This window comes from Macaca nemestrina, chromosome 3, assembly GCF_043159975.1.
Source record: "Macaca nemestrina isolate mMacNem1 chromosome 3, mMacNem.hap1, whole genome shotgun sequence".
In the NCBI taxonomy this organism is placed as follows: Eukaryota; Metazoa; Chordata; class Mammalia; order Primates; family Cercopithecidae; genus Macaca; species Macaca nemestrina.
Genome location: NC_092127.1, coordinates 175,101,813 through 175,390,170, shown reverse-complemented (window position 1 = coordinate 175,390,170; position 288,358 = coordinate 175,101,813). Strand labels below are relative to the sequence as shown.

Below are 288,358 nucleotides of genomic sequence, written 5' to 3'. Positions count from 1 at the left end.
CAAGTAAACTGATTTAAATTAGAGGACCACACATCATAAACTGGATAGATGTTTATTTCTCTCTCACATAATAGTCCAACTTGTATAGCAGTTCTACTCTGTCAAGTCTTCAGAGGCCTGGACACTCTGCTTTGTGGCTCTACCATCATTAAAGTGTGGTCTTTGTCTCTGGTCCAAAGCAGTTTACTTCCTTATCTGAAAAACATAGCAGTAGAGGGTAAAGAGAGAAAGAAATGCCACACCCCTTACCTTACAGGGCACATGAAGAAGTTACAGTCATCACTGTTGCTCACACCCCCTTGGCCAGAACTGAACCACATGGTCAGACCTACCCACAAGTTAGGATGGAAAATGCAGTCGTTATTCTAAGGAGCTGTAACTAAGGGCTTCCACTATTATGAAAGAAGAGATGAACACATTTAGGTTAGAGCTAACAGTCTATGCCAGAGTATATATTTTTAAATAATCATTTGAAATTAACCCTGACTTTGTGTAAATAATTGTTGAAGGTGAGTAATACATACACAGAGGGTCATTATACTATTTTTTCTACCTATGTTTGTGTTTGAGAATCTCATAGTAAAGCATTCTCAAAAATTTAATTGCATAAGTATCATGTATCATGGGATTTTGTTGGTGTTTGAATTAAGTAGGATTTGGCATGTCATCAAAAGATGGAAAGGGGCTGGGATATTTACAGGGTTTTGAAGGACTCCTGAGACATTGGACAGCCTATTTGGGACTGGACAGTTTTCCTCCAAGCCAGCTGCCGAAACAAAAGCATAAACAATAAAATACTGACCTGATAATTATTTTGAATATCTCAATCTCTATGTTATTGTGGTGGCTCCAGAAAGCACACAAATGCCTGGAGCAAGGATCCTGTTTCTAAGAGAGGATGTTCGATTCAGGCTATTCCAGGCAATGCCCCATCTTACCTGTGCTCAGGGGGTTGCCACATTACAGTCATACCACCAATTCTGCTCCAACCTGCTTCTGGTTATTCTCTATAAAGCATATTGTGCCCAACTTAATAAATGTAGAATTTTATTTTGTAATTACTCATTTTCTGTCTCAATTTTTGAAAGTCATCCCTAACCATGAAGTGCCTGTTTCACAAGTGGTTCTTGATATCTTGCAAATGAGATGGCATTTAGGACCTTAAAGCCTCATTGGAACAATACTGCTTAGAGACTAACTCATTAGCTCTGAGGACTAATCCACACTCTCCCACTCATCAGCCTTAAAACCTTGGAAACTCAGGGAAACTGGGGCTATTTCCTGTACTTATGCAATGAAGATAAGCCCTTCAAAATCAGCGTGTCATGAAGGATGCATCAAAACATAAGTAAAAGTGATCTCTAAATATAAAAATAAAGATTCTTTCAAGTTCTTGTTCCTTCTTAAACTTAATCTTCTTGAAGACTTAAGAATATTTTTCCTTAAGTTCTATAGTTTCCCCTGGCCTCATCATACTATCAATACAGTAAGGGTTGCATTCAGAATTCCACACTGTGTTCTCTGACTGTACCTACACAGCATTATCAGACCTCCAGCTCCCCTTCAAAATCCCTGTAGACTCCTAGAGGTTCTCAGAGGAGCTATGAGTTCATCACTGTGTTTCCCTTTCAGGAAATGAGGTGGCCTGTACCATCATTATTCTTGCTTTTCCTTTCTCTAATCATCTTCAAGACCTCAGAAAGCTGTCACCATAATTAAGGACACCTCTTTATGAGAACTACCGTTGCCAAAGACAAATGTGAGAGATGCTAATTTACAATTTCTACTCTTTAGTTCCTGCTTTTACTTCCTTATCACCAGTTCGGCTATTTTGCATGTGTGTGTTGTTTGGAAATTAGTCTCTTTGTATTTTCTTTAACCTGGTATACATCATTATTCCAAGATATCAGTCTTAGCTGAGAGTTCTGACTGCCTTCACTTCCACAGTGAAGTGAAGACATGCTCTCACTACCTTAGGTTTACACTCTGCTCTTGAGTCTCAGCACGGGGCTGTGGAACTCTCACTTCTTAGTGGAATTTTGATGAACTGGCTCTTCTGGCTCACTCTTATAACCTTTTCATAGAACACTCCGACAGGAGTCTATGGCACTGGACTGGAAGAATATTTGAGAAAAGGACATTGTACTCCAGAATCTCCTGCCTCTCTGATTCTGTGGCACTATTCTTGAATCAAGCTATCATTTCTCATTTCTTCTTTTCCTCATTATAATTCCTCATAGGGAGATGTTTCCGCCTCTTATGCAAATAGACTCCCTCCAACACTTCTTCATGTCCAGGCACTTAGGAGTTTTAGAAAGGCACAGCTCTGGAATGATCTAAAGTACCTATCACACTTTATGAGCGCCTGTCCTACAGACTACCTATGAGTTTTGCCCCCAAACCTCATATGTTGATATCCTAATCCCCAATGCAATGGTATTAGGAGGTGGGGCTTTGGGGAAGTAATTAGGTCAAGAGAGTAGATCCCTTGTGATTAGGATTAGTGCCCTTATAGGAAGAAACATGAGAACTTGCCCTCACTCTCTCTGCTCTCTGCCAGGTGAAAACACAAGGAGAAGATGGCCATCTGCAAACCAGATCCAGACACTGGATCTGCTAGCACCTAGATCTTGGACTTCCCGGTCTCTAGGACTGGAGAAATAAATGTTTTTGTTTAAGCCACCCATTCTATGGTATTTTTGTTAAAGCAGCCCAAATTGACTAAGATACCCGGTCTGTGCAAGTGAAAATCTCTTCTCCTTACACGAAAAATGAAATGCCATGGATTAGTGAGTTCAACTACTCAGATTACCTGAACTTTTCATGTTCCAATATTTGTAGATTACAGCTAGAGACAGAGAGAGCATTACTGGAATTTGTACACCACAGGTACAATGTGAACTCTGGACTTGAGAAATTCACCATGTAATGATCTTTCATGGGAAAGAATACAAAAATATTGTAATTGACTGTGCTCACTTTTCTTATTAGATTTTTTGCTTCTTCTCTTGGTTCTCTGTCTTATTTCTGGATCTTAATAAACTAAAAATAGATTGTTTACTGTTTAAATTTCTTTGTTTTATGCCTTGAGCTACACACACACACACAAAAACAGTCAATCAAATATACCCAATCTTCCTATAAAAAGAGATAAAAATATTCAGGATGTTCCAGACATAAGATTATTCAAACTTTTAATCCTGTTTTACAGAAATTAGAGAGTTGGGTCTAAATTTAACTGGGTCTGACCTGCTTCACCTAGACTCACCATTAACAATGAGAAAGAATTTTAAAATCCCCAATTCCTGTCAGTTTCTATTATGAATCAAAAAAGCATTTCCTTAATCCTTATCCCCAAGAGGAGTTTCATTATCATTTCAAACATAAAGAATTCTGCTTGAAATATTATATAATTTTAGAAAATTTGATTTTAAAATAAGTGGAAATTAAGCAACTTGATAAAATTATATTTATAAACTATTCATCTCTCTTAAAAGAAAATTCAAAAGGATGCTATGCTAATCTCATGAATTTGTCCTAAAAATTGCAGCTGTTTCTTTAAAGAGATATAGAATAGCAGGTGGCTAGGGAGAAGTCTTTATTAATTTGAAGATCTCTTGACCCTGAGCCTTTCAATTTTTCTCTAGAGGAAGAAAGGGTTAACTTATATTATTTCCATTTTTGTCCAGGAAGGACAGGCTCTAGGATCTGAATTGCCAAGTTCAGTGCCAACGCACAAAATAATGAGAGGCCATATTACAGATTCTTTTATCAGCATCTTAAAAGGCTACATACCTATTAAAATACCAAACTAACCCTCCTGTATACATAAGTATACAGTTTGGTATGAGAGTAAGAAAGTCAATTTCTCCTCAAGCACCTTTTCCCATGTATTTAACTTTGTCCTAATTTCTTTGCAATCTACTTAGCACCACAAATTTAGGATAAGGGAGATGGGACACTTAGGGGCTTATCAGCTCTCATTATATCACTCCAGATAGAGAGAGCAGCTTGACATCCCACTCAAAAAAAAAAAAAAAAAAGGCATGGCAGAGGAGGTCAGAGGACTGAACCCCCTACAACACTCTTTTGACCAAGCATTTAGTCCTCTAGTAGCACTTATTGAACCCATAGTATTTTGGCATAAGTGATTCTTCATCCTTTGAACAGAGGGTCTGGGCACAGGAAATGGGGCAAATTCAATCATATTTTGAAGAAATAGCAAAATGGCTGATGTAAGTGCTACCTTATCACTAACTACACTAAATTTAAATAAGCACTTGAATCAAAAGACAAAGTTTGTTAAAATGAATACAAAAACATAATCCAAATATTTGTTGTCTACCAGAGATATACTTTAGATTCAAAGACACAACTATGTTGAAATTAAAAGAATATCATTCAAATAATAAGCAAAAAGAGCTGAAGTTTCTATACTAATATCAGACAAAACAGACTTTAAGGTTAAAATTATTTCTAGACACAAAGAAGAACATTTTAGGACAAAAGGATCACCCAGTCAGGAAGCTATAATAATTATAAACATATATTCACCTAACAAAAAAGCCTGAAAATACATCAAGAAAAAACTAACATAATTAAAGAGAGAAATAGAAAACTCAACAATATTTGGAGACTTTAATACTCTGCTTTTAACAATACATTGAACAACTAGGTAAATTATCAACAGGAGTATAAAAGACTTGAACAATGTGATAAATCAACTAGACCTAGCAGACATCTATTGAACAGTTCAGTCAACAATTGCAGAATACACAGTCCTCTCAAGTGCATATAAAACATTCTACAGGTAGACCATATGTTAGGGTGTAAAACAAACCTCAATAAATTTAAAAGGATTGAAATTATGCAAAGTATGTTCTCTTATCCTAACAGAGTTAAGTTAGCAATCAATAATTGGAAAAAAAATTAGAAATTCATAAATATGTGAAAATTGAACAATACAGTCTTAAATAACCATTGGTCAAAGAAGAAATCACACAAAAAATTATAAAACGTTTTGAGATGAATGAAAACAAAAACACAATATACCAAAACTTATGAAATTCAACTAAAGCAGTGCTTAGAGATAAATTTATAGCTGTATTTATCTAATTTTTTTAAATGTTTATTTCAATAGCTTTACGAGTACAAGTGGTTTTTACTTACAATTGATTATACATGTGTATACATACACAAATATATGTACATATATATGTGAATACACACATACATACACATATATATGCATACACCCACAACATTTTTTGTAATCCTCTCATTGGCTACAGAGCACTTAGGTTGATTCCACATCTTTGCAACTGTGAACTGTGCTGCAATGAACATATAAGTGCAGATGCTTTTTTATATAACTTATTTTCCTTGGGTAAATACCCAGTAGAGGAACTGCTGGATCAAATAGTAGATCAATTTTTAGTTCTTTGAGAAATCTCCATAATGTTTTCTGTAAAGGTTGTGCTAATTTACATTCCCACCAATTGTGTTGTAAGCATTCTTTTTTCACCACATCCTCACCAACATCTACAGGTTTTTGACTTTTTAAGAATGGCATTCTGACTTGGGTAAAGTGGCATCTCATTGTGGTTTTAATTTGCATTTTCCTTATGATTAGTGATGTTGAAGATTTTTGTATATGTTTGTTGGCCATTTGTATATCTTCTTTTGAGAGATATCTGTTCATATCATTTGCCTAATATATAATGGGACTTGTTTCTTTCTTGCTGATTTGTCTTAGTTCCTTTGCAAATTCTGGATGTCAGTCCTTTGCCAGGAACATGGTTGTGAATATTTTCTTTCATTCTTTAGGTTGTCTGTTTACTCTATGGATTATTTTGCTGTGCAGAAAAGTTTTAGTTTAATTAAGTCCCATTTGTTTATTTTTCTTTTTGTTGCATTTGCTTTTGGGCTCTTAGTCATAAATTCTTTATCTAGGCCAATGTCTAGAAGAGTTTTTCCTAAGCTTTCTTTAAGAATTTTTATGGATTCAGGTCTTACATTTAAGATTTTAATCTATCTTGTGTTAATTTTTGTCTATGATGAGAGAGAGAGATCAAGTTTCATTCTTTTTCGTGAACACCATTTGTGGAATAGAGTGTACCTTCTCCAGTATGTGTTTTTGTGTGCTTTGTCAAAGATAAGTTGGTTGTAGACTTTATTTCCAGGTTCTCTATTCTGTTCCACTGGTCTATGTGTGCACTTTTATACCTGTGCTATACTGTTTTGGTTACCATAGCCTTCTAGTATAATTTGAAGTTGGGTAGTGTGATGCCTCTGGCTTTGTTCTTTTTGTTTAAGATTCCTTTGGCGATTTGGGCTCCATTTTGCTTTCAGATGAACTTTAGGATTTTTTTCCCTAATTCCTTGAAAAATGACATTGGTATTTTGATAGGAATTATATGGAATCTGTAGATTGTTTTGAGCAGTACAATCATTTTTACAATATTGATTGTTACTATCCATAAACATGAATTTTTTTTTCATTCATTTGTTTCAACTGTGTCTTATTTCAGCAGTGTTTTTTAGCTCTCCTTGTAGAGATTCATCATCACTTTGGTTACGTATATTCCTAGAGATTAATATTTTGTAGCCATTGAAAATAGGATTGAGTTCTTGATTTGATTCTCAGCTTGACTGTTATTGGTGTATAGCAATGCTACTGATTTTGTACGTTGATTTTGTAACCTGAGACTTTACTAAATTCATTAATCAAATCTAGGAGTCTTTTGGAGGAGACTTTCGGGTTTTCTAGGTATAAGATTATATCATCAGCAAACAGAGATAGTTTGACTTCCTCTTTTCCAAATTGGATGTCCTTTCTTTCTTTCCCTTGCCTTATTATTCTGGCTAGAATGTCCAGTTCTTACAGTTCACTACTTCGGAAAAGAAATAGTGAAAGTGGGCATCCTTGTCTGTTCTATCTCTGAGGGGGAATGCTTTCAACTTTTCTCTATTCAGTATTATATTTGTTATGGGTTTGTCTTATATGGCATTTATTATTTTAAGGTATATTCCTTCTATGCCTAGTTTGTTAAGGTTTCATATTTTATATGAAAATATGCTGTATTTTATCAAGTGTTTCTTTCTACATATATTGAAATGATCATATAGTTTTTGTTTTTAATACTGTTTATGTGGCAATCACATTCACATTTATTAATGTGCATATGTTGAAACATCTTTGCATCCCTTGAGGAAACACACTTGATTGTGTTGAATTATCATTTTGATATGGTGTTGGATTTGGATTGCTAGTATTATGTTGATGATTTTTACATCTATGTTCATCAGGAATATTGGTCTGTACTTTCTTTCTTTGTTGTGTCCTTTCCTGGCTTTGGTATCAGAGTGATACTGGCTTCATAAAATGAAATAGCAAGGACTCCTTCCTTTTCAATCTTTTGTAATACTTTCAGTAGGATTGGTGTAAGTTGTCCTTTGAACATCTGATAGAATTTGGCTGTGGATCCTGGCTTGTTGTTGTTGTTGTTGGAAGACTTTTATTACTGATTCAATCTCATTACTCATTATTGATCTGTTTAAGATTCCTATTTCTTCCTGATTAAAGCTTGGAGGATTGTATCTTTCCAGGAGTTTATCAATTTCCTCTAGATTTTCCAGTTTGTGTGCACAGAGATATTCTTAGTAATCTTGGACAATCTTTTGTATTTCTGTGGTATCAGTGGTAATGTTTCCATGTTCATTTCTGATTGAGTTTTATTTGAAACTTTCTCTTTTTGGGGTTAATCTAGCTAGTGGTCTATCAATTTGGTTATCTTTTCAAAGAACCAACTTTTGGTTTCATTCATCCTTTGTATTCATTTTTTAAAATTTTTATTTAGTTCTGGTCTGATCTTTTTTTTTTCTTCTAAAAGCTTTGGGTTTGGTTTCTTCTTGTTTTTCTAGTTCCTTAAGATATGATATTAGGTTGCCAATTTGTGATCTTTCTGTCTTTTTGATATAGGCATTTATCTCTAGAAACTTCACTCTTAGCACTGCTTTTGCTGTATTCCAGATATTTTGAGAGATTTATAAATATTAATATAAAGTGAGAGATTTAAAATCAATACCCTAACATTCCACCTTAAAATATAATAAAAATAAAAGAACAAACTAAACTCAAAGAAAGCAGAATAAAGAAAAAATAAAGGTTAGAGAAAAATAACTGAAATTGAGAATAGAAAAATAGAGAAAATCAACAAAGCCAGAAGTTACTTCTTTAAAAAGGTCAACAGCTTTAATTAGACTGACCAAGAAAAGAAAAAGAAGATTCAAATTGCAAAAATGAACAACAAAAGTGAGACATCGTTACGCGTCTTGCAGAATAAAAAGGATTAAAAGAGAACACCGTAAAAAATTGTATCCAACAAACCAGATAACCTGGGTAAAACAGAGACATTTATAGAAAGACATAAACTAACAGAATTGAGTCAAGAAAAAGTGTAAAAAGGAATGAAGCACTGATACATATTACAACATGAATGAACCTTGAAAATATTATTACATGAAAGAATCCAGTCACAAAAGACCACATGTATAAATACATTTATATAAAATATCCAGAATAGACAAATTCATAGGGACAGAAAGTGGAGGGTCTCAGGGAGAGGGCAATGGAATGATGAGAAATGGATTTTCTTTTGTTTTTTGAGACAGAGTCTCACTCTGTCGCCCAGGCTGCAGTGCAGTGGTGCGATCTCGGCTCACTGCAAGCTCTGCCTCCCAGGTTCATGCCATTCTTCTGCCTCAGCCTCCCAAGTAGCTAGGACTACAGGTGCCTGCCACCATGCCTGGCTAATTTTTTGTATTTTTAGTAGAAACGGGGTTTCACCATATTATCCAGGATGGTCTTGATATCCTGACCTCGTGATCTGCCTGCCTTGGCCTCTCAAAGTGCTGGAATTGCAGGTGTGAGCCACCGTGCCCGGCTGAGAAATGGATTTTCTTTAGGGGGTAATAGAAATGCCCTAAAATTAGACAAGTGGTTATGTTTGCACAACTCTCAATATATGAAAACCTTTTCCTTGTACTTCATAGGATAAAATTCATGATACACATGTTTTATCTCAATAAAGCTGTTATAAAAAGAAAAATAAGCAATGGACCAGATCTGATCCACAGGTTAGAGTTTACAAACTCTTATTTTAGAATGATGCTTACTATATACTTTAAATTTCATATGGAACAAAAAAAAAGCCCATATAGCCAAGACAATCCTAAGCAAAAAGAACAAAGCTGGAGGCATCATGCTACCTGACTTCAAACTATACTACAAGGCTACAGTAACCAAAACAGCATGGTACTGGTATCAAAACAGATATATAGACCAAGGGAACAGAACAGAGATCTCAGAAATAACGCCACAAGTCTACAAGCCTCTGATCTTTCACAAAACTGACAAAAACAATGGCGAGAGAATTCCCTATTTAAGAAATGGTGCTGGGAAAACTGGCCAGCCATATGCAGAAAATTGGACCCCTTCCTTACACCTTATACGAAAATTAACTCAAGATGGGTTAAAGACTTAAATGTGAAACCTAAAACCATAAAAACCCTAGAAGAAAACTGAGGCAATACCATTCAGGACATAGGCATGGGCAAAGACTTCATGACTTCATGACTAAAACACCAAGAGCAATTGCAGCAAAAGCCAAAATGGAATCCAATTAAACTAAAGAGCTTCTGCACAGCAAAAGAAACTATCATCAGAGTGAATGGGCAACCTACAGAATGGGAGAAAACTTTCACAATCTATCCATCTGACAAAGGGCTAATATCCAAAATCTACAAGGGACTTATACAAATTTACAAGAAAAATACAAACAACTCCATCGAAAAGTGAGCAAAGGATATGAACAGTCACTTCTCAAAAGAAGACATTTATGCAGCCAACAAATATATGAAAGAAAGCTCATTATCACTGGTCATTATAGAAGTGCAAATCAAAACCATAATGAGATATCACCTCATGCCAGTTAGAATGGTGATTATTAAAAAGTCAGGAAACAACAGATACTGGAGAGGATGTAGAGAAACAGGAATATTTTTACACTGTTGGTGGGAGTGTAAAGTAGTTCAACCATTGAGGAAGACAGTGTGGCAATTTCTCAAGGATCTAGAACTAGAAATACCATTTGACCCAGCAATCCCATTACTGGGTATATACCCAAAGGATTAGAAATCATTCTACTAGAAAGACATCAGCACACATATGCTTATTGCAGCACTATTTACAATAGCAAAGACTTGGAACCAACCCAAATGCCCATCAATGATAGACTGGATAAAGAAAATGTGGCAAACATACACCATGGAATGCCATATAGCCATAAAAATGAATGAGTTCAGCCAGGCGCGGTGGCTCAAGCCTGTAAGCCCAGCACTTTGGGAGGCCGAGGCAGGCAGATCACAAGGTCAGGAGTTCGAGACCAGCCTGGCCAATATGGTGAAACCCCGTCTCTACTAAAAATACAAAAAAAATTAGCCAAGAGTGGTGTCGGATTCCTGTAGTCCCAGCTATTTGGGAGGCTGAGGCAGGAGAATTGCTTGAACCTGGGAGGTGGAGGTTGTAGTGAGCCGAGATCGGGCCACTGCACTCCAGCCTGGGAGACAGAGAGAGACTCCATCTCAGAAAAAAAAAAAAAAAAAAAAAAAAAATGAGTTCATGTCCTTTGCAGGGACAGGGATAAAGCTGGAAACCACCATCCTCAGCAGACTAGCACAGGAACAGAAAACCAAAAACTGCATGTTCTCACTCATAAGTGGGAATTGAACAATAAAAACACATAAACACTAGGGCCTGTCGCAGGGTGAGGGACAAGGGGAGGGAGAACATTAAGACAGATAACTAATGCATATGTGACTTAAAATCTAGATGATTGGTTGATAGGTGCAACAAACCACCATGGCACATGTATACCTATGTCACAAACTTGCACATTCTGCACATGTATCCCAGAACTTAAAGTAAAATAAAATAAAAATAAAAACATATAGAAGACATAAAAGGTTAGATTTGTTGATGGATGAAATACAAAGAGTAAAAGAAAGAAGCATCTAGGGAATCCAAGATAACTCCCATCTTCAATTAAAGCCTTTAATCCTTCTTCATTCAGTCTCACAGGGAAAAATATCATATATGAAGTAAAAGATATACACATGCACCCCAAATGTGTGCTCAGTGTGGGATAAAATAAGAATATTCACATAAAGAAAAAAATCTAAATCAAGGGTATTATTGGGAGGAGGTGGGAGTACAGGGTTATTGTAGGAACTTGAATCTATATGTCCTAGAATTCCAAGAGTATCATCATGGCTTTGGTTAGAGATTTAGTGTATTCACTCTTAAAGAGAGAAGAAATACCTGCAAACACACACACACATGCAGGCAATGAGCTCAAAGTCCAAATTCTTAATTTACGCCTATCATGGGTCTGTAAGACTATACAAACTTTCTAATCTTCAGACAAGTTCTTGTTCCCTACAGAGGTTGTTCAGCAGTACTGAGATGACCTTCAGAAGAAAAGCTACTAGGTGGTCCATGAAATGCAATATCAGGAAACCATACGACTTCACAAATGTTTTTGTGTGTTTCTCCAGAAATCCTTACTAATTTAGAAATTCTAGTTAATTTCTTCATATAATTATACATGATTTTGCTATGGACACAGCAGTAATCTATTTGTAATTTTGTTCTTCAATAAATTTATAGTGAGCAAAAAGAAAATTGATAGAATGAAATATTGTCAGGAAAAGTATTGATAGGACTTGTTCTGCTGTTAATTTTAATTGTCCTAATTAATCTGGGCTCACCCAGACCTGTCTTCTGATTCTGCCATTAGTTAGTGGTTTGACCTTAAGCAAGTTAGTTTTTCTTTATTTGTCAAATGAAGGAGTTGAACTAGAGCATCTTCTAAGATTCCTTTCACCTCCAACAATATTTGTATTTCTGAAATAGGAATGAAACTACTAGTTGTAATCTAACATGTTAAATTTCCTTGGCCCACCATACTAACTATAGTAACTGAATCACTAATAAACTAATCACTAAAAAACAGCAGAGAAAATGTTTCAGTTTAGGTTCAGGGAGAGAGTAAATGGGTATTCAGTTTTTCAATTGCATGCTACAGAAGTTTTTATAGAATGAATAACTAATAGAAATGTGTTTAAAAGAAACCTGGATGATTTATTTTTATAAACCTAAAACTGTTCTGCATGTGTCTTCTAGCCGTGTGTAACCAATGTAGATGTATGTCATGTTGTGAAAGAACGTCCTTGATTATCCTGTTCCCAAATCCCACCTACCACGTGGTTGTTTGACACGTGGTATTATTATCTCCATTAAGTTATCCAGTTGGAAGTTATGCTTTCATTACTATATAAATGCATTTAAACAAGGACCCATTTGCAAATAGGCATGTCCATAACTATGAGAGTAGATAATACCAATATTGCATTTCCTCTGACTTCAGCCAAGCATAAAAGCGACAAATGGGTTTATCGCTCCACTCTCGTGTTCAGCTAAAATTAGAGATTTAAATTTGAATAGTACTAAATGGCTCTCTACACTCAGGTAGCACTCCCTTGACCATCTGCCAATGTGCACGTTTCCTAATATAGAACACTGCTCCCGCTGGCAAATTCATTTCCTCAATGTTCTAGAAGCTACAGAAAAACTCAGCAAAGCATAGGCTCTAGCCTCTTCTTAGAAGGAGTAAACACCTTAAACAATGAAAATCATCCGTTTCCTTGAAAAATTTTAATATGATTTGGCATTCATACTTTCTTTGGGTAGAGCCTTGCCTTGGTAACATGCTCAGTGGTTGGCTATTTATTTGAATCATTTGGGAGCGTTTTGAAGACAGATGAGCTTAAAACACATCTTTAGCAAAGCAAAATAGATTCAGACTTCATCAAACATCGGTTAATTTTTGACACATACTGAATTCATTAAGTTAATTCACCCTATAGAGTAACTCACAGGAAGCTCCCAGCACAACATGAAAGAAGCAAAAATTCAGTTATGCAAATTATTTCAACTTAAACTGTGCCTAGTGAACAACAGAAGGGATAAGTGATTCAAACTGTATGCTAATCACCTTTGCATCTACAGAGTGAAGGCCGACAATGTCAGATTTTCTGCAGGATTTGGAAATGACAGTGTCTTTGAGGGTAGAATCCCTGCCAGGTCATCCATATGATGGAGAACTATTCTTAGTTTCCAGTAGTTTCTCCACTTAAATCTACTTAGTGGGTGACCACTTTCCTTTGCTAGGATATTAGGATGAGGTGAGATAATGAAACAATGCCTGATAATTTTTCTCAAAGTATTTAGTTTGGACCAAATTAAAAGTTGGCTGCAATTTATTCCCTTGCACTGTAGCTAAAATCACCTTTGGTCCTTTGTAACTCAGTGGGAGATACTGGTCACTGCTACTTCGCAGCAGCCTCAAGAATCTCTGGGTTAGAAAGAAATCATTCCTGACTTCTTGTGAGATTTGAGATTTTATTAATCATGACAAGAAAGTGATTCTACAGCTAAAAGCTTTGATACCAAGGGTCATATTGGTATTTAGTACATCTGAAAAGCTCTGGTGTGCTTAGAGTAGCAAATTCTGGCTCAAAGAGTTCTTTCAGCGATTCCAAAGACTGGTTTTGGCCATGTACGATGGCTCATGCCTGTAATCCCAGCACTTTGGGAAGCCAAGGCAGGCAGAAGGCATGAGCCCAGGAGTTCGAGACTAGCCTGGGCAACATACATGGTGAAGCCCAGTCTCTACAAAGAAAAAAAAAAAAAAAAGAGAGACTAGTTTTAATGTATTTAACAAAAAACAAAAAAAACCTATCCTCTCCATTCCCTTCCTTTCCTTTGAGCTTTCTATTCAGAGTAGTTTTAATATATTGAGGACTTACTTTTGACCCAGATGCTCTATCAAACATTATTTAATTTTCTTTAATCTTCAGAATGACATTATGAAACAGAAAATTTTATATTCATTCTACATTTGAGGAACCTTTGGCTCTGAGAGTTTAAGTTATTTACACCAAAAGCAAGGCTAGAGTTTGGATTTGAATCCTGATCTGAATGACTTCCAAAGTCCACGATGGTTCCAACGTGCTACTCTAGTCCCCACATAGCAGGAATGAGCTATGTTTGCCCTGACCCCAATACCATAAGGTTCCTTCCTCTACCCTTGTTATAGTTCATCCAGAATGCTACACCAAAGTACTGTAGACTGAGTGGCTTGTAAACAACAAAGATTTATTTCTTACCATTCTGGAGGCTAGAAGTCTCAGATCAGGGTAACAGCATAGCTACTCTCTAGTAAGGGCCCTCTTCTGAGTTGCAGATTTTTGACTTGTTGTATCCTTACATGGTAGGAAAAGAGCAAGCTAGCTCTCTGGCCTCATATGCGATCACTAATCCCATTCATGAGGGCTCCACTCTCATGGTCTCATTACTTCCTTAAGGCTTTATCTCCAAGTAGCATTAGGGATTAGACTTTAATATATGAATTTCAAAAGACATAAACATTCAGCTCATAACATTAGAGCCAAGATCTGAACCCTGGCCAAATGACTTCTGAAGTCCATGCTGGTTCCAGTGGCTAATTCACTGTCTGCCTAGCAAGTTATGATCACCCTGACCCCCAAGGCAGTAAAGCTTTTTTTTTTTTTCTACCTTTAGGTTTAGTTTGAAGTTTCAGTCTAGAGTTCAAAACTCACATGCCTTGACCCTTCTCAAAGAATTCTAATTCAGTGAATCTGGGAGCAGGCAGTTATAGTTTCCTAAAATTCCCCAGTTGGTTCCAATGCATGCTTCTAGTTGAGAACCACTGATCATATAATTTAGTGGTCCTATACCATGAAAGTCCACGTATACATTCTTAGACATTGTGAGATCTATAAAAAGTTTTCAGTGTTGTGTTCCCATTTCAATAGTATTTTTTAAATTACTGCTGTGTTCTGAATATGGTTTTTTCACCTCTGAAACTCATGTTGAAATTTGATTCCCAATGTAATGTGTTGAGAAGTGGTGGGAGCTTTAAGAAGGATTTAGGTCATAAGGGCTTCATCCTCATGAAGGGATTAATGCCACTGTTAGGGGACTGGGCTAATTCTCAAGAAAGTGAGTTCTCACTCTTAAGTGTCTGGATTAGTTATGACTGGAGTGGGTTATTATAAAGTGAGGCTGCCCCTCATGTTTTCCTCCTGTTGCACATGCCAATTTCCCTTTCTGCTTCTCCACCATGTATGATGTGTCATGAGGCCCTTACCAGAGCTGCTGCCATGCCCTTGGAATTTCAGCCTGCAGAACCATGAGCCAAATAAACTTCTAGTCTTTATCAATTATCCAGTCTCAGGAATTCTGTTATGCCAACAGAAAACTAACTATTACTCTAAGTCAATTCTGGATATGAACAACCAAGCCCTGCCAGGTGACTTTATCAATTTCTATTTGTTTCAACTTTGTAGCCATTCAACAAACATTTATGTTCCTGACATATGTTATTCAATGTACAATGATAAATAAGACAATAAGTACGTTTCCTGATTAGCAAAATGGTGTTAGAAATAGCAATTATCTGAACTAATTTTCAACAAAGTTTCCAAGAACAAGCAATGAGGGAAGGACAATCTCTTTAATAATTGGTGTTGAGAAAACTGGATATCCATATGCAAAAGAATGAGATTACACCATTATCTCACATCATACGTAGAAATCAAGTAAAAATGAATAGAAATGTAAACATAAGACCAAAAACTATAAAGCTACTAAAAGAAAGCATAGGAGAAAACTCCATGATACTGTCTGGGAAATTATTTCTGAGATAAGACTTCAATAGCACCACAGGCAATAAAAGTAAAAACTGACAAATGAAACTACAACAAACTAAAAAGTTTCTGCACAGCAAGGGAAACAGTTAATAGTGTGAAGAGACAACCCACAGGAGATTGGAAGAAAATGTTTACAAACTATACATCTGATAAAGGTATAATATGCAAAATATATAAGGAACTCAAGCAACTCAATAGCAATATAACAACCCAATTTAAAAATGGGAAAAGGATCTGAGCAGACATTTCTCAAAGAAAGAGATGAATAGCCAACAGACATATGAAAAAATGCTCAACGTTTCTCTAATCATCAGAGAAATGCAAATTAAAACCCCAATAGAATATCATCTCATGCTTGTTAGAATAGCTATTATCAAAAAACAAATAGTTAAAAATGATCATGGCGGACCAGAAGCAGGAGTAGATCACAGCTCCGACTCGAACGGACAGAGCAGCATGTGAAGGCTTGCATCGTGAATTTTAGCCCTGAATGACTGAAAGAACAAACCCGGAATCCCAAGATGACCTACAGACCCTCTGAAGAAGCTTAGACTCCTCCTGCAGGACCTGGGAGACACCCCAAATACTGTAAGTGCCCAAACTACAGTGGAAATGGGATATTCTCTGCTCCCCGACACACACTCCCACTGGGTGTGGGGAAACTGAAGGTCTAGTTTGCCGGAGAAGTTTCCGACCTTACCTGGAGCTGAGTCAACTTAGAGAGCTGAGTGAATTGCAGGGGTGGAGGAGGCAGTGAGAAGGGCCCTGGGAGCTTGCTGGGTCCCCAGGCAGGCCATTCCTGCCTGGCACCACAGGGATCCTTTCGGGAAGGTGGCCAGAGGTGCGGGGAGATAACCACAGGGAGTAGGAGATCTCCAGCTGAACTTCGTAACAATTTAAATCAGGTGAGAAGCCTCCTGGCCAGAACTCAGGGGAGGGCGTAAATCCAGCATGTAGACTCCACAGGTGGGGGAAGAACCAGAGCTCTTTTATCTCACAGCTGGGAGGCGGGCAGCCTGGGACAAGTTCTTAAGCCCTGCTCACCCACAGCCTGGAAATAGACTTGTTGCCATTGGGGGTGGCACGATGGGAGTGAGACCGGCCCTTCAGATTGTGTGGGAGTTGGGTGAAACCTGTGACTACTGGCTTTCCCCCACTTCCCTGACAACCTGCATGACTCAGCAGAGGCAGCCACAATCATCCTAAGTACGCAGCTCCATTGACCTGGGAACCTCACTTCCATCCCCAACAGCAGCCACAGCAAGGCCCGCCCAAGGAGAGTCTGAGCTCAGACGTGTCTATTCCTGCCCCCACCTGATGGTCCTTCCCTACCCACCCTGGTAGCTGAAGACAAAGGGCATATACTATTGGGAGTTCCAGGGCCCCACCTACCACCAGTTCCTCTCCATACTACCACAGCTGATGCTCTCTGGAAAGTGCCACCTCCCAGCAGGAGACCAACGAGCACAAAGATAGAACGTTAAACTACCAAAGCTAAGAACCCTCACAGAGTCCATTTTACTGCTCTGCCACCTTCACCAGAACAGGTGCTGGTATCCACAGCTCAGAGATCCATAAACGGTTCACATCACAGGACCCTGTGGAGTCAAATCCCAGTACCAGCCAGGAACCTGGTAGATTTGCTGGGAGGCCAGACCTAGAAGGGAGACAACAATCACTGCAGCTTGGCTCTCGGGAAGCCACATCCGTAGGAAAAAGAGGGGAGTATTACATCAAGGGAACACCCTGTGTGACAGAAGAATCCGAACAACAGCCTTCAGCCCTAGACCTTCCCTCTGACAGAGCCTACCCAAATGAGAAGGAACCAGAAAACCAATCCTGGTAATATGTCAAAATAAGGCTCTTAACAACCTCCCAAAAATCACATTAGCTCATCAGCACTGAATCCAAACCAAGAAGAAATTTGTGATTTATCTGAAAAACAATTCAGGAGATAATTATTAAGCTAATCAGGGAAGCACCAGAGAAAGGCAAAGCCCAATGCAATGAAATCCAAAAAAAAAGATACAAGACATGAAGGGAGAAATATTCAAGAAAATAGACAGCATAAATAAGAAAACAATCAAAACTTCAGGAAACATTGGATATACTATAGAAATGTGAAATGCTCTGGAAAGTCTCAGCAATAGAATTGAACAACTAGAAGAAAGAAATTCAGAGCTTGAAGACAAAGTCTTCAAATTAACCCAATTCAACAAAGACAAAGAAAAAAGAGTAAGAAAATATGAACAAAGTCTCCAAGAAGTCTGGGATATTGTTAAATGACCAAACCTATGAATAATCAGTATTCATTAGGAATAAGAGAAATCTAAAAGTTTGGAAAACATATTTGAGGGGATAATTGAGGAAAACTTCCCCAGCCTTGCTGGAGACCTAGATATCTAAATACGTGAAGCACAAAGAATACCTGGAAAGTTCATCACAAAAAGATTATTGCCTAGGCATATTGTCATCAAGTTATCTAAAGTTAAAATGAAGGAAAGAATCTTAAGAGCTGTGAGGCAAAAGTACCAGGTAACCTATAAAGAAAAACCTATCAGATTAACAAGTGATTTCTCAGCAGAAACCCTACAAGCTAGAGTGGATTTGGGCGCTATCTTCAGCCTCCTCAAACAAAACAATTATCATCCAAGAATTTTGTATCCCGTGAAATTAAGCATCATATATGAAGAAAGATAGTCTTTTTCAAAAAAGCAAATGTTGAAAGAATTCGCCACTACAATACCACCACTATAAGAATTGCTGAAAGAAGCTCTAAATATTGAAACAAACACTGGAAACACATCAAAACAGAACCTCTTTAAAGCATAAATCACACAGGACCTATAAAACAAAGATGCAATTTAAAAAGCAAAAACAAAAAACCCAACATATGCAGGCAACAAATAGCATGATGAATGGAATGGCACTTCACATCTCAATACTAACACTGAATGTAAACGGCCTAGATGCTCCACTTAAAGCATACAGAACTGCAGAATGGATAAGAACTCACCAACCAACTATCTGCTGCCTTCAGGAGACTCACCTAACATATAAGGACTCACATAAAGTAAAAGGGTGGAAAAAGACATTTCATGTAAATGGACACCAAAACCTAGCAGGGGCAACTATTCTTATATCAGACAAAGCTAACTATAAAGCAACAGCAGTTAAAAGAGACAAAGAGGGACATTATATAATGGTAAAAGGCCTTGTCCAACAGGAAAATATCACAATCCTAAAATATATGTACCTAACATTGGAAATCCCAAATTTATAAAACAATTACTAATAGACTTAAGAAATGAGATAGACAGCAATACAATAATAGTGGGGGACTTCAATACTTCACTAACAGAACTAGACAGGTCATCAAGACAGAAAGTCAACAAAGAAACAATGGATTTAAACTATGCCTTGGAACAAATGGACTTAATAGATATCTACAGAACATTCTATCAAACAACCACAGAACATACATTCTACTCAGCAGCGCATGGAACTTTCTCCAAGATAGACCACATGATAGGCCACAAAACGAACCTCAATAATTTTAAGAAAATTGAAATTATATCAAGCACTCTTTCAGACCACAGTGGACTAAAACTGTAAATCAACTCCAAAGGGAACCTTTAAAACCATACAAATACATGGAAATCAAATAAACTGCTCCTAAATATTCACTGGGTCAGATTGAAATCAAGATGGAAATTTAAAAATTATTCAAACTGAATGACAATAATGACACATCCTATCAAAACCTCTGGGATACAGCAAAGGCAGTGCTAAGAGGAAAGTTCATAGCCCTAAATGGCTACATCAAAAAGACTGAAAGAGCACAAACTGACATTCTAAGGTCACACCTGAAGGAACTAGAGAAACAAGAACAAACCAAATCCAAACCCAACAGAAGAAAGGAAACAACAAAGATCAGAGCAGAACTAAATGAAATTGAAACAAAAAAATATGAAAGATAAATGAAACAAATAGCTGATTCTTTGAAAAGATAAATAAAATTGATAGACCATTGGCAAGATTAACCAAGAAGAGAGAAAACCCAAATAATCTTATTAAGAAACAAAATGGGAAATATTATAACTGACATCACTGAAAAACAAAAGTTCATTCAAGGCTACTGTGAATACCTTTACACACACAAACTAGAAAACCTAGAAGAGATGGATAAATTTCTGAAAAAAAAGTATAACCCTCCTAGCTTAAATCAGGAATTAGATACCCTGAGCAGACCAATAACAAGCAGTGAGATTGAAATGGTAATTTTAAAATTGTGAACAACAACAAAAAAAGTCCAGGACTGGATGGATTCACACCAGAACTCTACCAGACATTCAAAGAAAAATTGGTACCAATCCTTTTGACACTATTCCACAGCAGAGAGAAAGAGGGAATACTCCCTAATTCATTCTATGAAGCCAGCATCACCCTAATACCAAAATCAAGAAAGGACAAAACAAACACACAAAAAAACTACAGACCTATATCCCTGATGAACATAGTCAAATTACTTAATAAAATACTAGCTAAACAAATCCAATGCATATCAAAAAGATAATCTACCATGATCATGTGGGTTTCATACCAGGGGTGCAAGGATGGTTTAACATACACAAGTCAATAAAGGTGATACACCACATAAACAGAATTTAAAACGAAAATCACATGATCATCTCAATAGATGCAGAAAAATCATTCAACAAAATCAACCATCTCTTTATGATTAAAACTCTCAGCAAAATTGACATACAAGGGACATACCTCAATGTAATAAAAGCCATCTATGATAAACCTACAGCAAACATAATACTGAATGGGGAAAAGTTGAAATCATTCCCTCTGAGAACTGGAACAAGACAATGATGACCACTCTCACCACTCCTCTTCAACATAGTACTGGAAGTCCTAGCCAGAGCAAGCAGACAAGAGAAAAAAATAAAGGGCATCCAAATTGGTAAAGAGGAACTAAAACTTTCACCGTTTGCTGACAATGTGATCATTTGCCTTGAAAACCCTAAGGACTCCTCCAGAAAGCTCCTAGAACTGATAAAAGAATTCAGCAAACTTTCCAGATACGAGATTAACACACACAAATCAGTAGCTCTTCTATACATCAACAATGACCAAGCAGAGAATCAAATCAAGAACTCAACCCCTTTTACAATAGCTGTAAGAAAATAAAATACTTAGAAATATACCTAACCAAGTAGGTGAAATAACTCTGAAAGGAAAACAGAACACTGCTCAAAGAAATCATAGATGACACAAACAAATGGGAACACATCCCATGCTCATGGATGGATAGAATGAATATTGTCAAAATGACCATACTGCCAAAAGCAACCTACAAACTCAATGCAATCTCCATCAAAATACCACCATCATTCTTCACATAATTAGAAAAAACAATTCTAAAATTCATGTGGAACCAAAAAGAGCCCGCATAGCCAAAGCAAGACTAAGCAAAAAGAACAAATCTGAAAGGCATCCCACTACCTGATTTCAAACTATACTGTAATAGAACCCAGAAATAAAGTCAAATACTTACAGCCAACTGATCTTCAACAAAGCAAACAAAAACATAAAGTCAGGAAAGGGCATTCTTTTCAACAAATGGTGCTGGGGTAATTGGCTAGCCACATGTAGGAGAATGAAAATGGATCCTCATGTCTCACCTTATACAAAAATCAACTCAAGGTGGATTAACGACTTCTGAAACTATAAAAATTCTAGGAGATCACATTGGAAAATTCCTTCTAGACATTGGCTTAGGCAAGGATTTCATGACCAAGAACCCAAAAGCAAATGCAATAAAAACAAAGATAAATAGCTGGGACTTAATTAAACTAAAGAGCTTTTGCACAGCAAAAGGGACAGTCAGCAGAGTAAACAGACAACCCACAGAATGGGAGGAAATCTTAGCAACCTATACATCTGACAAAGGACTAATATCCAGAATCTATAACAAACTCAAACAAATCAGTAAGAAAAAAATGAACAATCCCATCAAAAAGTGGACTAAGGACATGAATAGACAATTCTCAAAAGAAGATATACAAATGGCCAATAAACATATAAAAAATGCTCAGTCTCACTAATGATCAGGGAAATGGAAAGTAAAACCACAATGTGATACCACCTTACTCCTGCAAGAATGGCCATAATAAAAAAATCAAAAAACAGTAGACGTTGGTGTGGATGTGGTGATTAGGGAACACTTCTACACAGCTGGTGGAAATGTAAACTAATACAGCCACTACGGAAAAGAGTGTGGAGGTTCCTTAAAAAACTAAAAGTAGAACTATCATTTAATCCAGTGATCCTACTACTTGGTACCTACCCAGAGGAAAAGAAGTCATTATATGAAAAAGATACTTGCACACGCATGTTTATAGCAGCACAATTCACAATTGCAAAACCATAGAACCAACCAAATGCCCATCAATCAATGAGTGGATAAAGAAACTGTGATTTATATATGTGATGGAATACTATTCAGCCATAAAAATGATGAATTAACGGCCTTCACAGTGACCTGGATGAGATTGGAGACTATTATTCTAAGTGAAGTAACTCAGGAATGGAAAACCAAACATTGTATGTTCTCACTGATATGTAGGAGCTAAGCTGTGAGGACACAAAGGCATAAGAATGACACAATAGACTCTGGGAACTTGGGGGGAAAAAGTGGGAGGTGGGGGAGGGATAAAAGCCTATAAATAGCCTGCAGTGTATACTGCTTAGGTGATGGGTGCACCAAAACCTCACAGATCACCACTGAAGAACTTACTCATGTAACCAAACACTACCTGTACCCCAATAACCTTTAAACTATACCAAAATAAATAAATAAAAATGAAACAGAAAGACAAATATTAAGTGTTGGCAAAGATGTAGAAGAAAGGGAAGTCATGTACACTGTTGGGAATGTAAATTACTACAGCCATTTTGGAAAACAGTATGGAGGTTTCTCAAAAAAACTGAAAAGTAGAATTATCATATGATCCAGAAATCTCACTTCTAGGCAAATATCCAACGGAATTGAAATCAGTATTTTAAAGAGATATCTCCCCTCCCATGTTTATTCCACCAGTATTCACAATAGCCAAGATATGGAAGCAACCTAAGTGTCTATCAATGGGTAACTGGATAAAGAAAATATGGTGTAGGCCGGGCGCGGTGGCTCAAGCCTGTAATCCCAGCACTTTGGGAGGCCGAGACGGGCGGATCACGAGGTCAGGAGTTCGAGACCATCCTGGCTAACACGGTGAAACCCCATCTCTACTAAAAAATACAAAAAACTAGCCAGGCGAGGTGGCGGGTGCCTGTAGTCCCGGCTACTCGGGAGGCTGAGGCAGGAGAATGGCGTAAAAACCCGGGAGGCAGAGCTTGCAGTGAGCTGAGATCCGGCCACTGCACTCCAGCCTGGGCGACACAGCGAGACTCCGTCTCAAAAAAAAAAAAAAAAGAAAAAAGAAAATATGGTGTATATACATGAAAGACTGTACAATCTTTTAAAAGAAGGAAATTCTGTCATTTGCAACAATATGGTTCAAACTAGAGGACGTTATGCTAAGCGAACTAAGCCAGACTCAGAAAGACAAGTACTGTATGATCTCACTTATATGTGAAATCTAAAAAAGTTGTGCTCATAGAAACAGAGAGTAAAAAGTAGTTACCAGATGATGAGGGGTGGAGGTGGGGAGGGAGAAATGGGGAAAGGAGAGATGTTGACAAAGGGTACAAAGTTGCAGTTAGACTAAAGGAATACCTTTAGTGATCTATTGCACTGTATGGTAACCACAGTTAATATATTGCATACTTTAAAACTGCTAAAATATATTTTTAATATTATAACCACAAAAAATAATTTGGTGAGGCAATGAATATGTTAATTTCATTGACTCTCTCTATAATGTACACATAGATTAAAATGTTACATTGTATCCCATAAATATATGCAATTGTTATTCTTCAATTAAAAATAAAAAGTGACTACTTCAAATGGTTGCTAGATTTCAGTAAAATAATATATATCAGGTGCTTAGAGAAGGAGTTAGCATACAGTAAACACATAGGGAACGCTAGATTTGGTTGTTGTTATTATTAATGTCTTTATTTTTCAAGTACATTTTAAAATGTTAATTTTGTATATTACCAAGGACTATAAACAAATATAAAGCAGAGTAAAATGATTGATAGTGGAAGGTGATGGGGGTGAAAGAAAGGCATTACCTAGTGGTCTGGGAGATCCTCTCTGTGAAAGTGACATTTAATTAGAAGCCTGAAGGAAGTGACAGAGCAAGCTACATGAGAACTTGGGGGGAAAAAACTTCAGATTAAAGGAAGAGCCAGTACAAACATTCCGAAGCAGAACAAACTAATGTGTTCATAATATTTTACTTGATCAGCTGCAGGAGATCATGTGAGAAACAGAATGGAATTTTTTGTTTAGATTAAAGGGTACATGTGCAGTTTTGTTACAAGGGTATATTGTGTGATGCTGAGATTTGGGTTTCTATTGATCCCGTCACCCAAATAGTGAACATAGTACCCAACAGATAGTTTTTCGATCCTTCTTCCCCCTCACCCCCACCCCCACCTTTGGAGTCCCCAGTGTCTATTTCTCCCATCTTTATGTCTGTGTGTACCCAAAGTTTAGCTTCCACTTATAAGTGAGAATACGTGGTATTTGGTTTTCCGTTTCTGCATTCTTTCACTTAGGATAATGGCCTCCAGCTGTATCCATGTTGCTGCAAAGGACATGATTTCATTCTTTTTTATAAGTGCATAGTATCCCATGATGTATATGCACCACATTTTCTTTATCCAATCCACCATTGCTTGGCATCTTGGTTTGTTTTATATCCTTGCTAGTGAATAGTGCTGTAATAAACATGAGTACAGGTGACTTTTGGGTAGAACAGTTTATTTTCCTTCGGATATAGACCCAGTTAAGGTGTTGCTGGGTTGAATAAAAGTTCTATTTTTATTTCTTTGAGAAATCTCCCAACTGCTTTCCACAAGGGCTGAACTAATTTGCATATCCACCAACAGTGTATAAGCATTCTCTTTTTCCTCCAACCTCGTCAACGTCTGTTATTTGTTGACTTTTTAAGAGTAGCCACATAACAGAACTTTTAATGGGATGTTTCTCAAAAGGCTAAAGATCTTCTCATGGGCTTAATTGTGTCCCCTCCAAAATTCACATGTTGAAGTCCTAACCCCTGGTACCTCAGCATGTGATTGTATTTGGGGACAGGGTCTTTACAGAGGTAATTAAGTTAAAACAAACTCTTTAGGATGGGCCCTAATCCAATATGACTGAAAAGTTGAATACAGATGTGTACAGAGGGAATACAATATAAAGACAATGGGAGAAAATGGCCATCGAAAAGCCAAGGAAAGAACCTGGGAAGGAGCCTTCTCTCATGGCCCTTAGAAGAAACCAATCCTGCTGAAAATTTGATCTTGAATTTCTAATCTTCAAAACTGAGACACCCAGCCAATGATACTTTGTTATGGCAGCCCTAGCAAAAAAACACAGATCTCCTCAAGAAGAAGAAGAATATTTTTCCCTTTAGATGGGTCTATTCTTCAAATCTAAAAGTTTATCTCTAAAACTTTTTGATCTATTCAAAAAGGTAGTGTTAATTCAGATTAGATCTTCTAGGACTTTTGCAAAGTAAGTTGGTCCAATGGGAAGAAGTCTAGAAGCAAACTAGTTCTCTTGGAGGTATTTGTATCAGTTAAGGCTCAATTGACATCTTTGAAAGCACCCTGAATAACACAGAATTGCTAAGATTTCTCATGAATTCATTTAATGGCAAGAATTAAGATTCTGGGTAAAGACTACAGATCAATCTTCTGTTAAGTTTCTAAGCATCTGAATCTCCCTTACCGTTGTGAGGTCTCAAGTCTTCTGTTTATAGAACACCCTAAAAGTCGGACAATGTCTGAGCCTACCCTCTAGACTGTGTGTTCAGCAAGTGCTGCCCAGGAATCTGTATGCAAGGATAAGAAGTGCTATGGTTTTAACAGTGAGGAAACTGATGACTAGACTACCTTCTACCCTTGGAAATGCCTGATCAGAAAGACAGGTGAGGCTGGAAGAACTGAGCCACATGTTCAGCAGTACTGGAGGAAGAAAGGCAGGAACAGGACAGAACTAAGAGCTGATAATGGGGAAGTGAGGACTGAAGCCAGACTAAAGCCTCCATCACAGATGGTCCCACCTGGGTATGGCTTTAAAAGGCGAGCATGTGATTATGTCAAGTGGAAGATGAATGCTTAAAGGATGAGACTACTCTGAAAATAGAAATGTTGTAGGGAAAAGATTTGATAGCAATGTAATGAAAGTGGTACCCAAGCAACCAGAAAGAGGAAAAAAAAAAACAAAACATTTTCACCAAGGATAAGATGTTCCAGCAGGCAATGTTGCTATGGCATTTCAAAGTGCTGGTTGCACCAGAATCTTGACTGTAAATGGAAATGGAGCCATAATCAAGTGGCATTCAAACTGTGGCATACTATAATTAAGTAATTATTTGAACCGATGGTTTTAATAAGTTTCTCTGCACAAAAGCCAGCGTCTCTCTTCAATTCCTGACACATTCATTATAATTAGCTCCTGCTTGACATTTCCTAGTAGAGAGGCTAAACATCCAAAGTTTTCTTTACTTATTTATAAATAAGAATATAATGATTTAAGCTAAAATACTGGAAATGTATCCCTAAAAAATAGTCAAACCTCCTTAGAATCAATGAGTCACACATAAAGCAAAAATAATAAATTCAGTTCCAGATATGTGCTATGAAGAAAAGAAGATTGGTTAAAGTGAGGGAAAATTGCTGGAAGGATTGTCTGTTTACTTCTCTGAGGTGAGGACATTTGTAAGGAAATCAGAATGATGAGAAGGAGCCGGCCCTGATCAGATCATAAAGAAAATTATTCAAACCAGAAGAAAAATGAAGTGCAAAGGTCCTGGGGGAGGAATAAACTTTACATGACTGCAGAGCAATAAGAAGAGCAGTAAGAGTGAGATTTACTGTGTGAGGCAGCAAGTGGAAGAGACGGGATTAGAGAGGCAGGCAAGGTACGGATTATGTAAGGTCCTGGGAGTGAAGTAAGGAATCTCGATTTTATTGTAGTAGCAACAAGAGGCTCCTAATGACTTTTAGCAGGAGGGTGACATTCTCTGATTTATCTTTACAAAAGTTACCACTGGCTGCTCTGAGGAGACTATAAAAGCAGCACCGGCCGGGCGCAGTGGCTCACACCTGTAATCCCAGCACTTTGGGAGGTTGAGGCGGGTGGATCACGAGGTCAGGAGATCGACACCATCCTGGCTAACATGGTGAAACCCCGTCTCTACTAAAAATACCAAAAATTAGCCAGGCATGGTGGCGGGTGCCTGTGGTCCCAGCTACTCGGGAGCCTGAAGGCAGGAGAATGGCGTGAACCCGGGATGCGGAGCTTGCAGTGAGCTGAGATTGCTCCACTGCACTCCAGCCTGGGTGACAGAGAGAGACTCTGTCTCAAAAAAAAAAAAAAAAAAAAAAAAAAAAGAGTAGCACCAAGGTCAACTAGGAGGTATTATGAAGCCAAATGATGACAGTACCTTCATTACAGTTTGTTAGGTAGAGATGATGAGGCGAAATTGCTGATGGATTGACTAAGTGATGTGAGAAAAAGATGAATCGTTGAAGAGTCAAAGAGGAATCCTAGGTTTAGGGCCAAAGACAGTGATGACATTTATAGAGATGAAAAATCTTGGGGAAGAATAGATATGATGGCAGGGACTATGAATAGATCTGTTGTTCATGTTAAGTTTCAGACACTGATTGGGCCTTCACTGAGATATTGAGGGTTGAATATGGAGATTTTGTTCTCAGGATAGAGTTTTGAGCTAAACCGATAGATCTGGGTTCCCCTGGTATAGGTGTAGTGCACTTCAGAGTTGTGGCTGTGACAGATCACCATGGGTATAAATTTGATAACTAAGAGAAGTGCTGAGTTGCTCCTGCATTCTGAGACCTGATGAAGAGATGAAGCCAACAAGGCAGTCACGAAGAAATAACAGTATGATAGAAAGAAAACCCAAAAGCGGGGCATGGTCAACAATTACAACCCATGATAGGGGTTCAGATTAAATAAGGACAACGAAATGATCATTGGGCTTGGAATTAATGAGAGAGGGAGGAAGTGGAGACTTTGAGGAAAGAAGCAGACTATTAGAAGGAGCAGAAATAGGCTGGAGGAGTCACTGGGGCTGAGAGAGAGATATTTTCAAAGGCAATATTAATGAATACATAGTAAGCCAATAAAAATAACCCAATGCAGAGAAGTTGATTGATTATATTAATTAGGCTAGGCTAAGTTATTCTGCAGTAACAAATAAAAGACAAAGTCTCATTTTAAGACAATAAAATTTTATTGCTCATTCTTGACCATAATCACTAGTGGAAGGGAGCTGGGATGGAGTTGCATTTCCCTGTTTTGGTTTTTCTAGCCATTCGACAAGGCTCTTCTCTTGTCAACACAACGCCTCTAAGTTCCTTTAAGGGAGAAAGAGAACATGGAGGGCCATGTGTGGGGGATTTGATGGCCAGGTCTGGAAGGGGTGCACATCACCTCCACCCAAAATCCACTGGCCAGAACTCAGTCATATGGCTCTACTGACACAACAGAGCCATCAACATGGTCTTCCAGTGTGATCAACAGGAAAATGAAATGAGTTTAATAAATACCTAGCATTGCCACTGCAATAGCCCCTACTTCCTGTCACCAAATACACATTTCATTCTTTCTCCTGTGTGTAGAGCATGCTGATACCTTTCCCACAGCAGCAACTGAGGGATCCAATCTGCATTGAAACCAGCTCAAAGCCTAGGATTTCAGGGATCTTCATTTACATCTGATGTGGCTCCTTATGGTGCAACACTCTGTGATCTAAAAAGAGAAGTTATCCTCCTCCATTCCCATATACAATGTGCAGTGGTGGAGCAGGGGCAGAATAACCATATATACACTTCCACTCAGAAGAGTGCTTAATTGAAAGATGCTTAGTAAGTAGTCCCTGGTCTGTAGCAATTTTGAAATGCCACTGGGCCTATGCGGGAGTCTTCTACTGTGGAAGGGAGAAAAGCCTTTTGAATAAACCCAAATTCTCCTCTCTGAAGGAGAAACTCACTTGCTTTTTGTTCTTCATGATCTTAGGTTGCACTCCAAAATGTTCTTTCTGCTTTATTATGCATCTTGGCCACCTCTACTGTGGGTGCTGGAGAGTGTGCCCTCCTTGAGAGCTGCACAGCTCACACAGCCCACATCCTGCATGAGAGTTGTTTCAAGACTCACTCAACAGTAATAGGCTTTTTTAAGATAAGGCTCAAGAGTTATTTGGCAGCAAACTCCCTGAAATAATTAGTATGCTTCTGATTTATTTACTTCTAGTTAGATCTGTGTGCTGTTAACTATATTCAAAGTTCTTTTGTGAATTTTAAACACAGATCTCTTTACTTTTACACTTCCTCATCCCCATGCCTGCCTCTCTCAATCTAATGGCAGCTACCTTGAGGCTACTAGGTATGAGTAAACTGGCCGCTTCTCTGCCTCAAAGCTGGTATCTGCCTCTAAGCTGAGTCACTCGATTCCATGTAGAAGTCTCACTGGGTCTTTGTTTCTCAGAGCCTTTTAAAATCACATCTCTTTCTTGGGGTCTAAAAGTACTTGACTTTTTTAACAGTTCAGGGTCCTGGCTTTTTGACTTTTTTCTTCTTTATTTTTGCTTGGAAACTGTCCAAATTTTTCCTGAACTCATCTTTTCTCATACCATATTTCACTGATTTTAAGATGCACATTCATTTCTCATTTTAACATCTTTGAGATTGGGCTGTATTTCATAATTTTTGCAGGTATAATGTCAAAGTTTAATTGACTTTTTCTGTCTTTGTTAGTACAACATAAAATAGATGTCTTATCTGCAACATATCATAGTCTACTAACAATAGAAATACTTTGCAAAATGTAGTTAAAAGTACCATAAATTTGACATTGTTTTTCAGTCTCTTCCTCTAGAAATGTAAGCTCTACAGGCACGTAGCCTTCCAAATGACCACAGGTGCCAGGTTTACCAAAGTTTTGTCACCATATCTGATATGGTTTGGCTGTGCCCCGCAGAAATATCATCTTGAATTGTAGCTCCCATAATCCCCACGTGTCAGGGGAGGGATCCAGTGGGAGGTAATTGAATCATGGGAGTGGTTACCCTCATACTGTTCTCATGGCAGTAAGTGAGTTCTCAAAAGATCTGATGACTTTATAAGGGGCTTTCCCCCTTTTCTCAGCACTTCTCCTTGATGCCACCATGTGAAGAACATGCTTGCTTCTCCTTCCGCCATGACTGTAAGTTTCCTGAGGCCTCCCAGCCATGATGAACTGTGAGTCAATTAAACATCTTTCCTTTACAAATTACCCAGTTTCTGGTATGTCTTCATTAGCAGTGTAAGAACTAATACAGTAAATTGGTACCAAGAATGGGGTGCTGCTGTCAAGATACCCAAAAATGTGGAAGCAATTTTGGAACTGAGTAACAGGCAGAGATTGTAACAGTTTGGAGGGCCTAGGTGACAGGAAGATGTGGAAAGGTTTGGAACTTTCTTAGAGACTTGTTGAGTGGCTTTGACCAAAATGCTGATGGTGATATGGACAACAAAGTCCAGGCTGAAGTGGTCTCAGATGGAGATGAAGAATATGTTGGGAACTGGAGTAAATATCACTCTTGCTTTGTAAAGGGACTGGAAGCATTTTTCCCTGCCCTAAAGATCTGTGGATCTTTGAACTTGAGAAAGATGAATTAGGGTATCTGGCAGAAGACATTTCTAAGCAACAAAGCATTCAAGAGGAAGCAAAGCATAAAAGTTTGGAAAATTTGCAGCCTGATGATGCAATAGAAAAGAGAAACCCACTTTCTGGGGAAAAATTCCAGCCAGCTGCAGAAATTTGCACAAGTTATCAGAAGCCAAATGTTAATCACCACCAAGTCAATGGGGACAGTGCCTCCAGGGCATGTCAGAGAACTTCATAGCAGCCCCTTGCATCACAGGCCTGGAGGCCTAGGAGGAAAAAAATGGTTTAATGGGTTCCCCTGTTGTGTGCAACTTAGGGATTTGTTGCTCTGTGTCTCATCCTCTCCAGTTATGGCTAAAAGAGGCCAAGATACAGCTCATGCTATGGTTTCAGAGGTGTGAGTCTCAGGCCCTGGCAACCTTAATATGGTGTTGAGTCTGCGGGTACACAGAAGTCAAGAATTGAGGTTTGGGAACCTCTGCCTAGATTTCAGAGGATGTGTGGAAATGCCTGAAAGCCCAGGCAGAAGTTTACTACAGGGATGGAGTCCTCATGGAGACCCTCTGCTAGAGCAGTGCAGAAGGGAAATGTGGGTCAGAGCCCCAACAGAGTCCCCACTGGGGCACTGCTTAGTGGAGCTGTGAGAAGAGGGCCACCATCTTCCAAACCCCAGAATGGTAGATCCACCAACAGCTTGCATTATGTGCCTGGAAAGCTGCAGACACTCAACACCAGCCTGTGAAAGCAGCCAGGAGGGGAGCTGTGCTCTGCAAAGCCACAGGGCCAGAGCTGCCCAAGGTCATGGGAGCCCACCTCTCACATCAGTGTGAACTGAATGTGAGACATGGAGTCAAAGGAGATTATTTCAGAGCTTTAAGATTTAATTACTGCCTCAATGGATTTCAGACTTGCATGGGGCCTGTAGCCCCTTTGTTTTGGCCAATTTCTCCCATTTGGAATGGGTATATTTACCCAATGTCTGTACCTCTATTGTATCTAAGAAGAAATTAACTTGCTTTTGATTTTACAGGTTCATGGGCAGAAGAGACTTACCTTGTCTCAGATGAGACTTTGGACTTGCCTTTTTAAGTTAATGCTGGAATGAATTAAGACTTTGGAAGACTGTTGAAAGAACCTGATTGTGTTTTGAAATGTGAGGACATGAGGTTTGGAAGGGGTCAGGGGTAGAATAGTATGATTTGGCTGTGTCCTCACACAAATATCATCTTGAATTGTAGTTTCCATAATCTCCACATGTTGTGGAAGTGACTTGGTAGTAGATAATTGAATCATGGGGGTGTTTACCCTCATGTTGTTATTGTGGTAGTGAGTTTTCATGAGATCTAATGGTTTAATAAGGGGCTTTTCCCTCTTTGCTTGGCACTTCTCCTTGATGTTGCCATGTGAAGAAGGACGTGAAACACATCACTGCCATAATTGTAAGTTTCCTGAGGCCTCCCCAGCCATGCTGAACTGTGAGTCAATTAAACCTCTTTCCTTTATAAATTACCCAGTCTCAGGTATGCCTTTATTAGCAGCAAGAAAACAGATTAATATAGTAAATTGGTACCACAGAGAGTGGACCTTAAGCCATATAGAGTTCTATCTATGTTCTCACCACTTGCCACTCAATTGCTAAGCAAATATCATGGTACCACATCTTAGTCTGGCACAGTGATTTTCTCTGCCACCTCTGAGAAGAAGGTATACACGCCTGCACAGTTTGGTTTAGCCTTTTGCTCCTTCCCCCACCCCCATGAGAACAGATGTCTCAAGTAGAATTTTATCTTTCAGTCGAGGGTCCAAGATAAGACACAGGGAGCAAAGCTTAGCAGATGTGAAAGTTAAACCCAGAAGCTATAAGGTCTATATGGTTTTAGAATTGATTTTTATGAACTATTTCAACATCAAATAGTCTTTATCTTATGCAAATTGCTTCATAGAATGTAAAAAAAAGCTCTAGATTCATTCTACAAAACTAGAGTAACATTGGTACCAAAACTAGAGAACAATAGCACAAGAAAAATATATTTAAGCCAATCTCACATAAAAATACAGAATAAAATTTTAGACACATACTAGTAAAATAAATTTAGCAGTCTATTAAAAATATACACCATAACTAAGATGGGTTAATCCCAGTAATGCAAAGATAATTCTGTATTACCAAATCTATTAATCAACAGAATAATGTTTTTTATATATATATATAATTATTTCAACAAATGTAGAAAAATCATCTGACAAAAATAATTTCATGATGAAAATCTTTAAGCTAACTAAAAAAGAAGAAACATTGTTTTTCTTAATAAAAGTCATATATCAAAAAACAACACTAAATTCTTTTTTTAATGTGACCAAATTTTAGAAGAATTTCTTAGAATAAAAGGGTAAGAGAAGTATACAATTAACACTGTTTACATTCAGCAATGTATAAGGCCATAGCCAAGAGAAACAAATAATATGTAAGAATTGAAAAGTAATAGGAAAGTGTGCATAAATTTGCAAACAATATAATTGTAGAAATTCCTAGATGATAATCTACCAATAAACTAATAGAACAACCAAAATAATTTAGCAAGGTTTCTAGATACAACATCAGGAAGAAAAATGAACAGGCTTTTTTTACACATTTAATAACATTTAGAAAATATAATACAAAATATTTTATTTATAATATCAAAAAATTTGTGTGTAGGAATAACTCTAACAAAAGATTTTCAAGACATTGATGAAGAAAAGTATAAACCATTACTAAAAAGGAAGAAAAGTTTAGAGAAGAGTCTGCTCTAAATAAATAAATAAACATACTACATTCATGAATAGGAAAAGTCAAAACTTAAAAATGTAATTTTTCCCCAAAATTATCTTTATATTAAATGCAATGCAGTTTTAATCAAATGCTCACCACAGAACTTTCTTTTGTTGCTTTGTGTCATTCTGTTTTTCTGTAGACAGCATGGCAAGCCAATTGTAAATTTCATGTGGAAGATAAGAGATTTTTGAAGAAAGTAAAGTAATTGCCTCATCTGATATTATGAATTATTACTAAGTTAAAGTGATTGAGAAAGACCTAATGGGGAGGCATGTGGAATAAAACAGCACAGAAACAAACTTTTGCCTGTATGACAACAAAAGACAGTATATTAGTTTTCTATTGCTGCCATAACAGACCACCACAAATGTGATGGTTTAAATAGCACAAATTTATTATTATTGCATCTCTACAGGTTAGAAGTCCAACACAGATTTTGTGGACTAAAATGAATGTATGGGCAGGATAGTGTTTGTTTCGGGCATCTGTAAGGGTGAATCAGTTTCTTTGTGTGTTCCCACTTCTAGTAACCAGCCACACTCTTTGACTCACGGCCCCTTCCTCCATCTTCAAAGCCAGCAACGTTGCTTCTCTCTGACCATTCTTCTTCCTCTGACTCTCTTCTTCTGCCTACCTCTTCCACCTTTAAGGATCTTTGTCATTTTACTTGGGTTTTCCTGGGTAATTCAGGCTAACCCCCATATCTTAATGTCAAGTGATTAGCTTTCTCAATTCCATCTGCAATATTAATTTTCATTTGCCATGTAACCCAACATATTTACACATTCTGAGGATTGGCATGACTTTGGGAGACTACTACTCTGCTTAGCACAAAAAAAAAAAAATTTTTTTTTAAATCAATGAGCACCAGAAGCATTCAAGTTATGTGAAGCCTGAAGCTTATGCAATTTAGTGCAGGTGCTCTCTTTAAGAAAAAGAATACAAAAGTATTTTGCAAAAATTGACAGACATATATGACTCTGTGACCACATTGCTAAATTTATTTTCAAGGCCATTGAAGGAGTCTATTCAAGTGATGGTCCCTGAAGCTTATGTTTTATTAACTTTCTAGCAATTCTACCACAAGTAAAAAACAGACTACTTCATACAGGTAGGCTGGAATCATTTGTTAGTTATATGGACTAAGACAAAATGAATTCCTATTTCACTTCTACCAAAACAAAAAATCTCAGTAGGTTAAAAACATATACACAAAAACAAAGTTTCAAAACATTTAGATGAATAATGAAAAAATATTTTTAACCACATGGTATTTCTTTGAAAAGTCCATATTCTAAAGGAAAAAACTGACCTTTGAATTACATTAACAGTTAAATTTTTGATTAAAATTTTAAACTCTGCTCTGTTCTTCTTAGACTCCACTCAACTGTTTCTGTATTCATCCCAGCTCCTCCCCATCTGCAGTCTGACCTCTGTGGATGCAGCAAGAATGAGAGGAGAATGTTGTATTTTGTCCTCCTAGAAGTAAAAACTTTAAGATTGGCTATAAGATAAAGACAGATGGTCTGCATACACGAGATGGACACCGAGCACATCCCATACGACGCTGTTCAGTATCCTTATTGACAGAAGAAACTCAGTCTTACTTTGTAATCATTTTATTCCCAGGACTGTTGGACAGTACCTGTTCCATGTAGCATATGACCCATGTATGACCCATGAAAGAATGTCTTTGCCGTCCTTGTATAATTTTTGTAACCACAAATTTTTTTATTTAAGAAGAAAAAGACTTGTATGAGTATTAGAAAGCATGGATATTTAGAATCAGAGGGAGAAATTAGTGTGGGAGAAAAGATGACCGTTTTCACACATCTTTCCTACAAGGCTGCTATGACAGTTAATTGAGTTTTCAATAATCAGTTTATGTTCAAAGTCTATACTCCTGTATATAAACAGAAATGAACTTAAAATATGGAAAATAGTATCCAACGATTCACATATTTAAAATCCTATAAGAATTTCTGGAGCCAGATTTGGATTTAGACTACAGCGGTGGAGGCTCCTGGGTGTCTGTACTTAACCAGGTTCCATTTCCTCATCATTTGCTGCAAGTAGGACAGCTTGATGATAACAGTTGCAGGCATCTTTTTTTCCTATGCCTGTGCTATTCTACATTCTGAGACTGAGGACTGGTCCTCAATGTTCCTTTGACTGCCATTGCTTCCAAGTGTCAGAGGGAGTCAGGGAGCTCACAGGCTGTCACAGGTGCTCTCCTTAAAAGAAATAGCATGTCAGGTGCCTCCAGTATCTCCTACTTTCAGCCAATTCCTTTGGCAGCTTGCACAAGCACACTGTCACTTGAATTTCTCTAACAGAGACAAGGAAAGGGCCAACTAGATTTTCCTGAATTGGTGTCCTTGCACAAACACTGTCACTTTGCCACGCTTCCTCCACTGGGTGTGAGAGCTGTTTAGTCTACAACAGCTAGCCCTCATTTTTTTCTTCAGCTCAGGTTAGGATGTCTTTGTCATTCCTTCAATTATCACACATAAGGAGGAAATGGGAGGTTAAGAAGAAAATGACATGCATCTAGCATATTCCATTACACTTTATTTTCTCCGAGACCCTCTTTATTCTTTTTCTAGGTTCAGGAAACCAGAGGTAAAAGCAGTAGAAATGGGTCTGCATCCCTGCAGTGGCAGTGCCTGCCATTCTGTGTGTGTGTGTGTGTGTGTGTGTGTGTGTGTGTGTGTGTGTGTGTGTATTCTTCCACTTTTATTTTAAGTTCAGGATGTGCAGGTTTGTTACATAGGTAAATGTGTGCCATGGTGATTTGCTGCACAGATCAACCTAGGTATTAAGCCCAGCCAGCAGCCATTAGATATTCTTCCTGATGGTGTCCCTCCCTCTCTGGCCCCCATTGACAAGCCCCAGTGTGTGTTGTTTCCCACCGTGTGTCCATGCATCCTCATCAATCAGCTCCCAGTTATAAGTGAGAACATGTGGTGTTTGGTTTTCTGTTCCTGAATTAGAACGCTGAGGATAATGGCTTCCAGCTTCAACCATGTCCCTACAAAGGACATAATCTAATTCCTTTATATGGCTGCACACTATTCCATCGTGTATATGTACTATATTTTCTTTATCCAGTCTATCACTGATGTGCCTTTAGGTTGATTCCATGACTTTGCTATTGTAAATAGTGCTGCAGTGAACATACACATGCATGTATCTTTATAATAGAATGATTTGTAATCTTTTGCATTTATCCCTGGTAATGGGATTGCTGGGTCAAATAGTATTTCTGCCTCTAGGTCTTTGAGGAATTGCCACACTGTCTTCCACCATGGCTGAAATAATTTACACTCTCACTAACAGTTTAAAAGCATTTCTTTTTCTCCACAACCTCACCAGGGCCTGTTGTTTTTTGACTTTTTAATAACAGCCATTCTGGTGTGAGATGGTATCTCATTGTGGTTTTGATTTGCATTTCTCTAATGATTCGTGATGTTGAGCTTTTTGTTATATGTTTATTGGCTGCATGAATGTCTTCATTTGAGAAGTGTCCATTCATGTTCTTTGCCTACTTTTTAATGGGGTTGTTTGCTTTTTTCTTGTAAAATTGTTTAAGTTCCTTGTAGACTCTGGATTTTAGACTTTTGTCAGACGAATAGATTGTAAAAGTTTTCTCCCATTCTGTTCACTCTCATGATAGTTTAGTTTGCTGTGCAGAAGTTCTTTAGTTTAATTAGATCCCACTTGTCAATTTTTGCTTTTGTTTCAATTGTTTTTGACATTTTTGTTATAAAACCTTTGCCTGTGCCTATATTCTAAATGGCATTGCCTAAATTTTCTTCTAGAGTTTTTATACTTATGGGTTGTACATGTAAGTCTTTAATCAATCTTGAGTTAATTTTTATATAAGGTGTAAGGAAGGGGTTCAGTTTCAATTTTCTGCATATGGCTAGCCAGAACTCCCAGCCTCATTTATTAAATAAACAAACATTTGCTTGTTTTTGTTATTTGTTGGAAATCAGATGACTGTGAAGTGTGCAGTCTGCTTTCTGAGTTCTCTATCCTGTTTGAATGGTCTGTGTGTCTGTTCTTGTATCAGTGCCCTGGTGTTTTGGTTACTGTAGCATTGTAGTATAGTTTGAAGTTGGGTAGTATGATGACTCCAGCTTTATTCTTTTTGCTTAGAGTTGTCTTGGCTATTGGCTAGTTGGTCTCTTTTTTGGTTCCATGTGAAATTTAAAATGCTTGTTTCTTAATTCTGTAAAGAATGCCAGAGATACAATCTCACACCAGTCAGAATGGCTAGTACTTAAAAGTCAAAAAATAACAGATGCTGGGCCGAATAGGAACATCTCCAGTCTCCAGCTCCCAGCGCGAGTGACACAGAAGACGGGTGATTTCTGCATTTTCAACTGAGCCTCTGCTGCTGATAACCAGTCTGGAGTGGACCTCAAGCAATTTCCAACAGACCTACAGCTGAGGGTCCTGACTGTTAGAAGGAAAACTAACAAACAGGAAGGACACCCACACCAAAACCCCATCAGTACATCACCATCATCAAAGTCCAAAGGCAGATAAAACCACAAAGATGGTGAAAAAGCAGGGCAGAAAAGCTGGAAATTCAAAAAATAAGAGTGCATCTCCCCCTCCAAAGGAACCCAGCTCATCGACAGCAATAGATCAAAGCTGGACAGAGAATGACTTTGACAAGTTGAGGGAAGAAGGCTTCAGTCCATCAAACGTCTCAGAGCTAAAGGAGAAATTACGTACGCAGTGCAAAGAAACTAAAAATCTTTTAAAAAGAGTGGAAGAATTGATAACTAGAATAATTAATGCAGAGAAGGCTATAAACGAACTGACAGAGATGAAAACCATGACACAAGAAATACGTGACACATGCACAAGCTTCAGTAACTGACTTGATCAACTGGAAGAAAGAGTATCAGCGATTGAGGATCAAATGAATGAAATGAAGGGAGAAGAGAAGTCTAAAGAAAAAAGAGGAAAAAGAAATGAACAAAGCCTTCAAGAAGTATGGGATTATGTGAAAAGACCAAATCTACGTCTGATTGGGGTGCCTGACAGTGAGGGGGAAAATGGACCAAGTTGGAAAAAACTCTTCAGGATATCATCCAGGAGAAATTCCGCAACCTACTAAGGCAGGCCAACATTCAAATTCAGGAAATACAGAGATACACCACAAAGATACTCCTCGAGAAGAGCAACTCCAAGACACATAATTGTCAGATTCACCAAAGTTGAAAGGAAGGAAAAACTGTTAATGGCAGCCAGAGAAAAAGGTCAGGTTACCCACAAAGGGAAACTCAAGACTAACAGCAGATCTCTCGGCAGAAACTCTACAAGCCAGAAGAGAGTGGGGGCCAGTATTCAACATTCTTAAAGAAAAGAATTTTCAACCCAGAATTTCATATCCAGCCAAACTAAGTTTCATAAGTGAAGGAGAAATAAAATCCTTTACAGATAAGCAAATGCTTAGAGATTTTGTCACCACCAGGCCTGCCTTACAAGAGACCCTGAAGGAAGCACTCAACATGGAAAGGAACAACCGGTACCAGCCATGGCAAAAACATGCCAAAATGTAAAGACCATCGAGGCTAGGAAGAAACTGCATCAACTAACGAGCAGAATAACCAGTTAATATCGTGATGACAGGATCAAGTTCAAACATAACAATATTAACCTTAAATGTAAATGGACTAAATGGTCCAATGAAAAGACACAGACTGGCAAACTGGATAAAGAGTCAAGACTCATCAGTTTGCTGTATTCAGGAGACTAATCTCACATGCAGAGACACACATAGGCTCAAAACAAAGGGATGGAGGAAGATCTACCAAGCAAATAGAGAACAAAAAAAAGCAAGGGTTGCAATCCTAGTCTCTGATAAAACAGATTTGAAACCATCAAAGATCAAAAGAGACAAAGAAGGCCATTACATAATGGTAAAGGGATCAATTCAACAGGAAGAGCTAACTATCCTAAATATATATGCACCTAATACAGGAGCACCCAGATTCACAAAGCAAGTCCTTAGAGACTTATAAAGAGACTTAGACTCCCATACAATAATAATGGGAGATTTCAACACCCCACTGTCAACTTTAGACAGATCAATCAGACAGAAAGTTAACAAGGATATCCAGGAATTGAACTCATCTCTGCACCAAGTGGACCTAATAGACATCGATAGAACTCTCCACCCCAAATCAACAGAATATACATTCTTCTCAGCACCACATCACACTTATTCCAAAATTGACCACATAATTGGAAGTAAAGCACTCCTCAGCAAATGTACAAGAACAGAAATTATAACAAACTGTCTCTCAGACCACAGTGCAATCAAACTAGAACTCAGGACTAAGAAACTCAATAAAAACCGCTCAACTACATGGAAACTCAATAACCTGCTCCTGAATGACTACTGGGTACATAATGAAATGAAGGCAGAAACAAAGATGTTCTTTGAAACCAATAAGAACAAAGATACAACATACCAGAATCTCTGGGACACATTTAAAGCAGTGTGTAGAGGGAAATTTATAGCACTAAATGCCCACAAGAGAAAGCTGGAAAGATCTAAAATTGACACTCTAACATCACAATTAAAAGAACTAGAGAAGCAAGAGCAAACACATTCAAAAGCTAGCAGAAGGCAAGAAATAACTAAGATCAGAGCACAACTGAAAGAGATAGAGACACAAAAAACCCTCCAAAAAATCAATGAATCCAGGAGTTGGTTTTTTGAAAAGATCAACAAAATTGATAGACTGCTAGCAAGACTAATAAAGAAGAAAAGAGAGAAGAATCAAATAGATGCAATAAAAAATGATAAAGGGGATATGACCACTGACCCCACAGAAATACAAACTACCATCAGAGAATACTATAAACACCTCTAGGCAAATAAACTAGAAAATCTAGAAGAAATTGATAATTTCCTGGACACTTACACTCTCCCAAGACTAAACCAGGAAGAAGTTGAATCCCTGAATAGACCAATAGCAGGCTCTGAAATCGAGGCAATAATTAATAGCCTACCAACCAAAAAAACTCCAGGACCAGATGGATACACAGCTGAATTCTACCAGAGGTACAAGGAGGAGCTAATACCATTCCTTCTGAAACTATTCCAATCAATAGAAAAAGAGGGAATCCTCCCTAACTCATTTTATGAGGCCAACATCATCCTGATACCAAAGCCTGGCAGAGACACAACAAAAAAAGAGAATTTTAGACCAATATCCCTGATGAATATCGATGCAAAAATCCTCAATAAAATACTGGCAAACTGAATCCAGCAGCACATCAAAAAGCTTATCCACCATGATCAAGCAGGCTTCATCCCTGGGATGCAAGGCTGGTTCAACATACACAAATCAATAAACGTAATCCAGCATATAAACAGAACCAAAGACAAAAACCACATGATTATCTCAATAGATGCAGAAAAGGCCCTTGACAAAATTCAACAGCCCTTCATGCTAAAAATTCTCATAAATTCGGTATTGATGGAACATATCTCAAAACAATAAGAGCTATTTATGACAAACCCACAGCCAATATCATACTGAATGGGCAAAAACTGGAATCATTCCCATTGAAAACTGACATAAGACAGGGATGCCCTTTCTCACCACTCCTATTCAACATAGTGTTGGAAGTTCTGGCTAGGGCAATCAGGCAAGAGAAAGAAATCAAGGGTATTCAGTTAGGAAAAGAAGAAGTCAAATTGTCCCTGTTTGAAGATGACATGATTGTATATTTAGAAAACCCCATCATCTCAGCCCAAAATCTCCTTAAGCTGATAAGCAACTTCAGCAAAGTCGCAGGATACAAAATTATTGTGCAAAAATCATAAGCATTCTTATACACCAGTAACAGACAAACAGAGAGCCACATCATGAATGAACTTCCATTCACAATTGCTTCAAAGAGAATAAAATACCTAGGAATCCAACTTACAAGGGATGTAAAGGATCTCTTCAAGGAGAACTACAAACCACTGCTCAGTGAAATAAAAGAGGACACAAACAAATGGAAGAACATACCATGTTCATGGATAGGAAGAATCAATATCGTGAAAATGGCCATACTGCTCAAGGTAATTTATAGATTCAATGCCATCCCCATCAAGCTACCATTGAGTTTCTTCACAGAATCGGAAAAAACTGCTTTAAAGTTCATATGGAACCCAAAAAGAGCCCACATTGCCAAGACAATCCTAAGTCAAAAGAACAAAGCTGGAGGCATCACGCTACCTGACTTCAAACTATACTACAAGGCTACAGTAACCAAAACAGCATGGTACTGGTACCAAAACAGAGATATAGACCAACGGAACAGAACAGAGTCCTCAGAAATAATACCACACATCTACAGCCATCTGATCTTTGACAAACCTGAGAAAAACAAGAAATGGGGAAAAGATTCCCTATTTAATAAATGGTGCTGGGAAAATTGGCTAGCCATAAGTAGAGAGCTGAAAGTGGATCCTTTCCTTACTCCTTATACGAAAATTAATTCAAGATGGATTAGAGATTTAAATGTTAGACCTAATACCATAAAAATCTTAGAAGAAAACCTAGGTAATATCATTCAGGACATAGGCATGGGAAAGGACTTCATGTCTAAAACACCAAAAGCAACGGCAACAGAAGCCAAAATTGACAAATGGGATCTAATTAAACTAAAGAGCTTCTGCACAGCAAAAGAAACTACCATCAAAGTGAACAGGCAACCTACAGAATGGGAGAAAACTTTTGCAATCTACTCATTGGACAAAAGGCTAATATCCAGAACCTACAAAGAACTCAAACAAATTTACAAGGAAAAAACAAACAACACCATCAAAAAGTGGGCAAAGGATATGAACAGACATTTCTCAAAAGAAGACATGCATACAGCCAACAGACACATGAAAAAATGCTCATCATCACTGGCCATCAGAGAAATGCAAATCAAAAACACAATGAGATACCATCTCACACCAGTTAGAATGGCAATCATTAAAAAGTCAGGAAACAACAGGTGCTGGAGAGGATGTGGAGAAATAGGAACACTTTTACACTGTTGGTGGGATTGTAAACTAGTTCAACCATTATGGAAAACAGTATGGCAATTCCTCAAGGATCTAGAACTAGAAGTACCATATGACCCAGCCATCCCATTACTGGGTATATACCCAAAGGATTATAAATCATGCTGCTATAAAGATGCATGCACACATATGTTCATTGTGGCACTATTCACAATAGCAAAGACTTGGAATCAACCCAAATGTCCATCAGTGACAGACTGGATTAAGAAAATGTGGCACATATACACCATGGAATACTATGCAGCCATGAAAAAGGATGAGTTTGTGTCCTTTGTAGGGACATGGATGCAGCTGGAAACATTATTCTCAGCAAACTATCGCAAGAACAGAAAACCAAACAGCGCATGTTCTCACTCACAGGTGGGAACTGAACAATGAGATCACTTGGACTCGGGAAGGGGAACATCACACACCTGGGCCTATTATGGGGAGGGGAGAGGGGGGCGGGATTGCATTGGAAGTTATACTTGATGTAAATGATGAGTTGATGGGTGCTGACGAGTTGATGGGTGCAGCACACCAACATGGCACAAATATACATATGTAACAAATGTGCACATTGTGCACATGTACCCTAGAACTTAAAGTATAATAAAAAAATAAAAAATAAATAAATAAATAAAAAAGAATGTCAATGGTAGTTTAATAGGAATACCATTGAATCTATAGATTACTTTGGGCAGTATGGCCATTTTCAAGACACTGATTCTTCCTATCCATGACCGTGGGGTGGTTTTCCATTTCTCTGTGTTCTCTCTGATTTCTTTGAGTGCTGGTCAGTAGTCCTCCTCGAAGAGGTCCTTCACTTCCCTTGTTAGCTGTATTCCTAGGTATTTTATTCTCTTTGTGGCATTTGTGAATTGAGTTTCATTCATAATTTGGCTCTCTGCTTGCCTGTTGTTGGTGAATAGGAATGCAAGCAATTTTTGCACATTGATTTTGTAGCCTGAGACTTTGCTAAAGTTGCTTATCAGCTTAAAAAGCTTTTGGGTTGAGAGAGCAGGGTTTTCTAGAGGTAGGATAATGTCATCTGCAAATAAAGATAATGTGACTTTCTCCATTTTTATTTGAATACCCTTTATTTCTTTCTCTTGCCTGATTGTCCTGGCCAGAACTTCTAATACTATGTTGAATAGGAAGAGTGAGAGAGGGTATCCTTGTCTTGTGACAGTTTTCAAGAAGGATGCTTCCAGCTTTTGCCCATTCAATATTATATTGGCTGTGGGTTTGTCATATATGGCTCTTATTACTTAGAGGTATTTTCCTTTAATACCTAGTTCACTGAGTTTTTAACATGAAGGGATGTTGAATTTTCTTGAAGGTCTTTTCTGCATCTATTGAGAAAATCACGTGGTTTTTACCTGCCATTCTTGTTTCACACCAATCACTCTGTACTGAGAACCAGTCTCTCAGTTGTTTCTATGTTTCCTTCTACGTACTGTATAAATCCAAACTTACCACTTCATTCATCCAACAAATAAACTTTCAGGACCTGCCAGGCCCTGCATTAGTGTGTAAAGATATAAAAATGGATGGAATATGGTTTCCTGCCCAGTAGGAGCCTCAGATTTATGATTGAAACAGTGTAGAACCAATAACAAGTTCAATGCTAGGTAGGCTGTGTGTCAGGGCACAAAGCTGGAGCACCTAGCTCAGCCTGGAGAAATTAGAACAGGCTCCTAGAAGGAGTGACACCTCAGCTGGGTTTCCAATGGAAAGGAGAAATCCATCTGAGAGGGGAAAAGAGACAGGCACAGTCCAGACAGAGGAAATAATATGTTCAGATGCAGAGTTTCTCAGTCTCAGCACTCCTCAATTTTGGACCAGATAATTCTTTGCTGGAGTGAGAGGGCATTACATTCTCTGATGTTTGGCAGCATGCTTGGCTTGACCCTTGTTTACTAAGTAACAGTGTCATTCCCTCCCTCAGTTGCAGCAATCATAAATGTCTCCATACATCTTAGGCCGGGCGCGGTGGCTCACGCCTGTAATCCCAGCACTTTGGGAGGCCGAGGCGGGCGGATCACAAGGTCAGGAGATCGAGACCACGGTGAAACCCCGTCTCTACTAAAAATACAAAAAATTAGCCGGGCGCGGTTGTGGGCGCCTGTAGTCCCAGCTACTCGGGAGGCTGAGGCAGGAGAATGGCGTGAACCCGGGAGGCGGAGCTTGCAGTGAGCCGAGATCGCGCCACTGCACTCCAGTCTGGGCGACAGAGCAAGACTCCGTCTCAAAAAAAAAAAAAAAAAAAAAAATGTCTCCATACATCTTAAATTTTACTTCTGTGGGACAGTATCACCCCAAGTTAAGAAACACTGAACTAAGCTTGGGAGGAAGAAGTTGAAGCAGGTTGATATAACTACAGGAGGCAAAGAGTGTATGGAAGAGAGTATGGGAGATGGAGAATCTAATAAAAGTCATATCTTTGAAGGACTTCCATGCCTGTCAGTTCATTTGAAAAACAGAACTGGAAAAACAGTCCCAGAGGACCGTGTTGAGGGCAAAATCAGATTACATGCATAAATAAATTTGCATAATGCTGCCCCATGCAAAATAAAGATGTGTTCCCTCTCTTTCCTGCTCAGTTCCATTGTCCACAATGGAAGCTAGAGTGATCAATTGAAGGGCAGCTAGAGGCTGGAGTTAGCGGTGGGCAGGGCCTCTGAGGAAGGAACAATTAAGCCACAGGCAAAACTGACAACTGTCTAGCTGGATAAGCTCCGGCCTGGACAATGGAAGCTTTCCATCCTCCATCCCCATGACTCTGCCCTTACCCACTTCTGAGCTTATCTTTCCAAAACACCTGGCTCACCTATGTTACTCAGGCACACTTCTTTGTTTAATATTTATCTCAATCCAGCAAACAACTACAGTGTTTCCTGGATAGACATGTCAGGTCATGGGAAAGAGGGAATATACGTGATAATAGACAGAACCTCTAGGCTTCAGGGTTTCCATGTAAAAGGTGGAGAAAATAGCACATCCTGCTCCTCCTCTCAGGAAAACCTTTCTCTCTCTCAGTCCACAAGTTCAGGTCCCAACTCAGGCATCATTTCCACTCTGAAGTTGTCCTGGTCCTGACAAGAGCTTGAGCTCCCTTTCTCTCTGCAACCCACGGCACCCATGCCCTCCCTCTACCATTGGCCTTAGTGTGTTGTATTGCAACGATTTTTCCATTCATTTGTCGACTGGTCAGGGATTTTAAGTAACTTGAAGGCAAATGTCCTATATTTCTCAAATATTTGTGTATTAGTGGGTAAAGACACAGTGCTCCAATAAAGCATTCCAATTGCCTGTTGAATGTAAGCAAGCAGAGATTTTTTAAAGGGTACCTCTGGCTTCTCCGCCTGCCAATGCTTGCCTGTGACTGAAGTTCTCGCTAGCACACAACTACTTTCAGTTCTTTGTCTCAGATTTTTTAACCACCCTTGCTAGTTTCCTAGGAGTGCCATAATATGTTGTAAAATTACCATAGACTTGGTGATGTAAATTTGTGTTAGAAATTTATTCAGTTAGTTCTGGAGGACAAAAGTTTGAAATCAGTATCACAGGGCCAAAATCAAGGTGTTGGCAGAACTGTGATCTCTTCAGAGGCTCTAGGGGACATTCTTGTCTTGCTGCTGGCATCTCTGGGCTGCTGGCATCTCTGGGCTTGTTGCTGCAGGACTCTAATCTCTGCCTCTAGGATCACACCGCCTCCTCTTCTCCGTGGGTCTTCCTCTGTGTTTCTCTTGTAAGGATTATTGCCATCAGATTTAGGGCCCAGAAAATTTAGGATGATCACTTCATCTCAACATCCTTAACTTGATTATATTTGCAAAGACCCTTTTTCTAAATAAGGGCACATTCACAGACTCTGGGATTAAACGTGGTCATATCCTTTTGGAAGCCACAACTCAACCCGCTCTACCACCCTTCACCCATGATGCACTGTTTAGAAATCCAACTAGCTTTAGCCACTTCCTACATCCCTTTAACCTATTAGAATCCAGCTTCCTAGAGTTAAAATTAATAGATAATGTGTATTCTTTTGAGCTTTGTATAGTTACGTAACATGTGCTCTTTATAAGTGCTTTTCTTTCCTCAGCATATGTGACAGAAAGACCACTGTGCTAAGTTAAGCATGTGAAGATGGAGTCCTGGGTTTACACCTTGTTAAGAAATCAACTGCAGTTTCCTTGTATGGAAATCAAGGACCTTGCATGAGGCCATGGATTGCTTTTCACTTTGTCACCCACATCTCCTCTCTTTTAGCCTTTATAAGAAACCTGCAAAGTGGGAGCTGTTTCAATACTGATTCTTAGAAATCAGGAAACTGGCTTTCTATGATTAAGCAATTTGCCCATGGTCACAAAGCAGATGTGAAAAAGATAAAGGTAATAAGTGGTCTATAAAGACAAGATGTGATGTGCACTTTCACCCAGTCTTTGCTAGACTCCAAAATCTCTCATTTGCACTAAACCATACTAAGCGTCTCTTCAACCATATCAGGGATACGGAACTCTCCATTTTATCCAGAGTTAATCTAATATAAGATTTCATCAGAAATCCAAACTCAAAATACCACAAATGCACACACACACACACACACACACACATGCGCACACACATCTATTCACCAAAGATTCTATGAATAATTAAAAATCAGTCTTCATCTGCTTGACACTAAGTGTTGACAGGGCCCTGGACAGAGGCCTGTGTCAGCATTCTTCAGAGACTTCACAGCATTTGACAACTGCTTGTAGCTAAACAAACCCCCTGTCAAGAAGGCCAGTTTTGGTGTAAAAGTTTCGCAAAGAAAAAAATCTCTTCTCCTAGATCGCCAACTCAGCCTCAACAAGACAGTGACCCGATTATGACTATCTTCTTGTCAGTTCTTACTTTTATCCTGATTTCATGGTTTAGCTGTCAAATAGCCAATCCTAGTTGAAGGCCAAAGCTGCAGTGAGAGAAGAAAGAGAACAGTAATACAAATAGTAAACTGAAAAGGGAGCTGTCTTCATCTGGTGAACAGGTATTCCCTCCTCAGAACACATCTTTTGAAATATTTGGCTCCACATATTGCATTTGCAAAGTAATAATTCATCTCATCATTTGTATCTATTGCAAACCCATGTGAATGCCAGAGATTCTGATTAACAGAATGCATCAGTATTACCATTCTGAGTTAATGTACTCATATCTAGAAAGCCCTAATTCTTAGCACAAAGGTCACATACTGTCCCAGGACTTAAGATCTCAAAGGATGAGAAAGTCAGAATATTAGGGGGTGAGAAGAGGTTGATGAGATAAAGAAGTGGTAGGGAAAGAAAACCTTGTGCTCTCTCTAGAGGTTGGAGTGCTGACTCCCCATACCGGGGCTCATAGATGGGAACCCCTAAATTAGGCAACGGGGATGTCATTCTTGAGAAAGGCCCATACGGATGGCTCCTGCTGACTGAAGGGTGTATGAGCTCTTTGGAAGAAGCTTGTGACCACCCTAAGGTAAAGCTAATCTGTTGCTAATAAATGTCAGATTAGGTCTTTAATTTTCTCAAAAGTCTGATGAGGCCAAGGTTATAGGACCAATTTGCATGTAGAACTTTTAACTCCCTCTTTGCCCATGGCCACAGGTATACCCTTAGTCTCCCAGATTAGATATCTAAGATCACTCGGCTTCCTGGTCACAATGATCATTACTGCACCTAGACACCTACTTCAAGCCTTTGTTTGACTATCACCTTCTCAATGAAACTTGAGCTGGTCATGCTATTTTAAATGACCAACCTCCCACCAAGGCACCCTGACATTCCTTACTCTCCTTTTTATTTTATCTGTAGTTACAAACAGCTTCTGATAAGCCCTATAATTTACTTATATGTTCTATTTTTTTTTTAAATTTCTTATCTCCCCTGCTAGAATGTAACATCCATGAGGACAAGGATCTTTGTCAGTTTCATTCATCATAGAATTCAACATCTCCAATACTATCTGGCACATTGTGAGCTCTCAATAAATATTTATCAGTGAGTAAATGCAGACTTCAACACAAAATACCAAATACAGAAGATCCCAATTTAGGGAAGTGGTGACTTAAAAGTAGAACTGTATTCCAAAGATGATCTTTCTGTTGGTTTGTTTTTGTTTAGGGTAAAATCTTTTATTTATTTGTCACCGAAATCACTGTTGGAATTTCTAGAAAGCCAGATTAGATACAGGGGGCAGAAAAAATAAAAAAAAAAATGTTCCCCAGCATGGCTAGGTTATGCTCTACCTTTGGAGACTTCTTATTTGGAGACTGTGCCCTGGAGTCAGCTTCCAAAGTTTCAAGTTCTAGGCAACCTACAGAATAGGAGAAAAGTTTGCAATCTACCCATCTGACAAAGGTTTAATATCCAGAATCTACAAAGAACATAAACAAATTTACAAGAAAAAAAAAAGCAACCCCATCAAAATGTGGACAAAGGATATGAACAGACACTCCTCAAAAGAAGACATTTATGCAGCCAATAAACATGAAAAATGCTCATCATCACTGGTCATCAGAGAAATGCAAATCAAAACCACAATGAGATAACATCTCACACCAGTTAGAATGACGAATGATGGTCATTAAAAAGTCAGGAAACAACAGATGCTAGCAAGGCTGTGGAGAAACAGTGACAATTTTACACTGCTGGTGGTAGTGTAAATTAGTTCCACCATTGTGGAAGACAGTGTGGCGATTCCTCAAGGATCTAGAACCAGAAATACCATTTGACCCAGCAATCCCATTACTGGGTACATACCCAAAGGATTATAAATCATTCTACTATAAAAACATATGCACACATATGTTTATTGCAGTACTATTCACAATAGTGAATTTATTTACTATAGTGAATTTAAATAGTGAATTTATTTGGGTTGGTTCACTTGGAACCAACCCAAATGTCCATCAGTGATAAACTGGATAAAGAAAATGTGGCACATGTATACCATGGAATACAATGCAGCCATAAAAAAGAATTAGTTCCTGTCCTTTGCAGGGACGTGGATGAAGCTGGAAACCATCATTCTCAGCAAACTAACACGGGAACAGAAAACCAAACACTGCATCTGCTCACTCATAAGTGGGAGTTGAACAATAAGAATACACGGACACAGGGAAGGGAACATCACATACTATGGCCTGTAGGGATGTTGGGGGCAGGGGAGGGAAAGCATTAAGACAAATACCTAATGCATGTGGGGCTTAAAACCTAGATGACAGGTTGATACTTGCAGCAAACCAACATGGCACGTGTATATAACAAACCTGCGCATTCTGAACATGTATCCCAGAACTTAGAGTGAAATTTAAAAAAATTAAAATTAAAAATAAAAATTTCAAGTTCTGACTCTATCACTTTCTTGACCTTGTACACATTATCAAAACTTAGTAGGCCTCAGCCCCCCCATTTATACAGAGGGTAATAATAATAGTAGGTTTAAGTAAGATAATCCATGGAAAAGTTCAGCACTATGTCTGGCATATTATCTCTCAAAACCAAATTCTGCAATACTTTTAATCCATCTTGACCTGACAGCTTTCAGCCAAAAGAACATACCCACATATATAGCAAGTAAAGCCAGTCACAAACACCTGTGTTCACAACAATCTCCCAGGAATTCCCTCAATTATAGCCAACCAGTTCCTGAATCTGTGCCACCAGGGTCCTAGTTTGTAAATCTAGTTTCCTATTGATATTCACGTTCTATCATGTTGGTATCTCTAGCTACTAATGCTGCCTCAAGAAATCGGACTCAAATCAACTTTATTGGCTCTCCTGACTTAAACCATGTGTAAGGAGAATATGCAGCCAAAAGAGTACAAGATCAGAATCTCAACCTATTGAGCTTAACCTTGGCCTAACCAACTGGCTTGATTCTCCTTGATCAGACGGTCTTGAATTTTCTCAAGCATAAACCTTCGGGGTTTTTTTGTTTGTTTGTTTGTTTGTTTGAGATGGAGTCTCACTCTGTCATGCAGGCTGGAGTGCTGTGGCATGATCTCTGCTCACTTCAACCTACACCTACTGGGTTCAAGCGATTCTCCTGCCTCAGGCCCCCAAGTAGCTGGGGCGACAGGCAAGTGCCACCACGCCCAGCTAAGTTTTTTGTATATTTTAGTAGAGACAGGGTTTCACCACGTTGGCCAGACTGGTCTCCAACTCCTAACCTCAAGTGATCCACCCGCCTTGGCCTCCCAAAGTGCTGGGATTACAGGCGTCAGCCACAGCACCCAGCCTCAAGCATAAATCTTTAATATTGAATCCATCTTTCATTTTCTTTAATTTTATCCAAAATATTTATTCATTTATTCATTCATTCACTCAGTTTTTACTGAGCATTATTTTATGTATTTATGCACTGACATGAGTGCCAGGATAAAAAATTAATATACACAAACAAAATACTGCTGTGTAAATTATCCCTATGACGTGCAATGTATGCAATGACATGTAATATGTTTTCTAGCATACTCAACATAAACTGGGTGACTGTACATCTTGCTACCTTTGAATCACAGTAATAAACTATCAAAGCAAAAGACAGACATACTAATTCAGATCAATAGAGCTTAATGTCACTGCAAATTAATTAAATGCTGTGCCACCACTGCCTTTCTCATGAAGGATGAATTGCCAAACAATATTAATAAATTTCCAAAATGAAAACTCTTATATAAGGCCATACCTAACTGAGACATATATCATTCCTTTTACAGTTCAGATTTTCAAATATATAAATGGAACAATAAATTTATAACATTCAGTGCCTTCAGTTCTTGCTCCAGGCATTCTCTGTTAGCAACAGTATCATCAATGTGATTCCAAAGAATTGAGCTCTAGTTTCTTTTGATCTTTGGGAAAATCCAATTTTAGAACCACAAAAGTGAATTACTCTTTCCTTTTACCATTACCAAATATATATATGGCTTATATATACAAAGTCTTTGATTTGATATGATTAATTTATAATCCCTTGTTTTGTTATTGCTCTTGCTCCTTTCAAATTGGATTTTTCTAAAGGACTTTTGCTTTGTGAAATGCTAGCAGAGGTACACAGAGAGCTTTGTAAGTGTTCCTTTCAGCACTCTGGTGACATACAGTTGAACGGACAAGATTGTACAAGCAGATGACAGAGCCTGGAGGCTTGGAGGTAAAGGCATTTAATTATAGTTTTAGTTCAGAGTTTGAATTTCTTGGGGTACATCCAAGATTTCTGCCTCAGTATCAGCCTCTATAAAGCTGGTAAACACAACTCTTTACCTCTCTTCTCACAAGAAAATTATGACTCATATCAATTCCTATTCAGGAGCTCTGGCTCCAAGAAAGCCAGCTACCTGGGAATAATGATGTTTAAAATACAGTTTCAGATCTAGAGTTGAAATTTGCCATATTAAACCATCATGCTTATTAAATATAGAGCCAAGATAATATGATAAGACAAGAGCAATATGGGAACCATTCATTGAGCACGTTGCAAATGTAAAGCATTCTGCAGGATGCTTTGCATACCTCATTGTGAATTCTCACCACCATCCTATAAAATAAGTATTCTTCCCACCTTTTCTAACAAATGAGCTAAATGAGGTGTATAGAAGTCAAATAATTTGGATATATTCCCATATATAACAAGTAGCAGAGCCTAGGATTAAATACAGCTTCACTTCAAGCTCTTATGAGCAAGCTACAGCTATGAAATTGCCATGAGGTTTAGAAGAATTTGGGGGGAAGGCGTAGGCATCCATATACATTACAGGTATCCCAACATCTCAAGTGATTGCAGGGTGTGTGTGTGTGTGTGTGTGTGTCTGTAAAACATCAGCTCACTTGCTCCTTTTTTCTCCTTTGTCGTTTTTTCCTAAGTCCTAGCAAATATTTAGCCATCTTTGGGTCCTTCCATAAAATATGGGGCTTAGTCCACTGGTCCTAGGTGTTGCTCCTAGTAATAGCTCTTGTTGGATATTAAACAGAGAGCATCACTACCCTTCTATGTAATGCCTCCTGATGCTCTGATAGCCACAACCCTCCGAAAGCCATGAGACTAACCCTTTTTGAGACCTTTGTGTCCATATTTGATTTTTTGTGTGCTACTAATAAACACTTAACATTGGAGAATAGTGATCCAGCAGCCAGGGCACTTGCCATTCCTCTCAACACACTGCAGTCTGGTCTAGCTCTGCACCTCTGCCCGTGCTCTTCCCTCTACTTGAAATGTCTTTTTCCCCTTCTCTGTCTGGCGGAAATTGTATCACTTGCTTTTATTCTATATGGCCAACATCAAATATCACAGCCATCAAAAATCACTGTTTTCTGAGTTTCTATTAATACTTTATATTATACTTTAATATGAATATTTAGCATCTATTTAAACAGAATCAGTTGTGTCCACTTTCCTTATTATACCTCATCACTGTATTCATGCACCTAGCAGAATTTGGCAAATAATAGCAAGTCAGTAAGCATTTGTTGGCTTGCATTGGCAAACAACTCCATATTTACAAATTTTCAGAGACTGGAACAATGATCATAAACGGAAAAGGATATCTTGGGAAGTAAATGCTGAATTAGATGTAAGTTTCAACTTCTATGTAACGATTTTCTGGAAATAAAATTCTGAAGATATTGACAAAAAAGAGACAGAGACAACTTGGGTGTGGGGTGAGCAGAAGCGAAAGTAAATACAGTGGGGAAAGAGATGGAAATGTCATGCCTGCAACTCAAGTTTTCTTTGGACAAATGTTCTTGTCTGCAGCCCTTAACAATATTAAAAAACACATTTGTAGAATGCTGGAACGTAAACAAAATGTTTACTGAAGGAATCATCTGAGGCAAGGGCATGACTTGTCTTTGAAAATAACTTGAGTCTCAGAAAACTGATGGGAGATCACATGTGAAGGTCATGTAATAAGTTAGAGGCTGAGCTGAACCTGAGAACTTGAGTGTTTTCTTTCACTCCAACTCTGTGTTCTTTGCCTTACCGCGTATGCTCTTAAGTGTCAATCAACAACTTTCAATTGGCAGTTAGCTGCAGCTCACCCTTCTCCATCATTATCCCTTTTTACCCCTTTTTCCAGTTCCCTTCACTTATCTCCCTGAAACCACAATGCAGACTCTTTTAGATTGTCACTTTGTGAAGAAAGAGCACTGTAAACAATGCCAGGTGCTCTGCCTTGCCTTAAATCATTAAACCCTGAGTCTATGGCAGAAAAGTGACTATTGGCAGCAAATTGGTCTTTTCAAATACACCTGTTCACACAGAAAACAGACACTCCTGGGAGAATCATCCTAAAATATTGACTGTTCTACTTTTCAGTGTGCTCCAAGGTACTGCCATTTAATGCACTTGAATTAAAAAAAAAAAAAAAAGAAGACCAACAAAAAGTTCTGTTTTCTAACAGTATTTCATGTCTACCGTTCTATACCTCCACAAATTTCAAGTCAATAAAAATATATTGAGCATCTATTATGAGTCATGCCCTGTTGTGAACACTGAAGATTCTCCAGGTTATATGAGATATGGTCCTTGCCATCACTGTGGTCTCGGGAATGGTTAGTTATACTACAACAGAGGGTGAAGCTATGCATCACAGGATGAGAAGAGTGGTGCCATGACAAGTTTATAGTTTCCTTCAGCTCATTCAAAGCTGCCAACCTGTGCAGCTACCCTTCTGCCTCTTCCTAAGCAATATCTCCTTGTATTGTTCACAGTAGTTCAAACCTTCACCACAACCCTCAAGTCATTAACCCTAACACCTCAGCTTTCATAGTCAGCCAAAATCTTGTCTCTTACCTCTCAGAAAAGTTTAACAAGTCCCTCAACTTTGGGAATATTGCAATCTTATGTACTGAGTCAGCACAGATTTATCTATACCTTCTTCCCTCTTTTTTCTCCATTCTCCCAACTTGTAAAACATGGTATTTCTCCTCCCATAGGCATCCCATGTCCTCTTGGGTCTCCAACACCTCACATCATCAAACAGCTTCCATCGGTCCCATCTAGGCAACATTTTCTACCATCCCTGGTTCCTTGCTCTTAGCAGACAAACAGATATGAGTCTCTCTCATTCTCCTGGTACCCAAGTCACAAACCTAGTAGTCATCCTTGCGTCTTCTCCACCTCCACAATCTGTCACCATACCAGAGAGTCAGACTCCTAAGGACCTCTTACACCTGCCCCCAGTCCCACTTCATTGCCCCTGCTTCAGTTTAAGCCCACATCTTTTCTTACAAGGGTCGTTCCAACAGCCTCCTGACTAGTTCTCTCTGGCTCCGTTCTTACTTTTCTCTAATTCAACAATTACCACGCTTGCACAGAGAGAACTTCCTAAAATCTGAAACTAATCAAGCCATGACTCTGCTTAACATTTATTTTCATGGGTTCCTTGCCTATAGAACAAAATTAGACTCCTTTGCATAATGTACAAGATTTTTCCAGATCTGCCTCCCACCTATCTGGCCAGCCACTCTGACTCTCCCACTTGGTCTTCCAGCCTTGTTAAACTTCTCTGTTTCCTCCCACATCTCTGTACTTTTGCTCGTGTTCCCCCCTCTGCCTAAAACACATTGTCCCTCCCAAATGCTAGCCTTGACAAGTCCTCTTTCTTCAAGAACCTTCAGGAAAATGTTCATGACTTCCACAAGGTCCCTCCCACATGCTCAAACACACTCTAACAGTGTGGTTAGTGATGTTAACTCTTCAGGGAAACCAGAAAGGGCAAGTAAATTTACCTGTCAACTTACCCTTTTTTAAGAACTTGCTCTAAACAGATTTAATCCATGTGTTATTTGGGACTCTGCTTCTTTGAATCTAGCACTGAATTATGATAATCTCCACTCATTTTCCTATTTGAAATAAAACCCCTGTTTGTAGGTAAGTGAATTCTCATGTCAGAAGGAGTTGGTTTGAAAATTCCAGTTGTAAAACACAGCAGATGCAGATAGCTCTGGGGAAAGAGTAGTCAAAGGCAGTCAATCGTGAGCCCCTTCTTTTCAGTAAGCAAAGCCAGATGCTACTGTTGTAGGTCAGCAACAGGCAAACTAAAAATCAAGAAAATTATCGCGCAGGTCATGCCAAGTATTAAGACTTTCATGGAGGTCGAGGTTTCTCATTTCTTGGCGGGAAACATGCATTTGTTTTTCAAGAGAAGTGAACAAAACAAAATAACTCTTTGTTCAGATCATTTAAAAAAATAATAATATGTAAACCAGCCATCGGTGGCCCCTAATCTAAGGACAGATTCCAATTGCTGTAGAGATGAGCCAACAATAGCACAACTGCATCGTGGTTAAGCATATGATCTTGGGAATTCATTTGCCTGGGTTTAAACCCTGGCTCGGCCACTTTCTGGGTGTGTGACGTGAGTGTGATCGTTGATCTCTCTGTGCCTCTGTCCACTCATCTATAAGAAAGAAATCACAAAAATAGTAGTAAGATTTATCACACAAAGTTCCCACTAAGATTAAGTAACATACACAAAATTTCTGGCCCATTTTAAATGTCCAATATGTGCTTTTAGTAGTTATCTCATCATTAAATGACAAAAACCTAACAGAAACTATTAAGAGAAAAATGGTTTTATTTTACAATTTTTGCTCATGTTTCACCCATCTCCTCAATCTCACTTCTAACCATAGTTTGTTTGTGTGATAGTACAGCAGTGCTTCATTCAGGGCTTTGGTTGAGACGGGGTTCTGACGGATGCAGTCAATTCTATTAATAAAATTATTTTTAATCTCGTGATTTTTTAAAATAATTTTAATTTCAATGAGGAGATCTCAAATTCCTTCCTACATATTTCAGAAAAGATCTCAGCACATAATTGTGTTAATTCCATCAGCTTTCCCATTGGAAGGTGGTTACTTAAGAACCACACGTTTTTATGCCACTATTGATATGGTTTGGCTATGTCCCCACACAAATTTCATTTTGAATTGTAACTCCCATAATTCACCTGTGTCACGGGAGGAACCTGGTGAGAGGTGATTGAATTATGGGGGCGGGTCTTTTCTGCACTGTTCTCATGATAGCAAATAAGTCTCATAAGATCTGATGGTTTCAAAAATGGCAATTTCCCTGGACAAGTTTTGTTTTGTTTTGTTTTGTTTTGTTTTTGCCTGCTGCCATCCATGTAAGATGTGACTGGCTCCTTCTTGCCTTCCACCATGATTGTGTGGCCTCTCCAGCCATGTGGAACTGTTAAGTCCAATAAATCTTTCTTTCGTAAATTACACAGTCTTGGGTATGTCAGCACCATGAAAACAGACTAATACAATAAATTGGTATCAGTAGAGTGGGGCACTGCTGAAAAGATACCTGAAAATGTGGAAGCGACTTTGGAACTGGGTAACAGGCAGAGGTTGGAACAGTTTGGAGGACTCAGAAGAAGACAAGCAAACATGGGAAACTTTGGAACTTCCTAGAGACTTGTTGAATGGCTTTGAATAAAATGCTAATAATGATTTGGAAAATAAAGTCCAGGCTGAGGTGGTCTCAGATGGAGATGAGGAACTTGTTGGGAACTGTAGTAAAGGTGAGTCTTGTTATGTTGTAGCAAAGAAACTGGCAGCATTTTGCCCCTGCCCTAGAGATTCGTGGAACTTTGAACTTGAGAGAGATGATTTAGGATACCCAACAGAAGAGATTTCTAGGCAGTAAACCATTCAAGAGGTGACTTGAGTACTGTTAAAGGTATTCAGTTTTAAAAGGAAAACAGAGCATAAAAATTTGGAAAATTTGCAGCCCGACAATGCAACAGAAAAGAAATCCAATTTTCGGAGGAGAAATTCAAGCCAGCTACAGAAATTTGCAGAAGTAACAAAGACCCAAATATTAATCCTCAAAACAATGGGGAAAATATCTCCATTGCATGTCAGAGGCCTTTGAGGCAGCCCCTCTCATCATAGGCCTAGGAGGAAAAAATGGTTTTGTGGGCCAGGCTCAGGGCCCCCTGCTGTGCACAGCCTAGGGAATTGGTGTCTTACATCCCAGCTGCTCCAGCTGTGACTAAAAGGGGCCAAAGTACAGCTCAGGCTGTTGCTTCAGAGGGTGGAAGCTTCAGCTTCATGGTGTTGAGCCTGCAGCTCCACAGAAGTCAATTGAGGTTTGGGAACTTCCGCCTAGATTTCAGAGGATATATGGAAATGCCTGGATGAGGGTGGGGCCCTCATGGAGTACATCTGTTAGGGCAGTGCAGAAGGGAAATGTGAGGTGGTAGCCCCCACACAGAATCCCTACTGAGGGAGCTCTGAGAAGACGGCCACCATCCTCCAGACCCTAGAATGGTAGATCCACTGATAACTTTCACCATGTGACTAGAAAAGCCACAGACTCTCAATGCCAGCCAATGAAAGCAGCCAGGAGAGGGGCTATATACCCTGCAAAGCCATAGGGGTGGAGCTGCCCAAGGCCATTGGAGCCCATCTCTTATATCTATGTGACCTGGATGTGAGACATGGAGTCAAAGGAGATCATTTTGGAGCTTTAAGATTTGACTGCCCCCAGTGAATTTCAGACTTGCATGGACTCTGTGGAGTCTGTAGCCCTTTATTTTGGTTAATTTATCCCATTTGGAATGACTGTATTCACCTGATGCCTGTACCCCCATTGTATCTAGGAAGTAACTAACTTGCTTTTGATTGTACAGGCTTATAGGTAGAAGGGACTTGCCTTGTCTCAGATGAGACGTTGGACTGTGGACTTTTGTGTTAATACTGAAATGAGTTAAGATTTGGGAGCACTGTTGGGAAGGCATGATTGGTTTTGAAATGTGAAGATATGAGATTCTGCCAGGGCAGAATGATATGGTTTGGCTGGGTCGCCACCCAAATCTCATTTTGCCTACTGCCATTCCAAGTAAGATATGTGACTTGTTCCTTTTTGTCTTCCACCATGATTGTGAGGCCTCCCCAGCCAGGTGGAACTCTAAGTCCAGTAAACCTCTTTCTTTTATAAATTGACCAGTCTCAGGTATGTCTTTATCAGCACCATGAAAACCCACTAATACAACCATACTGGGTACTTAAGTCACGGAGAAATTCCCTTACGAAAATTATTATTGCCCAGCCTATAAATAAAGAAAAACATCCTGCACCTACCAGAGGTAAAAGTCAGCAGAACTTACCTTGGTGCTTACTTTAAAAACTTAATTGTTTCCCTTAGTACCTGAAGCAAAATTTTACATTTGTCAAAACTGCATGAGGTATTCAAAAGTAACAGGGAAAAAAAGGATTTTGGCATTTATTTTTATCTAGTTACTTTAGTTGAAAAAGAAGAACAAGAAGGATGGTTTCAATCTTTTATTTGTTTTATAAAGTTGCATTTTTAACTCATTTACATACTGATACTAAGGATTCTATTACTAATTAAAATAAATAGATGAATGCCGTCTGAATTTTAGGGATAAACAGAAGATAGATACACACACATATACACTCAAATATAGTAGTTAGGATGGGATGAAATCAGAGGAAACACTTTCTAGTTACTTTTTGCAAGGCATTAATGGTTTTGAACATGCACAATCCATTCTGTTACCTTTATGTTTTGTATGTTTTGCTCTTTTTATCTGAAATTTGTTTCACTATATTCCCAAAAGAAATAGCCTATGAGATCATGAATTAAAAGAAAATCGTCAAGAGGGTGAGCAATTATTCATGTAGGAACCAGGCGTTGGTTTCAATGCTTCACATACACCACCCCAGTTAACCCTAATGTCAGGGGAAGCTACTATCATCCCCATTTTGCAGATACAAATTAAAGAAGACAGATAGGAGTAGGCACTTTTTGCTTCACGGAGCTGCCTCATTCTATAACATTGTTATTTTTAAATTTCACGTCAACTCTGACATTGTTTTCTCTTAGCCCTTATTTTCTGTTTCCTTATGGGTTTGACTGCTTCTCTGAGACCTTCTCAGAGTCTTCAGGTCTACCCAGAGCTTTCTCTCTTTACCTCTCTCTCTCTGTTACACACACACATGATCACACACACACACACACACACACATATACATGCAAACACTTCTTTAAGTATAGACCTAGAGGTCCTCATTCATTCATCCAACCAATATGTACTGAGCACCTACAATGTACCATGCTCCATTCTAGGCATGGGAGATATAAGAAGTCTTCTTAGAGCTTCCACTTTGCAAGGGTAAGAGATATAAGCAATACATCAAACAAACAAAAAAAAAGCGTTAATGCAGCTGTAGCAAATGTTCATATAGAATACAGATTATGAAATAAGAGCATCTAGCATGCAGACCTAACCCTAAAACTGAGGAGAAGATAACTAAAATACTATGTTCTTTGAGAACATATGGCAGAGCAGTGAACATCCCTCTTTGGGCAGCTCCACTTGCTTCCTGGAGTGTGACCTTCTCCTCACAGCCTTGACCTTGCTTTCCAACTGCCTGAAGCAACTATATGTTCTTGCTCCCTGACACCCTGCCCTCCATGCCAGACCCGACCAAAGGTTGTCAAAATATCAAAGCAACAGGCTTCAACAGGTGGATTCTCATTGTCATGATGTCTCTTCCTATGATAGCTTTTTCACATATGTGTGCTGTCACTCCCATTTTCAACCTATTTTTAGGTGGCATTGGATTTGAGATTCTATCTTAGGTACCTTTCTTTCTCTTGATTACCCTTGCTTTTAAATGTGTCCTACAAAAATAGACATGGGAGAGTTTTACTGTTACAAGTGATTCTCTTAGTTCTTGTTCATTAATTTTCTCAATCAAAAAATATATATTTATATATATTTAGATGTGTGTGTATATCTATATCTATATCTATATCTATATATGACATCTACTAGGTGCCAGGCATTATGTTACTCACTGGATGTGAAGCTGGGAATAGAACAGGCATGAGTCCTTCCCTCATGGAGCATATATACTAGACAGATTCCTTGTTGATATATAAATACTGATTTTTCAATATTTATTAAGGATTTTTAAAAAATGCTTGGCTGGCATGGTGGCTCATGCCTGTAATCCTAGCACTTTGGGAGGCCAAGACAGGTGGATCACTTGAGGTCAGGAGTTTGAGACTAGCCTGGCCAACACGACAAAACCCTGTCCCTATTAAAAATACAAAAAAAATGTAGCTTGGTGTGGTGGTGCCAGCCTGTAATCCCAGCTACTCAGGAGGCTGAGGCAGAAGAATCACTGGAGCCTGGGAGGCAGAGATTTCAGTGAGCCAAGATCACACCACTGCACTCCAGCCTGAGTAACAGAGTGAGATTCCATCTCAATAAATAAATTAAAATCAAAATTTAAAAAAGTGCTTAGCTCTCTGAAAGATGCAGCAGCAGCAGACACAAGCATCCCTGGCTTACAGAACCCACATTCTTATGAAGGAAACAAGATCTAGGCACAGAGAGCAACGCATGAGAGTATACTGCCAAAGACAAAAACGGATGTTGAGTGGCCAGAGAACATTTCTCTGAGGAGATGAGATTTGACAAGTGCTTTGAAGGAAAAATAACCTTGGGTAAGTGATTAAAAGAGAGGACGCCATCCAGGGTGAAAATGACAGAGGGCCACCTGAAAAAATGAGAGAGGACAGCAACAAGACGGGATGACCTAGATGGCAGGCTTACCAGAAAGAAAGGAGGTGGAGCCTTACACACTAAGACCAGCTATTGAGAATTCTTTCAACAGATAACGTGAAGCTCCTCTTTTCACGGTAAATAAAGAGTTGTTCTTGGATCCCTTTCTAATCATTCTCATGCTGGAAACACTATCTTTGAGAAACATATCTGGATTTGAAGGGCAAAGAAATAAGAAGCAGAGAGGCAGATAAGAGCATTATTGGCTTGGTTCAGGTGTGGTAATATCTGTACAAGTGTGTAACCAACAGGACTAGAAGAACAGATTAACCCAGGATATAATACTGCAGTCTGTGTTACCCAATAAATGGAAGAAATGAGGGCATGATGGGACGAAATACGGGGGAGAGAATGAGGGAGATGAGGGAAAGAAGAATAGACCTGAGTGGATATCAGAGGCAGTCTCGATTAAGGTGGAGCTTACTGAACTTTATCGGGTAGTGCAGCTTCTGTATGGAAATGTCCTGTGGTCATTTAAAACCGTGGGCATGGTGCTTAGGTAAGAAGGCTAGCCTGGCCATCGGGGTGTCATTGAAACAGGTGATTATGCAAACTACGAAAACACATGAGCGTGATGGAGGGAAGGGATGAGAGACAACCCCAAACTCCCAAAAGCCGAAAAAAGTTAGCAATAACTACCTACTAAAAAGAGAAAAACAGAATAATTGGACTTCAAATGGATAAGATGGTCTATTATTACATTTAGATGTAAACTCTTACCTCTGATTAACTGGTCTACCTGTTCTCTTAACCCCTAGCTTTTCACGTGGGTACCAAAAGGCCATGCGAAAAACTAGATTGGGTGAGAAGGTAACATCCTAAATCTGATTTTTGCTATAGGGCTGCCTCATATTGTCTGCCAGAGATCACAGCAGGAGGTTTGGGGAAAAGGTTTGAGACATAGTCTTGCTAAGTTGCCTCTTTGGAGCCACATGTTAACTGATTCCATGTGTGGAGTGCAGAATTCTATCGCACCCCAAATGACTTAATTCTCTGTCATTTAACATTTTAGTCTGTGGAAAGACAGCCTTGTGGGCAGAGTTATGTTCCCTTCCTTCTCTGATTGCAGATTGGCTAGCTCTGGCCTCAGTTCATCTTTTAAGTAGGACTTGGCTGAAAAAAGCAACAAGAAATTAAACATATATATGCAATTATTATTTGTCAGGAAAGGGAACATCCCACACTGGGGCCTGTTGTAGGGCGGCGGGAGCGGGGAGGGATAGCATTAGGAGATAGATGTAAATGACGAGTGAATGGGTGCAGCACACCAACATGGCACATGTATACACACGTAACAAACCTGCACGTTGTGCACATGTACCCTAGAACTTAAAGTATGATAAAAAATATATTAAAAAAGTAAAAGAAAAAATGTAAACTGTCAGAAAACAACAATAGCAAAAAAGCAATGAGAAAACATACCAACATTCTGAATATTTTCTTTTACCCTAAAGCTAAAGGCTTAGTCAGCATGTGATCAGTTTTCAGTGGCATCACTAGTAAAAAAGTTACTGTTTGACCGCAGCATACACATATAACAAGAGGCGCCAGCTTTCCAACCTGCACGTCTGAGTCCCTGCTGCTCACCACCAGTTGCGAAGCCAATATCACATTTTTAGGTTCTGTTAAATCCAGGACTCCAAAGTGTGGAATTCTGAATAAGGGGGCCAGTAGTTTGGCTGTAGTCACAGAGATCTAAAATAACAATGGCCTAAACAAGATACCACTTTATCTTTGTCTCGCATATAAAATTCCTAACTGCTAAGCCAGCAGAGGCCAGAGCTCCTTTCTGCTTGTTTTTCCTCCAGTTCTAGAATATTGTCCATTCCACATGGTCCAGAACAGTTCACTGCCACCGCCACACTCTTAACAACCGGAAGCTGCGCCATCTTTCTTTCTTCTTTAAATAGACTGTTTTTCAGAGCAGTTTTAGCTTTACAGGAAAAAAATGATGCAGAAAGTGCAGAGAGCTCTTTTATTCATGTCTTCTTAGCCAGATCTTACTCATTTGCTCACACCTTGCTATAATAGAGACTGAGAAATATGGTTACTATTCTTGGGGGCCTTTTTCCCAGATTTTCTTAAGTCAGGGTTTTATTACAAAGGAGAGAAGAATGGACATTGGAAATAACTAGCAGTCTATCACAATAACTATGTCACAATTACAAGTATATACTAATGTGTGTGACTATGGTGCAATGTCTCTTCTCCACTGTATTTTAAACTTCATTAGGGCCAAGACTATCTCTATTTTTGTTGATTGTGAAATTCCAGCACCAAGAACAGTGCCTGGCATTTAGTAGATATTTTTAACAATATGTTTAATAAATGAGTAAAAGTTGCTTACCTTAGAAAAAAAGTATTTGAAGGCAAAAGTAAGGTTGAATCTTGGAGAGCTCTCTCTAAATATCAGACTTAGAAGCTTTGAATTTATTATTTTTATTCTTTGTTCCTTATTTCAAAACTCTTCTGTAGAATGCTAACTAATGTCTTATGAGGTTTAAAAGTACAAACGAGGCCGGGGGCGGTAGTTCACGCCTGTAATCCCAGCACTTTGGGAGGCCGAGGCGGGTGGATCACGAGGTCAGGAGATCCAGACCACGGTGAAAGCCCTTCTTTACTAAAAATACAAAAAAATTAGCCGGGCGCGGTGGCGGGTGCCTGTAGTCCCAGCTACTCGCTACTCGGGAGGCTGAGGCAGGAGAAGGGCGTGAACCCGGGAGGCGGAGCTTGCAGTGAGCCAAGATCGCGCCACTGCACTCCAGCCTGGGCGACAGAGCGAGACTCCGTTTCTCAAAAAAAAAAAAAAAAAAAGCATAAAAGAGTAAAAGTGTTTTGTGGCCAAATAATGTAGAAAACACTGCATATTATAACTCTTTTTGTGACATTTTTATGTTTTTAATAATTTTAAAACATCAACAAATCCTGCAGTAATAAATCCATTTAATTTACCAGTTCTCAATACTATGAAATCACAATGCCCTTTTTGAAAGAAACATCTCTTAGCATCTTGTGGAATACTACTGTACCATAGAGTATACACTTTGGGAAATGCTGCATTAGACAAAACTGTTGCAGGTTTTGGAGCAGGCAGAGTTCACTGTCAACTGGTGTTTTTTGGAAGGGTAATCTAGTGGCAGGAAAAACTAGAGGGAAGATAAATTGGGTAAACAGTTCTAAAAAGACTAATCAATAGTTTTCTAATATTTATGTTTTTGAAAGATTGGCAGTAGCAACTTGTATTTCTCTATACCAGGATAACTAAAGCTACAGCAGAAAAAAAAAAAAAAATTAATTACCTCGTGTTTGTTGTTGTTTCAGTTAATTATATTTTGAGGTCAACTTGTTTCCTCCTTCAGGACTTTACCAAATAGCATTTTAATTTCCCTCAAATCTTGAGGCGATCATTTTTTAAAACGGATAACTAATTTGCTGCAGTATTCTACCACAGGAATAAATGATTAGCCAAAATACACACCATATACTGAACCTTACCAAATTATAAAACTAATGTCAACTCCAAATGTATAGTAAGATGCACTGTTTTTTTTCTCTTGGTATTATTTTTAAGTCCGAATCTGCCACAGCTAAGAACATGCACTTTATTTTTGCTATATATCCATGTCTTTTTAATTTCACAATTTAAGCAACTTTTTCCTTTCTCTTTTCATTTTCTCAATTTTGCTGACTTTGGTTTAAAAAACTATTCTAATCCAAATTTTTTTCTTTGCTTCATTCATTTACTACATAGGAATCTATTCAAAGACTTTATTGTGTGTAGACACACCTCTAAGTTCATCTACTTAAAACATTCTATTAACCTCACAATGCTATTTAACTGGTATATAAAAGGGAATTGAGCTGGGGAGGGGGGGAATATTATGGAAATCAATCAAACCAAATTTTGTATCGTAAATCTCTTATTCATTATTGTGAACAATCCAAATTTAAAGTGTTTATGTAAAATAGTCTTTAAGGACAATGCAAACTACTATTGAATGTTATTCTATGATCTTACAAATTCTATCACATTATCAAAAATATCTCCATACATTTCATACATTTTCCTCAAATTACTTTAGTTCATATGGGAAACCACAATATGTCACCCTAAAATATGCCGGTTTTGCATAGAATAGTTTTGAGGTGAAGGTAATTGAAAAGAGGCAGATTCAGAAAAGCTCTCGGCCCTTCCTACTTGCCTAAAAGCAGGACATAAATTTACAAAGACAAAAGGTATCCCACCCCACACGCTGACTCTACCCGGGAGAACAAAGTTTAACCACTGAAGACAACTTGAGACCCTTCCCAGGTATGGACGGCACAGGGGAACCTACATTGGCAGGCTTTCCTAACTGGCCTTTATCTGTCATTTATTTATCTTTCCACAAATTGCCACCCCAAGAGACCCAAAGTCCTTTTCGTTTGCCGTGTCATTTCTCTAAAAATGTATTTTTTTTTTCCTGCTAACAATTCACAACAGCTTCTTGAAGATGAGGCCGTGGGGTATATTCATTCTTCAGTGCTGCCCCAGGCCCTGGTGTTGACTGTTTCAGTCTTACCTTTTTTTGCAGTGTCCTGGAAGTCCTGCAGTCAACCTGTACTGCAAACCTTGAGTTAAAAACCCAAATTAGTTAAAACTTTAAATTTTCACTTGGGTCTTGGGAGTGACCTTGGGGCTTTGTGCATCTGTGGGTGTGTATTCCTCTGAAATTCCAATGAAACGTGACAAGTATCCTCGTAGGGTGTCTGTGTATGTGTGTGTGTGTGTGAGACAGTGTGATTTATGACACAGAGCAGACAATAAATACCTTTTGAGAGAGTAAATGAATCTCTTAATTATCTCTTAATTACAGCCTGGATGCCAGAGGAGACATCTGCTCCTTCTAGACAATGTGGGTCGACTTTTCCTTTTGCGAGATAAATTGATAGATAGAAAGATGATAGAGATAGATAGGTGATAGATAGATAGATAGATAGATAGATAGATAGATAGATAGATAGATAGATAGAATAGATAGATAGATAGATAGATAGATAGATAGATAGATAGATAGACAGACAGACAGACAGACAGATAGATATAATGTGTGTATGTGTCTGATCTTTTAGACTTTGGGTCATCCTGAATTAAAACCTATTTTGGCGCTGATGGAGCTCTGAGAATGTTTCTTCTCTCGCCTCTCACTCCCTTTGAGCCATTTGACTTTAGCCTGCTTGCTTTCTTTCACTTCAAAGCAGCATGCAGGAACAGCAGCTCCTCTGGAAGTCAGGGCCTGCTGTTTCATGGACTAATTTATCCTCTTCTGCTTTTCTCTCCAGCTGCTTCCTCCACCTCATGCTCCGTGAGTCACTTTGCCATACCAGCAAAGGCTCAGGGCATTCTGTGACGCTTTCTTCCAGAAGGCCATGCTGGGCTCATGAGGTCACTGAGGGGGTGTCTTCAGTTTAACAAGTGATGCAGATAACAAACCACAAATGCCAACTCACAGAGGAGGTTTCTGTCCAAGGGCCAGTCATGTTTGGCCCTTCCCACTGAAGGACGTGAACCATCACTTCCAAAGAACCAACAAGAAGAGGTCCTGACACTTGAAACTGTGAGTTTCAGAGTAAGGAAGGAAAAATAATATGAAGAAAAAAAAAACCACAACCAAGGCCTCTGACCTTAGAGCCAGTTCAGAAGCTTTGTTCCTCCCAGGACTCGATGTTATTTCAGTTAGAGATTTCTTCTTACTGGCCAGCACCTTAGGGAGAGCTAGATTAGATTGGTTTTCCCTAACACACTGCTACTTTCATCTTCATGGAAGCATGGGATGTTGTTTAAGAGGGGAGAGAAGAAAACAACCAGGGAATATGAGCAATTTGAGGAAGGAAGTTGGAGAAGTCATGGGTAAGACTATTATGTTACCTTATTTGGGGATGTGGGAAAATAAGAACCTAGACAATTTTAGTCTTGATGAGAAGCCTCTAAGACCCAAGGAGGTTATTGAGAGAGGGAACATTGTATCCTTTCTTTGTCTCTAAAGGGTTTTCAATTTTTTATTACATCAAACAAATCTTATTTCCCATTTCTTGTTATTTCTATTCACATTCTCCTTCCCTCACTCCACCCAGGCTATTTATCTCTACCATTTCTCCACTGCCCCAAACATGTCACCTGCTTCTCCAAATGGCACATACTCTCCTTGTCAAGTCTTTACTCTATCACCTTCTCATGAGGTCTTCCCACCCCATGCCCACCTATGGAAATTCCCTAGGCCTCCTCTCCCTTCCTCCCTTCCTCCCTCCCTCCCTTCCCTTCCTTCCTTCTTTCTTTCCTTTCTTTCTTTCTCTCTTTCTCTCTCTCTCTCTCTCTTTCTCTCTTTCTCTCTTTCTTTCTTAGACAGAGTCTCATGCTGTCAAGTGGCACGATCTCGGCTCACTGCAACCTCCGACTCCCCAGTTCAAGAGATTCTCCTGCCTCAGCCTCCCAAGCAGCTGGGATTACAGGCATGTGCCACCACGCTCAGCTAATTTTTGTATTTTTAGTAGAGACAGAGTTTCACCATGTTGGCCAGGATGGTCTTGATCTTCTGACTTCATGATCCTCCCGCCTCGACCTCCCAAAGTGCTGGGATTACAGGCGTGAGCCACTACGGCCGCCTAGGCCTCTTTTCTAACTTACTTATTTCTCTAATCACTTATTGTCATCTCACATACATTTTACACATTTTGCTTACTTCCTTTCTGTCCCCATCACTGAAGTGGGGACTTCTATCTGTTTTGTTTGCCTCTATAGCTCCAGAGCCTAGAGAAGTGCCTGGGTCAGTGCAGACTCCCAGGAAGCATTTGTGGATGAAATGAATGAACTAATTGCAGCCTGGCTGCCAATGGAAATGCTTCGGGATTTGACCTGCTTCTTCTCCCTTCAGACAATGTGGTTTGACTTTTCTTTTATTATGTTTGTTGAAAGCAAAAGTAAAAATTCTATTCATCCATTATAAAAACAAAAGGAGATCTATTATTTCCATGAGACTCTCATAGTTATATAGATCCAGGTAAGGCTTCATCATAAGATAAGGGATTGTCCAACTGGGCATGAGATAAACTCCACCAACTAGCAAGGATCTTCAAGTCACCTGTAGGCACTAAGTCACCTTTCCACCTAAAATTCACTTTTTACAGCAAAGGATGCCTGGTGTTGCCTAATGTTCCTGCAGCATTGGTTTATATCACAAGTGGGCTCAAGAAGGAATAGCAAATTTGAATCACCATGGTGCTGGTTTGCATTGCTGCTGTGCAGCAGAATCACCTGTGTAAGTAACTTCTGCACCTGTACCCTACCTGTAGGCATTCTGATTTCCTCCTCTGAAGAACACGTAGAGATGATTTTGACACCCACACAGGAGGGAGATCCACTAGGTTATGGAAGCAATAGATCCCCATTCACTGCTTTGCCTGCAATTCCTCCCCATTATCTCTTTCCTTTAAAAATCAGCATAATTTCCTTGTGTGCAGGTGTGTGCTTGTGTGTAGGAATGCCAGGCATATGAAGAACAACCTACAACTATTACAGGGAAACTGCCAAGAATAAATGTCAGACTTTTCAAAATTTTGCTTAGGGTGGGCCCAGTGCCCAGGAAAGTGGATTGGCCTGGAAAACTACAACCATTTATAATATTCTTTTTATGCGAAAAGACATTCTCCTTTCCAAACAATAAGGTCACAAAATAGTTTTTTAAATAAAATTGGTTTATAATTGGAGAACTGCCTATGAAATTGGAGATTTAAATGTTTAAACACAAGTTAAATCACAGATCAGACTGGCAAAGACATTTTCTGATGGGTATACCAAGCAATCTAGGAACGGTTTACACTAGTTTGATTGAAATATGAACAGAAGATGTAGCTATCAGCTTATGTTTCACAGTACATAGTAACAGCTCAAGCAATAGTAGCTATATTTTAAGAAAGACAAAGACTAAAGACTGTGGTTAATGTCTGACACAAAAAAATCTAAGACATCATGATGGCAGTTTTAGAAACGGTAGTTTACAAAGATTTGCAAATTGTTGCCCCTTTTTGTTACTTAGGTATAAACAGCATTTTTCTTCTATACTTTCCTTTTTTTCTGACCCTAAATGTGATCTCCTGTGAATCCGTACACCTCACCTACATTTCTGAAGGAATTCCACTCTAAGAGATTCTGCAGATGCCAGTTCCTTCTTTCCTGATATGATGATTTGCACTAAATGGCAGAAGTCTTCTCAGTAGTCCTCAAGTCTTCAGCCATAACTGACTTCAGAACCCAGAGTTTTTACTCCACGTCTCTTCCATTGCTGCTAGCTAACTCAAATCACCATCATCTCTTGTTTGAACAATTGAAATAGTCTTTAATTTGTCTCCTTTCTGCTACTCTTGTCTACTTGTTGCCTAATGTCAGCACAACAGGGTAGTAAACCTTCTAATATCTGGGTCAATGTCTTAGTCAATCATGGACTCCTCCAGTGGTTGCTCATTTGGTTCAGAGTCAGTGCAGTGCAGTGCAGTGCATAAGAGCACAGGCCCCGGAATCTGACTAACTAGAATTGAATCCCACCTTAGTCACTTTAATCATTTGGCAGCTGCATGACCATTGGGTAGGTTACATAAGCTGCCTGTGTCATGGTTTCTTCACTGATAAGATGGGGGACTAACAGCAGCAATTAGTATCTCATAAGGTTGTTTAGAGGATTAGATGAAGCAAAATGTATACAACACTTTTACAGTCAGGATTTTTTTTCTATTTCTCCAGCAAATATAATTCTAGGTTATAGTAAGTGCTCAGCAAATATTTTTCAAGTGAATTATTGAATAATAGAATAAACTAATTCAAAGGGCTAGTAAAATACAATGGAGCCAAGAATTTAGTCCTTATTAAATGATAAAAGTTGTACCACAAACCAGTGGAGGAAATGAAGGACTTTTTGAATTGACATTGTTGAAAAAATTGGTGGTTTATGTGGGAAAAATATAAGACTATGGGCTCAAGAGAGAAAGAAAGGTAACCACTGTTTTATTTTCTGTATATTTGATTGGATACAAAGTAGTAGATATGTAGAAAGAACAAATCTAGAGATCCAATGTAGAACATGAGGACTATAGTTAATAATATTGTATTGTGTTTGGGATTTTTCCCAAAAAACTAGCCAGGTGCAGTGGTGTGCGCCTGTAGTCTCAACTACTTGGGAGACTGAAGCAGAAGAAGAGCCCGGGAGGCAGAGGTTGCAGTGAGCTGAGACTGCCACACTGCCCTCTAGCCTGGGAGACAGAGTGAGATTCTATCAAAAAAAAAAAAAAAAAATCATCAGAGTAAACAGGCAACCTACAATATGGGAGAAAATTTTTGCAATCTATCCATCTGACAAAGGGCTAATATCCAGAATCTACAAAGAACTTAAACAAATTTACAAGAAAAAACAACCTCATCAAAAAGTGGGCGAAGGATATGAACAGACACTTCTCAAAAGAAGACATTCATGCAGCCAACAAACATATGAAAAAAAGCTCATCATCACTGGTCATTAGAGAAATGCAGATCAAAACCACAATGAGATACCATCTCACACCAGTTAGAATGGAGATAATTAAAAAGTCAAGAAACAACAGATGCTGACAAGGCTATGGAGAAATATTGACACTTTTACACTGTTAGTGGGAGTGTAAATTAGTCCAACCATTGTGGAAGACCGTGTGGCGATTCCCCAAGGATCCAGAAACAGAAATATCATTTGACCCAGCAATCCCATTACTGGGTACATACCCAAAGGATTGAAAATCATTCCGCTATAAAAACACATGCACACGTATGTTTATTGCAGCACTGTTAACAATAGCAAAGACTTGGAACCAACCCAAATGCCCATCAATGACAGACTGGAGAAAGAAAATGTGGCACATATGCACCATGGAACACTAGGCAGCCATAAAAAAGGATGAGTTCATGTCCTTTGCAGGGATATGGATGAAGCTGGAAACCATCATTCTCAGCAAACTAACACAGGAACAGAAAACCAAACACCGCATGTTCTCACTCATAAGTGGGAGCTGAACAACGAGAACACATGGACACAGGGAGGGGAACATCACACACTGGGGTCTTTTGGGGGGTGGAGTGCTAGGGGATAGCATTAGGAGAAATACCTAATGTAGATGACCAGTTGATGGGTGCAGGAAACCACCATGGCATGTGTATACCTATGTAACAAACCTGCATGTTCTGCACATGTATCTCAGAACTTAAAGTATATATAAAAAAGGGAAATATATTTAAAAAAAGAATGACAACAAAATGGAATGGGAGCTGAAGGTAGATGTGTAATCAATAGAGGATTATTCTTAGGATATGAGAATAATAATTCTTAAGATCTTTGAATATTTGAGTGCTAATGGGAAATATTCAAGAATGAAGGGAGAATGGATGGTACACAAGAGGAAGGAGAGATTGCATTATGTTTGAACAAGTGAGAGGAAACAGAATCTGGTTCTGAAGTGGCAAGGAGAACATATATTTCACCCATAATAGGAGAGGAGGAATGGATAGGAGCACTATCCATGACGTATCATAATTCTCTGTTTTGTAAAATGATCATGTATTCAGCAACATTGCTACAAGATCTTGCTACAAGATCTTATCAATATAATAATTATAGTAATAATAATAATTTGTGTCTGCAAAGAAGGACAGTTTTATATGTTGTCTTCCTTTCCAATTGATAGCCCTCTGCAATAGCGATTAGTACTATCCATCAATATTTTCGTATCTTCCCCCTTCTTGATCTGTGTAAGGATTTTACTTGTAGCTGCCCTTCTCCTCAGTGGGGCTACATGACTATTTCTGAACAATGAAGTTTTGAGTATTTAATTGTAGATGCTACATCTACCTAAGCTGTTATTTCCCCTAGATACAATGACTGGCATGTTTAAGATTATTGTTATTCCATCCTCACCTGAGTGATAATGAGCCCAGACCTTCTGCCAATCATGTAGATCATTTAGCATAAGCAAGACACAAATTCCTGTGATTCTTAAACAAGTATAATGCTTGAGTTTTACGAACTGCATTCTGATTAATATGGTTTTTTTTTTGTTGTTGTTAGCTGATTGCATTGTATCAGGATCTCCAATACCATGAGGCAGATAATACAAGGTGGGAGTAGAGACTCCTGTATTATTAAGTGGCATTAAGTATTCTTTGTCATAGCCTTTTATCAATTAAGTCATTTTCAATTTATTTAGAGTTATTCAGAATTTTTATAATAAATGGAAATTGGATACCATCAAATGCATTTTCTGCACCTATTCAGTTAATGTGATTTTTCTCCTTTAATCCATTAGTGAAATGAATTTCTGTTATTACACATATTTGAATTCCTCAGGTAAACCCCTGCTTAATCATGCTTTAATGTTTATTTGCAGTTCAGCACTTAAATTTGTAAGTGGGAAGGGCCTATCATTTTATTTATCATATTATTTTCATTAATATCAATGCCCTTAATTCCACCCTTCTCTTTTATTTGCCTCATCTTGTAGCTTCAGCCCAAGTGCAAAGTATTAGGGGTGATGTGGTAGAGTCAGTCATTAAAAAAGAATAAAGTCCCAGAGTAAAGAAAAGGAAAGAAAAAGAGGTACGGAAACACAGGGGCACATTTTTAGGCTGAAGAGATGACATGCATAGAGAGAATTAAGGTGCAATGGAAAAAAATTATTACTGGAGCAAGGCTCCAGAGTAGAGAAATATGATGGTATCTCAGTCAGTTTGAGCTGTTATTACAAATTACTGTAGACTGGGTGGCTTACACATTTATTTCTCACAATTCTGGAAGTCCATCTTCTTCTCTTTCTCCAGCCACTGCACTTAGATTTTCTTTTGGGAAACTGCCTCTCCTATGCTTTTAATTTGTATAATTTTAGGAGAGACACATTTCTGAGGCATGGGATGCCTAAGTGACCCGGGCATGTAGCCCAGGCCAACACACAGTAGTTGGCTCTGAGGTAAACATGTCTTTATAGCTGTGGGCATTATAATCAATAAGCGTCAGTCCTGGAGCAATTGCTGGAAACGTGGGGTAGGAGAAGTTCCTTACTGGTGGTGACAAACTGGCAGAACATAATTCGGAAGCTGCTAGGAGGCCCAGATGAGGAAAACACGTATGACAATTAAGCAAAAGAAGAAAGAAAATTCAGGATAAGACAGGAGAAACACTCTTGATAACGTAATTTGAATCCTGAGACACATCCATGCCAGAAGATGAACTCCCGAGTTTTCCGATACACCACCAATGAATACCTTTCTCTTTGGAAGTTGAGTTTGATTTTTGAATCATTAAAGACTCATCATCTTTTTAAATAACCACCCACAACATTCTTCCCACCTGCATGCCTCTGAGGCATCTACTGTGTATTGCACTAATTCAGTGTTTATGGCAAAGTGACTTATATGGCTGTTTCCATGGTGACATGGTTGGGCTGTGTCCCCACCCAAAACACATCTTGAATTGTAGCTCCCATAATTCCCATGTGCATGAGAGGGACCCAGGGGGAGGCAACTGAATCATGGGGGCAGGTCTTTTCCATGCTGTTCTCATGATAGTGAGAAGTCTCACGAGATCTGATGGTTTTATAAAGGGGAATTCCCCTGCACATGCTCTCTTGCCTGCCGCCATGTAAGACATGACATTGCCCCTGATTCTCCTTCCACCGTGATTGTGAGGCCTCCCAAGCCATGTGGAACTGTGAGTCCATTAAACTTCTTTCCTTTATAAATTACCCAGTCTCAGGTATGTCTTTATTAGCAGCGTGAGAACAGGCTAATACATATGGTTATGTACATTTCCTGCCTCTTCATCTAAATGTCGGTATTGGCAGGCAGTCTATTACAGAGCTGCAGCCAGACTTCCTGAGGTTTGAATCCTAGCTCCACCACTTACCTGCTAAGTGACCTCAAGCAAAGCAATTCACCTTTTTGTGCTTCTGATTCATTATCTATACAACTGGAATTATAATGGTAATGCCTCATAGGGTAATTTTAAGGAGTTAATATATGTAAAGCTGTTAGAAAAATATCCACTACATAATATACATCATACAAGTAAGCCCCATGTAAGTGTGAGCTATTTTTATTACTATTATCATCACAATGATGATTATGATCATTATTATTAGTTATAACCCCACTGCCTACTGCTGTGCCCCTCAATTATAGAGTGAATCACTCTTAACTATTACATAAGAGGATTTTTAATATGTTACTTGTTTTTCTGATCCTACAGTGTTAACAGGGACGAAACTATCAAAGCATAATGAGACAGCCTTGCCAGGTCAGTTCACAATGCTATAAATGTGCCAAAACTTCTTGCCTCATTCCTGCTATTTCCTTCACCTTTCCATCCATTCCTAGCCTTAATCAATTCCTGCCCTTTAATTTTTGTCTCTCCTGTCCAGCATCCAATGGGTCATGGAACTTGATGGTAGAGTTTCATCTCAGGATTTCTCCTTGGTCATTGTTGGGTACTAACCCTACATCTTTTAGCTGCTCCTCTCATCTGCTTCTCCTACCTTATGCTTGTTTCCCTGAATTACCACACCCTGCCCTCCTGTGAGGGGAGGCCAGCTAACCCCTTGTCAAAAGACAAAGTTACAACAAATTTAGTTTCAGAACTAATTGACTTTATTTGTGATGCATGGATCACAGCACTCTCCATTCTACAAAACAGAATAAGGGATCCCACTGGGAAATGGCAGAAAAGTGGGATTTATAAGGTGGGAACAAGAAAACAACCATAGAAAAAACTGATTAGTTAACATCAGGTTACTTCAAGTTCCTTTTTTTTGGTAAGGGTTAATGCAGAGGGGACTTCCTTGTTATGCTGGCTCAGGTAGACTGAAATCTTCCGTTTTCAGGGAAAATAAACAGTCTGTTTGGGAATCTATATGTTTGCTTAAAGTTTCAATTTATTGATGTGGCATTTAGCATGAGTAACTCCAGTTTGGTTTGGTCTGGTCTCTTGGGGCCTAGTGCAGAGGCTCGATCCGAAACAATGGGCCATCATTTTGCATAACAACCTAAGAAAAGAGCATCTACTCTACTCCGAAGCTTTAGGACATACCTTAATCAGGATTTAAAATGTAGCTTCCAAGACACAGGAAGTAGCTAGTATTTTGTATTGGAAAAGGACTAAGAATGAACATATATCTTCTCTTAAACTAAAATCTCTCCTCATGTCTGTTTCTTCTGTAAGTTTAAGGAGAATGTCTAGGTTTGGTAGCTCCATTCCATGTGAGTGGTACTCAGTGACATGAGAAGGATTAGGATGCTGATGGGGTCACATTAATTGCTTACAATCTAAGGAAAGTGGGTGGAAGCAAAGGGGGTCAAGTAGTTTTCAAGACCTGAGGACCATTGATTTCCACTTAAAGAATACAAGATGTATATCAGGCCTAGCCAGTTGTGAGAATTTCTCATCATCACCAGTCTCAATACAGAAATAACTGCCGTCATTCAGAATGTTATCTGAAACCAAGTGGAGGATGAAGTTGGCAAAAGGCACAAAACCCATAAAAACACTTATGATTTAAACATGAGATGTTTCCCTGTGCTAAATTTGGAATGATTTGCTGGTCTACAGTCCTGTTGGAAGAAAGAAAATGCTCAGTTTGGGAAATAAAGGAAGAAAACATATCAATGTTTTGCTCATAATATTGGGAGAAATAGAATTATCTGAACCATATGAATTCAAAAAGTACTCGCATGACAAAAACACATTTACTATATTTAGAATATGACTTAAGAACAGTATTTCAAACTCCCAGAAATTTGCTAGTGGAATTTTTAAAGCAATTTTTAGTTTTTATATAATAAACATATATGGTATACTTTTATATATGAATACACCCAGAAAATTTTTCTGTATGACTTGCTACAAAAACTATTACAGGTCAAATAATAACTCATGAAAGCTTATATGACAACAGAGGGCATTTAAGCATAACCCTGCATGTAACGTTAGTTGCTGATTTTTTTTTTCACCCAAAACAAAGTAGGAAGGTGCACATGGCATGTTAAATATTGAAAAAAACTAATGTTTATTTAAGAGGAAAAAATGAGCTCACCCATTAGGCCTTGGTATATAATTTTTTCTACATCAGTTTTCCCAGAAGCAGACCCTGAGATGAAGTTTCATAGACAAGTGATTTATCAAGTAAATGCTTATTAGTGATCCTAATGAAAGTGTGAAGTAAGCAGGAAAGTGAAGGTGAGGAAGCCAGATAAGAGTGTGACCTCAAGCCTTTCCCACACAGGATAACCTCAGCCTGATCCCACAGGGGAACTCTGGAGAGTAAGTTACATCTCAGAGTTGTACTAATTTGTGTGAAGAGAGCTGGGCTTTCAAATTCCCATATAGTCATGGGCTAAAGGTCACACCAAGAGGATGGAAATTCCCATGCGTTCAGTCAAAGGCTCCAGTAGGCTGAAGAAAGTCCTTCAAAACAATTGCTATAGTTTATGAATGACATGAACAAAAGAATGTTAAAGTCTGAGGACACACAGGAACAGTTAAAAGGCATGATAGCAATCTGAATAGAGCACACACATTGGTTACTACAAGGTTCTTTAATGATGTTTATTTATTTAAATAATGCCTTATACCATTATTATTACCTTTCTTATCTTAAAATACTGGATAAACATATTTGTATAATTCAAACACAGGGTATCATTCCAATATGAGTGGATAATTTCAATTTGCTTATATGAATCAACTCAAGCCAAAAAAAGCTTTACTCTTTTATCCACTACTTTTTGTGTATCCAATCATTCAAAAGTATTCATGACCACTAAGGAGAGTCTATTTCACACTGTTGTCAGTATCTTTGCAGTCACAAAAACAAACTTGTTTTGAATCCTGGCTCCACTGCTTGACAACAATATGACTTAGAGAAAATGACTAAGTCCTCTAAGTGTCTGTTTATACAAGTGTAAAATGGGAACCATCTTATTCAGGATTCAATGACATAATGCACATAACTGACTTTGCACAGCGCCTGGCACATGCTAAGTGTTCCATACATGTTAGTTAATATAATAACAATAATGATAATGATAATGTTTAAGTCAGAGTAGTAACTTCTGTGTATGAAATAGTATACTGGAAAGGAAAACAAGATTGCCCTGCCTTAGAGCTTAATATCTTAGAAGTTAATACCTAAGTAAATATTTAGCAATAGAAAAGATAAATAAGTAATAAAAGAGAATAATGTATAATTGACGCTGAATGATATACATTAAAAAAACAGATACCCCATCACTAAAATATCCTCGCCACTAATATATTTTCCACAGTTATACTTGTGTTCCGTTTCCAAAATATAGCTTTAATAGTGAGACTCTTCTGTCCCTAAATTGTTGATGGCCCTTTCTCACCTACATAAAAAAGTACAGGAATCAAAGCATTCATCCATGATCTACATGCACCCCAAACCTCACAATGTACTATAGTCACATCTTTTATTTCATCCTCCTGCATATTTTACCAGAACTATCCAGAATATGCAGTATTTTTTTAAATTTAGTGTCACCGCTCAAGCAGTCCCTTCAATGTGGAATGTCTTTTCTCCAAGTCTTACCTACTGAAGTTTTACATCCTTGGATGTCCATCCCAAGGATCACCTCTTGTACAAAACCTCCCTATCTCTTTCATTCAAATTACCTCTCCCCAACCATGTCCATATAGTACATTATGTGCTTTACACATAATTGAGTACAGCAAGAGGAAAACTCACTGGGAAGAAGAGGTTTGTGCACAGAGTGGCTGGCCCAAAATGTCAGTCTTTGCATTAGACTGGAAGTTTCTTGAGGCCTAAGATGACCTCTAAGATATCAGAAATAACTTATAAAGGAAGAAGAAACATTAGCATAATTATAATATTATAGAAATGAAAGGAGGTTAATTTCAAGGAAATAGACAAGGGGATTTGTATTAGTCAATTTTCACACTCCTGTAAAGAAATTCCTGCGACTGGGTAATTTATAAAGCAAAGAGGTTTAATTGACTCACAGTTCCACATGGCTGGGGAGGCCTCTGGCAACTTACAATCATGGTGGAAGGGGAAGCAGACATGTCTTACATGACGGCAGGCTAGAGAGAGAGAGAGAGAGAGAGAGAGAGAGAGAGAGAGAGAGAGAGAGAGAGTGTGTGTGTGTGTGTGTGTGTGTAGGAGGAACTGTCAAATACTTTTAAAACCATCAGATATCATGAGAACTCACTCACTATCACAAGAAAAGCAGGGGGGAACTTCCCCCATGTTCCAATCACCTCCCACCAGGTCCCTCCCTCGATACATGGAGATTATGGAGATTACAATTCAAAATGAGATTTGGGCAGAAGCCACAGAGCCAAGCCATATCAGAATTGATGTCACATACTTCAGACAAGTCAAAAAGAAGATAATGATTGAAAGAGACCTGTACAGTAAGTTATTGGTTATTCTGGGAAATGCAATTTTCCAAATATACTATACTTAATTACTATATAAGTATATTATGATAGATAGATATAGATAGATAATAGAGGAGAGAATAAATAGTGAAAATATAAAACTAGGAGTGGTATACTAGTTGCTCAGAGTACAAATAAGTTATGAGAGACGTGGAAGCTGGTGTATGAGATTGAGGAGCTTTTGTCAAGAGGAAGTAATTTTCAAAATTTTTTAAAAAGTTTATTTTTAAGGGATAGAGGGAAATGATTCATTTAAGAGAGATATTTAGGTCAGGTGCAGTGGCTCACACTTGTAATCCTAGCACTTTGGAAGGCCGAGGCAGGTGGATTGCTTGAGCTCAAGAGTTCAATACCAGCCTGGGAAGCATGGTGAAACCCCATCTTTACAAAAAATACAAAATTAGCCGAGCCCGGCAGCTTGCACCTGTACTCCCAGCCACTTGGGAGGCTGAGGCAGGAGGATCAATTGAGCCCAGGAAGTGGAGGTTGCAGTAATCCAAGATCATGTCACTGCACTCCGGCCTGGGTAATGAAGTGAGACCCTGTCTCAGAAAAAGAGAGAGAGAGAGAGAGAGAGAGAAAGATATATATATATCTTTATATATATATATATATATATATATATAAATATATATATATTTATATATATATATATAAATAAAATGCAGGAGGGAAGAATTATTTGAGAAGGGACGGATTTCTTTTTTTTTTTTTTTTTTAGCTAGACTCAAAGCTGATTACAGTTAATCAATGTAACTGTATAATTCCTGTAATTTTATAAAAGGAAATTAAAACCATTCAAACACCAGCCTGACCTTTTTGTAAGTTAGCATTTCTCCATTATGTAGGTAGACTCATGTATTTAGATTACAACAGCAATTGTTTGTCCACTGCTCTATTCTTAGGGAAATTATCAACTGGTTTTATATAACCTTCTGGAAGGCTGAGGTTCTCCCTTCAAGCTCCCATTCCCATGCAAGATGACGAGATTCCCCACTCTCTGTTAAAGGGAGTTTCTAGGTATCCAGGACTGCTAAAGTAGAGCTTGTCTGTCCATGGAAGACACAGTGGCAGGTGTAACTTTGGCGGGTGTGTTTATCAGAGGTCATTTCCGAAAAAGGGCCTTTCCTTTTCCTCTCACTTTGAGAATTCCTAGTGTCATCTTTCAGTTCTTTCCCTATAGAGTCACAGTCTGCTTTTTATTTTCCCTTTCTCCAGCTCCAAGCCCTCGATCTTGTGGTCTATGAGTAAAGAAAAACCAGACAAAGCAAAACAAAACAAAACATGACCCAAAAATCTGTTTAACATTTAAGTCAATAATTTCTTTGAACATTTTTTTCAGCATTGGTGTGGCTGAAGTAAGAAAAAAACCCTTAAGATACTAGTGAGAGGAAAAAAAGGGATAGGGAAATACATAGAAAACAAACATTAATGGCCTGAGACATACCCGTGCCAGGTTATTAAACAGATTAATAATAACAAAAGGGTTTCACTTCAGTACTTACTATGTGACCTTTAAACACATAATTTTTGTTTTCAAACATGTAACTTATGTAATCATCACATCAGCCCAATGAGAAAGGTGCAATTATTTTTATCATTTTACAGGTAAGAAAACCAAAGCACAGAGAAGTTAAGTATTTTGGTCAAGGTGACACTGATGAAACTAGAATTTTGAGTCTAAGCTGTCCAGTTCCAATTCTATACTCTTGATCGCTACTCCACATTTGAAAGATATAATGTTCTTAGTTTTGCTGAATTACTATCTCTCCTAATTAAAACAATAACAACAACACTTCTGGGTATTATTTCAAATACAAATATTATTTTGATAAGATTACCTTGTAGAGAAAGATTATTTCATGTAAGTCAGGGAATTAAAAATCAAGATTCCTTGGCTCCTGTACTGGCCCAGCTACCAAAGCAGAATTACCAATGTCAGTGAGAATGAAATCATATTGAGAATATTTTCTGTTAGACTCTCAGTGGAGTGATACTCAGTAACTAGTTAATTGCCCTGATTTACACTGATGATTTACAAAACTGCATATAACTTGCTATGAAAATATGTAGGTCATTGTTAGATATCTGAAGAAATGTGGAATTGCCAAAATAGATTTGTCTCAGTTGTATGATTTCTATTAAGTTTTTAAATAAGTGCTTTATACATTGCTTGAGTAATTTGAAAATCATCTACAGATATACAGCATATTTCTTTCATATGAATTCTCAGGTATATAATGATAGCTATCTCCATAAACTTGCTATAAATATTCTCAACATCCAAATGAAATCTGCCAGAGAAAATCATCTATGGACACAAACAGAAATGTTACAGAGGAAAAATAACAAACTAGTAATATGGTTTCCCATAGACTTTCTATACAGAATTAATTCCTCCCTTATCTTGGCAGTATCTAAAGCAATAGTTATCAATCTCTAGTTTGTTCATTCAAAGGAGCTAGCTACATCTTTAAAATGTAGATTCTGAAACACCTCCAGGGCTTCTGATTCATTAGGTCTGGAAAGGATCCCAAAGTCTGAAATATATATGTGTGTGTGTGTGTGTGTATATATTTTGGTATTTTATTGATAGGAATAACATTTTGATGACTTTTTCTTTTAAATTTCATTTTAGGTTCAGTGGATGTATGTGCAGGTTTGTTTCCTGGGTAAACTATGTAATGCTGAAGTTTGAGATATGAATGATCATGTCATTCAGGTAGTGAGTATAGTACCCAATAGGTAGCTTTTCAGTCCTTGACCCACCCCAACACTCCCTTATCTAGTAATCCCCAGTGTCTATTGTTCCCATCTTTATGTCCATGTGTGCTCAATGTTTAGTTCCCATTTATAAATGAGAACATGTATTATTTGGTTTTCTGTTCCTGCATTCGTTTGCTTAGGATAACGTCCTCCAGCAGCATCCATGTTGCTGCAAAATACTGATTTCCTTCTTTTTCATGGCTGTGTAGTATTCCATGCTATATATGTACCACATTTTCTTTATCCAGTCCCAATCTGTATTTTAAATAATCCCTGTGGGAATTCTGATGCAGATGGTCAGCACCTCACACTTCAGAAAATATGGATCAGAGGCAAATGAAATCAGGGAAATGTGTGGCTGTTTCTGACACGCATGCTTTGCTCTGGTAGCACCTGAACAGAAGGCCATTTACCTGGTTTTGTTCACTCTACAGGCCAACAATTGGCTGCATGGTCAATGTGTGATTAAAAAATGAAGATAGTTTCTTAAACCACTGCTGAAGGAGTCAATGACTTGAGGTTTCAAAAACACAAAAACTAGTTGCAAAGGACTCAACCTTGAATATAGAACAAAATATTTATTATTGACTCAATAGTTAATGTGAACAAACATGTATGCAGCACATTTTCAGGAGCTGTTAATTTCTCATTCCTCTTCAGAAGGACTAAAGAAGCTTTGGCCTAGATGAGGTTGGGGTAATGTTTTGTCCTCTTATTGCACGACTCCTCATTTATTTGACTTGGCTTAATGGGATCTACTGATTCTTATCTTGCCTCACAAATGTGAACGTCAATTCTGGCACGTGGTACACTGTGCTAATTTTAATATTTTTAGACTATTTGTAATTGTTCATAAAGATCTTCACCAATTATACATCTATATCTTTGGTTACTCACATTTTTATTAGGTACTATACAGATCAGTGTGGAATTAAAAACTTGTTTGTCCTCCAACTTGGTGAATATGTTGACCATGTCCAGCTGTGAGAGATAGGGATGGGTATCATCTCTGTTACGACCCAGTGAGGATGATAGAGACAGCCTTCCCTTTTCACAGGAAGAGAAGGGCTGCCAAATGGAGCGATGTCTGAAACAGTTTCCAACAATGGGCAGATTTGACTGTTTTTAGCATGTGTCACATAGTCTAATGCCCACGAGACATTGCTATTTAAATAGACCATTCCCCCTTCATTCCCCCTTCTGTGTGGGTTGCACAAGCTTAGCTAATGTTACTCTGTTTGTTCTTTCGTGATACAGACAGAGTCGCATCAAAATCTACTTGTTGGGGTTGCAGTTTCAGGTGGAAAAGAAAGACATTCATAGTGTTCTTGGAAAGTTTGGAATTTCACAAATTAGATTTTTTTTAGGTGGGAATAAACCGTCATAAAAAAGTAAATAGTCAACACACCAAGACCTGTCCAGAGACAACTGATCTTTTTTTTTTTTCCCAATTACTTCTTTCAGGGATAATTTAATTTTCTAGGAAAAAGGGATAAATAGCATGATGATATCTTTTTTCTTTACATCCTTCATTGTACGATTTTTAGTCTGCAAATTTTTAATTCATAACCAGTACAGTGCTAATTGAAAGAGTCAGTTACTCTTATGCTTCTGCAATAAGCACCTCTGGTCTCTAAGATACCTCAGGTAACCAGTGCACAGACATGAACTCTTAAGTAATCTGCAGCACTGGGAACTAGAGTCCACACAGGAACCCCAAAATCATTCAAGGTCAAACATCTGCAACCCAAAAGTATGGTGTAGGAAGCTTCTGAAGTCAATCAGAAGAATCTCCACATTTCAGCTACATTAAAAAGTATGGGAGAAATCTGTTATCCTAAATGCAAAAAAAAAAAAACAAAATAAAATGTTGGCTTTGCCTTTAAGGCTATGTATTTTAACAACAACAAAAGAGTAGATCTACTCTCTGCCTTCTGCTTTAACATAAGTTCATTCTAGTTACATTCTTATAATAGAGCTCCAGAAGCAGCTGTATTTTACTTTTCTGTCTCAGACATATATCAGAATTCATATATCAGAGCCTACACAGTCTCCATTTTGAGATATCTAACATTTCTTAAGATTTTAAAGCTTTTGTTGCCTATACAGTCTCCATTTTGGAATATTTCACATTTCTCAAGACTTTAAAGCTTTTGTTTCACTCATTTGGCAAGGGGGTAAGTTTTTGCTTTTTCCTTGCAATATTTTTAATCAGTTAAAAGTCCCAACCAAATTTCTTGTTAAAAGAACCATCCAGCATTTCTATTTTTGATGATTACTTTCAAAGCAAGGAAACACATCAGTGTGATTAAACTGAAAACAAAATAAAGTTGCATTTTTTTTCTACCATAAATAGGTCCCAAAGCTCAAGTGAATATTGGTTCATTAGTTGTGACAAATGCAAGATATTAATAAAAGGGAAAAGGGACATGCATGGTGGCTCATGCCTGTAATCCCAGCACTCTAAGAAGCCAAAACATGAAGAATGCCTTGAGGCCAGGAGTTTGAGACCAGCCTGGGCAATGTAGCAAGACCTAATCTTTATTTAAAAATGAAAAAAATGCTCAGGCATGGTGGTGCATGCCTGTAGTCCCAGCCACTCAGGAGGCTAAGGCAGAAGGACTGCTTGATCTCAGGAGTTCAAGGCTACAATTAGATGGGATTATGCCACTGTACTCCAGCCTGGATGACAGAGTGAGGCCCTGTTTCTAGAATAAATACATAATTTTTTTAAAGAGAAGGGAAATCTGGAGGTATATATATAGGAAGTCTCTATACTATCCTTGCAACTTCTTTGTAATTGTAATAAAACTACAGTTATGACCTGCATAATGTTTCAATCAACAGCTGACTGCAAATTATAGTGACAGGAGGCAGCCAAATACCTAGGCAGATTGGGGAGGGTTTCTGGTGAAACCCCACCTCCAAGCCAAAGACAGATTATAGCCTGAAAGCCAAGTTGCAAGCTAAATCCTCAGACCAGATTGAGAACTTGTCTTCCTGTTTGGCATGCTTTCCTCTGATTGATCCCCTCCCTTCACCTATTCTACATATATCTACTCTTTCCTAATTGGTTTTCTACACTGTCATGCCCACCTTGGAGTGGTGTCTTTGCTTTAACCTTTTTTACATACTCACAAACCAATCAGTAGGCACTCCCCATTCTGAGTCCATTAAAGGCCCCCGGCCCAGCCACACAGGGGGATTTTCCTGCCTTCGGGTAGGGGAACCCCCCTTCCCCAAATGTATCCCCTCTCCAATGAGAGTTTTTCTTTTGCTTAATAAACTTTACTTCACTCACAGTCCCCTGTCCATGAGCCTAATTCTTCCGGTCATGAGACAAGAACTCAAACCTAGCTGAGCTGAGAAGCAGAAAGACTGTATCACATATGTGAAGGTGGTCCCATAAGATTATAATGGAGCTGAAAATTTCCTATTGCCTAGTGCTGTCAGAACCATGGTACTTGATATGGTTTGAATTTGTGTCCTCACCCAAATCTCATGTCAGATTGTCATCCTCAATGTTGGAAAAGGGGTCTGGGGGGAGGTGACTGGATCATAGGGTGGATTTCCCCCTTGCTACTCTCAGGATACTGAATGAGCTCTCACACGATCTGCTTGTTTAAAAGTGTGCATTGCCTCACCCTTTGCTCTCTTCTTCCCCTGACCATGATTCCAGCTCCTGCTTGCTTCTCCTTCACCTTCTGCCATGATTGTAAGTTTCCTGAGGCCTCTCTAGCCATGCTTCCTGTACAGCCTGTGGAACTGTGAGCCAATTAAACCTTTTCTCTTTATAAATTACTCAGTCTCAGGTATTTCTTTATAGCAGTGCAAGAATGAACTAATACAGTAGTGCTGTAGCATAATGCGTTATTCACATGTTTGTGGTGATGCTGGTGTAAACAAACCTACTGGCTGCTAGTTGTATAAAAGTGTAGCACATACAATTACATACAGTACATAATACTTGATAATTATGACAACTATCTTGGTTTATATATTTACCATTATTCAAATATAATGATTTGCCATTATTTTAGAGTGTACTTCTGCTGCTTAACTTAAGTTAACCATCAAATAGCTTCAGGCAGGTCTTTCAGGAGGTATTCCAGAAGAGGACATTGTTATCCTAGGAGATGACAGCTCTATGAGTGTTACTGCCCCCGAAGACCTTCCAGTGGGAGAAAATTTGGAGGTGAAAGACAATGATATTGATGATCCTGACATGGCCTAGGCTAATTCTGTGTTTGTCTAAGCTTTTAACAAAAAATGTTTGGAAGTTACAGAAAGACTTCAAAAGTTAGAAATAGAAAAAAACCTTATAGAATGAGGGCATAAAGAGAAAATATTTTTGTATAGCTGTACAATGTGTTTGTGTTTTAAGTTGTGTTACGATCAGTGTCAAAAAGCTTTCGAAAATTTAAAAGTTCATAAAATAAAAATGTTACCATAAGCTAAGGTTTATTGTTGAAGAAAGAAAACATGTTCAATTAAATTTAGTGTAGCCTAAGTGTGTAGTGTTTATAAAGTCTACAGTAGTATATGGTAATGTCCTAGGCGCTCACATTCATTCACCACTCACCACCCACTCACCCAGAGCAAGTTCACAATTACAGTAGGTACTGTAATTGTACCGCAAGCTCTATTCACAGTAGGTACTCTATACAAGTGCGCCATTTTTAATCTTACATACCACATTTTTACTGTACCTTTTCTATGTTTAGATCTGCTTAGATACACACACACTTCCCATTGTGTTCCAGTTGCTACAGTATTCGGTACAGCAATATGCTGTACAGATTTGTAGCCGGGAACCAATAGGCTATACCACAGTTTAGGTGTGTAGTAGGCTGTAACATCTAGGTTTGTGTGAGTACATTCTGATGTTTGTACCATGACAAAATCGCCTCATGATGAGTTTCTCAGAACATATCCCTGTTATTAAGCAATGTATGATTGCATTTAAAAATATACATTTAAAGCTTAAGGTACAAAGAGCAGAGATAAAAGGTGAAAATTACATGAACTTTTAAAGATTATCTAGTCTAAACAACTGCTGAGTGTCAGAATGTTTTCATCAACATCACCCATAAAGGATTATCTAGTCTAGATAACCTTGAATTATATTTCATCAGAAAAATCTTTAAGCCAAGGCAACCCAATAAATATATTTTGGGGACTCCTCTAAGAGAAAATTACCCGCTTTTAAAGTCCAAATCTCTCTCTCTCTGTGGATTCCATTTTAGAGATATTCTTGGGTTCCCAGTAAGCCTTTAGCTCCTCAAGGACTGGGACTCTTCAATCTTTGTGCTCTCTACTCAATACATGTTAAATATAAAACAAATTGAATTCCTTGTAGTAGTTTGCTCAGGCTTGCTGTTCAGTGTGGGAAACACACGAGGGGAGAAGACAAGACACACACACAATACTTTTAAGGGTAAATAAGCTTTATCCCAAGTAAATGGCAATGCAGATATAATAAACAAATGATATAATAAACAAATTAATATAATAAGCCAATTGCAATGGGAAGGGGAGAAGGGAAAAGACATATATGTATATATTTTCACACTCACCAGACTATAGAGGATTCACCACCAGACTGGGAAGCAGCAGCCTGGGCTCCAGAGTCGGCCACTCATCCATGCACAGAAAAGGAGAGTTCTCATGAAGCTTCGGCGCAGTCTGGGACCCTGAGTTGTTTGACATGAGGCCCAGTCATGAGGGTCCTTCACGACAGGGCTCAAGGAACACAAAAAAGTCAACTTGTTTTTGTGATTGACTATTGTTTTTCAATAACTAACGTATAGGAATAGATTAAAATAGAGATTTCCCTGAAACAGCGCTGGATGAACGCCTCAACGAGCTCACACAGCCTGTTCCGGCACTTGGTGACCATTGTTTGTGCCCACGTTCAATTGAATTCAAATATAATATTTAACTTTTCCTCCACATTCGGCCTCAATTTGATACTCAACTGTAGGAAAATATCCTTACACTGTACACGGGAAAGGCACAGTTGATATAGATTATAGATACAGGGTAAACACAAGAGAATCTAAAGCACAACGAATAAAAACCACACCCACCATGGCTTTGCAAGGAGAGTCATATTGTGAGAATTGTTGGGCATATCCACATAACATTCAGTATGCAGTAAAGCTCAAGCCCCTCATTGGGCTGTGGTAAGCATATCTAATACCATTCAACTTTTCAATTCAACAGTACGCAGCTGAGCAAATTTATCTGATAACAACATAAGTTTAGCGCTACTATCATTAAGAGCTTTATTTTACAGGTAAGCTTAATATTTTAATTTACTTCCGTAGCAGGATTGTACCGGCAGCAGGGGAGAATACCGTGATAGGGTACCACCACCAGAGGGTCCGGTGCATTCGTAACCAGTGATGTTTGCAAGCATTTAGATTACTGGGGAGCGAAAGATCATCCTGGATGGTGAATGAAATTAATGGCCACCCCCAAGTGCATCTTCCCCTCCAATGAGGGGGCAGCTATCACCACCCTTAGAATCCACATACCCAGAGGGCTCCCCAGAGAACGGGAAGAGTTCTCCTATAATTGTATTGCTGTAATGTGTAATTTAAGTAACAAAGGTGCTGTGCTTCATTTGGGCTTGGGATAAAGTAGATTGTTTGGTTAAAAGAAGTCCAGGTTGGATTACAAGTGTTATTATCCCACCCCCATTGGTATTGACATATCCATTCGGAAATATTAGCAAGGACGATTCTCCAAGGTAAACCATTTCTGGCGGCCTCTGGCAACTTGATACATGGCCAGCACTGACTGCAGTTGGCTTCTGTCGTAGCGGTGGCTACCCAGTTGATGAACTCATTCTCGGCCTCAGACATGATGACCCAGGTACTGATTACTAGCAGACAGGTTATTCTCTGTAATAACAAAAATGGAGGGGAACATAATACTGTTTTTCATCTTTAGGAAATTGTACTAGGCCTTCATTTTCTGATCCCATAGCTACAAGGTCACCAGCCTTAGGGGCAGGATCTCATGGACACTGTACTCATATTTTGGCTCCAGGATTATAAGTTGTCCTCTCCGGTGGACCTGAATTCTCCAGTTCTATATGTTGTTTCTACTGGGGCAGGTATTTCCTCAGTGGTTGACAAGGTACCACTAACAATTAAGCAACCCGTAGCTGCAGTTTTATAGCAAAAGAATCCAGAGTGGTATTGTATAAAATGACCTTTAACTCTCCCCGGTAATCACTGTCCACTATACCACCATGTATTATAATGCCTCTCATTGCAAGGCTTGAACATGTTGTAATCCATGTATCCACATTCGAATTTGCAGTTACGGTGGAAATTTTGGCCTGTTGATCTGCCTGCTGATTAAATAGTCTGTTAAGAGAAAGCAGAGACACGTGAGCATCAACATGGAAAACAGTGGTAATGGTAGCGTGTGCCAGTATTCAATATTGGGCACCAGTATTCAGTGTGCCAGTATTGTTTTCCCCAAATCTCTTTATTCCCAATTAACCATTTGTTTTGTTGCCATTGGGGCATCCAGGTAGTCAGACCATTTGCTACTGACCAAGAGTTGGTATACAGGTGACAAATCCCTCTGGCCTCCTCCTGAATAGCTTGGAGGACGGCTACCAATTCAGCCAGCTGGTTGCTCCCGCCACTTCCTTCGTCAGAACCAGTGAGTTTTAGGGCAACTCATGACCCAAATCATAATCAAAAAGACATCACGGTTGAAGCAGAGGTGCTCCATTTCCAGTGAAGCCCAATAGCAAGCTAACAGTCAATTCTTGAAAGGAGTATAAGCTTTGCCGGTCTCTGGCAGTTTCCAGATCCAAACCACAAAAGTACCCTCTTCCCATCTTGTTTCCATCTAAGGCTCCAATTAATTAGCATGTTGTTGCAGTTCTACTGGCCCATCCCATATGGCCCGTAGATTTAGGACCAGTTGCACTGCTTGTTTAGCTTATTCAAAAGCCATGCTCTCTTTCTCTCCCCAGTGAAAGTCATAGCGTTTTCTAGTGACTGCATGCAGAGGTTCTAAAATGTTACCCAAGTGGGACTATGATGTCTCCAGAATCCAAACAAGGCAATAAATTTCTGGGCTGCCCTCTTAGAGGTAGAGGTTGCAAATTCTAGTATTTTAGCCTTAGCCTTTGTTAAAATGGACTGTTTTCCTTATTCCATAGGATGTCAAGGAATTTTACGGTTTGTGCAGGTCCTTGAATTTTACAAGGGTTAATTTCCTGGCCTTGAGATAGGAGATGGATTTTTACCTGCTCCAAACCCCGGCTGACTAGTTCTTCAGTTTTACCCTAACCATGCCATTCAGACAGCTGCTTTTTTCAGCAATAAGCTGAGAGTTTTGAGCCTAATCAGTCAAGACAAAGGTCTGGCATTGGGCCAGGGCCAGTCTGAAAGTCAGATTAGCATTTTCCTTTTCCAGCTTACATTTCTCTTGAAGCAACCAGTCTCTATCTTGACACATTAACTTATAAGCAGTAAGTAAGCACCATCCATGCTGGGGAATTCCCTCAGAGTCCCCTTTACCAACTGGGATTTCCTGCAGCACTTCACGCAGTCAAAGGTTGAAACTGAACTAATTTAGATTCCCAATTACCACAAAGGCCAGTTCCCCTGGACCATTCAATCACTAAGAAGGAAAACTGGGGGAGTTCCCATCCCGGGATAGGGGAAGACCTTGAGCTCCCAGCCCAGACCCTGCAGCCAAAAAATGGCTTCTTTTGCTTTCGAATCCTGTTCGTGACGCCAAAACTGTTCTATGTGAGAAACGTGTGAGGGGAGAAGAAAAGACAGACATGCAATACCTTTAAGGGTAAACAAGCTTTATCCCAAATAAATGGCAATGCAGATATAATAAGCAAATGATAGAATAAGCAAATTAATATAATAAGCAAATGGCAATGGGAAGGGGAGAAGGGAAAACAGATATATATATATCTCCTGGGCTCCTGAGTTGGCCACTTGTCCGTGCACAGACAAGGAACCTGGGCTCCTCAGTTGGCCACATGTCCGTGCACAGACAAGGAGAGGTGTCATGAAGCTTCCGTGCAGTCTGGGACCCTAGCCCTTTTTGTAATGAGTTGTTTGGCATGAGGCCCAGTCATGAGGGCCCTTCATGACTGGGCTCAAGGAACACAAAAAGGTCAACTCGTTTTTGCGAGTGTCTATTGTTTTTCAATAACTAACGTATAAGAATAGATTGAAATAGAGATTTCTCCAAAACAGTGCTGGATAAACGCCTCAAAGAGCTCACACAACCTGTTCCGAGACTTGGTGACCATTGTTTGTGCCCACGTTCAATTGAGTTCAAATATAATATTTAACTTTCCTCCACAGCTGCCATTATAAAATATCAAAGACTGTGTGGCTTAAACAACAGAAATACAGTTGACCCCTGAATAATTTGGTGGTTGGGGGCACCAAGCCCCCGTGCGGTCAAAAATCTGCATGTAACTTTTGGCTTTCCCAACACTTAATTACTAATAGCCTATCGTTGACCAGAAGCCTTACTGATAACATAAACAGTTGATTTACACATATTTGGTATGTTACATATATTATGTGCTGTGTTCTTACAATAAAGTAAGCTAGAGAAAAGAAAATGTTATTAAGAAAAATCATAAGGAAGAGAAATATGTTTATTATTCACTAATTGGAAGATTGGAAGTGGATCATCCTAAAGGTCTTCATTCTCACCGTCTTCATGTTGAGGAGGCTGAGGAGGAGGAGGAGGAGGAGGAGGAGGAGGAGGGAATAGTCTTGCTGTCTCAGGGATGGCAGAGGCAAAAGAAAATTCAGATAAAAATGGATCCACACTATTCAAACCTGTGTTGTTCAAGGGCCAAGTGTATATTTTCTTACAGTTCTGGAGGCTGGGTCCAAGATCAAGGTGTTGACAGTTTGGATTTCTCTGGAGACCTCTCTCCTTCGGTCATAGAGGGCCAGCTTCTCACTATGTCCTCACATGGTCTTTTCTCTGAGTGTGCACATTCCTGGAGTTCTCCCTCTTCTTAGAAGGACAACAGTCCTATTGGATTAGGATCCCACCCTTTTTATCTCATTTCACCTAAATTTATCTTTTTAAAGACCTTCCCAATACAGTCATTTTGGGGATTAGGATTTCAACATAAATTTTGGAGTCACAAGTTAGTCCAGAACACCCCTTTTAAGTGAAAATTGCAGTGAGATATTATAGTACTGGTTAGGAGTATGGATTTAGGGTTCGTGCATCTGGTTCAAATCCTAGCTCAGGCACTAGTAAACAACATGTCTAACTTTGTGCTACTATTTAACCTCATTGAGTTTTTATTGTCTCATCTGGAAAATAATAATAATAATGGTAATAATGGCAATGCTCAATATGGTAATGGTAACATATAACATAGTGATGATAATAATAGTAATTAGTATGGTTATTGTAAAGGTTTAGTATTATATAATTCATGTAAAGCATGTAATACAGTATCTAGCACATAGTACAGTCTTACTTAATACTAATAATGATAATAATCCATTAACATTCTTCTCTAGACTAGAAAACTCTTACTTTACCTTCTTTTACATGGTTTCAGTCCCCCCAGCCTAAGCTATGTGCCCTTAAAGTGATGTGGTATGCCTATGTGCATGGATTAGGCAAAGCCTATAACTTCTCTGAGTTGGAAATATACATCCTAATATTGAATCTAATAGCTAATTCAGTCTTTTAGCATTCACTTAACAGTAAATTCAGAAAAAGCTTTCAAATAAATCCCCTGGTCTTCTTGACTCTTGAGTCTTTCTCTTTGGAGATTTCTGCTGAGTCAGTTCTCATTCCCACCTACATTTTGGAAGGTCAGTTTCCTGTAGCAAAAGTCATAATTATTCATTTCTTTACATTACATTTTACCTTGTTAGCATCTACATCTTCAGCTCATTCTCTCTTCTATATGTTCACAAATCATCTCATTTCTCATTAATAATCTGTTTAAGATTTTTCTGTAGATGCATCCAAGTTTTCTGATTTGCCTAGGGGAACAGCTCTGGCCTGGTGCCCTGGCTACCTTGCACATATCAGTATAAACAAAGCTTGAAGCACAGCTTATCTGAGTCTTGGCAGAACACGTTCCTGGGACAGAGAGAATGGGAAGTTCTCAGGAGCTGTCATGAGGCCATCTTCCACTGACCTTTCTGAAAGGATGTCATGATCTTCTCAAAGCCTCCTGCATTCTGAGGAATTCTAGGCCTTTCTGCTCCACCCTAAACCCAGAAGAGAGCTGTGGAAAATAAATGGGGGTCTAAATTTGGCTCCTTAGCCAAGTAAATGAGGTATCCCACAACTCATGTTGTCGTCATTACTCCCATTTGTTTCTGTGTCATCCTTTTTGGTGTGTGGGACAAGCACCTGGAAGGTGGACACTAGCTTATTCTTCTAGTCTCTCTAGGTTTGATGGTTAATAGTGACTGTCAACTTGATTGGACTGAAGGATGCAAGGTACTGTATCTGGGTGTGTCTGTGAGAATGTTGCCGAAGGAGATTAACATTTGAGTCAGTGGATTGGGAGAGGCAGACCCACCCTTAATCTGGGTGGGCACCATCTAAACAGCTGCCAGCATGGCTAGGATAAAAGCAGTCAGAGGAATGTGGAAGGACTAGACTGGCTGAGTCTTCTGGCCTCCATCTTTCTCCTTGGTGGATGCTTCCTGCCCTCAAACATCAGACTCCAAGTTCTTCAGCTTTTGGACTCTTGGACTTACACCAGTGGTTTGCCAAGGGCTCTTGGGCCTTTGGCCATAGACTGAAGGCTGCACTGTCAGGTTTCCTACTTTTGAGGTTTTGGGAATTGGACGGGCTTCCCTGCTCCTCAGCTTGCAGACGGCCTACTGTGGGACTTCACCTTATGATCATGTGAGTCAATACTTCTCAATAAATTCATATATTATATATATATATGGGAATTTATTAGTCCTATATACACGTTATTAGTCCTGTCCCTCTAGAGAACCCTGACCAATACAGATTTTGGTATCGGGAGTGGTTCTAGAGGAACAAAATTTTAAGGATGAAGTTCTTTAGTTGCTTTGGGGGTTTCTGGAGTTAATTGCTTAATATGACTAGACCCCAAAATGATAAGAACTCTACTTCTACTAGTATGGAGAACATGAGAGTCTTTGGCATGAACTGTTTAGGCAGTTAAGCAAAATAAATGCATTTGATACTTCTGATTCACCACTCATGACAGGCAAGGAGTTTAGTGACTCTGTATATAATATCTTTGACCACATGTGGGAACTAAGGAATATAATGAAGTTGGTTGGTTGGTTGCTCCTGAGTTCACTAGAAAAAGTGATGAAAGGAAACATTTAACTCAGAGATTCTGTCTCTCAGCTCCAGAAGCACATACTGAGCCTCAAATCTTTTAATATTTCCCTGAGTAAGAGTCATCTCCTGTAGGGGAAGAGCTGAAATTGTGGAAAATCAGACACAAGCTCTTATCATGTGAATGGCTGACCTGCAATAAAAGATGCATTCACAGCTTTGCCAGGTGTCTACTAAGGTGAGGACAATGATTGAAAAAGAATGGGACTCTGCAACTTGGAATGGGGACATGTAGGAGGACCCTGATAAGGCCAGAAGCACTGAGCTCCTAAATTCTGAGGAGCCTTTTTTGCCAGGGAAATAGTGTCCCCACTCACACCACCTCTCCACCCCTCCCCAACCCAGCCTTTCCACTTTTGTCTGAGATTAACCCTTCACTGCCTGACACAACAATGATGGCCTCTGCTGAGGCAGTTGCCAGGCAAGACAATGTTGATTCTCCTCAAGACGCACTCCCCAACACCCCTGTTTGCCTCTAGACCTATAACTAGACTAAAGTCCTGGCAGACCCCTAGAGGTACTGTTCAGAGCGTGACCCACGAGACAGTGTGCTACATGCCAAAAGAATGCTTTTTTCTAACTTACATAAGCAGAAATCTGGAGAACAGGAATGGGAATGGATATTAAGGGTGTGGGATAATGGTGGAAAGAGGTAAACTTAGATCAGGCTGAATTTATTGATATGGTCCTACTAAACAGGGATTCTGCACTTAATGTTGCAGCTCAGGGAGTTACAGAAGATTCTAATAGTTGATTTGCTTGATTAGCTGAAACATGGATCAAAAGATGGCCCACTATGAGTGAGCTGGAAATGCCTGATCTCCCTTGGTTTAATGTAGAGGAAGGGATCAAAAGGCTTAGGGAGATTAAAATGCTGGAATAGATTAGTCACTTTATATCTACTCATCCCAACTGGAAGGGTCCAGAAGATATACTCTTCATTAATACTTTGCAAAATAGATTTGTGAGGGAAGCACCTGCATCCTTGAAGAGCTCTGTGATTGCTTTTTTCTGTATGCCAGACCTTACAGTGGGAACTGCAGTCACTCAACTACAAAATTTAAATGCAATGGGAATAGTTGGATCCTGAGGTGGCAGGGGCCAGTGGCAGCACTCAACCATGAAAGGCAAGATGGGCATAGCTATCGTAATGGACAGCAGAGGCAAAGCAGCAAACAGAATAGTCTGACTCATGTAGAGCTCTGGCATTGGCTAATCACCATGTTTCTAGAAATGAAATTGACAGGAAGCCTACCGCATTCCACTTACTGCATAAGTGGAAAACTTCCAGGTCGAGTGGACGAAAGACTAATTTGAATTATAAAAACAGAGAATCATGGCTCCTCAATTAATTTCCAGACTTAAACCAGTTTACAGACCCAGAAACCCTGGATGAAGGAGAGGCCAGTTTCCCTTGAGGAAGGGCCGCACTACGTTACCAACCATTTACACTGTTAATCTTTCTCCTATCCTTCTCCAAGGATACCTCTGGCCTTTTACCAAGGTTACTGTGCACTGGGGAAAGGGAAAAATGATCAGAACTTTCAGGGACTACTGGACACTGGATCTGAGCTGATGTTGATTCCACGGGACCCAAAACGTCATTGTGGTCCTCCAGTTAAAGTAGGGGCTTAATGAGGTCAGGTAATTAATGGAGTTTTAGCTCAGGTTCAACTTACAACAGATTCAGTGGGTCCCCAGACTCATCCTATGGTCATTTCTCCAGTGCCAGAATGCATAATTGGCATAGACATACTTAGCAGCTGACAGAACTCCCACACTCAGTAAGTAATAAAAAGTCCAGTGATGATGAGCTTTTTTTCATATGTTTGCTGGCTGCATAAATGTCTTCTTTTAAGAAGTGACTGTTCATATCCTTCACCCACTTTTTAATGGGGCTTTTTGGTTTTATTCTTGTAAATTTGTTTAAGTTCTTTGTAGATACTGGATATTAGCCCTTTGTCAGATGGATAGATTGCAAAAATATTCTCCCATTCTGTAGGTTGCCTGTTCACTCTGATGATAGTTTATTTTGTTGTGAAGAAGCTCTTTAGTTTAATTAGATCCCACTTGTCAATTCTGGCTTTTGTTGCCATTGCTTTTGGTGTTTTAGGCATGAAGTCTTTGCCCATGCCTATGTCCTAATCAGTTAGAATGGTGATCATTAAAAAGTCAGGAAACAACAGATGCTGGAGATGTGGAGAAATAGGAACGCTTTTACACTGTTGGTGGGAATGTAAATTAATTCAACCATTGTGGAAGACAGTGTGGCGATAACTCAAGGATCTAGAATTAGAAATACCATTTGACCCAGCAATACCATTATTGGGTATATAACCAAAGGATTATAAATCATTCTACTATAAAGACACATGCACACATATGTTTATTGCGCCACTATTCACAATAGCAAAGACTTGGAACCAACCCAAATGCTCATCAATGATAGACTGGAGAAAGAAAATGTGGTACATATACACCACGGAATACTATGCAGCCATAAAAAAGAATGAGTCATGTCCTTTGCAGAGACATGGATGAAGCTGGAAACCATCATTCTCAGCAAACTAACACAGGAACAGAAAACCAAACACTGCATGTTCTCACTCATAAGTGGGAGTTGAACAATGACAACACATGGACACAGAGAGGGGAACATCACACACTGGGGCCTCTCAGGGGGTAGGGGGCTAGGGGAGGGATAGCATTAGGAGAAATACCTAATGTAGATGACTAATTGATAGGTGCAGCAAACCACCATGGCATGTGTATACCTACGTAACAAACCTGCATGTTCTGCACATGTACCCCAGAACCTAAAGTATAATAATTTTTTTTTGAAAGCCCAAATTCAAATTCTAGTTAATCACTGGGCTTTGTCTCTGCCTTATCTTGTAAATGTGAGTGAATCAGAAAGTTTATGGAACTTTCCTTTAAAAAAAAAAATAATACATTTACCTGACTCTGATTTTTCTTTTATTTTTCTACTTCTCAGAATTCCTCAAAGAATGTCCACAGCCATTTGACAGTTTCATTCACAATTTGTCTTAGCACCCTAGGTTGCAAGTCACTGCAGCCAAAAGGTTATAATAGTGAGTTGTTGCCAGCTGCTTTCTTGTAATCTTTTCATCCATTTGAACATGTCACTCTTATCCAAGTTCATTCCATGTTAGAGCCTATGTTGCCTATGCAAACTTCACCTGCCATTAGTCCACTGCATGAAAGTTCTAACTCTAAAATTCCCAGCCTCTGACTGTTGGATAACTCTGTTTTACATCAAGGCATGCATTCATTCATTTATTTAGACTCTTACCAAATACTGACTAACCAGGGACACTCAGACACTTACTAAAGGATTAACACTTATCAAGATCTTAAATATGTGTTCATTCTTTGTATATATGAAGCCTTTTGATCCTCACAACAGCCTTATGAGGTATATTTCATTATTATTGTGTCCATTTTTAGATTATTAAAATGATACTGCAAAAGGTTAAATACTTTTAATTATTACAACAAGATGAACACGGCATGATCCTAACACTCCAGGAGTTCACAATCCAGTCATCTCTGAGCCTATGAAAGTCATCAGTCCAAACAACCTTAACTGATACACTAATGAAGAGCTTCCTGAAATGGGGGTTAACCAAAAGCAGACCAGATGGTGCAAATTGTTAGGGAAATCAGGCAGCAAAGACAGAAGATAGAGGAAGGGAATGAGAAATGTATCCATGAACTAAGGGCATTATCCTTTACAATATTATAGCTTGAATTACGTCCTCCAAAAAAATAAAGTCTTAACCCCTGTTGCCTGAAGATAAGACCCTGTTTGGAAATGTAAAAGGGTCTTTGCAGATGTAATCAAGATAAGATGAGGTCATAATAGATTAGGGTGGTTCCCAATCCAATATGACCGGTGTCCTTATGAAAAGAGAAAGCAGAGACATAGGGAGGAGAACACTGAGTGAAGATGCAGATGCAGAGTGGGAAGACAACCATGGGAAGATGGAGAAGGAGACTGTGGTGATACCGTCACAGCCAAGGGATGCCTCGGGCAATCAGAAGTTGAAGGAGGCAAGGAAAGATCCTCTTCTCAAGCCTTTAGTGGGAGCATTGCCTTGATGACATCTTAATTTCAGACACCTGGCTTCAAGAAAAATCAGAGAATAAATTTCTGTTGCTTTAAGCCATCGAGTTTGTGGTACTTTGTTATGGCAGCCATACGAAACTAATACAGCATTCAAGGCCAATTTAAATGCCACTTCCCTGGTGAATATATTACTGAACACTTCTCAACTTAGAATGAATCACTCTCTCTGTGGCAGACCCATAGGCCTGATTTAAACTTGATTCGACATGTCCATCATATAGTATGCACATTTATTCACTAGCTTGAAACTGCCTTTAACTCTTGGGCCTACATAGTACATTGCCTTATATATTAGCAGTAGCTCAATGAACATTTCCTGATTGGAATTATTGACCTGAATTATCTCAGAGAATAAAAAGAAGAATGTATAGACTAAATAGTTGCATCCAAATTTTTTTTAATAGCATAAATTTGGTGTTCAATAGCTCAGAACTTAAGTTGCTTTTATGTAAATTTTAAATTTCTCTTTACTATAAATTTTATGAAATTTGACTTAATTTAATGACTGGAGTTTAGAGATGAAGCAAAAAATGAAAAATTCCTGTGCACCACCAACATGAAACTATAGTGGAAATGTATTAGCACAAGCTTTTCTAGTACTGAAGAATTTTAGGAAATGTGAAGATTCCACCAATCCAGGCGTCATTCTATTAAGAATAGTTTTTCTCTTTCCCATAAAATAGGAGAGAAAACATTGTTATTTTAGGCTAATTATTTTGTATATAATTTCTGGTTGATTAAGGCTTATCACTAGTACTAGAATAGCAAATCTTTGGTAAGGAAAGCTATAACTGAAACAAAAAAGTTAACTCTGTAAACTACAACAGTATCTAACAGCAATTTTTCACACTTCATAGAGCAGCCCTCTGCCTTCAAGGTCATGTTTCTATCCCTCTCCTTCTGCCACCTGAATGTGCCCGGGGGAGGAAATAATTTCAGTGTGATCTTGTGAAAAATAATTTGATGCATTCCAAAGCCATATAGAAGTAAACTTTGCATTATTTTTTATTTGCTTCATGAAGCATCACACCTTTTCCTCTAAAATTAAATTAATTACCATTTATACTACTCTTATTGAAATTGCCATTTAGGGAAATTATAATTAATAATCTCCTTTCTCCCTCATCAAAATGTTAACTCCCTAAGGATAAGAACCATATTTTAGGCTGCGCACGGTGGCTCATGCCTGTAATCCCAGCACTTTGGCAGGCTGAGGCAGGCGAATCATGAGGTCAGGAGATTGAGACCATCCTGGCTAACATGGTGAAACCCTGTCTCTATTAAAAATATAAAAAATTAGCCGGGCATGGTGATGGGCACCTGTAGTCCCAGCTACTCGGGGGGCTGAGTCAGGAGAATGACGTGAACCCAGGAGGCAGAGTTTGCAGTGAGCCGAGGGTGTGCCACTGCACTCCGTGCAGTCCGGCCTGGGGCGACAGAGCGAGACTCTGTCTCAAAAAAACAAACAACAACAATAACAAAAACATATTTTATAACTCTGTATCCCATGTAGGATCATTTCTGGCACATTTTGAGTACTAATTGAGTACCTATTTAATTAATATTGGCTAAATTGTATTTAGGTTACTTGTGCCACAGCCCTATTCCATTAACACATATAAACTAAACATTTACAAGCATAGTCCAATTAGAGAGAAATCATGAATCAAAAATGATATACATTACAATCACAAACTAAGTTTACACATCACGGATTCCTTTACAAGTTTTCTACACATCTCCAGATGGGTTATAGAATTGAGCAAAGAGACTGCACACACCTATCTACTATAATTTCCCAGTTTATTTAGCCAAAAACACAAGAATAAAAGGAAGAAATGTTCTAAGCTGAAGAATAACAATGTACTCACATTGACTTTTACTTGTTGCTAAAGTGGTACTGACTTACAGTACAGGCTATGTGGCTAAAAAAGAGAACCAACCCATAGCTCAAACAAGACAGAAGTTCACCATTCTCTCATGCTACAGCCCAGAGTTGACAGGTGGTCCACGGTAGGTAGGAAGCTACACTCCCCCAACACCATAGAGGAGAATGGGTACTGGAAGACAATTAGAAATCTCTAATTAGCAATCACTAATCTCTAGCTAATCACCAATTAGTTTCTTTCAGTGTTACTCTCTACACAGGAAGGAGAAAGAGTTGAGAAAATAGGTAAATATTTGCTAATTTCATAAGTCTTACTGTCAGGACATACATCATGATTCTTTCAAAGCTTATGTTAACAATTTGTTATTTATTCGATTTAAGTAAGATTTACCAATATTGAGCGTCTTGTTTCTTGAACCAAGTTTTCAATGAGCACAGTGTCATGTTCACCTAAGGAGAAAAAAGGCCCAAAAGTCTCAGAGTAATACCTCTGCCCACATCTTCGTTGTTCAAGGAACCCATATCCCCATATTCACTCTTCTTCATAGTTACTTGTATTAGTTAATTTTGCTGCATAAAAAAATCCCAAAACTTAATAGCTTATTATTTTTTGTGGTTCTCTGGGTTTGCTGAGGACTTTCTCTGTTCTATGCCAGCACTGCTGAGGCTAGGTGATCTACAATGGACTCATTCATAGATCTCATGGTTGGCAGTCTAGTTAATAAGATAGGACACGCACTGAGACAGCTGCCTCTGATCCACACGATCTCATATTTCATATGCTTCTCTCCATAGTGGTCCAGGGTTCCAAAGAGAAGCAAGAGAGAGTAAACTCCATGAACAAATAACTTTCAAACCTCTGCTTGTATCAATTTTGCTAATGACCCATTGGCAAAAGAAATTCACATGATTATTCTTAAATTCAAGAGGTAGAGAAGCAGACCCCAAATTTTGAGGGGAAGGGCTTAAAATATTATGACTATTTTGGCAAACAGTGACTGTCCACCTCCTAGGCATAATCACTTCAAATAATCCCAAATGGAAAATATGCAGACCTACTTCCAGGGCCCCAAGAAATCTTGTCCAGTGATAATGTCAGGCTCAATGCCCATAATCTCTCTGTATCAAGCCCAGATGCAGATGAGGCTACTTAGCCACAGATCAACAAGAGCAGATCTTCTTGATCTGAAAAGATGAGTTATCTATTTCCCTTCAGAAAACATACACTGGTGAGACAAAAACAGGTTAACCACAATGGATACTCCCATTCAAAGAGAGGAAAGGCAGGAGGCAAATAGCAGTCACCAGTTGATATGGCTTGGATCTGTGCCCCTACCAGATCTCATGTTAAATTGTAATCCCCAGTGTTGGAGATGGGGCCTGGTGGAAGGTGATTGAATCACATGGGGCTGGTTTCTCATGAATGGTTTAACACCATCCCTTGGTGCCATTATCTTGTTAGTGTATTAATTCTCATGAGATTTGGTTGTTTAATAGTGTGCGGCACCTCCCCCATCCCCCTTTTCTGCATCTGCTCTGACCATGTTACATACCTGCTTCTCCTTCACCTTCTGCCATGACTGTAAGTTTCCCGAGGGCTCCCCAGAATCCAAGCAGATGCCAGCATCATGATTGTTGTACAGCCTGCAGAACCATGAGCCAATTAAAACGCTTTGCTTTATAAAGTACATAGTCTCAGGTATTTCTTTACAGAAATGCAAGAATGGCCTAATGTATCAGTCTGTATCAATCATGAAATCCAGTCAAGTGTGTGTCATCAGGGATCAGGAAATATTCCTTGATTGTGATGATCAGGACCCAGTTCCTTTCCCTGGGAGTGGTTAGCCTCTGCCCCACCCTCAGAGCTCTTGTCTTCTCCCTCTGCAGCATTCTTTCTTTTCAATAAAAAATGTCCCACATTCACAGTAAGACTGCTTCTCAGCCTTCCTCCTGATCACAGAAACCTGAGATCCCAAAGGTCTTTTTTCATTTCACTGTTTCTGTCCCTTTTGGTTCAAGCTGGCAGTGCTTGTATTGGCATACTTCTCTCTAAAATTATGTGAGTGTCCTGTGAAACTTATTTGGGCTTACTCTATACTCCAAAAGCCACATCTACAATTAGCTCAGACAGGCCTCTGTGTATTGCGCCACCTATCAAGTAACTGAGCAATTGACCAGTGCTAACTCTGACTCTTTTTGTTTCTGGTTCTGATTCTGATGGTTTCTGGTTGATTGTGCGCATACTAGTGGCAGCAGTGTAGAAAGTGGGTTTTAATATGGTCATTTTATTAAGAAATGTCTGAGGAGCTTGAGGTGTCAGGGATGGGCAGGATAGGAAATATAGAATCTGGCACACTTATTAGCCTTTTTGTTTCTGTGTTTCTGTGTTTTATTAGCATCTGTAGTAACATGGGACCCTTCACCTCTAAAGATTCTTCTTTGTTTATCCGATAACTCTGGCGTTTTAAGTATTTACTTTTAGGAACTCAATATTGTCAAAATCTGTGAAAATGGAATTTCTATAATGAAAATGAAAAGAAACCAAATGCTTAGCTAGCTTTCTTTGATTTCTCTAAAGGGATGAATAATTCCAGATTAATGTCCCAAGACTCTTTAGGGCTAAAGAGAGGAGAGAGAAGAAATTTATATCATTTTAAACTGGGCAAATTGATTCAGAAAAAAAGGTTTTCTAAGAGACATGTATGCCAAGAATTAATAGTTCCTCAAAATACAATCAGACTCAGTCTTTAGAAAATGATAAAAATCAATGACATTATTATAACGTGTATGGACAATGAAAAAATGTTCTGCCAAAGTCAGAAGAGAATAAAAAATTATATAGATCCTCAACAACGCTTCCTTGACTGATCAAATGATGCTTAATTATATGCTTTTATTTTGCTAACTGGGAAACATTCTTATTAGCTACTGAAGCCTCTATTTCAACCATCAGTTCTCCAGATCTTTTGCAATCAGTTCCTTTAATTTGTAAGAGTGATAAGATTTCTATCTTATTAATAGAAAATATATTGGAGCAAACAGTTTTATATGCCTTGGTACCTCTGGGGGAATTAATAAACCATGTTATAAGTTATCTTAAAATCTAATGGAGTGGAGGACATTACTCCCAGTTGTAAGGGAGTAACTAAGATATACTTGTCCACCCATCATAAAGAACTAGAAAAATTGACTAAATATGTGGAACAACTGTTTTTGGAAATCGGAGAACATATATCAAAGAACTTTGATCCCTAAGATAAGATAAATAATCAAAATGCACAATAAAATCACACTGGCTTTCTTCCTGCCAGCACTTTACAAGCCATGCTGGAAGAAAGAACCCAAGCAGAGCATAGGAGAGTCACTAAGTTTGCGAAGGGAAGATTGGAATTCAGGGATGTTCATATGGTTGGAATTTGTAGGAAAGAACCAGAGATGAGAGGACCAGGCAAGGAAAGAGCTCCAGGAATCTGATAGGGATCTGCTCCAAACTATAACTGAATGCTAAGCTGTGCTTGCATGGGGTAAAATTTCACAGTGTCAGGAAAGGACAATTAGAAACTATAAATGAGACAATTCTCAGAGCTCACAAAGGAATGAGAGACTTCTGAGTTTTAACAAACTATTGTTGGAGAGGCCGCATTGCCCACTTGCAACATTCCCCACCAAGAGTAGAGACTTGAGATGTATCATTTCTAAATAGTAGGGGTAAATTAGCCTTGCAGTAAAGGCTACACTAGACACGTCCTTTAAAACAGGCCTCTAACATATCAAGAAATCTGCAAGTAATTTAACTCCCTTCCAGAAAAAATGCCAGTACTCCTTAAGAAAACTCAACAACATAAAAGTCAACACTCAACAAGAATCAAAACATGCAGTATTAACTAATAATAATAATAATAATAATAATAATAATAATAATAGACTGATAAGCTAGAAAATGGGACCCAGTATCCAGGGGAAAAAAGTCATTAAAAAATGTTTTAGCCCAGGCACGGTGATTCACACCTGTAATCCCAGCACTTTGGGAGGCCAAGGCAGGCGGATCATTTGAGACCAGCCTGATCAATGTGATGAAAGCCCATCTCCACCAAAAACACAAAAATTAGCCAGGTGTGGTGGTGCATGTCTGTAATTCCAGCTGCTTGGGAGGCTGAGGCATGAGAATCACTTGAACCCAGGAGACAGAGGTTCAGTGTGAACCATGATTGCACCACTGCACTCCAGCCTGGGTGACAGAGTGAGATCGTCTCCAAAAAAAAAAAAAAAAAAAAAAAAAGGTTTTAAAAACTATAAATGATGGTCCTCCGGTAGTTCATGAGCATGATGACTGGGCGGTTCAGGCACCTGCATGAGATGTGCCACACTCGAAACTTGTTACCTTGTCTGCACAATGGGCATCTGACCTGAAAAAAAAAAAACTGGAAATGAATTATATGATGAAATTATCAAATAAGGATTTGAAAGAGCTAGTGTTAATATGAACATTTAATTTTAAATAAAAACATATACATAATACAAAATACAAATAAGAAAATCAAGTCCTAAAGATGAAGAATACAATATTATTTAAGATAAAAATTATCCTGGATTGACTTAGTACAAATTAGATACTGCAGAAGACCAGTAAACTTGAAGATAGAGAAATAGAAACAATGCAAACTAAGGCACAGAAAGAAAAATAGATGAAAGAAAAATAAACAGAGGCTGGGCATGGTGGTTCTTGCCTATAATCCTAGCACTTTGGGAGTCTCAGACAGCAGATTGCTTGAGCCTAGGAGTTTAAGACTAGCCTTGGCAACATGGCGAAACCCCATCTCTATTAGTCAGGTGATGTGACATATGCCTATACTCAGCTACACAGGAGGCTGAGGTGGGAGGATCTCTTGAGCCCAGGTGGCAGAAGTTGCAGTGAACCAAGATCTCTCCACTGCACTCCAGCCTGGGTGACAAAGTGAGACTCTGTCTCAAAAAACAAAAACGAACAGACCAAAAAAACCTTCAGCGGTTTTTGGACAACATTAGGCTTAACTTATATGAAAAGGAAAAATATTCAAAAGAATAAGGTTGTGAATTTTACAAATTTGATGAACACAACACGCAAATCCCTCCCCCCAAACAAAACCACTAAGAAAAACTCACCTAACACATTATAATAAAATTACTGAAGACCAAGAATAAAAAGAAAATTTTTAAAGTAATCAGAGAGAAAAAAGACATATACAGTAGGAAAATGCAAAGAATTATTAGTGTTCTCATCAGAAAAATTTAAGCCATAAGACAATGGAGCAAAATCATTTAAGTCCTGGGAAAAAAGTTAACCTAGAAATTTGTATCAAATAAAAATGTCCTTCAAAACTAAAGACAAAATACTTTTTCAAAGAAATCAATAAAAGAATTAAATTGTAAGGGTTTTTGCTGGAACTATAAAAAATATTAAAAGGTTTTCAGGTTGGAGAAGAATACTAGATAGAAACCTGGATTACATGAAGGAATAAAGAGTGCTGAAAATGACTAATATGGGGATAAAATTTTAATCTTTTTCTTGTTTTTAAATTCTTTTAAAGGTATTTTGTTTTGTAAGGAAAAAATAACAGCAATGAACTGTGTGGTTTATAATATAGAGAGAAATAAAATGTATCTAGAAATAGAACAAAATATAGAAGTGGGTAATGGAATAGAATATTGTTGCAAGTTTCCTCCATTGTCCGTGAAGTAGTGTTATGTCACTAGAATGCCATAAGAAATTAGAAGGGGTAGCTGAGATGGCCAGCTAAAAACAGCTAGTGTGCACTGCTCTCATGGAGAGGAATGGAACCTCCCCAACACAGGGGAACCTCCCCAACTAAGGGAAGCAGTGAGTATATATCCAACCCCAAGAAACCACACTTCTCCCACAGGTCTTTGCAACCCTCATGTCAGTAAATACCTTCATGAACCCATTCCACCAGGGCCTTTAGTCTGACCAACAGACCTACATGGAATCCCAGCAGATCATGTAATCTCTGCTCAGGCACATGCAGAGACCTGGGAGCCTTAGATACCTGGGCTTTCCTGGCTTTCTAGCAAAAGCAGCTGAAACTCTGACAAAGCAGGAGGTCAGGCCTACATACATACCACTAGAAAAGGGGCAGAATCCAGAGAGCTGAGAAGCAACAGTCTATGGGCCCTGCTTCCATGGCACCTCACAGGATAAGACCTACTGGCTTGGAACTCCATCCAGCCACTGGTAGCAGTGTTATACTTCCCTGAAAAAGAGCTCCCAGTAGCAAGGGTCAGCCACTACCTTTGCTGTTTGGCTGAATTAGCCATTTCAGCCTTCAGGCTTTGGAGAGTGTGAGGTGACTGGGGCCTGAAGTGGGCCCCCAGCACAGCACAGTGGCTATACGCAAATGTGGCCAGACTGCTTTTTTTAAAGCAAGTCTCCAACCCTGTTCCTCTTCACTTGGCAGGATCTTCCAACTGGGGTCTCCAGCTACCCTCATCAGTGTTCTCCAGCAGACAGAGTTTTGAAACCTCCCTGGGAGAGAGCTCCCAGGGGGAGGGGCAGGCCACCATCTTTGCTGTTTCACAGTCTTTACTGCTGATACCTCCAGGTACTGGAAAATCCAAGGTGACTAGAGACTGGAGTAGACCCCCAGCATACTACAGCAGTCCCTCGGAAAAGTGACCAGACTGCTATAGAGGTGCTTGTCCCCATAGCTCCTCACCGGTCAGGTCCTCCAAGCCTGGGCCTCCAACTACCCCCTGCTGGGCTATTGCGCAAGTAGCAGCTCTGCAACAACCTGGACAGAGCTGCTGGGGGCAACTGAAAGCCTCTCTGCCCTCTGCAGTGGAACTGCATTTACTACCCTAGGACTAATGAAGAAGCAAAGACCCTAAATGCCTTATCCGTACCTTCAACAAGCTGCGGTTGACCCAAGGAGAGGAAACACAGTCCATCTCCCACAGGTTCTGCACACCCCCTACCCCACCTTGCTCATAACCAGACAAGAAACCCTTGGCTTGGGCCCACACACAGATCCTCCATCCTGGGATGATTGCACTGAGCAATTGTTGACCTGCATCTTTCTGGGGTGGAGCCCTCCGGAGACAAGCAAAAGACCCTTGGCCACAGTGACTACTAAGATCCTTTCCTCTGTTGCCTCCAAGTTAGGGGAGAAATATAAACCCTGAGATGGCCTTAGAGCTGCAGTGGGCAGTGCAGAAGTGACAAGCTGCAATCTACAGCCAACACTCAAAGGGGAGAGGAGCCCAAACTTTCAGAGCATTGAGAGGGAACCTAGTCGCAACTGTGAGGAAACATAAGGGAGCCACACAACCAAACAAGAGTCTACCAAGTGACCAATAAGGCTAAGTACCATCTACTGGATCACACCCCAAAGCTTCAACACCAAAATACCTTGCTAACATACGCCCTTGTGAGACCAAAGACAAGAAGTCAGCTTCAAATAAAGACTCTGCACAAAGCATGGCACTGAGAAAACATCCAGCAAATAAGTTCATTGATTGTACTCAACCAATGCAAGAACTCTGATAACTCAAACAGCCAGAGTGTCATATGTCCTCCAAACAACCTTACTGGTTCTCCAACAAGAGTTCTTAACCATACTTAGCTGGCTGAAAAGACAGAAACAGAATTCAGAATATGAATAGAAACAAAGATCACTGAGGTTCATGAGTATGGCAAAACCAAAACCAAGAAAACAAAGAATCACAATAAACACTACCACAGCTGGAAGATGAAATAGCCAGTATGAAAAGGAACCTAATGAATCTGGCAAAGCTGAAAAACACAATACAAGAATTTCACAATGCAATCATAAGTAGTAACAGTGGAATAGACCAAGGTGAGGAAAAAAATCTCAGAACTTAAAGCCTGGCTCTCTGAAATAAGACAGTAAAAGAAAAATAAATAAAAAATAATGGAGAGGATTGATAAAGGGAGAGGAAAAAAGCAAAAAACTTGGAAAATGTATTTCAATATATTGTCCATGAACATATTCCCAACTTTGTCAGAGAGGCCAATAATCAAATTAAGAAAATACAGAGAACTCCTGCAAGGTTCTACACAAGAAGATAATGTTGAAGACACATAATCATCAGATTTTCTAAGGTTGAAATGAAAGAATGTGAAAGGCAGCTAGAGATAAACAGCAGGTCCCCTATAAGGGGACCCCATCAGGCTAGCAGTGGACCTCTCAGCTGAAACTCTACAAGCCAGAGGAGATTGGAGAACTATACTTCACATTCTTGAAGGAAAAACTTCAACCAAGAATTTCATATCCAACCAAACTAAGTTTCATAAGCAAAGGAAAAATAAGATCTTTTCCAGATAAGCAAATGTTGAGGGAGTTTATTACTGCCAAATCTGCCTTACAAGAGATCTTAAAAGGATGATTAAATATAGAAAGAAAAATCATGATCAGCCAATACAAAATTACACTTAAATGCAAAGACCAGTGACACTATAGAGCAACCACACAAACAAGCCAGCATAAAAATTAGCTAACAAGACAATGACAGGATTAAATCCACATATATCAACACTAACCTTAAATGTAAGTGGGCTAAATACCCCATGAAAAAGGCACAGAGTAGCAAGCTGGAGTAAAAAAAAAAAAATGCAAGACCCAATGCTATGCTGTCTTCAAGAAACTCATGACACAAATATGTTCAAAATAAAGGAATGGAGGAAAATCTACCAAGCAAATGGAAAACAGAAAAAAGCAGGGGTTACAATCCTAATTTATAACAAAACAGACTTTAAACCAACAAACATCAAAAAAGACAAAGAAGGGCATTACATAATGATAAAGAATTCGATTCAACAATACATAACTATCTTAAATATATATGCATCCAACCCAGATTCATAAAACAAATTCTTAGAGTCCTGCAAAGAAACATAGCCTCCCACAAAATGATAATGGGAGCCTTCAACATGCCACTGACAGTATTAGACAGATCATTGAGGCATAAAATTAACAATACCAGTGATCATTAGAGAAATGCAAATCAAAACCACAATGAGACACCATCTTACACCAATGAATAACAACAAATGCTGGTGAGGTTGCGGAGAAAAGGGAACACTGAAACACTGTTGATGGGAGTATAAATTATTCAACCATTGCAGAAAGCAGTTTGGCAATTCCTCAAAGTGCTAAAGGAGAACTACCATTTGACCAAGCAATCCCATCACTGGGTACATACCAAGAGGAATATAAATCATTCTACCATAAAAACACATGCGCTGAAATGCTCATTGCAGCACTATTCACAATAGCAAAGACCTGAAATCAACCTAAATGTCCAACAATGATAGATCAGATAAAGCAACTCTGGCACATCTACACCACGGAATATTAGGCAGTCATAAAAAAAAAAAAAAAAAAAGATTATGTCTTTTGTGCGAACGTGGATGGAGCTGGAGGCTATTATCCTTAGCAAGCTAACACCGGAACAGAAAACCACATGCCACGTGTTCTTACTTATAAGTGGGAGCTAAATGATTAGCACTTGTGAATACAAAGAAGAGAACAACAGACACTAAGGTCTACTTGAGAGTGGAGGGTGGTAGAAGGGAGAGAGGCAGAAAAAATAACTAACGGGTACTAGGCTTAATACCTGGGTGATGAAATAGTCTGTACAGCAAACCCCTGTGACACGAGTTTACAAACTGTGTGTGACACTAGTATAACAAACCTGCACAAACACTCTCAAACCTAAGATAAAAGTTAAAAAAAAAAGAAATTAGATATGTATTTTGCAAACCCTGAAATATCCACTAGAAACAGAAAAAAGATCAAACAAGCCAATAGTGAAGATAAAAACAGATATTAAAAATACCCCATCAAAAAAGAGCCAGGAATAATGGTAAGAAGGAACGAAGAAGAAATGGGACAACAGAAAACAAACAGTAATATTTTAACTGAGCAATGTTAATAATATTAAATATAAACTAAATACTCCATCAAAAGGCAGTGATTTTCAGACTGTATTTTTTATAAAGCAAGATTCAACTGTATGTGATATATTTAAAGAATTCATTTCAAATACACAAAGATGGGTTAAAATAAAAAGATGGAAAAAGGATATATGAAAAATTTAATATTAAGAAAACTGGGGCCGGGTGCAGTGGCTCATGCCTGTAATCCCAGCTCTTTAGGAGGCTGAGGCAGGCTGATCACGAGGTCAGGTGTGAAACCGCGTCTCTACTGAAAACACAAAACTTAGCCGGGCACGGTGGCACGCATCTGTAGTCTCAGCTACTCAGGAGGCTGAGGCAGGAGAATCACTTGAATCTGGGAGGCAGAGGCTGCAGTGAACCAAGATCCTGCCACTGCACTCCAGCCTAGGTGACACAGAGAAAAGAAAAGGAAAAGAAAATAAAAGAAAAGGAAAAGAAAATAAAAGAAAAGAAAACTGGAAAGGCTGTATTAATAGAAGTCAAATACACTTTGAGACAAGAAATATTACCAAGAATAAAGTCAAATATTTTAAATAATAAAATTATTAAATCATAACAGACCTAACAGTCCTAAGTTTGCATGCATCTAGTTGCAAGATTTCAAATACACAAATAAGGAAAACAACATAACAGAAAGGAGAAGTAGACAGATACAAAATTTCGGTTAACGTTTTCAACACCCTCTCTGAGTAACTGAGAGAAAAAGTAGAAACCAACAAGAATACAGACATCTTGAACAACACTGTAAATCTCACCCAATTTACCTTTATAGAATACCACATCCAACAACAGTATAATGTGCATTTTCTACCGTGCTTATAAAATATTCAAGGTAGATCACATACTCAGCATAAAATAAATTTCAAATTTGACAGGATTAAAGGCATACAAAGTATGTTCTCTAATGACAAAGGAACTAAATTAGAATTTAATAACAATAGCCATATCTAGAAAATCTCCTAAGACACTTCTAAGCAATGCAAGGGTCTGAGAAGAAATCAAAAGAAAAATTAGAAAATATTTCAAAATGGCTGACAATTGTTTTAAATTTCAGGGATGAAGCTAACACAGAATTTTGAAGACAATATATAGTTCTAAATGCTCATGCTAGGTAAAAAGAAAGATCTAATATCAATGAACAAAGTTTCGACCTTAAGAATAGAAGAAGGAGGGGGACAAGATGGCTGACTGGATGTAGCCGAGAAGTTCCGCTCCCACCCAGAGGGACCAGATTATTAAGTAAACCACCATAATTTGGGCAGATCTTCAGAAAGAAAATGCCAAAAGTGGGTGGAGAGGCAAGACTGAAGCCAAGGCTGAAGAGGGAGGGCCTGGGGAACCCTGCAAAGGATACCTAAACCCAGGGACTAGTTCCCGACTTCGAATGTCGACTGGGAAAGGGGTGAGTGAGGGAATTGAGGAATGGCTCACTCTCAGAGGGACCTCTGGGATCCTAACTACAGGGGACCTCATGTCCCCATAGATGCATGAACTGGCAGGGGACGTCCTCGGGGAGAAAGCAAAGACAGGCAGGCCTTCAGATGGCACAAAGCATTGGAGCTTTTGTGTGCTGGGCAGCTCTGGTGGAATGCGGCCGTACATATTCATATCCCAGGGCTCCCCATACCCCTTCGGGAGGCACTGGTCCCAGCTGACCTTCCAGCCAGAAGAGAGTGGGCAGCTTCCCCATGGGACTGAAGTATGCCTGCTCTACAGGCCCTCCTGCTCGCTGGCCCCTCCCAAGGTCCATACCAAGCTGCCCTGCATAAGCTGGTGCATGCACAGCACAGGCCCTACAGCCCAGCATTGCTGCACCTGAGCACTTTCCTGGCAACCCAGGAACACATCAGATCCAGAATCCCAACCAGAGCTGCAGGACATCCAGGTGCCCCAGGTCTGCAACGTGCAGCTCGGGAGTATGGAACTGAGATCTGTGGCCGGCCCTTAAGCAGAGAAGCAGCCCCCACCATCAGAGCAGGGAGAAGGGTGAAAAGCATGTGTTCCTAGGCCGGGGCAGTAGTGGTGCATGCCATCCTCTGCTGGGCCAGTCCAGAAAGATGTGGAATATATCCCTGCCAGCCTCTGCCTGAGGGGACCCTGCGGCCTGGATCACCTAAGAAAAGAAATGCAGGCGCAGCACCATTGATCTGTGGGGACTTCCCCAAAGCCCAGAGAGGATCTGGTGAAGAGGCCCCCTCTCTCCTCTGCCTACCACAGAGCAGGACTGAAAACAAGAGGAAGTACAAAATGCTTACAGGGCTGGGTATTAACCTAGCTACCAGCCATTGCTCTTAAGCGCCATCTACTGGATAACAGCCTAAACTATAATACCAAAAATTAAGCCTATGAAACCAAGCTCACTAATTCACCCACCCAGGCGGCTGGCAAGATGGCAGAATAGAAACAGTTCCAATCTGCAACTCCTAGCGAGATCAATGCAGACGGTGGGAGATTTCTGCATTACCAACTGAGGTACCCAGCTCATCTCATTGGGACTGGTTAGACGGTGCGTGCAGCCCATGGAGGGCGAGCCAAAGCAGGGTGAGGGCTTCCTTCACTGGAGAAATGCAAGGGGTAGAGGAACTCACTCCCCTAGCCAAAGGAAGACATTTCAGCCCAGATAGTACTTGCTTTTACCACAGTCTTCGCAACCCGCAGAACAGGAGATTCCCTTAGGGGCCCCCACCAGGGCCCTGGGTTTCAAGCACAAAACTGGGCGGCCGTTTGCGCGGACATTGAGTTAGCAGTTTTCCCCTAACAGTGCAAACAAAGCTGTCCGGAAGTTGGAACTGGGAAGAGCCCCGCCACAGCTCAGCAAAGCCGTGGTAGCCAGACTGCCTCTCTGGATTCCTCCTCTCTGGGGAGGGCATCTCTGAAAGAAAGGCAGCAGCCCTAGTCAGGGGCTTATAGATAAAACTCCCATCTCCACCTGCGGGAAGGGGTGACTGTGGGCACAGCTTCAGCTGACTTAAACGTTCCTGCCTGCTGGCTCTGAAGAGAGCAGTCTCCTAGCACAGTGCTGGAGCTCTGCTAAGGGATAGACTGCCTCCTCAAGTGGGTCCCTGACCCCCATGCCTCCTGACTGGAAGACACCTCCCAGCAGGGGTTGATAGACACCTCATATAGGAGAGCTCCGGCTGGCATCTGGTGGGTGCCCCTCTGGGATGAAACGTTCAGAGGAAGGAACAGGCAGCAATCTTTGCTGTTCTGCAGCCTCTGCTGGTGATATCCAGGCAAAAAGGGTCTGAAATGGACCTCCAGCAAACTGCAGCAGACCTGCAGAAGAGGGACCTGACTGTTAGAAGGAAAACTAACAAACAGAAAGGAATAGCATCAACATCAACAAAAAGGACGTCCACACAAAAACCCCATCCGAAGGTCACCAATGTCAAAGACCAAAGGTAGATAAATCCACGAAGATAAGGAAAAACCAGCTCAAAAAGGCTGAAAATTCCAAAAACCAGAATGCCTCTTCTCCTCCAAAGGATCACAACTCCTCATCAGCAAGGAAACAAAACTGGATGGAGAATGAGTTTGATGAATTGACAAAAGTAGGCTTCAGAAGGTGGATAATAACAAACTCCTCTGAGCTAAAGGAGCATGTTCTAACCCAATGCAAGTAGTTAAGAACATTGAAAAAACATTAGAAGAATTGGTAACTACAATAACCGGTCTAAGGGAGAACATAAATGACGGGATGGAACTGAAAAACACAGCACGAGAACTTCGTGAAGCATACACAAGTATCAATAGCCTAATCGAATAAGCAGAAAAAAAAATCAGAGGTTGAAAATCAACTTAATGAAATAAAACGTGAAGAGAAGAGTAGAGAAAAAAGAATGAAAAGGAATGAACAAAGCCTCCAAGAAATATGGGACTTTGTGAAAAGGCCAAACCTACATTTGATTGGTGTACCAGAAAGTGACGGGGAGAATGGAACCAAGTTGAAAAACACTTCAGGATATTATCCAGGAGAACTTCCCCAATCTAGCAAGACAGGCCCACATTCAAATTCAGAAAATATAGAGAACACCACAAAGATATTCCTTGAGAAGGGCAAAAACTAAAGAGCTTCTACACAGTGAAAGAAACCACCCACAGAGGAAATAGACAACCTACAAATTGCTAGAAAACATTCACAAACTATGCATCTGACAAAGCTCTACCCAGAATGTTTAAGGAACTTAAATCAACAAGCAAAAATCAAATAACCCCATTAAAAAATGGGCAATGAACATGAACAGACACTTCTCAAAAGAGATAAACAAGCAGCCAACAAACATATGAAAAATGCTCATCATCACTAATCAGAGAAATACAAATCAAACCACTATGAGATACCTTCTCACACCAGCCAGAATGGCTGTTACTTAAAAAAAAAAATGAATAAAAAATAACAGATACTGATGAGGCTGATGAGAAAAGAAAATGCTTACACACTGTTGGTGAAAATGCAAATTAGTTCAGCCACTGTAGAAAGAAGTTTGGAGATTTCTCAAATAACTTAAAACAGAGCTGCCATTCAACCTAGCAATCTCATTACTGGGAATATACTCAAAAGAATTTAGATCATTATACCAAAAAGACATGTGCATTCATATGTTCATTGCCATGCTATTCATTATAGAAAAAACATGGAATAGACCTGGGTGCCCATCAATGGTGGATTGTATTAAGAAAATGAGGAACATATATACCATAAAATACTATACAGCCATAAAAAAGAATGAAATCATGTCCATTGCAGCAACATGGATGGAGCTGGAGGCCATAATCCTGAAATAATTAATGCAGGAACAGGAAACCAAATCCATGTTCTCGCTTATTGGGAGCTAAACATAGATCGCCCATGGACATAAACATGAGAGCAATAGACATTACAGATTACTGGAGTAGAGAGAGAGGGAGGGTAGGGTTGAAAACTGCCTATTGGGTATTATGTTCACTGTCTGGGTGTAATATATGCATGGGACAATCCTTCACATGTACTCCCTGTATCAAAAATCAAAGCTGAAATTTTTTTAAAAAAATCAATTATATATATATAAATACACACATTAAAAAAAAGAATAGAATGAAATGGCTTCAACTTGATAAAGAGCATCTAAAAAAACAATTTAAAACTGTCATTATTTGTAGGCAACATGATCATGTACATAGAAAAGAATGTTCAAGAAATTTACGATAATAGTTAAGTAAATTTGCAGGGCAACCAATATTTACATCAATCTATTGTTTTCCTGTATTTTATCCTGTTGCTTTTCTTTTCTTGTTAATCCTGTTCTACTTTCTTCCACTTCCAGTTCCCAACTGTTAATTTGTTATCCAGCCTCCTCATGCACCATATTGAAAACAGAGCTTTCAGTTCATCATAACTCAGAAATCTATAGCAAATTGTAAAAATGGCCACATCATAAAGTCTTCTCATCCTATATGCACACTCATTTATGACTTTACAGTTCTTCCTATCAAGAGATGAAGTCTATTCTTTACTCCTTGAATTTGGGCTTAGCTATGTGACTTACCTTAGTGGATGGAACATTAGCAATGTGTCAGGAGCAAATGCTGAAAAAGTGCTTGTGCATTGGAGTTTACTCTCTGGATGGCCTCTGGAAGCCTGGGACTGCCATAGGAAAAAATTCAAAACCAGCCTGCTGATGAGAGAACACGTGAAGCAAAGATAGCATCCAGCTGAAGCTCTCCTAGACCCTCCAGCCACAACCAAGAAATAAGCCAGCTAACCCTAGACATCAGCCACGTCATCTCAGACCAGAAGAAACGTCCACCTGATTAAGAGAACAGCGAGAAATTCGTATTTTAAGCCACTAAATCTCAGTGGCGGTTAGCACACAGTAATAGCTAACTGATACATATTCCTTCTGCTTTCATTTCAGTACTGAGAGCAATTCACATGCCCATAGCTCATTTCAAAGTCCTGTGGACCCAGCAGGTTTGGGAAGTTAGATGCTAATAAATAGTAATGATGTTTGTCCCAATAGTTAAGTTGTAAGTCACCTTTATTTTCAAAAGATATCGATGGATAAAATTAAAAGTGAAAATCACATTATGTCTAAGTTTAATTTAAAATGACCTTTACAGGAAAAAAGAAAGGAAGAAGGAAGAAAGGAAGGAAAAGAGAAAGGGAGGGAGAAAATAGAGAAAGTAGGACACAATGTTGATAATATAGAATATTAATAGAAGGTATATTTTTCTGTTCAGGCTGCCATAACAAAATACCATGGATTGGGTGGCTTAAGCAACAAACATTTATTTTCTCACAGTTCTGGAGGCTGGAAGTATGAGATCAGGGTGCTAGAATGGGTAGGTCTGGTGAGGGCGCCTTGTAGGTAGGTGGCCAACTTCTGTGTGCTCATAAGGCTTTTTCTCTTGTGTACAAATTGGAGAGACAGAATCTCAGTTTCTCTCTTTCTCTCTCTCTCCTTCTCTCTGTCTCTCTCTTTTTCTTATAAGGCCACAAATCCTGTTGGATTAGACCCTACCCTAATGAACCCATCATCTTTAATTACCTCCTAAAAGCCCTAGCTCCAAAAACGTCACATAGCGGGTTATGACTTCAACATGTGAGTCTGGGGGAGACACAATTAAGTCCATAGTAGAAGAAAATTCATTATCCTAGTCTAATTTTTAGATATTTGAAAACATTCATAGAATTTAAAAGCATAACTATATTTTGTCTCTACTTTCTTCTTTATGCAGTAAGAGACAAAAATTCTCCCTAGAAGAAAATTCTGGAAAGTTCCATGATCCCTTTGTACCATTAAAAATTCTTGATTATGTAATGAGAAAGTCTGGTTCAAGATAATAAAGTTGTAAGTTTGCTTTAATATCAAATCTTTTCCTATCTTCCAGATTGTTGGAACTGCTATGATTCAAAGCCTGGAATATAAATGAGGTGAGAGTTTCTCCATTTCTACACCTTATCTTCCACATCAGTCTAAAGGTGGCTTTATCCTCTATCAGGACTTACATGTTGGGAAAATGAGTGGAGGTGTCATTAAATTGGCCTTGATCTTTCTGGGCCCCACTCTGCTGCGTTTCCCTTGACATAGACAGGTGCACATGGCCATTGTTGACCTTCATCTCTGAGTTCTGCCAACAAAGCATCAGCCTATGTATTCTTTCTCTATTACTTCAGTAACAAATTACCATATCACACATTTATTATTATAGTTCTGGAGGTCACATAAGTGAAATCAGTTACCTACTTCTGAAGGCTCTGGTGAAATGGGGACAGCCTGTTTCCTACATTTTCCAGCTTCTAGAGACTGTCTGCATTCCTTCGTTCCTGCCACATCACTCTGGCCACTGCTTCTATCACCACATCTCCTTCTCTGACTCTGACCCTCCTCCCTGCCTTTCTTTTTTCTTTGAGATGGAGTCTCACTCTATTGCCCAGGCTGGAGTGCAATGGCATGATCTTGGTTCACTGCTACCTCTGCCTCCTGGGTTCAAGCAATTCTCCTGTCTCAGTCTCCTGAGTAGCTGGGATTACAGGCAGGTGCCACCATGCCTGGTTAATTTTTGTATTTTAGTAGAGACGGGGTTTCACCATGTTGGCCAGGCTGGTCTCGAACTCCTGACCTCATGATCTGCCCACCTTGGCCTCCCAAAGAGCTGGGATTACAGGTGTGAGCCACTGCACCCTGCCCCTCCCTCCCTCTCAAAAAGACCTGGGCAATTACATCAAGCCCACCTGGATTATCCAGGATAATCTCCCCACATCAAGGTCCTTAACTGAATCACATTGGCAAAGTCCCATTTGCCATGTGAGGTAAAATATTCACTGATTCTGTGGATTAAGATGTAGGTATCTTTGGGGAACCAGCATTTTGCCCACCACATCCTGTCTCTACATTTCTTGGGAGTAGGTGAGTTATTACTTATTAAGTTATTAAGTTATACATTACTTATTATGCCTCAATTAAAAAAAAAGAGAGAGAGAGAGAGAAACACAGCAGCCTTTCTAGATCTCCTCATGGAAATCCCTCCCACTAGGTCCAAGGTACAGAAGGCAGCACTCCCCTCTCCTTCTCCAAACATGGCAATAGCTTCTGCAAAGATTTGTCTTCCCTAGTCCCCTTCACAAAAGTCTATGTGACCTCTTCTTTTATCCTTAGCATGTCAGATGGATCTAGTATTTTGAAACAGTTCCCTTTACATTTTTTTCATAAAATTTGCATGTGATGCTTTCACACCATTTGGTGCCCTGATATTTATTGAATTGATACCTCAGTTGACACTGAAGCAGGGAGAGTTGCATTCCAACATTCTGCCCATAACTATTTCCCTAAAGTAGAAATATGAAATTATAAATGGTTCTTCATGAATTGCTAAATTCTTAAAGCATGTATTCTATGTAATGACAGAATGTTTCTGATAAGTAAAAAGGAATTTCAATATTCAAAGGTGACTATTAAATGAGTAACATTCTATAGAACACAAAACTATTTTTAGAAGAATATTTTTGCTTCTGAATACCTTTTCAGTCACAGTTACACTGCTCCTTCTTGAATTAAGAACTATCACTCAACCAATCTCCTGTTCATATGAAAGAGAATAATTTTAGCTGGAGAGCAAACCTCACCTGCAAAATGGTAAATGCAGATATGTGAGATTGGCATACTCTATTTTGCTGAAAGAAATGTATTTCTTCATTCTTAAATGTCTCTCTAGTAGTATAGTGGATGGTTAAAATAACTTTTAAAATCTATAAATTTATGATGAAATAAATTGCATTCACATTTTTATTCCAATGGCAAGAATGAATTAGAGTGTTTATCTAAAATATAGCATTATGGCATTTCATGATCAGATCTGGAGTATTTCTTCCATCAGACATTGAAAGTAAACATCTCTGAGAACATGCAAAAAATGAAATGGAGGCTCTCTTGGTGTATTAGTTTAAATTCTTTTGGATGCAAGTAACAGAAATCAACTCTAGCTTCCACAACAAAACAAAAAAAGGAGGAGTGGGAGGAAGGGATTCAATGAGAGAATGTTAAGCCTAAGCACTAAAAGACCTTGGGACTTTTTTGTCTCTTTACCCTCTGTTTTCCTCTATCATCCTCTCTGGCTGCAGTGTTACGTAGGAGAATTTATCACTGCCAAACCTTTCCAAGTCTCACATGCAATGACACACATAGGCTCAAAATAAGGGGAGGGAGAAAAATCTATGAAGCAAATGGAAAGAAGAAAAAAGCAGGGGTTCTATTTTAGTTTCTGACAAAACAGGCTTTAAACCAACAAAGTTCAAAAAAGACTGCCATTACATAATGATAAATGGTTTAATTCACCAAGAAGAGTTTCTAAATTACCAATTCAGCCAATAGAAAAAACAACTTTTTCTTAGTTCAAGTTCCCAGGGAAGAGACTACCTACCCTGGTTTGAGTCAGGTACCCATTCCTGGATAGTTGACCATGGCCAAGTGATCACATTGCATGATGGTTACTCCTACTGTATCCATGCTGTATCCTGTTGTAAGATGAAACGGTATAAGAGAAACAACTATAGCAGGCCATTCCAAAAAAGTATTTGGATAGACCAGTGCTGAATACCTAAGAGGCTGTTCACATCTGGGCACATAAATACCATAGAGGTCATTGAAAGTGTCTATTTTTAGGGTTGTATTATATTTGCTTCTTCTATTTCCAGAAGTGGCACCTAGAAAGGTCACTTTTTGTATTATCATATCTGGTTGCAAAAACCACAGGAAAATGCAGGCAGTACAAGGTTAACCACCAAATCCAAGTGGTCATAAACTTACAGAAGGGACAAAACAGAGCCCTAGTCATGACTTACATACTTCCCAGGGCTCTACCCCTGAACCTGGCTTAATTTTTTCCTGTGGATGTGGCCTTTGAGAACTCAACTTTATTTACTCATCTCAGCTGCAACTCTTCACTTCTGTATGCATCCTTTGGCCTGTCCCTCTATGGTCATTAAGAGACAAGGCCTTTCGTTTACAAAACCCTCCAGGTTACCACGGTGCCAACTTATCAGTTTAAACCTGAAGTCAATAAAGTGTATGGAAATCTCATATAAACACCACTTATTAAATATGGTTTGCATTTAATGTCAGGAACTTTCAACTGTAATAAAAAAAGTCTCAAATCATTTTACCCTTTTATACTGTTTTTACTTGTTGATTATAATCATTCTAAAGATACAGGGTTTTCTTTGGCTTTTCATGAAGCTAAACTATGTCAGGGATTGCTTTATGTGAGGAGATAATCTAAATCACATGTCTTCAGAAACATGGCTAGAACTGTTCTATAGTAAGATATTCCCCTAGGATTTTTGCTTACACTGAGACAAATGTACATTATATAGTGTATACTCAAATGAGAGCATGTTCAAGAATCTTCACAAAATGGGATTCACTTCTGAAATCATTAATGTCATGGCATAAGAAGAAAAAACTACCAGAATGAGGAGTTATAAAATATAAGCAAAAGCCAGCATGGTGGCTCACGACTGTAATTCCAGAAATTTGGGAGTCCAAGGCAGGAGAATTACTAGAGGCTTAGAGTTCAAGATCAACCTAGGCAACATAACAAGACCCTATCTCTACAAAAAAAATTTAAAAATTACCCAGGTGCAGTAGCATATGCCTGTAGTCCCAGCTACTCAGCAGGCTAAGGTGAGAGGATCACTTGAGCCCAGGATGTTGAGGCTGCAGTGAGCTGTGATCACACCACTGCACTCCAGCCTGGGTGACAGAGCAACACCCTGTCTCAAAAAATAATATGTATATGTGTATATATATACACACACACACATATATATATAGAGAGAGAGATGGTAAGGAAATCTTTGGAAGATGAGTAAAAACAGAAATTATAAACAAATTTTAAAAAGTTTCTCACTGAACTTTAAGGTAAACAGAAGTAGTCTAAACAATGTTCAGAGGGCAACATATAGCTTTAGATATATATATTTAAAAAGGAAAATCATATATATATATATATATATTTACAAAGAAAATAATTTAAAACCCACTTTAAGAAGTTAGAAAAAAAAAAAATTTAAACTCCAAAAACATGGAAAGAAGGAAATAAGAGCAAAAGGCAGTAATAGTAGAAAGCAAGCATTCAATAAAGACCATCAACAATGCCAGCACTGCTTTTCTAAAAAGTTTAATAAAAGTAACAATTCCCTAATAATACTGAACTTTTTAAATGAAGAACAGAACAAAACAGCATTACCAGGAGGGAAAAAGTGACATTGCCACACACTTTTAAAAGAAGAGAGAATATTATAAATAATTTTACAACAATAAATTCATTAACTTGGATAAAACATATTTCTTAAGAAAATAATATAACTTTCCATGACTGAACAATAAAATATAGAAAATATTTAATAGCTCAGTATCTATCAGGAAACTAAGTCTTTAAGTGAAAAGTAGCCATGAAAGAAAACTTGAGGCCCAGATGGCCTGACTTAAAACGGTTCCAAATACTTAAGGAATAAATAATACCAATCTTACAAACACTCCTCCGAGAATAGAGAATAACTAAAGCATCACAATTTATTTTATGGAGCCAGTACAATATTGACCTAAATAAGGAATTAAAAGAAAATTATAGACCAACTTCTTCTATAAATATAAATAAAAAATTTTAAAAATACACAAGCAAATCAAATCCAGTGATATATAGGAATGATAATATTTTAAGATCAAACTGTTTATTCTAAGAATGCAAGGTTAGTTAAACATTCAACTTTCACTCAATGTGTTTGACAACAGTAACAGTATAATAGGAAAAAAACGTAATAAATACAGAAAAGGCACTTAATAAAATCTAAATTCCATTCATAGTAAAAACTAAGAAACTAGGGATAAGAAAATTTTCCTAATATCATAAAAGGTATCTATAAAACACCTAACTCTAATATATTAAAAGGATAAATAAAGGATGACTACTGATGCAAAAATCTTGATCAAAATAACAGTTAAAGCATATTGAATTGATTATATACCACAAACAACTGAGATGTATTCCTGGAATACAAGGATGGTTCAACATATGCAAATTAATGCCATAGTAACAGAATGAAAGAAAAGAATGTTGTCATCTCAATTGATACAAAAAAGTATTTAACAAAATTCAGCACTTTTTTATGATATATACTATCAACACACTAAGAACAGAAGGAAGATATCTCAACATAATAAAGACCATATGTGAAAAGCTCACAGCTAACATCATAGTCAATTGTAACAAAATTGAAAACTTTTCCTCTAAGATCAGGAACAAGACAAGGATTCTTGCTTTTACCACTTCTAGTCAACATAATACTGGAATTCTTAGTCAGAGCAATTAGGCAAGAAATAAAAGGTGTACAAATTGGAAAGGAAGTAAAATTACCTCTATTCAAAGATGACATGATTGTATGTGGGGAAAACTCTAAATGAAATCAGCAAAGCTGCAAGGTACAAAATCAACATGTAAAAATCAGTTGCATTTCTATATACTAACAATGAATAATCTGAAGAGAAAATTAAGAAGGCAATTCCATTTATACTAACATCAAAAAAATAAAATACTTAGCAATAAATTTAACCAAGGAAGTGAAAGATTTGTACACTGAAAACTGTAACACATTGATGAAAGAAACTAAAGATGACACAGATAAAAATGGAAAGACATCCCTGTTAATGGATTGGAAGACTTAACATTGTTAAGATGTCATTGTTACCCAAAGTGATCTCTAGACTGAATGTAATTCGTATCAAAATCCCAGGACTTTTTACAAAAAAGAGAAAAAATCCTTCCTAAAATTCATATGGAATCTATAGGGGCTCCAAATAGCCAAAGTGATTGTTATTTGCTGAACTGTGACCACCCACAATTTGTATATTAAAGCCCTAAATCTCAGTACCTCAGAATATGACTGTATTTGGAGATAGAAACTTTAAAATTGTGATTAAGTTAAAATGATGCCTTTAGTTTGGGCTCTAATACAATCAGAATTGTGTCCTTATAAAAAGGTAAAAATCTGATACATAGAAGGACACCAGAGATGTGAGTCCACAGAGGAAAGGCCATGTGAGAACAAAGCAAGAACATGGTCATCTGCAAGCAAAGACAGAGGCCTCTGCAGCAAATGAGCCTGCCCACCTTGAACTTAAACTCTGGCCTGAGCTGAGAAAATAAATGTCTGTGGGTTAAGCCACTTAGTCTGTGATATTTTGTTATGGCAGCCTTAGCAAACTAATATAGCAATCTTGAAAAAGAAGAACAAAGTTGGAGGTCTCACACTTTCTTACTTCAAAACTTATTACAATACTACAGTGATCAAAATAATGTGATACCACCAGAGAGTCAGACATAGAACTTTATTTCTTACCTCAGTCAAACTATAAAAAATAATTTGAGGCAGATTAAAGTTCTAAATGTGAGTACTAAAACAATCAATCTTCTAGAATAAAATATAGAGAATACCATCATAACCTTGTGGTAGGCAATGATTTTTAAACATAAGACATTAAATGCTAACCATAAGATAAAAGATTGATAAGCTGAACTTCATTAAAATTAAGAACTTTTATTCAACAAAATACATTAAGAGATTAAAAAGGCAAGCCTGAGACTGGCATAAATATTTAAAATTGATATATCTGACAAAGGCCTTTTATAAGAAAAAAGACTGACAACTCAATTTTTAGAACAAGTCTTGAACAAGCACCTAACAAAATATCTAAATGACCAATAAGCATATGAAAAGGTACACAACATCATTAACCATCAGGAAAATGCAAGTTACAACCAATGAGATATTATTCTGTCTCTACCAGATGGCTGATACTGGTGACGATGTGGAGTAGCTAGAATTCATACATTGCTGATGTGAGTGGTTTACCTATTTTAAATAAGTAGATGTTCTAGGATCTCAGCATATATCCAAGAGAAATGAGTCCTTATGTCCACCAACAGACAAATGTAAGAATGTTCAATACATAAGAATGGAAATTATGGTAGTCAAATATCAGATTACCACAATAGAAAAAGAATGAATTCTGGTTAAACACAGTATGGATAAATATTATAGTGTTGAATAAAAGAAAACAACACACACAAAAAGATATAAGATATACAGAGTATTATTCTACCTGTAAAGTGTGCAAACAAAAAGTAAGCTAATATATGGTGATGGAGGTTAGAATGGTGGTGACCTTTGGGGAACATATGGACTAGAGGGGGTCACAAGGAAGCTTGCTGGAGCACTGGTGATATTCTACACCAGATATAGGTGGTACTTAAATGATTGTTCACATATGTGACAGTTCAGCAATCCATACACATAGCATATGTGCATTTTACTGTATATTAAATAATAAAAAACAATTTTAAGAAATAGCTCCAAGGCTATCTATTTGTTACAAATTTAATAAATTGTAATTATAAGTTCAATGCTGTAACATTACTATGACCAAGTCAAACGTTTAGAAAATAAGTCTTCCAATTACAATTATTTCTAATATAAATATTATAGGCCATTATAATAGATACTAATGTTTTATTTACTTACTGAATTCTTTGCAACTCTACATCAAAATGTTGACTGTGTTAGTGGCTACAAAAAATAAATTAAATACCTAGGAATAAATTTAACTAAGAAGGTAAAAGAAGATCTCTACAAGAAAAACTATAATATACTGATGAAAGAAATTGAAGAGGACACACTACACACAAAAAATTGGAAGACATGCCATGTTCTTGGACTGAAAAAATCAGTTAAGTAAAATGACCATACTGATAGGGACAGGAAGCAGGAAAATTCTGGGCAGAAGAGGGCAAGTCCCCAGTGAGGGCCCTACCCTCAAGCTGAAAAACCTGGAACCACAGCCCAAAGTTAGAACTTATATCCCTGCTTTCCCGCTGGAATGTTACCTTTTCAAAAACCATCCATGGCTCACCCTGTCCCCATCCTGTGCCTATAAAAGCCCCAGACTTCAGCCAGCAGTGAGGAGAAGCAGCAGAATGTCAGAGTCTATGGTTGGATGCCAGAGAGAAGCAGCTTAACTTCAGTAGGACAGCTTGATGATGTAGCTTCAGAAAGAAGTCCAGCTAGGACAGCCAGACTTCATGGGAAGATTACCTTCCCACTCCATCCCCTTTTCGGCTCCCCTTCCTGCTGAGAGCCACTTTCATCAGCAGTAAAATCCCTCTCATTTACCATCTTCAATTTGTTCTTGCAACCTCATTCCTCCTGGACGCCTGGCAAGAACTCAGGTACCCTGAGTGCAGGTGTAAAAGGCTATCACACTGATCCTCCACTGAGCTGATAACACTTAAGCTGTCCACAGATGGCAGAACTAAAAGGGTACTCCAACACTTCCTCTGGGGTTTCAGGGGTCACAACACTGCCCCCAGACACTGCCACAGGGCTGGTACAGGGTCGCTCCTGCTGCACCCGAAAGCACTCACTCCAGGCCCTGCACTCACTCACCAGCACTGCCCCCTAGCAAGGGGTGGAGCATCCAGTGAGTGGAGTTCACCCCTGCTGGTGCCAAAGTGGCCAATTAGTTCCAGCACCTGTGCACTCCAGTTCCCACCCACAAAGGGGTCAGGGAAATATCCTGCTTCAATACTACCAAAAGCGATTTACAGATTCAATCCAATCCCTATCAAAATACCAATAACACTCGTCACAGGAAAGTTTTTTTAATCCTAAAATTTGTATGGAACCAAAAAAGAGCCCAAATAACCAAAGCAATCCTTAGTAAACAGAACAAAGCTGGAGGTGTCACACTACCTGACCTCAAAATATATTACAAGACTATAGTAATCAAAACAACATAGTATTCGTATAAAATTAGACACATACACCAATGAAACAGAATAGAGCCTCCAGAAAAAGTTCATTTATTTACAGCCCACTGACATTTGACAAATGTGCCAACATTTATTGAGGAAAGGACAGTCTCTTCAATAAGTGGTGCTGGGAAAACTGGTATTCATATGCACAAGAATGAAACTAGGTCCCATTAACACAAAAATCAACTCAAAATGGATTAAACATTTAAATGTAAGACCTCAAACTATGAATGTATTATAAGAAAACATAGAGAAAACACTTCAGGACATTGGTCTGGGATAAGACATTATAAATAAGACTTCAAAAGCTCAGGCACAAGAAGCAAAAATAGACAAATGGGATTAAATCAAACTGAAAAGCTTTTGCACATCAAAGGAAACAACCAACAGAGTGAAAAGGCAAACTACAGAATGGAAGAAAATATTAGCAAACTACTCATCTGACAAGAAATTAATATCTAGAATATATAAGAAACTCAAACAACTCAACAGCAAAAAAGAATCTGATTCAAGAGACTGGGCAAGTGAACTGAATAGATATTTCTTAGAAGAAGATACAGACACGACTAATAAGCATATGAAAAAATGCTAAATATCAACATCACTAATCAGGACAACGGAAATCAAAACCACAATGAAATATCGTTTCACCTTGGTTAGAATGGTTATTATCAAAAAGACAAAACATAACAAGTGCTGGTGAGGATGCCAAGAAAAGGGAACTCTTATAAAATGTTGGCGGGAGTGTAAACTAGTACAGCTATTATGGACAAGAATATAAAGATTCCTCAAAAAACTACAAATATAAGTACCATATGAACCAGCAATCCCACTACTGGGTATATATCCTAATTTGAATTTGTGTCCCCTCCCAAATCTCATGTCAAATTGTAATCCCTAGTGTTGGAGAAGGGGCCTGGGTGGGAGGTGATTGGAACATGGGGGAGGATTTCCTCCTTCTTGTTCTCATGATAGTGAGTTCTCATGAGATTTTGTTGTTTAAAAAAAGTGTGTAGCACCTCCCCCTTCTCTCTCTTCCTCCTGCTCTGGCCAGGTGAAGACATACCTCCTTCCTCTTACCTTTCCACCGTGATTGTTAGTTTCCTGAGGTCTCCCCAGCAATGCTTCCTGTACAACCTGTGGAACTGTGAGTCAATTAAACCTCTTTTCTTTATAAACTACCCAATCTCAGGTAGTTTTCTATAGCAATGTGAGATTGTAGGACTTCTCAGCCTTCATAGTCATGTGTGCTACGTTCTTATAATCTCTTCTATATCTCCATCAGTGTACTCTGTTTCCCTGGAGAACCCTAACACAGTCAACATTAAAAAATGCATATCCAAAGGAAAGGAAATGAGTACATTGAAGAAATACCTGCAACCCCATGTTTATTGCAGTACTATTCACAATAGACAAAATATGAAATCAGCCTAAGTGCTCATTAACATATAAATCAATAAAGAAAATATACACACATGGAACACTATTCAGCCATAAAAAGAATGAAATCCTGTCATTCACAGCAATATGGATGAGCCTGGAAGACATCATGTTGAGTGAAATAAGCCAGAAACAGAAATATAAATATCTCATGTCGTTACTCATATGCCAAAGTTAGGAAAGTTCATCTCAAAGAAGTATACAATAGTGATTTCTATAGGATGGGAAGGGCCGGGGTGGGGGAACAGGGAGAGACTGGTTAAAAGATACAAAATTACAGCTACATAGAAGAAATAAGTTGTGCTGTTCTATACCACTGTAGGGCCATTATAGTTAACAATAATTTATTATATATTTTCAAATAGCTTGAAAACAGGGTTTTGAATGTTTCCCAACATAAACAAATGATAAATGTTTGAGGTGATGGATGTGCTGAATTACTCTGATTTGATAAATGTTTGAGGTGATGGATATTATAGGCATGAAAACATCATTATGCACCCCATAAATGTGTACAATTAGTATGTATCAATTTTTTTTAATGTTGACTGTGTTAGGGTTCTCCAGGGAAACAGAGTACACTGATGGAGATATAGAAGAGATTATAAGAACGTAGCACACATGACTATGAAGGCTGAGAAGTCCTACAATCTGCCCTCTGCAAGCTAGAAACCCAGAAAAGCTGGTAGCGTCATAATGAGTAGTAGTGATGAGTGTAATCATGAGTCTATGTTACTTTTGTTATAGCAGCCCAAGGTGACTAAGATATTGACCATCATATAATTTTCAAACTGCCTTGAAATCTAAAATTTCTGGTTAGAACCAACAATGGATAGTGCTTACAAGTACATTACTCATAGTGACAGACTAGATAGGAATAAAGCTCACTGTTATACATACTGGGACGCTATCCTTATGGCAGTCTGTTTATTTATGGACCAAACTATCTCCCTTTCCTTCTTGTACACACAGCTAGACTATATTCCCTAACTTCCTTTGCAATTAGGCATGGCCACAACTGTGCTCTGGCCAATAGACTGTGGATACAAATGACAAAAGCCATCTCCAGGTGTGATCCATAAAACCCTCCCACGTGTTAACCTCTATTGTCTGAGTAAGGACCTACAGGGCAGAGCCAAATGACAGATGCCTGTGTGAGGAGAGACCCTGAGGAGAGCTGCCAGTTTAGTAACATACATGCCAGATCATTATTCAGTGAGAAACTTTTGTGTTAAGCTTCAGAAATACTGCATTAAAAAAAAAAAAATTAGCAGTTTACCCAGACTCAACATGAAAGATTTTTCTATAGCAGTAAAAATTGTCAGTCATGGTTGACCACTAAAGTAACATCTTTATTCAGTTGTATAAAGGAGTGGACGTCGGTAACAAAATATCCTATTTAGTACTGAAGCTCACAGTTTTCCTGCTGAATCTGTTCCTCAATATAGTCTTCAGCCTGACTTGGTACTGTTGTCAGAGGCGTGTAAACCAGAGCAACTCCATCTTAAAGAGGAGCTGGGTAAAATGAGAGTGAAACCTACTGGGCTGCGTTCCCGCATGGTTAAGGCATTCTAAGTCACAGGATGAGACAGGAGGTCAGCACAAGATACAGGTCAAAAAGACCTTGCTGATAAAACAGTTTGCAGTAAAGGAGCCAGCCAAAATCCACCCAAACCAAAATGGTCACAAGAGTGATCCCTGGTTGTCCTCACTGCTACACTCCCACCAGCACCCTGACAGTTTACAAATGCCATGGCAATGTCAGGAAGTTCCCCTATATGGTCTAAAAAGGGAGGCATGAATAATCCACCCTTTGTTCAGTATATTATCAGAAAATAACCATAAAAATGGGCAACCAGCACCCCTCAGGACTGCTCTGTCCACGGAGCAGCGGTTCTTTTAATCCTTTACTTTCTTAATAAACTTGCCTTCACTTTGCACAGCAGACTTGCCCTAAATTGTTTCCTGTGCGAGATCCAAGAACCCTCTCTTGGGGTCTGGATCAGGTCCCCTTTCCAGTAACATATTTCTGGTCACCACAGAAGGGACTATAGTGCAGAAACCCAGACCCAGCAGCTCCCTTTGGGTAACTATTGGGGTCTTGTAGCATATTTCTGGTGAAACACAGAAGAGGAGAGGAGACCCCTAACCCAAAGGAAGTAGACTACAGCACTAATTGGATGGCTTTGGGTAAGTGGTTGGGTACCTGGGTAAACAATGGGATTGGGTTAGAGGCCCAACTTAGGGGAGTTAGAGTCTCTCCTAAGACAGTGGGTTAAAAGCTCCTCTCAATAAAAGGCAAGGACGCTTGACCAACCTTGGGTTAGAGGCCCAACTTTGGAGGGTTAGACTCTCTTCTAAGATTTAGGGGGTTAGAGGCCCCTCTCAGTAAAGCCCACCTTGGTTAAGAACAGGTTTGGCACTACCAAATGTTAACTGCTGTTCTCTTTGGATTAATCTGCCTTGTACTCTTTGCTAGTGGCTGTGGGTGACAGGGTTAGGCATGTACAGGATAGTGGGACATGGGAAGCTTTTTCCTCCCTAAAAGGGGAAAGTTGAGAGCTAATAGGATTGCTGGAAAAGATCCCTTTGCTACCAAGAAGCAGCCACCTGAACTTTTCAGTGTCGCTGCAATGGGTGGGTCTTTCTCTGGTCTCCATGAGCATTTCACCTTCCCCACCCTGCCACAGACAATGCTTTTCTCTCTCTCCTTTTCCTTTCCTATCTTTTCTGTTACTCTGGGCAACCATCTTGCTTAAACCACATGTCAAAACTCCAAGTTGGAGGTTGGATTAAAGATGAAGTGGCCCATCTGGGGCAAATTTAAGCTTTGCCAGTTTGATATTGGGTGCTAAGCAGAGTGGTTAATGTCTATGTTTTATCACACGTATTTTGCTCTGGCCGGAACATAAAAGATAATGATTTTCCTTTATGATGTGACTTGGCCCCCAGGGCGATAGTGCCTCAAGCCGGATCACTAGTGCCGCTCAGGGAAAGGGGACCCAGAAGCCTGGCATGCCAGCGAAAGGGTAAGACTTTCTTACCAGATTTCTGGCTTCTATCTCTCTGTGCAAACGGTTGAATGAATAGAAAAAAAAAAGAATCAGAGTTTATCTCCTCTGTAAAGTTTTTAATTAGTGAGAAAAAGAATTCTAAGGCTAATCTTAAGCTGGTGTATTTTGTGCTATGAATTCATTTTTCTGTGTTGAGGGGTACTTCAGGATAAAACATGGGCTTAGAATACCTGTCAGCCTGCTTTTCAAGACGACCCAGCAAGCTTGTCAGTAACAAACTTGGCTGCAGGTCCCTGAAACAAATAAAAAACTAAATGAGGGCAGGCGGGGTGGCTCACATATGTAATCCCAGCGCTTTGGGAGGTCGAGGTGGGCAGATCATGAGGTCAGGAGTTCGAGACCAGACTGGACAACATGGTGAAACCCTGTCTCTACTAAAAATACAAAAATCAGCCAGGTGTGGTGGCAGGTGCCTGTAATCCCAGCTACTCGGGAGGCTGAGGCAGGAGAATCGCTTGAACCCAGGATGTGGAGGTTGCAGTGAGCTGAGACTGCGCCACTGCACTCCAGCTTGGGGAACAGAGCGAGACTCTGTCTCAAAAAAAACAAAAACAAAAACAAAAAAAAACTGGATGAAGCCTCCACCTTCTTTTAAGTCCTCGGGAGCTTGACCTTTTAACCACGTGGCAGTACTTTCTCTTGTTCTTTGCCTTCCGGAAAACAGAACTTTTAGGGTTTATGCCATAGTTAGCTCTAAAAATAGTATTAGTTAAAATGTCTTTGCAAGTTCAAAATTAACTACCCTAGACTTCTTCTTGGAAAGGGAATAGAGACTTCCCTGTCCTGTAGTTCAGTAGCTACGGTTTTGCACTGTAACAGTGGTGGTCCGGGTTCAATTCCCCACCTAGAAAGTAAGTCATTTCTGGTTTAATATCTGTGTGACTTTGTCTATTCTCTTTTCCTCTGCGGACTGTCTTAAATTTCCCTTTCTCTAAGCACCTAGGAGGTTACCTTTGGTAAAGTTCTGCAGCTAGAAATATTGACCACTTGGCAAGGCTAAAGTTGGGTAATAAGAGATCTGAAATGATTTCTTTTTTAAAGAGCACTATGGTTAAAAGTTAGCTTAATTAAAAGTGGATAAACAAACTATAGATATATTTAAAAGGACTTTATGCTTTCCTCTTCTTGGAACTTGTTTTTTCTGGAAAAAGGATTTTTTCTTCTCAGTTAACTGAATTTCTTTCTTTCTTTCTTTCTTTTTTTGTTTTGTTTTGTCTTGGCACTCAATGCATACATGAGAGGCTCTAAGGTAACTTCTGGTAGGCTGGGACTCCTTGGGAAAAACAGAGGAGGCACCACAGATCCCATTTTGGGGAAAAACAAAAACAAACAAAAAACTTCCGTTTTCCTCATGAAACCTCAGGAATTAAAAACAGATCCCTCTCAAAATGAAAGGCTCTGTTCTTTCTTGCATTGTGTTATCTGACAGTTTTGAGTTTTGGGACCATCAGAAATTACTTTGCATTATGAGAGGGCTTTGGTGTGTAACAACTAGGTAGGAAATATACTTTAAGGGATGGTTAATAGCAGTTATGGAAGAATACTTGACTCTTTGTACGCTTGGATCAAGAAGCATGCTCTTGGCCACCTGGAAGATAAGGAAACATCCCCACCCCATCCTGGGAGATGAGACTCCCATGAGGGACAGGTGATTAGAAAATGGGCTGATTAGCTTTGGGTTGCCTTGCAATGAAATGCAGGGTAGAAGCACTGCACTGTCTTCTCCCATAGTATTCTCTCCTTTTGGGGATCCAGGATCCAGTGTAAAATGGCACCCTTAATTTTGGGGATCTGTCTTTGCCTTCAGCTGCTTATTTGCTGCTTAATTTGGCCCTAGAAACACATGCTTTCCTGGCCCTGTTGCTCCAAGGGCTCCACCCTGATAATACAGTAATACAGTTAAGAAACTGGCAAATAAAGAATCTTACAAGTGGTAAATCTTCTATTTATGTGTTATATGTTTACATCTAAAAGAGTTCTAATTAATTGGCTTAAAAGATAAGCACTTAAATATTTTGTCAGAAAAATACAAACTTTAATGCCTTTTTCTTCATATGACATCCGTAATCTTTTGGAAATAAAGACAGTTATAATATTATTGGTAAAATAAAATGACTTGAAAATGTAGACATTTGGTCTAAATTAAGGTCAAATATCAGATTTGTTAAATGCTTTAAGGTCAAACTAAGTTTGACCATCTTGAGTCAATTTTTGTATAAGGTGTAAGGAAGGGGTCCAGTTTCAGTTTTCTGCATATAGCTAGCTAGTTTCCCCAACACCATTTATTAAATACGGAATCCTTTCCCCATTGCTTGTTTTTATCAGGTTTGTCAAAGATCAGATGGTTGTAAATGTGTGGCATTATTTCTGAGGTCACTATTCTGTTCCATTGGTCTACATATCTGTTTTGGTACCAGCACCATGCTGTTTTGGTTACTATAGCCTTGTAGTATAGTTTGCAGTCAGGTAGCGTGATGCCTCCAGCTTTGTTCTTTTTGCTTAGGATTGTCTTGGTTATAGAGGCATTTTTTGATTCCATATGAAGTTTAAAGTAGCTTTTTCTAATTCTGTGAAGAAAGTCAATGGTAGTTTGATGGGGATAGTATTGAATCTATAAATTACTTTGGGCAGTACAGTCACTTTCACAATATTAATTCTTCCTATCCATGTTTTTTCCATTTGTGTCCTCTTTTATTTGCTTGAACAGTGGTTTGTTGTTCTCCTTGAAGAGGTCCTTCACATCCCTTGTAAGTTGTATTCCTAGGCATTTTATTATATTTGTAGCAATTATGAATGGGAGTTCATTCATGATTTGGCTATTATTGGTGTACAGGAATGCTTGTGATTTTTGCACATTGGTTTTGTATCCTGAGACTTTGCTGAAGTTGCTTATTAGTTTAAGATTTTGGGCTGAGACAATGGGGTTTTCTAAATATACAATCATGTCATCCACAAGCAGAGAAAATTTGACTTCCTCTCTTCCTATTTGAATACCTTTATTTCTTTCTCTTGCCTTATTGCCCTGGCCAGAACTTCCAGCACTGTGTTGAATAAGAGTGGTGAGAGAGGGCATCCTTGCCTTGGGCTGGTTTTCCAAGGGAATGCTTCCAGCCTTGCCCATTCAGTATGATATTGGTTGTGGGTTTGTCACAAATAGTTCTTATTATTTTGAGATACATTCCATCAATACCTAGTTTATTGAGAGTTTTTAGCATGAAGAAGTGTTTAATTGATTGAAGGCCTTTTCTTCATCTATTGAGATAATCATGTGGTTTTTGTCATTGGTTCTGTTTATGTGATGGATTATGCTGATTGATTTGCATATGTTGAACCAGGCTTGCATCCCAGGGATGAAACCAAGTTGATCGTAGTGGATAAGCCTTTTGATGTGCTGCTGGATTAGGTTTGCCAGTATCTTATTGAAGTTGTTTTTTTTTTTTTTTTTTGAGATGGAGTCTTGCTCTGTCACCCAGGCTGGAGTGCAGTGGCACGATCTCAGCTCACTGCAAGCTCCGCCTCCCGGGTTCACGCCATTCTCCTGTCTCAGCCTCCCGAGCAGCTGGGACTACAGGCGCCTGCCACCATGCCCGGCTAATTTTTTCTATTTTTTAGTAGAGATGGGGTTTCACTGTGTTAGCCAGGATGGTCTCTATCTCCCGACCTCATGATCTGCCCGCCTCCTCCTCCCAAAGTGCTGGGATGACAGGCATGAGCCACCATACCCGGCCTATTGAAGATTTTTGCATCAATGTTCATCAGGGATATTTGCCTGAAATTTCCTTTTTTTGTTATGTCTCTGCCAGGTTTTGGTGTCAGGATGATGCTGGCCTCATAAAATATGTTAGGGAGGAGTTCTTCCTTTTCTATTGTTTGGAATAGTTTCAGAAAGAACAGTACCACCTCCTCTTTGTACCACCGGTGGAATTTGGCTGTGACTCTGTCTGGTCCTGAGCTTTTTTTGGTTGGTAGGCTATTAATTACTGCCTCAATTTTAGAACTTGTTATTGGTCTATTCAGGGATTTGATTTCTTCCTGGTTCAGTCTTGGGAGGGTTTATGTGTCTAGGAATTTATCCATTTCTTTTAGATTTTCTAGTTCATTTGTGTAGAGGAGTTTAGAGTATTCTGATTGTAGTTTGTATTTCAGTGGGATCAGTGGTGATCTCCCCTTCATCATGTTTTACTGTGTCTATTTGATTCTCCTCTCTTTTCTTCATTATTAGTCTGGCTATTGGTCTATCTATTTTGTTAATCTTTACAAAAAAGCAGCTCCTGAATTCATTGATTTTTGAAAGGTTTTTCGTGTCTCTATCTCCTTCAGTTCTGCTCTTAGTTATGTCTTGTCTTCCGTTAGTTTTTGAATTTGTTTGCTCTTCTTCTGTAGTTCTTTTTTTTTTTTTTTTTTTTCTGAGACAGTGTCTCGCTCTGTCACCCAGGTTGGAGTGCAGTGGTGCGATCTCCACTCACTGCAAGCTCCACCTCCCAGGTTCATGCCATTCTCCTGTCTCAGCCTTCGGACTAGCTGGGATTACAGGCACCCACTACCACGCCTGGCTGTTTTTATTTTTAGTAGAGACGAGGTTTCACCGTGTTAGCCAGGATGGTCTCGATCTCCTGACCTCAGAATCCGCCCTCCTCAGTCTCCCAAAGTGCTGGAATTACAGGTGTGAGCCACCGTGCTCGGACTTCTCTCGTTTTTTTTAATGTGATGTTAGGGTGTCGATTTTAGATCTTTCCTGCTTTCTCCTGTGGGCATTTAGTGCTATAAATTTCCTTCTAAACGTTGCTTTAGCTGTGTCTCAGAGATTCTGGTACATTCTGTCTTTGTTCTCATTGGTTTCAAAGAACTTTATTTGTGCCTCAATTTCATTATTTACCCAGTAGTCATTCAGGAGCAGGTTGTTCAGTTTCCATGTAGTTGTGCAGTTTTGACTGAGATTCTTAATCCTGAGTTCTAACTTGATTGCGCTGTTCTTAGGAACCTACAAAGAGACTTAGACTCCCACACAATAATAGTGGGAGACTTTAACACCTCACCCTCAATATTAGACAGATCAATGAAACAGAAAATTGACAAGGGTATTCAGGACTTGAACTCAGCTCTGGACCAAGCAGACCTGAGACACTTACAGAACTCTCCACCCCAAATAAACAGAATATACATTCTTCTCACCACCGCATAACACTTATTCCAAAATTCATCACATAATTGGAAGTAAAATACTCCTCAGCAAATGCAAAAGAATGGAAATCATAACAATTTACCTACTTTAAAGCCATTAGATTCTAGATAAGGTCTGGGGACATGTGGACTTAGCCACATCCCCTAGCTATGTGGAGCATCAGCTCTTATCTGCAGTTCTGCCTGGTGTGTCCTAGGTTAGGCACCACACCTAGTACACAATTAAAATTTCTTACTAACCAGGGTTTTCATCAAAAGTAAAAGTTGCTAAAAGTTAACATTGTAACATGTAATTGAGACTACTGAAGAAAACAGTTTTACATTCAAGGTGTGTAAAAAAAGTAAAATGTACTTTTGGTAAATATTATAAGAAGGCATGAGAATGTGGATTTTTTGCCTAAAGGGTTAAAGAATTGTTTTAAGTTAGAATAAAGCTAAAGGTTTGAACAGTTGTGGAAGGTTTGAAAAAATTGTGAGAGATTCTGTGTGCAAACATATTGGCTAAAATTAAAGGGGTATTATTCAGTTTTTCCAAAAATTAAACATTGGAATAAAAGCACCACAGGTTTTCCTCAGGGCACTAATCTGCTCTTTCACAAAAATAAAGGGTTATAAAAGTTTTATAAGAATCTTATGGTTAAACATTAAAATTGGGTAAATATGTCCATATGATTTTATTAAAACTTGGGTTTCAAATTAATAGTACATTAATGTAAAGGTAAAATTTGGCTTATTTGGTATAAAAATCATACAGGAAGCATTATCAAATGTGAAAGTGTTTTGCTTTCTTTGACTATATTTACATAAATGTGTTATTGGTGTATGTTCCAAAGTTATGGGAAACTCCTATAATTCTAATATGATTTAGTGTGTTAATAATTATCATTGTTCTGTAGAATTTTGTGTGCCACAGAAGTAACCAAATTTCCTTATCAATTGTGGCCTTAATAGTGGCTGTCCTAAAACTTCCACAATCGCTCAGACAATCGTTGTGTTTTAATCCTTTTTAGAAGGTGATTTATAATCAACCATAGAACTCTAGCAGGTGTTCTTAAATGCAGATTTTCTGATAACTTTGTAGATTGTGACATCAGAATAAAGAAAAACTCTCAGAACTCTCACAGAGAGCTGAAATGTTCATAACTATCAAATAGAAGTTAACTACATGGACTAAACTGAAGAAGTGTAATCTTTTTAACTTTGCTTAAAATGCTGCTGATCCTTTGTTTTGCTTTTCAGAGTTAAGAATACTTTTGAGCTATTTACAACTTTTAGCAATTGAGTAAAATATCCTCCTGTGAACAAAATTTGGAGCATATTTGTTTCTCTCTGCCTGACTTCTCCAAAATTTGGAAACTGTGAGTATTCTTAATTTATGGCAATATAGTTACTTGCGTAAGTTTAATAAGAATCTATTTTCTTTTGTAACAGGAGACAATTGGAGAAATTGGTTATTCTACCAAGGCTTTGACTGGAATGGTATGTTTTCCTTTAAGGAATCAAACCTGACTTGTAGGGACAATAAAAACCCTCTGGGGAACTGGACTCATACTTTGCCTATACAGTCCCTGTATAGGGTTTCTGAACTATGGTAATTAAAGAACGTCACTTTCTCACAGGCCCAGGAGCCCAAAGTTATCTTGGGACCTCAAAAAGAAAGGAATTTATCCAACTTATAAGTATTTGAGGGTAAAAACTCATGGAGGGGCTCGGCTTTAAAAAAGTCTTATCTGAGATTCCTTATGTAACAGAGTTCCTTTAAAGCCAATTAAAAAGCCTATGTGAAAAATAACTATTCTTGCTGTACTTTATACAAATAATCAGGCCAATTATAATAAAGCAAATCGGTCTTACTATAATTTGTCTTAGTAAAAATAGGAAACTGGAGAGAAAATTATTATGTTTCAAGAACTATGGTACGCTTGTTATTAAATTCTAGTCTCGTTTGTTGTTTTTAAGTTTGTCTCTGCAATTTAGGCTAACCCTGCTTATTCCTGTGAACCAGCCAGTGATCTCTGACTGCTGCTCAGAAGAAACAAGAGGGATGGGTAATATAAAAATCTGGATCAGCATTCTAATTCTGGGCACATTACAATCAACTAACAACCCTATACCAGCTTAGTTTCAACAGCTGCCCCGTTCATAAAAAACCTTCTAATTTAGTTTACTTGGAATAACTTTACTTATTTTGCTTTACTTTTATGGAATATGTTGCTGTTATACTCTTTGTGTAGGAATACAGGACAAGCTTACTGAATGTTTCTTAAACTGAACACTTATTAATCTTCCAGATATCACCTCTTGTCAAAACTCAAGAGTCATAAATGGCCCTCGCCATAGTGATGCTTTCTGATTGAGCTCCTGTCTACCCCAAACACAAGAGACCCTAATAGTTAGGCAGGAATATCATCGCTTCTATTCAGCCTGAAGAAGTTACAGAATATGGATCTTCGTCCCTCTACAACCTTTAGGATTAAGGGTTCTCTTATAAAAGAGAGGGTGGAAATGTCAGAGGCATGTAAACTGGAGCAACTCCAACTTAAACAGGAGCTGGGTTGGAGCTGGGTAAAATGAGGCTGAAACCTACTGGGCTGCATTCCCAGACGGTTAAGGTATTCTAAGTCACAGGATGAGGTTGGAGGTCAGCACAAAATACAGGTCATAAAGACCTTGCTGATAAGCAGTTTGCAGTAAAGGAGCCAGCCAAAACCCACTAAAACCAAAATGGCCAAGAGTGACTTCTGGTCATCCTCACTGCTACACTGCCACCAGCACCACAACAGTTTACAAATGTCATGGCAATGTCAGGAAGTTACCCTATATGGTCTTAAAAGGGGAGGCATGAAAAATCCACTCCTTGTTTAGCATACCATCAAAAAATAACCATAAAAATGTGCACCAGCAGCCTCAGGGCTGCTCTATGGAGTAGCCGATTCTTTTATTTCTTTACTTTCTTGATAAACTTCATTTCACTTTGCACTGTGGACTTGCCTTGGATTCTTTCTTGCATGAGATCCAAGAACTCTCTCTTGGGGTCTGGATCAGGACCCCTTTCTGGTAACACTGTGAACTCAAAATACCTGAGACAGGTGTCAATTTAGAAAGTTTATTTTGCCAAGGTTAAGGACGTGCCCATAATACAGCCTCAGGAGGTCCTGATGACATGTGCCCAAGGAGGTAGGGGTACAGCTTGGATTTTTACATTTTAGGGAGATATGAGACATCAATCAATATGTGTAAGATGTACATTTGGTCTGAAAATGTGGTACAACTCGGTCTGGAAAGCCAGGAGGGGGCTTCCAGGTCATAGGTAGATAAGAGACAAACTATTGCATTCTTTTGCATTTCTGATTACCCTTTCACTGAATACACAATTTACAGGAATAACCACCAATGCTTTAGTCTGGCTTAGTGAAACAACAGGGCAAAGGAAGCAATCAGATATGCATTTGTCTCACATGAGCAGAGGGATGACTTTGAGTTCTGTCTGTCCTTTGTCCACAAGGAATTTCCTTGTGGGCACATTGTGAGGGAAGTATGTAGCTTTTTAATCTTCATAGCTATCTTATTTTAGGAATAGAATGGGAGGCAGGTTTGCCCAATGCAGTTCCCAGCTTGACTTTTCCCTTTGGCTTTGTGATTTGCGGGTCCTGAGATTAATTTTCCTTTCACAGTACTCATAACCAAACCCAGCTTTGCAAGCAACCATGTCTTGCAAATATAGGTTCTGATTAGAACAATAGAAATTTATCCATAAAAGCAAACCTACATTAGTCTTATATGCCAAAACAGGGTGAACACACTGATTACAAAATTGAAGATGTGATTTGTTGCATTCTTTGGAATGCATCTGAAGAGTCTTTGAATACATTTTGAATTTTTTGAAAATACCTGATATAGGTCTTCATCAGTGTCTTCTTAAACCAGATGGCAGCAGCAAATAACAGCCAGCAAGTAATTACAAGCATTCAATTTTATGAGAGAAGGTAGTGGTCCATCTCCATCAATGACTCTACAAATATAGCTTCTTAATACTATGTAAGAAATAGTATAATACCTGTAAATTCACATTCAGTATCTACTTCTAAGCCTCTGGCATGTCCAGTGAAAGGAGGCTGGAAAAAAGCTTTAACCAAAGGCTGCCTGGGGCCTCACATAATACAAAGCTGGGTCAGGTCTACAAAAAAGGTGGAAAGACCACGTTTATCAGCCTACAACAACTAAGTTAATACACACTGTACATGTTTATCAATCAATGTCTCCCACAGCCCAGTTAAAACCACTGCTTAGGAGCTTCTAATGGCTAATAAAAGACATGGCTGTAAACTGATCTGAGTAGGTTAGAAGGGTTCAAGAGAGTTCATACCAAAACTAAAACAAACAAACAAAAAAACCCAAAAAACAAAAAACAGAATTTTATTGGTTACAATCTCACCTTCATCTAAGACCTAGCAACATGTGGTCATATTTTTAGCACTGGCAGATTACAAACAATGAAAAATTTCTCCTTAAGGAGTTTGCTTTGTTTATACAAACAAATCTATTGCGTTTACTATTGCTTATATTTCAATATAAGCAATAATCCACGTGACAGTATTAATAAAAGTGCTAACAAAAATACAACAAAATTAGCAAAAGTCATGAAATGACTCAAATTTGGAAAACATCATTAAGTGATTATGAACAATCAAATCACCTCTCAGATAAAAGCACTGGGGTCAATATTAAAATAACTAAATGATTATTGGAATCCAAAAAGAAAAACAGAATTAAGATTTGTTTTAAATTTTGGATTGCTGTTGCATGCCTCACTTTCCTTGATGATTTAGTTAAATTCCTGCATCAGATGTTTTCAGTTAATGTTTTTACTTCCTAATTTTTTATGTTCTCAACCAACTTCAGTATGGGCATTCTGAACTCAATGCTTGAAACATGTAAGTCTGTTCTAACATTGTTGATTCTCTATAATGTGACTTATGTATAGACTCCAATCAGCATCTATACCTAAGTTGCCATCTGTATATATTACTAATATAAATATATTAAACGTAGATATAGTTACATTGTTACATTTATCCAAACTATCCTGAAATTTAAAAATCAGTTGCCACCTATTAATGAGCTGAAATATTAATATACGTTTACATTAGTATATAAACCTTGTCACAAAAATACTCATACACAAATCTAATTGTTACCTAAAAATCAGGTTAGTATATAACATTATGTATATAATATGTAGATATGTTTACATTAAGAAAATAACTTTTGGCTGGGCTCAGTGGCTCATACCTATAATCTCAACACTTTGGGAAGCAAGGGTGGGAGGATCACCTGAGGCCAGGAGTTTGAGACCAGTCAGGGCAACACAGCGAGACCCATCTCTACAAAAAGAAAAAGAAAAATAGCCAGGCTGCTGGCTTGTTCCTGTAATTCTAGCTACTCAGGAGGCTGAAGTGGGAGGATCGCTTGACCCCAAGAGCTCGAGGTTACGGTGTACCATGATCCCCACTGCACTCCATTCTACGCGACAGAGTGAGACCTCAACTCTTAAAAAAAAGTCATGAAATAAAAGAATCATAAATGCTTCCTTAAGTAGAATATAACCAACTATACCTTATTATGAAACTAAACACTCAAAACAACTAGGATAAGAATAAAGTCTGATACAATTATAGATAATAAACACTGTAAAAGCAATGAAATGTGTTGCCAAGCATGGTGGCCTCCGCATTGGCAAACATGGTTCTAGCCGTGGGCATGGTATAACCTGCCAGCATGTCCAGCAAGTCAGGAATTCTTTGGATCTTGTCAAATTTCTTAAATTAGGAAAATGATCATGCTGTGATCTCTAAGAAAACGGAAACATTTAACAGTTTAAAATTCTATGAAAAATAGAGAATCTCAGTTATAAATCATAAATGACAAAGGTGGAGGGAATATATTACTCACTTCCTATACACAAATATCAAAACTCGAATTGAAATACTAAGGATGAGTAAGGGATCGTTCATCACTCTCCACGCTATGAGGAACAAAATCCCCTTGAACATTTTCAGTGGAATCTTCATCGTCTTCCAAGTGTTTGATTTCTTTTCCAGTCCTTCCCCACCCCCAGCACCTCGTCTGTTACCTAAAATAAGGCATGTTTAAATGAATACATGTTTTCTGAATGGGCAACATCTTCCGGGAAGGAAAATTCCTCACTTCCTTTGCAGAGGTAGGAAAAAGAAGAAGAAAGTTATCTCCCTAGGTACAGCTGACCAGCAGGTCAAACAGGTTAAACACTGAGCAAATAAAAAAATGGTGATAAATAAGAATTATTCACTCCATTTCTTATTAGCTTATCTTTGTCATTTCCAAACACCATCTGGTACATAATGTATCAATTTACCAGGAGACCATAAACCAGGAAGTATTTCCAAATCTATCCACTGGCTACTTTATTTCCCCTTCCAGAAAAGAACGTCTCTAAAACTCAAACCTAAAAGGCTTAAAACTATCGGTTTTATTATTGTCAAGCAAAGTAACATTTCTAATGCAGTAACCCAGTGAAAAGTGAACATTTACACTAGAATGGGTAATCTCATGATGGCTCAGAGAATCGTTCTCTGTACATAAGCAGTTAATCTCTCAGAATTTAAAGTTTACTAAGCTAAACGGCTTGACTCTTTTTAGCATTTCTTGAATATGTATTTTTGAATCCGATCTGATTCAAACCTTTAGACTTCCACTGAAAAGAGATCAAAGCTGTGTCAATGTTGCAGACGTTGTCTTGCATACGAGGAAACTGAGAACCCCAGTGAGACTCTGGACTGGAGATGGGTTAGGCTGTAGTGTAGCAAAGACCAGTGAGTGAGAACTTTTGCAGCACAGCTGTTTTTAGAATTTTGGAATGGGATTTAATCAATACTTCCGCATGAATCTAAGGAACTTGATCTGTTCCTTAGATAACTTTATCCGTCCAGGATGGATACTCCTGGGTGAGTCAATCTTAATTTTGCGTTTGCTCCTTCCTGAGACATAGCCCCAAATCTTGCACTGGGTGGATAAAGGCAGTATCTGTGATACATTTGTCCATATATTGTTCCTTCGTCGTACCTAGTTACTAAAATCCTTTAACATGATGTTAGTACTGCTGAAAAGAAAACTAATTACCCTATAAAACTGTAACTCTGCCTTCCATTCCACAGATTAGAGAGATGCCAAAGTACAAAATAAAAGTGAGCATAAGAGCCAATATGGAAGAATGTGAACCTTAAATGGTAGCTCTCCATTTGCATTCAAGAATAACTTTTGTGTAGGAATCACCCCTACCTGGCCCCACCAAAAACAGTAAGAAACTTAAGCCCAAATATAAAGCAATGAAAAGGCCACAACCATGTTGAAAATAGTATTAACAGGATCCAAGGAATAATGCAAAATTAATGCAATGTAGGGAATTTTTTAGGCATTTCCATTTTCAAAAAACATCCTGAGAGATCCTTTTAAAACCTGGTAGCATTAAAACTAGACTTATAAAATACAGCAACCCAAACATCACTTTGATTTATGTGCCAATATCAATACACTTAACCATGCAATATATATATAACTGACCTCTGTGTAAACTACCCCAAACCGCTAATTTCATTGAAGTAGAACTAAATGCTTGTATTGTAAAATATAAAAATAACAGATTGACACAATAACAAACACCTATTTATTATATTAAATACAAGCCTGAAATGTTAAGTACAGATTCTAAGAAATTACATTTCAGATCCCAAAATGTCCTGTTGGTGCTTCGACAACGAAAACCATGTTTTAGAAAGATTTTATTTCACATCCTAAAACATAGCAACAATTTGGGGATAAAAATAAGTAAAATCCAAAACTTCAAAGTTTATTCCAAATTCTTTTGAATCCCTATGGTGGCTGTAAACAGTTTTTAAATGTTCATAGCTTGAAGGAATGTGAATATCACAGTTTCTATGAATTTCTGCCTAGGAAGCCCAGCAACGTTAAACAGTAGTTTCGTGTTTCCACAGTCCAGTCCTAACATTGCCAGTGCTATCGGTACCCAGCAAGGATCCCTCCTGCCCAGTGCTTTTAATTGGTCCATTCTGAATGGCCAAGTTGAGGCCATAAGATTTCTGCTGATTTTCAAGTTCAACCACAGCTGGCTTCCTTAACGCATCTTTTTTACTACTGGTTGAAACTGGCTTTTCGAAATTTCTGCTGCTTTTGGGAAGTGTGCTACAAGCATCACTGCTGTCTTGCTGGGGTCGGTTGTACTGTCTCTCTCTGTAGGCTAAATAAGCTCTTCGGCTCCTTGAGTGTCCTTCGTGATTGCCCAGCCGGCTTTTAGGTAAGCCGTTCTGCACGCTTCCTTCCACGCTCGTTGGGACATCGTAGGCATATTCTCTTAGGACTGTGAGTCGGCTTGCCCGGTGTCCTTTACTTCTGTTTTTATGGTGGCGGCTTGAGTGCACATTTGTTCGAAACTGAACTTCTAAAGGAGCCACGTGCATTTTAATATCGTTGTCCATCGAATGTTCTGTCAGACTATTATCAAGTTGAGGGGTGGAGTTCAAAGGTAAAGAATTGGCATGGCACTGAGCTGCAGCCGCCTGTAAGTTTGTTAACTTGCAGCCCTGGGAGGAATTTTTGAAGCTTGAAGCACTTTTGTTTGTGCATGAAGACTCCGCACTGCTATTGGCGCACTTGGACGCCTCTCCATTTGTCCCGCTGGAGTTGGGGGGCTGGACATTGACTTGTACTGAATACGAGCTCCGTCCTGGGCAGCAAGTCATGATCCACGCAAGTCTAACGTCCTCCCTATTAACACAATGGTGGACCATGAAGAACGCACTGAAGCTTAAACATGTGGCTCCAAAAACGAAGCTAAACACCAAGTCCAAAGGGTAATACAAAGAAACAGCCAAAGCCCCAAACATCCACAATGCAACATATAAGAGCAAAGTAAGGCTGGCCCCCAAAAGCTGAGAATGAAAAGTGTGCTCATTTTCCAAGGCTGATGTAGAAATCAGAGACAAAGACATTGAATCCTGATGATTTATTTCTCCATTTTCATTGGCTGCCAATCTCTGTTGCTCCTCCGTGGGCTCCTTAAGCTCATATTTGCGCTCAGGGTGTCTTTTCAACTGAATAAATATGCTCAGAAAGTACATGCAGTTTACAAAAGTGATGAAGCTGGCTGGCCCGTAGAAGGCTCCCAAGGAGGGTTCCCACGCCATCCAGCAACTGGAAAAGAATATGGTAAACCAGATCGATGCTTCATGTTTCAACACGTTATTTAAGAAACTGCAATCACCTCTGATGCCTAGAAACTACTTAAAAGAGAAACAACTGGGTCATATACACAGAGAATACAAAATACTCACTAGGGTGCATTTGGCCGACTGCCATAATTCTTAATGTTCGCTGCTGCGGTTATGCCGCAGACAATGATAGGGATACCACCGCCAATCAGGTAAAATCTGGAAGGAGGAACCACAGAAAAACCACTCATCACTCCGCTTTTTAACATATTATCTATCATAACATCTCAGTACTTCAAAAGTCATTCCCTGAAGATTAACTATTATTTTTATTCCAATAATAAGCTGAGAGTTTCGTTCGGGAGGCTGATTTATTAGCAGTAATGTGATTTTGTTTTGTTTTTTAGATTTCTTGTTTTAAAGCACAGGTCTAGTGAGTTTCCGAGTAGAGGAACGCTGATCAGCTTCTGCCACCTTGTGGCCACGCAAAGTAACACTCTGTGCCTGCAGGTAGGATTTCAGCGTTTTGTGTGTGTGTGGGGAGGGAACTGGCTTCTTTTAGATTCAGCCGGTGAACTGAAAAGTGCCATAGTTCATACAAAAAATGTAACGACATACTAATTACTGATTAATGTTCAGCTCAGCCTGCATGTCCCAGGACTGCCCACTGCTTTGTATCTCATCCCCAGTCCACTGAGATTGAGGTAAGGAGGGTATCTGGATCCCAGCAGCTTCACAGAGTGCAGAGGCCCTACTGACCCCTTTTCCACAGAACAGCAGGGGACAGCAAGGGAAATGATGGTGCAATAAAAGCTGATTGAAACAGAGCAGTGACTGGTCCTACAAAGAAACATTTTGTGGTCATCTCTGAGCTCCTTGATCTCTCTGAAAAAGAAATTTCCGTCCAGGATGGATACTCCTGGGTGAGTCGATCTTAATTTTGCATTTGCTCCTTCCTGAGACATAGCCCCAAATCTTGCATTGGGTGGATAAAGGCAGTATCTGTGATACATTTGTCCATATATTGTTCCTTCGTCGTACCTAGTTACTAAAATCCTTTAACATGATGTTAGTACTGCTGAAAAGAAAACTAATTACCCTATAAAACTGTAACTCTGCCTTCCATTCCACAGATTAGAGAGATGCCAATAATATGTGACCTTCCCCTTCTTCCTGCTATACTAATTCACATCTGCTTCTTACCTGAAAAGAAAGCATTATTTCCAAAATTAATCTTGGGCCCTATCACCCTGTGACTCTTCTTTCAACGTCACCAAACCCCTGGTCTTCTTGTTATTAAATAACCCTATTTTGCATCTTTAAAATCTTCTGTACTGCTTATTTCCAGCCTATACATACATTTTTTTTTCAAGTTTCCAGCCTATTTCCAGCCTATATATATAGCCTATATTTCCAGCCTATACACACACACACACACACACACACACACACACACACACATTCAAGTTTCCCCACCTTCTAAAACTTTCCTTGAACTACCATTTCTTTTCTCTCTTCCTTCTGCAAACACTAGTACCACGACTTCCTTGCCTTTATCACCTTATTGTTGGCTGTACCCACTTACTACCATGATGCTAAAAATGTCCTCTGTGGGGTCAGATGAGTCTCACGGGCAAATCCCGTGTCCCACCCTCCAGACGGCAGTGTTGCCCAGGCTTCCTTAAGCTAAAGGATATGGGGAAAGCAGGGTTAAAGGGCAGAGCTTGAGCAGTCTAATGCAAAGAGGATACTTGTGTGTCATTTGGGGACTGCAAAGAGTTTGAAGCCCAAGCTGCCTTTTCTTTAACTCTGTATCTTTGTTCTCAGAACCTTACAGGAAGGAACAGCTCCTTAAGGTTCCCAAGTTTCAGATTCCCAAGTTTCTGAGCCAAACACCATCATCTCTCATTTCTCTTAATAGAAGTGAGGGAGGTGTCAAATCTCATCCTACAATTTAACTCTGGGGCCACCAAGCACCCCTGCTGCTCCTTGTCAAACACGGAACCACTCTCCCCCAAATCTTCCATGGTCTCGGGTGTTCTCTTTCTGCAGCCAAAAATCCAGTGATTTTTTTCCACAACCCATCTATTAAACACTAGTATGGTCCAAGTATCAATCTTTTCTTAACTAACTTCCCCTTGGGAGATCCTATTCATTATCATGGCTTCAATGATAATGAATAACATAAGGAAATGTCTCCTGCTCCTCCTACATAATCTCTAGCTTGTCCTCTCTGCTGAGCCCTGGACTTCTAAAAATGTAAACACTCCACAAGAAAGTATTGATGAGCCTACCGCCCCGTTTCCCCTCTCCACGTCTCCCCCACCCACCTGCCCTTTCTGCTTTTCCTATCTTATTTCTCAGTTGATGGAAACACCCTCTGTCAAGCTAGAATAGACAACTCACAGTCTTCTTCAAATTTCTCTCCCTCACACATCTCTTAAATCCAGCTGGACATCAGTCCTAGAGAAACTGCTTCAAGCCTCTCAAACTTGGGTCCTCCTCTGTGTTCTCCATGACACTGTTCTGGTCTTCATGGGGGATACCCTAATAACCTCAGCAGAATTCCTTATTCTTGGGGATTCTGATTAGTACTGCACACTAGAGCGATAGCTGCCTTCTAAAATGACACTGTGTCAGGCCACTCCCTTAGTTAAAAGTCTTCAGTGGCTGCCCACATTTTAAATAGGACCCACAGAGGACTCAAAGCCAGCTTCCATCCTGAATTCCTGCTACCTGACACCAAACACCTGAGGTTCCAGCCAAACTGCACTCCTCAAGGTTTCCTCAGCTCACTCTTCACTTTTACACTTTGCCCTGATCACAGTAAGGTTCATGCCAGTGGCCCAGCATTTCCTAATAACCCCCACCCCCAAAATTAATGGCTTCTTGCTTTACATTTTCAAATAACTTATCTCCACTATGCTTCTCACACAGCACAGTCAGTGCTCATGCCTGTCTCCTCCTGCAGACTATAAACTCCCAAAGGGCAAGGGGGTCTTCTCTAAATCCCTGGCCCAGGGCCAGTGACATATCAGGCATTCAACAGGCTTGGTCATCACTGATAGATTTTACTCATCCAGCATGATCATTCATTTACCATTTTTCATATTACAATGGATAGGAAAGACATATTACAAGTCTTTTTGTCCTTTGCACAGAATAATTAAATTGATACATACTTGAGATTATGACCTCAAGGAAATAAAAACAGCTGACAGTTTCATAGGGCCTATGACATGGCCGATCCCATCGTAAGTGCTTTGCCCATTTACTCATTTATTCCTCACAACTCGAGGATGGGAGAATCAGCCCCACTTCTGAGATGATCTTGGAAGGCTCAGAGAGGGTACAGAAGTTGACTGAGGACTCGCCGCTGGAAGGATGCCTAAGCCATTTTCAAAGCCAAAGTCATTTTCAAAACCAGGCAGGTCCTGCGTACAAGTCCGTTCTTTTACTTCCCAAAATTCACTCAGCAATTTTGTTATAATTTACAATTATGCTTCAATGAAAGCAGAGAAAACACTTAATTGACCCTTAAGATAATACAACAAAGATAGGAGATACCTGAGCATTGGTCTTGGTGGGGGTGGTGGTTCATCAGGATCCTGGCATCTTTTAGCTTTTTTAGTGACTTGTTTGTAGATATTTCGAGCTGTCACTCCTACCCATAGTACTGTGGCAAGGGTGGAATAGTGAAGAATTATCCCAACCTACAAGGAAGATCAAAGAATGCATAAACTAAGAAAAAAAATGTTCCTATTACGGCTTATCTCAAAATTGGTAAGTAAGTTTCAGAAGTCTGATTCGAAAGCAGCAGGAAGGCCTATCTTAATAATCAACTCTGTTGCCTGCTAAGGCAACACCACGTTCTAACAGACGCATGACAGGGAATCACGTTCCTCAAATACACAAACCGACAATTGGCTCTAGGAAGCCCACAAGCTACCATTTATACCCAAGATGACCCTTAATAACGGACGGAACTGGCTCCTGGACATTAAACCAAAGGTGTGTTTTTCATAGGTGTGACATTATACATTAGCGTTCATTTTCTTTTTTTTTTGAGACAGAGCCTCGCTCTGTCACCCAGGCTAGAGTGCTGTAGTGTAATCTCGGCTCACTGCAACCTCTGCCTCCTGGGTTCAAGCGATTCTCCTGCCTCAGACTCCTGAGTAGCTGGGACTACAGGTACGTGCCACCATGCCTGGCTAATTTTTGTATTTTTAGTAGAGACAGGGTTTCACTATGTTGGCCAGGCTGCTCTCGAACTCCTGACCTTAGGTGATCCATCCACCTTGGCCTCCCAAAGTGCTGGGATTACAGGCGTGAGCCACTACGCCCAGCTTAGAGTTCATTTTCTAACATTCTTTTTTTTTTTTTTTTTTTTTTTGAGACGGAGTCTCCCTGTGTCTCCCAGGCTGGAGTGCAGTGGCGTGATCTCGGCTCACTGCAAGCTCCGCCTCCCGGGTTCACGCCATTCTCCCGCCTCAGCCTCCCAAGTAGCTGAGACTACAGGCGCCCGCCACCACGCCCGGCTAGTTTTTTGTATTTTTAGTAGAGACGGGGTTTCACCATGTTAGCCAGGATAGTCTCGATCTCCTGACCTCGTGATCCACCCGCCTCGGCCTCCCAAAGTGCTGGGATTACAGGCTTGAGCCACCGCGCCCGGCCCTAACATTCTTTTTAAGGAGGAATATATAGAGGGCACAAATAACCACAGGGCGAAAGCCACAGCACACACAGAATAAGTTCCAGAGTAAGAGACCTGAGATATAATTCAGAGCTTTTATACATTGTAGCAGTCACAAAGCAATATAATAATATATTGATGGTTAAGACGGGGAACTCAGAAATGAAATTTCCCTTGATTTTTAAACTGGTATTCACCTCTTACCTGCTGGGTGACCTCAGCAAAGTCCTTTAGGTCACGTAAGACCTAAAGTGTTGGCTTCCTCACTTGAGAACCAAGAATAATATAAAAGTACTATGAGGTTAAGTAAAATTGTCCACATTAAGCATTTAGCAAATCTCCTATACGTGACAAGCAATTAGCAGAAATAACTATATTACTTATTAAGAATGTGATTTTGAGGAAATAACGCAAGCTCTCTGAAATTAACTTTCCTCAATTTAATAGTGGAAAATTATTAATCACCACCTCTGGGGGTTTCGTAGGCACTGAATGGACACAATACCTGGGATATAATAGGTGCTCAGTAAGTATAGGATAACTGCAATATATGCAAATGATATACACTGAAGTTTCTGTTTATCACATGACCTGTATATGAAGGAACTGTAGTTGAGGATGAAATTCTAGATGAAGATGTGAGGAAATGAAAGAGGCTTAAATTTTAGTTTAAGAAAAGTAAATGTCATATGTCACTGCAGTATCAAGGACATAATCCAGCTTTCTTAACCAGTAACTTGCTCTCTTTTTTTAATCACTGCTTTTTAATATAATTACAGGTAAGGCCGGGCGCGGTGGCTCACGCCTGTAATCCCAGCACTTTGGGAGGCCGAGGCGGGCGGATCATGAGGTCAGGAAATCGAGACCATCCTGGCTAACACGGTGAAACACTGTCTTTACTAAAAATACAAAAAACTAGCCGGGCGAGGTGGCGGGCGCCTGTAGTCCCAGCTACCGGGGAGGCTGAGGCAGGAGAATGGCGTGAACTTGGAAGGTGGAGCTTGCAGTGAGCAGAGATTGCGCCACTGCACTCCAGTCTGGGCGACACTGCGAGACTCCGTCTCAAAAAAAAAAAAAAAAAAAAAATTATTACAGGTAAAATTCCATTAATGAAATTCCAAGAAAAAATTTTGTCATTCTAAAGGGATGCCTCTCCAACCTCAAGAAAATCAGAGGTCAATTATAAAAGCATGGACCGCTGTCCAGAGTTTATTTTAATGAGAACAAATCTGCAGCAAAAACTTGGTGACCTGAAAGCCCAAATCTTATTTTGCAGGAGAAAGCCAGGGTGGTTCCTCTCCAGGTAAACCTTGCAATGGCTCTGAGGCGCTGGGAGAAGGGATCACGTCTGGCCCAACTACAAACGTCAGAAACGATCTTCTTAAAGAGAAAAGTGGCTTCGTGGTTCCCATTAGTTTTGCTGACTGCACTGTGAAAGCAAAATTTATACACAGAAGTGGAACAGAGAGCATAAAATAACCCTTTGAGCTGTCTAAAGTCATACCAAATATTTTAAGTAAAAATAGAATAAATGAATTTGATGCACAGAAACCAATAAATTCAAAACAAATCAGATATTGATTCAAAATGGTCAACTCTACTATTGCTGGGGGTGTCTCTGACACAAAGGTCAAACGAATGAGACAGGGCTTTAAAATACAAAAGGTTAAAAGTAACTTCAACACAGGAGGTGTCAAACAAAGAATTTTCTATAGGGAACAAAACCCATCTTTTAATCACTGAAGTGTTTTCTACGGCATTTCTAAATTTCCAGAGGAGGTTTACTCTTAAAGATACTGAAGCCTGATTATTACTAGTGGAATTTTAGAGGTATGATGACATCTATTAACACAGTCGTGAAAGCAAATCAGTAAATATTCTACAAGATTCGAAAAAAAGAGTGATTAAAATCTAGTACAAAAGATTTTCCTATCTTTTGGAACGTAGTATTTCCTATTGTATTCTCCATCTGACACTTCATCTACACGAAATATAACCTTGTTACCACATTTTCTTCCAAATAAATCAGAGATGCACATAGCAATTCTGTAAATTGTCTAGGAGTAATCTAATTCATAGAGCATGTAAATAATTAGTTAAATGCAGTAGATTATTATTCAAGAAAGCCACCTTACCTCGGGACACTAATTTCCAAAGTTGTAAAATGGGTATAAAATAATTATCCTAAAAAGTTCCACTCTGTATGTTTGTTATCTAACTATAAACTCTCACAAACTAGCATTCATTTAACCACAAATAAGACTACAACCATGCAACATGCATAGCAGCCGTGCAAAAAAAAAAAAAAAAAAAAAAAACTTTATGATGAATACAAGCATACAGACAATGAATACATAAACAATTAAAATTTTAACAGCTTCTATTAATAAGTGCCAGCTATGTATCCAAAAACATATTCTTGCATGTGATTTCACTTCATCCTTTTATCATCACCATTAGGTCAGTGTTAATTTTAAGATACAAAAACAGAGACTAAGACTGAGAGAAGTCATCCACCAGAGATTACATGGTCAATAACATGGCTGTGATTCAAACTGAAGTTAGATGGTTCCAAAGCCCTTGCCTTTTCTACTCTCCTACGCTGCCCACTACTAAGTACTAAAGCACAGTGATAGGGGCTGAGAGGCACTCAGAATCAAACCGACTAGCATTTGAATCATGCCTCTGCCACCTAATGGTCCTAGTGACTTGGGGAAAGTTATTTCAGTTGCCTATGATTCAGTTTATATAGTTATGAAATACACAAAGAAAAACTACCTCCTAGGGTTAATATGAAAGTTAAGACATAACACATGCACAGTAGTTGACAAGTAGAATGGTCTTAATATTCACTGACTAGATTTTTCCAAATACATCTCTTGTGCCACTGCAGCAATCCTCTAAATAACAGATCTCAAGGGCACCTAACAAGGGCGGCTGGCGTGATATTTAATAAATTCAATCATGGATTGGTGGAGCAACAAGGTATCTTAGATAAGATCCAGCTGAATCCTTTTACAGCATAGCTAAGAAAACCAAGGACCAAAAAATTAATGACCAATTATTTAGCAGTGTATCATGAACCAAAACACAGATCCCTTCCAGACTTGAGTTGATGCTCTTGACTTCGGGACTCAACTTCTTAGTTCTCGAACTTCAGCACCTTTAGCAAAAGGTCGTAGAAAGCACCTAAGGTCTTACCTGAAATGAATTTAGGAACCAGAGTGAGAAGTACCTGGCGGGTAGCACCTTTAATAACCTCAATCAATCACTGTGTGGGAAGAAACTACATTACAACCCATTCATGCTCTTCATAAAATACGTGAGCTCAGAGAGAGAGATAATAAAGACAAAACTACATGGATTATGTACAAATACAAACTGTACATAACAACATGTACACATGAGGGCTCAGTTTTTGAGAGGGAAGAACCTTAACAAACACTGAACTAGCCTGACCCATTTTATAGAAGAAACATTAAGCCCCTACTAGGTTAAGAGACTATTAACGTAAGCTGTTCTGGCGGACACAAAATTAGAACCTAGCTACTAGGATCTGGAATCCTAGGCTAGTCTGTTTTGCATTCTACCACTGCGCTCTGAGCTGGTGATTACCTGAATTGAGAATTACAACGACAAAGTGAAGCAAGGAATGTCTGAGTCAGAAACATAAGAATGATGCTATGTCTTTCATCGAAGGGAAACACATTATAAACACAGAAGAGAATGACAGGGAAACGTCTAGACTTGCCTTTCCCTTTTCTTTTGTAAACCTTTAATGGCACTTGTTCTTGAAGCCTTAAAAACTCACTGCAATTCCTTTTTCCATTTAGAAACAATAGAAAATTCCACTCAGGACAATGAAAGGCAGTCATCTTTACAACGGCCTCTTTCCATTCATTTCCTTAGTGAAATAAATTTATGTATCTGCTTCATGAAATCAATGAATACTTTTAGATACAATGAAGACCTTTATCGCCAATGTGTGCTGAGTACTCTTCTAACAGAGTCAAAATGGCTCCAGGATTGAATGCGTTCTAATGTGCAAACAGAGGCTTCTTTTTGTTCATTCACCCAGTAAACATTTGCTCACCTACTATGGGTCAGGCCTTGTGCTGGTCCCTGGATAAGCACCAGTGAACCAACTACTGTAATTCTTACGCTTATAGAGCTTGGAGTCCAGGGAGAGCTTACAGGTCAGAGATAGTAAATAGGAAATCATAAAGTTTCATAGGCAGCATGGAATTTTAGTAAGGACCTGATATGGTTTAGTTGTGTCCCCACCCAAATCTTGAAGTGTAGCTCCCATAATTCTCATCTGTCGTGGGAGGGACTGGGTAGGAAGTAACTGAATCACGAGTGTGGGTCTTTCCCGAGCTGTTCTTGCGATAGTGAATAACTTTCACAAGATCTGATGGTTTTACAAAGGGGAGTTCCCCTGCACATGCTCTCTCTTGCCTGCTGCCACAAAAGACATGAGTTTGCTCTTCCTTTGCCTGCCACCATGATTGTGAGGTCTCCTCAGCCATGTGGAACTGTGGGTCAATTAAACCTCATTCCTTTTATCAACTATCCAGTCTCAGGTATGTCTTTATTAGCAGCGTGAAAACAGAATAATACAGGTACAGGGACAGAATCTCTGAAACAGTAATGATAAAGTGAGACCTGCAAGGTAACTGGGAGTCAGCCACATGACTGAGAACACAGAGGAGCTATCTTCTAAACATGGATGGAGTTGATCTGAGACCCATCATCTGACTTCTTGTAGGCAGTTTGTTTACAGATGTGTAGTAATAGCCTCAAACAAAAATATATCACACAGATGAGAGGTAATTTCATCAACAACACTAACATAATAGTGGTAACAGGTAACACTTATTGAACAGTTAGTATATGCCTGGTACTCTTGAGATGCATGAGTCATTTAATCCTCTCAACGATTCTTACATACACACAATTTCAAACTGGATCACAGATATGCAATATTGGATTAATCATAAGCCACAGTATCATGACAGTCTAATGGGTGGGCCCAGCACAACCTGCCTGTATTTAATTAGTTATTATTAACAGTATAAGTACCTAAGAATCTACCAGCAAGACACAAGGTAGGACCCTGTCAATAACCTGTATCTAATCATATGACCCCCTCATCAGAGGTAACTATCCCCCTGTTATATCCTCTGTATCATCACCCTACATCCTCTGTTCATCACTCCCTTGCTTTCTGTTTTATAGTTTTATTGCACCTATTTTTTGTTAAAAGTGAGCTGTTTATTTTAGTGATTTTTACCTTTATTTAAAAAAAAAACATGGTGAATGTTAATTTATAGGACTTACTTTTCACCTCTTCACTTAAAACTAATTTGTGCTACTCTGCATTGCTATAATTCATTGCTTCTGACTCTGGTATAATACCATAGGGTTTGTTTGTTCACTCTCTCTGTGTTGGGTATTTGGGTTGCTTCCAGGTTTTTGATATTGTGTATAGTGCTGCAATGAATATTCATATCCATGCTCATACTCATGTGCACACAGGCAAGGTTACTCTCTGAGTACAGGAGTGGGTCTGCTGGGTTCCAGGGTACATGAACACATAATTATAGAAGGCAGTGCCTCCCAGGGGACGTCCACTTACATTCCCACCAACTATGTAAAAGGATCCTGTGGGTCCACATGTTCATCAAGACTTGGCACTGTCAGGCTTAATTTTTGCTGATGGAAAAGGCATAAAATGGTAACCGTCTTCATTGGCATCTCCATGACCCCCATATGCTGTTGAACATTTCTGCACACATGTGCGGGACCTGTGTGTTCGCCCTTCTACGACATGCTTGTCCATTCTCCTGCTACTTTTTCTTCTGACTTGTTGTGGTGTTCTCACTGACTATAGTTACTGATATATTATTTACTCGAATGCTGTTAGTTGTATGGATTGTAAATAGATTCCTCCAATTTGTAACTTTTCAGCTTTTTTAAGGACTCTAGATAAACACAAGTTCTTATTTTTAGTCAAAATTACTTTTTTTCTAGTGAATGCCTTTTACTGTCTTATTGGCCTACCTTATCTTAAGGTCTCCAACTTTTTTTTAAAGGATTTTAGGATTTTGGCTTGGATATGTAAGTCTTTAAACCACCTGGAGTTGACTTTTTTTTAATGTGGCATGAGATATGGACCCAGTTTAATCTTTTTCCAAATGGATTTTCTCCAGCTCCATTTACTGAATGGTGGTCTCTCTTCCCCAGCTGACAAGGCACGTCCCTTCTGCTGTATGTCAAAGTTCCCGCGGGTCTGCCTCTGGACTCTATTCTATCCCATTGGCCAATTTATCTCTGCCTACCGCTAATACCACACTGGTTTCATTTCCATAGCCTCATAAACCCTGATGACTAGAAGACAGTCTTCCGGCTCTGCTCCTCTTTTTCATTAGTGTCTTGTCTTTCTTTGGCCATTTATTTTCACATAAATTTAAAAATCATCTTACTGAGTTTCATAAAAAATTCTACAGATTAATCTTAAAAGGAATTGCCATATCGCTGATATTACGTCTTCCTATCCTTTGACCTATTGTATCTTTCCATTTATTTAGGTCTTCTTTCATACATATTTTAATTTTACCCATAAATCTTTAACATCTTTCATTAGTTCTAGGTACTTGATAGTCTTTGACACTATGTAAATGCTACCTTCTCATTATGTTTTCTCATAGTTATATTTCTGCATACTAGCAGTCGCTCTTTGCTAATCTTTCCTATTAATTCTAATAATTTGTGTAAATTACTTTAGTTTTTTAACATAAATAATCACATCATCCAACAACTTATCATTCCTAATTTATAGGTGAGAAAACTGAGACACAGAAGGATTACACATTAAAATCAACATCTCCAAGAGACACCTGCACTCTTGCGTTCCCTGAAGCATTAATCACAGTAGCCAAGAGACAGAAACAACTTGTATGTCCATCAACAACAAACAGATAAAAAAATGTGGTCTCTGCATACAATGGAATATTATTCGGCCATAAAAAAGAGGAAAATCGTATTCACCAACATAGATGAACCTTAAAACAGTATGCTAAATGAAACAAGTCAGTCAAAGAAGGACAAATACTGCATGATTCCACTTATATGAGGTATCTGAAGTAGTCAAACTCATAGAAGAGAATGGTGATTGCCATAAGATTGGGGAAGAAGAAAAAAGGGGTGGTTGTTCAATGCATACCGAGTTTCAATCATACACGATGATTGTGCTTACAGGTGACAATACTGTACTGTACAGTAATAATTTGTTTACAGACATCACATGTTATGTATTTTTTTAATTACACTTTTAAAAGAAAAAAAAAAAAGGTTAAACAGATCACCCATAGTAACACAGTCGATAAATGGTAAACTGAAATCCAAATCCAGGCAGCCTGAATTTTCAATTACTACGTTATACTTCTTGCTATCATGCATGTGAAAAACAATATACAAACACAGAAATAAAATTTTACATATTTTCTATTCATAGATCGAAGAATTTCCATTTTTATATTTATGCTGCAAGAAAACTGTTCATTAAGGCTACATATGTAATAACTTATTGGAAACTAAGAGTAAGATATTTTTTAATTCTTCATATTTACCTAACCTAGTGTCATTTTTATATCTTTATGATTAACTCTTTTTCTAATTGTTACATTTTCGTCAACACATAAAATCATTTTTAAAGTATTATCAGAAAATGTCACTTCTTTTTCAGCCAAAGTCAGAATTTCATACATTTTTAAAATAAATAATAGGCATTGTAATAACAGCCATAACGTGTAACACTAAATTCCCAATGATAAAGGGATGAGCTGTTTAAGTTATATATTCAGTTGCAAAATGGTAATTTAAAACAGGGAAGTATACTGGCAAATTATTTGTGATAGACATTAAATTTAACTTTAATCAGCTAAAGAAAAGGTGTTAAAGAATGTTATTTTCTTTTTATAGTTAATGAAAGTATTTTCTAATACCAGTAATTTTTTCCATTTCGGTTTTTCACTCTGACTTACTGCTTGGCAGACGCTGGCATTCCTGGTCTGGGTTATTCCTCCCACAAAGACCACACAGGTTAGGAAAATATGAAAGCACAAGTTCACAAGCATGTGCCAGCTCTTGAGGCTGATTCTAATCAAACTGTTTAAAAAAGAGAGAAAATATTAATATTCAGGCTAGTACATATGAAGGAGAAAACTATGATGTTCATCTTAAGTTAATTCCAACTTCATCAAAGGCAAAAGTTAAATATTTGATATTTAAACACTTTATTTCACAAATATATACTACCAGACACACACACACACACACACACACACACGCACAGATCTGAGAAATCATTTAACCTGAACTAGTTTCTTAACATTTAACTTTACGCACTTAAAAACAAAAAGCCATTTATAGAACCACTGCACCCACTAAATGCTAAAGAAATTCTCCACAATAAGAAATGCATGAGCTTTTGTTACTATGATGTCTTAAGATGACTGGATTACCTGCTTGGCTACCTAGAGATTTCTGCAACATGCCAACGGGTCTTTTTTTGACCCACTGGCATGGGTCTAAATACTCAATGCATTTCCTCCTGGACTTTCATAATAAAATGCTGAAGTCTTTCTTTTTTATATATATCAAAATCTCCTTTTGTTTCTTAACTAAATGTCAAGAAATGCCATACACTTCTAGCTTAAACAGGAAAATACATTCTAGCAAAACATTTTGGAAGGTGAATATCTGCTTAGCAAATCCTTTTAGTTCATTATTTCCTACCACAAAATAAAAGTTTCTATAGCTTTGCCTCCAATGAACAAAAAACATATCCCAAGCTTAAATGCCACAAACTTTCTTAAAAATGCCATCTATAAAATAAAGAATATTATAATCGGCAAAAACTCATAAAATAATAGTAATAATACAGTCTGATACTTAGAGGTACCCCTTTAGGTAATTCTGCAGATAAGAAACTTCTGCCTCACTTTACATCCTATTGCCCCGTGACCCACCGCACAGTCTGCAATACATATTTCCCATATTGTTTTCTAGATACAAACCCAGCAAACTGACTGGATGCTGTAAAAACTGAATTTATCATCTCAAATACTAATTATTTATGTCTCTAATGGCACGAAATGAATAAGGCATGTATATATTCTAAAGTAATCATCCTTACTTTGGAAATACAGGATGATAACAAACTCAATTTTATTCTAATTAAATGTGAAATAAAGTCCTTCAAATCAAAGTCCGCAGATCCATTTTGTCGAGATGTATTTCTTACCTGTGATGGTATATGTAACTGACAATGACGGCTAAGAGACATAAGAGGAGAATGATAGCAGTAGTATAAACCACAGGATGCAGGAGGCTGGCCGCCTGGGTGTATAGTTCAGATCCTGTCAAATCCTGAGGGCAAAAAGAAAAATTCATTCTAGCAGCACTTCTCTCCACATTTAACTGCTGAGATTTTTTTGAGTGACAAAAACACATCAATAAACAAAAACTCTGGCCCTTATGTCTCTTTATTTTATTCAGACTAATGTTTCACGCTATTTTCCTAACACTTTGCCTTCCTAACTTCTGTTGTGTTAACTGCTTACGGCATACCCTCGTTTTACACTGGACCACCTACTTTATAAATTGAAATGTTGACTCTGCTATGAGGGTAAAAGAGAAATCAGTCCCCTACATTTGGGCAATTCAGAAAGCATAACCAGACTTCATCCTTTTCAATGCCCTTTAAGCCCAGTTATCACTCTGCATATTCACTAGCTGATCAGACACAATGAGAGCAGTATCTCTGAGGCTACAAACCCCAAAGACACCTCTCTATCCGTGGTCAAGTTCAACTTCAAGTTCCCCAAATACAAATGGACCAAACACTGCAAAGGGCATTGGAGACATAACGATAAGACATGGTTCCTGTCCCTGAAGAGGTGAAAAATCACAGGGGTCTACAATCGGATCGTAACAATGTTTGAAGAAGATAAGTAAAGCACAATTATGGCAGCAAAGAGGAAGAGCCCTGTAAGAGCTCAAAAATCAATAAATGGCCGAACACAGTGGCTCGCGCCTGTAATCCCAGCACTGTAGGAGGCTGAGGTGGGTAGAAGGCTTGAGCTCAGGAGTTCGAGACCATCCTGGGCAACACCGGGAGATCGCATCTCTACAAAATACATATTTTTAAAAATTAGCCAGGCCTAGTGGTGTGCGCATATAGTCCCAGCTACTCGGTAGGCTGAGGTGGGAGGATCACTTGAGCCCAGGAGGTCAAGGCTGCAGTGAGCCAAGACAGCACCAATGCACTCCAGCCTGGGCCACACAGTGAAACCCTTTCTCCAAAAAAAAAAATTTAAAAAAATAAATAAGCAATAACAGCACATCACTTATAGAACATTTACAGGCATTGACTGTGAACAATCCAAGCACTGACTGTGTCCAGCACCATAACTGTAGGAGGAAGTATGTTATTAGCCCCATTTCATATGTTAAAAAACTGGGGCACAGAAAAGTTACGTGCCTTAAGGATTAGATTCAAAGGAGCTTGGCTGCCAGGTCCTTGCTCCCAAACACAATGCAGACACTGCCTCTCTGAAATGCAACAATTGAAATCTTAATGCTACTCTCTTATAAAGAACAAAGCAAGTTGGAAAGACACCTCCATCCTGGCCACCATGCCAGATAACTGGGGTTGTAAGAGTCAAAGCTGTAGGTTGACCAGATCCCTTCACTAAATTCTCTTTCTGCACTGACTCTTAAAGCTAAAAAGTGACTACTGAATAGTGGAAGGAACCCACAGTGGATAAAACTCCAATTGGGAAGCTCTTATTAATAAAATATCTGAAACAAAAAAAGCTAGATTTAAAAAAAAGGGAAGCAAATAAGTGACAACCAGACAAGGAAATGGAAGATGACCTCAATAGAGCAGGAAGGGAAGGGGCAAATTTTCCCAGGGAAGAATCAGAAGTTCACAATCTACAATTACAGATCTAAAAAGATGGTATCAGGATGCCTAACAAACCCCTCACCTTATCAACTGCTGAACAGTTAATGACAAAAATCACAGTAAGAGGGAGGCAGAGATGAGAACACAGGAAACTGAATTCCAGCTAGACTACTCAACTATACTACGATGAGCCTCCAACTTACAATTCACCCATTTACTTGACAAATACTGAGTGTCCACCATGGCCAGGCACAGTGCCAAATAATGGATATACAGGGATAGACACAAGACAGCTCCAGCCCTTGGAGGCCCTGCAGTCTGTAAATTAAGTACACAAAAGGGAAAAGACCAGAGAAAAGCCTATTAGGACCAATTCTGAGTAATCTGCCTTTGTGAGATGCCCATAACACTAGCCTGTAATCATGGCCTCAAAATAGTTGCATTCTGTTAAAAGTCCAGAATATCAGCAAGGAAATTCAAAGAAATGTTGGAATAATGAAAAACAGTTAGATGCTAGTGAGAATAGACATATTTTCCTCCAATTTCAATGAAAAGCTTCTATTCCAGTACAGAACTAATAACTGAGGATAAACTTTCAATATCTAGTTTAGCTTCTCATCTCCTTTTGTGCACTGCCTGCTTTAGATTACTGCAGGAAATGTTCAGTAACACGCTGCCACTTACCAGCTACAAGACTTGGGGCAATTACCTCATTATAAAACGGAGACTCCTCTAATCATCTCAAGGGGGCTGGAGAAGGGGTAGAAGAAAGGCGGTAAAAGTGCCTTCCATAGTCCTTGGCAGAGAGTAACTATATGGGGAGCTGGATATCATCGAAAAAACCATTCGACTAAGAGCCAATTTAGTTCTCAAAATATACTCTATATGGCATTCAAGTTTAAAAGAAATCTGTTATTTTTGGCCAGGCACAGTGACTCAGGCCTATAATTTCAGAGTTTTGAGGGGCCCAAGGCAGGCGGATTGCTTGAGGCCAGGAGCTTGAAACCAGCCTGAGCAACATAGTAAGATCCCACTTCCCCAAAAAAATAAAAACAAAAACATTAACTGGGCATGTTGGCACGCGCCTGTAACCCCAGCTACTTGGGAGGCTGAGGTGGGAAGATCACTTGAGCCAGGGAGTTTGAGGCTGCAGTGAGCTGAGACTGCGCCACTGCACTCCAGCCTGGGCGACAGAGGGAGACCCTGTTTCTAAAAATAATTAACAATAAAATTAAAATAAAAAGAAATTGCTATTTTTCAAAAGTCAAACTAATGTGACACAGAATGAAAAAGAAACTAGATGTTGAAACAGAAGGCAACAATGACCGAACAAAGGCATGAGTACCTCTGTCACTGGTCATACAGGGCACTGCTTCCACAGGGGCATTTTTTTCTCAACATGTTTTTGTTGATACATAATAATTGTATATATTTATGGCATACATGTAATATTTTGGTCTATACATATAATGTGTAATGACCAAATCAAATTGGGAAATATGAAATATGCAATAAATATGCAATAGATTATTGATAACTATAGTCACCCTGCCATGTTATCAAACACCAGAATTTATTCCTTTTATCTGTACTTTGGTACTCATTAACCAACCTTACTTCACCCCCTCTTCCTAGACCCTTCCCTTCCCAGCCTCTGGTATTTTCCATTCTCCTTTCTAGCTCCATAAGATCAACTTTTTCAGCCCCCACATATGAGTGAAAACATGCACTATTTGTCATTCTGTACCTGGCTTACTTCACTTAATGAAATAACTTCCAGGCTCATCCATGTTGCTGCAAATGACAAGATTTCATCCTTTTTTATGACTGAGTAGTACTCCTCAGTGTATATATACCACATTTTCTTTACCCATTCCTCTGTTGATGGACTGATGGACACTTAGGTTGACTGTATATCTTGGCTATCATGAATAGTGCTGCAGTAAATGTGAGCACAAGTATCTCTTCAATACCCTGATTTCCTTCCTTTTGAATATATACTCAGCAGGGAAATTGCTGGATCATACGGTGGCTCTATTTTAGTTTTTTAAGAAACTTACAAACTATTTTCTATAATTGTTGCACTCATTTACATTCCCATCAACAATGTATAAGAGATCTCTTCTCCACATTGTGTTATTTTTTGTCTTTTTGACACAAACCATTTAACTGGGGTAAGATATCTTATTGTGGTTTTGATTTGTATTTTCCTGATGACTAGCAATGGTGAAATTTTTTCATACACCTGTTGGTCATCTATATGTCTTCTTTTCAGGATATCTAGTCTGATCGTTTGCCCATTTCTTAAATCAAAAAATTTTTGTATGTTGAGTTGTTTCAGTTCCTTATTATGCTGTTATTAATCCCACAAGAGCATTTTTGACTTGCCCAAATGCAAACAGGTTTCCTGCTGAAGAATGAACCTAAGGAAAAGTATAGTATAAAGGGCCAGACAGTAAATATTATAGACTTTGGGGGCCAAGAGGCAAATCCAAGCTATTATGCAGGTAGTATTAACCACGTAAAACAGAACTACTGAAAAATTTAAAAGCTATTATTAGCTTTCCCACCTTTAAAAAAATCTGGCTAGATTGGACAATCCAAAAGAATATAAAAATATTTATGGCAATTGAGAATTTTAGAATACCAGGACAGTAAACAAGTTAAAGCTCTACAATGAGAGAGAGAAAGCAGAAACCTGAATCAAATTATTTTCAATTATGGTAGTAAATAAATACAAGCTTTACGATAACAACAAAAACATTACTAAACACACTATATAAAAATGGTAGTATGAGACACCTTTGAGTAGAAAAAGTAAAACTGTTGCTCACATTTGCAACACAGTAATAAATAAAATGGAAAACCACTCTGCCCTCCGGCACCCACATGACCAGAGTCCATCACTAAACATAATCTTAGTTACTCTTCTACTCGGTACAAACTTTAATAACTAAGCCAGGAAGTGAAAAATAAAGTTCTCCACAGAAGTTAGCTGAATGAATGCAGAGAAATTAAACATCAAAAGTGCGTTAAAAATCACAAAGATGATCATTACTAAGGACTCAAATCAAAGGAAAAAGTTTTTAAAACTGTTTACTTGACAGAGATTCATATATTTACAATTGTTACTTCAGTCCTGAGAATTATTGAATATAAAATCAGTGGAAGTTTTCCATAATTATCACTGTATCAATAAGAATAATTAAAATAAGCAATTGTCTAAATTCACCAGGATCTGAACAACGGAAAGGAATCCAAAGAAAATGTATCAGGGCATCCTGTGTGTCAGGGTATAAAGCATTATAATAAGAGTTTACCATTAAAATTTTAAAATAGATCTGAAATCAGAAATGTAAAAAAACAAATAAAAATTTAAAAAGAGGACTATGACTTACATCTATGTTGCTTTTTCCCACTAAGGAACAAAGAATACAAATTTAAAGATTTTATTCCCCCTACCTCACATCATCAACAAAAAATCAATTCCAGTCAAATTATGGAACTAAATATAAAAGGTAAAACATATTAAAGCTTCTTGAAGAAAACAAAAAAGATCTTCATAATCTTGGGGTACAAAAAGATTTCTTAAACAGCATTAACTAAAACAACAACACAACGATGAAGAAACTGTACTTCAGAAAAATTAAGAAACTCTCTTCATAAAAAAACAATATTGAGGAAAAAAAGGCATGAACTGGGAGAAGATATACGCAACACATAAATCCAACAAGGAGCTCACATTCAGAAGCCATATTAAGAAGTACTATAAATAATTAAAAAAATGAAAGATAAAATTAAAAATAGGCAAGACTTGAGCAAGGAACGTCAGGAAAAGGGGATACCCAAACTGCCAATATAAAGCTAAAGAAGTGCTCAACATCAATAGTGCCCAGAGAAATGCAAATTAAAACTAGAATGATATATCACAATACTAGAAGACTAAAACTGAAGATTGACAATTCCCAGCATGGCAAAAATGTAGGGCACCTGGAACTCTCATTACCATTGAGACCACAAACCAATATAACAACTTTGGTCAACTGCATGGATTTAGCTACTTAAAGCTAAACACATGGAAAGCCTACAACCCAGCAATTTCACTCCTGAGTGTACATGTCCATCATAAAACATATACATGAGTACTCACAGCAGCTTTTTCTTGACACCCAAAACCTAGAAACAGAAATGGCTATCAATGATAAAATGAACAAACTTTGGCATATTGATACAATGGACTACTACACAGCAATGGGAAAGAATAAACTGCTGCTAAATGCAAAAATGAAGATAAATCCCATCCCTGTAATGATAAGAAAGAAACCAGACACAAGCATACATACTACACAACTAAAGTCTAAAAACAGGCCAAACTTATCTACAGTGAGAGACATCAAAAGGGTGATATCTGGAGATGGTGGCAGGAACTGACTAGAGAAAAGCACAGGAGCACTGTCCAGCACTCTAGTACAAATCTTGTTCTTATACATTCTTTTGTAAAAATATAACCAATATTTGTGCACTTTGCTAAATACCTCAATTTAATGAAAAAGGAAACCCAGTTGGTCCCTTTGATTATCAATTCCACTTCAGAGAATTTGTCCCACAGATGCTCAACTAAATGTGTGAAACGACACTGTACAAACCACTAGAAACAAACACAATGGAGAAATATCTAAATAAATTATGGTAGAAACATAATATTCAGAAATAAGAGAGAATGAGGAAACTTATATATTGATTTGAGAGGATTTCAGAAAGGAGACTTAGCAGAGGGATTATTAACACAGATTCCAAAATGAGACTGTGAATTCAAATCCCATTACCAACACTAGCTTTGTGAGCATGGCATTTAACCTCTCTGTGCCTCAGTTTCCACATTTGTACAATGGGGGTGACGACAGTACTTATACCTCATGAGGCTGTCATAAGAGCTGAGTAACTGAATGTATATAAAGACATCAGAAGACTGGCTGACACATCAGTACTTAATAAAGATTGGTCACCACTACCACCATCATCATCCTCTTCTTTAAGATACATCATCACCATCATAGTTAAGATATGTTGCTCTATAGAAAAAAGCATGGTTTAGGACAGTGTATGTAGCATGCAACCTTTGTGCAAAAATGCAACAAAAATAGGAACATATATTCATTTTTGTTTCCATAAACACGAGGGTCTCCTTAACAATATGTGAGAAACAAATAGTAGTTACTTATCAATGTGATGTGAGAGATGGGGAGGACTTCCAGCTTTCACTGTATGTTAATGTGTAGAAATAAATAAAACATTACATCCACGTGATTATAGTACTTCTTTTAAAACTATTTAAACAAAAACATCACTAGTATCTCTGTTCAATTACAAAATAAATGATATCAAAGTTGCTTTGAATGCCATTCTAATCTATAAAATGACATATTAAGATGGTATTCAGCATGTTTTATATAAACAAATGTAAAAGCATCCTAGAAAAATGAATGAATGCTCTCTAGTTTCATATTTTTAGCTGAACACAATAACAAAAAAGGAATCAATGTATATAAATTACCTTATCTTCATCACTAGTGATTAAAGTATTAAGTACTACATAGTTTGAACCTAATCATTACCCCACTTTCTATTCAGTTTTCTTTGTTTTTCCTACAGACACCAGCTCCTGTGAATCTTCCTGCCCCACCTGGCTATTTCAGATCATATCATTCAAGCAAACCTAATTTCTGCTTAATTTTTTTTTCTGGTTCCCAGTGAGACCTTAGTAAACTCAGACTTATGAACAAGTATATTATTCATGTCTCATTTTTTCAAAATTTAAAACTCTTAAAATCAGATAAAGGAAAGTTTTATGGACTATATCCCAAGACAGGAATTTAGACTTACCATATAAAATGATATATTAAGATGGTATTCAAGAAAAATAGGATTTTATCAATTTTTAAAAGCTTAATATAAGGAAAAAAGATAATGCTTTCTAATTTGCTTTCTGATTTCTAAAAGCTATTTCTTCAATCCTAAACGTAACTTTAACTACTTAAAAGTGTGTATAATTTCATTAACTTTTTCTTTATGTTTTATTAGCAACTCCCATGCAGTAACTTTAATTTTGTCAACAATTTCAAATACATTTTTCTTTGCTGCCCCTAGATGGCACAGTTACATTTAAGAAAAGGAAGAAGTCTTTGAAAATAAATAGAAAAAAAATCTGAGTACTACCGTATTTTAGCTTTAAAGAATTGTGTATTACATTTTTTAAGAGATTAAAAGTCTGAAAGATAAAAGAATAGCTTATTCCTTCCATAAAAAGGATTATACTAATTTAAATAGTTTAGAAGAACAGCTAGGAAGTTCAAAAATAGATGCTTTAAACTGGTATTAGATTAAATAAAAATAAAAGTTTCACAGGGTGCAATATTATAGCGAAGGCTTATAAAATGCATTTTTGTGTATGTTTTGTGTTTCATCTATTTTGCTCAATTTTTTCTTAACTATTATATAAATTTCTGACAATGCTGAATATTATTTCTCCTCAGTACCTCACAGTTTATTTTATACTCAAAATCTGAATGAGAAAATACTTTCAAAATGGAAGAGAAAATACCACATACTTTAACACTTCATGCATTAATTCCAGAGGTGACAGTGGCTCATGCCTATAATCCCAGCACTTTGTGAGCTTGAGGCAGGTGGATCACTTGAGTCCAGGAGATCAAGAGCAGCCCAGGCAACACGGTGACACCCTGTCTCTACTAAAAATACAAAAACTAGCCAGGTACTGTGGTGCATGCCTATAATCCCAGCTATTCAAGAGGCTGAGGTAAGAGAATCTCCTGACCCTGGCAGGTAGAGGCTTCAGTGAGGCGAGACTGCATCACTGTACTCCAGCCTGGGCAACCGGAGTGAGACTCTGTCTCAAAAACATAAAAAATAAATAAAAGGTGACTACACAATAATAAAATGTGAACTTACAGAAACCAGATTCAGGCTGACAGAAATCAAGACATCTTCCATTTAGAAAGAGAATCAGAATCATAAACTGTCAACACTAAAGTTAATCCTAATTGAATAAAGGGCCTATACAAATATAGCCAAGTCTAACCAGCGTAGAATTCACCCACTGTCAGCTGGGCCAGATAACATATATGCTTAAGTATGTTGCTTACACTTGTATAAAATGCTCAATTATGTCACTGTAAAGATAATCCCTTTACCCTGATAAATAACCTATTCACCTTTCTGCTTGCTTGACCAGTGTACCAGGTAAGATATAAGTTGAATTGAAAAAACAAAAACAAAAACAAAACAAAAAACAAGAGCCAAAGAAAATTATTTATAGGCCGGGCGCGGTGGCTCAAGCCTGTAATCCCAGCACTTTGGGAGGCCGAGACGGGCGGATCATGAGGTCAGGAGATCGAGACCATCCTGGCTAACCCAGTGAAAATCCGCCTCTACTTAAAAATACAAAAAATTAGCCAGGCGTGGTGGCGGGCACCTGTAGTCCCAGCTACTGGGGAGGCTGAGGCAGGAGAATGGTGTGAACCTGGGAGGCGGAGCTTGCAGTGAGCTGAGATCCGGCCACTGCACTCCAGCCTGGGCGACACAGCGAGACTCCATCTCAAAAAAAAAAAAAAGAAAGAAAATTATTTATAATTCACACTTACTTCAAGATCATTTCTAGTGCTAAACACTATTTTTTAAAGAAAGAAAAATTCATGAAATGTACAATATATCATGTTTCAAGGTATTTAGCACTTTGATAAAACATTTTCTAGAAAACAGATTTACAGCTGGGAATCAGAAATAACGTAGAAGTTCCTCACACCCAGAGTAACCTCAAACCATTCCTGGGAAATGTCTTTCACATGCATTAGTAATTCCTTCCACTATACTCTAAATATACTCCATGATGTCAGTATTTATAATAATTACCATACAAAATAAGAACTAGCATGGTTTATTTCATAATTATCTGCTCAGGAGTCAGATTCATTTAAAGACCTCATTAATAAAAACACTTGCTCTTGTACATTAATAATTGTTATTTTACTCCCAAAAAATTACAGGTTGAGAATCCCTAACCCAAGAATCCTAAATCCAAAATGTTCCAAAATCTAAAACTTTTTAAGAAAATGCTCCTTGGAGGATTTCAGATTTTTGAATTAGGAATGGTGAACTGGTAAGTCTAATGCAAATATTCCAAAATCGGAAAAAATCCGAAATCCAAAACATTTTTGGTCCCAAGCATTTCAGATAAGAGATAAGACTTAACTTGTAATAAGCGCTAACAATGGCAAGTAACAGAAAACAACACTAGACTGATTGGCATTAAAACTGAAAAGACATTCTTTGTGTCGATACTGTCACTTGCAATGACAAAAATGAAATTATCACGATTAATTCTCAATTCAAATAGAGTCTAACAATTACAACATGTAGTGGGAAACAGTGCTAGATTGCAAAGTAGGAAAATGTTCTTTCACTGCTCACTGTGTATCCTTCAGCAAACAAAATCACTCCTTCTGGGCAGAGGGAATCTGACCATATAAACAGTCTCTCCAAGTTTTAAGGTCAAAGATTAGCTGAACTGATTGACTTATAAAGTTGATTTAAAATTCCTATATACCAAATTCAATCCCATATATTTCACTTGGTAGTAACTTAATTTCCCTTTAAAATCAGAATTAGAACACGTATCATCTCATATAATCAAAGGAAGCAAATTATGTTAAAAATTAAAAAAAAAAAAACACTTCATTTGAGCTTAATTATTCATAGGAAAAATTTAGAATTGTGTTTATGCATAAAGTTAACAACTGCCATACCATTAAAACTGCATAGTTACTAAGGGAGTAGCACTGAATTGTAGTGATATTTTCATCTGAATAGAGTATATGGCACCCATCTGACTTCCAGCCTCCTTGTCCGTTCAGCAAATCAAAATCCCACCGGGCTGCAACAGCATCTGCTCCATGTGCAATTCGACGCAGCGTCACATTAACAGGGATGTGGTGGGTATCTACATTCACACCATCTGGAGAAAATGGAAAATAAAAGTATTTCTGAAACAAACTTCATAAACAATTATAAATGTCAACTTAAACAGTAATGGGTACTCCGCAAGATCTTTTTTCGCTAGTGACTCATTAAAACGAGAAAACACTAAAATAAGCATTTTAAGGAACAGTCAACTGTAAGGCCTTATTGTCCACTGACTACAGGAGAACATATGCCACATACAAACCTATTTTGGTGAGAATCACAGGGGTAACTACAGTGCGTCGTTTTCCGTCATCAGCCAAATTTGTTGAATTTCCAGTGGCTGGAAAAAGCTTTCCATTGCGGAATGCAATGAGTTGAAGCTTGTAAAGAGAGTCATCAGTTGGTCTGAGTTCTCTTTTTTGCTTTGGTGAGAAAAGGGAAGGAGGAAGCTGAATAGAAGCCTCCACAATAGTATTCTGAAAAAAACAAAAAATATATATATATAAAAGCTCACTATATTAGTACATATAAACCAGAAAAAATATGTCAGATAGTTACAAAAGTGGTCTAATTAGGTTGGCTTCATTTTTTTAATTGTATATACAAAATTTAATAGTTAAAAAAATCATCAGTCAAGTGAAATGTCAACACCACATAACAACATAGATTAAAAGAAGTATAAAATAGAAATGCAAACTCTAAAGAGTTAAATAAGTAAACAAGAAAAGTGTTTCAAATTACAATGTTAATTTTCCCATGATATTATATGTTGAAGTAGATGGCATTAAACAGATCAAGATCTCGATCACGCTGTATCAATTTTACAATGATAAAATATGATAAAGAAGCACAAATGTAGCATATCACAAATGTGAGTATAATTAATTTGGGCTTATGGAACTTTAAGGTGATTTATGATTAATTCAAACTATCATACAACAAAAGAATGAAATTATACAAACATAATAGAGGTTTAGATTCAGTACACTTAGCAGAAATTTCCTTGAGACTAGGAAACACATTTAGAAAAAAAAAATAATAACACATAGGAACAACTGAAAATGCTGATGACTGAATGTTTTTCAGTTTCTTTATTGAAGATTTTTAAATAATAAATAATTCAGCATTCAGTAAAAAAAATCTATATACCAAAGAAGTGAACAATTAACCATCTAAAAACATTCCATAGTTGAAGAATTTATTACACAACCTTTCTCTTGGCCTCTAACCTCTCTTCTTCCAATTCCATATTCACCAGAATTTCCCCTTAAGAAACAAATCATGTTATTCCAGTTTAAATAACACCTTAGTTCTGCAATGTTTAAATAATACTAAGCCCAAATCCTAAGTTTACCATATAATTTGACGAAAATCTATTGCTCAGATGTATCCCCTGAATACTCCTATAGCACAACCTAAAATACAGCTAAACTGGGTTATCAATTTAAGTTATCCTATATTCTTTTTATGCCACCATGCTCGCTGCACAGGCCAGCATCTGTACCTGAAATGCTCCGCTATTCTTTTGTCTCGCAAACTTTTAAATTGGTGTAATGGAAAGTGGATTAGAATGAAAAAGGTTGGCAGCCGGGGGAAGACTTTATACAGAGTCCTTGAAATAAGGCTTTTTTGGACAGTTAATTACATGTCCTCAGTATACTGCGTCTCCAGATTAGCTGCTCCCTCTTCTAGATTCACACAATACTCTGCACACGTTAGTCATAACGCACACTTGGAGCTCCATGGTGTGGCTCACTGTCTGCTCCTCGAACTAGAGTATGAGGATTTGGGGTACAGTCAATCTCATTTACTTTCTGAAACCTTTTGTTAACAGTTCCTAGCACTTGCATTTGATCAAAATAGCTGTTTATGAAATGAACAATGTCTGTATGACATGTTTATTTTAAAAACAATTCTACTTAACCAAATGATTGACTTTAGAATTAACAATGTTAGATCACAGCAGATACCCATAAATATCTTTTCAATGTATTTTAGAAGTTTGAATCTTACTTTTAAATTGAAGATGCCAAGAAAATATTTAGTAGAAATGTTTGAGAAAATGCATGAAAAGGTTCCCACTATTCTCACTCACAAATATAATCTAAAGTGAAAAAAAGTTTATTATAAATTTATTCACTAATCTAGATTTCTATTAAGTACACAGATTTCTCCTAAGTACATAATGACACAGGCAGAGAGAAAATAGATTAGTTAAAAGTTCAAAGTCCTGATAAAGTATTACATAATGCACATTTATTAAAATTCAAATACTATAAAATTCATAAAATAATATTGTTATACACACAAAATGACTTGAAAACAAAGTGTAGCTCTTTGGGGAAGTATTAGTAATGATAAATAAAATTGATTTAAAAGAAGTCATTTAAATTTTTTAAAAGGAAGTCGAAATAGGGAATAACATCTATGCTTTCTAGAAGTTAAAAAAGGTCTCTTACACAAGTTTAAATCTGTAAAACCAATTAAAAAAAAAACCATGTACAGAAAAATACAAGGAGTATGGACATATTACTGGGTGACCAGAGCTATATACTCATGATTGTTACATATTTAAGGCTTCTAAAATATCCTTTCAAGTTCAATACAAACATTACTAAATAACTACAGGTTCCCTGGGATGTAGAGAGGTAGCCTAGGGGTGCCGATAAGGCAAACTTCAGCCGTATCAATAATGTCTAGATTTTTATAGTAACAATGGAATGAATACTTGTGTATTTAATTTCTTTAAAAGAAATGTTGATCAGTATTTACAGAAAGGTTGTAAATCTATTAGTCACTGCAAAACACTTACTTAATTTGGTGCATTTATCATGATTATACCTTCTTCCACCTGGCCTGAGGGTGGCGAGCACAAAGTTTGTAAGTTCATTTAACCATATATTTATTTTTAAATGTATGGATTACAGCAAGGGAAACAGAGAACAAACACACAAACAAGAGGTAATAAAGTAGAAAAATCCCTCTTAAGATCCTTTGGGAAAAACAAGTTTTCGGTTTCCAATATTTATTATTGAAAAATCATATACCATGGAGAGAACATGGGATCTGAAAGAAGAAAGGATTTGGGTTCCAGCCTCACCATTTAGCAGCTGGTTAACACTGCACAATTTTGTTTAACCTGAGTCTGTAAAACACAGCTAATGATCTTTCTAACAAATGGTTGTGAAGACCAGATGGGATCATGGCCATGACAAGCACAAAAGGCTAGGGAACTCTAGGGAGCTGTCGGTGGTATATTTTTACCACTGTTACTGCAGCACCGTGGAAGATGGTTATCTGGGGACTGGGGGAGAGGAAATGCCTTGACTAAATTGCCAAGAATAATCTAGAACGTCATCATGTTTTGACTTCTACCATGCAGTTTCAGGGTTCATTTTAACACTAAAAACTGATGAAATATGAACACACATGAAATGACTGTTACCACACAGCTGCTTTTCTTTTTTTTTTATTTTTTGCTAAATTTATTTATTTTACTATTTACAATGACATTAAGCTAAAAGGAAAACGATAAGCGTAATGGAGGTTAATTCAAATCCTTTTCACTAGATTTTAACATCTTTCCTTATCAAAAAATCTGGACTTCCTCCACTATGTAGTTGATAAAATTTTCAGAAATCTTTATGGATTAAAATCTACAGAATTCTAACATGAAAATCAGAATGAGCCAAAGAAACATCTGATTCAAAACAATAAAATACTAATTTATTTACGTTTTCTTGACCACTTACTTGACTTTAAACAGACAGATACTATAACATAGCCTAATAACTTTCTTGTGTATAATTATTAACTGCATACCACCTTTTGATTTTCTCACTGCTGAAGATTAACAGCAATTACATTTGACTTTAGAATTAATTTTTTTAACTGACTTTCTTTGCTAATTAAGTTTGGCTGTTAATTTTATTCAATATTTATTGAATGTTTAGTTATTCTGGGCTTGGAACTATGCAGAGCCTGAAGACATACAATGTAATAAATAAGCTGTGGTCCCTGTCCCCCAGAATTCATAGTCTAACAAAGGAGAGGTAACAACAGCAACAAAACAATAAGAGCTAATACTTACTGAGTGCTTACTCTGTGCCAGGCACTGCGGTGAATGTCTACTTATCTACCTCATTTAACCCTCTCAACAACCCTTCGAATTAAGTACCATTTCATGATCTGCATAACAGCCGAGAAACTGACATTCAGAAAGGTTAAGGTAGTTTGCCCATGTTTGCACAGCTGTTAAGTTGGGGAGAGAACCTGAACCCAGACTGTCTGGCTGCAGAGAGACCACAATCTTAGTCATCGTATCATATGGCCTCTCACTGCAGCTCGCTCCACCACTGTATCACCGTATAATTATTCTGAAGAATGAACATAGCACAATGGCATTAACAGGCAATGGTTAATTCTGTCTGAAGAAGAGAAGGAAGAATCCAAAGGCAGTTTTAGAGGGAGAGTAGCAGGAATTTTACCAAGCGGGGACGGATTGGAAAAGAGCAAAAATGAAGGCACGAAGCAGGAAGATGCATAATGACTAGCCTGAAAAATTCAAGAGACTTCAGCTGGACTGAAGCTCTAGATGTCTGGGATGTGTAAAGAAAAACTGATTTCTAAATTCTAATCAGGTAAAGTATAAAGAACTAATTATTTCTCCTTTTTGGCTACAATACAGCTGAACTCAAAACACCAGCTAATTTCCAAAGCCCTTAGTAAAAGTAAAGTAGTTTACTGAAAACAGATACCATTTTGTGATGCTAACATATCTGAATTACGGTAACCACAGTGAAAGGAAACATTTCATTGAGAAAAAAAATTAGAAGAGATTTGATTGATGCTGTCAGTAAGACGCAAGTTGGCAACTCTGTCACCAACTAGTGACCAACTGAAGCCAGGTAAGAAGTCACTGATGACTCCAGCACTAGGCCCACCCTCAGGCAACCAATAAACCCATCTTGGTTCCCAGGCTCCCACCTGCAACAGGTAATGAGAGATGAACAAGGCATTATGGGAAAAACGAGGAAGAAAAATAAAGGAGACAAGGGTGGGTGGGAGTGGAGAACTGGATGAGATTAGGCAAAATTTCTTGGAGTGACATTTCTGCTGGGTGTTATCACCAAGGAGCTGGGAAGGGAGGGGAGGAGTAGGGATTGAGTAGAAGAATTGGCACAAGCCTGCTTGTGAATGACCAGGTGGTAGGGAGAGGAACCAAGGAAAGTTTGCTGTTGCTGGATAAAAGGGAGAGGTGGGAAGTACTGTGGGGAGAGAGGGAAGATGTCAAATGATAAAGCTACTCAACAGCCTCTGGAGAGACATGAGACATTTATGAAGGGGTGTACAAGGTCAATTTCCATTTGGGGAGGATCCAGGTAGAATGCTCACAACAACCTGAAATGGCACAGGCACTGACAATCAGAACAGCCTGCAAAGAAGGGAAGGCTCCCAGAGGCCTCCTGTTCTGCAGGCATCAGGCCTTCAGGTGTGAAATGGTGAAAAGAGAGGTCTGGGTGTTGGTCTCAACAGAAGGACCAGGAGGGCTGAGGAAGCACTCAGCTATTTGCTAAATAGTAAGGAAGTATTTCAATATTTTACTAAGTGGCATTGTTGTACTGAAACATGTTAGCCAAATGTCAGCCCTAGGCAGACCAATCTGTGAGAGAAAGGTGAATTTTTAAGGGACAGCCTAGAGACAGAGACTAACCAGGAAGTTACCATGGTGTGGGCAATACAGGATGGAAGTCTGAAGCAGTCTGAGGAGGGAGTATAGCGGGAAGGATGGAGATTCTGAAATATGCAGGAAGCAAATCAAGGAGGCACCTACTGCTAAGTAATGACTGCCTCTTTATGGGTTTAACTTCACATAGCAGCACATGCTCCCCATTTAAAGGCAGTGCAATCAGTTTTTGGATGTTCAGGTTTTCTAGTTAGTATATTCAAGGGATTTAAAAAAAAAAAAAAAAAAGGATGCAAAGAAAAACCAAACATTGCCGTAGTATAAAATGTAAAATGTAAAGAGAGTTTTCTGTTCAAGTGCTAAAGCTTAAGCACGTTTTAAGCCGTTAATATTAGAATTTTTAACTAATTTTGTGTCATGAGGGATGTGTTCCTTTTTTATCCAGTTTAATCGTGTCCACCTATGAAGCATGAATAATAGTGTAGTGTGTCCTTGCTCTCTGGTTACAGGATGATCTTAAAAGCCGAGACGGGCGGATCACGAGGTCAGGAGATCGCGACCATCCTGGCTAACACGGTGAAACCCCGTCTCTACTAAAAATACAAAAAACTAGCCGGGCGAGGTGGCGGGCGCCTGTAGTCCCAGCTACTCGGAGGCTGAGGCAGGAGAATGGCGTGAACCCGGGAGGCGGAGCTTGCAGTGAGCTGAGATCCGGTCACTGCACTCCAGCCTGGGCGGCAGAGCGAGACTCCGTCTCAAAAAAAAAAAAAAAAAAAAAAAAAGGATAGAATAGCATGAAATTGACAAATCTGAGTGTCCATCTAAAGCTTTCTACTTTAGCAAGTAGAAACTCTCCTTACCCAGAGGGATACGTTGTGAAATTGATGCAGTGTAGGGTTTCATCATTTTTAATCCCTTTCTACCAACTGTGATCATCTAAGACAGAAGTGTTCATCAATTTTAAGTTTTCCTCAAAAAACACACCTTTCTCTCATGGGCTTCTCTGTGTTGCTGTTTCTAGGCTTTCATAGTATGTTTGTGGTTTGTGTTTTGTTTTGTTTTTCCTAATATAAGACACAATAAGGAAAGCTGAGCAGGTCCAAAGGAGTGTGGCACAGTGCATCAAATACTCCCTTAGCACCAATATTAACAGGCAAATCTTGCCAATTTTCCTCTGAGTATAGGGTATCAAGTAAATATATTATTATCAGACATTTTGACCTAGTTGAGATTTTCTTGGGCAGTTGGGATTTTCTAAATTTAGCAAATTGGCTCTCTTTAATGGTGGTCACCAAGAAAAAGTATAGAAAAATACACTAATTCGTTCATTCATTCAATATTTATTGAGTGCTCACACTAAACCGGAACACCTGACACCTGTTGGATCAGTTATTATGCAGCCATTAAAATGACCGGAATATTGTTTGTGATATTATTCAGGGACAAGACAGAAATAAGGTACTGTGAGATTGAAAACCCCAGAGAATACAATTACACATGCTCACAGAAAGGTAAGTGAAAAAAATTAAGTTCCATTAGGATGCTGGAGTTGTGCCTCCTCTATTTGCTTCAATATGGTGTAGTCAAATATATCTAAACCCCCAATTTTAAAAATCAGCAAAAATGCTTTCATTTTGCTTGCTTCAATGAAACTTTTTTAAAAAGATATATGACATATTTGTATTTTCTGCCAAAAACTTTTGATATACAGCTTGCCTGATTAAACGCCTGGCCTCGGGGTTGACTTCTCCACTAGGCTTGGCAGGCACAGGGCCAAAGGTTCATGATACTTTTAGGGGCCCATGAAAACATATTGTTGTCTTAAAATCAGGAGCGAAAAAAAATAAACTTATAAGTTGAATAAAATATTTTAATATGCAATAGGATATCTGCATTTATACCACTGCAGTTACAAAATGTAATTTTTGATATTTTTATGGAGGGAGAGGGAATCAAAGGCCAAAACGCCTACGCCCATGGAAGTCGTAATGCAGTTCTTCCTGGTTAGAGTTTTCTTTAAAATAATAGAAAAAGCAATAATACCTACCTCCCTGCAAAAAAATCTTCTAATAAGGTTATTTTGCAAAGCAGAACATTCGGAGCACTCTACTTTAACTGTAAATAGTCTTAAATGATTGCAGAAGGTAACATACCTTTAGTGCCAGACTCGAAAATGTATTTGAAACATTGCACTTAAAGCTCAGCTGCTTATCCAGGTTTCCGTCTGGATCCCGCCTCCCATAATCCGAAAGTCCTGTACGATCAGAGGCTGCCACTTTCTGGAACACGGTACAGGTCATCCCCGTGAAGCCAGTAGCCTTGATGACATAAGCTTCCAGAGCAATATTGGGTGAATACTTCAAAAGTCAATCAAACAGGAGTTATGAATGATTTATAGCACAAAGGAAAAGCACTTTCAAAGACTTTTCAAACACAAAACACTATGCATTAGCCAAACCAGAAAGCCCAGGTTCTTCCTAAACAAAATCACTGTGTAGGTAACTGGCAGGAAAAAAAAAAAAAAAAAAGACCTTGGAATGAAAAGGATGTCCTAAAATGAAAAGGAGACCAAACAAGAGGAAAAGAAGTCATGAAGTACGGAAGATCAGGTCTAAGAAGTCAATTAAAAATAATTTAAGGAGCACTTTGAAGGAAACGACAAGCTAAAAATGGAAGCATCCTGAAAAAAAAAATGCAGCTAGAGAAATCAGTGGACCCTCTAAATGCTCATCTTACAGGAAGGATGAGAGCTAAATATTAGAGATTGGGAAAAGCACTCGACACATCTGGCCATATTCACTTTTTCCTTTTACAGGAAAATCATTAACTCTTTGCATTAAGTTTCACCGATAAAAGCTTTACACAGACTCTCTCCAAAGCTGTTTCTTCAGAAAAGGAAGAGAGATCTGTTAGTTTAAATAGTAGGAAATGAACAGATTTAAAAAGCAAATTAGCCTTGTCAACATGGTGAAACTCCATCTCTACTAAAAATACAAAAAATTAGCTGGGCGTAGTGACACATGCCTGTAGTTCTAGCTACTCAGGAGGCTGCGGGAAGAGAATTGCTTGAACTTGGGAGGCAGAGTTTGCAGTTAGCCGAGATTGTGCCACTGCGCTCCAGCCTGGACAGCAGAGCAAGACTCAGTCTCCAAAAAAAAAAGCAAATTAGGTCGGAAAAATCATCTGAAAAATATGGCACCTAACCTAGAGTTGTAAAGGAATTCAGGAATAAGAATGAACCAAGGGGAACCACCAAAACATACGACCTGTCGATACAGACAGCCACCAGGCCCACTCGCCGGAGGACAGAGTGGGCGTGAGAAGTGACAAGGAGCCACACCTTCACATCCAGCAGGGTGACAGGATTCAGTGATTTAGTGTAAATTCTAAGGACAACATGGCATCTCCCTCCTTTAAGGATGATTAAGTATATGCCTATCCCACAGGCAAGGCACCATTCTAAGTACCACATATAGATGTCTTTTTCTTTAAAGCATGAAACTTTGGTGCACGATGCTTACAATCTATTAATTGTAATCTAATAATAATCTATAAATTTAAAAATATAAAAAATAAAGTAGAATTTGGAAAGTTCTATGCATGTGACAGAAAATAATTAGTGGTTCCCAAACTTTTCAAGCATAAAGAATCTTTGTATTAGTGTTTGCCTCACAATGTAAACATAGTGAAAAGTCTTAATTCAACTTATTTGTTAATCATGTGTATTCCAATTTTTTACTAGTCAAAGACACATGTAAACCACCACCAGACCTTCTGACAAGCAGCAGTCATCATGCCCAACACATGAAACCTTGGTTGAAAGAAAGAAATCTGTCATTTTGAGGCACCTGTGAAGCCGTATCATTTTACTTATTATAAGTAGATGTATCATCTCCTGGAACTTTGTTTACACGTTGAGATGGTATGCAAATTCCTACTATGACCTTTATTGTACCCTTGGGTTCCCAGAAAAACTAATGCAGTTCAGAGAAAGGGGGAGAAGTTCTTCCAGCTGATTAATAAGGATGGTTAAAGGATGAGATTTAAAATGGATCTAAATGGCCGAGGTGGACATAAATATGACAAGCTAGTCTCAACTGAGGTCATGAATCTGAGAGGGAAACTCCACTGATTTACGTTACAAAAACAGTGACCCAGCCGGGCGCGGTGGCTCACACCTGTAATCCCAGCATTTCCGGGAGGCCGAGGCGGGTGGATAGCTTGACGTCAGGAGTTCAAGATCAGCCTGGCCAACATAATGAAACCCCGTCTCTACTAAAAATACAAAAATTAGCCAGACATAGTGGTGCTCGCCTGTAATCCCAGCTATTTGGGAGACTGAGGCATGATAACTGCTTGAACATGGGAGGCAGAGGCTGCACTGAGCCAACATCCCACCACTGCCCTCCAGCCCGGGTGACAGAGCAAGGCTCCATCACCAAAAATAAAAATATTTAAAAAAAAAAAAAAAAAAAGCAATAAAAAACAAAGACAGTAGCCATGCTGAGGCTCCATTTTATTTATTATTCAGAAAAAATAACAAAACTTAATTGAGCAAAGGGAGCAATAAAACATGGTAACATCAAAAAAAGGTCTCAGAAATCAACAGGAAAATAAGTAATCTTGAACTGTGTAAAATCACAGGAGGAAGTGTAGAATATTCTACACTACGTCAGCCCACTAAAATAATTAGGAAATGAAAATCAAGGACCAGATCAAAGGGAATATCACATTATTTACTGTATTCACCACCTTTTTAGGACGAAAAAGTAAGTAGTATATAAAGAAATTTACAACAGTTCAATTTAGCATAAGTAATGCTTAATACTATGTAACTGAGTGATCATTATTTATTAATAACTCATTACCCCAAGAGTGGGATTGACTGAAAATGCCAATAGCTTCACAAATGTTGGAGGGCATCCCAGTTCTCTTCTGAGATTGAAACCTGGGCAAACAATCAGACATTCTCTCAAAATATCCTTCAGGGCCCAGAACAGAGTATTAGCTCAGATGGACCATGGGTACATGCCAGCAGGGCAATACAATAGTGTTCTTATTTTCTATTGCAGAAACAGTTTCAGTGGATTAGATGGTGATAAACATTCAAATTACAGATTAAGAAAGTATTTTCCAGTTCCCAAGAAAACATTACTCGAAAACAAAATTAACTCATAAAATGTTTTAGGGAAGAAATTCTGTATAATCAGCAGTGAGAGAAGATATTCACCCCATAATAGAGAAGAGACCCATCTCTTTCGGGTGAGAGCTGTGTGAAATGCACTATTTCCTCAGGAGTCTATGATAATGTTACACTTACTGTTGAATAAACATGAGCTCCACCGGCTAGCCGGTAGGTCGCAATGCGCTGGAGACACTGCACAATCCTACTGCAGGCTTTAGCTTCCCTCTGCGCCAGCCACAGGACACGCTCATCAGCCAACATGATGTTACTTGCAATGTCAACCATCACGTCACCTAGCTAACAGGGGTTCACAAGAAAAAAGAAAGATCTTTAAAACCACCATGAACTATTTCGTAGAATCAAAATCCTAATGAGACAGTGAGACTGGCCTTCAGACTCAAATTCCACATGAGAACCCAATAGGCACTTTACTTGTTTCTCATGAAAACATCTTCAGATATGAACAGTTCATTCAAGTATAGCCATTTAGTAATACTTAGCGCAAAAGAGCATAGGAAGTGGCCACCACATCACTGGTGGAAAGACTGCCAGGTGATATCTCGAATGGAGGAAAAGAAAGGCAATTAGATTAAAGGGAAGGAAAGGAAGTCACAGAATACCAGAATAAAAAGATCTTGACTGTTCATCTAGAAAACCATTTATAAACACTTCCTTTTCGTGCATGCATTAGCTTAAATCAAACTATTATTATTAAGAAATACACACTGCCAGCCAGGTGTAGTGGCTCACACCTGTAATCCCAGCACTTTGGGAGGCCGAAGCGGGCGGATCATTTTAGGTCAAGAGTTCGAGATCATCCTAACCAACATGGTGAAACCCCATCTCTACCAAAAATACAAAAAAAAATAGCTGGGCATGGTGGCCCATGCCTGTAGTCTCAGCTACTCGGGAGGCTGAGGCAGGAGAATCGCTTGAAGCTGGGAGGCAGAGGTTGCAGTGAGCTGAGATCGTGCCACTATACTCTAGCCTAGGTGACAGAGTGAGAGAAAGAAAGCGAAGAAAGCAAAGAAAGCGAAGAAAGCGAAGAAAGCAAAGAAAGCGAAGAAAGCAAAGAACGCAAAGAAAGCAAAGAAAGCAAAGAAAGCAAAGAAAGCAAAGAAAGAAAGGAAGAAAGGAAGAAAGAAAGAAAGAAAGAGAGAGAGAGAGAGAGAGAGAGAGAGAAAGAAAGAAAGAAAGAAAGAAAGAAAGAAAGAAAGAAAGAAAGAAAGAGAAAGAAAGAAAGACTGCCCACCTCTTTAGTCTGCACATGTTCAACATTCTAGGGATGTCCAGCTACTGCTACGTCCTTATATGTGTTGTATAATCTCACCCCCATCCCCTTGCACATGCAGTTTCCTACACCTTGAATGAACTGCGTCTTCCCTTTCTCCCAACTCAATGAACGCTTTTAAGATCCAATACAATAAAATAAATGCACTCTTCCACTGTTCGTTTTACTTGTTTCATTTATCAGACTTTTATTTGCTCACTTCGTAACTTACAAATGAAACACCTGTCAGGCAAAGCCACTGAAAAGTCAACTGACTATTGTTTACTATAACTTGTACGTCTCACCTGAGAGAAATAAATTGAACCGTCCAGGGCTAATGAGACATACTGGTGTCAAGAGGATTTTGTATTGAACAAAACGTTCACTAGAGGGAGATGTGCAGCAGAAAGAACAACAAAAACATTCCAGAGGTGGGATCACAGAATTTGCAAGCTGGCTGGGTCCCTAATCAAGAAGTAAGCATTAAAAGGCATTAAGCCCCAGTGCAAAGCCAGAAAGCCAGAGCTGTCTTAACAGATGTCTTTTGATCATCCCAGAAGATCTCCGTTGAAATTTCAATCCCATTTTGCATCCAATACACTTCACACGATGTATAATTATGGGGGCTGAATAGGGTTTGGAAGAACTTCAGTCCATCCCACCCTGGTTCACTTTACAAAAAAGTCAGGCCTTTGGAAATCCACCAGATCTCAATCCTGGAACCACGGGATGAGGCAACCACAGTAAAGACATAGATGAGAACAGGACTTCAAATGCTGACCATGAGTACCTAGCCTGAACACTTTACCTCTTGGTATCTCCGCTTCCTTTATTCATAAGTATGGATAATAATAGTCCTATCTTTCTGAATGTTGTGGAGATTAAGTTCCAATAATAAACACAAGGTTCCTAAAACCGTGCCTGGCACATGGCAAGCACTCAAAAAATGTTGGCGCTTTTACTGTTTTAATCCCGAAATTGGCCTCTCTTTTAAGATGATAGACTCTAGAAGTAGTAGGAGGGCTGTCTTTGTATGTCTGTGTTCACATAAAAACAGGACAAATGCATCCAACTAAACTGCCACTTGACCTTCTGTAAAGTACCACTTTCTCCCAGCTTGATCCTATTAAAATAAGTTTTCTGACTTTTTACTGCCCTTACCATAATGTATCACAACGTTTTCCTTATTTTACTTCCAATGTAAACATCCTGAGGGTAGAGAAAACAAAATGTCTTATATTTATATCCTTATTCACTAGTACAACAGCTGATGGAGAAGCCAACAGTTATCAATGTCCATGTATTCGGTATGTATCAATATTCATTTTAAACGTTCATGATTACTGTTCACTGGCTATTTATTGAGGGCCAATGTGAGCCAGACACTGTCTGAAGCAACAGGGATACAACAGCAAAAGAAAGAAACAAGTTCTATCTTCAACCTTACAGTCTGGTGAAGGAAATGCAAAACAAGCATATAAATCCATTTTTAAAAAGTGATTTAGACTGTGGTAACTGCTATGAAGGAAATGTGCAGAGGAATACAGGATATAGAGTAATGAAATTCAATCCAAACACCTATTTTAATGAACTAATACATTCTCAAGGGGTACTTCCCCCAAAACCGAAGATATTAACATGACAAACTGACAAATAATTAAGAAGAGCCTGTAATCAAGCTTTGCAGAATCCTCAGTTGGTTCATTTGATATGATTCATTGGAACATTAGCATCCTAGTGCATCTTCTTACTAACAAACAGGTACGGGGGTGAATGTCATTCTACTTCTGGAGTTATAAAGAAGGGTACTGACTCTTCCTATTCAGTTACTGAATCTGTCAATCTGCCGTTTATACAGATGCTAGACTAATAAGTCCAAAGTCTTAATGGAAATTCACAGTAGTTGGAATAACTTAGTTAAGATTTTGTCTATTATTCTGACTTACTGTCATTTGAAGATTTTACACAAAAATAAAAGAGGTAAAAGAGATAACATGGTGAAATACACTTTATGGCTATCATATATATTAATAAAATTCCCACTGGATGCAAAACTTTAAAATACATGAAAATATTGATTTTTATTCTAAGGCATCACTGAAATACAGGCAGTGTTTACAGATTAGCAAAGTTACAACTAAACTTACTAATACTTCCTTGAAGTTTTAAATGTAGGAATTTTATGGGGACCTGACATGAGATCTGATGAGTACATTATCTCTCTTGAAAAAGTCATCATTATTACATGATCAAAGAACTACTGCTATGTCCCGCTAGATAATGCCAGTAATACAGAAATTAACTTCTGTTAGTAAAAAAACAAATACCTCTAAAAAGGTACAGGGCTAACAACAGCAATTGCTTTAGTTGAGAACAAGCTATGTTTCTCATTATTTCACTCCAAATGGCTAAGAATGGAGGAAAGGGATTTGTTGCCAAAACATTCCCTAGAGCAGATAATCAGAAAATGTTATATGCTTCTGTAGCTTGGTTACAAAAGTAGCTCTGAATCTGTCCCAGTGGCAAAAAGTGACACAAAAGGGGTAACAAGGCATGAAAAATTACACTGGATTAAAAAAAGTATTCCTGAAATCTGACACACAAAGCTCATTTAAAAACTGCAACCAGTATATGGAGAATGCATCAGATTTCTCCTTGGCCTCATTCCCTGAAGGCCACTCCAGCCACAAAAGGGTCAGAAGGACTCCTCCACCTGCTCTTGCACCTGTCACACTAAAGTGGGAGGACCAACCAAAAACATGAGCGAATGGACTTTATCAAAGATAACATGCGGAAGAAACAAATACACATTAATGGCAATGAAAGTGCTCAATGTCAAATGTTGTAAGAGACAGGATATTTCAAGTTCTTAATATACAAATGGCTTGGAAGTTTTATCAAAATTAGGTCAAAAACACCTGTTAATTTAGTAAATTTCTGATGTTATATTAATATACAAGATAATACATAAACTAAACTTGATGACATTTAATGTATAGTCTTTAACACCGAAGACATAATATCTATGTGCCTTGGAGTTAAATACTCCTGGGTTGAGATCTCAAGTCTGTCACTTACAAGTTTAGAGGTCCCTGAGCAAATCAGCCTCTGTGAGACTCAGTTTACTCATTTGTAAAATGGGACCAAGAACTCTACAATGCTCAGAACATCTCATTCCATGGTAAAATAAGAAAAGAAAAAAGAAAAAAAAAAAGCAAAAGACATATCTTCACATACCCAGCAAAAATATAAGCAATTCATACAGTTTTTGAGAAAGGCCAAGTGACCTAGGCCCTCCCATATTTACATTTTCAATCACTGAGCAGCGAAGGAACACTTTTGTTCATTCTAATAACCAGAAAAGCAAGAATTAACAGACACATGCATAGGTGGAGCAATGGTTTTGGAGATGACAAACAGAGGAACCTACATCACCATCATTGCAGCAGCTGATCCTATTAAGCTCAAGCAGTCTTCACGATGTTCTCCTGGTTCCAAATTAAGGATACTATCGGGATCACACCTATTTCAAGGTATGCTATCACCCTGATTAATGATGGAACTGTTGTATTCTGAAAGTCAAGTTTTAAAAGTCACATCTGGCCTTACGTGCCACGGGATACCTCTGTAGGCTTCTCAGCAGGTTGCTTAGGTAAGCATTTGCTATTCAACAAGAGTCTGACTGTGATCATCATCAGGGTTATGGCAAAGGTTAAAGCTCTGATTTTACTGAGGTATAGGAGTAAAGAGAATGATGAGGATGAGGGTAACAGTGGAGGAACTGAAGAAATGGGCAGAAGCGGAAAAGAGGTCGAGAAGAATATTGCAAGGCAGGAGTTCTCAGATCTGTAATAATCATAATTCTTCAAGAGCGATGATGTGTCTACCATCAGGTCTCATGCTCGAGCCTCATAAAGTCCACACATTCAAAACTTAAAAAAAAAAAAACTGAACCATAAATTTAGTTGTAATTGTGCTAATCTGTAAATATCTCATATATTAAAAGATAAAATATCCCCAAATACTGATTCTACCCTAAGGTGTTACTGAAATATATGAGATTACAAACACGTATGTGCATTTCCTTTTCTGGAGAACTCCCCAGCAGAAAGTGAAAAATGCTGAAAGGAAAACAGTTATCTTTGTAAATGCATCACTAAGAAGTAGGAAAATGGAGCCTCCTCCAAAACCCAGTCGCCAAAGAACAGCAGAAATCCGAAGAGCTCTGAGGTTGAATTCTGATGACCACAAGGTATGTTTTGACTTCCACACAGAGCCTAGGCCATGCCAACACAGGGTACCAGAAGAAGACCCCCAGTTACAAAGCTAGAAAATCAAAGGACACCACCTGCAGCATCGGGTCTACCCAGCAACGACTCAGCTTCATGGAAGCAGAGAGCCAGGAAACGTGCCTGTCTTGACCTGGGCAAGAGATAGAAGGAGGTAAAAAAAAAAATTATTCTCTGACAATTTGGAAACACAAGTTGACCTTGAAACGGGTCCTTTATACTACTTCTGTGTTCTTAAAAACCTCAATCTAAGAATTAAGTTTAAAGTGAGCCCCCCTACTCTGGCACTTGGCGGAAGCAAGCAAATATCACAGTTAAGGATACATTAGACCTTTCTCATTAATGCCCCCAATCAACCAACACTTAGTGATATGGTTTGGCTGTGTCCCCACCAAAATTTCATCCTGAATTGTAACTCCCACAATTCCCACGTGTCATGAGAGGGACGCAGTGGGAGGTAACTGAATCATGGGGGCGGGTCTTTGTCATGCTGTTCTTGTGATAGTAAGTCTTACAATATCTGATGGTATTATAAAGAGAAGCTTCCCTGCACAAGCTCTCTCTTTGCCTGCCACCATCCACATAACGCGTGACTTGCTCCTCCATGCCTTCTGCCATGATTGTAAGGCCTCTCCAGCCTTGTGAAACTGCAAGTCCACTAAACCACTTTTTCTTCCCAGTCTCAGGTATGTCTTTATTAATAGCACAAAAATGGACTAACACAGTAAGTTGGTACCAATAGAGTGGGGCGATGCTGAAAAGATACTCAAAAATGTGGAAGCAACTTTGGAACTGGGTAACAAGTAGAGGTTGGAACAGTTTGATAGCTCAGAAGAAGACAGGAAAATCTGGGAAACTTTGGAACTTCCTAGAGGCTAGTAGGTCCAGGCTGAGGTGGTCTGAGATGGAGATGAGGAACTTGTTGGGAACTAGAGCAAAGGTGACTCTTGTTTTGTCACAGCAAAGAGACTGGCAGCATTTTGCCCCTGCCCTAGAGATTTGTGGAACTTTGAACTTGAGAGAGATGATTTAGGGTATCTGGCAGAAGAAATTTCTAAGCAGCAAAACATTCATGAGGTGACTTGGGTGCTGTAAAAGGCATTCCGTTTTAGAAGGGAAGCAGAGCATAGAAGTTTGGAAAATTTGTACCTTGACAATGCGATAGAAAAGAAAATCCCATTTTCCAAGGAGAAATTCCAGCAGGCTGCAGAAATTTGCATAAGTAACAAGGAGCTGAATGTTAATCCCCAAGATAATGGTGAAATGTCTCCAGGGCATGTCAGAGGTCTTCATGGCAGCCTCTCCCACCACAGGCCTGGAGGCCTCAGAGAAAAAAAATGGTTTTACAGGCTGGGCCCAGGGTCCATGTGCTGTGTGCAGTATAGCAACCTGGTGTCCTGCATCCCAGCTGCTCCAGCCATGACTAAAAGGGGCCAAGGTACAGCTTAGGCTGTTGCTTCACAGGGTGCAAGCCCCAAGCTGTGGCAGCTTCCACATAGTGTTGAGATTGTGGGTGCACAGAAGTCAAGAACTGAGGTTTGGAAACCTTCGCCTAGATTTCAGAGGATGTACGGAAATTCCTGAATGTCAGGCAGAAGTTTGCAGCAGGAGTAGGGCTCTCATGGAGAACCTCTGCTAGGGCAGTGCAGAAGGGAAATATAGGGGCGGAACACCCAGATAAGAGTCCCTACTGGGGCATCAACTAGTGGAGCTGTGAGAAGAGGGCCACCATCCTCCAGACCCTAGAATGACAGATCCACCAACAACTTGCACCGTGCACCTGGGAAAGCCACAGACACTCAATGCCAGCCTATGAAAGCAGGCAGGAGGGAAGCTGTGCCCGGCAAAGCCGCAGGGGCAGAGCTGCCCAAGACCATGGGAACCCACCTCTTGCATCAGTGTGACCTGGATGTGAGACATGGAGTCAAAGGAGATCATTTTGGAGCTTTAAGATTTGACTGCTCCACTGTCGTGTGAATAAGTCCCACAAGATCTGATGGTTTTATAAGGGGGTTTATGAGGGGTTTCCCTTTTCACTTGGCTCTCATTCTCTCTTTGCCTGCTGCCATGTAAGACATGACTTTGCTCCTCCTTTGCCTTCTGCCATGATTGTGCGGCCTCCCCAGATGTGCTGAACTGTGAGTCAATTAAACCTCTTTTCTTTATAAATTACTCACTCTCGGGTATGTCATTACTAGCAGCATGAAAACTAACACAATGGGTAAATAATTGTCTTGTTTTTATTAATCTTTCTTAAATATGTGTATGGCTCATACTTATTTCAATGTTTAATATTAGAATGTCTGGGGTCTTTATTTGGAAGTTTAGTGATATTTTTTTGACCAGAAATGATCTCTAGGGATTTTATAAGTCTTATTTACGTCAATTAGCATATGGTCAATTTGGTTTCATTATATATCATTTCACTTAAAGTTGCAGTTTCTAAGAACCTATAGATGACCGCAAGTGAGGGCTTGCTGTGTTGAACACCGTCAAAGCCAAGCAGAAGTATAGCATAGGTATTAATGATAATATTCTCCTATACTTTTCAATTTTCCAAGAAAAAGTTCTTAAAAAGTTAACTCCCCCCCAACCTAAAAAAAAAAAAAATTAAAGCAACAATAGAAATGGAGATGCTACAGGGGTTCTCAAAGCCAGTGTCAAAGTCATGCTGCCTGAAATATCACCTGAAACTGACTAGAAATTCAAATTCTCTGAACCCACTTAGACCTGCTGAAATGGCAACTGGGAATGGCAAGGAGGGGGAGCTCAGGCAGCAATCTCTGCGTATAATAAATCCAGCAGGTGATTCTGATGTGTGGTCAAGTTTTAGGAATAATGTCCTGGAAAAGCTTAATAATACAGAAAAGTCTGGCAAGTAAGATCAAGAAAAAAAAAGAATACCAAAGAATCATAACCGTCAATACAGAAGCAATGACACTTTAAAATCAATGAAAGAGCCATACATTTGTAAAAATCTATATAAAAACTAGTGTAAAGCACATATTGCACTCACATATTTTAAAACAAGAGACAGTAAGCGTGCCAGAAAGCGTCACCAGATCTAATCTTTATATTTAACTTTCCCATCTTATAAAATGAATACGCATACTGTTTTCATAAGAAAAATCACTTTAGTAAATACATAACAGACATTTCTGTTGCCTGACAGACAACCTTTAACTGTTTTTAAAAGGATCCACTAAATGCATCACTTAGATCTGGCAGTTTGATAGCTTTTAATGCCTATTCTGAGACAACAAAGTGCCAGCTTGTGTTGTCCAGGCTCAATCACAGATTAAGAAGCAATTCCCCCACAATACTTTAGCTTTGAAATCACCCATAAAAGAATAACTTTCAGTCATAACACAAAAATCAATTTAATTAATTATTTCTCTAAGCTAGGTGCATTTTAGGATAACTTGGCATAATTTTATGCTGTGGTAATTAACTTAAAATGAAGCCCTTAAGCCTCCTAATTTTTTTTCACTGCTCTAATAAATGGTGAAAGCTATGGTCTGTGGCTCAAATTGCCAGAGAACTGTATGTCAGTCACTGCATCACACGCAGTATTATTACATTTATATCTCAATTATTCAATCCTGAATATCTTCCTGTTTCTCGTGCTGACAGTTAGTAAGTTGCCATCACTTGCTTCCAAAGATAATCATAACTTTTCCGTCCTATGTTAACTAGTAAAAGTGACAGCAATCTTCTTCACAATACATTTTTACAGAACTAACTGATGCACTCGTGATTGTTTAAAAGGACTTCCTTCTTAGCTTCTGAGGTCAGAAAAATGTTATATTTCATAACCTAATAAAATTATATTCAAGCTTTGCAACTATTTTGCTAAATTGTTCGCCTTTATTTGTGCACATACACTTTTCAAATTATACAGAGAAAACAGCATCCCAATTTGAAAAATGAAGAATAAGCCCATCGTTAATTAATAACTAATAAAACCATGTCTACTTCTAGTTCAATATGATGTTTCCACCTAAGAACCCGTCAGCACAGCTGACTATTCTTCCACACGCTGGCAAACAGTTCAACATACACCTCTGGACACCACGTTGCTCATGCTGAGGGGTGAGCAAAACAGGGTCACATCATAAACATGTATTCTTCAATGGTGAATGTTCTTCCATGTCCACATTCCAAATGTCATTACAATTATTCTAGTAACTAGAAACATCCTGCTACCAGAAATGACTGCTAATCCTGTGGGCAGCTAACCTGTCATCTTAAGCAACAATGGAGCAGAATATTAATCACAGAGCCAGAATCCAAATGGCCTCTCCCAGTACAAGGAAAATTCACTGCAGGAAAGCGGGCTGTGCCCTGGAGACACAATCAAGTATCAGGAGCAGTTATTAGAAAATCATGGTCCCTGAAGTTCAGAAAACAAATGAAATGTTATCCAGCTGACAAGTGAGGTGGCCTATCTGCCTAAGTCCCGTTTATACACAATGTATGTATTTTCCTTCCATTAATAACTATATCCTATCAAGTAAAGTGCCTAATGCACTAGGGTCACAGTTCCAAAAACTTATTACCAGAAAGCAAGATACTAATTCTTACATATATTATATACAATATCTTATATATATCTTATATTATATATAAGAATATATCTATATTAGATATATAGATGTATAATATGTAGATATCTATCTTACATATCTAATATAGATAAATAAAATATATGGTATTTAAGAATATATCTATATTAGATACATAAATATATAATATACATATTAGATATATCTAAATATATATTATATATTAGAATATATATGTGATATATGTCTGTGTATATGTGATATAAAAATACATTAGAATGATTTAGGAAAACAAGGCTTATTATTTACATTTTAGCAATATTAATGGATCTGAGAAATTCTACATAAAGAAATATGCAGGTTTTGTTTAGCCCAGTGTTTCCCCACAGTTGTGTACAGAGCACTTTTAGAATTGTAAGTCAGGGCCACATTGTATGAGAAGGTGAATGTGATGCTATAGAAAACTCTTATGGATGAGTCAGGGATCTTGGGTTCTGTTTCCAGGCCTGCCCTAACCTAAGCGTGGGCTTCAGTTTACCACTTGCTTGAGGTTCCCTCTACCTCTATGATTCACTTCTTTATAAGTGATTATATCACAAAAGAAATTGTACATATAAAGTTCTCACGAAGCTTTAAACGTAAAGCTTAAGAACACAATAATTCTGCCCCTTGAAAATTATTCAAAACATTAATTTGCTGCTCATTCATTCTGTAAACTGTCAGGCATCTGAGCCCAAGCTAAGCCATTGTATCCCCTGTGACCTGCACATATATGACCAGATGGCCAGAAGCAAGTGAAGAATCACAAAAGAAGTGAAAATGGCCTGTTCCTTCCTTAACTGATGACATTCCACCACAAAAGAAGTGAAAATGGCTGGTCCCTGCCTTAACTGATGACATTACCTTGTGAAATTCCTTCTCCTGGCTCATCCTGGCTCAAAAGCTCCCCCACTGAGCACCTTGTGACCCCCACCCCTGCCTGCCAGAGAACCACTCCCCTTTGACTGTAATTTTCTTTAACCTACTCAAATCTTATAAAACGGCCCAGGCCCCCCCCCCATCTCCCTTTGCTGACTCTCTTTTCGGACTCAGCCCGCCTACACCCAGGTGATTAAAAAGCTTTATTGCTCACCCAAAGCCTGTTTGGTGGTCTCTTCACAGAGACACAAGTGAAATAAACTGTGCTTGTCAATTTTTTCCTCTAAAAAATATCAAGTGGACAAGCGTATCATGGTTTCAATGTGGTCCCGTCAGATGAAAATATGCCACTTTTAGAATTCACTGCATTTTTAAAACTTATATATTCCAATCATTTTGAATTTCAAAAAAGTGCCTAAACATCCTCTCATTTCTCTAGGACACTACAAGGACAATTAAAAGGAATTTACTACAAGATCTGGGTGACTAAAACTCCCGTTACAAAAGATGAGCGCAAGGGTGTGTGGAGAAGAGAAATCCAGCAGGCTGAGCTAAGCAGCCCTGCCTAAGCCACAATGTGGAGGCAGAACACTGCTTTCTCACCAGCGACCTCTGCTATATCTCTGGACCTTAATGTCCAAGAACTGAGAGCTCACCTCTCCTGGTCCCATTAATAAACAGTTCATTATAAGAGAAGAGGCAGAAGTATCTCAACAAAATTCTGGAAATTTAAAAGCGTGCTTTTAGTTCAAATATGACAAACATAATAAACAGGCCTTAAAATAAACAGATTGAACTCTGTCACACTACCAATTGTTGACACTGTGTGCTACAAATCTGAATTTAGAAAAGTACCTCTTTTGATTTTTCCTCTTTGGTAAATCTTCCAAATTTTTCAATCATTTCTGCCACAAATATAACATCCATTTTGTCAGAGAAGTTGGCTGCTTCCACAGTGTAAGCCAGTAACTGTCGAGCTGTTGCCACGGCATTGGTAAGATTGAGAGGCATCTACATTTCAAAGGCAAAAATGATCAACAAAATGGTCATTAGCAAAATGATCAACACAATCCTGACATTTTAACTCTGCATTTCAAAACAGCAATGAATTAAATAACTTTATTATTTACTCATCATGGCCTTCTTAAAATGCTTTACAAATCTAAGAAAACTGGAATTCAATTGAAACTCACTGGAGGGAAATTTTTTCAAGCTTGGAGTGAAATACAATAATACATAAAAATACATGAGGTTAACATGTTGCACCATCTCTCTCTTCTCTGCCTATCCAAATTCTACACATACCTCAATCCCAATTGCTTAATAAAAGCCTTTCCTGAGAATTCCTGCTGGGAGTGATCAGTACCTCCCTTGGAACTCCTACTGCATAAGAGTCCCAACTACTTATTTGGCACTTACCTTTTTTTGCCATGCACTGCCAGTAATGTTTTACATTTGTTTATCTACTGACTCTAACACTGACTTAGCACCTAACATTGCAAAAGGATTTTTACCAGGTGCTAAGGGGCAAAAGAAAATACATTACACAAAAGCCATCTTCCACTTGCTTATAGTCTGGTAAGGTTTAAAAAGATGCATAGAAGCAAAGATAACAAAAAGCACGTGAGTAGTTCAAGTATTCTACGCAATTGCTTTCAACAAAGTGATTATAAAAGGAATCCAAGAGGTGAATTTCAATGTGAATTCAAAGGATGGTTAGGATTCTGTCTGGTGGATACAGGTTTAAAAAGATATTCAAACAAAGACACAAAGGGAGACGGTGACTGGAAAGGAAGGATTCTGTAGAGGGACTTGACTAGTGGTTAAGACAGACCTGATCCTGAAGACAGTTAAGTCAACCAAAGTAAAAACACCAAATCCTTATGTTTTGCCTAGTATTTAAAAAAAAACACACCTTATGTATTTGGTGTGAATACCATGTTTTCTCCACAACCCAAGTAAACTTGAAGACTTTCTAGTTACCTGATTAAACATATAAAGAACTCTAGTGACATCATTTGCATATTGGCAGCGAGAATAATCATCATCTGCCCAAAAGCCACCTCTATCACATCTGCGCCAAGCTTTTCTCTCATCCTGTGGGTTGCCGGGATATATCCCACTGCCATGGGTGTTCCGCGTACACTGCAGATATGCAGTAATGCCCGCCAACGTTCTGGGCCATCTAGAGATGAAGACAAAAAAATAGTACAAGAAACTCTAAATGACACAGGTACATAGCAGAGAAAAAAATAAAAGATGAGAACATGTCATGTCAATACACCCCTGACACGGGTCATCAAAACTGGGCTGGGAGAAACCTTTGTTATTTGAGCTCTGTCTCCAAGACTGAGAATGAAATTCAACATGTTTAATGCAGGTTACCGTTGATGCTTATCACAGGAACCACTAAATTACAGTATCAGTCACACCAAAATAGAATTCATTTCAAAAATCACATAAATATATCAAGCAACACTAAACTAAAACTTATTAATGCAGTGGGTATTTAATTGCACAGTATCTTAAGGAGTGTTAAAAGATAATTCATTGATCTATAAACATTTAATTGCTCTATTTTTTAAAATGTAAAGCAATCAAAACTATGAGAAAATAGAAAATCTACCATAACTAGTAAATATCATACTAGAATTATTTGATAAAAGATGTTAAATATAACAAAATTACCAAATACCATATATTTCACTTAAAAGCATGTATTCTAAATAATATTATAGATCAATACTTAATTTACATAAAAGACTTATCCATTGGCAATAATAAATGTTGATTTCCATATATTGATGTCAAGAATCATTTTTATAAGAAGAGCAATGGCGAACTAGCTGAGACAAAGACGTTATTATTGCTTCTTTGCTTTGGATTTAAAAGATTAACACCAAAGGGTTTTCCCACCCTTGAAACACTGAGGTTACAGGCAGGAAGTGACAACTGAACCCATCAGAGACAATGCAAACTGGGTAATAAACGATCTTTCTGCTGCTTCAAAGAATAACATATTTCCCTTTGTTTATATCAACTATAAACTCATTTTTTAAATCCCTGAACATAAATAAGATCAAGTAAATAAGATATTTAAAGATGTTTCGAAGCACCTTTGAAAGTAAAGAGAGTTTAAGGTAAAAGCTGTCGTGTCTTGCAAATCCTAAACTGTCTACTAAAATAAATAAATAAATAACTCCCTTTGCTTACATTAACAGAGCTCAACAAACCCCACCTGGGATTCCATGGCTCCCCAAATTTCAGGCTACCCAACAGCTTTCATTTCCCAAAGTCCTTCTTGCTTGATTTCCAGAAGAACTGAACAAGGGGAGAAAATGAGATATGTGTTTCTTCTAATTATGATGCCTACTGAACCGCCAGTACTGAAAAGTACCTGAGCAATATAAAACCTTCCAAGGTTCATCTATAAAAGGGCCATTGCGGAGGGGGGAGAAGGGGTGAACACAGAAAATACCTTACTTAACCTGTTTGAATTTTGTACTCTTTTACCAGAATATCTCAAATGTTTCCCTAAGGCAATGGCTCTTATACAACAAAACCATTTGTTAAACATGACTCTGCTTTCAGAGATTCTTAAATCAACAGGTCTGAGACAAAGTTCAAGCACCCCTTTTGTTCCTCTCCATAAGTGATTCTGAAATCATTATTGTCAGGCCTCTGAGTCCAAATCAGGCCATCGCATCCCCTGTGACTTGCACATACATGCCCAAATGGCCTGAAGTAACTGAAGAATCACAAAAGAAGTACGAATGCCCTGCCCCGCCTTAACTGATGACATTCCACCACAAAAGAAGTGAAAATGGCCGGTCCTTGCCTTAAGCGATGACATTACCTTGTGAAATTCCTTCTCCTGGCTCAATCTGGCTCAAAAATGTCCCCCACTGAGCACCTTGTAACCCCCACTCCTGCCTGTCAGAGAACAACCCCCCTTTGACTATAAATTTCCTTTATCTACCTAAATCCTATGAAACGGCCCCACCCTTATCTCCCTTTGCTGACTCTCTTTTCGGACTCAGCCCTCCTGCACCCAGGTGATTAAAAAGCTTTATTGCTCACACAAAGCCTGTGTGGTGGTCTCTTCACACGGGCTCGCATGACAATTATTCTAAAGGGTAGTCCTCAGACATGCACAGTTCTCAAACTTTGTTACTCAGGATAGGAAACCAATAATGTGTCTTAGACAACAAAAGGATCTGGGGCAAATGAAACTTTTCCCAGTATTTTCCACGCCACTGACCTGAAATCACCTTTGTTGTTTACCACCCTCTCTGGAGGACAGTACTGCGCAGAACTCTCCAACACCACAATATCCACAGTCCTCGTATTATTCCCACGTTTGGTCTGGACATGACAGCCCCAATTTCCAGTAGATCCAGCCTGAATATTAGAAATGGTTAGGGCACTGCATAAAGAAAGATTTTAAAAAGAGAGAAAACAGAATTAGGCAAAAAAGGAGACAACAAGGGGTCTCGATCATTCACTTAGCAAATAGTGTTGAATGCATATTGTGAGGTAAGCACTTGCTACATAAAAATGAATTTAAAAAATGACTCCTTCCTTTACATCTTTCAATGTTGAGGCAAAAAAGGAAAGAGATCTTTAAAATACACGATCAGGGCAGTAAGAGACATATGAATCAAATGCAATGCTATACGACGCATGAGAATTCTCCTTGCAGAAACAGGGAGAGCAGAACATTTTACAGAACAGGAATGGCAAGCTATCCCAGCACTCTGGATGGCAGGAGTTCAAGACCAGCCTGGCCTTCAAGATCAGCCTGGCGAAACCCCATCTACACTAAAAATATTGTAAAAAGTTTGCCAGGTGTTGTGGCACACGCTTGTAATCCCAGCTGCTTGGGAGGCTGAGTGAGGCTGGAGGATGGCTTGAACCCAGGAGCCAGAGGTTACAGTGAGCCAAGAGACCACCACTGCACTCCAGCCTGGGTGACAGAGCAAGTCTCTGTCTCACAAAAAAAAAAAAAAAAAAAATAGGAATGGCAAGCCCAAAGGCAGAAACATCGTCGTACATTCTTTAGCAAAACTTGAAGAAGTTTCCAAGTCACATCTCCCTTTTCACAGATTCTGAAGAAAACATTCAAATATGAAAAAAGATTATTGCCATGTGTGGTGGCTCACTCCTATAATCCCAGCACTTTGGGAGGCCAAGGCAGGCAGATCACGCGGTCAGGAGATCGAGACCATCCTGGCTAACACGGTGAAACCCCGTCATTACTAAAAATACAAAAAATAAGCTGGGCATGGTGGCGGGCGCCTATAGTCCCAGCTACTGGGGGGACTGAGGCAGGAGAATGGCGTGAACCCGGGAGGTGGAGCTTGCAGTGAGCCGAGATTGCGCCACTGCATTCCAGCCCGTGCAACAGAGTGAGACTCCATCTCAAAAAAAAAAAAAGAAAAGAAAAAAGATTATGATTTTACATAATTAAGAAAATGTTTAAGGTAAAATATAAAGGGTTACACTAGAAACAAACCAACTACCTCTCTAAAAAGATTTAGTAAATTACCAATTAATACTTTCACAAAAGGTTTCCATGTTAAGGTATATTTCAATTCATAAAACAGCTGTATTTCTAAATAGCTGTCAGTAAATCTAATTTCCAAGATGAAATCATAATTCTCTTATATAAAACCTATTAATTAAGGAGCAAATGTCAGAGCCTTCAATTAATCTTTATTTCCCCCACAGGACCTAGTATGCATTGCTGTTATGTAGACACAAATGATAAGAAATAATTAGACAGAAAGTATGTATCATTTTAATTAACTTACAAAATTATGTCTTGAAGTAAATACACATTTGTCCAGTCTCCTAAATCACTGATGGCTACAGCAAATTGTTCTAATAAAGGCTCAAGACACTTTTATATTATGAATCATCAAAGATAATGTTGTCTTTACTAAGTCAGAAAAATAAACACACTGTAATTAATATTTTTAAAATAGAGTGACACAAAAAAAGAGTTTGACATTAAATTTAACTTTGTCCAACATTCTACTTTATAAGGCTTTACTGAACTAGGAAGAAGTATATTTTGGCAATGAAAATCATTCCTTAATCCAGAAGTTCCCAAACACTGTTTTACTTCACAGAACCTTCACTGACATGGTAACTTTTACATGGTGCCCCCCTTCTCAGCTCAAAAAAATACCTATGGTGGTTTCTATTACTAAATTAAATCCCCAAAATGTCTATCTATATTCAAATACTTTAGTAGCCATTTGAAAAAAGTAACACACATAAATTTGAAATAAAATTTTTATTGTCTTCTTAAATAACCACAACTACTTCTTAATGAAATATGTGTGCCTGTTAGACACTCTAAAATTAATCTAACCTCAGACTTGGACCAGACAGTGATGCTCATTTCTTGTTCTACAATGACTTTTACACACAGTACTTGCTTTGTACCACAGTAACCGTCCAAAGTCCAGCATCCCAAAGTATGACACTATAACGGAGTGTTTCTAGTTTTCTTACTACATTTTTCCCCTTCAGTCTCCAAATCTGTAAATGTTTCCTGGATAACTTTTAGCAATACTTTTAATGTCTAAAACCAATCACTGGAATAAAATTTTCAGGAATCCTCAAGGCAGCAAATTTGGAGATTTAAAAAGAAAGAAGTAGCTTCAATTTCAGTTCTTAAGAAAAATGCTGTTTCTTACTGATGAAGAATCAAAGACATGGGGAGATCAATGAAAAATCAATAGAAATCTCAGATTAACCAATACAATAACCACATATTTCTTTTTTCTATTATTCTGGGGCAAAATCTAGGTAAAGAACTGTCTCGGTCTTCACATGAAAGATTTTCACATTAGTCTAATGTCCCTACCAAAAAAAATGTTAGGCTAACTTGCTATCCTTAGAATTAACTTTTTTTTGCATTGCTATACATAATTTAAATTTAAGCATGACTTGCAGAAATAGACTTATACAGTTAATCTACTTACTTTATAGTCAAATAATTTAGAGTTCTAAATTAATCAAAGCTCTTTTACAATGAAAATGGTTCTACTTTTAAAACTTTACTGTTGAATTATACATCAATTATTGTCTGTTTATACAATAAACTGCTTAGTGTACAATGTGATGAATTCTGACATATGTATAGGCATGCGAAATTATCACTACAGTAAAACTAGTGTAAATATATCATTTCCAACGATTAATCTTATCCCCTAATAAGGGAATTCTGCTTCCAGTAATCACTGAGTAGCTCATATTAAATCACCCTTTCCACAGCTAACAATTATATGTCCCTGACAAATTATAAAATTACAATCATTTGAACACATGAAGATTGATCAAAAGCAGGCAATAACAGAAGAGGAGTTGATATGAGAAACAAGGGTTTTTGGCACTGGGAAGTAACTGGGAGAATTTTTTTTAACGGCTTTTGCCCAAGGGTAGGCCTCACTCAAATAGAAACTTACAATCTTATTGACTTAAAAAATTAGAAGACAGAGGTAGAAAGAAGTCAGGCTGGAAGCCCAAACTACTATGCATAAAATGCACCAAAGTCTCTTACTGATCCTGAACTACACTTGCAGGTAGGGCAGAAACCAAGACTTTAGCTTCTGCCTACCAGAGAGGACAAAGCTAGGAGTTCAGCCAAGCTAACTGCCTGAACAAACAAAAGTTAGCTCTCTTCAGGGGAATACAACAGAATCCAGAGTCAGAGGTCAGCAGACTTTTTCTTCAATGGCCAGACAGTAAATATTTCAGGCTTTGCTGGCTACGAAGCAATACTAAGAATATTATATAGGTAATTATATAACCATCTGAAATGTAACCATTTCAAATATAAATAACATTCTTAGTTTATGGGCTCAGCAGGCCAGATTTGGTTCATAGGCTATACTTTGCCAACCTCTCCTCCACAGCAATTCATTCATAATGTCGAGTCTATAACCCAAAACTGTCAGACACATAAACAATATTTTTTTAAAAAGAAGAAAATATGAACCATATTTAACAGCAAAGCAGCCAGTAGCAATAACCACAAGATGGCCCACATGTTGGAATTAGTAGGAAAGGATTTAAAAGCATCTACTCTAAATGTTGTAAGATATAAATGAAAATGTGCTTCTAGTAGACAAGAAATCTCAAGAAAAATTATAAAATAGCCGACTGCATAAGTCTTGAATCTCAACTCAGAGAACCCCTGAGATTTGAATGTCAACTCAGAACCTTTAGTTTTTCAGTAATATTTCATAGCACTCCTACGAGTTTGCTGTGATGTTACCCTAGGAGGCCCTGGCAGAGAGTTTGACAACTGTAGCCTTACTGAAATAAAAATATAAGCCAAGTTCTAGGTAGGTGGAAAGAAAGAAGAAAGTGAGCAGAAAACTCAACGTCTATAGGTAAAAATTTTACCAAAGTAAAATATCTGGTAAGTGATAATATCATATATATTCTTAGTCTATTATACTTTATAAAGTTCATTTGAATTATTTTGGTATTCACACCAATCATGAGGTTGATAGTTCAGAGGTTATATTCTTTGAAACTAGTAGGTGGAGAAGGTAAATACCTTAAAATATTGTATCAGTCAATATTTTGACTAGAGTCAATATCAGGTGGTTACTAAAAGAGAAAATATAAGTTTAGCAGCAGGAAATAGTTGGAAATTAGGTTTAGCACTAAAAGTTTACATTTTTCCTCCAAAGACTTTTAAAAAGTCTCCAATTTCTGAAGTTTCTCTTTGAAATTAAGCCTTTTCTTTAAAAACTGGATGAAAAGATGGCTATTTAATTTTAGAAGATGAATAAGAACCAGGAAAAGGAAATGCCAGATGTTTGCATTTTTAAATACAAGAAGATGAAATATTAATTCAAATTCCACTAAACATTGCAACTCCAAAAGGATAAATAAAATATACAAGCACAATTCTTCATTAAAAAAAAAAAAAAAAAGTTTACCTTGCAATCAAGGAGCAGTTGTGAATCATGTTCTTTTCAACAAAAATACCTTGCGATTCATCAGTTTCAACTATTCTCCCGTCCTGATACCACAACACTTGCATGTCCTGATCAATATACGAAGCCATGCACTGGAAAGGAAGGCTGTCTCCTTCAAACACAACTTGGCGATGAGATGGAGTCATGTAGAAAGATGGCAATTCAAGTGGAGGGTCTAGAGACAGTCAAAGATTCAGGAAACAAATATTATTTCCAAATGCCATAATTAAAAGTTACAGAAATTCTAGGTAAAATTATAAAAACAGAACAACAAATATTCCTCAGTAACCAGCATGCTAATGCTAACATCAACCAGGCTGCTACTGAGTTTAGTGATAACAGATAAAAACGAAATTTAAAAGAAACAATTTCATACTCAGTTCTGACATTTAGAGTTATTCCTCTTCAGTGGCATCACAAGAGTATCAGATGATTATAGAAATGAACTAAAAGAACAAGCTGTGCTCTAGAAAATGGCATCAGTGATAAGTAAATGCTGATATTTACAACTTTAAAATACACTTTGGAGACTACATTACCTTTGATTACAACACAGGTTTTTGGCTGTAAAACTAATGCATGTTCATTGCAGAAAAATCAGAACATTTAAAGAAAACAAGAAAAACCAGTATTTTAAGATCCCATATAGTGTAAACAGTTTTTAATCAGATTTTTCCTTTCAGTCAGAAAAATATTTTAAATATATGTACAAAAATGTACACAAATGACATTGATTCATTAAAAGACTTTTAAATATGTAGTCCATTTTTCTAACACGACAATTCTACTTTTAGCAGTAGTGTATCCTAAATAGAAAATATGCAAAAATGCATACAAAGAAATTAGTCCTTCCATTATTTATGAAGCAAGAAATTATTAACGAGCTAAATATGCTATAACAGAGAAGTTGTTGGCCGGGCGCGGTGGCTCAAGCCTGTAATCCCAGCACTTTGGGAGGCCGAGGCGGGCGGATCACAAGGTCAGGAGATCGAGACCACAGTGAAACCCCGTCTCTACTAAAAATACAAAAAATTAGCCGGGCGCGGTGGCGGGCGCCTGTAGTCCTAGCTACTCAGGAGGCTGAGGCAGGAGAATGGCGTGAACCCAGGAGGCGGAGCTTGCAGTGAGCCGAGATAGCGCCACTGCACTCCAGCCTGGGCAACAGCGTGAGACTCCGTCTCAAAAAAAAAAAAAAAAAAAAACAGAGAAGTTGTTAACTATGGCTTCATCTATACAATGGGTTGATATGCATCTATTTTAAATAAGAAAATACGTTTACATTAATTCAACTTTAAAAAGGTTCTAAAATATCATTAGAGTATAACGATATTTTTGTTAAAAAATAGAAAAAAGTCATAGAAGATGATACAAAAAGGTCTTAACACTAGCTATCTTTCAGTCATGAACATAAACATGGTCTTTGTTTCTCTGTTTTTATTTCCTTTGCACAAATCTTAATTTTCATTCAGTGAGCGTATTTTACTTGTGACACAACAACAATAATAAAGAGAAAAGGAAAAAAATATGATACATTATTTCCAAACAAAGACTAAACGGGGACCTCCCCCCACCATTTTAGGACTGCTTTTGTTTTATGGGGTTGTGTGTGTAGGTGTGTTTTTTTGTGTGTTTTTCATTTAACACGTGGCAAATATGTTATTTCCCTCATTTCCTCAGATACTCTTCAAAATCATGATTTTCAACAGTTGCATTTACTGAATGGGTATGTCACAAGTAATTAAACCAATCCCCTATTTTTGAGAATGTAAGATATGCTTATACACAGAGTCTGAAGATTTACATACAAAGCTGATCATTTCCTAAGAATTAACTGTAAGACAGAGAATTACTAGATCTAACTGTATCCGTTTTTTGGTTTTTTTTTTTTCTTTTTGAGATGGAGTTTCACTTTTTTCACCCATGCTGGAGTGCAATGGCGCGAGCTCCGCTCACTGAAACCTCCACCTCCAGGATTTAAGCAATTCTCCTGCCTCAGCCTCCCAAATAGCTGGGACTACAGTCGCCTGCCACCATGCTCAGCTAATTTTTGTAGTTTTAGTAGAGACAGGGTTTCACCATGTTGTCCAAGCTAGTCTCAAACTCCTGACCTCAGGTGATCTGCTGGGATTACAGGTGTGAGCCACTATGCCCTGCCTGTATCAGTCTTTTAAGAACATTGAAACATGTTGCTTCAAAAAGACTGTATCATTCACATTCCCATCCACATTCCCATCCACACACAGGATGTGTGCATCCTGAGATTGTGTTACTACAAATTCATGAGTTGCCAACTGATGGAAAATCTGAAAATCTATTCTTTGAAATTGGTTTGCATAAAGAAAGTTGATGTGAACCTAAAAACAGCTACTACCTTAAAGACCAATTGAAAAAAAAAAGGTCGTTTAATCTAGCTGGCTTAATTGTTGGCATAAAGTAAATATTATCAAATTCATAATGATTAATGGCTACATACTAGTTCTGTCCAAGTATAAAGAGAATCTTACAATTTGTCAAGAAAAACATGGTAGAAAGTCAAAATATGGCAAATGCTTTCTCAGTTTGGATTTCTCCCTTACCGCATGTCAACAGCTCCTGCTTCACGCCTGTGACTGGTTGGGCCTGCAGTGACTTAGGATAAACACACCTGGTATCCCGTACTGTGATGTTCCTCTCCTTTACCCAGCGATGCATCCACAGTATGTTACAGTCACACAAAAGATACTCAGTCTGGAATTCCCTGTAACATGTAAACACAACTTAAGAGATTATAGTGAATAAAATTAAATAGCACTTTTGTTTTATATTAGGTTACGTTTCTGGTGGCAAGCACAATACTGTTCACCCATACCACGCCTAAAGCACATTTCGTTGGCTAGCTACAGTTTCTCTCCAAGGAGCTGAATTGCAGAGTTTTGGACCCCAACACTGTTCTTGCTGGTCCCTAGTTTCTGCTTTGGATGAAATCTGGTAGGCAAACAAAGACTCTTTGGCAGATATCCCTCTTCTAGGCAACAAGCTACTAAACACCAGGGTTCTCTAGAATACCAAATCCCATTCCTTTTTGTCTAACAAGCTTCTACCCATTTATCATGAAGTGTGTGGCATTAATATTAGATCTTGAAGCCATCCCCAATTTTCCAGCATCATTATCACATTCTTGTCCTAAATGCCTACCAACTCTGTTGATTTTGACAATGAAACAGCAACCTAAAGCAATATGGATTGTTTTCTTTGACTATATTCTGTATTTCTAACCAGACTGTGAGCTCCCCTAGGGTAGGAACTGTTTCTGACCCCTTTCTGCTATGCACCAAGTGACACCATAGATATTTACAAATGTAAGAGATAAAGACCCAACAAATCAAAAGCATACAAATAAGAATGTCTCAGCTTTGATACAAAAGATAGTAATGAAATGTCTTCATTTGAGGCAAAAACCTTTATAATTTGGCACTTGGGCATGAGAAGAAGAAAGGATAAACAGAGCTGAGATATAAGCACAAATCTCTTAAATACTATAATTACTAAGTGCTGACTATTCATGTGCCACACATTTGCTAAGTCCAGCTAATAACAATAAATGCAGGACCCTGTTCCTGCCAATATGGGGGGCAACATATAATAGAAGAATCAAAATGTAAACATAGCTAAAATAGAATGCAATATGTTCTATAAAAATAAATCAACAAAGTGCAATAATGTTTAAGTGTGTATGCTTCTAACACAGCTGGAGTGTTGGCTCAGGGTTCACCTCGTTAGTTTTGGCAAAAAAGAGTAAGGAAAAAAGAAAAGGGATCTGATGGAATACAGCACAGAAAATAAATTTAAACAACACCAGGAGGAGGATGTGACAGACTCCTAATTTCTAAGCACCACCTTCTGGTCAGTTCCTAACACTACCAGGTAAAAAAAACACTGGCAATTTCTCCCATTTGGGGGATGAAAATACTTCCCATGCTCCTGCTACCCAGGGTCTCAAAACCCAGACTAGCTTTTGTCTTTTTTATTTCCTAATCTTTGCAGAAAAGGCTGACCTGAGCCCACTAAATATGCCAAAAGTAGATGTTTCTGCTCAAAGGTAGTCTTCTGGATAAGAATGGTAAGGGTGCCAAAAAGAGAAAGAAGATGGAGTATGAGCCAAAGTGACTTCAGAAGTACATACACATGCCTGCTATGATGGTGAGAAGCTGGCTGGGGCTCCTAATAGCTATTAGCTACATCCCAAGGAAGATTCCTAAATGAGATTTAAATGACAGGTGTAGGAATGGAAGGGAGATGAGAGGAGAAGTCAGAGTACATGGAAGAGAGGAATCAGGAGAGAAAAATTCATTCCCTGGAAGAAAAACACTCAATCCCATAAATTACTCAATGAAAACCTGAAAAACATTACATTTAACTGTAATTCCAATAAAATCAGGATAATTTATAGTCTGAGATATGTTAAGGTTTATCTGAAAATAGCTACTTTCAAAATAACTTCTATGCAATCTCTCTGTTAACAAAACCATCTGAAAAAAAAAAAAATCAACCAATTCTAAAGCTACAAGAAACTGTGTAAATCAGAACTTAAACTGATTTCATAAAGCAGGCATTCTAAATAAACATCCCTAGAAACATCAGTAATAAGCTGTAAATTTGATTTTAAGTGGGAGATGGGGGGTGGGTTTACAGGATAAAATTAAATTCCTAAAGTATAAAATATTCTTACAAATTCTTCATAGGAAGGGATATTTTATACTTTGGAAATTTAATTAGTCAAACAATGCAACGTTTTATGATTTGAAAAAAAAGTCAAAAAGAAAAAATTACCAGTTTTCTTACTCTAAATATAGATTAGAGTAATATGGTATCCTAAGGAGAAAACAGTTGTCCTAGTCTAAATCACACTATTTAGGCTTACTGTATGTTTTCTAACGTGAATGCAAGCTCTCAAATGAGATTCTAACTTGACAAGATTGTCCTTATAAAGTCTCTGAAACCACATAATAAATGTTTTTAATTTTCAAAGACATGAAAATCAAAAAACAGAGAAAAAAATTTTTTACTTACAAAGACCGTAATGAGGCAAGATAATCAAAAGTTCCTTGAGATAATGAAGAAAACAAATTCCCCGAAAGGTTTCTGAAAGACAGAAAACAATTCCACTTTTAAAAATACAACTATCTATCATTTTATCCTATTCTGTATTTTCTAAAGCATCCTACAGTCATTAAATAATGTTACAAAGAAGTCATGAAAGTATCAATGCTTACAAAGAGGGAGTGATTAGCAAATACTTCCTCCAAGGTTGAAGAAGAAAATTATTCTCCATCTTATACAAAGTAGTAAATACAATTATTAAAAACACATTAATGCTAGGTAAGAATTTTTCTGTCAAATATCAGGTGAACCTAAAAGGTACCCTACTGAATTCCCACTAGAATTACTCTAAGTGTTCACTCGCATCGAATTTAAGAAAGCAGCAAATAAAAATGTAAAAACAAATAGAAAATAAATAATTAAAACTTTAAAAGTAACAAAAGGAAAAGGATGGCCTCAATGACCAGCAGCAGTAGCGTACTGAACATGACCGAAAATCATGAGGAGAGCGGGATGAGTTCAGGGCTTAATATAAGAGACTGGGGATAGAACTCCATGTTGCTCTTGGGCAAATCACTTCTCTAGTCTATCCTGTGTCAGTAGGCTTCAATACATAACCTGAGTCTTGCAGCGTTCTGAATGAATGGAACTCAGAAACCCCTATTCTACAATGTGAGTAGTTTGTTACACCCAAAACAATTTGACCAAAGTATTTCTTCCATACTGGACTATGAGCTCTGGAGCTGGGTGGAGGAGGGCCTGTGTCTGTGTGCACTTCCGTGTACACCAGTAACATGCTGGAGTATAAATGGTGCTCAATAACTGCTCATTGCTCGGGATGTACACCTCACCTTCAGGGGACTTCTAATGTTAAAATGAGACTGAGTGCTCTGGGAAAATCGCATATGGCCAATCACCACCAGATCTGTTCTATGCCTGCTGTGGTATCAAGAACAGGCAGAATTGAGACGTAGAGTTCTAGAAGTGAGGTGGGGGGTGGAACACAGCAGAGGATGGGATAGAAATCTGGAGTCCTGAAACTTCTCTGGAGGCTGGGCTGAATCCTTCATATGTGGGAGAGAGCGACCATCGGGTAGATGGATTTCCAAGTGGAGTTGGAGAAGAGAACTGATCAGGGAGGGGTCAGCTGTTCCTGGGACACCAGTAGCAACATATTCCTGGATGGGAAGACCTGATATCACACAAGGGCCAACACTTTACAAATTAACCTACAATGACCTTCAGCAAGAACAACACTGGATTGGTTTTTATATTTTATAATTTTTTTGTAAGAAAAAGGCTGGATTCAATGATTCTCATAGAAGTACCTAGGAACTTAAACAGAAAAGAGTATTTTCAAATTGAAAGGAGGAAAGGGATTTTTTTTTTTTTTTTTTTTTTTTGGCCTATCAGAGCAGATACCAAATGTGAATTGTGAGAAAGGTATGCCCATGGCAGTATAAATCATAATAACATTTTAAGAAAATAAAAAATAAAAATCATTTTGGCTGGGCGCAGTGGCTCACGTCGATAATCCCAGCACTTTGGGAGGGCCGAGGCAGGTGGATCACCTGAGGTCAGGAGTTTGAGACCAGCCTGGCCAAAATGGTGAAACCCCGTCTCTACTAAAACTACAAAATTAGCTGGGTGTGGTGGCGTGTGCTTGTAATCCCAGCTACTCAGGTGGCTGAGACGCCAGAATGACTTGAACCCAGGAGGCAGAGGTTGCAGTGAGCCGGGACTGCACCACTGCACTCCAACCTGAGCAAGAGTGAGACTCCATCTCAAAAAAAAATTTTTTTAAGAAAGTAACTTAGATGGAATTACAATCAACAACTGTGTATGTTATGAAAGTATCCCATTTTAATTATATGATTACTGGAATATGTTTAAAATAATGAAAGCTAGAAGACAAGACATGGTAGGTAAAACTGAAGTGCTGAGACAGGGCAATGGGTACACACACATTCCTTGTATGTACAATTGTCTCCAATTTTCTTTAAATGTTTGCAAGGTTCCGTAACAATAAGTTAGAAATAAATATCTATCCTACAAATGTAGGACTTACATATAAAGAAAAGAATTGGGCCAGGTGCAGTGGCCCACACCTATAATCCAGCGATTTGGGAGGCCAAGGCAGATTGTCTGAGGTCAGGAGTTTGAGACCAGCCTGGCCAATATGGTGAAATCCCATCTCTACTAAAAATACAAAAATTAGCCAGGTTGATGGTGTGTGCCGATAGTCCCTGCTACTTGGGAGGCTAAGGTGGGAGAATCGCTTAGAACCTGGGAAGCGGAGGTGACAGTGAACCAAGATGGTACCACTGCACTCCAGCCTGGGTAACAGAGGGAAACTTTGTCTCCAAAAAAATAAAAAATAAAAAATAATTGCATCTTAGAGCAATCACTAGGTTCTAATATGCATATTATTAGATATTTCCCTTGGAAATCACAAAGGAAAGAATCACATTAGAGAAGGACATGGCATTTTCTCAGGAAATTCCAACGCAAACCAATTTTTCCTTGAGTGTTGGAACAGACTGCTATTTGTACAGCTTGAACACAAGTGAAGTAAGTAGCTTGGATTTGGGGGCCATAAACAATGACACATATTTTAAAACATTACAATCACAGTCTAGCTCTGAGATGCTCACCAAATACATATGTAAATAAATAAAACTAAAAGGGAGTTGAGAATGACAAGAGCAAAGCCACTGCTCCCCTATCATAATAAGCTCGTAGAAAGGAGCAGCAGGTGAGTTACCCACCCACTCCACCCTTTATGCTGTTCTTTTATTTTTTATTTTTTGAGACAAGTCTCACTCTGTTGCCCAGGATGAAGAGCAGTGGATGGAGTACAGTGGCTCACTGCAACCTCTGCCTCCCGGGTTCAAGTGGATTCTCATGCCTCAGCCTCCAGAGTAGCTGGGATTACAGGTACATGCCACCAGGCCTGGCTAACTTTTTTATTTTTAGTAGGGACGAGGTTTCATCATGTTGGCCAGGCTGGTCTCGAACTCCTGACCTCAAGTGATCCACTCACCTCAGCCTTCCAAAGTGCTGGGATTACAGGCATGAGCCACTGTGACTGGCCATTGTTGTTTCTTACTCTCACTTAATTTGACTTTATTTACTTATTTTTTGCTAACTAGATACATTTGAATTCCTAACAGTTGCATGTGTATATGATGCATCATCTATTATACAGAAGCCTCTATCAGGGCAGATTTGGTAAAGGAGGGGAAAATGCAATTAAATGCAATCTCCATCTACAGAGGAATGACTAAGTTACAATCCGTTCTATACCTAGAATATTCTGTAGCCAATGACAAGCATGAACTAAATCAACATATGCTCTATTAAAAAGATGTTAATATGTTGGTAAATTATTTTTAAACTGAGTTGCCAGGTACAGAGCATTTTTAAAGCCCTGTATGTGTGTCTACGCATTTCTGAGTATAACAGAAGAAAAAAAAATATATATATATATATATACACACACACACACAGCAGATCATTCATACAAGTTATCTCAGGATGATGCAACTGAAATGATGAAAAGAGATCTAATTTTTCCTTCATATGATTTTATTACTCGATAACAACCACTTTTTTGTATAAAGGAAGTTCTTTATACAAACATATTAGTTGTATATATGTATTTATATACAAATGCACACACATGTTTGCATATAAAGGAAACTGTAAAGGGTAGTTCTTATAAATACATATATTTCTGATAGGGAAATATTAAAAGTATAATTCTTGAGGAAAAAATACAGGTATTAGATTGCCCATAAAGAACAACTTGAAAAAATTTTGGTCTGTAGATCTCCTGACAGAGATTTTGGTCTGTAGATCTCCTGACATTTCTCTGCAAATTAACTTCCTAAGTGAAGGACACACGCTTCACAGAAGTCCATTATTGGCTCCCCGTTTGGTCTGCCAGTTACGTTCACCGTTACAGTGGGACAGAGTGAGAACCTTTGCAAGTAGGACTATACTGCTCTGAGATAGTTCAAGAGAATTTCTCCATCAGCAAAGGCAGAGATCAATATATAGAATTAATCAATTTTACACCCCCACTCCACCCATGTCTACTAAGGTCTCTGATACACTTAAAGAAAGGGTAGTTTTTTCAAAAAAATGAATTCATAAATTTCCAAAGCCAAGACTCGATCAAAAATGATAAGAAATCTGGCTGAGAATGCCTAGGCTGTTCGCCAAGTTCTCATCAACCTTTAGCCAAGGAAGTTGGCTAAGGGACCCACTCAGTTTGAGGTCCCCAGTTCAAGAGTTACCAGAGGAAACAGAACAGTGATCCACTCTAGAATTCCTTCTTTTTGTATACCTTCTCTTTCAGGTGGGAAACAGTAAGAGGAAAATCTCTGATTCCTAATCTAAGGAATGCACTGCATGCTCCATTCCTAATCATATTCTCTTTTCCACTCACTGGACTGAGAAAATGCCATTCTCTACATCTGAAATATGAGCTGTTATCAGCCTTCACAACCCGCATATGGCCTGGCTCAAGAGCTCAAAAATCTGGGGACAGCAGCAGCCCATGCAAAACACTTAATGTTCCTGATCCACAGCTCTAGACCTGTGCCAACCCAAATTATGATAAGCAATGTCACTGCAATACAATGCCGAGTGGTAAGAAGTTTCCTTAATTGCCATGTTGTTCTTTACAAAGTATTTAAAAGATGGAGGCCAGGTATATTGCTGTATATGCCACAGACTGCTCCATTTAGGAGATCCACAATAGGAATGATAGACAGTGGAGGGTCACACGCATGAGGGGGTGGGAGGAAGGTGGATGATGAGAAATTACTTAATGGGTATAATGCACATTATTCAGGTGATGGATACCTAAAAGCCCTGACTTGACCACCATGGAATCTATGCCTGTAACAAAACTGCACCTGTACCCCAGAAATCTATATAAAAATAAAAGTAAATCAAATTTAAAGGCCACTATCATCTATTATTACATGAACTATAAGATTATCTCAATCAAATCTCAAAGTGGGAAGCTTGGCAATGTTATTTTCATGTTCTCATGTTTTACTTGGATGATGTTCATTGTGTTCCGTGATGTATAAATTCTCACAACAGGTATAAGATAATTGGTAAAAATGTAAGAGACCACCCAAGTTCTAAACCTACCAAACTTTTAGTTCTTGACGAAGGAGGCAAAGGAAATACTAAGAAAACAGCAACCTGCCCTAACAGAAGCTCTGTCCCACCCAGCTCTTTTGCCTGAAGAACATGTGCTGATGTGTCAAATCCCTAGCCAGAGCTAGAAATCAATCTAAAACTAAAATCAACAAAATAGTAGACTCCAGTTTACTATTTTTTTTTTCATTACTTCGGTCATAGCTGTCCAAAACACGTAACAAAAGTCTCCTTCACAGATGTATGATTTTGTTAATTCTAACGCAGTCCTCAAAAGTAAAACTACAGCCAGGCACTGTGGCTCACACCTGTAATCCCAGCACTTTGGGAGGCTGGGGCGGGTGGATCACGAGGTCAGGAATCTAAGACCAGCCTGGCCAAGACGGCGAAACCCCATCTCTACTAAAAATACCAAAAAATTAGCCAGCAGTGGTGGCGGGCACCTGTAATCCCAGCTACTCACAAGGCTGAGGCAGAGAATGGCGTGAACCCGGGAGGCAGAGGTTGCAGTGAGCGGAGATTGTGTCACTGCACTCCAGCCTGGGCGACAAAGCGAGACTCCATCTCAAAAAAAAAAAAAAAAAAAAGTAAAAATACAAAATTCTCAAGAAGAGATTTTAAAAAGCACTGAGATAGAAATGTTTGCAAGGCAGTTACAAAGGAGTTAAGAAGCAATTAATTTAACTAACTTCCAGTCATGAGTAAAGCTGCACACTAAATCAATCTTTTATTGAAAAACAAAAATCAGGCCATATACCTTTCCCTGAAAATGAAAGGACACACTGAAAACAGCTACAAATTTCCTGTGCGGCAGGAACATTCTGTTCTACTCTAGTAACTGATCTGAAGTCTCTTCCCTTACTGGATAGATGAAAGAATCTCATCATTTAAGCTCCTAATTGGTTTTTCAAAGGTAACATGAAATACAAGAAACATTCTAAAAAGCTACAGGGAGAAAGAACCACAAGTAGACAACCCTTACACTGACGTCCACTCCACATCTAGCATTTCATGCGGAACCCTATTCCCAGCCGGCTTGTCTCTAAAATACGATTTCGTGCCATTTTCCAACATAAATATCTTTAGTGGCTTCCTATTGTTTAATCAGTTCTAAGCCCCAATCTGCTTTTCATACATTTCAAAAAAAAGCTCTATTATAAATAATCAGCCTTATGTATAATTACTCCCAAACAGAACTTTTATTACTTTTTTTTATTTTTTTGAGACAGAGTCTTGGCCTGTCACCAAGAGCTGGAGTGCAGCGGCGCCATCTTGGCTCACTGCGACCTCTGCCTCCCGGGTTCAAGCAATTCTCGTGCCTCAGCCTCCTGAGAGGCTGGGACTACAGGCATGCGCCACCACGCCCGGCTAATTTTTGTACTTTTAGTAGAGATGGGGTTTTACCATGTTGGCCAGGCTGGTCTCCAACTCCTGACCTCCAGTGAGCTGTCTGCCTCGGCCTCCCAAAGTGCTGGGATTACAGGCGTGAGCCACCGTGCCTGGCTTAAAACTTCTTTTTTTAAAAAAGATATAAACATACTTGATGACTTATACAAAGTTCTTCCACATTTATATTCTATATAAATTATAATAAACAGATATATATAACTTAAATTTTAAATAATCATTGTAACTTTGAGCTACTATTAATCCTACTTTGTAGGTGAAAAACAGAAAAGTCAAACAACTCACCCCAAATCACACGGTCAGAGGCACAATTCAAATGGTTATTTTACTCCAAGTCCACCAGGCCTCTCCTTGACAAATGGCCTTGTTCTCATTCCCACCTTCATGTATCATTGGTTTGGCTTCTTTTCCTTTCTAACTATCCAGATCTGTGCAAATCATCTGGGCCATCAGCGCACATCAGCTCAAATTTTCCCAGACTAGCAAAGCTTTTGATCATACCTCTCAGCATGAATGTGCTCTCTGTTGCACGTACTACACTGTGTTATGTGGTGTGTGTACCCATGTGTCTGTGTGCGCACATGTGTCCGTGTGTGGTGTGGTAAGGTACCATTATATTCTGAGATTACACCCCCATGATTAAATTGTGAGCTCCCTGTCCCTTACGGCTTCTAAAACCCCTACAGTTGCTACTTATAATTAAATATATCATAAGTTTCATACATATTTAGGTACTGGCTCAAATGCTTCCTTATCTTTTAATGGGAAAGAAAAGATGTACTTACAGCCGAACCAGATTGGTGAGTCCTCGAAATATGTCTGCATTCAGACATCCTATTCGATTGTTTGTCAGATCCCTAAGGAGAAGGGTGGAAAAGTGTCTTCAATTAGATCTCTTGGTTAATGAAGGTCTCATGCATTCAGTATTCAAGAACAGCATCCAGGTATCGCACAAGACCTTTATTCTAGCATCTTTGAGATATTTACTCTACTCAAGTGAGATAAGGATAGCAGTGAGGCCGAAAATGATCCTTGCTTTCACTTACTGCTGGCACGCACAGACTAATGCTGCTCAATTATGGTGCCCTCTATATTTCAAGTACTTACTCTTGCAAAATTACTCAAGATAAAATTGGAGTAGTAAAAATGAGACTCAAACTATCTTGCTGCCCGCAATACAATTCCTTAGATGACCTACACAGTTGATGATGCTGGGGCAGTTGGAGAACTGAGCCCAAACTCAGCCAGTAAATAACAGATAATGGATAAAAGGGCAAATTATTACAATGATGGAACTTTTGTTTCCTGAGGAACATCTGCAAATACCATTTTCTGACTTCACTCCTTAAATACTCAGAAGTTTCAACTATAATGAAAAAAAAAAAAACCATGTTAGCTTTCAGTTTACAGATCTATCATTCAGACTCTAAGCCAAATTACTTTAACAATATCTATGATATGGCCCAATTATTTTTGCAATCACTCCTCATTTCTATTTCCTATTAAATGTTACCTTCTAAATATTTTTTACTTCTCCTCAATGAAACTGTTTTCTTTTTACCTATGTAAAAGTTTTAGTTAATATTTTGTTCTATCCTTTTTTATTTATTTTGCTTGACATCAAGGACAATGAACACAATTTTATTTTTACATTTAATCAGAGATCTGCACTGGTTTAAAAGTAAAAACTTTACGTTGGGAGATAACCACTAAAAATATCTGTAACTTTCACCTGGGATGGCATGACTTGCATCATTGTTTTCAGTGGACTTAGTAAGCCCTATGCAAGAAAACCCTGAAGCAATGAATCTTAAGTTTTATTAGTTGCTAGACTTGGAATAATTCATCACACTCTGAATTCTAACAAAATAATTAGAATAAGCTCCCTAAGCCAAACTTTCAAAAATATTTTCATCATATTGCCTCCAAAGTCCCTATTATTCTCTCTCATAGAGAGGTACACATTCTTTGAGTTACTCAGTTACTCTACAATAAGGCGATCTACACCATCCATTTCAAACTAAAAGTATTGGATTCTAAATTGTGTACTTGGTCATGGCAGAAGATGTAGTAGTCTCACCAGAAATTCTAAGAACGTACCATTTGAATCAGGTACCTAACTCATTTGCATTTTTCCTTGACTATTTCAAAAGTTAAAATGAGATGGTTTAATTTTAGGCATCAACTTGGCTGGACTGAGAGGTCTCACTGGCTGGTGAAGCATTGGTTTGGGTGTGTCTGTGAAGGTGTTTCCAGGGGAGATTGGTGCAGGAGTGAATGGACAGAGAGGAATGACCTGCCCTCAATGTGGGTGGGCACCATCCAATCAGCTGGAGCTCCGCTGGGACAAACAGGCAAAAGAGAGGGCTTATCTCTCTCTGTTCTCTCTCCCCTTCCAGAGCAGGACGCCTTCTCCTCCTATTGTTGGACATCAGGCTGCAGGTTGTCTTTTGGACTCTGGAACTTGCATCAGTGGGCTTCCTGGGGCTTTCAGGACTTCGGCCTTGGACTGGGGACTGCAAGGTCAGCTTCTCCAGTTCTGAGGCTTCCAGACTTGGATTGAGCTATGCTACCGGATTCATAGGCCCTTCAGCTTGCAGAAAACCTATTGTGGGACCTCTCTCCCTCTGTGATCACGTGAGCCAATTCCCCCTAATAAATCCCCTCTCATACATCCTACTGGTCCTCTCTCTCTGGAGAGGCCTAACACAGCACCTTAGGTAATCCTGGTCTTCAATACTTTCATAGTTCTGCCTTCCCTCTCTTATGGCAACTTTTGATAAAAGAATCTTAAGCAATACAAGTCTTTACCTGTCCTCATTGTTCTGTAGCTCCTAAGTATTTAATCATATGGGGCCTTTTCGTTTAAATTCCAGTTGATTTTCCTTTTATTTCTAGGTTTCACTGTTAACAAAAATTAGGCATCTTCCGGTAAATTGTTGCATAAACAAGCATATCTGGGCTGTATTTATAATCCTGTCTCAATTCTGAGCTTTAAATGGTGCAATTACCATTGATTCTCTGGGAAACAATTTCATTACAGCTATACCTACTTAAAATGGTATTTAGATATTGATAATGGGTTTTTATTTGGATTGAGAATCAACTTAAATTCGATGATGAAACACAAGAGAAACTGATGGATCTAGGGTTCACCTACTTCTGATAGTATATTCTTCAGAAAGCCACTTCAACTTCCTGATTCAAATTATTTATAAACTAAAGGCAAAGGCATGGTATAATAACAAAAATACTTTATGTATGCTTGTTAAGAGAGATGCACAATTGAAATTAATGACTTAAGAACCCATAAAAAAAAGGGTCTGTATCTATGAGCAACTAGCAAACACTACTGTCAAATATCTTTATATCCCATTGAGTTTACATACAGGACTTCTTCAGCTTGCAAGCTGTGTATCCTACGTTAATTATAAGTCATCTGTTTGGAATTAAGAATGTATCTTCTAATGGGAAGAATATTATAAATGGCAATTACCTTCCTAAGCAAGAACACAAGAGACTACTTAACATGTAACACAGTGAAAGACTACTAAGGCAATGCCTGGTACAATATCAGTAATTATATTAAATACTCCTGAACAAGAATTTTTAAAACTCATTTTGGATGGCAGTGCTTAAGAGATTATTTACTGAAAGATAAATAACTAGACGGAGATTCTAAGATAGTCTGCAGTATCTAAAACATACTGAAGAAACTGCTTTTTATTAACAGCCAAGTTTTCTTCAACCTGTATCTCAGCATAGAGATAACATTAATCAGCATTAATGTTTTTATTACCTAAAAGCTGTGACTACAACAGTGTGGAACACAGAGGGAGGGGATACGATAACGACCTGTCTGAGAGTATAATTTCACATTCCGCTCATTAAGGGAAAAAAATAGATTGGAGGGAAAAATATTCTAAATGTTCTCATACTTTCACATCAGAATCACTGGGAGGGATGGTTGAAATAAAAATCATTCAGCATCAGCCCCAGAGTTTCCGATAGGGTAGATCTGAGCCCCTACACTTTTGCTTTCTACTTGAGGATTCATCTTCCCAGGCCTGGGTGCAAAACTGACTCCGGCACAGACAGAAGCACAAAGAAAGGGAGTCACTGCTGTAAATCACGCTCACCTGCTGCTGCCCCTCCACTCCCTAATGACCTGTGTCTGGAGGCGCAGCCTGTTTACGGTCATGCTCCACATCCCCCGCCTGTGTCTTGATAGCTAAGTCCTAACAACTTCCAAGACTCTTATAGCAGCTAAACTCGAGCTACTGCGTCATCTCCTTGCAACTGTATTTCGATTCCATATCCAGGCTCGCGGTCAGTGTTTGTAATTCCATTAGACTGCAAACCCCTCAAGAGGTTCCTGATTTACCTGTGTGTCTCCACAGCCTTGCTCACAGCTGGGCTCTCAGGATGAACTTCAGGAATTTTTGTTTAACTGAAATGACGCCGATCATCGCCTTATCACTTTGATTATGCTGCCATACCTGGTTGAGAGTGCTTTTACTGAACTCTAAACCTGGCTTGGTCCCATGCAATCTGATGCCTACGCTCCACCCTCCTATAACTCTTACCTTTCTTACCTAGAACTCCAATCTCCACTACCACCTACCCCAGACCAGCCAGTTTTTCTAACTTGTTTCATTAAAAGCCTTCACTAGAAAATAATAAAGTGTAGAATGGGCGGAAAAGAAGAAAACTGATTAGTAGCAAGATCTCCTCCAGATGGCCCTGAGCTTCTAATGAGTGCAGACAAAGACTGATAAACACAGGGAACCACCACTCACCCCCAGCAAAAACTACAGTATGAAAATTCCCTACTGATTCAAATTGTAACTAATTTTCAAAGACAAAGAGAAAATCCTTTAACTCCTACCGTTCTTAACCTTACAGAATTCTGACCCTTAAGACTGCCTAAGAGAGAAAAATAGGAGGAAAGCTACATCTACAGGTTTTAGATGAAAGATATTTTACTTGCAAAAGCAATAACAAAAAAAATATTTTGCAAAAAGGGCATGACCAATTTTTACAATTGGATTTGACAATAAAAAAGAATAGGTTTTGCAAATACTGCAGGTTCTCATTTTTAAGCAGGAGCTAAATGATGGGAACACATGGACACATAGAGGGAACAACACACACTGAGGCCTTTTGGAGGGAGGAGGGTGGCGGGAGGGAGAGGATCAAGAAAAACAACTAATGGGTACTAGGCTTAATACCTGGGTGATGAAATAATCTGTACAACAAACCCCCGTGGCACAAGTTTACCTATGCAACAAACCTGCACTTGTGGCCGGGCGCGGTGGCTCACGCCTGTAATCCCAGCACTTTGGGAGGCCGAGGCGGGCGGATCACAAGGTTAGGAGGTCGAGACCACGGTGAAACCCCGTCTCTACTAAAAATACAAAAAAAATTAGCCGGGCGTGGTGGCGGCGCCTGTAGTCCCAGCTACTCAGGAGGCTGAGGCAGGAGAATGGCCGGAACCCAGGAGGCGGAGCTTACAGTGAGCCGAGATTGCGTCACTGCACTCCAGCCTGGGCAACAGAGCAAGACTCCGCCTCAAAAAAAAAAAAAAAAAAAAAAAAAAACCTGCACTTGTACCCCTGAACTAAAAAATTTTAAAAAAAAGAAATAGGTTTTAAACGACTAAATAAGACAAAAGATATCAAAAGTATTAGGATGGAAAGTCAATGTCAACATTTAAGTCATGGCGTAATTAAACTAAAAGCAGCCATACCCAGTGTTGTTATGCAAATACTACAGAAAACCAGTAAGACATAAAAAAATACCCACACACACTGGAGGGGGAAAAAAAAGAAAACTTAAAGAAGTGTATAAGAATCCCAAAAAAACAAGAGATAGAGCCAGCCAAAAGGATGACTATAAGGAAAATAAAATCACGGATCTGGTCTCTCTCCCTGATCTTTTGTCCCTGGTCTCCCTACACTTATGTGGTTTCTCCTTATTGCCATCAGAATATTCTGAAATACAAATCTGATCATGTCAATTCCATATTCAAAAAGTTCTGGTAGCCCTCTACTGTCTAAAGAACAGATTAAACATTTTTAATATAGCAGGTCTTCAAAAGCCCAGTCCCCTGACCAGCATGATCTTCCAATATTCTTTTTCCTCTTTCTACTTTCTGCTCTGATCAAAGAACTAAACTATTGTCCCAAGAGATACATGCTTGCACACCTGCGTCCACCCTTTTTGGAAGGCCTTTTTAATACATCTTCATTCCCTGGGAGCAAGTTCAAATCTAAACAAGTCCGTGGCTCTCACGGCAGGCTGTTCCCATCGCAGGCGCTCTCTCCTTTCCCTAGCAGGTTATGTTTATGATTTTACCTGTTACAGCACCTGTGTGTGCGTTCAGACGTATTTGCACTAACGACTGAAGGGTAGCAGAACACGCCACCCAAAACATGTCATATTGGCATAAGGATTATTTCTAGCTACAGGCCGATTGAAAAGCAGACAGATACAAGAAAAGCTCTCGGCTCTACCCTATCTGATGAAAAGCAGGACATAAATTTAGAAAGGTGTCCCTCCTCCCTTCTCCACCAGAAAGGACAGAAGTTCCTCCCCGGAGAGGGCTTTGGACCCTTATCAGCTTAGTCAAGGCACCAAAGGAATCTACACAACAAACATTACTAATTAGACTTTATCTACCATTAGTCTCCTGTATGTTTGCCTTCCCACAATTTGCTTTCCCTTAAGAGACTCAAGGTCCTTCTCCTTTGTCTTGTCACTTCTCAAAAAACGTATTGCTCCTTGTTGAAAGGCTACATAAGCCAGAGTTCTAAGCCACCTCTTTTGAGAATTACTCTTTTCCTGAGTTTTCTCAATACACTTCCGTTTTTCTCTTGTTAATCTGTCTTTTGTTAGAGGTCCAAGCTGAGAAACTGGAAGGGTAGAGGGAAAATTATTTTTCTTCTCCTACATCTATCCCCCCAAACCCCAAGAGTCTGCAAGATCTTCCGAAGAAGTCAGGGCATGGTAAGTGGTTAAGTGCTCAGTAAATGCTTTCAGAAAGAATAAAGGATGGAGAGACAGTCCTCATGGCTTTTTTGTAGAGCCGCTTCTAAAATGTGGGCCTGCTCACACAGCAACTGCTAAAGGAGCTTCATATAGGAGATAGGGGAGTTGTTTAGCTTCAGAAGTAATAAAAAACTGGTCCTTGGGTTTCAAAATCGTAATATATAGACACACATGAAAATGGCAAGACTTTAAATCATTACTTAAAAGGTACCTTTGTTTACCTGGCATTTACAACAGACACAGTTTGAAAATCGTCTACAGATTATGTCTGCTGGCAAAGCCGACATGGTAATGATTTCAGTAGCAGAAGAGGAACACAGCCAGCCACCATCAAACAAATCAAACCACTGTGCAAATTAACCACCTTCTCAGCTACTTACATAAAATATTCTTTCTGTTTTTCTTTCTTTTTGTTTTCTTGAGACAGAGTCTCGCCCTGTCGTGCAGTGGCACGATCTCAGATTATTGTGGTCTCCCACTCCCAGGTTCCAGGGATTCTCCTGCCTCAGCTTCCCAGGTCGCTGGGACTTACAGGCACACGCCACCATGACAGCTAATTTTTGTATTTTTAGTAAAGACCAGGTTTCACCATGTTGGTCAGGTGGGTCTCGAATTCCTGACCTCAGGTGATCCACCCGCCTCGGCCTCCCAAAGTGCTAGGATTACAGGCGTGAGCCACTGCGCCCAGCCTCTTTCTGTTTCTGTATCAGGGACCTGGTCAGGTGAAGCTCAAAGAATTATTAAATGTCCATTTTTCATCATGTTAAAGTAAGTTGACAGCTACTTATACAAGGAACAATTCAAACTCATAAGCAAGCAATTCAAACACTTACAATCTTTTTAGAGATGACAGTCCCCAAAAGGCACCTGGATCTATACTACTAATAAGATTGTTTCGGAGATCCCTGTTAAAAATAAAATAAAAGTTATTCACATATCAACACTGTAACAAGTATTCAGGCACACCACACTTACCTGCTACACAAAAAAACAAAAGTGTAATAGGAGGAAACTGAAGCCAAAATGATTAAGCCAAGATCAAGCCAGTAGTAAATGGCAGAGTCAGAATGCAAATTTGACAAATCTAGCTCCAGAGTCTTTTGGTTTGGTAAATAAAAGAATAAAAATATATGTCATAAAAGAAGTATGTGACCTAATATATTATTCAACTTCACAATTATCACTGAACTACAATCATATACATTACTTCTATAATTTCTTCCTTAGTATGCCATACTTTGAATATCAAAGTAAATCTAATTACAATTGTCATAAACATCATTCAATTGAATTTTTAAAACCCATCTTCAAAAATATACACTCTAAAATTCAAGTCTTTTGGTTGTTGATATATTTTCCCTTCCCTGGCCTTCTAAATTTAGGTTTTTATCTTTTTTGTTGTTGCTGTCATTTGAGACGGAGTCTTGCTCTATCACCCAGGCTGGAGTGCAGTGGCGTGATCTTGGCTCACTGCAACCTCCACCTCCCAGGCTCAAGCAATTCTCATGCCTCAGCCTCCTAAGTAGGTGGGGTTACAGGCGCCTGACATCACACCCAGCTAATTTTTTGTATTTTCAGTAGAGACAGGGTTTTGCCATATTGGCCAGGCTGGTCTCAAACTCCTGACCTCAAGCAATCTGCCTGCCTCAGTCTCTCAAAATGCTGCGATTACAGGCATGAGCCACCACACTCGGCCTATGGTTTTCTATGGGGTGAGGATATAAAATAAGTGTGTGATAAACCACAATACATAGCTCAAAGCACAGATGCACAAGCTTCATACCACGGGGAATGTGATAGCAGTCACTATTTGTCCTCATTCTTCTCAAGTGTGCTGGCACATCCATGCAACAGCACTACTACTTAGGGATGGGAGGCAGCAGTGAGTGTCTCAGCCACATCCCTCTACCCGTGTGGTTTTGCAGACAGGCTATGGCTACAGCTCTCCTCCTGGTCACCGGGCTCAGCTGGGGACTTACCAGTCGCCTATACAAGTGTTTGGCTAGACCTCTGCGGAGAGCTGACAGTCTAAATGCAGTCCTTTTCCCTAGACCACACTTCTGCCAGTGACTGGCCCACTCTTCAGCTTTATGGGACCCCCTCAGCTGGGACTGTCTGTCAGGACCCACCTACAACCTTGTCTGCTGAAGCCAGAGTGGCCTCTGCTCATCTCCCAGGGAAGCTGACGCCAGATGGCGAACTGAAACTCTTTTCAGTTTTTCTTCTCCTGACATCCTTACGTAACAGTGGCAACCTTGCCCCTTCTTTATATAGCCACGTGTAAGCTTCCAACACTACTCTTCATTTAAGGATGCACACACCATTGGTGAAACAAAACAGACAAGTAGAGAAATGCTCAGTACAAGCCAAGGTAACCAGTACCTCCAGGGTGCCTTAGTCCCTCACTTACTTGAAATGTACAAGACCTTCCTAGAAGTAGGCCCTGGACCACTGGCACCCCCTGTCAGCACAGCACTGTGTGAGGCTCTTTAATGACAATTGCTCCGTCATGGGCATTCTCACCTGTGCCCAGGCAGTCTAAATTATTTAGAGGAAAATCCTCAGTTTGCCTTCTCCACCCACTCCAAATCAGAAAGCAGCAGGCATCCCTTCTCTACCTATGCGACAGAAAGGACTCCAAGGAGGTCTCGCTGCAATGAACACAGATTCGTGTGTTTTCTTCCATCCAATCAGAGGCACATTCAACGTCACTGTCCCACCAGCTAATGAAAGTGAACTGCCGTACATGGCATGCCTCATACCATGTGAGTTTTCTCTCAGGCTCATTCTATCAATATAGCAAAAGTTACAACATCAAAATTGGCTTCTGGTTGGATTCCCCAGAAATTTCACAAAAGCATCCTGAGGAGGTTGGCCCTTCGCTCAGCAGCGAAGCCCAGAGCGTATTTACCGTAAGCCCAGCATTTTTGATATGTTAGTGGCACTGTGGCTTCCCACACTATGCGCGCTGTTTAATACCTGGTGATAGAGACTGGACTAGAAATTCTCAAGAACGCTGCTCTGGAAATGCAACCTGTGAATTCTGGGATCACTGTGGCCTCCAGCAAATTCTATGGTCTTTCTTACATCTCATCCTCATTTTAACACACGGGCACTCCTCAGTAGCTAGGGTTGGGTTTCCAATTCTACCACCTCCCCACAATCAGAGCCAGGTTTTTCTAAATAAAACCAAACCCCCTGCAACCCCCCCCCCCAGTACTTCACAATATTTTAAAAAACAAAATGATTATTAAACATCAGTATAAAATCTACGCTCTGATTACTATCACTGGATAGGTAGTTCATTAATCAGAATTCTGAAAACTTCATATTCCCTAAGAAGAAAACAGCTTTCTCGATGCTGGTAACTACCCTAACTTTTTGGGTTTTTGCACCCAACCTCTAAGATGTTTTCTAAATAAAGTATCTGAAAAGATCTGAAAAAGTCAGGAAGCTTCACAAAATACACTTAAATGGTCAGAAAAGGTCTCAGTAGTCAGGTAAACTCACAAATCCCATTGTTCTCTCTGGACTTCCAACCAGCTTTTAAGTTCTCTTAACTTGGAGTAAAAAGATGATCCCTGGTGTAGCAATTTCAACAGAAAGAGGAATATTATGCAGAGGGTAAGTTCCCTACTGTGAACGCCATGGTCCCAGCATCCTTTTCTCCAGGTGCCTGCTGCAGCAGACACTGACAGCACGGCAGCGCTCACACCTGCGGTCCCTCTATCTGCAACTCATCCCCATGCAGCTTTCTCTTGGGCACCTCCTGAGAGTCAATCCAGGAAGGTCAGAGGGGTAAAGGGCATGAATGGCCATAGGAAGAGCCCTCACCTGGGAGCAAAACAGAATATCCCAGAGGGCTGGGGGTTCTGAGCGTGTGCCTCACTGGCTCCCAGCAGTCCCCAGTACCAGCTGCCTGCTGCAGGAGCTGCTTGGGAAGACACTGCCCTAACAGCTGCCCTTGCTTCTCATGGTCCAGCACCAAATATGAGGGCTGTTGGGCAAACTTCCCAACCAAATTACTACACGGAAAGCTCACCTGGGGACCTGCTTCTGGGGAAATGCAGGTTAAGATATCAGCCTGGTAATGTGAACCAGCCAGTACCCAGGCCAAGCAGAGACCTAAGGAAACTCTGCCCACTCCACTCTAAGGACAAATAGCCAAAGGGTGTAGACCAGAAGCCATTCAAAAATTCAAAGCTTCTGCAGTGAGTGAAGGTGTGAAAGGTTTGCAACTATCAAAGGTTCCAAAATTTAATAGTAATAACACTATAATTATTGCTATCAATGATTTAATGTTTATTTATTTACTTATTTTTTTGGTGGGGGGAGCAGCCTTCTCCATTGCTTTAAGGTGGAAACACCTCTACTTCTCCATATGGTACAGGTAGTGCCCCCAAATTTTCAACACCATCCCTTCAGGCATGACACCTGATCAACCTTGTGCAGATTTTTCAAATACTCTGGCCTTAGCAATTATATGACTTTGGTCTAACTACATCCAGGACTTGTGGGAGAGGGAGAGATGAGCATAGACATTCCCACTGGTTTGATATGAGGTCAAGATCTGAGTCTGGAGCTGCTAATGGCCCTGTTGCTACAATCTGAAGAAGCCAACAGAATGGAAAAGAGAAAAATGGTGAGCCCCTGGATCCAGCCAAGCCTGAAATCCACCTCTAACTCTGGGCTGTTTGGATGCACAAACTACTAAATATAGTGAGCTGGTGTCTATCACTTATGAGACTATTAAGACCTTATAATCACCCTAGGAGGCAGTGTCATTGTTTAAGATGAGGAAACTCATGCGCAGAAAGATTAAGAAATTCAGCCAAGTTCTTGATCTTAATAAGTGGCCAGGATTTAAGGGTATCTTTCTGACTGACACAGTGGAGATTTGCTAAAGGAACCAAGTAAATGTATAGCTAAAATAACAGGAAAACAGGTAAACCAAACACACTGAAAAGTTGGCCATGATCAAGTTGAGTTGCTGGAGATAACATTCTTTCGACTTCTCCATATGTTTGAAAAACTAAGTTATTTTATGTGGTAACCCCCAGCCTTCCAACTAGGCCTCAAAGTTACTGCCTCTCTGTCCAGGTCATCATCATCAGCCTAGCCCAGGTTGTAAACCACACAAGTTCTCACCTACGTCCGATTCTCCATTTGAAGTGATCTTTTTAAACACAGACCTGATCAAGTCTCTGCTCTGATTGAAACCTCAAAAAGATATACAGTCCCTCAGAAGGAAGTTCAGGTGCGTTAAGGTAACTTCCAAGACTACCCATGGTCCCAGCCTTGCCCACCTTTCCTTCACCAACTCTCACTTCCCATCTGCTCAACATCTTCCCTTAACACTCACCCTGTCTCTCTTCATTTATACCAGTCATACTGCAAGATGTTTCTAGAAACGGTATTTCCTCTCACCTCCAGTCCTCTGCACTTGGGATTCCCTGTCCGGAACACATCACAATCTCCTCCAACTCACAACTTCACCTCCATCCCTCTTCACCCACGAATCCTTGAGGCCTTGGGTGAAACTCCATTCCTTCCTCCAGAAAGATACCTGTGAATGCTGGGCACACTGGCTCACGCCTATAATCCCAGCACTTTGGGAGGCCGAGGCAGGTGGATCACCTGAGATCAGGAGTTCGAGACCAGCCTGGCCAACATGGGTGAAGCCCCGTCTGTACTAAAAATACAAAAATTAGCCAGGCATGGTAACGCACACCTGTAGTCCCAGCTACTTGTGAGGCTGAGGCTTGAACTTGGGAGGCAGAGGCTGCAGTGAGCCGAGATCACACCACTGCCCTCCAGCTTGGCGACAGATCAAGACTCTGTCTCAAAAAAAAAAAAAAAAAAAACCCTGTGAATAACAGTGCTCTGCGCCCTGCCCTGTGGCATCTCTTATCACGCTGTACCACTTCAACTGTCTTCACTGAGAGACCACAGGTTCCACAAGAGCAGGCTCTGCTCCACTCAGCGAGGGGGAGACACGCAATACAGAGTGTGTGGAGGGATATGTTCATGGATGAAAGAACACACCAAGGCTAGGAGACAAAATTACATTAACCTTTCTATAAAAATATTTTAGGCTGGGCACAGTGGCTCACACCTATAATCCCAGCACTTTGGGAGGCCGAGGCGGGTGGGTCACAAGGTCAGGAGATCGAGACCACCCTGGCTAACATGGTGAAACCCCGTCTCTACTAAAAATACAAAAAATTAGCTGAGCGTGGTGGCAGATGCCTGTAGTCCCAGCTACTCGGGAGGCTGAGGCAGGAGAATGGCATGAACCCAGGAGGCGGAGCTTGTAGTGAGCCGAGATCATGCCACCGCACTCCAGCCTCGGCAACAGAGCGAGACTCCGTCCCCCGCCCCCCCTCCAAAAAAAAAAAATATATATATATATATTTTTTTAGTAAGTTATGGCTGGCTACAAAATTACAAGGTTGTTCATAAAGTCAGATAATCTGGAGAATGCGGTATCTCATTACGAATCATTTCCATTTCTCCATAAAAGTAGACAGTCATGATGTCTGCAGTTGACCTTCGAATAATTCACCAAACATATGTAGGTATATTCCAATACAGAAGAAAAAATGATGGCATGTTGTTAATAATTACTGAATTGTTGAATCTGGGTAAGTAAATTGGTAATATGAAAGATATGGCACTGCCCTTTCAATTTTTCTGTATGTTTAAAACTTTTCATAATCAAATATTTGATCCCCAGCATTTAAGTCCCAGGAGGTACAGTTAATCATCAGGACTGACTTATTAGTTCCTATCTTCCTCCCTGCAACTCCCCAACTGACCCTCATTTCAACAAGATGATTTTATGAAAAAATTCAACCTGTATGTTTTTGACTTGTTTTGCATAAGCTAAAAAGCTCTGTAAATAGAAATATATAATGTCAGTTCCATTTTTTTAAAACATACGTTTCCCTTTTCAGATTTTAAACAGCATCTACAACAGGAACTGATTTAGCTAAAGCAGTACATCAATTTGGAGTCAATGATGAACTGCATATGTTTCTACAAAATACCTCTCATGAATAACTGAGCACTGTAATATAATTTAAAGATATACTTTTCCTTTAATAAAAAATTCCTGACATATTATATAACATTTAATAATAGCCATATTAATCAGGCATTGCCAAAATATATTTATAGTCAGATTCTCTCATTTAACATCCCCTTTTCCCCCCACCAACCCACAGCTTCCCTAGTAAACAGGAGTCTGACTTCAGGATGTATGGCTAAATCTGAATACATTGGATCATTAAAGCATAAATGAAAAAAAGCACAAGAATTGCTTAAATAGAACTAAAGGAATATTTTAAGTTCTTGGTAAAAGAATTACCTCCTTTAGGAAAGAACATAAAGTAGACCAGCTAAGATGCCTTTAACTGCAAGTATCAGAACCCTCAACTCAAAATGGCTTCAACAATCACAAAAGTAATTCTCTGGCATCACAGGAAATCAAGAGTTGGGCAACCTTTGTGGTTGCTTCCATCCATCTCTCAGATCCACCATCCTCAGAATGTAACTGTGCCTTCAGGCTGAGCCTGACTTACAATACGGAATCCCAGGTTCAGAAATCACCTCCAACCACAAAGTCATAAAAATAAACAGACTTTCTTCTCGTACCTCTCCTTAAAAGCCAGGAAATCTCTCTCCACATCCCACAGCAGACTGCTCTGCTCCTCATCTCTTATTGACTAGGACAGACTCTGTCAATAGCTGGAAGAGATGCTGAATTACCTTAGTGGCCTAGGGGTAGGATTCACATTGGAAAGTCAAACACACTGACCAGTAGGCAACTGTAGCGTCAGCAGTTACAGAGTATATGGGGGAGGCATGTGTCTAAATACTGGTAACTGAATACATAGCACAATACAAGAATGGCAATTCCATAAAATGAAGACAGAGATGGGGCTGGGCGCAGTGGTTCACGCTTTACTTGGGGGGTGACCCCAGAATGCACCAGTAGAAATCCCAATAATTGTGGGAGAGCAGCCCACTTTAGAAAGAAAGAAAAAGTGATGAAAGGGCTGGGCCCTTCTTTTCTCCCTGTTTATACTTTATTTTATTTTATTTTATTTTATCCCAGCACTTTAGGAGCCTAAGGTGGACATTCACTTGAGGTCAGGAGTTTGAGACCAGCCTGGCCAACACGGTGAAACCCCATCTCTACCCAAAATACAAAAAGTAGCTGGGCGTGGTGGCACACACCTGTAATCTCAGCTACTTGGGAGGCTGAGACAGGAGAATTGCTTGAACCTGGGAGATGGAGGTTGCAGGAAGCCAAGATAATGCCACTGCACTCCAGCCTGCACAACAGAGACTCCGTCTCAAAACAAACAAACAAACAAACAAACAAAAAACAGATGGAAGAAGGAAGGGTACAGACTAGTGAATGCATGGATGATGGATATAAAAGTCTCAATGCTGAAAACAATCTAAAAAAAACCGTATCTACCAAAAAACCAAGCAGAAAATGTATAGGAAGTATAAATTTAGGTAATTCTATCTTTTAATAATAATGTTTTTTAACAAGTAGGCCAACAGAGACAATTACTATGCAAGTTTAGCAGCCTAACACCATGGGGCCTATAGGATCGAGAATCCAAAACATCAATTACCTGGGTGGGTGGGGGGAAAGACTCCTTGGTTGATGTGACAGAAGGGCCTATATACTCTTCCTGTAGATGTCTGCTAGCTTCTCTCCCTCACCTCCCTCTGTTCTGTGCTTTCCTCCTGGAGGAGGTGTCCCTGCACACTCTACTGAAAACCAAGGACACCCTCAGCCCACAGAGAGCCCCCTCCTGACTGGTTTTGCTCCATGGCACTTACCACTATCTATCATCTTCTTTATTTGTCTGAATCATTTCATTTATTTTCTATTTTCTCAATCACTAGAATGTAAGTTACACGAGGCAGAGAGTGTGCACTACTTGTCTTCTTCACTTGAAAAATGTCCAACACACGGTAACTCTCGATCACTTTGTTGAATGAATGAATCCTCACTGTATTTATCAGACCAACTGGTGCTTGACCCACACCCACTTCTTCTTATCACACTATGCCTTCTCCTAAACAATCTCATCACCACCTACAGCTTTGAGTCCCTAGACTCAAATTTGTAACTCTAGACCAAATGTACCACTTCTATGAGTTCTCACTCAATGTCTCCGTCTGGAAGCCTAACAGCCATCTCAAAAGTCAACCTATCCCACGTTCAGTGTGGTATAGGATACCATAATCTGTGCCTTCACAAAACCCCAGGGGATTCTAATACTCATGAAGTTTGATAACCATGGTCTAGTCTAGGGCACTGGTCTCTAAACAGAGAGTATGAGCTTTAAATTACCTGAGACCTGACATGGCTCCCTACTTCTACCCCATCCCAAACCGTCCCATCCAGCATGAGCAAGGCTCTCTCTTCAGTCTTTCTATATTTCATCCCATTCCATCACAAACTCCCAGACATTCACAGCGCTGCACTCCCAAACTTAGTATCCTCTTCCACATTTTCTTTATCCACAGTACTTGAGATTTGCTTACTGTATATATCCTATGTTTCTCCCCATTACTGCATATGTTCCATAAACCCCAAGCCTAGCACAGTGTGAGCACCTTAAATGCTTGTTGAATACACTTAAATCGGCTACATGGAAAAGGCTCATTATCTGTTGAGGCAATACTTGTACCAAACCTTCATATTAAGTCAACTATCTTTTTATGATTTTAATTAATATGATACAATAAATCTGCATCAGTTATCCACTCATTAGACTTCTAAAATAAAGCAAACTACCTTCAAAAGGTGAACCAAAACTAGAAAACTAGCTTCCATGACACCATCGGGATTTAGTTACTTTGTCATAAAAAATAAAACCCCAAATCTAAGCTCCTAAATTTAAAAAAAAAGAAAAAAAAAAACTCAACCTACATATTCCTATGAAAATAAAACACACACACACTGCTATCTTCCTACATGGGGCAAGATCAGAAACAAATGATGGGTCATGTTCATTAGTTCAACGGAGCCAGCTCTTACTATCTCAGCCCACTCTCCCCACCCTACCCTACAAAACCCTAACCCTTATTCTGTATGACTTGGCTCCAGGAATTCCAAGGCCACAGCTTTGAAGTTCTGACCTTGGTGTGAGTAATTCCTTGTTCTGCCAACCATCTTTTACACCATACCCTATCTGCTGTATTTTCAAGTCATCCGGTTATTCTATTCTCACCTTCAGGACTCTCTGACTAGGCAAATCTGAATGGCAAACATGTTCTTTGGCCGGTTGTATCTCTTAGGTAGAATTCTCCCAGACAAGGGTGAAAATAATGGCTTTACTCGGGGGGTGACCCCAGAATGCACCAGTAGAAAAGTGGGAAGTGAGACAAGAAAGAGAATGATGCCTCACAAGGTGAGCTGCTGAAGACTTTACCACTGAGGTACCTGAGATTCAGTCCCCGGGCACTCTCAGGCCGGTGGAGAAGGCACCTCAGGGCGGCCCCACCTGACAGGTGAGGCAGGCAGGGTAGTTACCCACCATCTGCTCTCAGTCGCTGGTTGAGGGCTGCTGAAAGCATGAGTGGGTGGGTGGGGTGGCTTCCACGCCAGTACTGGAGCCAAGAATGCTCTCAGGCTTTCATTTAGAAGACATAAGCAGAGACGCACGGAACAGTCAGTGCTGAAGGAATAAAGTCCGCTCCCCTGGAGGAGCAGGGAGCACCGAGTGTCTCCCTCCCAGGGCCAGAGCAGAGCAGCTAAGAGCCCAGCCTTTATTATCCTTAGCAAACTAACACAGGAACAGAAAACCAAACACCTTATGCTCCCACTTATAAGGGGGAGCTAAACGATAAGAACTTAGGAACACAAAGAAGGAAACAACAGACGCTAGGACCTACTTGATGGGGGAGGCTGGGAGGAGGGAGAGAAGCAGAATAGATAACTTTTGGGTACTGGGCTTAATACCTGAGTGATGAAATAATAGGTACAACAAACCCTCATGACATGTAACAAACCTCTTTAAAATAAAATAAAATAAAATAAAGTATAAACAGGGGGAAAAAAAGAGCCTAGCCCTTTCATCACTTTTTCTTTCTTTCTAAAGTGGGCTGCTCTCCCACAAAAACCGCACGGGAGGCACGTCCCAACTGGGCATGCATGCCCCCCCACACACACAACTGCCAGACTGAGGCCAGGACTCAGGTCTGGTCCTTGATGTGTGCGTACTTCAGATATGCTGAGCTTAGGGCCAGTGTAGATAAAGATGTTCCCTAACACAAGAGGCCCAGGTCCCAGGGTCAACACTGGGTTTTCACACTGAAGCCCCCACTCATAAAACGGTCTCTCAAAGTCCCTTATCTGTATATTGATCTCTGTGGTCCCAATAAAGGAGTGAGGAAGTATTTTGGGATTCGTGAATAAATAGACCCCTGGCTAAAAACAATCACAGCACTTTAGTATCACCCAAAATGGCTCCTTAATTTGTTTCTAACATGTACAGAGATTTGTTAGCTTTAAATGGCTGAAAATAAGGTCAAAGACAAGGGAAAGTAAGAAATAGATGCAAAAAGGGTAGTAATTCACACCACAGCACAGAACATTAGCTGTGCTGTCTGTACTTTTTATGGTGTACATGAACAGCCACATCAATCTTAGGTGCCAAAAATAAAATGTGTTTCTAAACACAACAGACACTATTTATAAACTAGGAGTGCCTGCCATCCTTTCTTTTGGAAAGGGAAGACCATACTAATGCCTTTCATTATCAACTAAGCACATACTAAGTGCCTGACACTGTGTTATATGCAAGTGGTATCTGTCAACCCAGTAACTTTTCTTTGTAGGGAACAGAAAACATAATAGGAATGTACTGTCTCACACAATGATCCAAGTCGGTCATGCTTTGATGGGTCCTCCCAGGCTTCCTGTCTGCTTTCCTGATAGTCCCAAAGGTCCTTTCCTGAACCATAGTGACCATCGAATGTGTATGAAGGACCGTCCTTAGCTTAGGCAGGCCTAGAACCAAGGGTGTGATCAGCATACTCTAAAGCACATGGACGACATGGAACATGGTAGGAATATTGAAATAATGTGCCAAGAACATTTAAAAATATTCCTCTGTGTGTGTCTGTCTATATATATATATGCATGCATGTATATAACCTAATTTAAAGACATCTGATCTAAATGAAAAGAACAGAGACATGCATAAAGAAATGAAGAATGCTAGATCATATATATTTACATACACATCAGGAACCTAAGCAATGAAGTCCTGCATGAGTTCTATCACAGGAGAAGCCTCTAGGTAAAAGGGTCAAGAAAAGGCCACGTAGAGAAATGGAGAAAGTGAAGCTGAGCAAAGAGAATTAAGAAAAATGAGGACAGTGTGTTATTCCACAGAAACGGAGATGTTTCACAGTGTAGCTTCCTTATGTATTTTGAAATTTTATCCTAAATGCATGAGTTAACAGGGGAAATTGAAATGTGATCCCAGAATAGCATTCGGAATACAAGTAAATTAAATGTCCATTGTCTGAAACTCACCAAAGCAAAAATATGAGTGCTACCTGTGACATATCATAAGCAAAACTAGACCTAATTGCTAAGAAAAATATATATTTACAAACATATCACATTCAAAGACATCTGAATAAAATATCAAAGTTTATACAAGTGATTTTCCCCTTGACATCACATCCTCGCTGCTGTTTTCGCCATGGTGACATGCAAGCTTGGCCTTTCACCACGATTGTAAGCTTCCTGAGGCCTCCTTAGAAGCCGAGCAGATGCCAGCTCCATGCTTCCTGTACAGCCTGCAGAATCGTAAACCAATTTAACTTCTTTTCTTGATAAATTACCCAGTATCAGGTATTTCTCTACAGCAATACAAGAATGGCCTAACATAGCATACATGTTTCAAGATACAGAATTTCAAGACAGCATAGATGCTTTAAGCTAGCACACTTAAACAAAGTCAACAAAGTATGGTCCATGACCTCTGGTATAAGTAAAGATTTATTGGAAGACATCCACATCGATTCATTTATCATTCGTAAGTACTGTCTTATGCAATACTCATTGGCGTGTTATCTAAGGTTGCATTCACACTTCAAGGGCAGAGGTGAGTCACTTGTGGCCAGCTGTGAAAACCCAATTTACTTACTATCTGGCCCTTTACAGAATTTAGATACTTGTTTTTTAAAATAAAATTCTTAAAATTTTTCATTAAAAAATGTTAGAAAAACTCAATTTTTATTTTGAATAGTTGGGAGTTTAGTAACAGATTTACAATGAAAATGTGTTAAACAAAATAATAATGAGATAATAATTAAAGAATACTCACAATCTTTCAAGGAGACTTAACCCAGAAAATGAGCCATTCTTCAGCTCGGATATCTTATTGTTACTCAGAATCCTAAAAAATACCAAAAAAAAATAATAATAATAAGTTGCCTAATATACACTACCAATATCAAAGTAATTTAGCTTATTATGTTTAAATCTATGAGGAATTCCAAGACATCATTTATTAGCCAGAATGTTTGAGATGGCTGAAAAAAAGTGAGTGTCTTCCCCTTTCTCTGAGAAACCAACTATTTAAAGTAGTTTACCCATGCATCTTGTCCCATTTAAATTATTTGTATCACACATAATCAAAACTGAGAGAAAAGTTGATATGTAATAGCTCTAAGTTCAACATAAGCTTAAAGAATACCATACCATGTACATTTATATAATTAATCAAATTATACAAGTTGAATACTCATTTTTCAACTGGAAACTTAGCAGAAAAATGCATAATCTATGATCCTGTAAAATACTGACTTTATAAAGAAACAAGGTATCTTCTAGATATCATTTCAATAATGCTGAATATTATTTGTAATTTAATAATATATAAATCTACTGTCCATTTGTGTAAAAATATGCTTTTCACATGCACTCACAGACAAACACAGGTAGCTGAATCATAGTATATCTCACGCTTTAGGACGATGTTTATCAAAAATGAATTGAAAACAAAAACTGACTCAAAGAAGTCATAGTTGCACCTATCCCAAAAGTCGGACTTGCCTGAGAAGAGACTTCATATTATCTGGCACTCTCTCTAGGTTTTGTAACTTTATGTCGCTTTTGGAGCCTGAATATCAATAATGAGCATCCATGAATGAGGTGAAAATGCTAGTTATCCGAATTGGGGAGTGGGAATATCAAGGTAAGGAAAATGAGAAAACCAAGGCACAAAAGAGTTAAGTAAAGGGCCCAAGATTACACTAGCCAATGGCAGACCCAGGTTTTGAACCCAGCAGTTCCTACTCCAAATGCAAAGTTCTTCAACATACACTAATGTTGGTCACAAGGCACACTACAGGCATTTGGGACAGAAAACTCTCCATCACACACAGCACTGCATAACTTTCAGGGGCACCCTTCACAATGGCTACAGTGTGAGCTGGTGTTTCTTGAGACAATGCAACACAGCACTTCTTGTATACAAAATGTAAATGGAGCATACCTCTGGGTCAGAAGATTTTAGGTATTATTATTTTGTCTAAAAAAAAAACTTGGATTCCTTGTATTAAAACAAAATACCCATTTGACATTTGATTTTCTTTTGCTCTAAGTGAAGTTTTAAAATCCCTGCATATCAGAGCCTTTTCTTTCAGGAATTCCTAAAGTGAAACATACCTGGGGTTTCGACCCCAGCTCTATCACTTTCAAGTTATGTTGATTTTAGGCGAGTCACACCTCCTCTCAGTAACAGAGTTCCATCACTGTTAAAATGGGAAGAATAAAATCTACCTCACGAACGGTAGGAGGAATTAGAAAAAGCATGACATATTAAATGAGTATCCATTAAGTTTCAAATTCTGTTTTCTTGGTTCTGAGACACACATCCTCCCTCATTTCAATGCTTTCTGACCTGTCAACTCAAGAATGGAAAACCAAACATGGTCATGTTCTCACTCACAAGCGGGAGTTAAGCTACGAGAATGCAAAGGAATAAGAATGATACAATGGACTTTGAGGAAAGGGTGGGAGGCGGGTGAGGGATAAAAGACTACACACTGGGTGCAGTGTATACTGCTCGGGTGATGAGTGCACCAAAATCTCAGAAATCACCACTAAAGAACTTACTCATGTAACCTAACACCACCTGTTCCCCCAAAATCTACCGAAATAAACAAATTTTTTAAAAAATGTTTTCTGAAATCCAGATGTATCTTACAATCTAAGTATATTATTGGACTGTATTCTGTCCCCCCGCCACCCGACAAAGCTGTTTATTAGTTACTAAAGCAAACATAAGTGTTCAATCATTGGGACCGAGAAAACATGGTGATCAAAAACATTTGGATTAAAATACAATTTCCTCTAATCAAAACCGCAAAGGATTTGTTGTTGTTGTTTTTAATTGGCAGTTATTTAGCACAGGCAAAACAGAATTGAGACTCACATAGGAACTCAAAGCTCACGTCTCGAGCAAGATTTGCCAAGCAGCCCGGCAGAGCATACTAAGAGCCTATGACCCTGGCTATCCCAAACAGTATCTATCCTGAGCGGGCACTCACCAAATCTGACAGAAGGTATTTCCAGCGACTTTATGTCAGCATGACATATAACAGACAAAAATTAGAAACTCCCAAAGAGGTCAGTTATAAGAAGAAGAGTTAAACAAATTATAAAACATCCAAACAACAAAATTGTATGCCTCCAATAAAAATGATTCTTTCAAAGGAGACCTGAAGAGAAAAATGCTTACAAGCTTTTAAAAAGCAAACACCAAAACTGATATCCGTGATGGAAAACAATCTCTGCATAGTCAAAAATAATAATAATTGGGAAAAAAAATATCAAAATGATCACTATTTTACTGAAGAGGTTTCTATTAATTTATTCTTTTTGGGTTTTGGTGTTTTTTTTTGTTTTGCTTTTGTTTTTGAGACATAGTCTTGCTCTTGTCGCCCAGGCTAGAGTACAGTGGCACGATCTCAGCTCACTGTAATCTCCACCTCCCGAGTTCAAGCAATTCTTGTGCCTCAGCCTCCCAAGGAGCTGGGAGTATAAGTGCCCACCACCATACCCAGCTGATTTTTGTATTTTTAGTAGAGACAGGGTTTCACCAGGTTGGCCAGGATGGTCTTGAACTCCTGACATCAGGTGATCCGCCTGCCTCGGCCTCCCAAAGTGCTGGGTTTACAGGTGTGAGCCACCACACCTGGCTGATTTATATTTTATTCTTTATAATCCTGCAATATCTTTGGAAATCTCTAAAATAACACTCTTATTTTTTAAGTATTTTTCCTCCTGGTAATAAATATAAGAATCTTAATTGCTAAGTACAGTTTGAGGTTGAGTTTATTTTGAGTATATCTTAGAAATAAAAACAAGTAAATAATTTATGCTTTGAAATTAAAGTCACATTCATTTATTTATATTCAGTAAATGTTTATATAGTGACTGACGTTAGAAACTTCACAGACACGAAAAGTAGTGCAAGTAACAATGGTGCTATATTCAGAGTCCAGGGTTTTAACTGCAACCCCACAAGGAATAAATGATTCAGTTTGTGTGACAGTCACTTCACTTTTCTAGGTAGACTTCAACTTCATTTTTAAGACCAAAAAAAAAAAAAATTAGAGTGATTACCGAGATCCTTTCCAGCTAGTTTTAATTTTCTATATTTAATTATTACGTTTTAATGAGCAAAGCTGTCAAACTTTGCAGTGACTAAGAATTTAAAATAAACCAAAGAACAGGGAAATGAAAACTACACAAACGACCAACCTCAGTGACGTTAGTGTGCCGTTTCCGAGTAAAGAATGAAACCCAAACATGAGTAGCTTATAAAGAACGGCCAGGGTAGTGGCTGAATTACACTCACTGCAATTCAGGAATGTTTCAGCCAAAGGACTGTCATTTGCTCAGTCATAAAAGCTTTAGTACGAGAAATGATAAATTTTATTGAGGAAAGTAAAAAGGAAGACATTTCATCACACTTAAAAAGTTATAACTGTAACCTTAAAAATACAGTTTACAACCTCAAGTTAATATATTCAGTCTACACATTATTTGATGTGTTTAAGGATTTCGCGCTAGAAAACAGAATCAGTATGAATAAATCTACTCTGCAGACAGCTTTTATACTCAATTTTGAAATGGGGGACTGTGGAACTAGCAAATGCGTAATATCATGTATCATTATAAACCTAAAACCCATTCATAATCAATATTTTTGCTGACATCTTTGAAATTTCAAACTTTCTAGGAGGTAACTAAATGAAAAATATAAAACTTGACCAAAGTCATAAAGCTCATATACACCCATTTCTGTTCTATACTAATGACATTACCGCCACATGATCTATAGACAATGCTTAGGAACACTACTTGGAGCTCTTGTCTCTTGAATTTAAACACCGTAAGAAAGTCTTTGATGTCCATTGCTACTATTTAACACAGCACCAAGTTTAAGTTTGGTATATTGCTTATGCTGGAATACGAAAACAGGAGTGAGACTTACTATAGACATACTTTTTTAAAAAATCAAAAGTTTATGGAGCAGAAGAAATAAACATTAAGTAGTATTAGAAGTTCTCAGTTGCTTGCTATTGCAAGTCCCAGAATGGAGTGAGTCATGGAAAATCGCTGACAACACTCACACCTTGTATAGCAGAAGGCACAAAATAATTATCCTTTTGAGAGGAATTTAAAAATACATTTCAAGAGTACTAAATATTCAGATCAAATATGTTGGGGCTATAATTCGGGGCATCAACCGCTGGAGGGAAAAGTCAGATAAACAATCAAATAGGGTTATTGTAGCAGGTTGAATGGCTGAAGTGGGTTGAAAGGCGTCACCCGGAACCTGTGAATGTGAAACTGTGAACGTGACCTTGTTTAGAAAAAGAGTGTTTGTTGTTGTGATTAAGTTAAGGTTCTAGAGAGGAGAGCATCCTGAGTTAGGGTAGGCCCTAAATCCAACGCAAGTGTCCTTAACAGGGAAGAAGAGAAGACAGAGTTCAACACTCTATGAAGATGAAGGCAGAGATGAGCCTCAGAAAGAGACAAAACGGAAAAACAGAAGAAAAGCAGATTTACAACCCATAATAACTAAGGATTTCCCAGAACTAAGGAAAAGAGCAAATAGGAAATTTTAAGATGTAGCACATTTTTAAAATTTCTTTTTGATTTTTTTAAAATCCATAAGCAATGTGAAAAGATAAACAAATATTTTCAACTCCTATTAAAGGCAAAGGACTAATTTTCCAAATATACAAAGAATTCTTTTAAAAAAAATTAAGAAAAAAAAAAACCTCCCCAATAGATGCGACCAAAAAAAAGCTCATCATCAATGGTCATTAGAGAAATGCAAATCAAAACCACAATGAGATACCATCTCACAACAGTTAGAATGGTGATCATTAAAAAGTCAGAGGTGGGTGTGGTGGCTCACGCCTGTAATCCCAGCATTTTGGGAGGCTGAGGCGGGTGGTTCATGAGGTCAGGAGATGGAGACCATCTGGCTAACACAGTGAAACACCATCTCTACTAAAAACATTAAAAAAAGCCGGGCATGGTGGTGGGCGCCTGTAGTCCCAGCTACTCAGGAGGCTAAGGCAGAAGAATGTTGTGAACCCAGGAGGCGGAGCTTGCAGTGAGCTGAGATTGCGCCACTGCACTCCAGCCTGGATGACATAGCGAGACTCTGTCTCAAAAAAAAAAAAAAAAAAAAAAAAAAGTCAGGAAACAACAGATGCTGGAAAGGATGTGGAGAAACAGGAATGCTTTTACACTGTTGATGGGAGTGTAAATTACATCAACCATTGTAGAAGACAGCATGGCGATTGCTCAAGGATCTAGAACTAGAAATACCATTTGACCCAGCAATCCCATTACTGGGTATATACCCAAAGAATCATAAATCATTCTACTATAAAGACACTATGCACACGTATGTTTACTGCAGCACTATTCACAACAGCAAAGACTTGGAACCAACCCAAATGCCCATCATTGACAGACTGGATAAAGAAAATGTGGCACATGTATACCGTGGAATATTATGCAGCCATAAAAAAGGATCAGTTCATGTCTTTTGCAAGGACATGGATGAAGCTGGAAACCATCATTCTCAACAAACTAACATAGGAACAGAAAACCAAATACCTCATGTTCTCACTCATAAGTGGGAGTTGAACAATGAGAACACATGGACACAGGGAGGGGAACATCACACACAGGGGCCCGTAGAGGTGTGGAGGGCTAGGGGAGGGAGAGCATTAGGAGAAATACCTAATGTAGATGACAGGTTGATGGGTGCAGCAAACCACCATGGCAGGTGTATACCTATGTAACAAACCTGCACGTTGTGCACATGTATCTCAGAACTTAAAGTATTTAAAAATCTTTTGCCAAAAAAAGAAAAAAGAAAAATCAGCAAAAGCCTTGAACAGATAGTTCAGGAAAAATAAACACCAATGGATCACAATCAAATGAAAGGATGTATGACAACCTCAGTCACGAGGGAAATACAAATTAAAACAAGATACTATAAATAACTTTTCACAGTGGGGGGGGGGGAATGTGATCACCCATTTTATATTCTGAAGGAAAGAGCCACTCATATTTTGCTATAAATCAGTACAATCAGCTGGGCATGGTAGCTTAACTCCTGTAGTCCCAGCTACTCAGGAGGCGAAGGTGGGAGGATTGCTTGAGCCCAGAAGTTCAAGATCAGCGTGGGTGATATATAGCAAGACCCTGTCGTTTAAAAACAAACAAAACAGAGGAAAAAAAAAAAAAAAAAAAAACTATGGAGGGTAAAAGTACAAACATATACACACTGTTTCATCCACTTATTCCTCTTCTGAAAATTTACCCTGAAGACATAGTTGCACTTGTACAAAATATAGTACATATTATATCTTATATAATTATATACTTATATAACAAAATTATTCATTGCACTACTGTCTGTATAAGTTACTTGCTGGATACTGACATTGGTTCCAATAATAGGGGATTTTATGGAATTCTTCTGTCTATCTACAAAATGAAATACCAGAAAGATGGAGAGCTGTAGGACACAGGGAGAGGAAGCACTTTAAGTATTCACACAGAAAGATCAAGGCATACATTTATGTATTTTAAATTTCCACTCTTTGAGGCCCCAGTATGCCTGTAATCCCAGTGCTTTGGAAAGCCAAGGCAGGAGGACCACTTGAGCCCAGGAGTTTGAGTTTACAGTGAGCTATGATCCGGCTACTGCACTCCAGCCTGGGTGACAGAGCAAGACCCTGTCTCAAAACAATAAAAGTTTCCACTCCTTGACATTTCTGATTTGCCATTTTACAAACTGTACTAATGCAAACTGATACTGTGTTAGATTTAGCATGTACAATAATATGTTATTGCTACAACATTGTTTATCAAGTACAAGAAAAAGAGATAAGAAAGGAAGGTTGGCTAGATTTTGGGCCAGGTGAGTCACTAAATTCAATTGGTACACATCCTAAATTTTTAAGGCCACCTGTGAGAAGCAAAACTCAGGACTGTTAACTCCTCAAAAATAAATTTCTAGTGCTTTCCTTCATTTACTCCACTAATGAAAACTGGTGACTCCTGGCCGGGCGCGGTGGCTCAAGCCTGTAATCCCAGCACTTTGGGAGGCCGAGGCGGGCGGATCACAAGGTCAGGAGATCGAGACCACAGTGAAACCCCGTCTCTACTAAAAATACAAAAAATTAGCCGGGCGCGGTGGCGGGCGCCTGTAGTCCTAGCTACTCAGGAGGCTGAGGCAGGAGAATGGCGTGAACCCAGGAGGCGGAGCTTGCAGTGAGCCGAGATCGCGCCACTGCACTCCAGCCTGGGCAACAGCGTGAGACTCCGTCTCAAAAAAAAAAAAAAAGAAAAAGAAAACTGGTGACTCCCAACATTCGTCTGAAGTTCTAGTTCAGAAGCCAAAAAACCCAACCAGCCACTGGTTTTCTTTAAAGCCTAAGACCTCTAAGAACAGTGTTTAAATTTTTAAACACATGAAAAAAAATCAGAACAATACTACCTCGTGACACATGAAACTTGTAGGAAATTCAAATTTCAATGCCCTTAAAGGTTTGCTAAAACCAACCATGCCCATTTGTTTACATATTGTCAATGGCTGCTTTTTTTTTTTTATTTGTATGTTTTTGTGAAAGTTTTACAGAGTAAAACAGACTTGTACAAAGGATTTCCCCTAAATTTTCCCTTTCAGAAGGTATCTCCTACAATAATTTTAATAGGACCAAGAGTAACCAAATACTGAGGATGTGCTAGGACAGCAGAGCTGAGTAGTGGCAACAGACATTCTGGTCTGTAAAGCCTAAAATATTTACTAATTGATCTTCAAAGAAAAAGTCTGCCAACTCCTGTTTTACTCTGTCTCAGCTTATTCCGTTTTCAGATAAATACAAATAAAATGCTATTTTCTAAAATAATTCTTCCTAGCAAAAATGACAGTATCTACTGAATCTCAAAATTCTCCATCCATTTGATTATTCTTCATATTAAAATTACATTTAATTCTGCATGGCATCAGCAATTAAATACATTTTGTCATAAGCACAGCTAGTTACTTGGTTCATCAATGTTCCTCCTTTGATTGGACACATTGACTCATTCATTCATTTTTGCAGAAAATAATTCTGGGTGGTATGCTTTAGCTCTTGTGTGTCAAGAAATATTTTGCCTTCACTCTACTCACCTTGTTTTAACACTTCTCATTATCTGAAATCACTCTGTTCAGGCATTTGTGTATCTACCATTTCTCCCACAACAAAGTAAAACCCATAAAGCATAGAAATCTTTTCCAATTTGACCATAATTGCATCCTCACAAAAAAAGAACATAATGGTGAATATCTGAGTGACCGTATTGTGCAGTGAATATACTCAATCATTCTTCACCGGAACCCTATGATATAGCTGGGTTCGGTGGCTTACACCTATAATCCCAGCAATTTGGGAGGCTGAGGCAGGAGGATTGCTTGAGCCCAGGAGTTAGAGACTAGCCTGGGCAACACAGTGAGACCCCAACTCTAAAAAAAAGTAAAGACAACAGCCAGGCACGGTGGTGTGAGCGTGTAGTCCTGGCTCCTTGGAGGACTGAGTGGGGAGGATTGCTCAAGCCCAGGAGGTCGAGGCTGTAGTGAGCTATGACAGTGCCATTGCACTCCAGCCTGGGCCACAGAGCAAGACCCTGTCTCAAACAAAATAAAACAAAACCCACGATGTAGATATTATTATTTTCTTCAAAACAATCACCAAAAATTTGCAAGGCAAAAGAAATCAGTAACTTGCTCAGGTTCACATGCAGACTAACCAGCAGAGTTAACATTCCAGCAATGTCAAGTATGAGTGACTGTTGTAGGCACATGCCCCTACTCAGCTGTCTTTCCAAAAGAGGCCTTGGGGCAGGACAGCAGTTAGCTGAGGGCCCCCAGCCACAGATGTCTAGAAGATCTGCCTCCGTTTTCAGTTTTCAAGCAGAGGCCATGCACATTGCAGGCAGTCCCCAGCCAATGACTGAGCACAGCAGTGGTAGCGGGACTCTGCATTTCTACCTAGTAGACTTCTGGTGGACGATCTCTACCACAATTCTGCAAAGGGCTGGCCGAGCCTTTCTCATAGCTGTAACGCAGTCTTAGACCTTTCCTTCCCCTCTCCTTTCATAGGTGCTAGACCTGCAGTTCCCATCTGAAGAGTTCTCATGCCTGCTTCTGTTTTCTCTCTTTATTTTTCATAGTAATTCCCCCTAGTAAACATCTTAAACTCCTAGCTCCACTCTGGCATGTGCTTCCCAGGAGACCCAACAGACAAGGTCCCACAACATCTGTGCAATGAATGAATGAAATAAAAAATAAAACTGGATTTAAATTTGTATGTTCAAAGATCCTTCCCTGAGGACATGACATAGCACCTATAATTTAATGGCATGCAGTGGTACAGATCAGAAATATAAATCTCAGCCCCAGCCTTATTCCTTCCTAAGTCTTATGGGATTCTTTTTGGAAATCAAAAATTCTACCAGGGTATGTCTAGTATTCTTTCTTCTCTTCATACTGCAATAAAAGTGTCCCAAGATACTTTTTCTACATGTTAGACCTTCTAAACTTAAAACCATCTTAAAACTGATAGCAAAAGAATCTTCCAGCTGTTAGGAAAAGGAGGAAGTTAAGCATTTATCAGTGGTTGTCATTGTTGGCACACACAAAAACTGTGGTTGAATTTTAAGTCTGGATCCTTAATTATGGCTTAATGTTTACACATTAAGGTTTCACTACGATGCAGCACTGAAATAAACAGTCGTGTAACAGAAGACTGCATATGCTATGACAGCGTAATTAAAGGCAGAGAATATCAAATCTCTCAGAATTTGACATTTAGGAGAGGCTGGAGGGATTCATTCGTGTGTCATAGAGAACTATCATTCAAGCAGCTCACAACCCTGGTAAGCTGCCAGCTAACTTTTAAGAAAAACAGTTAAACTTCCAATGATGCATGATTACATTTTTTTAAAGCTTGTTAAATTAACCCCAAGTTAAAAAAAAAAAAAGCAAAACCTAATACAGGCATCCAAATTATATTATCACAACCTAAAGATGCTAAAGAAAAAGTCAAGATTACTTTTATGACAAACTGTGCAATTACGATGCAGGCAATATACCCCAAAATGATTTTAAATATATTTTCCATGCATATATAAAAAGAAAAAAGAATAAATGGGTAAAACGCTAGTAATATAGGAAAATCAGGTAAATCTGGGTAAAAAATATACAGAGGTTCTACCCATTATTCTTATTCTTTTAATAGTCATGTAAGTTTGAAATTATTTTCAAATAAAAAGTGTAAGTAGGCCAGGCACAGTAGCTCGTGCCTATAATCCCAGCACTTTGGGAGGCCAAGGCGGGTGGATCACTTGAGGTCAGGAGTTCGAGACCAGCCTGACCAACATAGTGAAACTCCGTCTCTACTAAAAATACAAAAATTAGCCCAGCGTGGTGGTGCACACTGTAATCCCAGCTACTCAGAAGGCTGAGGTGAGAGAATCGCTTGAGCCCAGGGGGCAGAGGTTGCAGTGAGTTGAGATCATGCCACTGCACTCCAGCCTGGGTGATACAGTGAGACCCCGTTTCCAAAAAAAAAAAAAAGTATAAGCAGTTTTGTATTAAAATGACACCATGTAGAATACAAATGGTTAAGTGATTCAGAATGAGAAGGCTGGAGGTGACAGAGGTGCTAAGGAAGTGGCATTTCATGAGGTGGGAAAAAAATATGTACACGTTTAGAGAAACCAGCTCTTAAGAATAATTACATCTCTGGCTCCCTCGCCGAAAAGTTGTTTGGAAATAAGCATCCGACTGTTGACGCTTTGAATCAAAGAATTGTTTAGGCTGCCTTTTATTTCTCCATCTGCTCTTAAGCTGGATATTCCACCTCTTAGTTCCAACCTTCACATTTCCTAATTCTGCTTCAGAATTCTCATCTTAATCCTTCTGCTTTGAATTTTGGAATAAGTCCTCTGCTTAATTATCCAGACCACTAATTTTCTTAAGTCTTTAGTTGTTGCCATTTCTCCCTTCAGCCCACCTACTGACCCCACACAAGCACTTTTTTTTTTTTTTTTTTTTTTTTTTGACACAGGGTATCACTCTGTCACCCACTGGAGTGCAGTGGTACCATCTCGGCTCACTGCAACCTCCACCTCCTGGGTTCAAGCAATTCTCCTGCCTCAGCCTCCTGAGTAGCTGGGATCACAGGGATGGGCCACCATATCTGACAGGGTTTTGTCATGTCGGCCAGGCTGGTCTTGAACTCCTGGCCTCAAGTGATCCACCCACCTTGGCCTCCCAAAGTGCCAGGATTACAGGCGTGAGCCACCATACCTGTCCCACACCGAGTTTTTTAACATTATAAGCCCACACTTAACTTGTGAGAACTCCTTTGTTCGACCTTTCTCAGGAGATTTTTTTTTTTCAATCAGTTGCTCTACTCTTGGATCTGAGACTATGAATTAGAATTTTCCTGTGTTAACTTTTCCCCAGTGGTTCCATGGGACTGGTTTGGTGGCCTCTCATTCTGTTGGCTTCTTCTCAAACGTCTGATGATCCTTCTTGGTTGCTGGCTCATATTTGCAAATGTGGGGCTAGAATGCTCACTATTAGTTGCTGCAGAGGGTTCTTTAGCACACATGAAAATAATGGTGAATGAACAGAGCAAAACTGCCTTTACTTCTAGGTTCAGAAATCGCATATCCATGGAGATGGAGACACAAAAGATACCTGGCACCCGCTACGACTTCTCCTTCCTGCTACACAGTCGCCCACTATATTCTGCCTTGGCAAATCTCCCAGATTATTTAAAACTAAGCTAAATGGCCTTGTCACAGAAGCAAACTGGACCACCATCCCCTCAGAGCCAGACTGATAGCAGAACTGGAGCAGCTGTTTCAGGTTATTAATTCCTGGCCAGGCGCTCTCATTAGCCACTTTTGTTGCCACCCCCTATGGTTTCAGTTCTTGGGAATCATCCAGGATGCTGTTAAGAAAATCCATTTTTCTAGTTATTCCCACTTCTGTCTCTATCGGGTTGTAAGTTCCTTTGCGTGGAGTGTGCTTTATTTATTTCACAGTGTCCTCAATGCTTCCAGGGTCTCTAGAGCAACTTTCTTATTTTTCAGCCCTGTTATGGCTCTTTTCATATTGTTATGTTTCTTCTATTGTTTTCAACAGAATTTTGAAAGGAAAGGAGAAAAAGTAAACAGACGCGGCTCACTGTATATCCACTTAGGGGGCCATAAAGGGGTCATTTCCTAAAAGTAGAGCCTCCATCCTCTTTTATATGTCCTCTCTGGATGCTAAGTGATTCATGGACGGTTTGGTTTCTAGCCCATCTTTTCGCCGTCGTGCAGGGAAAGCTACAACTCATAGAAAAGGCTTAACCACCTTTCATTTAACAGAATTATACTTTTAATCACAAGGGTATCTGTGTAAAACAAGAAAATCTCATACATCAACCAAAAGCTAAAGTCCCAGGTCCTCTGTAAAACAGTCAGATGTCCCTGACCACAACCATTCTTAAAGTGCCATACTCATCCTGCTCCAACAACTCAAAGAAAGGGAGGCAGATGCGGGGGAACCTCCGAGGGCTGAGGATGTGGTTCAGTGCCCTGGCTGGCAACTCTAACCCCTTTTGTATTTAGGGTCATTTTTCCAGTCTCTACCCTCCCTCGATAATTACCGAGCATTTAATAGTAATCACAGAAGGCAAACTCCAGAATACAAAATACTGGAATTTGAATCTTAACACCAGGATTTGGCTTTATGACTTCGGATAAGTTCTTAACCCCTCAGTTACTTAATGCCTCATCGGTTTATCACCCCAGGCCTTTCTGAGAGACAATACAAGGCTTTTGTAAATATATATGAGAACGTGTGGTGAAGCACTTAAAGCAGGCCTTCTGACTGCTAAGATCCAAGCAACTGGACATCACAGCTAGAGAATAAAGCTGATACTGAACGTTTTCAGTAGCAGCATCTACTGACTGAATACCAGCCAGGCTGGGCTACTATGCTCTCTCCCGAGAAAGTCAACAGCATCTGCTGCACCACACCAGTCTCTCCCAACGGTGACACCTCTGGGGTTCATGAACATGCCTCTAACATGTTTTCACTAACATGGTAAAATAAACTAACTCAAACTGACAACTTCACAGATATTGTTTAGATAAGTATTTTTAAATGAGCAAAATTTAAACTGAGATCATATATTCTAAATCAGAGGTCCCCAACCTTTTTAGCTCCAGGAATTAGTTTCACAGAAGACAATTTTGCCATGGATGGGAGGATGAGGGATGGTTTCGAAGGCATTAGATTCTCAGAAAGAGCGTGCAACCTAGCTCCTTCACATGTGCAATTCACAATAGGGTTGTACTCCTGTGAGAATTCTAGCGCTCAGCTGATCTGACAGGAGGTGGAGCTCAGGCAGTAACACTTGCTCACCCGTCACTCACCTCCTGTAACAGCCATGGACTGGTACCTGTCCAAGGTCCGGGGGTTGGTGACCCTTGGTCTAAATAACAGTATAAGTGGCATCTAATGACAAAGCAGGACGACAGCACACTGTACCCATCTAAAGTTGGAAACACTATACCATTTTCATCAACAAGAGAGCCACAGAGCAGGACAAGAGTTTGAAGACATAGCCTCTCCAGAAAGCTCTTTGACGAAATGCATTCAGCAAGAACTACCTACCAAACCAAACAATTCTAAATTGAAGACAGTTACTCAAATTTGTGTTGTTAAATATTTCTCCCATTTATCTAACCAAGAAACTCTCTGAAGGGATAACACTACAATGACCTGCCACACCCACCCTACAGAATGTTGAACTACAGCTGCCAGGTGCCTGGGAAACAAAAGGCAAAAGTGGGGCCGGTGAAGCCAGAGCTTGGGGTGCTGGATGTTGGGGTGCCGGATGTCAGGGTGCCTAGATCTGAATCCGTGCTGCCACCTGACACTAGTATAAACTTAAGTGACAAGTGATCCCTGCCCTGACCTTCAGTGGTGGAATCCATAGACAGGGATAATGGTGCTGATTTGTTTAGAGCAGGGGTCAGCAAACTGTAGCCTGTAAACTGTTTTTATAAATAAGGTTTTATTGGAACCCAGCCACATTCACTCATCTGTGAATTGTTTTATGGCTGCTTTCACATGTATAGGGTTGTGTAGCTGCAACAGAGACTGTACACTTAAAATATTTACTAGCCGGGCCTACACAGCAGGAGTTTGCCTACCCTTGGTGCAGAACATTGGTTCTCAATTCTGGCTGCACATCAAAATCATTTATGAAGCTTTATAAAAAAAAAAAAAAAAAAAAAAAAAAGCCAAAGCCTTGGCACCCCCTGAACCAACAGACAAAATCTTAGGCTGTGGAGATGTGACATCATTAACTCCTCAGATGAGCTCTGTTGGCACCTTCAGCACCAGGCTTCGGGGGCTGGGACCATCCCTGAGCCTCGTACAACTTACAGTGCTCTAAGAGCTATAAGAGGTTAACCAAACGCAAGTGTGAAGAGGGCCATGGGAGGCAGAGAAAAGTATGGCTACTTCAGGGATCTAGAGGCCAGAGAAAACACGAGAACAATCCAGAAGTCTGCTTTGAAGGACATGGGGCTATCAGAGGGGACAGAAGGTAACAGTACAGAAATATAAAAGGAGACAGAGAGACATGAGTCAACCTAAGAAGATTCAATAACAGCACAGAAAATTAAAAATTTGGGGAAAACATAATTTTACTTTCTTAATTTAGTAAACAAAAGCCACTACTGGGAAGCAAATCATGAAGACACCTACAGTATATGCAAGTAATAGAAGTCTACTGGGAGAAAAAAAGAAGAGTGGCAATAATTAAAAAAAATAAAAGGAGCCGGGCGCGGTGGCTCAAGCCTGTAATCCCAGCACTTTGGGAGGCCGAGACGGGAGGATCACGAGGTCAGGAGTTCGAGAACATCCTGGCTAACCCGGTGAAACCCCCTCTCTACTAAAAAATACAAAAAACTAGCCGGGCGAGGTGGCAGGCACCTGTAGTCCCAGCTACTCAGGAGGCTGAGGCAGGAGAATGGCGTAAACCCGGGAGGCGGAGCTTGCAGTGAGCTGAGATCCCGCCACTGCACTCCAGCCTGGGCGACAGAGCGAGACTCCGTCTCAAAAAATAAAAAAATAAAAAAATAAATAAAAGGAAATGCCTCCATAGAAAGTAGAATAGAGGTTACAAGGGCTGAGGGCAGGAGAAATTGGGGAGATATTATTCAACAGGCACAGAGTTTATGTTGGGAATTGTGTTAGTCCATTTTCATGCTGCTGATAAAGACATATCTGAGACTGGGTAATTTACAAAGGAAAAGAGGTTTAATGGACTCACAGTTCCACATGGCTGGGGAGGCCTCATAATCATGGTACAAGGTGAAAGGCACGTCCTACATGGCAGCAGGCAAGAGAGAATGAGAGCCAGACAAAAAGGGAAACCCCTCATAAAACCATCAGATCTCATGAGACTTATTCACCACCACAAGAACAGTATGGAGAAACAGCTGATAATTTAATTATCTCCCACCAGGTCCCTCCCATAACACACGGAAATTATGGGAGCTATAAATGAGATTTGGGTGGGAAGATAGACAAACGATATCAGGAATGAATAAAATATTTTGGGTATAGATCATGATGGTTACATCGCAGGCAAATGTCTTTAATGGTACTAAATTGTACACTTTGAAACAGTTAAAATGATAAACATGTAACAAAAACATAATGTATAAGCATAAATATGTGCATGAGGAAAAAAAAAATAACGAAAAGGAAATATCTTTCATTGGAAGAGAGACTTGTAAGACTAACTACGAGCTAGGGAAACTGATGAAAAAGATGCATAGCTGGATACATTCTATTAAAATTTCCAAATTCCATAACAGAGAAAATGATCCTTCAAGTTTCCAAACAGACATGAAAACTTGTGGATATTTCCATCACTCGGTTTTAATATCTTTCCTACAGATTTGACGAATGGGGGAGTTCAGTAAATTCTGCCTTCTTAAACCATCTACAATAGTACTTCTAACTTCAATCTCTGTAAGGTTAACACTTATTCAAAATGAGACAGCAAGTCAAACATATCAATAGGTAGCACACTACTATAGGGTCACAATACAATTTATCATCAAACACACTTGAGGATAAAAAGAGTTGCCATTAATAATTACACTGAGACAACAGATTCCAACCTGGGCTCGTGGTTACCCTTAACTCCTGAAATGGTTCAATAAATAACCATTCAAGTTTCCAGGCATTCTTATCAAAGATCTGACATTTTAATAAATAAAGGAGGCCCGATTTTTTTCTGTTTTCAATTATTTACTTAGAAGTCTCATAAATAAAAAGGAAATAACCTATTTTTCTGCCTTAGCATTAAACTGTAAGTTTACATGAAATTAAACAGCATTTGGTTAAGAAAAATTGAAGCGTTCTTAATGCCACAGTAGATATCTTTCAAAAATGCCTAAAAATGAAAAACTATTTATTAAATAACACTTCATCTTATCTTATGAACACATTAGCTTCAAGAGAAAAGACAGCCTATTTTTTAAGGTGTCTGTATATCAATAAAGAACACTGGACACTTAATATTTATGAATATAATAAAAGCCGTTTTATTTGGCATTTTAATCCAATTGAAAGCTTTCTACTGGGACCATCCTGAGGTTCTTATAGGAGTCTGAGTCTCTGATTTTTTTTTTTCAGCCAAAATTCTTGATGTCGGACCTATTACTCATTATTTCAGAATATATTTGAGCAACTATTGTGTGCTGGGAGGGACAGCAGAGATACAAAAACAGACCTCGTAGACTAACATTACACAAGTGTACACTAAGTGTTAAGTGCTACAAGAGGGATATGTAACTGATCCCAAGGGAATATAGAGTTTCAGTGTTGCTGAAAAGTAAGATGATTAGGGGAAATATTTCTGAACTTTGCTGTAAAAAGAAAAAACAAAACAAAACTAGCAGAAATTTAAAGGGCAGACAAAGAAAGGGAAAATCATTTAAAGTGAGATAACCTTGCAAAGATCTGTATTTGTTTTCTATTGCTGTATAACAAGTTACACCTGTTTATTAGCTCACAGTTCTGTAGGTCGGAAGTCCAGGCACAGGGAGTGAGCAGATCCTCTAGTCAGGTGTAAATGACCCCAGAGAACTGAGATACCAATAGTGAGGGTGTTCCTGAGTTCATGAATGGGTCAAGGGAGGGAGGGAGAAGGCAAACAAGTGGTCAGAAAGACAGGCAGGCAGACACTCTGGGTGTCTAGCTGAAAATATCCAGGAAAGAAACTGGAAAACAATGTGTGATAAACTAGATAAGCTCTTTCTGCCTGTAGCCAGCATTCTCAGAGCAAATGAGCACAAGGTCCTCCTATCAATGGTAAACTTTGTTTAAATGTAAGGCTGTTAAAATTCACGAGAGGAGTAATAAAACTCCAGGGCAGAAGTCAAGAAACTTGCCAGGTGCCAGACAGCAAATATTTTGGGCTTTGCAGGCCAAGAGGCAAGATCCATAATATGATGTAGGTACTTATATAATGAGAGGATACAAATACTCACAAGTTTTTATTGGCAACAATCAAAATATAACAATTGGGTATTTTTTTTCTAATACTTGGCAAAGATGCTCTCGACCACACCCTTTGTCAGGTTCCTTTGAGCCCTCTTCTCAAGGGGGCCTCTACTTTAGCCTTCAGTGTCTATCCCTGCAGAGTTTTAGCAAGAATCCTCCAAAGTCAGTTTAGAGAGAATGCTCCCACCTACGGTATCTGGTCAAATCCCTCTCTTCCAACATCCCCCAGGTGATATCTGATCATTCCAGCCTGCCTTCAGCAAGAATCCTCTCAGGGTCCTTCAGCGAGAATCTCCCTACCTTTGATGTCTCCTCTTAGTAATCTCCCATCCACTGATTCTCCAACCTCTTCGGCTATAAACCTCCACTTGTTCTTGTTGTCTCTGGAGTTGCGCCCAGTCTTCCTCCCGTACTGTGATGGTCTTGATACCCATCGCAACAGTCTTAAATAAAGTCTTCCTTGCCATCTTAACAAGTATTGGAATAACTTTTTTCTTTAACACACTGGTCAACTATGAGAAGAACGGATTTCTTTTTGTTGGGGGATAACATTTGACTTAATCAGAGTTCCCCATCGTCAGATCAATTGCAAATGTATAAAGCTACTCTTAGCGCACAAGCTACATAAAAGCAGGCAGGGTTGGGGTTTTTGGTCCTTGCTCTTTAGAATGCACAAGGGAGAGAAAATAAAACTGCTAAGTAATCCTAATACACATATTCCTTCCAATACACTGCCCACATTACAGCACCACAGGAGCACTGGAAAAAATGCATTTGGTGTCTAGGGAAAGAATGCAGGAATGCGGAGGCAAAAAAAGCACATCAAGGAAGAAAGTCCATCCCATCCAGCCCTTCGTCTCCTCCTATTTCCTTAAGACTAGTTCCATTAAAAAAAGAGAATACTGGAAATAGATCTTAAACAACAGAAACCTATTGGTTAGATAACTCTAGGCCTGGTTGGAACTTTTAATCGTTTGCACAAGGGGTTTTTAAACTTGACCGCAACTCACCGTTTTCCTTCAATAACCCAATATACATAGACATTGGACATTATTCATTCATGTATTTAATTACAAAGATTTACTGAGTGTCTACTATGTGCTTGATAGCATTCAGGATGCTGGGGAAAACAGAACAAAATAAAAAGTCCTGCCCTTATGTAGTTTACGTACTAGTGGGCGGAAAAAAAATAAATAAGCAAAATACAGAATATGTTAGCTGTTGAAAATTTCTATTGAGAAAAATAACAGAAGAAACAGTGACATAACATGAGAAACAGTGGAGGTGTAGCTGGCTGGATTTTTCTTTTAAAGAGTGTGGTAAACAACATTCTCACTGAAAAGATGGCTTTTTTCTAAATGATTTTTATTTTACAGTAGCAGTAGGCGTGCAATGTAAAGAATTAGAAAACAAAGACTAGCCAAACCAAGAAAATAAAAGCATATCCCCATCACCTAGAGATGACCATTTTAACACCTTAATAAAGCTCGTTTCCAACAGTCACCCACACATATTTACAAGTGTGCATTTTGCATACACAAGATGAGATTACACTGTAGATACTACCGTACCAGATTTTTAAGCTGTTGATCCCCACCTTTCTTTTTTTAAGAGACAGGGTTTCACTCTGTCACCAAAGGTGGAGTGCAGAGGCACAATCACAGCTCACTGCAGCCTCCAATTCCTGTGCTCAAGAAATCCTCCCATCCCAGTCTCTCAAGTAGCTGGGACCACAAGTGCACACCACCACGCACAGCTAATTTTTTTGTAGAGATGGGGTATCGTTATGTTGCCCAGGCTGGTCCCAAACTCCTGGCTTCACACGATCCTTCAGACTCAGCTTCCCAAAGCACCGGGATTACAGGTGTGAGGCACTGTGCCCAGCCTCCACCTTTCCATTTCAGTATCTTTTGAATCTCATCTAACACTCAGGCGATAATCAAGTTTCTAAAAGACCTCCAAAGATCTTTCCAAATGATGCTTCATAGATGGTTTTTCCAAACCAGCATCTAAGACCACACGTCTATCTTGAGTGTGTCCCTTGCAACAAAACAGCACCAACCAACCTCTCCTTTTTTGTTAGACAAAAAAAAAATAATGACTGGTTTGGGTGGGTCTTTGTGGCGCTGTTTTGATACTTTCTCTGCTCTCCTGTCAATTCCTGCAGGCTGGCATTAGATCCAAAGCAGAGATTCCCCACCTTTTTGTGCCTTGGACTATGTTACCAGTCTGGTAAAGCACTGGGACTTTTACCGAAGGTGGGGCCTAGCCATCTGTTTTAACAAGCCCTCCTGGAGGGCTTCAATGTGTACTCATTTTGTCAGAGGCACATGAACCAGAGCAAGTCCATCTTGAATAGGAGCTGGGTAAAATGAAGCTAAGACCTACTGGGCTGCATTCCCAAACACTTAGGCATTCTAAGTCATAGGATAAAAAAGGAGGTCGGCACAAGACACAGGTCATAAAACCCTTGCTAATAAAACAGGCTGCAGTAAAGAAGCTGGCCAAAATCCATCAAAACCAAGGTGGCCACAAGAGTAACCCCTGGTTGTCTTCAACGCTACGCTCCCACCAGTGCCATGACAGGTTACAAATGCCATGGCAACATCAGGAAGTTACCCTCTATGGTCTAAAAAGGGGAGGCATGAATAATCCACCCCTTGTTTAGCATATCATCACAAAATAATCCTAAAAATGGGCAACCAGCAGTCCTTGGGGCTGCTCTGTCTATGGAGTAGCCATTCTTTTATTTCTTAACTTTCTTAACAAACTTGCTTTCACTTTATTCCATGGACTCACCCTAAATTTTTTCTTGCACGAGCTCTATGAACCCTCTCTTGGGGTCTGGATGGGACTTCTTTCCTGCAACAAGCTGAGAACCTCCTAAGTAACATATGCTATATCCTACAATTAAGAAAACTACTATACATACTACCCTAAATAAAACGACTACAAATTACTGTAAACTGAGTGGAGTTTTACATTTCTTTAGGTTTTGTTGTTGTTGTTGTTAGAACACTAAAATTACATAGTGAAAATCCTAAATTCTGGCCGGACGTGGTGGCTCAAGCCTGTAATCCCAGCACTTTGGGAGGCCGAGACAGGCGGATCACGAGGTCAAGAGATCGAGACCATCCTGGCTAACAAGGTGAAACCCCGTCTCTACTAAAAAAATACAAAAAACTAGCCGGGCGAGGTGGCAGGCGCCTCTAGTCCCAGCTACTCGGGAGGCTGAGGCAGGAGAATGGCGTAAACCTGGGAGGCGGAGCTTGCAGTGAGCTGAGATCCGGCCACTGCACTCCAGCCTGGGCGACAGAGCGAGACTCGGTCTCAAAAAAAAAAAAAAAAAAAAGAAAATCCTAAATTCTAATTTGTGTTTCATTTTCAACTTAAAAGATTATTTTATTTTTAACTAAATAATACATTTATAGAAGTCAAAGGTGAAAACTATATACAAAGAGAACGAACTTATTTCAGCAGACCCCCTCATATGTGGGGCATATGTTCCAAGACCCCTAGTGGATACTTAAAACCATAGATAGCAGCAAACTCTACATACACTGTGCTTTTTCCTGTACAGGCATACCTATAATAAAGTTTAATTTACAAATCAGGTCCAGTAGGAGATTAACAACAATACCTAGATAACAAAATAGGATAATTATAACAACGTACTGTAATAAAAATTATGTGTATTTTTTTCTCTCTCTCAAAATATCCTATTGTACTCTCTTCACTTTTCTTATGATCCTTATGATTTATCCATCTAATAACCAAGCCAGCTACTAACTGACTAACAGGCAGGTAGCATAGACAGCATGAATACCTTGGACAAAGGTCTAATTCAAGTTCCAGGCAGGATGGAGCGGGACAGCACAAGATTCCATCCCGCTACTCAGAATGGTGCACAATCTGAAACTTAGGCTGGGCACAGTGGCGCACACCTATAATCCCAGCACACTGAGAGGGAGATCACAGAGCCCAGGAGTCTAGAATCAGCCTGGGCAGCCTGGTGAAACCCCGTCTCTAGAAAAAGTAAATAAGTAAAACTTATGAACTATTTATTTCTGGAATTTTCCATGTAACTGAAACCACAGAAAGCAAAACCATGAATAAGGTGGGGGACCACTACTTTGGAAACAGATAAAAAAGGTAAACTAACAAGGACTCATCTTGGCCTTCCTGGATAAAGTGACTTCCAGAAAGCAAAGTAACTGATCAGGAGTAAATTTCTTTTATAAAAGTATCAGAGTTAATACATGAAAAAATGATAAAATTAGAGTATCATCATTTTGTAACACTAATAATAAAATTGATTTAGGCAATGATACCAACAGCTGTTAAACATCATTTTTTAAAAAAAAAGATACTATATATCCCATTAATGTAAGTACATACATCACCTTCTTGCCAGAGTCACACTTGAATCTCAGAAGTGAAAAGTGGTACCTCAAAATAATTTATATGTATCTATGTGAATTTGTGTTCTCTTTCTGTGAAGATCCAGAAATCTCCTTTGACCTTTATAACACATATAACACATTGGTTATGAGGACAGGCTCTGGAGTCAGGCTGACTCGGCTCAGGTCCTGGTTCCATCACTTACGTCTGGGTGACCTCAAGGAACTTAATGAGCTTCTATGCCTCACTTCCTCAGGCACAAAATAGGGATAATCATAATGATCTCATTAGGGAACTATAAAAAGCAACCAACACAACATTTAAAACACTTACTACAGGATCCAGCACACTCGGCAAACATTACCTATTATTATTATACCACATTGTCAATGGGTTATCTGTCTTTTCTTACTAATTTACATCAGTTCTTAACACCTAGCAACCAGCATTTTTCCTCAATACAATCCGTGATCCAAATCCTGGGAGCCTCTATTAGAATATACTGGGAGAGCGCACTTTGGAAATTATGACTCAAGAGTGAAATCACTTAATATTAAGTACAGAACCTAAATAATTCGACCAGTAAGAAATCTTGAGACCTTTTGTAAATATAAGTGGCTGAACCACTGTTAAAGTAAGTATTGAAACTCTACTTCAAATGGTGAGGAACCCTGATATATACAAAAGGTCATTATGAGTCCAATGCTGGACAACCAAAGAAACAATTAATACAGGTATATAAACAGAGTTTTCGGCTTCCAGGGCCACTGGCAAATGATGGCATGTGTGCCATCACCACCCATACCATGCCCGTGACAGATCATTATTCAGTCCTGTCATTTCCCTGGATAAGCTCACAAAGCACTTTCAATAGCTACTCCCAATTTATGGGGGCAGAAATTCAAGAAATCAACGGGCACCACTGGTTCTACTGCAGAAACCATCAAAGGCAACTGTGATCCAAATGTACTTTTATCATTGGTGGGGGAAATCAAAACCAAAAACAAGCCTGCCCACTTAGAGAGAGTTAGGCGGGGAACAGAGGGAGACCACAGAGGGTCGACAGGGAACTGCCACTAAACAGAATCAGCGAGAACACAGGTGTCAAAGGATTCTGTAATAAATATGGGGTAATAAAAGCAAAGCCATAAAAGTGGGGGAAAATGCAGGCAAGAAAAATAACACTGTGATGTGATAAAGAATCTGCACGATGTCCATAAAGTCTGGAAATTAACTTCTTTTTAAAAAAAGTGTGTGTGTGTGTGTGTGTGTGTCTGTGTGTGTGTGTGTGTGTGTGTATTTGTATACACAGCCATCAAGGACATCTTCACTATGAAAAAAAAAAAAAAAGTCTCTGTTTCTGACATGACACCCTGCAGGTTCACCTGGTACTCAGAAATTCAGAGAACCAGGCTGGTCTACTCATGGAGTTGGGGTTTAGAAGCCTATATTCCTATAAGCAGAGGGAGGAAGAGAGACACATAAAGGAGCAACCAGAGTTCACCTATTAAAAGAGCTCAAGTGAGGCCGGGCACGGTAGCTCAAGCCAGTAATCCCAGCATTTTCAGAAGCCAAGGCGGGAAGATCACCTGAGGTCAGGAGTTCAAGATCAGCCTGGCCAACATGGTGAAACCCTGTCTCTACTAAAAACACACAAAAAATTAGCCAGGCATGGTGGTGGGTGCCTATAATCCCAGCTACTTCAGGCGTAGGTTGCAGTGAGCCAAGATCACATCATTGCTCTCCAGCCTGGGTGACAAGAATGAAACTCTTTCTCAAAAAAAAAAAAAAAAAAAAAATTGGGGGGGATCAAGTGTTTAGGGCCAGGTGCAGTGGCGCAGGTTTATAATCCCAGCACTTTGGGAGGCTGAGGTGGGGGGACTGTTGGAATCCAGGAGCTCAAGGCTACAGTGAGCTATGATCAAACCACTGCACTCTTCTAGCCTGGGCAACAGAACAAGATCCCGTCTCAAAAAAAAAAAAAAAAAAAAAAGGCCGGGGACAGTGGCTCATGCCTGTAATCCCAACACTTTGGCAGGCCGAGGCAGGTGGATCATCTGAGGTCGGGAGTTCATGACCAGCCTGGCCAACATGGTGAACCCTGTCTCTACTAAAAAATACAAAAATCAGGCGTAGTGGCAGGAGCCTGTAATCCCAGATACTCAGGAGGCTGGGGCATGAGAATTGCTTGCACACAGGAGGCGGGGGTTGCACAGTGAGCCAAGATTGTGCCACTGCACTCCAGTCTGGGCAACAAAAGAGAAAGAAGTTTTGCAAACAAAAAAAATAAAAATAAAAAAATAAAAATCAAGTGTTCAGATCTTAAAGACAGGAACTCAGGGACAAAAAAAGAAAAACCAGTTAACAAGGCCGGGCGTGGTAGCTCACACCTGTAACCCAGCACTTTGGGAGGCCAAGGTGGGTGGATCACCTGAGGTCAAGAGTTCAAGACCAGCCGGACCAACTTGGTGAAACCTTGCCTCTACTAGAAATACAAAATTAGCAGGGCATGGTGGTGCATGCCTATAATCCCAGCTACTCGGGAAGCTGAGGCAGGAGAATCACTTGATTCTCCAGGGAGGCGGAGGTTGTAGTGAGCTGAGATCGTGCCATTGTACTCCAGCCTAAGCAATGAGTCACACTCCGTCTCAAAAAAGAAAAAAAGGAAAAAAAAAAAAAAAACAGAAAACCACTTAACAAAAAAAGAGCTCAAGGTCCCAATGTTGGCATTAGCCGTAGTGAAAGAGGGCAGGTCTCAGCTTGTAAGTGAAGGGCAATTAGTAGTGAGAAAAGAAAGCAAAGATCAGGAAGCAGGCAGGCCTGAGGTTTAAGCAGAAGGAGCCCCAAGGCCCCCCTTCTCCAAACAAGTAAACAATCCTCACCCTTACTATTATAATGCAATATAATGGTACAATCAGCCAATTCTAATAAAGCGACTGGAATTTCATTAAATGTGTACGCAACTTCTGTGGCTTTAAAAAATACATGTTAGCAATGTTGTTAGGTTTGGTTTCATATGTAAAATCACAGAACTTTAGCAGTTACAGAATCAATAAAGATAGCCTAGTTCAAAAACCTCATTCTACTAGTCAGGAAAGTGAAGGCCAGAAATGCTGTGATTTGCTAAGTGACACAATTTTACTTCGTAGCAAAACCAACGTGAATCCCCACATCCATTCACAGTCTCATGCTATTTCCCTTTATCCTCCATTCTGATCATCTTTATTAAATAAGGTGTAGGAACGACGGTTCCCTGCTCACCCAGCAACAGCATGACATGTAGACAGAACTAGAGTGTTATGAATTCACGTCACTTTAGATGCACACCTCCCAAAAATGTATCTACTCCCCCTATGATGTTCTTATTCATCTTCACATGGCAGATGTTTGAAATGGGGTCATTTATTATTCCAGGATAAAATTTTCAATCTCAAGAATGCAGCAGATAAGCAAAGAAAGACTGACTGTATAATAAACAGATGATGTTGCAAACCTAAGTATAAGCCCTATTTGGTCATTTCCACTACCACCTGATGATAGTAAAATGGGGTGTTAAAATTCTTTCCTTCAACAGTTGTTAGTTACTTGGACATAATATGCACTAGGTGAAAATTCTCATTTACAGGTTGCATAGCCCTCATTCTAAATGTTTGGGACCAAGAGTGTTCCTGATTTCCCATTTTTGCAGAATTTGGAACATTTGCATTACACTTACTGGTTGAGCATCCCGAACCCGAAAATCCAAAATCCAGAATGCTCCAAAGAGGATTTCCTATAAGCATCCTGTCAATCCCAAGAAGTTTTGGATTTTGGAGCATGTCGGAATTCCCATTTTTCATATTTGAGATGATTGGCCTGCACTTTACTTTCCCATCTGTCAGCCGTCTCTAAAGGAATGCTTTAATGTAAACAAGTTTTTGAACAACTGTTCTACAAAGGCTTACCCCAACACCACTACCAAAGAAAGCGCTTAGGGTGTGACTTTTATGAAAATAACAATAGTTAGAATTGAAGGCCAGAAGCCAGGCCCAGCAGCCTATCTGTAACCTGAGAAGATCAATTTACTTGTCCATGCTTCAGTTGGCACTCCTGTAAAATGTGGACACACGGAGCTCATAAAGCTGTTTTAGCGATCAAGTGAGATGTTTTACGGGGAGCATTTGGCACAGCACCTAGCACATGATATTCCAGTGTTGGTTGTTATTAGAACTTTCAAATCAGGTAAGGACACTTACAACAAAGTTCTGAAAGTCAAAGAGCTCTACAGACACCTGAAGTTTCTCTAGTCATGGTAGTTCACAAATATCACCAAACCAGTTTTAGGAGAAAGTGAAACTAGCAGTAGAAGTAAATCTCTCCTTTAAAAAAGCAAAACAATAACAACAACAACAGGTTGTTGTACTCTGTTGTAATGGTTAATTTTACTTGTGAATATAAACTGAGAGGTGCCCAGATAGCTGGTAAAACATTATTTCAGGGCGTGTCTATGAGGGCATTTCCGGAAGAGATTAGCACTTAAATTGATAATTGAGTAAAGCAGATGATCCTCCCTAATCCACTTTGGAGAAGACCAAAGTAGACTGGTCCTCTTTAAGTCGACTGCCTACTTCAAGCAGGCATCTTCCAATACACTGAGGGCCTGAATAAACAAAGAGGCAGTAGGGCAAATTCACTCTGTGCTAGAGCTGACACACTCGTCTCCTGCCCCCAGACATCCGGCCTTAAGTTCTTAAGCTTTCAGACCCAGCCCGGGACTCACATCCTCCCCCTCCACCTGATTCTCAGACTCTCAGACCTTTGAACCCAGACTCAAAGACATCACCAGCTGTTCTAGTTCTCCAGATCATGGGACTTCCTTATAGCCATGTAAGCTAACTCCTACAACTCTCCTCTTAAATCTATCTCTTCTTCTAGCCTGTGGGTTCTGTTTCTCTAGCAAATCTTAATATACCTTTATATTAGGTAACTCTACAGGGGTTACATCAAAACGAGAAACAGGTCTACGAAATTTCATGAGAAGGCTAAAGAGAAGTGTTTTCTGAAATCCCATTTTCTTGAAGGAGAACAATGAGAAAGGCCAAGATCTTCAGTTTTACTTTACTATCCAGCAACATCCCAACAAAAAAATAAAGGCATCACTAGAAAATAAACTCTGGGTCAGAATAAACTACAACCATTAAGGCTTATCAGTTTCATAGACCAGCAAAATATCACAGAAATTAAAGAGCACGAAAGAATCTGAATGAACCATGTTATGCTCACCCCCTAAAACTCTCCTACCAGCCACGGAGGGAGCCTGTTATTCATTGACTGCAAGTCCTGGGGACTCCCCACATTTCCTTTCCATTTTAAAGCTGCCACCACCTACACTCCCTCTGGATATACTAAGACTTAGTATAAAAGGTCTAAACAATTTCCCCTCTCATTTTTTGCTCCACACAGTAACAACAGAACAATTCAAATGTAAAAGGTTTTATAATCACAAAAAATGGGAAAAGATGGAAAAAAAAAACTAATACAAGAACTAAGAATATTATAAAGCTTTAAAAAGAAAAAAAAAAAAAAAACAAGTCTTACAAAGTTTCTATCTGTGGTTGCTAACTTCTAGCTGAGCTGATGGACAAGTTTTTCAACTTTATCCCCAAGGGAAGAACTTGAATATGTATTTTTCCCCCCACCAAGGAGCTCTGAAAAGTCAAATCCTAGTAGAACAGTTCACTAATGTCCTTTAAGTAGGCAATAATCTCAAGCAATCTCTATTTCTCATAGGTTCAGACTGGATGATGCCTACTCCCAGGAGGCTTATCTCAAAAAGCACAGCATCCTCTAGGAGGTACTACCCTACCTGTGTCTATCTTGGCAGGGAAACCACGCAGCCACGCTAGTCAGGTCCTCCTTGAGAGCTATAATCAACCCAAACCACGTGAGGGTGAAAGAATGGTTTAAGTAGTAAATCCAGTTGCCAAATACAATAATTAGTAAGTGTGAAACCAGGTGTGTCCATCAAGCTAAAGGACCAGAAGAGGAAGAAGTATGTAGTGATGAACTTTAAAATGGTCTAATCTAGGCAAACTTCAGCAAGAGCATGGGACAGAAGACGGCGGTGTATAGGCCACATGCAAGGTGGAATGCTGGAAATTAGGACAGGCATTGAGATATATCACATGCAGAATGGCAGATATACGCTAGACAGCAATAGGCTGAAACTGAAATAAGAGGTAAGGAAATGAAGAGGATGGATTCACGCTAGTTTTCAAGAAGTTCACTTAGGAAAGAGTGGTCACTCAATCATGGTGCTGCAAGGGAGTATTTTGGGGACAGGAGCTTTTATAACAGAGGAAAGGAAGTGGCTATGTGCAATAACGAGAAACATCACAAACTGGGGGAGAAGTTCAAAATAGAAAACAGAAAAGCAATGACTTCTCAAGAGGTGGGAACTGGATCAAGAAATGAAAAAAAAAAAAAAAATCTGGGTAAAAGACACTTTTTACTATCAGATGAAGAGTGGAAGTTTAAGCCTTGACCTTGTATGTTGGTTATGTTGCTTTGAATAGTTTCAAGTTTATCCATGACAGATTCATCCTGCATAAGAATAATGCAAGATTCTGCCCAGTACTACTTAGGAAAAAAAAAAAAAAAGTAAGAAAAATGAGACTTCTTTGTACAAAGATTTACTGAGTGCTTACATGCTAGACACTAGGGATGCAGAGATAAATATGGCCATCAAGAGTCTACAATCTGGTAGGAGAACTAGGGTTGTAAATAAATAATTCCAAAACAGTATGACAGCTGTCATAATGCAAGCAAACACGAGGTAGGAGGTGGTCCCAAGGAATGGAAGAGCCGGCGTAACACTGTCCACTGCGGTAGACTGCACTTCCAGGTTACTGGAAAGACTTTAGAATTCTAACTGCATTTTGGTCACAAAGGAAGAGTTTACATTTGGTCTCATTTAAAACAAACAAACAGCAGATTAAAAATAATAATAAATCTAATAGAAAGGATATCCATCTTAAACACTGCCCTGGAGATGAATACACCAGTAGTCAATCTCTCTTTGCCTTTCTCATAAGAAAAGAATCAGGAAGAATTGCACAATAAAACAAAGAATGCTTTTAAGTCTTATCTTGATGGGAAATGAATCAATTTAATTAGACTTAGATCCAAGCAGGCTTAAAGAAAGAACATTTTAACAACTATGTTAAAGAACCTGCCTTACAGTTACATCTCCATAGTTGCTCTTTCTTTCAATTACATAGAAGGAGGCACAATGTACAACCTGCTTTCTACTATTCCACCCACAATACAAGGCCATGGTAGCAGTGGATGTTAAACGCCTGTCACTATAGTAGGTGCTACGGATACATGAGGAAACAGAGTCTCCAACACCTCAATAGAACTGACATTCTAGATATAGGACCAGGTCACATATTTGGAACCATGTATTCTAACTGAGAAATGTCCCCATATCGGGAGTGAATTTAATTCACGAACATTTACCGATTGCATTTACTAATCACATACTGTGTATGATGTCCAGTGCTTAGGAAGAGGGTAGAGAATGGCACTGAGACTGAGGAGCTTAGACAACTTAAGGGAACCTCTACGTCCCCCTAGCTTTGGTAGGGGCACATTTATTGTTCTTGTGTGGAGACATCTTAGCCTTCAAGTACAATTCTTGAATAGGTGGGGGACAGCACTTTTACATACAGAGTTAGCAATCTTGACAAAAGATCTTCTCATGCTTATCATAGCGCTGTCTTCAGAGAGAATCATAAAAAGGGCTTAATAAAAATTCTAAATAGAGTGAAACCTAAACTGTCCATGGTGAGGGTGATGGATAATTTAGCTTTCTCTGTGTGTGACACCCAGTTCTACAGACCTGCCCCCAACCACGGTGAGTACTCAAGAACAAAAGATTGCAAATGTGCACAATTCAAACATTATGCAAATCAGACTTCAGAAGGCAAAATAGGGAAAAGAAAAAAAGACAAAAAATGTGAGTTTTAAAAATTTTATTTAAATTAATAACCAAGAATGTCATTCATCTGAAATGATGAGGCGCTAAAAGAAACTACCAAATGCCTGATACCCGAGTTAGTTCAGTTCCGCAGCCTGACAACAAAGGCATGTGCCCCGAGAAAGAAAATCTCGTGTCTCTCCAAGGTGCCCTCAAGTACTGTTGGACTGACGCTTGCTGCTGTGAGACCCTCTCATTTTATTCATTTAACTCCACAATACATCTCTGAAACCTATTGTCCTTAACCTTGGCTTCAGCACGTCACTCTCTGCTTTACCAGTAGTGGTTTTTCTTGGCTTCTATGAATAAGGCCCTGTCCTGAAGCTCTCAGCTCTCTGTCCTAGAAATGTCTCTTGATTTCATCGTCTTTTCTCTGCTTGGCCCAGCCCCTCCCTCCCTCATGAGGCAGTTGCCCTCAGTTGGCTCCTGTGCTCTTTCTTCTACCTTCTTTTGTTGTGGCAGACGACAGATGGTGACTAGGGTTAACCCTTCAGGTCCCTGGGCTACTAAGCAGCAGGTTCTTAACCTAGGTGTTATCAGAACCACCCCACAGGGCTCTGAAAAAATACCAACGTCCAGCCCCCATCCCTGAACAATACATCAGAACATGAGGTCTGTGGCCCAAGCATCTGAACTTTTAATGCTTTCTGTTGATTCAAATGTAAGGTTGAAAACCTCAACCTCAAACTGACCAACCAGGTTACAGGAAGGTAGGGACAACTACTCCTCTGACCATGGGACTTGGATGGATGCAAGCCTAGTGCAAAGGGCTCTGGCCAGGAACATCCTTCACCATTTCACTCCAGTGCACACATCATCATTGTCTATCTGTGTCATGGCATGAAAAATTTTGGCTAGAAATGCCATAAATAATGCAGGTGACTGTGTGAGTCATCTAGCAAATATAAGACATTCTAGATGGAAGAAAGGTTTTGTGCCCAGCAGTGGGACACGGGAAAAAAAGCAATGATGGTCACAAAGCAAAAAGTTCCATCAGTCCCTTCAGGTTGTTCTTAAAACCGTGCTGCAAATTCTCCTTTAGAAACTCCCGTTGCCTATTTAGAATTTCTGAAATTCTGGCCAGGCATGGTGGCTCACGCCTGTAATCCCAGAGCTTTGGGAGGCTTGAGGCGGGCAGATCATTTGAGCAAAACCAATCTTGCCAAGATGATGAAACCCCGTCTCTGCTAAAAATACAAAAATTAGCTGGGCGTGGTGGTGGGCGCCTGTAATCCCAGCTACTCAGGAGGCTAAAGCAGGAGAATCGCTTGAGCCTGGGAGGCAGAGGTTGCAGTGAGCAGACATCGCGCCACCGCACTCCAAGCTGGGCAACAGAGCGAGAGACTGTCTCAAAAAAAAAAAAAAAAAAAAAAAGAATTTCTAAAATTCCACGGTTATCCCCCTGCTGTTTTAGCAGAGTATAACAGCAGAGGAAGATGCAGATAAAATCACATCAAAAAGAGCTAGAGGGTCACATCTAACCGAGTGGAGGTATGACAGATATTGAATAGCTAGAATGCAAGAGGTGGAGCTCTAGGAAGAGGTACAACACTAAGATAAAACTGGTCTAATAGACCAAAAGAAAAGTCAAGCCCAGAGATAAGAAGTCACATACATCCACAAGCAGGGTGGCACTGAATAACTATTTGTTAAATGAATGCAAAAGCAAGTTTAGGATACAAATATAGGAAACTAGGGTACAAATTATCAAGAACGCAACTGGAGAAGAGTAAATACCAAAAGTGAAAGTTTTGATGTTTGGCCAGCCCATAGCGTATGCAGGAAGGCACAGCTTTACCCTGGGACTCACTTGCAGATAAATAAGAACAAAAAGACCAGGGTGTTGAAAATGCGGGGGAGAAGTAGGAAGGTGCTGGAATATTTTTCTATCAACCTCTTAAACCTTCCATTTTTACCCTTCAGGCCCTGAACAGGAAAGATCTGAGGACAAGAAATGCTTTGCTGGATGAAAAGCAAAAGAAGGCCAGGCACGGGGGCTCATGCCTGTAATCCCAGCACTTTGGGAGGCCAAGATACACAGGTCACTTGAAGTCAGGAGTTCGAGACCAACCTGGCCAACGTGGCAAAACTCTGTCTGTAGCAAAAATACAAAACTTAGCCAGGCATGGTTGTGTGTGCCTGTGGTCCCAGCTACTCAAGAAGCTGAGGCATGAGAATCGCTTGAGATCAGGAGGCAGAGGTTACACTGAGCCAAGATTGCACCACTCTACTCCAGCATGGGTGACAGAGTGAAACCCTATCTTTAAAAAAAAAAAAAAAAAAAAACACCAGACAAAAGCAAAGCTTAGTATCTGCAACGTGCTCAGCGTGGTACTAAAAGTGGCCAAGACAGACATGTGCCTTCTGGGAGGCACCTACCTCATCTCTGTCCCACTCTACCCTCTACACATAGGTAACTGCCTTACTAGACATGCAACATTTCTGAAACTTTAGTCAAGACAGACAAAAAAAAAAAAAAAACCTTGGGAGGAACAGCGTACTTTTATAAAGCTCCCTCTTCAGATTAAAATTGTCTGTATTAGCCGGGCGCAATGGCTCACGCCTGTAATCCCAGCACCTTGGGAGGCCGAGGCTGGCGGATCACAAGGTCAGGAGATCGACACCATGGTGAAACCCCGTCTCTACTAAAAATACAAAAAATTAGCCGGGCAAGGTGGCGGGCGCCTGTAGTCCCAGCTACTCAGGAGGCTGTCAGGAGAATGGCGTGAACCCGGGAGGCGGAGCTTGCAGTGAGCCGAGATCACGCCACTGCACTCCAGCCTGGGAGACAGAGCGAGACTCTGTCTCAAAAATAAAATAAAATAAAATAAAATAAAATTGTCTGTATTTGAACATAAATGCAAGCTAAATCATACATCAAGCATTAAAATTATATTGTTTTACATTAAAAACTTATTGAGCAAGTTTGCATTTATAGCTTCCTAATCTTTGCACAAACTGAGTTAATAAGCTACTAGTACTCAGCCAGGCGCAGTGGCTCAGGCATGTAATCCCAGGACTTTGGAAGTCCAAGGCGGGCAGATCACGAGGTCAGGAGATTGAGACCATCCTGGCTAACATGGTGAAACCCCATCTCTACTAAAAATACAAAAAAAAATTAGCCAGGCGAGGTGGCGGGCACCTGTAGTCCCAGCTACTCGGGAGGCTGAGGCAGGAGAATGGCGTGAACCCGGGAGGTGGAGCTTGCAGTGAGCCGAGATCCGGCCACTGCACTCCAGCCTGGGCAACAGAGTGAGACTCCGTCTCAAAAAAATAAAATAAATAAAATAAGCTACTAATTCTCAAAGAACTCTGTATTCTAATCTTTGTTTATAAGAAAAATGTTGGCCGGGCACAGTGGCTCACGCCTGTAATCCCAGCACTTTGGGAGGCCGAGGCGGGTGGATCACGAGGTCAGGAGATCGAGATCATGCTGGTTAACACAGTGAAACCCCGTCTCTACTAAAAATATGAAAAAATTAGCCGGGCGTGGTGGCAGGCGCCTGTAGTCCCAGCTACTCAGGAGGCTGAGGCAGGAGAATGGCGCGAACCCGGGAGACGGAGCTTGCAGTGAGCCCAGATTGCCCCACTGCACTCCAGCCTGGGGGACAGCGCGAGACTCCGCCTCAAAAAAAAAAAAAAAAAAAAAAAGAAAAATGTTGACACAATACATTAGCTGTGTTCTCTAGAGTGAAGATTCCTCCATAGCATCAACCCAGTAAACAACTCTTTCTGAGAAGCAGCCTAATGGAGAAACAAGTCATTGAATAGTCTAAGAAACTTCATCCCGTGTCATTTTCTGAGTTACTTTCAGGAGTTTTTACTTCTGTCTTTGTCTGTTTTTTTAAACCATCTTTACAGGCTCCTGGGAACAGAAGCTGGAGCTGCATTGGGAGCAACCTCACCAAATATTACCATATTCATTTGTTTGGGGACTTGGTATCTTGCCAAACCCACCAACTTCTCTCATGTGCTCTCCACATGAGAGGACTCCAAGCAGGCAAGAAACAACAGGATTTTGAGGCTGGGTGACACGCAACCATGTCTCATATCAGAAAAGCTTACGACTTGCATTCACGGACCAAATGCCAAACTGTGCCCCCAATCCTGCAAGATTTCTGAGCAACATTCCTGGTAGGAATTCAAGCCACTTCCCAACACAGTCTATATGTGTGTGCTTGCCACACACATAAGATCAAGTAGATCACATGTGACTGCAGATAGACTGAATATACCCATCCTTGAATCAGGGATCCCACAGCTGAACCTAACAAACTAACAAACTAAACAAACATATGTTCTCATTTGCTATAATAAGGTAAACCTGTGAATTTGCATCCGCCTTCTAACCCCCAATTTTCCTGCTTTTCCACCACCTAGTCGTATCTCTGTTAGCATTACTCTTGCCCATAAAGAACAATTACATACCCACCCATACTCGAGGTACTGTGAGAAGTCACAGTCCTTGCTTTCAAGGGTATGTGCATTCTGAGAGCAGCACCAGTATCATAGAAAGCGACACAAGAGCACAAACACTAATAGCTACCTGGGTTCAGACATGGAAGAATCAAAATGCCAGAACAGTGAAGAGTTCATAGCAACCGAGTTGGGTATTAAAGAATATCCCAGAATTTCCCAGACTGGGATTCCAAGGCAAAGGTGTCTTAGCAAAGGCACACAGGAAGCACAGTATAAACTCTGCTCAGGGGACACTGAGAGGCACACTTTGGTGAAACGAAGAGTTTGTTTAAAAGACTGACCCTTGGATTATTTTAACCCTGAACCACTGGGCACTGTGTTTACAACATAACACCGCCTCAACCAATGTCCATGGAAAAAGTAATCCGTGCTGGGTGTTAAGAAATCAGGCTGCAGACATATGTAAGATTTTGCATTCAAAGATAACAATCTTACTCTTGATCCAGTGGCTCTGCTGGTGAGAATTCAGACCGCGGCATCTTGCTGGCCTACAGATTATAATCACTTTGCTCCTCTCTCCCTTGGCTGCACTCACCTGGCAAAGAAGCAACCTGGCCACACCCAAGGATTCCCATCGCTAGGCTGAATCCAGGTGGAGAAAAACAATTGCAATGACCATCTCCCTTTGAATCAGATCAGAAGGCAAAACTGGAAAAAGATCCTCCCTGCTGACTTTTCTGCCATCCCCAGTAGGTCCACATTCCAAAAGAACCATTTCTCTTCTCTTTCCCCTTCCTCTTGGCCCCTTTTTCCCTCGCCCTGCCTAGATGTCTTTGAGAAAATAGAAGCAATGGGGCCAGAATTCCCTCTTCCTCCCACCTGCGCCCCAATGCCCTCCTGCCTGCCTTGACACCCCTTTGTCCCATGACAAGGTGTTGTGCTGAACCCCTACCCACTCCAGAAGGGATTGCAACAGGTTCAAGAAGAAGAAACCCAGAGCTAGTGAACAGAACATGGAGTCTCACTGAGGGCTTACATGCAGGGGAGAGAGTTCAGTGCTGGTGGGCTGAACAGGAGAACTGCATGCCCCGGTGGCTACGGGCTGAGCAAAGAAACTCGCAACTTGCAAAAAGCATGCAGCACACGGCCGCGAGCGGTGGCTCACCCCTGTAATCCCAGCACTTTGGGAGGCCGAGGCGGGCAGATCACGAGGTCAGCAGTTCAAGACCAGCCTAGCCACCATGGTGAAACCCCATCTCTACAAAAGATTCAAAAAAATCAGCCGGGCGTGGTGGCTTGCACCTGTAATCCCAGCTACTCAGGAGACTGAGGCAGGAGAATCACTTGAACCTGGGAGGTGGAGGTTGCAGTGAGCCGAGATCATCCCACTGCACTCCAGCCTGGGCAACAGGGCAAGACTCCATCTCAAAAAAAAAAAAAAAAAAAAAAAAAAGCATGCAGTTCACGCAGCAGCATCTTCACTTAGCACCTTCCCCAACAGTCTCCACCTGGCAACCTTCAATTAACCCCAAAGGGCCTTGATCCCCCATATGGTCCATGTTCCATGGGACAAGATGGAGACTCAGGTGTTCCTCATAGATAAGAAATGACTTTCCGGGTGGGCCAATCCCAGGCTCCCTAGCTTGGAACTCCAAACCACATTCAGATGCGTCACCTGCCATACAGTCATTCTCAGGCTGTGATTCAGTTATTCCTATTTGGTGCATTGACTACACATGTGGAGAATGAGCTTCCCTGCTGCCATCAAAAGCCAAACCCTTCATCTGTGCTCCCATCCCACTTCTCTTTTCAGGCCACCCAACCTGGCTTATTCACCTGTGATACGTGGACACTGCTCATGGAGGGCACCAGACTCCGGGACATCAAATCCAGTGCTGTCTATTCCTTTGTCTTTCTGGCTTAATCTCTCAACATGTCAACTGGAAAGGTCATTCCAGCCTTAACACGTAAACTTCTCTTAGCTTCCGGGATGAGATTCTCCTCTGGTGCTCCCCACAGCCTCTGCAGAGGCTCCTTCTCAGACTCCTGTTCATGTTCCTCCATGTTCCAGTGTGGTTCTGCCTGGGCCACCTCCTCTCCCCTCTGTGCACTCTCTCCTAACTGACCCCAACCAGGCCTGTGTTTGAAATACCACATACGGGCAAATGGTTCCAAAAGCTCTCTCCACTATTCGGCCGATACAGTCTCTCCACTTCAAGTGGGCCAGCCACCACCTGCCACCCTTCCTCCCGAATGCCATCTCCCCACTCAATCCAATCCTTCCCCTCCTTTAGGCCATGCTCAAGTCCTAACTTCTCCAGGAAAATAAAATACCTTCCAATGACTCCCTAGCCACACTGATCTCTCCCCTGTCTGGGCTTCCTGAAGCACTGAAACAGTCTCCAGCACAGGATTTATTACTTAATGAGGGATAGTCTTTTAATGGTTCCCTAAATGTCTGCTTCCTATTGTGCAAATCCGTCCTCCCAACTAGATGTACGCTTCTGAACAATACAAGCATTTCTTTCCTTGGTACTGAGCAACATGGGCGATGTCCAAAATAATTATTAGTTCTTTGATAACAAACATGAAAAACCAAAACTCTACACACTATTTTAGTGTTAGTCTGAGAAAAACCTGGAAGTTATCTGACAAATTACAAGTAATTTTTGTATATATTTTTATTTGTCTAGAATCACCATGTAGCATCACAAGGAACCCACATTTAGAAAGGCAGTGATAAATTCGTAAAACTTTCTATCACTGAAATTCTCAGAACTTTCAAAACTTACATTATTGAGCAAGATTTAATATAAACCACAGAAATACAGTAAATAAGTATATTTTCAACGAAAACATTAAACGCAGGTAAATTTTTGTTCAATTTGTGTGTTATAATAACAGAAGCAGTTTAATTCCTCAATACAAAAGTCTACCTGAGACACAGGGAACACACAGTTAAGCCTAGGATTTCTGCCAGACCTTTCTTTAAAGCATAGCTACAGAAACAAGTGCTGCTCATCAATACTGTTGAAGGGTCTGACTTTTAGGCTACGATGAAGACCAGTTCATCCACTAAAGAGAAATAGCTTTATTTTTCGTGATTAAAAAAAATAAATTCTATCCCACCTTTGCCATTCTCCCAGTTCCCATTAGTTAATTTTCCTCTCTGTGGCCACATCACAACTCAGCTGAAAACGCCTTGCCACACCTAAGTGATAAAGGCTCAAACCAGGGAGCCTGGTCGTCCTCAGCTTGGCCCCTCCAGACTCCTCTCTGACCACCCTGGGCACTAAACACTTACCTTTGACATTCCAGCAACACCAACTGCACAGAGCATAACCAGATACTGTCCTCTCCAAACCCGTGGGCACCTGGGGTCCCCCACTTCCAACCCCATCATTTCCTCCCTTTGTCCCCTCACCGTTTTCTTCACAATTATCTTTTTCTTTCTTATTGCAACCTTCGCCTCCCGGGTACAAGCAATTCTCCTGCCTTAGCCTTCCTAGTAGCTGGGATTACAGGTGCAAGCCACCACGCCCGGCTAATATTTGTATTTTTAGTAGAGATGGGGTTTCCGTCATGTTGGTCAGGCTGGTCTTGACCTCCTGGGCTCAAGTGTTCTGCCCATCTCAGCCTCCCAAAGTACTGGGATTACAGGTGTGAGCCACTGCGCCCGCCCCAGAGTCCTCTTTCCAGAATTGGTTCAGGATCCCCAATCCCACTAGATTGAGGGAGAAGAAGGCCTTGGTTGCCCTCCTCTGGGTTTCTTTTGCTACATGTGCACCCTGGTAATAGAGCATTGACCATACTGTTCTGAGACTTAGTCATGAATCTTTCTCCCCAAATATCTGTAAGTTCCTGGAGAAGAAAGACCATATTTTTATTTGTATACTGTCGTGAGCTGCACAGTGTCTCATATAAAGAAATGTCCAAGTCCTGACCTTTTAACGTGACCTTATTTGTAAACAGGGTCTTTGCAGATGTATTTAATTAAAGGATCTCGGGATGAGATCATCCTGGACCTAGGGTGGACCCTAAATTCAATGACTGGTATCCTTAAAAGAGAAAGGAGAGGACCTGAGACACACAGACACACAGGGAGAAGGCCAAGGGGAGACAGATGCAGAGACAGAAGTGATGCTGCCCCAAGCCAAGGGAAACCAGAGGATGAGAGAAGCAAGCATGAATTATTCCTAAAGTCCTCAGAGACAGCATGGCCCTGCTAATACACTGATTTTGGACTTAATGGCCTCCAGAGAGAATAAATTTGTTGTTTCAAGCCACCAAGTCCATAGTAATCTGCAGTAGCCCTAGGCACTAACACACAGTCCAAACTTCAACACGCTACCTACTACCTAGGGGCCGCTCAACAAAAACTGTGCTCAACTAAGATGAAGGCAAGGCAAGGAATGAGAAAGCATCTGAACTGCAATCTGGGTTCAGCATCTGGGATGTGGACTCAGATGCTGCTCTACTATGAGAATTCTGGTGAGTCCCTTATCTACAGTAACTCTAACTCTTTCCCCAGTAAAATGACGAAACTGGCCCACAAGACCCCTCTACGGGGGACTCATATATCTTGAACCCTCTTCAGCCAGAATAACGCCTCATTTTTTTTTTTTTTTTTTTGAGACAGAGTTTCGTTCTTGTTACCCAGGCTGGAGCGCAATGGTGCCTTCTCATCTCACTGCAAACTCTGCCTCCCGGGTTCAAGCAATTCTTCTGCCTCAGCCTCCCGAGTAGCTGGGATTACAGGCACCCGCCACCATGCCCCGCTAATTTTTTGTATTTTTAGTAGAGATGGGGTTTTCACATCTTGTTGACCAGGCTGGTCTCTAACTCCTGACCTCAGATGATCCACCCACCTCCACCTCTCAAAGTGCTAGGATTACAGGCGTAAGCCACCACGACCCGCAGAACAGCTTTAATTGATCCTTAATAGCATCTTCTTCCCATTCACTAAATTAATTTTATTAATTTTCTTTTCTTCTTTTTTTTGGCTCAGAGTCTCACTTTGTCACACAGGCTGGAGTGCAGTGGTGTGATCTCGGCTAACTGCAATCTCCACCTCTCGGGTTCAAGTGATTCGCCTGCCTCAGCCTCCCAAGTAGCTGGAATGACAGGCACACGCCACCACGCCTGGCTAATTTTTGTATTTTTAGTAGAGACAGGGTTTCGCCACGTTGGCCAGGCTGGTCTTGAACTCCTGACCTCAAGTGATCTACCCGCTTTGGCCTCACAAAGTGCCGGGATTACAGGTGTAAGTCACCATGCCCAACCTTAATTTTATTTTCATCTAAAAAGCTTTCAGGCAAAAAAAAAACAAAACCTGGATTAAAATGACATTTCATACTTATATTTTAACCAGTTCATAAAAAAGTAGTAAAATAGTTTAATCGATAATATGCTGAAAATCAATTTACCACCATATCCCCTATTTTTTTCTGCAAAGCAACATCAGCAATTTACTAGTAGTTGACCCAATCCAGCTGGAATTGTTGACACTTTTAGGTCAGAAAAACTGCACCTAAACATGAGTCAACGTAAATGCCACTAACTGACCCCAAACCTAAATGTTTATAACACAACTGCATGATGACTAATTTTTGCAGAGTAACAAAGAAAAATCTCCTCCAACATTGGAATTTTCTCCACTTGCACTGTAATTGAAGTCCCATACCGAAAATTTCCACTTCAAAGAATCTGGCTAAGAAATACATAAATATAACTGCTGCCACCACCAAATGGTAACGTGTTAGTAAAGGAGTCAAACAAAACAAAAACTCTGGCCGGACGCGGTGGCTCAAGCCTGTAATCCCAGCACTTTGGGAGGCCGAGGCGGGTGGATCACGAGGTCAGGAGATCGAGACTATCCTGGCTAACATGGTGAAACCCCGTCTCTACTAAAAATACAAAAAACTAACCGGGCGTGGTGGCGGGCGCCTGTAGTCTCAGCTACTTGGGAGGCTGAGGCGGGAGAATGGCGTGAACCCGGGAGGCGGAGCTTGCAGTGAGCCGAGATCATGCCACTGCACTCCAGCCTGGGAGACACAGTGAGACTCCGTCTCAAAAAAAAAAACAAAAACAAAACAAAACAAAAAAACAAAAACAAAAACTCTTTCACCCATCTTCAGGCCTCCATAAACAGACACATAGACACAGTTTTCATGGTTGAATGTTTCCTAATTCAAAAAATGGAAATGAAGGGTAAACAAAGGTGTTAGTAATGAAATGTATACCTGGCCTACCTGTATATACTCCTGCTGAATTTGGGTTACATTTAAAACGATACTTTAAGTGTTTTCATAGATCATGCTGCGGCCCTTGCATTCATGTTTGTATAGTGGCTGCCTTGATTCTTTTTTTTAGGAAACCAACCAAAACAACATAAAGGAACCCCGAGCCAAGGGACTCACATTTCAGTTGAACAAAATACCCATGAGAAACACTTAGACTCAAAACTTTCCAAACCAATTCATCCTTCTGAAAACAAACTCGACAGTCACTGGGGCCAACTGTTCAGCTAGAATTGGCAGAACTACGTTTGCAAAACTGAACCGTGAATCCCAGCACAAGTGAGTTACCAAAATTTTTCCTTCCAGGTGGAAACTCAATCCGAAAATCAAAAATCCCTCGAGTTGGAAGGCTCAATAAACCCACAGTATTCAATTCCAAAGTTCCTGGCTTTTAAATATGAGCCCCCACAGACACGAAAACGGGACTGCAAGGTACATAAACAGATTGATCTGAAATGTTTCCAGCCCTTAATAACAACTCTATCTTAAAGAGTGTTATTTAACTGTAATAAAACTAAGATAGCAAAAGGCAAAGGAAGCGTCTTGGGGTTTCGGCTCGCACACAGTCCTTGTGTTTTGTAAACTCTACCACGTAAGTGTAACTTAATTTGCAAAGAAGCAGAAGGACTGGCGCTTGTAATCAAGCATTGTGTTTTCTGGAAGCCCAAGCCCAGGATGAATGAGCTTTAACTCTGTCGACTGCGTGTTTACTTGCATCCTCACGTGGCACACCGCACAGCCCAAAAGCGCTGCGCCCGGGACAGCGCGGGGCGCACCAAAGAACCCGAAAACTTGACTTTGCAAACTAGTGGAGCTGAGAGGCAGCTCAGACGCAGATTCGCTTGCCTTTCCCTGAACTGCACCCATGCCAAGCACACGAGGTCTTTCCTAGCACCACCCCCTACCTACAGCTCCACACAAAGGCGCGTGGGTGCCGGCAGGACCCCTCTCCAAAGTTGAGCGGAGAGGTAAGAAAAAGCCGACCGGCACAGGACCGGGCGTCCCGGGAAATACTCACAGGGTGACCGTGCGGTTGGGCAGAGTATCTGGGGGCAGGACCTGCGCGAGCTCCAGGCTGCTACACACCACCTTGCCCTCGGCGGCACCCGCCGCTCTGCCAGACCCTCGGGGCCGCCCATCGTGCTTGCAGCCGGCGGGCAGCGCCGCGGCGCCGCCGCCACCTCCCAGCAGCGCTAGCAGCGCTAACAGCGAGAGCTGCAGCAGCAGCGGCGGCTGCGCGCGGCCCCGCCGGCGTCCGGGTGGCTCCATGCTGCGGGCCGGGGCCTGCGGGGAGAGCGGCGGCGCACTGGCCTAGCGGGCCGCCCCGAAGTCCGGGCGGGCAGGAGCGCGGCGCGGGCTCAGCGGCACCCGGAGCCTCATGGCGGCCGGAGGACGGGCCCTCCCCGGCGCCGACATGCTCCTTTGTCCGCTGCGGCTGCGCTGGGCCTCGAGGGAGCCGGGGGTCACGGCCGCACGGGTCCCAGCGCTGCTCTACCGCCCGGCGCGAGCACCGCCTCCTCCGCCGCCGCCGCCGCCGCCTCCTCCCCTGGCCAGGACCCGCGGCGGCTCCTCCCCGCCCGCCGCCGCCGGCCGCCTCCGCCCGCCTCCGCCCCTGCCCCTCCTCCTCCCCGGCTCTCCTGCTCTCCCGGTGTCTGCGGCTGCCCGGGAGTCCGGGGAGGAGGCGCACGCTCTCGGGACCTGCCGAGCCCGACTCCGACCCGGTGCGCGCCCGGGCCTTGGCCTCCGGGCAGGAGTTGTGGGGAGCCCGCGGGAAGGCGGTAACTCGTAGAGAGGGCCAAGGAAAGTTCGAGTCCAAACTCCAGCCGCGGCGGCCACTCTTCTGCTCGTTTCCCGTCGCCGTCACCGCGCTTGCACCACGGGCACAGGACAAAGCCGTCCTGTGCGCTCCTGGAGACTGCCCATGTGGCCCAAGGAGCCTGACCCGGAGGATGGAGTAGAGAGAAGAGCAGGGAATTTCCCTGAGAATCCCTATGGGGAAAGTACCCAAAACCAAGTGTTTCGGAAGGAATCGCCTTCTCACCTCATTGTGGTAGTCCCATTTGTCCCAAAGACACTCGAGCCAGGAAACAGGTTCCTCTGCAATACGGTGAACAATCTGAAACTGTTTCTGGCCTTCAGCGACAACAGCGATAGACTCTAGAGGATGCATCTGGACCTCACTAGAAAGGCTGCCTTTTGAAAGAAATTTGACAGGCAAAGATACCTGAGATGTTCACCAGTTCGGGCAATAATGAGAGAACCCTCCAAGAAACCCTAACAGAATTGATTACTCTGACTTCTAGCCTCGCCCTAACATTTGCAAGCCCAGGGCTTACCTACCCTATGTTTGAAATTTTACAAGGATTCTATGATGCTAATAAAGTATGTTCTGTGCTCCTGCTTTGAGAAATTACCTCCATTACAACCTGGAAGGTTTGTAAGCAGGATTCTCAAGACACTTTGGAGTTTCTCCCTGAAACACAGCATGTGGGAAAGAGTCAGATCCAAATCTTTGGCCTGTACACCCTCACCGCCTTTGCGTCCTGTGCCCAGCTGTCTTCAAGGACAAGAAGGGATTTTTGTACCTGTGTGTGAACACTGCAGCCCACAAAACCAAGTTCTGTTCACACTTTCTACCAGCCACCCTTTGTCTGCCTCTCGAGCCCAGGTGTGCCTATACCAGTTGTTGGGTCCTTCATTGGGAGGACAGTTCTCAGAGGAAGCTAGCTCAGGGCCAAGAAGTGGCCTTGGTAATATCAGTCAGGGAATTCCAGGGTCCTGGGTCTTGGGGACATAGTGGTACCCAGGCTTTGGGTGCTAGCCTGGAGATTTTTCACCCCATAAGAAGAGTCAGGTTGGTGTCCTCTAAAATGGAGGGCCCAGAGCACGGTTTTTCTTGCTTGAGTCTAAGGGCATTACTGCCTCTGGCCCCTACAAAATTTATCTTAGGGACCAATTTCCAGGAATCGATTTATCTGACTAGAGCTTTCTCAATGGGAAGTAAATAAATGGTCTCCATTTATCATATACTGTTGTATTAAATTTGAATAGCAGTTCATTTGACCAACCCAACAATGTCCAGTGCTGTCTAATAATACATTCTGTGATTGTATAACTGTTCTAGTTCTTTACTGTCCAATATGGTGGCCAACTGTGGCTACATCGTGTGTGGAAAGTAGATAGTATGCAATAAGAAGTAAATTTTTCATTTCATTTTAATTAATTTACAGTTGAATTTAAATACCCAGTGGCTACGCTGTTGGTGTTGAACAACACAAACCCAGACAGTATGATGGGAAGAAAAAGTGGGAGATTAGCACCACCATTAAGTGACTTCAGATCTATAAATAACCTTAGAAGGCAAACTGGTGCCCCTGTGTTAAGGTAGGTGAAATGGATCACATTTCTCTTGAATTTATCTAAAGAACTATTATTCCCTAACAAAATTATTATCTGCTTTTTGATTAAGATAAAACCTTACTACAGATTGAGCATTAAGCATCCCTAATCCGAAAATCCAAAACCTGAAATGCTCCAAAATTCAAAACTTTTGAAGTTCCGACAAGTAATACCTCAAGTGGAAAACCCCACACCTGACCACATGTGATGAGTCACCATCCAAATGCAGACACGCTACGCAGTTTACTAGCATCCCCAAGGGAAAAAAAGACCATCCCAGCCTTTTTCTACTGATATATATCTTTTCAGGGCATGCCCAGATTCCCCCATGCAAGCGTGCGCCCCAAAGGTAATCAAATGGCCCGTGTGCAGACTGGATTTGCCAAGGTCGAGTTCCCCACAATGCCTACATGGGGACTTCATCTACATGCATTACGCGCTGTGGGTTTGCTTTTTTTTGTTTTTTGTTGTTGTTGTTTTTTCTTTTTCTTTGCTCTGTGGTGTAAAGATATTTTTGGTATAAAGAAATATCAGGCCAGGCACAGTGGCTCCCACCTGTAATTTCAGCACTTTGGGAAGCCAAGGAGGGCAAATCACAAGGTCAGGAGTTTGAGACCAGCCTGGCCAACATAATGAAACCTCGTGTCTACTAAAAATACAAAAAATTAGCCAGGTGTGGTGGCGGGCACCTGTAATCCCAGCTGCTCGGGAGGCTGAGGCAGGAAAATCGCTTGAACCCAGGAGATGGAGGTTGCAGTGAGCCAAGATTGCACCACTGCACTCTAGCCTATGTGACAGTGCAAGACTCCATCTCCAAAAAAAACAAAGAAAAGAAATATCAAAAAAAGCCTGCAGTTAATCCTGTGGGTATCAACGATAAGAAAAAGAAGCATTTATTATGTCCAGTTGTTAAAGAAACTGGACAGTGGTGTAGGTATGAAATTTCTTACAGAAAAGAATGGTGACAGAGTGGCCACCATGTGTAATCTGAAGAAACAGAAGGATAAATTGTTGAAGATCTATGCTAAAAGTGATAAACACAAGTAAATGAAAAATAGAAAAACATTGTATGATGCAAAATATGAAGATCTCAATTGAAAAAGTAGATCCATCAGCATCACAGTGACCACATGCCACTTAATGGTATGCTGATCATGAAACAAGCAAAGATCTATCACAATGAATTGGAAATTGAAAGGAACTGTGACTGTTCAACAGGGTAGTTGCAGATGTTTAAGCAAAGACACAGCATTAAATGTTTAAGGATTTGTGGTGATAAAGTGTCTGCTGATCAGAAAGTTATGGAAAAAATCATTAATGAGTTTGCCCATATCATCGCTGATGAAAATTGGATACCAGAACAAGTCTATAATGCTGACAAAAACATCACTATTTTGGCATTATTGCCCCAGAAAGACGCTGACTGTGGCAGATGAGACAGCCTCTATAGGAATTAAAAATGCCAAGGACAGAATAACTGTGCTGGGATGTGCTAATGTCGCAGGCACGCATAAGTGTAAACTTGCTGTGATAGGCAAAAGTTTGTCCTCTCTTTTTTTCAAGGAGTGAATTTCTTACCAGTCTATTATTCTGCTAACAAAAAGGCATGGACCACCAATGACATCTTTTCTGATTGATTTCACAGACATTTTGTACCAGAGGCATACAGTCACTGCAGGAAAGCTGAACTGGATGACGACTACAAGGTTTTATATTCCTTGACAAATGTTCTGCTTATTCACCAGCTGAAATTCTTATCAAAAATCATGTTTACGCCATGTACTTCTCCCCAAATGTGACTTTATTAATTCAGCTATGTGACCAGGGTATCCTTAAAGCATGGAAGGGTAAATATAAAAATACTTCCTTGAACAGCATTCTAGCAGCAATAAACAGAAGAACGGGTGTGGAGGTTTTCAAAAAAAGTTTAGTATGAGGCCAGATGCAGTGGCTCACACCTGTAATCCCAGCACTTTGGGAGGCCGAGGCAGATGATCACCTGAGGTCAGGAGTTCAGGACTAGCCTGACCAACGTGGTGAAATCCCATCTGTACTAAAAAATACAAAAATTAGCCAGGCGTGGTGGTGGGCACCTGTAATCCCAGCTACTAGGGAAGTTGAGACAGGAGAATTGCTTGAACCCGGGAGGCGGAGGTTGCAGTGAGCCAAGATCGTGCCATTGCACTCCAGCCTGGATGACAAGAGCGAAACTCCATCTCAAAAAAAAAAAAAAAATAAAGTTTAGTACGAAGGATGCCATACATACTGTTATGCTTGGAACATAGCAACTTTGGACAAAGTTGTGCATGCCTGGCACAACCTCTGGCCTGCAACTATGTTCAGTGACGATAAACAAGGTAATGACTTGGAAGGATTGTCTATGTCAAGTGAGAAAAAAAATAATAGCTGATCTACTTACACATGCAAAAAATATACCCCCAATGTCTGTCTGTAAGCTGAAAGAAGTGAATATCAAACAATGTTTATCATGGGTAATGAGGCTCCAGTTGTTCATTCGTTGACCAGTGATGAAGTAGTTGAAATGGTTTTGAATCAAGATGATCATGATAATCAGTGACAATGAAAATGAAAGAGAAAGTGCCTATAAATGACATGGTAAAAATTTGTGATGGACTTACTGAAGGACTAAAGCAATGTTCATTCATAATAGAACAAGAAATCATGTTGGTTTATACAATCAAAGAGGGACTTCTAAGACAGAAACAGTTGTTAATGGGGCAGATGACTGGAGAAAACATTTTAAAAAGACATCCAGCTGAATGCCTCAGAGGACCCACTTTCTAGTCCTTCAACTATTTCTAAGGTTCCTTCTTACCTAAAAAAGTGAAAAACAGTGTACAGTAACTATATAATCAAAACACAGTCTCGCAGGTGGAGACTGAACATCGCTGTTGCTTGTTGTTGTTATTATTTAACAACTGATGGAGGTATTCTGGGGATGCTATTCTGCTGCTTAGTTATCCTGAACACTTTATTTTTTCCCTGCATTAATGGTATGTCATGTTTTCTACTGTTAAGTACTTATGTGTGAATAAATGTGAGAAAATGATAGCTTATCAGTAGCATACACATTCAGAGTCAGGAATGATGGTGATGCCAGACAACCACAGATTATCCACATGGGTGGCTGAGCTAGGGATATCTTTGCTCTCTGATGGTTTGATAGACACAAACTTTGTTTCATGTATAAAATTATTTAAAATATTGTATAAAATTGCCTTCAGGCTATGTGAATAAGGTGTATATGAAAAATAAATTTTGTTTTTAAACCTGGGTCTCACCCCCAGAATATCTCATTATATATATGCAAATATTCCAAAATCCGACCTAAAAACACTTCTAGCCAGTTATGGTGGCTCATTTCTGTAATCCCAGCACTTTGGGAGCTCAAGGTAGGAGGATCTTTTGAGGCCAGGAGTTCAAGTCTGCAGTGAGCTATGACATCACCACTGTACTCCAGCCTGGTGAAAAAGCAAGACCATGTCTCAAAAACAAAACAAAACAAAACTTTTGATCCCAAGCGTTTGAGATAAGATATGCAACCTATATAGCAATATGATAGTTTTTAATAACCATAAAAACCATTTATATTGATGTAGCCAGAAATAGTCATGTGAAGTTAAAGTATGGGAATATTTTGAAGTCTATCGTTGAAGTAAGTGTATGTGTCTATTGTGAAATGTTTACCACTAATACTAGTATCAATTTGGTATATGTCCTCTTTTTACTTTTTACTGTAGTTGAAAAAGTTATTAAAAAGTACAGAATTTTCAGGAAAAAAAAGAGATATCACAAGTGGTACCATGAATCCAAGGATTAATATGGAGAAAATGTTTTTCTTATAGGGATCATTTCAGCCACTGTTGCACAGAAATCACTCATACTATCTTTGAAAAAAAACAAAAGGTCTTTATAGATCACATACACTAGTGTATTAAAACTGGAACTAACTTTAGAAAACTATTTTTCAGCATTGTAGTCATTCGAAGGCCCAGAACCTTGAGTTATTGTTGTATCCCAGCGTGAGTTTATGAGGACATGACAAATAATCCTTTCTACAGTTACAACAAAGGTCTCAGAGGATGGCACTTTCTGAAACTGTCTCTTACCCCTCAGTCACACCAAAATCTAAGCTTGAATTAAGCTACCCTAGCCCGGAGAGCCTCTCGCCAGACAGGTCTGTCTACTGCTGATCCTCCCTCAGGCCTCAAGAGCACACACCATTTGCAACTGAAGAAATTAATAGGTCCTGTGAAAGTTCTCACTGTGTGTAATTGTTCTACTTTAGAATGTGCTATAGAAATCACTTGTTAACCATACTCAGGCATACACTGTCCAGTAGAACTGTATTGCATCAACTGTTGCTTTAAGGATGGTAGATGGACCACATTCCAGTGATTCTGTGCGGCGAATCCTGTCTTGCTGTGTTATGTAAGGCTCGTAGGAGAGTCAAGAGAAATAGACAAATATGCTTTGTTTTTTTCTTAAAAGAGAAACTGTATTAACTCTGTGTGTAGGTATGTGTCTAAATATATATATTTATATGTGTAAACAATGAGTATGTATATCTAAGTATACATGTTATATAAAATATGTGTGTATCCATATGTATCGTTAATGATTTTTTTTCATGTCTGTCTTTCTTCTATACCAGACTATGAGCTTCTGAGAGCTTTTCTTTACCTCTTCTTTTTTTGAGATGGAGTCTTGCTCTATTGCCCAGTCTGGAGTGCAGTGGTGCAATCTTGGCTTACTGCAAGCTCCACCTCCCAGGTTCACGCCATTCTCCTGCCTCAGCCTCCCAAGTAGCTGGGACTACAGGCACCCACCACCATGCCTGGCTAATTTTTTGTGTTTTTAGTAGAGATGGGGTTTCACCGTGTTAACCAGGATGGTCTCGATCTCCTGACCTCATGATCTGCCCGCCTTGGCCCCCCAAAGTGCTGGGATTATAGGCGTGAGCCACCGCGCCCGGCCTACCTGCTTCTTTAATCATTCCCTCCCACCTTCCATTATTCCCTATTGCATTATTCTGGAATCTAGACTTATTATCTCGATGGAATCTTGCTAATCTTCACAGCTTGTCCAAACCTGCACAGAGCTTATTTTCTTATTTGTTTACATTTTTATGTTGTTAGCCTCCCCCACTAATATCAGCTCTATGATGCTCTTATTTACTTTTTATGGCACACACTGTTGGTTGCTGCCACAGAGCAGCAACTTTTTCTCCCTTAGAGCTAGGTGTAATAACTTTCTCAGCCTCTGTTAGTGGTCATATGGCCCAGTCCTAGCCAAGAAGAATTAATGGCTGGGCTGTTCAATATGGTAGATGTGAACCCAGAATATCTGAGACAGGTCTCGGTTAATTTAGAAAGTTTATTTTGCCAAGGTTGAGGACATGTGCCTGTGACACAGTCTTAGGAGGTCCTAATGACACGTGCCCAAGGTGGTCGGGGCACAGCTTGGCTTTATACATTTTAAGCAGGGAGGGGGCTTCCAGGTCACAGGTAGGTGAGAGACAAATGGTTGCATTCTTTTGAGTTTCTGATTAGCCTCTCCAAAGGAGGCAATCAGATATGCATTTATCTTGGTGAGCAGAGCGATGACTTTGAATAGACTGGAAGGCATGTTTGCCCTAAGCAGTTCCCAGCTTGTCTTTTCCCTTTAGCTTAGTGATTCTGGGGTCCCAAGATTTATTTTCCTTTCACATAGCCTCTAGACACGTGTGGGTAACTAAATTTATTTATGTATTTATTTTCTGAGACAGGATCTCGATCTGTCACCCTGGCTGGAGTGAAGTGGTGGGATCCTAACTCACTGTGGCCTCGAACTCCTGGGCTCAAGCAATCCTCCTGCCTCAACCTCCTGAGTAGCTAGGAAAATGGGCACACACCACCATGACCACCTAATTTTCTTTTTTTTACAGGATGGGGTCTTATGTTGCCCATAATGGTCTCAAACTCCTGAACTCAAGCCATCCTCCTGCATCATCCTTCCAAAGTGATGGAATTACAGGTTTGAGCCACTGCGCCTAGGTATAAATTTTAATTTTAATTAATTAAAATTAAATAAAACTAAACATTCAGTTCTTTAGTCAGTCTAGCCATAACTCAGGTGATCACAAGCTACATGCCACTGGTGGATACCATTTTGGACAACGTAGATTATAGCATAGTTCCAACATCTTAGAAAGTTATTCTGGTCAACACCAATGTGAGGGGAAGTTGACTGAGAAGCTGCAGGATGGAGTGGGGTGTGTGTGTGTGTGTGTGTGTGTGTGTGTGTGTGTGTTTGTGTGTGTGTGTGTGTTGAAAAGAGGCTTCCATGAGAAGACTTCTCTCTCACTACACCCATTCTTCATGCTTTGGACATGGTCTTGTGAAGACATTGACCTGTGAGACCTGGAGCTGAAGCAGGTATTTTGTGACCACCAAACAGCCCAAAGGAAAATTCCAACATAATAAAAGGGAGGGGAAGGAGAGAAACCATCTAGGTCCCTGAGGTGATAGTTGAATTGCCAATCAAGTCTCTGGATTTATTTATCAACAAGGAATATTCCCAGGTGTAAGCCACTGCTATTACGATTTTCTAGGGCCAAGAACAGTGCCTGACACATAGAGAGAACTCAAAAACACTTGTTAATTCACATAGTTAAATTTTATTCATTTTTATGTTCTAAACATCACAGTTCCTTGTCTATATTGGCTAGTGACTAAAAGTTTTGTTAGAAATAAATATTTTGAATAACTAGGCATAAACTCCCAGCTAAAGTCAAATAACTTGAGATGACTAACTCAAAGTTCAGTTTTCTGTAGTCAAATGGAAATCTTTAGTTATGATGAAATTAACAGCAGAACAGCAATTTTTAGCATTTGAAATGTCTCAATGACACCTCTTTAAGCCCTGTTAATAAACAGACATTCTCTGTTCATTTTTGCATCATTTAATGTTAATTTGTTAATTTTGACAGCTTAGTTTATATTTTTGGGCATTACATAGCATGTGCTATCATATGAGGTAAGTCACTATTCAGGATCCAGATAGGAACAGCAGTAGTATCTCAAATAACCTCTATCTTCTTTAGACAGCATTGGCTCCTGTTCTGTCTTTCTAGTTGCTAGAAATAGTGACGTTCGACAAGTCACTATATCTCATCTTTCAAAATGAAAGCTTGAACTGGAATCAGTTTTAAAGTGCTATGATTTTTTTCCTGCTGAACCATGAATTCTTCTTTTGTTTGTCTACTGCAGTCAGACTATTATTGGAATGTATTCCTGTGACAGTTAAATGCTCTCTTTAGATGATGAAATACCTTTCTGAAATGGTATATTCTTTACCCACTCCAGTGTAATTACCATCAATTGTAAATATAAGGAAGAAATATGAGGCAAAAATTGACCATCAGTGCCATGTGGGGAATTACTTTCATGCAATGGTAGTTTCCAAGTATACCACCAGGCAGGTGAGCACAGATGTCATCGAATAGGAAGGCTCACAGTTCAAATTAAGATGCGCAAATCACACAGTTGATTACATCAGTCTAAAGCAGTGAGAAGCAGAGGAAAGAGGGTAGATTAATCCATGAAGCATAGGGTACAAACAGATGAAAGATCACATTACCTGAATATCACACAATGCTCACATGAACTGTCTGGATTCATTCACCTTTTTGTCTTTCTCTTGCCAAACTCAGCCACATCAGCTTTTCCCACTGACGGTGTGATTACGAAAACCAGAGTTGAGGTCTAAGAACAAAGTGGCCCAACATATGTAAAATACACGGGGCCAGTTGCTTTATTAGAGAGATCTAGGGGCAATGATGCCTGGCCACAATTATAACCTGCCAAATAGCCCAGTAAGCATTTATGTACTTTATTATTCCTCTTGGACAGAGGATATGTGGGGCCAGACTGTATGTCACCAATGGGTGGCTTATTTTCAGTGCAATAAATATTGAGTGCCTCATATGCCTCATACGCATATTTTATGAATTAGTGAATATTTGGTGCATACTCAGTCCTTCTACTCTTTACTGTGTATAAGTAATTTTCTTATTTGTTCCACTGTGTTTTGCCAGTTTACCACATATGTACTCAACTTACTTTTTCTATGTGTCATAAGCTATTGGCTTCTATACTTAGTATTATATATTCTCCTTGCTTTCCCCCTTATTTTCCATAGCAGAATTAAATATTCCTAAAAAATACTGATAAAGTATTACATGACAGAAGAAAGAACAGAGTTAGGGAGAAATTTGAAAATATAGCCCACGCCAGAAATATAGCTAGTTTCCCCCCAAAGCATTGTTTTCTGAGTATCTGTTGCCCAAAGATAATTATGATATGCCTTTTCATTTTGGCTATCTATGTTATTATCAGATTTTGTCCTGATAATACCAACTGTAATGATGATCATCTGTCAGTCAATTAATAACTATTAATGATAGGCTCAGTAGCAGATTTGCCAATCGTGAAATTTCATCAAAATCTTTTTTCTTAAGCAAAGGAAAAATTTTCTACTTCCTTTGTGTCAGTTAATATACCAAAATCCATTTATTGAGTCAAGCAGAATGAGAAGGGATATTTGAAATTATGTCTTTATTAACAAAGTAATTACAGTGGTAGTCTTGAATCTACCTTTGAACCAATATGTTAATAACACAAATAACTTCCTGTTATTTGGACTTCTACATTTATTTTTTAATAGTTTGTTGTATCACTTAGAGGCCTCAAACATTATTACATTATAAATAATTTGGTTGTATAAATTAGTGAAATACAAACATTTTAATTTAAGGCTGTGCATGGTGGCTCACGCCTATAATCCCAACACTTAGGGAGGCCGAGGCGGGTGGATCACCTAAGGTCAGGAGTTCAAGGCCAGCCTGGCCAAGATGGTGAAACCCTGTCTCTACTAAAAATACAAAAAATTAGCCGGGCATGTGGCGGGTGCCTATAATCCCAGCTACTCGGGAGACTGATACAGAGAATTGCTTGAACCCGCAAGGCAGCGGTTGCAGTGAGCCAAGATCACACCACTGCACTCCAGCCTGGGTGACAGAGTGAGGTTCCGTCAAAAAAAAAAAAAAAAAAATTAATGTAAATGCATTATGTTAGTCATTACATGAACATTTTTAGTACTTTGGTAATACGACTACTTTAGTTGACATGTCAATAAATCAAAACACATTTATATTTTTGTATAACTCCAAGAATGCTAAATTTAAAGGAAAGTACTTGATAAGCATTGAGTGCCTCATATATATTTAGTGAATCATAAATATTTGGTATATATTCAGTCTTCCTATTCTTTACTACATGTAAGTAATTTTCTCATTTGTTCCACCATTTTCATCTGTTCACTACATAGACAGGAAAAACAATTGATTTTGAAGTCAGGAAATCTGGATTAACATATTGATTCCAGCCTTAGCTGGCTTACCTTGGGCAAATTACTCAACTTCTTGGTACCTAGTTATCTTCGTTTTCTGTGAGGGTTCAATTAAATTAAATTAAATACAGTTTTTAAGACATAGGTCTCACTCTGTCACCCAGGCTGGGGTGCAGTGGCATGATCATAGCTCATTACAACCTATACTTCCCAGGCTTAAGTGATCCTCCCGCCTCAGCCTCCTGAGTAGCTGGGACTACAGGTGTGCGCCACCATGCCTAATTTCTTATTTTTTGTAGAGATGGGGTCTCGCTCTGTTGCCCAGGCTGGTCTCAAACTCCTGGGCTCATGTGATCCTCCTGCCTCAGCCTCCCAAAGTGCTGGGATTACATGCCACTGTGAGCCACTGCACCTGACCTAATTGCATGTAACTTTGAAAACATCTAGTAGATGACTTGCCCATAAAGGTGCCTAATAAGGGTTGGCTGAATATGAATCTAGCCCATTGCCTCATATTCCAGATGAAGAAACTGAAACCAAGAGAGGTAAAATGAATGTTATATCTAAGGTTATATCCTCAGTTCATGTAAAAGTTTGAACCACAACTCTGGGTTGTGGTGTAATTCCATTCCCTTATTAACCTGTAATCAGATTTTCTTATAAATCTGGTCAAACATTATGATTTAGATAAGTCACTCACTAAATTTCTGTTTCCCTACCTGCAAAATTGAAGGGTAATAATTGTCCCCCTACATTCCAGCAATATTAGAAAGGTGAAGAGATAACACATGGGAGAAACCACAGGGAAAAACATTCTATGTAGCCGTAACATATCATTATAAACATAAATTTGAAAAGCATTTAATCTTTAGTAACACTACATTGCAATTATATATATCAGTTTCTTTCATCTCTAGATCTCTAAATCCCAACAATGTGAGTGCTGTGAACATTCTTAGACAACAATTCCACCAGCCAGGCAAAATGGAGAATTGAGTCAATCATACAGAAAAGTCAGGAGAAAGCAAGCCCATATTCTTCGCATTGCCTGACTTTTACAGTCCTATTTGTCCAATGAAGTACCTCAGTTGTCCTCATCCCCTTGTAAGTGAATATCCATCATTCTGCAGATTAATATACATACATTCAGCTCAATAAAAGCTTCTGAATGTATGTTGCATGAAAGACGAAAGCTTTTGTCTTGTTTATTACTGTATTTTCAGCACTTTGAATAGTGCCTGGCATGCAATAGACACTCCATAAATATTTACTGAAAGAGGGAATAAGCAAAAGAATGGATAGTATTTCTCCATTCATCAATTTGAAGGAAACCTCTTAATTATGTAAGCATAAAAATAAAGCGAGAAGGTAGCCATTGCCTTGAAAGGGTCTTGTTTTTTTTTTTTTTTTTTTTTTTTTGAGAGAGTGTGTCACTCTGTCACCCAGGCTGGAGTGCAGTGGCGCGATCTCAGCTCACTGCAACCTCTGCCTACCAGGTTCAAGCAATTCTCCTGCCTCAGCCTCCCAAGTAGCTGGAATGTGCCGCCACACCCAGCTAATTTTCGTATTTTTAGTAAAAACAGGGTTTTGCCATGTTGGTCAGGGTGACCTCGAACTCCTGACCTCAGGTGATCCACCCACCTTAAGCTTCCCAAAGTGCTGGGATTACAGGTATGAGCCACCCCGCCCGGCTTAAAACTGTTCTTTTAAACATCTTAACTTTAGCACAGTCATATGCTCTTACTAAAAAATAATAATCTCATGCCCTTGCTGAAAATTCCAGACTATTTATAACATTGCCTATTCAACATTGCCTCTTAAATGTTTAAAACGGTCCTCAGACTCAATATCTTCCAACAGCATCATGATCCTCCCCTGCAAACCAGTCTTCCTCCAGGATTTCCTATGGTGGTGAAAGGGGTAGGGGAAGTGTCATGAGAGTAAACTTACTTAGGGGCAAAGGAGTTTCTTGGGAGAAGGGAAGGAGACTCTGAAGACCAAGACCCTTTTGACATATAGTAGCATTATGTCTCTCTTAAGTGGTCTTGAGGTAGTTCTATTGTGAGTAAATAACATTTTAGCTGCACTCTGGGAGAGGGAACAGCCTGTGGAAGGATCCTGTAGCTGGAAAGAAAATGGAATATTTGGGAAAATGAGAAAAGACCAGG

The 288,358-nt window shown here is 39.3% G+C and overlaps 2 protein-coding genes, 3 long non-coding RNA genes and 1 other non-coding gene across 7 annotated transcripts; 3 read left to right on the top strand and 3 right to left on the bottom strand.

Annotated features, from left to right (window-relative positions):
* Positions 1-79,472: 79,472 nt before the first annotated feature.
* On the bottom strand, positions 79,473-90,393 carry LOC105487851 (uncharacterized). Its single transcript, XR_011621431.1, has 3 exons — positions 87,111-90,393; positions 81,948-82,091; positions 79,473-80,009 (listed from the first exon to the last, which is right to left on the bottom strand). It is a non-coding gene; the product is annotated as an uncharacterized lncRNA (long non-coding RNA).
* A 13,862-nt stretch (positions 90,394-104,255) lies between these two features.
* On the top strand, positions 104,256-104,360 carry LOC112427758 (small nucleolar RNA U13). The gene has a single exon (XR_003019488.2). It is a non-coding gene; the product is annotated as a small nucleolar RNA U13 (small nucleolar RNA).
* A 32,328-nt stretch (positions 104,361-136,688) lies between these two features.
* LOC139362448 (uncharacterized) lies at positions 136,689-150,838 on the top strand. 2 transcript variants are annotated; one of them, XR_011621429.1, is made up of 4 exons: positions 136,689-136,825; positions 145,138-145,240; positions 145,503-145,653; positions 150,700-150,838. It is a non-coding gene; the product is annotated as an uncharacterized lncRNA (long non-coding RNA). The 2 variants fall into 2 exon arrangements; XR_011621428.1 differs by lacking the exon at positions 145,503-145,653 and having other exon boundaries at positions 150,700-150,832.
* Positions 143,147-274,919, bottom strand: LOC105487850 (adhesion G protein-coupled receptor A3). Its single transcript, XM_011751479.3, has 19 exons — positions 274,399-274,919; positions 232,380-232,451; positions 219,840-219,911; positions 212,742-212,813; positions 205,342-205,413; positions 202,869-203,029; positions 200,254-200,467; positions 195,549-195,713; positions 193,271-193,472; positions 192,143-192,298; positions 180,381-180,542; positions 177,214-177,417; positions 169,637-169,850; positions 169,218-169,426; positions 158,731-158,855; positions 157,469-157,592; positions 148,298-148,443; positions 144,854-144,949; positions 143,147-144,713 (listed from the first exon to the last, which is right to left on the bottom strand). The coding sequence occupies exons 1-19, from the start codon at positions 274,647-274,649 to the stop codon at positions 143,471-143,473; spliced, it is 3,960 nt and encodes a 1,319-aa protein (XP_011749781.2). The 5' UTR covers positions 274,650-274,919; the 3' UTR covers positions 143,147-143,470.
* Positions 156,419-166,168, top strand: LOC139362449 (uncharacterized). Its single transcript, XR_011621430.1, has 3 exons — positions 156,419-156,559; positions 156,940-157,024; positions 166,048-166,168. It is a non-coding gene; the product is annotated as an uncharacterized lncRNA (long non-coding RNA).
* On the bottom strand, positions 158,863-169,207 carry LOC139362447 (putative uncharacterized protein encoded by LINC00596). Its single transcript, XM_071093799.1, has 2 exons — positions 167,950-169,207; positions 158,863-167,245 (listed from the first exon to the last, which is right to left on the bottom strand). The coding sequence occupies exons 1-2, from the start codon at positions 168,007-168,009 to the stop codon at positions 167,105-167,107; spliced, it is 201 nt and encodes a 66-aa protein (XP_070949900.1). The 5' UTR covers positions 168,010-169,207; the 3' UTR covers positions 158,863-167,104.
* Positions 274,920-288,358: the final 13,439 nt, after the last annotated feature.

Bases quoted from the DNA above. Each gene is read 5' to 3' on its own strand.
- LOC105487850 (XM_011751479.3), bottom strand. From the start codon at position 274,649: ATGGAGCCACCCGGACGCCGGCGGGGCCGCGCGCAGCCGCCGCTGCTG. The intron at 203,030-205,341 runs GTAAGTAAAAAA...TACATGTTACAG, and splicing joins CTTGCCTCATTACGGTCTTT to GGAATTCCAGACTGAGTATC. The intron at 157,593-158,730 runs GTAAGAAATACA...TTTTTTAAACAG, and splicing joins AGTTACATATACCATCACAG to TTTGATTAGAATCAGCCTCA.
- LOC139362447 (XM_071093799.1), bottom strand. From the start codon at position 168,009: ATGGAGTCTCGCTGTGTCGCCCAGGCTGGAGTGCAGTGGCCGGATCTC. The intron at 167,246-167,949 runs GCTCCGCCTCCC...GCCTCACTGAAG, and splicing joins CGGATCTCAGCTCACTGCAA to CCTCTACCTGCCAGGGTCAG.